This window comes from Onychomys torridus, chromosome 2, assembly GCF_903995425.1.
Source record: "Onychomys torridus chromosome 2, mOncTor1.1, whole genome shotgun sequence".
Classification (NCBI taxonomy): domain Eukaryota; kingdom Metazoa; phylum Chordata; class Mammalia; order Rodentia; family Cricetidae; genus Onychomys; species Onychomys torridus.
In genome coordinates this window covers 80,635,633-80,918,404 of record NC_050444.1, presented here as the reverse complement: position 1 = coordinate 80,918,404, position 282,772 = coordinate 80,635,633, and the positions used below count along the sequence as shown (strand labels likewise).

Sequence of the window (282,772 nt, the reverse complement as noted above, 5' to 3'; positions counted from 1 at the left end):
AGAGCAAACACAAGGGAGGAACAACTGAAACACGCAGGAAGAAAGTGATAGTGCATGTCCCTTGCATTCAAAACCGGTCAATGAAAGAGAAAGACACAGAGACGAGCGACCCAGGACTCCTCCACGAGGTGCGCACTGAACGCCTGCAATGATCAGCAGCAAAAGACCCTGGATCGTGAAGCCAGGCATGGCACCCCTGTCATCCCAGCACTGAGAAGCCAAGGAACCGGGATCAAGAGTTTGAGGTCAGTCAACCTGATCTACCAGTGAGTTTCAGGCCAGCCTGGGCTATGCAGTGAGAGCCTGTCTCCAAAAGGAATCAAGAAGCTGCTAACTCTGTTTCTTTCCATTGCTACCCCTAGTTTGAGAATGTGTCTTGCCCTCCTCTGGGGATACCCCCAACAGACTCATGTTAGTTTCTGAATACAGGCCTTGGGTATTCTTTCACACACACTGTTTTACCAACCACACCCCAAATGCACCCTCCTTTAGACAAACAACTCCCAAGGGTTCTGCTAAACAGAACACTTCGTTGCTCTCAAGCACTGGTTCTCACCCAAGCTTCACACTGGCCACACTGGAAAACTTTAACAGACATTGGGCCCAGATTCCAGAAATTAGGATCTAAAACATGAGAGGTTCAGTCTGGGTGTTAAGTTTTAAAAGCTTCTTGGTTGGCTTCAGTGTACAGTCAGGGTGAACCTACTGACCTGGGACACAAAGGGAAAATATAAGTGCAGAGAGTCTTCTGTAGGCCCCTCTCTCCACATTCTCCCTTAACCCTCACAGCCACACTAAGCCACTACACTAAGCAAGATGCATCTTCACAAGCTACTCTCAATTCCACAAATTCTTTTCCCACATCAGGAACACCACACAGGTTTGCGATCCAATTCACAAATCATCTTTTCTGTAAAGTACATCTCAACTTGGGGAGGACAGGCCACCGCTCAGAGACCATAACTCAAGAGAGGCACACCAGTCACCCAAGCAACACAGCTCTTGTTGGGAGCATCCGGAAGAAGCACCAAAGGGACCAGAAGAGAACTGTGGGCATGATCATCCTAGAGCGGAACTCACCTTGGACAAATCTCCTCCTACCCTGAGCCTCAGCCTCTTCTACTTCCTACATGGAGGTCAGAACCCTTTGTAGACCTTCAGGCTTATGGACAGCACTGACACCAGAAAACACTGGGATGTGAAGCAAAGCAGGAAGACAGCAGCTTTCTGAGGGACATCTCACCTGAGCCCGCTCAGGACCCCAGATTCCACAGCAAATTCTGAGAATTCAGTTGTTTGCAGAGGAAAGCCAGTAATGCCCAGTCTGAGCAAGGCAGAACAATCTTACAAGATTCTAGAAGAGTCTTCCTTGGCCCTTCCTACTCTGCATTCAAGCTGAGAAATGTCAGGCAGGCAATGCTCCATGTATCCCTCAGTCGTATGAGATCAGAGCTCCAAAAAGATAGGTACTGTTCTGGATTTCAACATGAACACCCGTCAAAATGGCTGCCTGTTAGTACAACAGGTTGCTGTTGATACAATGTGTTGATTGCCCACTGAGCCCCAGAACTCTCCAGCTTTTTGTGGGGAAACCAGAGGGCTCTCGAGAGACAGGATCTGTCTAGGTAACCCTCGAACTTCCAATCTTCCCCCTCAGCCTGTGATATACTGGTAGAGGCAGGCATCCCTACACCTTTTTTAAAGCAAGGCCTGAAGAAAACAGAACTATGAGTCAGTCATCTATCAAATGCCCGTGTGAAGCAGACATATATAGCCTAACCTGCTTGTTCAGAACTATTTAGTTCACGGATGACTCGGGGTAGACCTGCCAGGCAGATTGAGCATTTCCAGAACAATTCTGAACGCTGAGAAAAGTGTGTTTGACTGCTGCCCTTCGCTACATCCTGGGATGCTATCACTTGACTAAGCGAAGGGAGGGTTAGAAATGTCACTTACTCATACTGTGCTGGCCCTCAGCATCAATCTGGGCTTTCTTCTTAGCCTCCTGAAACCAACATAAGGAACTGAATTGGGACTTTTGGAAGCAAAGGAAACTTTGGCAAAAAGAAAGAACTTAAAGTGACTACCAGATAGTAATGGCATATCCACAACTGACAGACAGGAAGGACACCTCCTCTTCGGTACCCCTTCCCAGCCCTCGCCGCACCCACATCCAAGAGGCTTCCCCCCCTACTCTACCTGTTTCTTAGTAGAGGTTTTCATCATCCTCTGCTGCTGCTTCCTGAAACCTGGTAAGCAGAGAGGCCAGTTCAGTCCTCCCCGCTGACAGGCCACACCTGCCAGGCTACCGACCGTGACCTGCCCACTCTGGTGACTCTCCTTCCCTGGCCAGGACTAGGCAAGAAGCCGCGCTAAAACCGGGGTCTCCTGGTCTCCACCTGCCCCTGTGTGACTGTGAGTACAACTGAACAGGGACCAAGTGACGTGAGAGCACTGTGCCGTGACAGAGGAGGAAAAGGTGGTACCTGAAGATTCAGGCCCGAAAGACCCTTCCCTTCTCCTCAGGTTGTACTGCAGCTTCCTCAGATGCTCAGGGTACCGCAACGATGGTCTCTGCCAGAAGAAAAAATTAACGAAAAGTTCTTCTGTGGGTCTTTCTTTGCCCCAAGCACATGTATTCACCTAGTCTATAAAGGTGTTCTGAGGAACGGGTGTTCAGCAGTGGCTTTGTACCAAGGTCCGAGGAAGAAGGGAAATGAGTGGGAAACAGAGTCCACGAGACCCAGAGTTGTGCCCCTTGCCCCTCTCCCATACTGGCTTTCACTTCCACACAACCCAGCCCTCCACTCTGCAAAGCCTGGGTCCATAGTGGCAGGGCAGGATGAAGAATGGACAAGATAACCAAGGCTTCCTCTCTTCGAGACAGTGGGCTTGGCCTCCGGTTGGCCTTCACGCTGAGGCACCATGGTCTTACCTGCAGGGTGATGCGGTGTATAGTCAGATACATCTTAGGGGAGATAGCGCTGTCCGGCCGGCTCTTTTCTGTGGGAAGATTCTTTCTCATCTTGGCCAACTCTATCTTCACCTCAGGACTAGTGATGGTTTTCTCATGTGCCAAAAAGCTAAAGGGGACAGAGACATCCAGTCAGCAACTTCCTAGTCAGCTCTTCCCAGAGAGAGGCGCTAAAGAGAAAGAAGAAAGGGCTCAAATCTAAAGAAATGTCCACTTTGGCTCTACAAAGGCTTGCACGGGCCTCCCTCGGTAGCACCTTCCCACTCAACTATGACGACCACAACTGGGTCTATTAAGGGCTAACTCTATGCCAGACTCCTATGCTGTCTTTATACCACTAACCCCTTGCAGTCCCCAAGACATCCTCCTCCTCATTTTGCAGATGAGGAGAGCTAGGTAGACAAAAGCTAAATAAGTTAGCAAGAATTCACAAAGCCAGTTAAGTTTCAATGTGTTATTCAAAGGTTGTCACATTCCAAACCACATACACCATTCTGCCTCCCAAATGGACAAATGTCCATAACTAATCTCTGGGGAAGGGCCAGGAGTTAGAGCCCACATACTATGCTTAGCCAGGAGCCCAATGCTTGGTGAACAGTGTTGGTGACTGTCACCCTGCCTGATTGTAATCCAAACGAGCAGGATCGTAGCTCCTCCCTGTTCTCAAAGCATGGGATCTCACCCTTTCAGCTTCAATAAAAAGCAGGAGTCCGGCCCTCCCCACTGACTCCATGATACTCACCACTCATTCAGTAGATCCCGGGGAAGCATGTCGACTTGGGCCCATAGAGGTATGACTTGGGAACTTAATGGGTCAAAAAAGTGCACTGGGGAGGGAGGAGGCACAATCACGCCTGGACTTCTCGAGTATGCCGATACATACTGTCTTCCAGAGAAATACAGAGACGGCTTGGTTTTCTGGAATAAAAACAAGGCAAGGGCCCTCTGAAAATATTCTCCTCAAGTCTGCTTCTTCCCACCAATATCCCATCCTGATGCCTGCGACTCCTTGTTTCCAGACTATGAGTGTCAATTTGATTGAATTCAAAAAACAAACAAACAAACAAAAACTACGGAGGTGAGGCAGGAGAGATGGCTCAGGGGTTAAGAGCACTGGCTGCTCTTCTAGAGGTGCTGCGTTCAATCCCAGCACCCACGTGGTGGCTCACAACCATCTAGAATAGGATCTGATGCCCTCTTCTGGCATAAAGGTGTACATGCAGAGCACTCATACATAAAATATAAATAAATTAAAAAAAAAAAAACCCTGAGGGCGGCAGGTGACGGGGCTCAGTGGGTAAAAACCCTTGCTGCACAATCTGGACCCCACAATGGAAAGAAAGAATCAGCTCTCAAGAGTTGTCCTCTCATCTCTATACCCATACCATGGTATATATGTTTACACAGGCATGGATAATAACCACAGCTAGTAAAAAAAAAAAAACCACGTTAAAGAGATAGCAAAGCACCCTCTGGGGGTGCCTATAGGGACTCCAGAAATAAGCAGACCATGAGGCCACTGACATATGAGTGGATTAGTCCCTTGATGGGTTCCTAACATGATGGCGTAACTGGAACACAGTAAAGGGGAAGTGGGGCCTGGCCAGCAGCAGTAGGGCAACTGGAGACGGCCCTAGAGGCTCCATCTCCCCTAGCCTCTTCCTGCACCCCCCTGCACCCAGTCTGCCCAGAGTTGAACAGCCTCTGCCACATGCTGTTCCATCCCAACATTCTCCCCAGGCACCTGAGGCCAAGCAACTCTGTGGTGTGAAGCCTCTGAAACTCGAGACAGCATAAATCTTTTCACCTGTGAAGTCACCTGCTCATGTATTTTGGTGGCAGCAACAACTCAAAAATAACACACAGACCTACTTCAAGTTTTCCCGCCTTCTCCTCCATGAAAGACACACGTTTTCCCCTGTTGGCTGTTCCAATGAGATCAAGCCAGGGTCAATTTGCTTTTCTGGCGAGGCCATGCACTTATCCACTAAACAAACTAACAATAACCATCCAATTAGGAGCCAAAGAGAAAGTGGGAATTGGTCAGGGAAGGAAATGGAGCAGGAACTACTTCCGGGGACATAAGATCACATTTACCGTAAAGGCAGGCTTGAGGTTGGGAGCCCAGATCTTAATTACTCCTGGTCCACTGGAATGCTATCCCATCACACTGGGGATTAGCTTTTAACTGACAGGTTAACTGACAGGTTCCCCTTGATAGCCACTGCTTCCTCTTTCCTCTCTTCAAAATATTCCTTACCTTCCTACAGAGACTAGATAGGGAAGGGTCTGAAGACGTCTGTAGCTACTCCGAAAGAAAGGGTTTCCTTTACAGATTTGTGAGACATGGTTGGAAACCCCTCAAAGGAAAAAGCATCAACCTACAGAAGCACTTCACAAGGGACAGAGCATGGAACTCACCTCTCTCGGTTTCTTTCTCTTCTTCCCAGGCCAGCTGGGGAAAAAAAAAAAAAAAAAGTGTCTTTCCAACTGAGCTAGAAATAAGAAAAACCAGCACTCATCCCCAGACATTTTAAATGGAAATGCTAAGGATATTTGTGACTGACAAGCATGGGCATGGCGGGAAGCTACACATTTTCCGTTTCTTTCATTCAACTACCATTCTGTCCCTGGCCAACCTACCTCCATGACTCTTGTACATGAAAGAAAACGAACCTTTATGGCTCTTGTTGGTGACATCACACACACACACACACACACACACACACACACACACACACGCGCGCGCGCGCGCGCGCACAAAGAGAAAGTGGAAAAGAAACTCTTAAGATTGATATAATAATTAATTCAGTCACTTAGCAAGAATTGAAAACATCAGTGATTGTCAATGAAAAGCACCTTTCCTACAGTAGCAGTGCTAACAAGCCTTTGGGCCTTCCCTCTGCTTCCGTGAAAGGCTTAAATGCTGTTCATCCTCTCTCGATGCCCTAGGCCTCAGGGCTGAGATCAAAATTTCATGTCTCACTGAGGGTTCTTATACTCGTTTGTGAGGGAAACCAAACCAAACCAAACCCGAATGTGTTTCTTTGTAAGTGAAAGGTTTTTTTCCATGTATTTATTTCAGGGGCTGGAACTACACATGCCACGGTGCTCTTGGAGGGGTCAGTTGACAGCTAGGAAGAGTCAGTTTTCTCTTTCTACCGTGTGGGTTCCAGGGGTCAAACTCAGGTCACCGGGATTGGTGGAAAGTGTCCTTACCTGCTAAGCCATCTCATGGCTTGTTTATTTTTTCGTTTGTTTGGTTTTTTGTTTGTTTGTTTTTGTTTTTGTTTTTTGTTTCTTTGTTTTTGTTTTTTGAGACAGGGTTTCTCTGTAGGTTTGGAGCCTGTCCTGGATCTCGCTCTGTAGACCAGGCTGGCCTCAAACTCACAGAGATCCACCTGCCTCTGCCTCCCGAGTGCTGGGATTACAGGCATGCGCCATCACCACCCGGCCCAGCACTTGTTTCTTAAACCTCATAACAAATGCAGCCTTGGGAGGAGGAGCAGCAAGATGGCTCAGCGGGTTAAGATGCCTGTCACCAAGCCTGATGAGCTGAGTTTGATCCCTGGGACCCACCTGGTGAAAGGGAAGGAGAGAACCAACTTCTGCAAGTTGTCCTCTGAGTCTCCTAAGTCATCCTGTGACTTCTGCAAGGGCGCTCTGGCATGCTCCCCCAATTAATAACCTAGTATTTGTTTGTTTGAAGTAGAAAGTCATGCCCCAAGGCCAACTACTTCAGCAAGTTGTCTTCCGACCACTACACCTGTGCTGGGGCGCACACATGCATGCATGTACAAATACAACAGAGAAATGTAAATAAACTGGGCTCTCTTGTGTGCTCTTTACTCCCATGGAGAATTCCCAGAGCAGGCATCTCACAGCGTCATTACAACGAAGTCCAGTGTGGTACGAGGCAGAAGCAAACCTGCACCACCTTCTGCCTCTGGCCAGCTGCTGCCTGCAATGAGGTAGCTAAAAGGGAGGTGACAAAAGACTCTGCAGAAGACCACAGGGATTTGAAGAGTGTGGCCATCAAGGCCTCTAAGTTTCAGACAGGATGCTCACCTTATGTTCTTCTCTGTTTCTTCTGGAACCCAGGTTACCACCAAGTTTCCAACATCTTCGGAAAAAGGGAGTTTTGCCTCATTCAGATTCAACACTGAAAGCTAGATAAAGGTGAGCAATGGACTGGTACTGAGCACCAGCAGGAGGCTGGGGCCTCAGACCAAATGCTGCGCTGTCATAGTCACCAAAACATTTGATGATTCAGAAAATTGTTTTTTAAAAACCTCTCCTACATCGGATATCAGTACAAGTGTTTCTCAAGGGGTAGAAGTTTTCAACAATAACATTCCCTGCTTCTCCATGCCATTAGTGTAGAATTTAGGAAGACCCATCTCACATGAGGATGTCTGGAGGTAACCCTACAGGAACTCTACTTATTCTGCCACTCCATAAAAGACTTCGAGTCCCTGCAGGTAATACAACCCACATTTTGGAACTGGGGACATACTGAGCACAGGTCATCAAGGTTTCTTCCTTTAGTTTCACTGTTTCTAATTACAGGAATCCAGGAGTTAACATGCTAATTTCTCCCACCCCTGAGATCAGTCACACAGCACTAGGACTCAAAGAAATCCTATGAACCATCTAGCCTATATAATGAGACCCTGTCTTAAAAAAAAAAGGAGAGAGGAGAGAGGAAAAAACAGGACAGAAAATACCAGAATACTTCCCCTCTGGTGAAGGGAAAGATTATTTTATGCTCTTTTTTACTGCAAAATCTAACGTTATTTTTAGTTGGCATATAAAATAATGGGTTTCATTATGACCTTTTCATACATGTATATAAAATCCATGTCTAACCATGGATCACAGTTTTTAAAGTCAGAGTCATCAGACTAGATGGCCTTAAGGCCAATTTTAAGCCTGACATTTCAGCAATTTGAATTCTCTGTTTATGAAATGAGAATGTTTACTTAAAAGCTGAGCATGTTCTATATAAGGACAGAGAGAAAATCTTCACCTATGCCAAACATTCACAGATCACTCCCATGTGTCTGGGGTTTCTAAAGACAATGTAGTATATGGAGCTGTTAGCACAGAGCCAGCCTATCATCACACAGTAAGGACAGCTCTTACCCTTCTCATTCCATGATGCTGGGGTTGGAGAGACAGTTCAGGGAATAAGACCCAGGCCCAATGCCCAGCACCCAGATGGTGACTCACGACCATCTGTAACTCCACCTTCAGGGGATCCAATGCCTCTTCAGGCTTTGGAAGGTACCAGGCATACACGTGGGTCACAGACATATAGGCAAAACAACTGTATACCGAGAATAAAAATTTTCTTAAAAGAATAATGTCAAAAGCAAAATATTCCCACTAATGAAGAGAACATATAGAGGAATTAGCATTTAAAATTGTGACTTACTGTGGGGGGACTAGACAGGCTAGTTACACCTTTGCCACGTAAAGCCTTCGGAGACCTGGAAGACATGAGTTCCAAGTATGAAACAGGGTCCAAGAGGAAAAAGCTAATGGAATAGCAAAGTTCATGCTCTGAAGAAAACCCATCTACTTACTACGAAGGCCCAGGATTTAATACTAATCAAATAAACACAGGTACCCTACACGGACATTGTATACTTCACTTTATAACTAGGTATCTCATCAAACTCAATGCATAGCCTATGCCTCTCTATAGGAAAATGAGTACAGCACCTTAAACAACAGTGTATTATGGGCCAGCAAGATGGCTCAAGGGTAAAAGCACTTTCTGTGCAAGCCTGGTAGCCTAACCTTGATCCCTGATCCCCACACTGGAAAGACAGAACCCACTCCCAAAAAACAGTCCTCCGACCTCCACATGTGCAGTGTCATGCCCACATGCTTGTATTCACACACACATACACACACACACACACACACACACACACACACACACACACACACATACACACACACACACATCAAGTAAAGACAATTTCCTTAGGTTTATTAAGGCTGGGCACAGAGGTCCATGCCTTTCATCTTAGCAATTGGGAGGCAGAAGGAAGCAGACCTTTGTGATTCAAGGCTAGCCAGAGCTGCATAATAAGACCCTGTCCCAAAAAAAAAAAAAAAAAAAAAAAAAGACGAGAGAGACAGAGAGATAGAGAACCTGTAATGTTTTCATATCATTTGTTCCTTATTTTTAAGACATATTACTTAAAAATAAGTTTCTTAATTTTAAGAAAGAGTAATATGGAGGTATGCAAACAAAGACTCCATTCATCCTGACTTATGAAGTCTCACATGAGAGACCTTACTTTCCACTGGTATTTTCTACAGTTAAGCCTTACCTCTGAGCCCACATCATTCCTGCTCTGTGTTCCAAACTCTCAAAGAATGTCCTCTCACTTTCAGGCCCCAGTCCTATAGTTTTTTGGTTTTGGTTTTGGTTTTGGTTTTGGTTTTTTGAGACAGGGTTTCTTCGTGTAGTTTTGGTGCCTGTCCTGGATCTCGCTCTTGTAGCCTAGGCTGGCCTCAAACTCACAGAGATCTGTCTGGTTCTGCCTCCCAAGTACTGGGATTAAAGGTGTGCACTACTGCTGCCCAGCTCTATAGTTTAGAATTTTCTCCCTGCCAGCTTCCCACATGCAAGCTGCTCTAATTTCAGGGCTGGGGATCAATGTTCCCTGTGCAGATGACAGGGCTCTAGGTTAGGAAATCTTTCCTGTGCTTCCATAGCCTGGAACAGCAGGTCACTCCACACTGGACACCCCGGACTGCTGGTATCTTTGCCTCCCCAGCTGTAGTGAGCCACAAGAATATATTACAGAGATTCAGCTGTATATTAAAGCTATACTTTGACCAGCCAAGGGTCTGTCAAAAGGCCAGCCATTTATTATAAATATTTGATGCTAACTAGCCTTTAATATTTCAGTGTCTTCTGTTGTGAAATTCTTGCGTGCCCAAATATTTCCAGACTATTTGGCTAACAGTTCAGCTCCCCAGACCTGCTGAACTTCTAGGTAACTAACTCCCCGACTGAGCCTAGGAGACAAGCTGGCTGGAGATGCAGAGCTTTGCAAATGATGCCTTGAGGCCTAGTGGCTCTCCAGAGCAATTGACTGAGAACAAAAGAGGTAGCAGGTAGGGTGGAGGAACATTCCTGAGTGGGCAGAGAACTGCCTGGCCAGAGAGAAAAGAAGCAGGCATTTTCTGTAGACAGAGAGAAGGGCATGACCAAAGAGAAGAAAAGAACACAGAGGTAATGTAGATGGTAAGACAAAACTCTTGAGCCAGGAGTAGAAAGCAAGTAGGCTGGAGGGAGAAGAAACAGGACGAAGACAACGTGGGAAGCATAAGAGCTTAGTCGTCAGCAGGACTATGAGAGGGAACCAGATGCAACTGAAGCTAGGGAGACGGGATTTTACCCCAGAGAAATCAAGTAGACAGAAAAGGAGCTGGTGCATCCAGAGTTATTCCTGCCCTGTATGCCCAATGGAGCTGTAGCTGTATTGATAGAATTGTGTCTTAGAGGAATAAAGTTAGCAGACATAAGAGCATAGTGTACGTAGGTTTTTTTCTTCCCTCAGATATCCTATGCCAGACGTAGCAAAATCCCCGGGAACCATTGGTATTCAATATCCAGCTAAGATGAAAGCCTTTGAGTACAGACACTGTCTTATTTCCATGAGATAAACAAAACCCTGTTGTATCCCCAGAACCTAGCCTGGTGACCCCCACTAAAAACCTATCTGTGAACTGCATTTGTGACTAAACAAATGATGCTGTGACTCCTACTTTTAAAAGGGCTTCAAGGCCAGGCGGTGGTGGCGCACACCTTTAATCCCAGCACTCAGGAGGCAGAGGCAGGCAGATCAATGTGAGTTTGAGGCCAGCCTGGTCTACAATGCGAGTTCCAGGAAAGGCGCAAAACTACACAGAGAAACCCTGTCTCGAAAAAAAAAAAAAAGGGGGGGGGGGGGGGGGAGGGGGCTTCGAGTGCAGGTGAGCAAATGAGCAAAGAGGATGTAGGACTGGAACACATCCATAAGCATGGCAGCAGGAGCCATCACTGCTGGAAGAACTGGGAAGAATTAGCGCACAGGGTAAGAGCGAAAACTCAACCTTGACAGTGGAGGACGGCACGTTCACTCATTCACCAGAAAGCTGAACTTCCACTCTGTACCATGCACTGCTGGAGACACAGAGGAGCAGAGCACTAGGCTAGCCTGGGCCTCTGGAGGGGCAGCCAGCGCTCTGAACCATTCCTCCAGCTCTCCAGCTCCCAGCACTGACATTCTAAAGATGGGATTCTGTGAAGTGGTGGCCCTGCCCTCACTCCCAAAGCCATACCTGTAGTAACGTCTATAAGGTTGACTGACTGACTGTGATTGTGGAGAGGTGGCGTGTCACAGACCCAGAACCAAACTCTCTTGACTGTCTTTCATTCCTTTATAACCATTTGTTGTTCGGCTCCTCTGTGTCTGACCTAACACGCTATAACCATCAGGTGAAACCTTTTGAGATGTATTAACAGATCATTAGTTTTCACCCACCCGAGAGCTAAGTAAGAATGTCATTATGTAGCATCTGAGACCTGTAACAGAGAGCTCCCCTACTTTGCTGTAACCTCTGTGTTTCAGGCCAAGGTCACTCAGATTTGGCTCAAGAATGAATGATTTTATATTTCCTTTTGTTGTGGTCGTTTGAGACAGGGTTTCTCTGTGCAGTTTTGTGCCTTTCCTGGAACTCACTCTGTAGACCAGGCTGGCCTTGAACTCACAGAGATCTACCTGCTTCTGCCTCCTGAGTGCTGGGATTAAACTGGGTTCCACCATGCCCAGTTTGCATTCCCTCGAAGTGAGAGTTGAGTTTTGCGGCAACAAGACAAACAAATGAATAAAAGACTTCTCAGAGCAGGATGAGAGGCAAAAGAGGCCAAGTCAAATGATGGTCCAGGTGCATACAGGAACTTTTAAATAAGGTGCTCATCTCTGTGAAAAAGCAATTCTTCAGTTCAAACGAGAGGACAAGGAAGAACTAGCTGCAGGAGCATCTAAGGCAACGTTCTCAAGTGGGCAACTCTGGTCGTGTGGTCCATCCCCATCCCCGTCCCATCCCCCGTCCCTCTCCCCCCCCCCCCCTGCCCCCCATCCCCCCCAAATCTAAACACATGGATGGATTTGAGGTTGTCACAGTTGCAGGTGAGGTGGTACTGGCTTGCAGTGGGTAGACAGCAATGAAGATCAGCGACCAATGACACACAGCACAGACCCCAATAATAACCATCTGGCCCTAAGTGTCAGCAATGGTGGGCTGCAAAACACCAGTCTAGGGAGCAAACTGTAGGTGCCTGAGCTGTGGGGTGGGAAGTGTGGAGGATGTGACAGACAGAAAGGACAATATGGCTGGAACCTACTGAACAAGAAGGAGAGACACAGAAGGTGAGGTCCATCAGGAATGCAGGATCTCCTGTGGCAGTCTAAGACTCCAGGGATTTAATGAAGCAGAGCAGGGGGAAGGGAGCCTTTAAGGTTGGGAAGACCACATGGGCAAAGTGTTAGAGACAGCAAGCCACCATCGAAAAGCCAGGAAAAGTTGACATCAGAGAGCGAGGACCATGGCCAGAGAGGAGTGCAGCAGAGTCAACAGCTCTAGGATGAGCAGATTCGGGGGCTGAAGAGATGGCTCAGTGGTTAAGAGGACGGACTGCCCTCCCAGGGGTCCTGAGTTCAATTCCCAGCAACCACATGGTGGCTCACAACCATCTGTAATGAGATCTGGTGCCCTCTTCTGGCCTGCAGTCATACATGCTGTATACATTAAAAAAAAAAAAAAAAAAGAATGAGCAGATTCGGAGGAATGGATTGAGTGAGGAGATGGACAAAGCATTTAGTCCTAGTGTCAGAGAAGAGGCAAGAGAGCAGAAGCCCACACTCAAGGTGGACCAGCGCAAGCAGTCTAGGACAGGGGAGGAGGTGGACAGCAAGAACACAGAAGGAACAGATGGCATGGGAGCTGGCTGCTGAGGGGGCTACCTGCAGAACGGACACATGTGCCCTAATGGGAGCGGACGTGTGCCTGTGTGCAGACGTGGGCCCAGTGCAGGTCCTGGCTGGATGCTGATGCTGCTTTCCCAGGGCTCGGGTCCTAGAGAAGCAGACAGTAGTCCTAGTCCCTCCTACACTCCCCCAAGGCTAAGAAAAATCACCAGCTTGCTTACATGGACTAGAGAAAAGAAACCACTTCAAGGGCAGCCATTAGTGCTTGGACTCTGGGCAGCGAGGTCTTTGGATTTTAAAAGCTGAGGTTTCCACAGAACTGCAATTTCATGGTTCAGCAAAATTGGGTGCCTAGACTTTGCAAGAGATTAAACAAAAAAGCCACTAGGCGCTTACAAGTAGTTTTACATCTAAAACCAAAAAAATAAGACAACATGAACCAGGCACATGCCTTTAATCCCAGCACGTGGGAAGCAGAGACAGGTAGATTGCTGTGAGTTCAAGACTAGCCTGATCTATTTAGTGAGTTCTAGGACAGCTGAGACTATGAAGAGACATTGTCAAGAAAAAAGAAAGAAAAGGGAGGCAGGCAGGCAGGCAGCACGTGTGGCCGCTGTTCTCTGGTGACCTTCAGAAGCTGATAGTCACCCCATTAGCAGCCAAGTTGTTGTGCCCCAAACCTAAAATTCATTTGCTGAGTTTCTAACCCCAGTACTTTTGAATGTGACCATACTCAGAGAGAGATTCTTTAAAGAGATAACTAAAATGAAATGAGGTCCTGTGGGTGGGTGGGTCCTTATCCAATAACATCAGCCCAGGAGAGGGGCCTAGGAAAAAATACGAACTCCTTGATCTCAGACTTCTTGCCTGCAGAATTCTGTGCCGTTGAATTTCATTAGTTAAACCACCCAGGCATCGGTCTTCACCTGGCAAACCACCACAGCCCCACTTGCTCTGCTCCTAGAACACACGTGTGGCTCTTTCCTTTGGACTCTCCTCTCCCTGTTTACTACTCACTTAACTTTGCATATGTTCCATCTTGCTGTTTTGTTTTTGGTAACTGGGGATCAAACTCAAAGCCTCCTAGGTGCTGAGCAAAGAGGTCTTACCACTGAGCTACATCTCCAGCCCTCAGTATTTTCTTTCAAATCCTTCCTTCTCAGAGTCATCTGTGTGGATGAGAAAAACGCACACCTAGGGTTTGGAGACACAGTTTGCTAAGGAAAGATAGCGCGATCACTTACCTGCCATGACGCCTGCAGGTTGGTTTCCACAGTAAAGACCGCTCCTTAGGGAAGGTAAATTCTGATTGCGGTCGCTGAACCACCCTCTGCTTGGACCACAAGCAGGTGTCAGTGATATTTACAATGGTGAGTGTCGGGAGTTTATCTGAGAAATTGGACCACAATAAAACATGTAACCTGCTGCCTGCGGAAAGGGAACCAAACAAAAACAGGATAAGGACTGGGTGAAGAAGACACCAGAGGCTAGCCAACACACCTTCAACTTCCCGGGAAGATTTGCTGGATGAATCCAAGATCCTAGGATGGCCCCTCTCAATCCGTCGGAGGGATGTCCAGCATTGTGGATGTTGACAAACTGCCGAGCCACAGGTGGTTTCGTCCCACTGGTCCTCATTTGGCAAGTTCATAGCTATGAATGGTTTAAGACAAAACCCAATCTTGCAGCATTTTAGCCTTCTGGAAAATTAGCAGCCACACATTTAGGGGTTATTATTTTTATACATTAGACAGCCATGCAGTCCAGATCTCAATTTGAAATGAAATCATAAACTATCTCTCGAACCCATCTGAGTAAATACTGGTCACACACAAAAACAGAGAACTGAAAAACAAGCAAATGTGAAAACAGTATAAGGTCAAAGGCAAGGTGGGGAGACAGTCTTCCCAAGCCCTTCTAATTGGCCCTCTACAGCCGAGTGAGTGACTGGAGACTTTCCCACTCTGCCTCAGTCTCTCGTCTGTAAAATGACAAGTCTGTTTCAGGAACTACAATAGTTAGTTTACAGACATTCAAAACCTTGCTATGGCCAGCCGTGGTGGTGCACACCTTAAATCCCAGCACTCAGGAGGCAAATGGAGGTGGATCTCTGTGAGTTTGGGGCCAGCCTGGTCTACATAGTGAGACCCTGTCATCTCAAAGAAGAGAAAACAAACAAAAAAAGTTGTTCAAATAATTCAAAATAAGTATCAGAGCCAAATGCTCATACATGTAATCCCAGCATCCCAGGAAGCTGAGGTAAGAGGGTTACTAGGAATCTGAAGTCAACCTAGGCTACATAACATGTTATGAGCCATCTTTGGCTATAGTGTAGGATCTTTGTCTCAAACAAACAGAAGCAGGGCCAGGGAAAGGGTTCAGTGAGTGTTTGCCAGCAAGCCTAACAATATGAGTTTGATGATCCCCCAAAACCCACATGGTGGGAGGAGAGAACTGACTCCTGCAAGCCGTCCTCTGGCCTCCATACATACACACATTATGTATGCAGACAGAACAAATCATAAGCATTAATAATGTAAAAAACAAAACAAAACAAAACAGGACTGGGGAGCTGACTCCATGGCTGTGGAAATACAAGCCTGAGGACATGAGTTCAGCTCCACAGCACCCACATAACAGCCAGGCATGACACTGTACATCTATAACCCCATCAGTGCTGGGGGGCGGGGCACGGCTCCCAGGGCTTGTTGGCCAGCTAGTCTAACTGCACCAGCCATCTGCAAGTTCAGTGAGAGACCCTGTTTCAAGAAATAAGGGGGAGGAGTGATTAAGGAAGACACTCAGTGTTGACTTTGGCATCTATATACATCTGTATGGTCAAACATACCTGCACACACATGCACATTACACACATATACACAATGAAAAAGTAATATCAGCATCATTTCCTTATCCCCTTCATTTATCATTACAAAATGCCACCATCTTTGAAAATTACAACCAGTAGAGACAGGCGTACAACTTTAATTCTAGCATTCTAGGAGGAAGAGGCAGATGGATCTCTATGAATTCAAGGCCAGAATAATCTACATCACAAGTTTCAGGCCAGCCAAGGATATATAGTGAGACTCCCATCTCAAAAAGAAACCAACAATAAAAACTTAAAAGTAATGAAATCACAGAAGTGCTATTTAGGTGACTCAAGGCTTTAGAAGGCATTTATCACTTTTCAAAATGCTATGATCATCAGGAAATACCCCTGCCCATGAATGGCCTAGCTCTGACTGCAGATCAGACCACTGACTTGTCATCTACTGGCTGTGTGCCCTTGACCAAGTAACCTCACCCTTCTCAGGCCATTTCCTGATAAAAGAGAGTGGGGATCCTACATAAGATTGTAAGAGGGCTGGAGAGCTGGCTCAGCAGTTAGGAGAAATGGCTGCTCTTCCAGGGAACCTGGGTTTAATTCCCAGCACCCACATGATGGTTCACAACCTTGTATAAAGCCAGTTCCAAAGGGTTGTACATCCTCTTCTGACCTACACACACACACACACACACACACACACACACACACACACACACACACACACATATCAACAATCCAAGAAAAGGAGAGGGGACTAACAGGGCACACGTGATCTGAAGGAGGAAATGGGGAAAATGAGGGGCTCTGACTAGGAAGCGGGGGAGATAAACACTGAAAGAAGAAGGGTGATAAGATAGCAGTAGGATTCTGAAAAAGTCATAAGGAATCATCCTTTTTTTTTTGTCTTTTTTTTGGGGGGGGTGGGCGGGGGCTGTTTCAAGACAAGGTTTCTCTGTGTTATCTCTGGCTATCCTGGATTCTCACTCTGTAGATCAGGCTGGCCTCGAACTCACAGAGATCAGCCTGCCTCTGCCTCGTGAGTGCTGGAATTAAAGGCACGCAGCACCATGCCCAGCAGGAATTAAACTTTTAACTATCTACCTAAAAATCCCTATAATTCATGTAAGTCAGTATATAAATAGATATATAGTGTTAAAGTGCAGATTTTCCCATCTGGGCTGAGAATGCACCCTCGGAGAGCCACAGACCATCAACCCAAAATCACAACAATTGGGTATGAGCGGCCCTCTTATTAGTTGTTGGTCAGGGTTGTCCAAGAAACTCCCAAAACAATATAGGCTATTGCTATTGTCCTCGGCTGCCCTCCAAAGGTGGAAGCTAAGTCCCTATGACTGAAGACATAATACACTTCAGACACAGGGCTCAGATTCACCTGAAAGCCAGAGGTGCCATGAAAGCTTCCAAAGGAGAGAAGCAACCAATGCTGCCTATGAGCCACATCAATGACTGACGTGGTACCATAACTCTAAGTGTGAAATTAGAGGCATGCATATCTTGGTGGTAACCAACAGCTCTCTAATAAGACTTAAGACCCACTTAACAAGTGAGTAACCATGCCTGGCACTGGAAATCTTGTCAACTACCTAGGGCTAGGGAAGTCATGGATCTTAGAGGAAAACCTACCAATTTACTAAACCAGCATAATCCCTAACTATACTCTAAATATTTGTCCTTATACCCACAGATAACTGTAGTTCTCACCCCTCAGAAGGAAACTTCTCTTTGCAACAGACAGAGACCATTACAGAAAACTACATCCAATCAAAATGCAGAGTTAAAGAGCCCAGTCCCAGCTGGTACATCTACAATACAATTCCCATACCTAAGGCTCAGGGACCATTGTGGAAGAGGGGGCCAGAGGAACAGGGATTTTGCTGTGAGATTGTATCTCCTAGAAATGTCAGAAGCTGGAATGGTGGTGGAACACGCCTTTAATCCTAGCTCTCAGGAGGCAGAGGCAGGTGGAGGGAACTCTGTGAGTTCGAGGCCAGCCTGGTCTACAAAGTGGGTTCCTAGGACAACCAGAGCTGTTACACAGAGAAACCCTGTCTCCAAAACAAACAAACAAACAAATGTCAGAAATGTTGTGGAATATTATTTTAACTGGGCAAAGACATGTTACATTTGTTCAAGCTGCTGAATATTACTTTAATGATGTACGGATGTGTTACAATTATTTGTGCTGCATTTGTTTCATTATATAAAGATGTTTTGCATTGTTTCACCTTGCCTGTCTAAGGTACCTTATTGGTCTAATAAAAAGTTGAACAGCCAGTAGCTAGGCAGGAGAGGGATAGGTGGCGCTGGTGGGCAGAGAGAATAAATAGGAGGAGAAATCTAAATAAGAGGACCAGGGAGAAAGAGAGGGACACACCCAGGGCCAGAAGCCGGGCAGCCACCAGCCAGACATGAGAAGCAGTGAAAGGAAGCCATACAGAAGGAAGAAAGGTAAAAAGCCCCGAGGCAAAAGGTAGATAAAGAGAAACAGGTTAAATTAAAAGAGGTAGCTAGAAATGAGCCTAAGCTAGGCCAAGCATTCATAACTAATAAGGAGTCTCCATGTCAAGATTTGGGAGCTGGTTGGTGGCCCAAAAAAGAAAGCCTGGTACCCAGAAGCTATACCCACGAAGTCCCACCAACATGACTGTCTAAACATGAGCTGAACAAAGACAACATTAATAGACATGCTATCAGACAAGGAGAAACTCGCATGAGGTCTCAAGCCTAGACAAAGAACCACATTCAACTAAGGAGTGAGGAGATCTGAAGAAATAGTCTACCCAAGGAAGAGCATACCAATTGGTTATTCAGTACCAAATGGTCAGCCCTGAAAACATATAAATAACATTATCCAGACTGAGCAGATTGTATTTATGTGTGTATAAGGGTATATATGTATTTATACACACATACATACACACACACACACACATACACACACACACAATGTTACACACACGTATATGTATCAAAGAAAAAGAGGTCATGAACTTGAAAAAGAGAAGGGGGCTTACATGAAAGAGTGTGGAGGAAGGAAAAGGAAGGGGAAATGATGTAATTATATTATGATCTCAAAAAATAAAATTATTTTTTTACATTGTAGGAGCATACATACATATATATGTATATACATAAAACAAAGAAAAAAGGGCAAATTTAAAAGAGAACAGGGGGCTACATGGGAAGTTTTGAGAGAAGAAAGGGAAGGGGGAAATGATGTAATTATATTATGATCTCAAAAAATTTTAAACTATTTTTATAAAATTGTAGAAGCATGGCCAGGCATGGTGGCACATGCCTTTAATCCCAGGCCTGGGGAGGCAGAGAGAGGCAGGCAGATCTCTGTGAGTTCAAGGCCAACCTGGTCTACAGAGCAAGTTCCAGGACAGCCAGAGATACACAGAGAAACAAACAAAACAAAGCAAAAATTGTAAAAGTATCAAATAAGATACAATTTTTTATGTATGACATATAACAAGTGCTTCATAAATATTATCAGGCTTTGCCTTCAGTAGCTAAAAGCATTTGGAAGGCAAAGCATGAGGACCTGAATTCAAATGCCCAGAACCCATAGGAAGCCAGGCACAGTAGCACATCTACAATCCCTTTGCTCCTACCATAAACTAGAAAGCAGAGCTTTGAGAATCTCTTGAAGCTTATGGACTAACAAGCCTGGCAGATGATGGTGTAAACAGCAAAAAGAAGATCCTGTCTTAAGGTAGAAGGCAAAGACCAACACTTAAGTTCTGACCTACATAGCAGCATGGCATGTGAATATCCATACTCATACACACATAAGTACATACATTATACACACACACACATAAATTATACTAAAAATAAATATTATCAATCCCCCTTTTAAAATGTTTTGCAGTCCCTACAACTACCTTATTCCTTTTAACATATAATTGCATTTTATTCATTTATTTTGTGGGCACAGGTGCCATGGTACACATGTGAGGGTCAGCAGGAGCTCATTCTTTCGTGAGTCCAGAGACTGCTCAGGTCTTGGTACAAAGTGTCTTTACGCACAGAGGCATCTCACCGGTCTCCTTATTAATTAATAGTTTTCAAGGACACTGTCAATTTCCTCTTCTAGTCAACACATTTATTGACTACCAAATATGTGAGAGAACCTGTTTGGGGCCGGGAGAACAGCAATAAACAAACTCCCTCTTCTAAACAGCTTATAATTTAAATCAGAAATACGAAACTATTAGCCTGGGTTGCACCTAGTCTATGACTTATTTAGCTTGGCAAGCATTTTGAGCCAGTATCTTGAAACTGAAATGGTCCATAATATTCACATTTCTGGTTTCTCTCCCAGATCAAGATGTCTGACAAGACCTGTTCCAGCTAAATAGCGGCTGGGACTAAGCCTTATGATGTCTTTAAACCAGGCAGGCCTGTTCTAAGGGCAAAGCTCTTTCCACGACAACAATCCCTCAGCGCCATTCATCATCCTATTTGCCTTGTGGGTGGGTGGGTTGTGGATTTTTTTTCCCCTCCCAATAGGGAAATATTTCTTTGTAATTGTGTCTCCATGCAAAGTAGGAAAACAAATCTTGGAACATATTTTAAGAAAAGGAAGAAAGAGAGAGAGAGAGAGAGAGAGAGAGAGAGAGAGACTCCAACATTAGTTCTCAGTAAGAATTTTTCTGTATTTAATACAAAAGTTACGTAACTTAAAACGCCATTGGAAATGTAAAATTCCGTAATGATTTTGATGGAGAATATGTACGATGAATTACTCAATGAATTAAGAAATACAACTTTAACACGGGTTTTTGAATGAGAATGCGAATACGATGCATTATTCTTACAATCAGCTGCTTCTCGCCCTTTCAGTACAGGACCAGTCCAGACTGAGCCCCGAAGTCTCATCAGGCGTGTCTCGATATCGCCAGTATCACAGCTGTCCTAATAAAATAGTTAGCATTAAAACAAGCAAACAAAGTTTTAGATAACATTCATCCTCAATACGATTATCACAAAGTTGTGAGAGGAATAAGATTAAAGATGGACATCGGCGAAGTAAAATTGAAAGAAAATCTCCATTGAGTTCCGAGCCAAAAAGAAAAAAAAAGTGAGGGACTCAAGTGTCAGTGGTCCGCAACTGCGCGGGTTAGAGGCAGATCCCAAAGCGCTCTGTTCTGCGCCACTAGGGACAACGCTGAGATTGCGAAAACGCTCCGAGGCTTTGGCCCCCTCCACCTCTCCCAGAAGGCCCCGCCCATCTCGTCCATCGGAGTCCCGCCCCACCGGCTCCGTCTACGCCTTCCCCTTCCACTCTAGGCACCATGCTGTCCCGTTGCCTAGCAGCGGCGCAGAGCACGATGGGAGAAAAGACGGAAACCTCAGAGAGCCAAAATTAGTGTGGTACGAAAGTTCCGGTGATAATGACGCTGTGTGATAAAGAAACGAGCCTGGAGAGGAACGTCAAGGATACGATGGAAGCTAACGGAAACCCCAGTGACCCGAAACCACTGCGACATGAAAAGCTTGGCTACACCGGGGACTTGAGACGGGACGGGTGTAGTAGGGAGGCGGTGGTACGCAAAGCACTGTGGGACACTGGCAACGTGGGGTGGGACGGAAGCCTCCGAGGGTCAGATCTTAGCGACGCGGGAAGTCCGGACACCAGAACTGTCTGAAGAGAAGGCCTGAGGCGGAGGAGGCTCGGGCTGCGGCGGCGGCCATGGCGGAGAGGCCCGAGGACCTAAACCTGCCCAACGCCGTCATTACCAGGATCATCAAGGAAGCGGTGAGCTGCTCGGGCTGGCGGACGGGTGGAGGGCGGACGAGTGGGCAGAAGGTTCACCAGGTCCGCGTGTGTGTTCTGTCCACTCCCGCAGCTCCCGGACGGCGTCAACATCTCCAAGGAGGCCCGGAGCGCCATCTCCCGCGCCGCCAGCGTCTTCGTCCTGTACGCCACATCCTGGTGAGCCGAGCAGAGGCGGGGGGGAGGCTCTGCGGGATCTTGACCCCGAGTTCGCGGCCCCAGGCATGGTTCCCTGCCTCGGCGGAGAGCGACGCTCTCCTCCCGTCCTCGTAAACCCTGGAGCGGGTTAAACAAGCAGGCTGCCGGAGCCCGCTGTGCGGGAAAGGAAGGAACTGAGTCGTGTCGCGGAACCCCAGGAGCCCGAGAGACACGCGGGCTTTCCCACCCCGCCTCTCCTGCCCCCAGCCACTCGGGCAGCCTCTGAAGGGCTTCGCTTTCTCTCCCAGTGCGAACAACTTCGCGATGAAGGGGAAGCGCAAGACTCTCAATGCCAGCGATGTGCTGTCAGCCATGGAAGAGATGGAGTTCCAGCGGTTCGTTGCACCGTTGAAGGAAGCCCTAGAAGGTATCCATCCCCCCTCTTCTGTTTCCTTAAGCCATATGAAAGATGGCATCCTCCATGCCCTGATCTCCTGGTTTCAGGGATCCAGTACCGGCCGTGATTCCACTCGGGTTAGTTGGTAACGTTTCAGACGTGTGATGCGGACCTGGCTAGTCTTCCTTTTTTTTTTTTTTTTTTTTTTGGTTTTTCGAGACAGGGTTTCTCTGTATAGTTCTGCGCCTTCCCTGGAACTCACTTTGTAGACCAGGCTGGCCTCGAACTCACAGAGATCCGCCTGGCTCTGCCTCCCGAGTGCTGGGATTAAAGGTGTGCACCACCACTGCCCGGCCTGGCTATTCTTCCTGTCCCTCGGTTTGTCTGATTAAACAATGGTCTCCTGCTTTCTTACAGTGTACAGGCGGGAGCAGAAAGGCAAGAAGGAAGCTTCGGAGCAAAAGAAGAAGGACAGAGATAAAAAAACGGATTCAGAGGAGCAGGACAAGAGCAGGGAGGAAGAGGATGAAGACGAGGAAAGACTGGATGAGGAAGAGCAGAATGATGAGGAGGAAGTAGACAACTGAGTGGAGAGAGTGGGCAGACTGTGGCACCACGGAAGTGACCACCCTGAGATGTGTCCATGTGGTACCTTTCCCTGCAAGGCACAGGTGCCTGAGATCCAAGTTAAGACTGACCAGAATGATCAAAACCAGCTCTTGCCGTACTCAGAGCATCTGAGTAACAGAAACCTGTTTTCCTGAATCAGTCTGGAGTGTGTGACTTTTCAGTATAAGGGATTCTGAATGACTGAATAGTTTGATATCGTTTGTTTACTTAAGTATGTGGCTAGCTAGTTTTTTTGGTTTTGTTTTGTTTTTTTTTTTTTTTAATCCCCTTGCCCTGCCCCTCCAAAAAAGTAATAACTTCCAGGTTGCCTGCTGTGTTCCAGGTCACAGAGGCACTAAAGGCTCAGGGGCAAAGTGGGGCTTTGGACATGGTCACCCGTTTGATTGCACAGTATTGGCAATGGGTACTAATGGTCAGAATGGTGGCCCTTTAGGAAATGACTGAACTGTGGGAGAACTGAGGTAATCTCTTCACTGGATGGTAACATTGGTTGGTTGGTTGGTTGGTTTGCTTTCTAGACTTGATTAGCTTGTAGCCCTTCTTTATTGACTGTAGAGTTCAGTCTGCTGGGGTGGCTGCACTCCTATAGCATACAGTCTTAAATTCTCAGTGTCAATTGGAATCTGTCAAAAGGGGTGCCAATTCTTAAAAACAGGTGGTTTAACTTAGCGGTAACTCAGTGTCTGCCACTGTAGGACTTAGTGCTACCTCCTGGAAGGTGTAAAAGCCCAGGTTTGCTCTTCATTAGTCCATCTCTCTGACCGGTGGCTGCTGCTTTTCACTCCCTGAACTCTTGACAAGTTGCAGACTTTATTTCCTCCAGGCACAGTCTTTTCCCTCTCCATCTGTCGTCTCCTGCCCTGCTTCCCAGCCCCACTTTCTCCTCCTCCGACTTAGTCCATCCTCTAGTCTAGGAACTTGGATACCCTATGTAATATCCCAAAGTACAAGTTCCTCAGATTCCTTAGTCCTAATCTCCTGAAACACCGCTGAACCTTAAGGTGAATGTAATGGTGCGCAGGGATCCAGCACCACAGCCACCGCCGCTGTGGCTTTGGAAGTGTCTGGCGGCCTTTCCTTTCTCCCCATTGAGTGCTCCAAGCACTTTTCTTTCCCTCTTAGTCGAGCACTTGAGGCTGACAAGTAATAAAATATATAGTTGGACCTGTTAGCTAGCTGAGTGATGCAGTGAAGAGTTTATTGACAGCGACTGGAGACGGTTGAGAAGATTTTAATGCTTTATACAATAAAGAACATTCTTGTTAAAAATGATGACTCATACAGTGTGCTTGTGGAAAAGACCCATCTCCCTTTCTCTCTCCCTCTCCCCTCTCCCTCTCTCCCCTCTCCCCTCTCCCCTCTCTCCCTCCCCTCTCCCCTCTCTTCTCTCTCTCTCTCTCTCCCTCTTCTCTCTCTCTCTCACACACACACACTGAATTCTGGATTGCCTTGGATCACCAGCAGGTGAGTGAGCATTCACAATTAAGGACTGCTGTTCTAAGTTCTTTCAGGTATTAATTCCTATCAAGCAGCAGCATTACTGTTACCTTTGTTAGTTCTTAACCACAGCTGTATGTTAATTCTCCAATGGACATCGTTCTTAAGTCATAAGTCAAGTTTATAAATCAGAACCCCAATGGTCATTTGATATCCCTTCTTAATTCCCATGAGCATCATGGTAGACCTAGCCTTTCAAGTCCTATTTGGACTCCTGTGACTTCCTTTGAGGTCAGTGTCCCATGAATACTACTTTAGCAAATGGATCTTCCTGGAACATAGCTTTGCTTTCTGAGGTCAAATCCTGTTATTCAGGCCTGAGTAAGAGGGGTTCACCCTACCATCTAATCTCCACCATCAGGCTGTTCACGTGCCAGTCAAAAGTGGAAAGGGCTCACTAACAGCGTACTTGCCTAGCGTGTCAAACAAAACAAAAACAAATGCTCTTCTTTTTATCTTTTGTTCATCCTGCCCGAACCCTTAACTAGACTTTAACTGTCTAAGAGAAACCTTTCCTAGGAATGGAGATCAGGATTTAAAAGCACAGAATTCAACACCTGGAAATAATCTTTAAGGTCACCCATCAGCTTCTCTCACCCCATAATGGCCTCTGGATTTTGAAGGTTTTCCAGCAGACTTTATCTTCTCTTTAAGCAGAGTGCTTCATGCACAGAGACTAACCTGGATCTGGGCAGTGGAAGAGTTCTTGTTCTAATTCATTCAAAGCTACTTTGAGGGTCTGAAGAGATGGCTCAGCAATTAATAGCAGTGACGCTGTTCCAGAGGACCCGGGTTCAGTTCCCAGGACCCAGATGGCAGCTAGCAACTTCTGTAGCTACAGTTCCAGGGATCCCATGCCCTTTTCTGACCTCCCGTCACTGCGGGCAGGTGGTACATAGCCTTGTATGCAGGCAAAGCATTCACACACAGCAATAAATCTTTTCAAAAATGTTCTTGTGTCCTAGCCCCCTATTTTTACTTACAGGAAGTTGAGGCTCTTTAGAAAGAAATTACTTAGGGTCTTACAGCTAATTTATGATTACTGAGATCATGATCCAGTGGCCTTTGGCCTTACTTCTGGTTTTGAGTAAACTTTGTAAATGGTTGGGATAATTTTAGATTTACAGAAAAATTATAAGCGCAGTTCGTGTGTAGCCTTCATTTGAGTTCTCATATTACAACTTTTCTACTGAAAAAGTCCAAATTTTCTACTGAATTTTTAAAAACTAAGTGAGATTCACAGGTCATAAAATTAACCATTTTTAAATGAAGATTTGGTGGAACTTAGGACATTTACAGTATTCCACAACTACCGATGTCTACCTTCAAAATAATTTCATCACCACCTCCCTAGTAAGCAGCCACTCCCCCATGCTCCTCCCTCCACTCAGGCCCTTACCACCCTCCACTAGTCTTTGTTTCTATCCCCATAAACCTCCCAAGACCCCATGCTCACAGAGATCCTCCTGCCTCTGACTCCCAAGTGCTGGGATTTGTCCTCCACTGCCACCCGGCTAAATTTTTTTTTCCAGAGCTGAGGACCAAACCGAGGGCCTTGCGCTTGCTAGGCAATTGCTCTACCACTGAGCTAAATCCCCAACCACCCACCACCCACCCCACCCCACCACCCACCCCCAGGCTAAATTTTTTAAAATTAATTGTGTTGGTTTGTTTTTGTTTTGTGGAGACAATGTATCACTATGTAATAACCTTAGCTGGCCCAGAACTCACTTTGTAGACCAAGTTGACCTCAAATTCAGAGATCCACCTACCTCTACCTACTAGTGCTGAGATTAACGGTGTATACCAGTAAGTCTGCTCCCTTTGGTCAGATTTTAATATACCCATTGCAGATAAACCTGATGCCCCTGTCACATTTGATTAGTTCTGTTTTTTTCAATGTCCACAGCTTTCACATCTCTCAACCCATGACAGATCAAGGGCTGGATAATTAATTACAATGGAATAAATTTGTCTGAAAGGGGAAGCCAGTCTGCTGCTGAACTCAACAACTTTAAAGCGCTCAGTCCGCCAAAATGGATTTACCCGCTGTGTTTAGGCTTCATGTGGTGTTTTAAGGTCCTTGACATCCAATTGTTCTTTTTTTTTTTTTTTTAAACCAATGAGCAAATTTTTGCTGGAGGCTGAGAAGAGACCTTCAAGTGAACTCCGGGATGAGTTCCGAATTGCAAGCCAGGGCCCCGCCCAGAGGCTGGGGACTGCCCACGTGCACCCCCTCGGGCCTTCCCGTCTCAAGAGAGGCCCGAGGGGCGGAGAAGGGGTGGGCCAGGGTAGAGGGGTGGGCGGGGGGGGTGTCTCTCGGGCTCCCCGAAAACTCCAGGTTGGCCAGGATTCCAGCCTTCCAAGCGCGGGCCAGGCCGAGCGAGCAGCCCGGGGGTCCGGGGGCCGCCCCGCAGGGAGCACAGGCTGCATTCCCGTGGGGGCGGGCAGTAGGAGAGCCGCTTCCGGGTGAGTCGCCCCGCCCCCACGTGGGCTGGCGCTTTCAGAGCGGGAGAGCGCAGTCAGGAGCCGCGGCTGGAGCGGCGGGACCGGCCTCCCGGGTAGGTGAGCAGGCCCTGCCTCTGGGAAGTGGCGGGGTGGGAGGACGACTCCAGGACGAGGCGAGGTGCATCCCGTATGGCACTGTGCTCCCGAAGATCTGACGCTGCAGCGGAGACACAGTCCGGGTGCACCCTCTACAGTGGGCGGAATCTTGCCGCTACGTGGTCTTGCTGTGTCCAGGCTTGGGGATGCAAAGCTGGGCTCCACCCGCCTCCTTTCTCCGAGGCCGCAGGGGTAGTCTCGGAGCGCGAGGTGTCAGGCAGGCTGGAGAACTGAGGGGAAACAATGAGAGTCGCTTGTCCTGGGTGTCGACAGCTTCTGCTCAGTCAGGCATTACAACAGCTCATTGAGGTCCGTCCGTTCAAGCCCCAGTTTACCACATGAGAAGACAAGAGGTCAAGCACCTGAAAACAAGAGTCTGTCTCCATGCCTTTTAAATCCCAAAATCACACACCTCACCCGCCTGCTACCAGCAGTGGCCAGGTCTAGGTCGTACCATACCCCTTCCCTAACCTACTCTCTAGCCTGGGCGCTCAGTCGGCTCATCTCTGCTGGGAATAGAATGTATGAACTCTGTTCTTCTAGTGTCAAAGGTCATGGTGAGAATTGAGGGCTGCTGGACTCCCGAATTTTAGACCAGATTTACAGCTGACCTGCTGTGTGATCCCTATTCATTACCTGTCGTTCTCAGAGTTCAGTTTCACCATTGTTTGCTGTAGAAGCTCTCAGCCAGAATTTCCTAGCAATCTGGGAAAGGCAACTCCTAGTTTGAAATGGAGGTCTGGTTTTTTTTTTCCTCTAATCCCTCCTAACACTGTGGCAGGTGGCAGCAAGAGTATTGAGGAAATGCAAATGCCCCACCAGGCAATCCCTTTTCGGAACTGCTCACAGCTGCCTTTTCCTGGGCCTTTTTGAAAAGTGCTTCAGCTTTCCCAGCTTTGGACCTTCTACCTAGCTGGCCCTCCTGACGGGTCTCCTCCCCAGCCCGTGCAGAGCCTGCCAGAGTTGGCACCAGCTCCCCACTATCTATGCCAAGAGCACAGCCTCTGGAATCCTCCGTGGGGCACAGCCTGGGAGTCCAGGCCCTGAAGCTCTTTTTCAGCCACTCCTGGTGTCAGGCTCAATCCTAGGTTGGAGGATGTTGCCTCCTACGGAAGTCCTTCAGAAAAGCTATCCCGCAGTGTCTACAGTGGTTATTTCCTTCTTGTCAGGCAGGTGCTCCTGGAGGGCCCCTATCCTCTCTACCTCAGGCACTGGAGGGTGTGATGCAGGCTCACACAGTGCTTGTTGTGCACTCATCCCAGCTCAGCATTAGCCTTGTGTTGAGCATTACTGTGCTGCTGGTGTGGTGTCAGACACACCTCATCATTATCTGATCTTCTCCACAGCTTACTGGCTTGATAATATCAGCACATTTTAGATTCTGAAAAAAAAAAAAAAAGGATCTGAAAGGCCTTGCCCAAAGTTAGAGTCCACTTGGGGACTGTTTGAGCAAATGGTTCTTCACCATTTTGTAAGCTTGCTAGCAAAGTGAAGCTGTTTTAAAATGGGGGAAAGGTGAGCTGGGCCCCTACCCCTATGGTCACGCATTCCTGTTCATATGAGACACAGGATTTAAGCTGAAGTTTGCAAACTCCCTTAAGTTGGGGAAAGTGCCCTTGTTTGAGAATCTTCCAGGCTCTGAAGGATATCTCTCAAAGCAATTCTGATCTAGAATTGGTTCTGTAAAACAGAAGCAACTCTGGGCACCTTTCCACTCTGGACTTTCATTAAATACCTGCTGTAATAGACAGTGTAGCAGAGGGCACTGGACTAGAATCAGGAGCCTCACTTGTGTGTGAGCTCAAGTCCTGTGACTTCCAGCTCTTCATTTCTCCTGTCAAAAGGTGAAGGACTGAACAGAAATTTTTTTTTAAATTTGCCCTGCTGCTCTTTCAGTTTTGTCTGGTGATCAAATTTAAAAACATAAACCCGGACAAGAGATGTCTCAGTGATTAAGGGTACTTGTTGCATTCACAGAGGACCTAGGTTCAGTTCCTAGCGCCCACATAGTGGCTCACCAATCATAAGTAATTCTAGTTCCAGGGGATCCCACAACCCCTTGTGATGCAAGATATTTGATTCCACTGTGTAAAGATGTGTCACTGTGATTGGTTTAATAAAAAGCTGAACGGCCAATAGCTAGGCGGGAGGTATAGCAGGGACTTCTGGACAGACAGAGCTCTGGGAAGAGGAAAGGCGGAGTTGCCAGCTGGATGCAGAGGGAGCAAGATGTGCAGGAGGAGAGGTAAAAGCTGCTAGTCACGTGGCAACACGTAGATGAATAGAAATGTTGTAAGAGCTAGTGAGACAAGCCTATGCTATAGGCCGAGCTTTATAATTAATAATAAATCTCCATGTCATTTTGTGTGTGTGTGTGAGCTGGTGGCCTCAAGAAAAATCCATCTACACCCTTCTGAACTCTGGGCACTGCAAACATGTGTTGCATGTACATGCACATAAGCAAAATACTCCTAGGCATGAAATAAATCTTCAACAGTTTTTTTTTGTTTTGTTTTGTTTTTTTGTTTTTGTTTTTTTAATCTAAATGGAAGTTGAACCCTTCTGGCTGGGGATATAGCTCAGTGATTGAGCACAAGGGTCCAGGAGTTCAGTCCCACAAGAAAACAGGAGCTGCTGTAGTGCCCCCACCTACCCACACCTCTCCTCTTCCCCTCCCGTATCTCCCAGCTACCTTGATGTAGAATTCGAATGGCACAGCTCCTAGGTGGCCCTCCAAGCTTGACTTTTAGGCAAATGGCCTGTCAGTCCCTCCCTTAGGCTTTTAGGGGAGATGAGTGAAAGCCAAGGAATGGAGGTGTAGATTTCAGAAGCCAGATCTTGCTGCAGAGATACTTCTTAGGCAGATGAATCTGAATATGCACCTGGTTTCAAAATCTGACTCCAATCCAGAATGGCATTGAGCAAGTTCCATAACCGCCCTGTGCCTCTGTTTCCTAATCACTAAAAGTTATGTCCATTTTTGCAATTAAGTGTCCTAAAGCACTACCTTCAGTGCTCTGTACCTGGTAGACTCGGTAGATCAGAAACGGTATCTATAGAGAGAGACCAGCTGGAGTCCAGAACAGGGAAAAGTCTGGTTTTATCACTAACCAGCTATATGGTTTTGAGCAAATAATTTTACATCTCTGCGCTAACTCCTGGCAGATGCGAGAGCCAAATTTTGCACAAAGTGGGTCCATAAGCCCTCATATGTGCTAAGTGTGACATCTCTAAGGAGGCCTGGCCTCCTCTGTGTCCTGTGATGAGGCTGGCCCACCCAGGGGTGTGGTGGTAGGGTTGGTCCTTGTGTGGTTCCTGATAACCTCAACTCTACCAAGGAGGAAGGTGGGATAAGAGGGGCCCCTGAGCTGGTTGGGAGGAAGCTGAAGGGGACTGAGAAGTAGCAGAAACACAGCAGGACACACTGGAGGATCCTAGCATTCTGGACTTGTTTCACTTTTAATTTGCCATAGGACTTTGGGTAAGTACCTGCCCCTGTGGTCCTCGACATCCCCTTTGTTTGAAGAGCAGAGATTCAAGCCTATCAGCCTCCACTTTCTGTGGCTTTTTTGTTTTTTTAAACTTGGCTGCTTAGTAGCCAAAAGAGATCTCCGAAAGGAAATGTCTAAAATGGAGCTAGCTGTCCACCACCCTCTTCCTGCCTTGTCCTGTCTCAGTTGTCCCCTGGGTCAGAGCATCCGCCCTAAGAGACAGCCTCCTGGCTGCCTCAAGATGTCCCTTCCTTCTCCGCCTTCTGGCCTCCCACTGATCCTCTGCTTCCTGCCTGCTCTCCTCAGCCAGTTCTCTTAAAGCCAGGCTCTGGCCAGCCCAGTGCCCTATTTGCCGCTCAGAACTCATCTCTGTCTCAATTCCTCCACCTCTTTTACATGGCCTCTGTTACGTCCTCAAGGCTTCAGAAGAGTCCACAATCATCCTCACTCACCTTGAAGGGAGCACTGTCTCTTGCCCCCTGCCACATTCACACGTCCTGCAGAAGAGAGCCCAAGCCCTGTCTCTACGAGCTCTTCTGCCCTCTGGGTCCACAGATCATCGCGTGCGCCTGGGCTGCCTGGCTCTGCAATGCACTCATCAGCCCTGCCTCCCAGGACTAGCCTATGACTTCCAGAAGGCACCTGCGAGGGTGCTGCCGTGGGCTGGCACACAGTAGGTTCTCCTAAAACAATGTGGCACCCAGGCTTCCTTCAGTCATGCCTCACTTTTTTGGCATGCAGTTTTGTCTTGTGCTCGGTGTGATGAAATATTTGCTCTGTGCTAGAGTCTGTGCGTGGGGAGAGCATGGTGTGGGAGGCCAAAATGAATTCATCACAGCCTTTGCCCTGTAGAACCTCTGTTAACTAGTACAAGATAAGCCTGTGCTACAAAGAACTGTTATAGAAGAGGCATTGTGAAGTGGGCAGGAAGGAAGCCATGGTGGGCGAGGGAGAAGCTGTTGGCACACTTACCTGAGGGCAGACTGCAGAGTGTAGGCCTAGGGAAAGAGAACAGTGTGCCATCACCAAACAAGCAGTTGGACTGGTATAATGCTTGCCTAGCATTCACAAAAAACCTGGATTCCTGTGTATCACATAATCTTAGCCTTGGGAGGTAGATGTGGGAGGACCAGGTGTCCATGGTTGGCCACTGCAGAAGGCTCCTTGGTTACAAGAGCTCTTTTGAGGCCACTGTACAGGGGAAATACGTGTGTGTGTGTGTGTGTGTGTGTGTGTCTGTCTGTCCCTCTCTCAATCATGCATGCAGTAATTGATCCTGGTATTCATTGTGCCTAGTGCCAGGGCCTGCATACCAAGGTGTGAGCAATGCTTTGCGCTAGCAGCAGAATTCCAGGGCATTTTTCTTTCTGCTTATCTAAAGTACTTGCCAAGCAAGTTTGAGGCCGGCCTGAATTACATAGTGAAATCCTGTCTCAAAATCAAAACAAAACACTAAGGCTGAGGCTGTAACTCAGTAGTTGAAACCATGCCTGACATGTGCAAAGCCCCTGGGTTTGATCAGTGGCACCACATTAGAAAAAAAAATTTGTTACATCTCAGTCTGCCATAATCATGGGCGTTTTTCATGGAGTAAATGAAGTTTAAATGTTGCAATGATCAGTGCTTCTTAAAAGACGTACAAGGAAGAATCAATTGGTTCTGCTTCTTTTTTATTTCTAATTTTCAGATTCCTTGCTAAGATACAATTTAAAGGTACTAGAAAAGTTGGTTTTGTTTTTGTTTTTTAATGTGCATTGGGGTTTTGTCTGCATTCATGTTTGTAAGAGGGTGTTGGATCCCCTGGAACTGAAATTACAGACAGTTGTGAGCTGCAATGTGGGTGCTGAGAATTGAACTCAGGACTTATGGAAGAGCACCCAGTGCTCTTAACCACTGGGCCATCTCTCCAGCCCCTGAAAACTGTTTTTTATTGTTTATTTTCATTTATTTATTTATTTATTTATTTATTTTTGGTTTTTCAAGACAGAGTTTCTCTGTGTAGCTTTGCACCTTTCCTGGATCTCGCTCTGTAGACCAGGCTGGCTTCAAACTCACCAAGATTCACCTGCCTCTGCCTCCTGAGTGCTAGGATTACAGGCGTGTGCCACACCGCCCAGCTGTTGTTGCTTATTTTTAACTAGCAGTCCTGTGAAGTACAGGCCAAATGCTATCATTAGATTGAACTACTCGGAAGCTTCTACAGGTATCCCTGCCTTACCTTGTCCTGGAGGGGCAGCCGTTGGTAAAACCACACCAGGAGTGGCAGAGACTGGAGGGGGGTGGGCAGGAACCTGAAAGAGCTGTCTTCCAGATGTGACCCTGGGCACAGCCCTGTCTTACACTTCCTGTGGGTCCCCCACAGAGCTGATCTACAGCAGACAGCATCGAGTCTCGATTCCATCGAACGGTCGGACTGCCCTGTGTGCCACTGGCCCACACCATGCATCACCAGTCTATTCTGCACAGCGGCTACTTCCACCCAGTGCTTCGGACCTGGCAGACCTCTGCCTCCACCATCAGTGCCTCCAACCTCATCTATCCCATCTTTGTCACGTGAGTCCCCAAAACTGTGCCAGGCCTTGGATCTGCCTGCGGTGGGAGGACATACCTGCCAGGAGCAGGCAGTATTGTTGGGAGCGGGGAGTGGGGCTGTCAGCTGAAACAAAAGGTTTTGCAAGTGGCCTGTGAGGTTGAGGACAGTAGTCTTTGGAACCGTACAAGCCCCGGAAAGAACTCAAGTCACTCCATTTGTAAAGTCAAGGTTACTCTTGCCATTCTGAGCTCCGGTGGTTAAAACAAGAAAAGGGAGGAGGAGGTAGCTGGGTCGAATGCTGTGCCTACGTCAGAGGCGATTGTTAGAAAACAGTCAAGCAGTTATAATTGCTAGCAAGCACAGCAGGGGTTTGTGGGGTGCTTGCTTACTGTGGAGCAGGAACTATGCTAAGCGCCTGCATCTGTTGTCTCATTCAGTCCTGGTCTCCACACAAGGAAGAAATAGTCACCTTCATGCATCTCACCTCTGGAGGGCAGGGGTTATTGCTGCCTCACTGCTCTTATCAATGCCCAGAACACTACCTAGCACAAAGAACTGCTCAGTAAATCTTCAGTGGATGAAGAGATGAATCTACACAGGATCCGGGTGAAGGGCCTGAGGCTGAAGGAGATGTTGCATTTTGGCCAAGGTCACTTAGCCTGTACCTAGGCTAAGATACAAGGACCCTCTGACCTCAGAGTCCAAGTCCTTCCTGTGACTGCTGTTCTTTTGGTACAGTTGCTCTGACTGTCACACTATGATTGTTCCTGTCATTATTTTCGGCCCTGGGATTGGCCAGGCGGGGGAGCCAGACATGGGTTTCCACCTCCTCGCTCCATCTCTACTCCCTTGTCCTTTCTCAGCTCCCAACCCATCCTTCCCAGTCACACTCACCACTGGCCCTTCCCACTCTTGCAGGGACGTTCCTGATGATGTCCAGCCTATTGCCAGCCTCCCAGGAGTGGCCAGGTAGGAGTCATGATGAGTGGCAGGGAGATGCTGGAGGGAGCGATTTCATGGATGCAAATAGCAGGAGATGGAAACACACTCAGCAGCTAGTGGAGCTGGAAAGGCACCATGGAAAGAAGGATTGCTTGGAGACTAGACTGTTATATAGTATGGGAGGCAACCTCATAAAGTGACAAGCATCCCACCATCGGGGACATTGTGACAGAGGTTGCTGTAGCTGGGAACTGAGCTTAGACGGTACTTGAGGTGAGTAAGAGCCATAGAGGAGTCTGCCACAGCTCACTCCATAACTTCGCTGTGACCCAGTTTGCCCACCTCTACGGGGGGTGTGTTACTGTTTGGTCCTGGACTGTGGGGCTTGTACCCTCCTGGTACCTACACAGCTTGGATCTTCACTGCAGACCTCTCACAGGCTAGCAAGTGTGTTACCATAGAGCTACATCCCCAGCCTGCAGCTTGGCTGTTAACAGAAGCACTATTCAGAGGGGTGGCGGCCTGGGCGGGGAACCAGTCCCTCACTGCTCTGAGCTTCCCTGACCTCTCCCAGGTACGGCGTCAACCAGCTAGAGGACATGCTGAGACCCCTGGTGGAAGCAGGCCTGCGCTGCGTCCTGATCTTTGGCGTTCCCAGCAGAGTTCCCAAGGTGAAATGTTGGAAGAGTTGAAAAGGGGAGATGAGGACTGGGCGTGTAACTCAATTGGTAAAGAGCTTGCTGCTCCAGCTCGAGGATCTAAGTTCAGTCCCAAGACGCGTGTTGAAAAGCTGAGCAGGCAGTGCATGACCGTGATCCCAGTGCTGAGGAGGCAGTGCATGACCTTGATCCAAGTGCTGAGGAGGCAGTGCATGACGGTGATCCCAGTGCCGAGGAGGCAGTGCATGACCGTGATCCCGGTGCTGAGGAGGCAGTGCATGACCGTGATTCCAGTGCTGAGGAGGCAGTGCATGACTGTAATCCCAGTGCTGAGCAGGCAGTGCATGACCGTGATCCCAGTGCTGAGGAGGCAGTGCATGACCTTGATCCAAGTGCTGAGGAGGCAGAAATATGGAGATCTGTGGGCTTTGCTGGACAGCCAGTCTGCCTGATTTGGGGAGCTCCAGGTTCAGTGAAGACCTTTAATCCCCATTAGTGGGACAGGCAGCCTCTTTTTGAGTTCAAAGCCAGCATGGTTTATGTAACTACTTCTAGGCCAGCCAGAGCTACGTGGTGAGACCCTGTTTCCAAAACAAAAACCAAAAAATTAAAAGAAGGTTGAGAATGATTGAGGAAGACCCCCAGTTTTGACCTATGGTCTTCGTGTGTGTGTGTGCATATGTACACACACACACACACACACACACACACACACACACACACGGAAGGAAAAATGAAGACAGTGAGGAAGGACTGAAGTGCCACACTCACTGTGTCCCAGCTCTGCCCTGTGCAGGCTCTGGGGGCCATAGCTGCATTGGTGCATTCTTTGCCTTTGACCCCAGATCAGGAAGCTCATAAGTAGGACTGTGACACCGTAACTGGGCACTCTGAGCCCTGTCTCCAGGCTTCTGTACGCTGTGCAAATGGGGCCAGTCCAGTGCATCCTCATCCAGAGTCTTCGATGGGATGAAAGGAGAGGGTTGGGGTTGTGTTCTTCAGTGGCAGCCACCGTGCCTTCTGGAAAACATCTGTAACACACAGACAGCCTTGTCCTTCCCCTGCCTCTAGGATGAGCAGGGCTCTGCAGCTGACTCTGAGGACTCTCCAGCTATTGAGGCTATCCGTCTGTTGAGGAAGACCTTCCCTGACCTTCTAGTGGCCTGTGATGTCTGCTTGTGCCCCTACACCTCCCATGGTCACTGTGGTGAGCTGCATGCCCTGTTATCCAAGCCCAGCTTCCCCCCAGGGTGGGCACAAGCAAGGACCCAAGCTGTACTCTCATATCCATCCATCTTGTCCCCCAGGCCTCCTGAGTGAGAATGGAGCATTCCTAGCTGAGGAAAGCCGACAGCGGTTGGCAGAGGTAGCATTGGCCTATGCCAAGGCAGGTGAGTGAGCCCCTAAGTAGCAGGGACAGGGAGGTGGCACAATGGGCAAGAGAGATCCAGAATTCTGAAGGTCACCTTCTGTCCCTCAGGATGCCAGGTTGTAGCTCCATCAGACATGATGGATGGACGTGTTGAGGCCATCAAGACTGCCCTGCTAAAACATGGACTTGGCAACAGGGTATGAACTGAGGGCAGGGAGGGGTGAGTAGGAATGAATGGAAGGAGAGGGCCTAGGTCAGCCCAAGGAATATGGCTCAGTAAATTACTTGCTTATAAGTGTGAGGACCTGAGGTTGGATCTCCCGGCCCATGTGAAAAGCAGGCATGGTGGCATGCTTGTAATCCCAGTGATGGTGTGGTGGCCTACCCCTGGTTAAGTTGTAGGCCCGTAGGAGATAATGGCCTCAACAAAAAAGGTGGACGGCACCTAAAAGGAATGATGCTGAAGTTCTCTGAGCTCCACATGTGTGTGCACACACATGCACTCACACGTGACCCCATGTGGACACAGTGAATCACAAAATTGAGAGCGGTGCTGGCTGAGGCCTTTGGATCCCATCTGGGCCTCCGAGAAATTAAAGCCTAGTGTGCAGTGAGACTAGATGGTGGGCCTTTAATTCCTGCCGGAGGACTTTTCTGGTCACTTCAGCCTGGCATTGGGAAGGGCCCACTCAGCCTAGCCCCCATCATCTTCTCCGTAGGTCTCTGTGATGAGCTATAGTGCCAAATTTGCCTCCTGTTTCTATGGCCCTTTCCGGTAAGTGGCACCAGCAGTGGTCTGTTAAATTCCTGGCCAAAAGAGTCTCCTGAAGCTGGACCCCAGCATTGTGCTGTTCTTTTGTAGGGATGCAGCTCAGTCAAGCCCAGCTTTTGGAGACCGCCGCTGTTACCAGCTGCCTCCTGGAGCCCGTGGCCTGGCCCTGCGTGCGGTGGTGAGTGACCAGAACTTAAGCCCCATACCCACCTGCCCTGCCCTGTCCCGTCCCCACCTCAGGCTCTGTTCACACTTCCCCCTTATCCCTAGGCCCGGGACATTCGGGAAGGAGCTGACATGCTCATGGTGAAGCCGGGAATGCCCTACCTGGATGTGGTGAGGGAGGTGAAAGACAAGGTAAGCACAGAATGAAGGGTGGGAGAGGTCATCCCTACCTACAGTGGACCCTAAATGGAGGGGCTCTAGAAGGAATCTCTGAGCCAGGAACAGTATGCCCCTGAAGAGGAGCCCCCTCCCACCCCTGCTTAGGTACTGTTTGGCTCATGGGCCATGGCTCACGGGAGCCTTTAGACAGCTCTGGCTGAACAGTTAGTGAATGAGCTGGGCTCTCGGCAGCAGTGATGATTCAGACTGGGCAGGGAGGAAGGGACAGTCACTTGAACCTGTTTGCCATTCTCCGCAGCACCCTGAGCTCCCCCTTGCAGTATACCAGGTATCCGGAGAGTTTGCCATGTTATGGCACGGAGCCCAGGCTGGGGCCTTTGATCTCAGGACTGCTGTACTGGAGGCCGTGACGGCCTTCCGCAGAGCCGGTAAGCAGGGGTGGGGTTCGGAACTTGTGCCACAGGGCCTGATGGGCACTCTGCCCAGGTAGGAAAGCAAAGGTCCGAGAAGTTTGGATTCTTTGCTGGAAGTTCTGATCACCAGGCACAGGTAGAAAAGAGTATGAGGAAGGGCAGGACCACTGTCAACGACAGCGGGAATAGGACCCTTGTATGGCTCTTTGGTTGTGAGAACTGGGGCAAGCCACTTCCGTGAACCTCGGGGTCCTTGTCCATAGCCCGGGATAAGATACCTGGTAGAGGGCGGTGGTGGCACACACCTTTAATCCCAGCTCTCGGAAGGCAGAGCCAGGCGGATCTCTGTGAGTTTGAGGCCAGCCTGGTCTACAGAGTGAGATCCAGGACAGGCACCAAAGCTACACAGAGAAACCCTGTCTCAAGAAACCAAAAAAAAGGAGAAAAAAAAAAAGATTGTAAGATACCTGGTACATACTTGTTGTGAGGAATGCCTGAGATAATATATGCTGTATGATGCTTATTATCCTATAAATGGGAGCAGGTTTCGTTAATATCACACACCATCCTGGTCATCAGGGTGGGTTCAGGCTCCAGGGCCAAGAGTTTAATAGCAGATGCCTGTTATCCCCACTCACCAGAAAAGTCCATAGAAACAAGCAAATTGGACACTCTGGCTCATCACTGGAACCCATGGGGAGGCAGTGGATCTCAATGACATAGCAGGAGGAGAAACCCCCAACTAAGAGATGTCTGTAGTCTGGTGTCAGTGCTGCACTGGGCCTCGGTTTCCCCAGGTTCTGCACACATCGCACATCAGCAAATCAAGGCCCAGAACAAGAGAATGACCTGTTCAGTATTTGGAGCTGGCTACAGCCAGGCTCAGTCTTAGCAGGCTGTGCCTCTCCATGATGGTCTTTCCGTGCCTGGCCCTCCTCTCCCAAGTGTTCCGGGGGCTGGTGTCGCACCCCTCTCATTTTGTTCTCCACACAGGTGCCGACGTTATCATCACCTACTTTGCACCCCAGCTGTTGAAATGGCTGAAGGAAGAGTGACGGGACAGTGTGTGGGACTTGATCTTGACAAAGCACCCTTGGGCCTTGAGACGTGAAAACCAAAGTAAATGCTGCTGTTAGAACTGTGCCCTTCGCCCTCTTCCTGCCTGTGTTGCTGGTAGGGTGCAGCACCATGGGTGGTTTCTGCCAGCATACTAAACTCCCACTGGCAGCTGCATCTTCAGGCCCTCCAAGTTTCCCAAACCTGGCCCAGCCCAGAGACCCACCTCCTTGCTCTTCTGAGGTGTGGCTTCAGCTTGGCGGGAGCCAAGAGCCCTAGGCACAGGCTCGGGGTTTGGGGACAAGAGGAGAGCAGCTGGATCTTGAACCCGAAAGCTTTACTCATTAATGAGGATCCAAACCCAGAAGCAGCAGGAATTCCTGCTGCAGGAGCTGCCAGCCAGCATCAAAAAGTCTTTATACACAAGAAATTCCTGAGAACCTCTGCCCAGGGCTATTTGGACACAGGATATGCAGCAGCTTGTCTCTGTAGAATTTGTACAGAAAAGGGGGGTCAGATAAGACATAACAAAGCCATTGAAGTGATACATGCTTAGAAGGAAAGGCCCAAGACCAAGAAGCTGCCCCTGAGTTGAGACCTCAGAGGGACCAGGAGACATGTTCAGAGACCCCTTTGGTAGGAGTTAGGCAGGGCTGGAGGGCAGTCCAGGAGGAAAGTGAATAACCACCTAGAGCTTGGAATGGTTTCTTCCCACACCTGGCAGGAACCTTATGTTTTTATTTGGCTTCTGATGGCAGCCATCTTAAAGATGGTGGGGTGGGGTGGGATGGTTTAATTTGGTTTGCTCCACTAAGGACTGAATCTTGGCCTCACCATCTAGCCAAGCACTCTGTCACTGAGCTATACCTCTAGCCCTTAAAGAGACAATCGGAAACAGGACTAGAAGTTTTGCTGGAGGGGAATACGGACAAGAGGGAGTAACACGGTCTTCATGGATTTCTGAAGCTGCCCAGCTGGTTTCCGTTCATTCATCTGACATTTCGACACACTGCCACTCATGAAAGTTAGGGCCAGTTTGAAGCTCCCCTGACTTCAGATTCCCTACTCTAGCACCAAAGCAAGTTCAGGTCAGGCTCTAAAGCCATACCATCCATTTTTAAAATGTAGAATTATTATAAAGTGGCAGCTCCTGTAGTCAGACTGGTCCCAACTCTTGGTGGCTTTCACTTAGAGCTGTGACTAACTCAAGAGGTGATCTTGTTTCTCACCTTCTGGAAGATAGCCTCCAAAATCAGATCTTAGAGTCCTAAACGTTCCCTTTCTGGAAGCCTGAGCCTAGATCTACCATCTAGCACCCAAATCACTAATTTGAGACACACCATCATTGGACCAGAGGTATACCAGACTAGAAATGAACTGTCCTAGCTTCTAGACCTGTTCCACTGCCTCTGAGCTCTCCTCCAGTTAAAATGATTCATATGTTAGGGATGGATTTGCTAGGCCACCCCAGAGCCATCATCACCCAGAGTGCAGAGAGCCAGAAGATGTGCTGCCCTATAGGTACAACAGTCTAAAGAATGTAAACAGATGTATTCAGGAGCTTATGGTAGACACTGAGCAGACAGTGGCAGAAGTGAAGTGTGGCGGACCAGCCACCACTTTTACGACGCAGGGGACTCTTGAGTAGGGAGAAGTGGGAAATATTAGCTAAAGGGAGATACCTAGACACTGAGAGGAAAGACAGAAAACACACGATACCCTCGGGAGGACCTGGGTCTCACCCCACCAGCCCTGAACTTTATTCCAAAGGGCTTTTTATCACAATGCCAAGGGGAGGAGCAAAAGACCTCCCCCTTGCTCAGTACAGCCAAGTGCAGACCCTTCCAAACACCTGATACTCAGGCCTGTGGGCCAATCATCCTCTTTATGCAGACCTGCAGGGCAAAGCCACCAGGAAACCCACATGGGCTCCAACAGGTCTCCCCTTCTTAATATTTAAAAAAATAAAGAAAACAAAAATCTCCCATTTAGAGCTCACATAGCTGTAGAAGAGTAGAAGATGATATAGATGGAATGAATGTCCTGTTTGGAATTGGTCTAAAATGACTACAGCAGTTTTAGCTGCATCAAACCCTGTCTAAGTAAAAAAAAAACAAAAAACAAAAACTCTGGATGCAACCGCATCAGAAAAATCAATAAACTCCTGATGCAACTGCATCAGAACTTAAAGACTCCCTTAGCTTCATCATTGACAGGTTAACGTAATTCTCACATAAATATTGTTATAATTACAGTTCTCTCCAACTTACATCCAAAACAAACTCTTAATAGAACTATTAACACTTTAAAAACTTTAGCAAAAATCCAAAAGCAATTTCCTAAGACTCTATACTTGAGAGCAGTCTGTTACTGTAACATTTACTAACACAGGATAAACTTTTGCTGCATCTGCATCAAGCTTAAATAGTCCCTTAACTTCAAAAGCCGTGGTGTATCAGTATCAATAGGTTGACTTCCCTCTATCACAAGTATTCCCATGCATACATTCAGAATCTCAATATAACCATTAACACTTTAAAAACTAGGGGTTGGGGATTTAACTCTGAGGTAGAGCACTTGCCTAGCAAGCACAAGGCCTAGTGGTCCTCAGCCCTGGGGAAAAAAAAAAAACAAAAAAAAAAAACGATCAAAACATCCAAAAGCAATTTCTTCCCCTCCCCCATCCTCAGCTCCAAAAAATAAAAAATAAAAACAAAAGCAATTTCTTAATAAAACACTTTATGCTTAAAGTAATCTTAGTATAACTATACAAACATAACATTAATCCACTTAAGTAATAAGAAAAAAAAAATTTTTTTTTCTTTTGGTTTTTTAAAACAGGGTTTCTCTGTAGCTTTGCGCCTTTCCTGGAATTCACTTGGTAACCCAGGCTGGCCTCGAACTCACAGAGATCAGATTGGCTCTGCCTCCTGAGTGCTGGGATTAAAGGCAGCCACCACCCGGCTAATTTTTTTTTAAATAAATCTCGAGTTTATTTGGAAAAAAAAAAAACAAACTTCCCCATTTAAATAGTTCCATTTTTAACACAAAACAATTCATAAATCACCATAGTTAATAAAGCATATATGCATACACAAAACTGCATCTTGAGCCCAGGTAGAAAAAATAAATTTCTCCACTTAAATGGTTCTTTTTTTGGAGCTGAGGATCGAACCCAGGGCCTTGTGCTTGCTAGGCAAGTGCTCTACCACTGAGCTAAATCCCCAGCCCCCCAGTTCCATTTTTTATAAGATCTTTATTGACAGATAATTCACATAGTATACAATTTTCCTGTTTGCACAATTTGATAGACTTTAGTCCAGCATCCTCATAGGCCCATGACACCATCATCACTTCCAAACAGTTCCATTTTTAATACAAACAATTCCATAAAACAGTTCCCAGGTCATCACCGTTGATAGTCGATATACATAAGTAAGTTCAAAATTGTCCCACTGCACTGAAATCACTACTGTCCAACTCATTCAAGTCCAAAAATTCAAATAATAAATTCTGGTACCAGCTTTCCAAATATGAAGAAACCCATAACCAAAACCTTTTTGTAGTTTTATCTCATTTTTTTTTTTAAGTTCAAAAAGTTCAAATAAATTCTGGTACTAGACTTTCACTTCCAAATATGAAGAAAACGTTTTACAACCAAAAATTTTTTGCAGTTAATAATTTTAGTTCAAACAAGTGTCTCTGCAACTTTCGTTCTCACGACAGAGGTACTTTCAAGAACAGTCAGCAATTTATGGTAGTCTCTCACTCAGGGAGAAAGCTATTAACTCCATAGGAGCTGGTTGATGCAAAGTCCCCTCAGAAGAGACTTTCTTACAGTCAACAAACAAACTGCAAAACTTTTGCAGCTGGGAGCTCAGGCTGCGTCTCAGCAGTTCCCACAGAGCTTCAGTCTACAGCTCGGTTCTCCCCTCCATGGTTCCAGCCACACTTTCCTGCCTGCTCGGCTCTTGGCCTCTTATGGCACCTCTGATGAGCCACCTGCTCGGCCTCTGCCTTTCCTGTGGCGTCTCGGGGTCAGAAATCTCCGGCTGGCTGACTGCACTCTCCCGCCATGGCTCTCTCATGGCAGAAAGCACGCAGAACCTCACCACCACTGCTGGCTCTCTTTCACTGGCTCTTGATGTCTCCACTCCACTCTCGCCTGCGACCTGGGTTGCACTGCATCCTCGGGTCTTAGCTGTGGATGCCAGGCTGTGGCCGCTGTCCTGCTCTGGCTTCTGCCATTCTTAGCGGCTTCTGGAGTTTCTGAAACTGTTCAGACTGCAGCCCACAGTCTGCTATGGACCCTACTTTCTGGGTCCCAGGTTGAGAAAACCTACTCTACTACTTTTTTATTAAACCTTCACTGTATCTCTAGACCTAAAGCTTATTCTTCGCTTAATATCCTTTTTGTTGTTGTTGGGCTTTTTTTTTTTTTTTTTTTTTTTTTTTTTTTTTTTGGTTTTTCGAGACATGGTTTCTCTGTGTAGCTTTGTGCCTTTCCTGGAACTCACTCTGTAGCCCAGGCTGGCCTCGAACTCACAGAGATCCGCCTGGCTCTGCCTCCCAAGTGCTGGGATTAAAGGCATGTGCCACCACTGCCCAGCTTTCTACGCTAATATCTTAAACTAAACTTATGACTTACTTTATTAGCAAGAGAGAAAAACAGAGAAACATAGACAAAGGCAAACACTTGCTGCAGCACTTGGGCTTACTTTCAGCCCCTTTCACTCCCGAGAAGAGAACAGGTTACCCTCATCTACACAACATAATCAGACATGCCCTAACTTCCCACAGGGCCCTCTACCCTACCAATTCTCCAGTGTCTCTGTTCAGATGCCATCTGTGGCGGACCAGCCACCACTTTTACAACCCAGGGTACTCTTGAGTAGGGAGAAGTGAGAAATATTAGCTGGAAAGATACCTAGACGATGGGAGGAAAGAGAAAACACAGGAGGGCCTAGGTCTCAACCATCATCCCAGAACTTTATTCCAAGGGGCTTTTTATCACAATGCCAAGAGGCAGAGCAAAAGGCCTCCCCCTTGCTCAGTACAGCCAAGTGCAGACCCTTCCAAACACCTGATACTCAGGCCTGTGGGCCAATCATCCTCTTTATGCAGACCTGCTGGGCAAAGCCACCAGGAAACCCAGATGGGCTCCAACAGTGAAGGTCACCTGATCCTGACCTTTGAAGGATCAGAAAACAGTTCTCTGAAGAACCAATGTTTGGATGAGCAGCTAAGCTGAGGATAAGAGTGTTCTAGGGAAAGCACCATTGTGCAAAGTTCCTGGGACCAAAAAGGAGGCAAATGAGCACATTGCTGGTGTAGCTGGCACACCAGGAAAGATAAACAAGAACAAGTAGCCTGAAGAGTGGAGTTCTAGGCCAAACCATACAGGGGCTTCGATGCCACATTTCCTTAACTGGATTCCAGGATCAAAAGGCCTTTCAAGGATGTCAGCAGGAGAATGACCATAATGTATTTTCTCTTAGTAACACCGTGGCATGGTGCAGGTGAGATGTTTGAATTGTGTGGGCTATAGTGACCATAGGGATGTAAAAAAGATGTGTTTAGGATATAATTAGGAGGTAGATTAGACATGAGAGATGAACTTGCTTGTCTGGGTGGCAGGTGGACCATTCAGTGGAAAAAGCAGGTTCAAGGTAAGTTTAGCTTGGGTTCCTTTGCAATGAGGAAGGTCTGTCTAGAGATTTGATGGCACTCCACCAAGGCTACTTATATTTGTGGCAGAACTGGGTTAGACCACAGCTACAAAGAAAACCAGGTGTGGCATTGTGACCCAACTCCAAAGCCTTTAACCACTTCATGACTGACACCCCTCTAGTAAGCAGCAGCCAAAGTATGGCTGGCCCTTCTGTGTGATCAACTTTGGCATGGCAGGAAGGCCCAGGAGCCCATTTACTTTCCTGTGTCAGTCTGTGTGGTGCCCCCTAGAATGGGCTCTTGTCACCTAAGGTGTCTTCCTGGTGGCAGCCACCCACATCTTTACAAAGCAATCACAGGCAGACATGGGTTGTACCTAGGAGGTTAGAGCAGGATTGCCAGGACTTTGAGACAAACCTGAGCTGCAGTGTAAGATCTTTTTATTTGAAAGCAGGAAGGGAGTGAGAATCATCTGGAAAGGTTGAAGTCGGCCTGTGGATCTGCACCCCATCCCTGGATAGAGAACCAGACTTTCACAGTCCAGTAAGGCATATTTTCAACCTTCCAGGCACCGATGGGTGATGGGCATGCAGAAGCCTCAATGAGAGACTTGGTTTTTCGTTCTTTCAAATGTGCCCTTTAGGCTGTGGCTTGGTCCTTTGACTGGCATGTTAATTAGCCATTTAACTCCCTAGGAGTGGAGAACGCTGGTTTTCAGCTCCTTTTCCCACACGGACTGCCAGTTGCACACAGTTGCCTGATTCTGGGTATTCTTGCTTGCAGGGGTTAAAACCCAGTTCAACAGAGAAATAACTGGTTTTCATGCCAAACTCTTGATAAGGTCAGGTGTGTCTGCGGGTCAAAGACTTATCTCTTGGCCTTGTGTAGACTTTATTGCTAGATAAGACTTCCTGGTAAACCATGTGATCCCCATAACTGCTGAAACGATCCCTAAAATTTGTAATCCCAGAGAAAGACCCATTCTGTCCCATCCCTGTCATAAGAGATCTGTGGTTGCTCTGCTTGGGTCACAAGCCTCTCATTTGCCTCACTCACTGTAAACTAAGAGATGGGTGACATGGCTGAGCTGCCCCATTACATAAAAGGCTGACAAGGTCTTGGCTCTTGGACCAGTGGTCCTCTTCCCTGAAATGCTTTCCTATAAATCTGGGTGGCTCTCCATTTATCTTCTGAGCTGAGCTGAGCAAGCTGAGCTGATACTTCCCTAAACCTGACCCAACAATCTCCGAACTCACCCTTTGTATTTGGATTCGTGAATATAACAAAAGCCAAAATAACTAGTTTTAAAGATTTACTTCTTGGAAGTGGAGATGACTCAACGGGTCTAAATGTTTGCCTTGCAAGCCTGATCTGAATTCAGTCCCTGGAACCCACAGTGACAAAAGAGAATTAAATTCCAAAACGCATCTCCTGACCTCCGCATGCCCTCTTTGGGTCTCTCTCTCTCTCTCTCTCTCCTATAGATGAATTCTAAACAGTCTTATTAAATAAGAAACACAGAGCCAACTACAGGGATGAAAGCCATAGAGATCAGAGAAATAGAGCCACCAGCTAACCTTAGCTCACAGTGACGCCATAGCTTCCCAAGAGAGCTTCTTCCTGTCTAACCTAAGCCTTTATTGCCTTGCTGTTCTACCCTCTCATTGGCTCTTAGCCCAGCTACCTCACTTCCTCATCATTGCCTGTCTATACAGACCTCCGTCTCTATGGTTGGTATTGGGATTAAAGGAGTGTGTCACCATGCTTGACTATTCCCTAGTGTGTCCTTGAACATACAGAGACTCTACCTGCCTTGTGATCGGATAAAGGGCATGTGCTACCATTGCCTGACTTTTGTTTATGGCTGGCTATGTCCTCTGATCTCCAGGCAAACTTTATTTATTAACATACAAATAAAATATCACCACACTCTCTTCTCTCTTCTCTCTTCTCTCTTCTCTCTTCTCTCTTCTCTCTCTCTCTCTCTCTCTCTCTCTCTCTCTCTCTCTCTCTCTTTCCCTCTCTCTGAAATAGGGCAATCATAGTTCTGGGCTACCATGTGAGATCCTATCTCAAAAAGGGGCACGTGGAGATTTTTGCTACCACTGGCGATAAACAATTGAAAGCAGACATGCTCTAAGGCATCTATCTAGATTGGAAGGGGGTCTGGTAGCAGGTCTGGTAGCAGTTGCAAGCATATATATACTATGAAAATTCAAAAACATTTTTTAAACGATGTGGTCCTACTATGTAGCCCTGGCTGTCCTGGAATTTGTTGGTGTAGACCAAGCTGGCCTCAAACTCATACTTATCAGCCTGGCCTCTGCCTCTTGAGTAGTAGGATTAAAGGAATGTGCTACACTCAGCATGCTCTTTTTTTTTTTTTCTTTTTTTTCTTTTTTTTAGTATCTTGAACAGGTGACTCTTAAGGAAGGGAAATGTTTTATATAAGAAACTTGATTTCCCAAAGAGAAAACATCCCAAACTAGTATCCACATAGTAACAAACCAGGGGGCATAGGATAGATTAAGGGCTGAAGTTGTCAGGTTTTGGTAGTTATGGGATGGAAACACATCCATCAAATCGTATCCATGTGCTATTTGTCTGTTTGAAGGGATCTTGCTCCATAGCCAAGGCTGGCTTGATACTTGGAGTAATCCTTTCACTTTGGCTTCCTAACTGGGCTTGCAGGTGTATACCACCTGGTCAAGTGTGCCTATCTTGGAACTTGCAAACCAAAGAGAAGCTAGATCCAGAGTATCAGAGACCACCACCATCTTTCCTGTGATATCCCAGGCTGCTATTATTATTATTATTATTATTAATTGTTTTTGCTACTGATAACCTAGCAGATTCTAGAGACCCAACAGTTAAGTCAAGGTCATGACCCTGGGTGAGCAGATACACACTGGCAAACACTCTCTGGAGATGTGCAGTGTGGGTGACCCCTGTGTTGTGTGGCATACAACTCCAAACAAATTTTTTTTTTTTAAGATTTATTTATTTATCATATATATAGTGTTCTGCCTGCATGTGTCCCTGCAGGCCAGAAGAGGGCAGCGGATGTCATTACAGACGGTTGTGAGCCACCATGTGGTTGCTGGGAATTGAACTCAGGAGCTCTGGAAGAGCAGCCAGTGCTCTTAACCTCTGAGCCATCTCTCCAACCCCAAACAAAATTCTTAAGCACCAGCGGTCTGGTTTCTTATTTAAAAAGAATCTTCATAAATCCTTAGAGGTTTACTATGTGGTCTGTCTTGATACTAATCATCCGTCACTATGCTATCTCCATATGGAGAGACATATTGAATGACAGGTGACATTAACTATCTTGGAAATCCACATAAAGCTAGCCTGGATTCTGTTGGAAGTTACTTTGTCTAGTCCCCAGGATGGAGGAGTTGGGATAAAAAAACTAAGGGGTTAGATTTGAGATGACCCTGAAAAGAAACACAGTCAGGATTCTGGATTCTGTGAAAAAACAGGTGAGCCTCTGATATCCTGGCTACCCTTCCTACCTCCGTTTCTGAGAATCAAGCTTGTGTCACAAAATCAGGGAACCTCCTGGTCCAAGACTTTGTACTTTGTTTTCTGAGGCCCAGTGAGAGCCAGTTGAGTCCAAAGTCCACAAAGCAGCCAGGAGATAACAGGTGTTTTAACAGGGTGTGGGTGGGGAAGGGGAAGTAAAGAGCAGTGGGCAGAGCTCCTGCCCCCACCCCTACCCCCAAGCCAAGTCCTTGGCTGCACTTAAGGCCCATTTCTCATATTTATTTGATGTTTTCCTATTCCTTTCGTGTTCTGATAGGCAGGAAACTGCTGTATCCTCAGTGAAGAACGAACGGGTCATGCACGGAGCACAGGTGCTTGCTTAGCATGTGACAAATCAACGAGATTGTGGGTGCAACTTTGTTTGCTTTGGACATTTTTTTTTAAAAAGATAAACATGTATTTCAGTTATGAAAACACTACTTTTCCTTCCCCTTAAGATGAGTGTTTAAAGGTGCCTAGGATAAACAAACTCGGTGGTAGCTATAATCCCAGCACTTGAGAGGCTGAGGCAGGAATTTCTGTCTAGAATAGATTAGGGGTCTCTCAGAACAGAGGGACAGCGCCCTGCTGGAGTCCTCACTACACTAGGGGAAGACAAGCTGAGCCCCAAATTCCCCCATCCCCAAATTAGTGTAGGTACTTCCCCGGGTGTCAACAACACAGAGATGTAGGCGGCAGGGATGCGGTGGGGGTCGGGGTTGGGGAGGGTGCGGGTCAGAGGTGAGAAGCAGAGAGGATCACCGCAGTTGAGCCAGTGATAGGGGAGGAGCGTGGTGAGAGGGGCTGAGATAGTGACCTTGAGAGGTGGGAGGGCGTGGGCCAGGGGGCAGGGAGGCTACGGGGTAACGGTAAGGACAGAGAAGCGGAGAACAGCGGAGAGGGCGGAGACCGGCACGAGGGAGGAGCTTGGTGACGCCTAGAGCCGGGCGGGGCCAAAGAAGTAATGTCAGGTCTGAAGGTCTCCAGCTTCTGCGCGGCTGCTTGGAGCCGGTGGAGGTGCCGCTGCCTCTCTGGTCGCTTTCCCCGAGCCAGGTGGGTGCGGGGCCCCGGGTGTGCGGGACCCTGGGGGTGTGGGGCGCCGTGCAGCCGAGCGGGGGACGCCGGAGCCCAGTTCACGCTGCTTTCAGGGTGGTCAGGCCTGCAGCAGAGGCCCCCAACCCGGCTATACCTTTTGTCCTGGGGCTTAGCTGAGCCAGGGATGTCCTGAGGTCTTTGGGATACAGTCCGGTTCCTGACTGGGCCTCGGTCTACCCACTTGATCAGAAAGAGCCCCTTTAAAGTTGTCTCCCTATTTCAAGCTGACTTAAATCCTCCTCTTTGTCACATTTCTCCAAGCGGCCCTCACCCCCCACCCTCTACCCGCTCATCTCTGTCTGCACCTGTTTGGCAGCATGCTGAATGAATTCGGCCCCCTCAGATTCAAAGAGGCAGCTTTGTCTGCACTCAGGTCTGTCTGGGGAAGAAACTTGCAATCGGTCTCTCACTCCAGGCAGAGAACTGCCTTCTGGGCACTGGGTCTGTCACCTGGGCTGGCCTCCCGGGCAGTTATTATTACTAACTCCAGGAAGGATGGAGAAGCTGCAGCTTAAGAGACAGGTAGGGGCAGACTGTCTTCTGTCCCACCCTGTATAGGCTCAGCATAATCCAATTTTTGAAAGAATAGAAATATAGGTAAGCAGAGTCCAGTGGAAGGGAGCCCTGGCCAGAGTCTGAACACGTGGGTTCTAATCCAGGCTGTATTTGCAGGCTCACTGTGACCTTAGGCAAGTAACTGCCCCTCACTGGCTCCATCAGCCCCTCACCAGCCATGTTGTTGGTCAGTCTCTAGAGACCTTCCTCTCTTTTGACATTACTAGTAGGTTTTGGGGATTTTTTTTTTTTTTGGAAGAAGTTGGAGATTTTATTAATGATATTTTAATATAGGCTTAAGCATGAGGTTTAGGAGAAAGTCAGGCACACTCAAGTGTGGATATGGGTCTCTCAAAGCAGGGGCACATTTACTAATAATGTTAACAGGACTGAGATGGCTCAGAGGTTAACAGCACTGCTGCTCTTCAGGAGGGCCTGGGTTCAGTTCCCAGCACCCACATGGCAGCTTACAACTGTCCATAACGCCTGTTCTAGGGGATCTGACACCTTCTTCTGGCTCCACAGGTGCCAGACATGACTGAGGTGCATTTACATGAAAGCAAAGTACCACATACAGATAATAGCAGCCATAACTGCTCCCTGACTTTGACCTACAAAACTATGTACTGAGCTCAGCTCCACCCAGAGCCCTAGACTTTGCCCAGCCTCAAGGCAATTGTGAAATTATATATATATATACATACACATATATGTCATATGTGTGTGTGTGTGTGTGTGTGTGTGTGTGTGTATCTCCCACATGTTCTTTTCTCAGGTCTCCCCCAGAACTGCTAAGGAAATTCCCTGAGTTCAAAGACTAACTTGAGTGTTCAGGACTTACAGCTTGTTTAGTAGTTGTCTACAAAGAAACCCTTATTATTTAATTCCTAGAAATGCCCACAGGGGCTGGGAACCTGTCTTCTTCCCCAACGTCTGGATCATAAGATGCCCAGAAATCTGGTGTGAAACAAACACATTAAAATAATTTCATTTAGTCCAAAAAAATCTTTGTTGGGTTTTATTTTTTGAGACAGGTTCAGCCCAGGCTGGTCTCAGCCTTGCTATATAGCCAAGGATGACTTTGAACTTCTCCTGCCTCCTCCTCCCAGTCACTGGGATTATAAGCGTGTGCCACTATGTCTCTTATCCAGTACTGGGGACCGAACCCAGGCTTTGTGTATGCTAGGCAAGCACTCTACCAACAGCCACAGCTTCAGCTCTAGCCCCAAGATCTCGTGAGCTTGGAGCTCTCATGTTCCTTTTCCACGTGAGATTCCCAGGTATTCAGAGAGTAACTCCTCAGGTCATGAACTTGGTACATCAGAATGTGGACCCAGTCTCTGACATGAGGGCCTCAGAGTCCGTCTCACCTGCTGATGTTCATTCCAGGATCTTGTGCTGAAAGACATTTCCAAAGTGCCTTTGTGCCAGCCTCCAACTCTGACCTACACAGCCTGGAAAGGAGTCACTGTTAGCCTGTAGAGGGGTGACCTGAACCAGTTCAGTGTCTCCTTTGATGCTGCGATCTACGGTGAACTTGATCTCCATGGCACACCGGCTACAGATACGTCTACTGACATGGGATATGAAGGATACCCTGATCAAGTTCCGCCGTCCTGTTGGGGAGGAATATGCCAGCAAGGCCCGGGCCCATGGGCTGGTGGTAGAAGCCACAGCCCTGGAACAAGCCTTCCAGCAGGCATACAAGGCTCAGAACCACAGCTTTCCCAACTACGGCCAGAGCAGTAGCCTTAGCTCCCGTCAATGGTGGATGGACGTGGTCCTACACACCTTCCATCTAGCAGGGGTCCCAGATGCCCAGGCCATTACTCCCATTGCTAATCACCTATATGAAGACTTCAGCTGCTCCTCCACCTGGCAGGTATTGGAGGGGGCTGAGACGACCCTGGAGGCGTGCCGTAAGCGCGGTCTGAGGCTGGCTGCGGTCTCCAATTTTGACCAGCGACTAGAGGATATCCTAGTAGGCCTTGGCCTGCGAGACCATTTTGAATTTGTTTTGACATCTGAGGCTGTGGGCTGTTCTAAACCAGACTCACGAATTTTCCATGAGGCCTTGCGACTCGCTTGTGTAGAACCTGCGGCAGCAGCTCATGTTGGGGATAACTACCGCTGTGATTATCAGGGGGCCCGGGCCGTGGGCATGCATGGCTTCCTGGTGGAAGGCCCAGAGCCTTTGGACTCCTCAGTCAGAAATTCTATACCTAAAGAACATATTCTGCCCTCCCTGTCCCATCTCCTGCCTGCCCTTGATCTTCTGGAGGCCTCAAGCCCTAAGTCATGAGTCTGATGACTGGAAGTAGTTGGGGCCAAATAAACACTGGAAGCAGGGAGTCCCTTCTTTCTCCCCTCTCCTGTAGAGGGGGATGCCTTGGTCCTCCCTCTGCAGCCTCCATAAACTATTCTGGTCATGGAACAGAAAGGGCTTGGCAGTAGTCTCGTCTTTGAGCTCACTCATTATTCATACCTGTGTCCCTTTTTATTATTATTATAGGTGTGTGTGTGTGTGTGTGTGTGTGTGTGTGTGTGTGGAGAATGTGTACCACAGTGAGTGTGTATGTGTGGAATGTGTACCACAGTGTGTGTGTAATGTATACCACAGTGAGTGTGTGTGTGGAATATGTACTACAGTGTGTAGTCAGAAGTTTTCCTGTATCCCACTCATCCTGCAGTTGTTCAGACAAGTAAACACACAGAGGCTTATATTATTTATAAACTGTATGGGCTAATGGCTCAGGCCTCTGGCTAGCTAGCTCTTATAACTTAAATTAACCCATTTCTATTAATCTATGTTTTGCCACGTGTTCCATGGCTTACCGGTCTGCTGGCATGTTGTTCTTGGGTGGCAGGCTGGCGTCTCTTCTCTGCCTCTTTCTTCTTTCCCTATCTCTCTTGGTTCCTGCCTACCTCCATCCTGCCCTGCCACAGGCCAATGCAGCTTTATTTATTAGCCAATGAGAGTAACACATATTTATAGTGTACAGAAAGATATCCCACAGCAACGTGTGTGTGTGTGTGTGTGTGTGTGTGTGTGTGTGTGTGTGTAGGTCAGAGGATAATTTTATAGACTAGTCTCTCCTTCCATGTTTACATGGGTTCTGAGGATCGAACTGAGATCACAGAGTGTATACAGCAAGTGCTGTTATGCACTTAGCTGTCTCGCCCGTTCCCTCTGTCCCTTTTCTGTCATAACCCCTGCTCCATATCCATGGAGGGTCGATTCACAACCAGGTACTTTTTGAGGTAGGTTTTCACTCTAGCCCAGGTTGGCGTGAACTTACTCTAGTCCACACTGGCCTGGAACTCATGATGACTTTCCTCCATCAGCCTTCTGAATCAGGATCACAAGTGTGAGCCACTTTCAAGAACTAGGGATGTGCATCAGTGGTAGAGCACTTGTCTAACTTGTGAGGCCCTGGGTTCAAGCTGTAGGCATATTCTCTGTCTGTCTGTCTCTCCTTTACAGCAAGGGCTTGTGATCTGAAACCCCACTGTGCAAAACACAAAATCAAAAAAGCCCAAAGAAGTTGAAGTAGAAATCTCCTCCCCAACCTTGGAACCTCAGGGTAAGATGAATTTGAAGTCAGGGTGCTGGATTATACAGTAGGGGCTAGCACCCTTGAGAGGAGGATACTATAGAAGGAACGCTGCTGACTCCTGCCTACCCTGCTTCAGGTACCCTGCTAAATTCCTTTTTTCCTTTTCTTTTTTTAAGAGACAGTTTCTCTGTGTAGCTTGGAGCCTGTCCTAGAACTCTCTCAGTAGACCAGGCTGGCCTTGAACTCACAGAGCTCCATCTGCCCCTGTCTCCCAGAGTGCCGGGATAAAAGGTGTGGGTCATGAGACCAGGATGTTTTTGGTTTTTTAATTCAGTTTTCCTTCCTGTCTGACCTGTATAGCTGGTGTCTATTAGACACGTCTGTGCCTTTTCCACTGCTGGGCACAGAGGCTGCCAAGGGCTATAAGCACAGACAAGCATGAGTGTATATGCTCTGCTACACACAGCAGTGACTCTGGAGGGGACTCTCACCTGGGGATAAAGTTTGGGTAGTATCTGGACAGTTAGAGGGAGGAAGGGGCATGTCTGCAACAGCCCCACAAACTAAGCTGACCACTGCTACAGCATCTGAGTTGGTGGTCAGGGCACCATGGCATGGGGTCTTTGGGTATTAGTGGAAGAAGATGGCTTTGACCTAGAAGTTTAAAAGAGCCCATGTCCAGGCAATGGCAATGAAGAGCTCTTCAGACTGACCAGACCTTTCTGGATCTGTCTGCCTTGAAACTGATGACTCAGTAGTAATTCATAAGAGTCGGGCCATGAACACAGGTCATGAGCTGTGGTCCCAGCTACAAGGGTCTCAGAAATCATCTTCAACAAATGTTAGTTGACAATAGTAGACCTGTGGATTTGATCTGATCAGTGTTTTGAATAAGCCAATAGGCAAACCTAACAAGGTATGTCACATATGGGCATGGTAGCACATGTCTATAACCCTGGAATTCTAGAGGGGGAAGCTATATAGTGAATTCAGGGCCAGGCTCGGCTATTTAAAAGTGAAGAAAAAAAAAAAAAAAAACCCACAAATGAGCCAGTCAGTGGTGGCATACATCCTTTAATCTCAGCACTCAGAGGCAGAGGTAGGTAGATCTCTGAGTTTGAGGCCAGCCTTGTCTATAGAGCTAGTTCTAGGACAACCAGGACTACACAAAGAACCCCTGTCTCAAAACAACAGAAAACCTCATGATGACTCACGTTTGACCTGGGACTCCATAGAGATGAAGGAAAGAACCAACTCCAGAAATTGTCCTCTGATGACTTCCAAATGTACACCATGGCATGGGAGTACCCCCTCATGTTATGCACACACAATAAATTAAAAACCCAAGAGGACTAGGGAGATAGCTCAGTTGGTAAGGTGCTTGCTCACTGCAAGCATGAACCCAATTTGACCCCCAAAACTCACATAAACTTGCCAGATATGTGATGTGTGCTTGGAATCCCAGCAGTGGGGAGACAGACAGTTGTGTGAGGCTCACTGGCCAGTCGACCCTAGTGGATGAGCTCCAGGCCACTGGGAGGCTGTCTCCAAAGGGGAGATGGCACTTGTGGAGATGACAGCTAAGGCTATCCTCTGGCCTTCACATGCATGCACTTACATACATGCACACCCACCCATAGGAACACACACTGTTCTCCAAAGATCTCTCTCCCAGTCACCCTGGGACCACATCCCTGCATCACAATAAGGGACTGAAGCAGAACAGTAATTATTTGCCAGCTGGACTTTGTGACCACCCCGACTGGTTTCAAACTGTTTGCTGTGCTGGGGATTGAACTCAGGGCTTTTAACATGCTAGACAAGTGCTCTGCCACCAAGCTTCATCCCCAGTCCTGGCAAGAACACTATTGTTCTCAGAGGAACGCCTTAATGGAGGAAATGGCAAGGAGACTTGCCCTTGGTTCAGCATCTCCAGGCTCCTTCTGCTGGGTGGAGCCATGACACACTTATTTCTAAGCATGTACCCAAGGCTGCCATGCAGCATGAAGCCAGTTACCAGCAAAGACATTGCTAAGTCTTTAGAAACCTTTAATAACACATTCATTCATTAAGGATAGCCCTCCTTTCCCCTCAGCTCTTCTGGCTTGAAGCTCTCCACCAAGGTCTCCACCCTAAGGAAAGAGTCACGATGTGGGGCGCTCATCAGCACAGTGAGGGGGGGTCACCCTTATCACAGGCAGGTCCACTCTAGAGCTCAGCCTCAGGGCCTGGGACAGATACCCACAACTGTGCTGCAAGCACATTTCCTGGAGAGAGGACATTGGTGCCATGGTAGAATGTGTGGGAAGAGGGCATGACACTTCCAGGCCAGTTTTCTGGCCAAGAGCAGCTTGGCAGGTTGTCTTCTGTGTGCTAGAAAAATATTCTCTCCACATGCTGTGTCATGAAAAAGACCAAGAAATACTGAACTGAGAAGCTAGGGAAGCGTCACCATGGGCTTCTCCGCAGAAGCATTCAGGGACTGCATGCTTCTCCAAAAACTGCCCCATGAAGGGTCACCTGCCTGCTCAGCCATATGCTCCCTCACTGTACCTTGCTGGACACTAGCCATGCACCAGGCACCATGCTGGATGCCAGAGACACAGATTAATGAGACCCTCGGAAGGGCACAAGCATGGTGGGTTTGGGAGACCAAGGCCAAGAGAGAAGCAGATCCCTCACAGATGACCAACATTGAAAGGTTATGTTCGAGTCTGAAGCAGATTCCATCTCTCCAAAAGTTGCCCATGGGGAAGACCGTACACATCCCTGGGACACTAGCTGGAAGCATGGCCTGACCTGCAAGGGTGATGGGGGCGTGGATCTGGCCTCACCGTGGCCAATGGTCAGTGAACGATGGAGATGACCTGGTCCGCCACGGCAAAGACGGGGAACAGTGGCCGAGGGAAGGACGTGCGGTGGATGTGGAGCACCGTCCCGGAGGCAGGCTCATAGAAGACCAGCTCTCCTGCTTGGAGGTCCAGCAGCACGCCCAGCTGGGCCGGGCACCGAAGCAGCGCCAGAGGTTCATGCTGTCCATTGTGTGAGAAACGGAACTCTTGATCGTAGCGCGAGAAGACCCAGGAGAAGGCATTGTGGCCCAGGCGGCAGTCACTACCGGAACCCTTTCGGGGCAGCTGGGCCGAGGCCACGCCCACTTTATAAGCACAACTGTGCTGAACGTTCACTATCCAGGCATGGAGCCCAGCCTGGAAGGTGGTAGCAGCCAGGGCATTGGGCCAGTGGTCAAAGCGCTCTGGGTCATCTGAGCAGGCCTTGGACTTCTTGGCACTGAAGGTCAGGGTCCTTCTATCTTCAGACAAATGCAGTAAGGGGCTAACAGTCCTTTCATTGATATGCACCTCCTCCATGCCTGCCAGAAAGAATTCTCAGGGTTGTCCAGGGTCCTACCCCTACTCCATCCCTAATCTGGTCCTACTGTGTAGTCAAAGGCTTTCTTACCACCCACTGAGACCTCAGACAAGCCATTTAGTCTGTTTCTTCATCTTTAAAATGGGAACCAAATAGGACTTGTAACAGGGTAGTCACGGGGACTAAATGAAATAGTATGTGTTCAGTACTTCATATATAACATGTGCTGAGTGACTGTGGCCAGGAGGGCAGTAGTTATTGGTCTAAAATCTTCATGTGCAAATTCTGATAAAAGAATGGCCAGAAAGGAAAAGTGAGTTGCCTAAGTTCCCATGTCAAGCTGGCGGAGGTCAAATGAAGACCCAGTATTTTAGTATTTCCCTGTCATACTGCTTTTAGCTGATCCTATCTGTGGCTTCTCGAGCCCAGAAACTAAGAAACACGACATAAGCAGTTCTTGGAAGTAACTAAACCCGGCACCATCTGATACCAGAAACTAAACTGTACAAGCTATTACATGTAATAATAATTATATATGTGTGTGTGGATAATCTGCAGGGGAAGAGTTAAAATTGAGAAAGCTTCAGCCTGTCACCACTGGACATATGAGCGTCCATCCAACCCAGGGGAATTCCGGGAGACAGTAAGTTTCACCTCTGACACCCCAGTATGCAGCACAGGGCCAGGTCCACATGCAACACCAGTCAGTGTTTTGTTGTTCTCTTGGTCTTGAGACAGGGTCTCAAATAGGGAGATAGGTAGCATGACTGGTCTTGAACTCAGAATCTTCCTGCCTCAGCCACCCAAGTGCTGGGCTTATGGGTGTGCATCACCACACTCAGACATTTGTTAAACGAATGGGTGAAGCAAGTCCTGGCAACTTCATGTGGCCCCAGATGCTCTCCAGGTGGATATCAATCTATTTTTAATTTTAGTTTTGGTTTTTCAAGACAGGATTTCTCTGTGTAACAGCTGTGGATGTCCTAGAACTCTTTTTTTTTTTTTTTTTTTAAGATTTATTTACTTATTATGTATACAGAAGAGGGCACCAGATCTCATTACAGATGGTTGTGAGCCACCTTGGGGTTGCTGGGAATTGAACTCAGGACCTCTGGAAGAGCAGTCAGTGCTCTTAACCTCTGAGCCATCTCTCCAGCCCCCAATCTATTTTTAAAAAGCAATCTGAGGTTTCCAATTAATGATAAAGGGCTGTCCCAGAAAGGCAAAATGTAAAGAGGACAGGACTTAAAGGAACATAATTGATCCTATGCCTAGCCACAGAGAAATGGGAAGGACCTAGAAATGGGGAGGATCTGGGCAACTGCTCAGCCCCCATGCATACACCCAAAGCCTTGGCCCTACTGAGCAGCCTGCTAACATTACTGGCTCTCAAAGCTACCTTCCCAGATGCACTAATGTCCAGTGTGACCCAGCAGCAGCAACCACCCCGCCCACCCCCAATCAATCAATCAATCAATCAATCAATCTCTCTCCCTCCCTCCCTCCCTCCCTTTCTCTCTCTCTCTCTCTCTCTCTCTCTCTCACACACACACACACACACACAAACACGGCAGGCAGGCAGGCAGGCAGGCAGGCAGTGCTGGACTCTTGCGGCTCCTAACCTGAGAGAGACCCGAGAACCGATGTTGCCCAGAGTTGAGTCAGTAATGGGCTCCAAGCACACTTCTCGTTAAAGCTTAATTTGTCCGACTCCTGGGGATCCAAAATGCCTTCTGCTTCCTCGGCCCTTATGCAGGGGGGAAAAAAAGACAGGTTCAGGAAGGTTCTTGAAATGCACCTGGATCCACACGGCTGAGGGGAGGAAGACAGAAGTAAAATCCTTCCTTTGCAGGGTGACATCATGACTGCATTAGCCAGAAGGGAAAGCAGTTTCTCTTGACCCCCCCACCCCCCACTGCCTTCATCCCCCGCAAAGCAGACAGACGGTTTAGAGAAGTCTATTCTCAACTGGTATTAAAAGTGGGGGCGGGGCTGGAGAGAGCTCAGCAATTAAGAGTGCCTACCGCTCCAGCAGAGGTTCCCAGCTCCAATACAACCACCTGTCACCCCAGTTCCGGGGGACCAGAAAGCCTCTGTGAACACTTGCACCTACGTGTACTCACCAACACACACACAAGCATGCAAACAAAGATAAAAACTAAGTAAATCTTAGGGGTGGGGACTAGAGGCTGTGTGCTCTGGAGTGTAAGTGACTCGTGAGTGCCTCCAGTAAGCTGGCAGCAGAGATGGGACAGGATCTGAGCCTCTGGACATTTCTCTGTTATACTATCCAGAAAGTATCTCACCTCCTCCAAACCCCGCTGCAACAGTAAATGTTTCCCTGGTTGGTCCAAAGATCCCAACTACTCCTCAGCTCTTTAACCCAAATACCTGAGGACCACACAGAGCTGGGACATTCAGTCATCAAGACGGAATGCCTGGAAGCTGGGAAGTGACGCAATACTAAATAAAGCACTTGCAGTTGAGGGCCGGAGGCTGAATCCCCAGAACCCAGGGAGAACTTGGTGAGATAGCACGCACCTACAATCCCTGTGCTTCTGTGTGAAATGGGAGGGGGAGACAGGAAGCTCAGAGGCCAGCTAGCCTGGTGTAACAGCAAAGAGAGCCTGTCTCAAACAAGATGGAAGGAAGGCAAGAACCAGCATCTGAGATTGTTCCCTGACCTCCACACGCACAATGGTATTTACACACACAAACATGCACACACATATATATAAACAAAACACGCATGTGCACACACACACACACACACACACACACACACACACACACACACACAGAGTAAAAACCCAGCTAGGGCTGGAGAGACGGTTCAGCAGGTAATGAGGACTTGTTGCTCTTGTAGAAGACGCAGGTTCCATTCCCAGCACCCACATAGCAGCTCACAACTTCTATAACTCCAGCTGCAGGGGATCCAATGCCCTCTTCTGATATCTTCAGGCTCCTGCACATGCATGGTGTACTTCCATATACACAGGCACACACACACACACACAAAAGTAAGATAGATAAATATTAAAAACAAAGAAAAAAATTAGGGGAGGGAATGCCTTAGGGGAGGATGCCATTTATCGAGATGTTTGGCCTGTGTTTACTGTTTTTATACATGATCACTTAAACTTTGCGGTAATGGGTAGTAGTTTCCCCATCTGACACCAGACCGGAGCTTTACGGAAGACATTGAGCAGAAAACGGGAGTTGGGCTCAAGTCTTGCTTCCATGGAAAAAACAGAACAGATTCATGGTGGAGCCCAGGCATTATTCAACACATTTTTCCCCTTGACCTGAAATGAAATCTCAAAGGGACAAAACGTGAACTGGGAACTTTCCTACCACCTCAAATTCTGAAGGTGTCTTGAGGCCACTCGGCAGTGTTCCTCTGACCCATGCAAGATCTCTGAGAGGCTGTCACAGGCTGGCCTGGCCTGGGGAGAACGAGGTGAGCAGAGCCTTGGAAACGGGGAAGTACAAATGCTGACCCTAGGCCCCGGTGACAAAGGTTCTTTGTGGTCAGAACAAGAGAGAGCCTGTGCTCTCAAAGCATGGCAGCTCTCTGTGGAGAAGCCCCAGCTCACAGGTGGAGACAAGGAGGAACCAGTGTCAGCAACTAAGCTGCCATTCCAGGACAGAGCAGAGACCACCCATGGGCTGGAGTCAACAGAGAGCCTCCCAGTGCAGCTACTGCATGGTACAGAACACAGAAATCCTGGCCCCAAGGTACAGGGGGACTTGAATACAGCGAAGTCTACCTGGAATCAGAGCATTCCACCTATGCAGTGGGAACTTGTTGCCACTCTTAGGCAAGAGCTGAGCCCAGCCAGCAGGGAAGTGGAAACACCAGAGCCAACAAAGGCATTTCTCATTAGATGAGCGAGAATGTCCTCAGTTAGAGCACAAAGCACTACACACAGACCGTCAGCTCTACCAGTAGGTCTCCCTCCCTGTGGAAGAAGTATGGACTCAGCAATTCAGCAATGTGTGTGCTGGAGGACTGGGCAAATGAATAAAGCTATTGGCCTTGCTGGGAGCTAGAGTTCTTTTTTATTTGTTTTATTATTATTATTATTACTATTATTATTATTATTATTATTACTACTACTACTACTACTACTGCTGGTGGTTTTTTTTTTTTTTTTTTTTTTTAAGAGAGGGCCTCTCTGTGTAGTCCTGGCTGTCTTGGGCTATGTGGACCAGGCTGGCCTTGAACTCCCAGAGATCTGTCTCCCTCTGTGTCCTAAGCACTGGGATTAAAGGCATGGGCCACCAGGCCCAGCCTGGGAGCTAGGGTTCTTAATGTAAGATACTATTATGGAGTTGGGGGCTGGGAAAGGCAAAACACTGTAGTGTTCAACTGGATTTAGAAGTTATGATACAAAGTCATGCATAATAAAGTTACACATATGCCCAAGCTCTGATTAAAGGTCCAGTATAATGACATGCCAGTAGTAGTGACAACACTTAATGTCTCATCTTGGCTTTGTATCATCCTACTAAAAATGGATGTAAGACCCCTGGAGAAACAGCTGGTTCCAGGGCTGGGGTAGGCAAAACCTACCCCAGGGATAGCGTTTTAAAGAATACTTTGTAGATTTATTTTAGGTATATGAGTGCTTTGCTTACATGTATGTATGTGCACTATGCATGTGTCTGGTACCCAAGGAGGTCAGAAGAAGACATCAGATTATGGGTTGAGAGTCACCTTGTGGGTACTGGGAACCAAACTCAGGTCCTCTGCAAGAAGAATAAGGTCTCCTAACTGCTGAGCCAGCTCTCCAGCCCTCCCACCCACAGGGACATCTTTTTGTGCCACAATAAGAAAGTGCTGGAAGAAGATGGGGGCCTGTCAAATAGACAGCCAATTACTACTGGTCAATGTGGGGCAATCTGGGTATCAAATCACCACAGTGGCAGTGGCGCTTTACTGTGCATCGGATAAAATCAGAATCTGTGACTAGCACTGATTCCAAATAAGATAGGAAATAAATAAGCAAATAAATGAATAACTCAGGCAGAAATTAACAACGGGTGCAAAACTCTTAGGGTAAAAGTCTGTAAGCTAACAGGAAACATACACAGAACGTGCCTCTCATAGTTTGCTCATTAATCATGAAAGAGAAAACACATCCTTAAAATGAAGAACCTGGTTGATGACACCTGAAATACCTACCACTTCAAGTGCTCAAACTTAATAGCCCTGATAACAGGGCAGTGACATCACAGCCCATTTCTATGATGGGTTGAGAACTTGACATTTACGAGGTGTTCCTCCCTCCCCAGGAATGGATAATCTGAATCTACTCCTGTGGGAATATTATATCTCATGGAGTGATAAGTCTATAAAAGGGGCCTGAACCTTAAAGACTGAAGAACAGTTTTAGATTGAAGAAAATCAGATGAATCCGGAGAAAACAAAACAAAAATCCCCATTGTTAAGAATGTTCTTGGCACAACTGGCAACCTTTGAATATGGACTATATGGACCATGTATTAGAGAATAGTGTTGTATCAATGATGAATTTCCTAAATTTTATGCTGGAGTTATATGGGAAAATATCTTTGATGCCAGATGGTGGCAGCACATGCCTTTAATCTTAGCACTGAGGCAGAGGCAGATGGATCTCTGTGAGTTCAAAGCTAGCCTGGTCTAGAGTGAGTTCCAGGACAGCCAAAAATACACAGAGAAACCTATCTTGAAAAAACAAACAAACAAACAAAACAAAAAACAAAAGAAAGAAAGAAAGAAAGAAGGAAGGAAGGAAGGAAAGAAAGAAAGAAAGAAAGAAAGAAAGAAAGAAAGAAAGAAAGAAAGAAAGAGAACACTGTTGTTCTTGCAGAGGACCCAGATTTGATTCCAAGCCCCTACATGGTGGTTCACAACCCTCCATAACTCTAGTTCCAGGGGATCTGATGCCATCTTCTGACCTTTATAGACACCAAGCACACATGTGGTGCACAGAGAGCAAAACATTCATATAAAATAAAACGAATAAATCTTAGAATTTATTTTTATCAGAGAGAGAGAGAGAGAGAGAGAGAGAGAGAGAGAGAAAATCTATATGTATTGATGTGAACTTTTTTCCAAAGCAGCTAATGAATAGAACAGGTATAAAATGATCCTATCTGTGTTTGTTTGTTTAAAAATATATATTTCGAAAAGAAGACAAAAAAGAAACACACACACACACACACACACACACACACACACACACACAGTAAATTTTTTAAAATCCGCCTCTTTAAAACCCACCACATCTCTGGGGAAATGAGATTGGGAAGGGTTGGTGAAGATTCGCTCTTCATTTTAATTCCCTTTTCTTCTTAGAGGGCTGGGAATTGAACCTAGGACCTTGTACAAACCAGGCACAAGCACTGTACCACCAAGCAACAACCCTAGTGCGGTGGGCTAACCACCTCGCCTGGCAACTTCTATCCACCTGGCCATTTTCTCAGGCCCTGGCCTCTCAACCTGTTACATCCAGGACGGACCTGTTGAAATTCTTAACTATTGAGCAATTAAGATGGAAATTTGAGTGGTAACGCAGACTTAAGTCTTAAAGATTCTTTTGCTGCAGGAAGAAAGGTAGAGGAGACATCAAGGAAACAGGTAGCCGGTGAATCCAGGCCCCAGTTCTGAGTCTCAGCAAGCTCACTGCCCTTTCTGGACCTCGGCATTCTTATCCAAGGCAGCCACAGTTGAAGTAGGATAAAGTTTAGGAAAGCCCAGGGCAAGGCCCTGGCTAATAAGTATTTGCTTCACTGCCTTTCCATATGGATGTAAAGAAGACATGGTGGGGTGGGAAGGCAGCAGGTTGACCTCGGACCTTGGAGCCAGGCTCTAGGAAGCTGCTCAGCTGCATGCCTGGAATGCAATGGCCTGGGGAGAAGAACTGGGGTCTCAGTGACTGCCTGAGAAAATGACAGGGTCACACTCACCTCTCAAAAAACTCCCGCTCCTTCTGCTGCAAGAGAAGAGAACAGAGTCAGGCTGGCAGCAGAAACCCAGCCAAGTGGACTCGATCTGAACACATTTCACTGCATACAACTGTGGGGATGCAGACTTGACAGCAAAGACCAAGCATAAAGCTTTCTAGGCTGTTCTCCCCCATGCTCCTCTACCCTCCCAACATGCAAACAATGAATCAGCCATTGCCCCCTACCCTGTGCTGTCCCGGGCTTCCCTCAACTCCACTTCAGGACCATCCTCCAGAGACCAAGCTCCCCACTGCCACTTGCCTTGGAGACTACCTGCTCGTCTTTTATTTGACTGTCCCAGTGGCTGGGACAGAATGTGCCCTTGCCTGGAAGCTGGTCCTGAATGAATGCACAATCTAGGGTATGTCTGTGTCTCCATGAGCGCCCTACTTGGAAGGCAGAGGGCTGGCCTGTTCTTCATTCTCCCTCTGCTTAGTAGTTTTACTCAGGTGTCTTACTGTCCCTCAAAACTGGAGGCATCTGCATATCTATAAAGTACTTTGAAAAGCAGCACACTGAATATTGTGGTTATGTCTGGTAAAACTGAGAATGTGGGGCTGGAGAGATGGTTCAGAGGTTAAGAGCACCGACTGCTCTTCCAGAGGTCCTGAGTTCAATTCCCAGCAACCACATGGTGGCTCACAACCATCTGTAATGAGATCTGGCACCCTCTTCTGTATACATAATAAATAAATAAATCTTTAAAAAAAATTAAAAAAAAGAAAAACCGAGAACGTGTTGTTTATACTGATGTCCTTGTCTGCGCCAAGCACTGCCTTCTCCCTGTGTACTTCTGCACTCCCTCCACCTCCCCAATTCCCTACCTGGGTACTTTTCTTATTACCCAAGTCCAGGAAGCTGTCTATGATCCATTCCAACTGCTGTGGGGGTGCTCTGACCTCCAAAGGACTCCTCTACTACTGTGACACACCGTACTTGTCAGTTTATGTCAGCTCTTGGGTAGGGCTGGGAGTAACTGCAGCTGTGCCCTATAACTCCCATTACACAACCCTTAGGCACTCAATAAGCATTTGCTTGCCGTTGAAAGTATATTGTGATCAGGTGCCAAAACACTCCTAATTTGATTCCCTGTCTCATGTTAAAAATGGAATGAGTCAATGATATGAAACATAGTAAAGAAGACAGCGATAGGGACCACTCATTGCCAGGGGATCTTGCAGTGGGTGAGACAGAGATTGAGTTCAACTTTGAATACAGCATGGGAATTGATGGCCATGGAGCAGGATGGGAACATTGGGTGGAAAATCACTAAGAGCGGTGGTTCTCACCCTTCCTAAGGCTGAGACCCTTTAATACAGTTCCTTGTATTGTGGTGACCCCCAACCATAGGATTATTTCCAATGCTATGTTATAACTGTAATTTTCCTACTGTTATGAATCATAATGTAAATGTCTGTAATTTCTGATGGTCTTGGATGACCCCTGTGAAAGGGTCACTCAACCCTCAAAGGGGTTGAGAACAGCTGGCTAAGAGGAAACACTGAGGGGAACGGGGATGCTAGTTAAACCTACCTAACAGGACTCTTGCTCAAGACAGGCCAGGATGATCAGACACCTCTTGGGGATAGTGGAGATGTGGAATCTGATAAATGCCAAGGGCTATCAGGGGTCAGAGGTCGGGGCTTTTGGCCAAGCTCATTTAGCTGGGTTCTTTGCTAAGAAAGCGTATGGATGGGCCTGGATAGAAGCAGCTTCACAGTCTGGCAGAAATCACTGGTGCTCATCCCTGTCCCAAGGCCATCTTTTTGGCATTCTCCGGGTCTTCACATCTGGGGGAACCTGGCCAACCTCCCATGTCCTCACCCTCTCCCGACTTACAATTAGCTGGAGGTCATCCAGATGGGTAAGCATGCCCACCAGACTGGTACGCAGGGTGTCCAGCTTCTTTAGTGCCTCGGCCCAGTGTGCCTGCTGAGTCAGGATACTCTGGTGGGCCCGCTCCTCTTCACCATGCACCTGCTCCAGTAATCGCTGTTCCTCGCTCTCACACAGGCTCCTCACCAGACTCAACCTCTGGATCACCAGTTCCCTCGCTGCACTAGCCATGCTCTGGCAAGGGATAAAATGAGGAGTCAGATCCCGGCAAAGTCCCAGTCACAAGCAGGAGAGAACGTACCTACTTAGGAGAAACAATGCCAACATTGATTGACAATGTCTGCCATGGGCAGAGTAAGGAGAATAAAGGTGCCCCAGCCATTTACTTTGACACCCTAGCATTCAGAATTCCAAAGTGTGGTTTAAGAGAAACTTGAGATCCAAATATCCAGGCCGTGTCTCAGAAGGTAACGGCCACAATACAAAAAAGTAGGCGGGGCCTAGAGATGAACTAGAATTGGAAACACGATGGTCATGGGACAAAAGTAAGAGAATCATAGTAATCACAGGGCAGAACAGCCTTAAAAAGTTATTCTCATCAACCGACCAACACGAACCAGGCTCCAGCTAAAATTTCACCTGGCCCTCAGGGCCAAAATCTTATCTCCTCCTAAGGTTTGTTCATTCCAAAGGGTTCCAACACAGGGTTTTTATGTGCCATAGAGGGCCTTTGAAAAAATTCTCAGCTACAAATGTTTCTTTTTTGTATGTTTGGGTTTTTTTGTTTGTTTTGAGACAGGGTTTCTCTGTGTAACCACCCTGGCTGTCCTGGAACTTCTCTGTAGACCAGGCTGGCCTCAAACTTACAGAGATCCTTCTGCTTCTGCCTCACAAGTGCTGGGATTAAAGGCCTATGCCACCATCCCTGGCTCAGCTAAGGATGTTAATGAGCATCATCTTCTAACTCCTAGTGGTCAGGGTCTGGCATGCAGTAGGTACTTCCAAACATAGACTTGGTGACTGAGTGGGAAACTTCTGATGTCTTAAGGAAAATCTCTTGCTAGCTTGGACACTGTGAACCAGTGGCAGAGGCGGACTAGAAGCCCATTCTCCCGACCGTCGGTCTATGCCAGATGCTGCCTGGTAACCAATCCTCCATTTGCTGCATAAAGCACCTGCACTTGACCTCTTGCCAGATATGTGGGAATAGAGCTGTCTTCTTCAGGTCCAGGGGCCAAGAACAGCCAGTGGCTTCCCTGGGCCCTGTCCCTGAAGACCTGCTTTGTATAATACAGGAAGTAGTCACCCTCTTTTATAGAAGAAACCGAGACCCACGATCTGCCCAGTGTGGAGGAGAGAACAGCTTAGTGACGATCAAGGAAACTCACTTGGGTCTGAACCCCACTGACTTCCCTTGTATTATTATAACTGCTTCCCACTTGGTCTTCTGGCCTTTATTTTTGGTCACTTCCTACTACAGGGGGTTTCTTTTTAAACTGAAATCTCAATCTGTCTGCAACCCCCGTCCCCAGAGTGAGTGACTGTGTGTGTGTGTGTGTGTGTGTGTGTGTGTGTGTGTGTGTGTGTACCACATGCATGTTGGCTCTCCAGGAGATGAGGTTCAGTGTGGTTGTGAGCTGCCCAAAGTAGGTACTAGCAAACAAATTCAGGTTATCTGGAAGAGCAAGAAGTGTTCTTAACCACTGAGTCACCCCTCTAGCCCCTAAAGTTAAGTCTTTTACCTTACTAAAACAAAAACCTCCGTGGCTTCTCTTTATATCGGCAATGAAGGTGAACCCCTCTGTGACCAAGAGGGCGGGATCCAGCTTCTCCCTGAACCCTTTGCTCCCTGACCCAGTCTCTTCCTGAACCTGTTGTTTCTCTGATTTACTCCTTCTTGCCAACTCACCTGTTCACACTGCTTCGGCCTCGAAGGACTCTACTGGGCAGGTCAGGCAGCCTTCTGCCCAGGGCTTTTGCACTTGCTAACCTATCTACACATTCATCCTCAAGATGTATGCCTCATTACTCCACTTCTTAGGTTTCTGAGCAAATAGAAACCATCTTTTCCTCAAACTTTTCTTTATCGTTATTGTGTATTGTATGTGTGTACGCCTGCACACACAGTGGTGCATGTGTGGAGATGAAGTTCCTCATTTGTTCATGCCAGTTCAGTTTATGCAATTAAAAAGAAACTTGGCTAAGGCAGTGTCAAACTTATTCTGTATGCTATTCGTACATGGGGGGGTGGGGGTTTGCAAAAAGAGATTCACAAGCCCCGCCCTGAAGGCCGTACTTAAGTGTGAAGACACAACAGGTGTTGAATAAAGAGTCAGCAGTGTGATGTGGCTGGAGCAGCAGTGGCCTGGGAGGCAGAGGATCCAGGACATAGAACAGACTCTGCAATGAGGCAGTAGGGTCTTGGGCAAGTCAACTAACTCCTGTCAGACTTATCTCCCCATCTTCAAATCGTGATGTTTACTGCACCTACTGCAGAAAAAATGACACAGTACTTGAAAACTTCCTGGCTTGCCTGTAATCTCAGCACTCTGGAGATGGAGGTAGGAGAATCAGTAGTTCATGGTCAGTCTTGGCTATATAGCAAATTTGAGGCCAGGCTAGGCTACACAAAACACTGTTTCAATAAACAAAACAAAACAAAAAATCTCTCAAAAGGACTGGAGATCTAGCAATGGCCTAGCAATGCTTCACACTGCCAAGAGGAGGAGGAGGAGGAGGGGTGGAGGGGAGGAGCAGGAGGAGGGATGGGGGAGGAGGAGGAAAGAGGAGGAAGAAGAGAAATAACCCATGTAAAAGTGCCTACAGAATTTCACAATTCTGGAGATGAGCATGAAATAATTCCACAGTTAAAGGCCTGGGGCTGGAGAGATAGCTCAGCTACTAAGAGCACTTGTTCCTCTTGCAGAGGATCTGGGTTCAGTTCCCAACACCCACCTGGTGGCTCACAGCCATCTGTAACTCCAAGGGATCCAATGTCCCCTTCCGAAGTGGTGCACATACATACATGTAAGCAAAGCAATCATACACATAAAATAAATAAATCTAAAATTTTGTGAAAAAAAAGGTACTAGTCTTTTTGACTTTCTATCCCAAAGTCACCAAGAATTCTGCTTTCTAGTCTGTAGCCTGTGTACTGAAGAAGCAGTCAGCCAGCTCATCCAGCAGCACAATGAGGCTGTAAGTTTGGAATGGGATTTTAGACTGTGCTAGACCTGGGCTAGAGTCTTATCCTAGGGGGAGGCACAGTGTCGAGAGGAAATGGAAAGAATTACCACAGCTTTCTGGTTCTTCCCTTGCAGGACCTCTGCCACATACTTGGAGATGCCAGCGCTCTGTAACTGTAGCCTCTCACACTGGTCCACAATCTTGTTCTGCAACACAGATGACATTGGGGTGTCCGTATTTGTGCAGATGGGCCGCTCACTCATCCAAGTGACTTTTCCCTTTGACTCTACCCTTCGTTGTCCACTCCCATGGTCCGAACCCAGAGATTATCATCAAAACCAATAATATGTCAAGGAGCCCACATATGCCTAGGACGTCTTTCCTTCCAGCTCACTAGTGCTGGGCTCCCCATTCCAGTTACTCATTTGGGGCCATCAAGACACTTGGGTCTTGATGGGTTTGCCCCCACCCCCTCTCCTCCCCTCCTCTTGCCACTGGCTGCTTTCACTTCTGATATTCTATCCAGATGGTCATGACCTCAGAGGAACCCGTCAGAACCCCACGTTGGGTTTCCTTTGTCAATCTTCAAGCCTCCCCATCACCACAGCCACTTCTCCTAAGGGAGCCAGTGCAGGCTGTGTCCGACTCAAAACCTCCCAAAGGTTTTCCTTACAGTCACAGTGAGATAGGGTTCTTATTGGAGTCCACAGGTCCTACCTGGCATAACTTTGTCTCCTACGCCACCTTCTACGTCACACTAACCTTCTTTCTGCTCCTTAAAAACATCAGATTCCCCCAGTCTGTCTAGGGGCCTTTGGGCTGGTTGTCCCTCCTTCAGCCTCAGCCTCTCCTGATTGTCTTGTTCCCTTGATCTACCCATATGCCGCCTCCTCAGAGAAGCCCGCCCTGACTTACCACGACCTTTGTCCTGCTTTTTTTTTCTCTTACTTACAACTCCTGACTACATAATGTGTGTTTACTTTTGTGTGTTTTTCTGTCTCCCTACTACTGGAGCATAAGTACCACACTCTGACCTCTGACCTCCCATCTAGAAGGAAGTTCCTGCATATAAAGGGCCTTAAATAAATACTTATTGATGATGAACACTCATTGCCTTGACCACAAGTGAGTCGTTAGTTCTCTGTTCCCAAACTCACAACTATCAACCATCAAGGAACAGGAAAAGGTTTAGAAACAAGGAAGCTGAGGCAGAAGGTTAACTGGCTCACGATAGGAGACATGGTTAGACCTGGACCTTCCCACCAGGTAAGAGCTGGAGCGCTTGCGAGCAGCAGTCAGCCCCTCATTACTCCCCTAAGCACTGGCCCTCGTGCCAGGCCGCGCCACAAGGCAATTCGGCTGCCTCTTCCAAGAGACTCCCAACCCTCCCCCCCAGCATAAGGGTGAGTTGTAGTACTGTGGTCATCATGTGCCCGGGGACTAAGAGAACTGGGCTTAGCTTTTGTCCTTTTTTCTTTAAAACAACAACAACAACAACAACAAAAGTTTTATACGTGTACACTAGTTATAAAGAACACTGCACTGAGACTCTTCTATCACATTTACCCTTCATTATCCGCCATCCCCCACCCTGCTCCTCTCTTCTTTACTGCTCTCCTTCCAAGTTTCATGTCTCTTTATTTATCATCTATTTATGTAGCTATTATGATTATTATCTCATGTGCACTGGTGTTTTGCCTGCATGTGTGTCTGTGTGAAGGTGTCAGAACCCTTGTAGCTGGAGCTAGTTTTGAGCTGTCATGTGGGTGTTGGGAATTGAACCCAAGTCCTCTGGTAGAAGCCAGTGCTCATAACCCCAGAGCCATCTCTGCAGCCACCTTTTTTTTCTTTTTATTTGCTAGACAGGATTTCTCTGCATAGCTCTGGCTGTCCTAGAACTCACTTTGTAGGCCATGTTGGCCATGAACTCACAGACATCTTCCTGCCTCTACCTCCCAAATGCTCAGACTAAAGCTACCACACAAACTCGCCATCTCGTTGCCTCACAGGAGTGTGCCACCACACCCAGCTCATGTTGTCTTTTTATGGCTTGTGTCTAGGTTCCATGTATGAGACAAAACACAGGACAGTTGTCTTTCTGAATCAGGTGATAAACCTGATTTCCAATAAGGTATGTTTACTACTTTGTTTCTCTTAACATGGTGACCTCCACTTCTCCCACCTTTACACATAATTTTATTCTCCATTATGGAATAATACTCTAGTGTGTGTATGTATGTGAATATATTCACATTTTTCTTATCCATTCATCCAATAATGGACACCTAGGCTGGTTCCTAACTTGAGCCTACCTTCTAACTAGCTTGGAGGCATGAATCCATTCGCTAAGAGTGGTTGAACTGGTAGTATTTTGCCCAGGTCAGTAATGATTTCTCTGCAGGCTGGAGGGAGGAAGGAGGAGTGTACTGAAAGCATTGTGTACTCTAGGACTAAGGATGTAGCTCAGTGGTTCAGTCTAATATGCAAGAGGCTCTGGTTAAACCCAGCACCAAAAAAGAAAAGCAAACAAACAAAACACAGTATCTAAAGTAGAAGGAAAGAGACAAGACTCACTTCCCTTAAGCCAAGGCCAAGCATGTGTGTAAGGGTGGCCCAGAGAAGGCACCTGGGGCATGGTACCAAGCCTGTCATCCTGCCCCAGCCTTCACCCCTCCCACCGCTCCGATAGGCATGATGGCTACTTTTCAAGGTTTTCCATGAGGTCATTTCCTCTTCTTAACTACTGAGGTCAAGCAGTGGTTTCCTCTTGCCCAGTCAATGAATCTCCCCTTCTAAGCCCTGAACACTAGGAGTCTGGGAGGAGTTGCCATCTTGCTGTGGGCCTCCTTTTCTTCATCTGAAAACCCTGAGTTAGAAACCATGCTTCAGAAGCATTCAGAAGTGGAGTGAGATGATAAATACCTAAGTCCTTAGAAATTTGTAAAGTCCTTACCCATGATGCAAGCTGATTATATCAACTTTCCTCAAGTTTAGTTTCATCGTCACTGAGTCACTGAACCCTGCTGGCCCCGGTTTCCAATAAGGTATGTTTATTACAATCTGGTTTGAGTAGGTGATGTCCCTAGTGACAGCTCTCAGCGCACAGCAGGGCTCAACGCCAAGGTGGGGTTGGGAGAATTAAACCGTTTAATCAAATTGCAGGGAGTTCCCCAGGGCCACAGCTAGGATGAAAGGAATACTGCAGCACCAAGGTGACTTGGCCTCCAATCTCAGCAGCTCAGGGAAGAGGGTGGGGCTGGGGGTGGGGTGTAACAGGGAGATGACCAGCCCAGAGCCACACTGAACCAGAAGAGGAGGCCCATCAACTTCAAGTACAGTCAAGGCCAGGGAACTAGATCCCTCACCAGGAAACCCGAGGGGAGGGGAGGAGACTCTGAGTCAAGGGGTGAGGGGGGAACTGAGCTTTTCCGAAGGCGGCTATAACAAACACGTGGTATTATGAATGTCCCGAAACTATTGGTGAAACACAACTAGGTTCCGTGACTCACGGGGAGGGGTAGGATTCGAACTCCGATCGGGTTTAAACCAGAGGTCACACCTTTAACCACCTAGTTCTGAAAGGGAAGCCACAGAGAAAGCAGCCCCTGCCCACCCCCGGCTTCCTGGTCCCTCCCAGTTCCCCGGCTCAGAGAGAGAGCCACCCCAGTTCCCGGCCCCATGCCCGCTCACTCGCAGCTCCTCGGCGTGCTCCTCCGCCCGGCGGATGCGGTGCCCGTGACAGCGGCCGCCCAACCCGGCGCAGGCGGCGCACACCGGCCGTCTCTCGGAGAGGCAGAACCAGCTCAGAGGCTCTCCGTGCTCGGGGCACAACTGGCCCGGCTCGGACCCCAGCCGGGGTTTCCGCCCCAGCCCCAGCCCCGGCCCGGACTCCGGCCCCGAGGCGTCCGCGGACATGGCCGAGTGCCCGGCGCCGCGCGCTCCACCTGTCGCAGGTGCCGGGGGCGTGGCTTCTTCTGCCCACGCCCTCCCAGGCCCCGCCTTCTCTGGCCCCGCCCCCAGGCTGCGCCCGCGCGCTAACCCGCGCCACACTCGTCCAGCCCGCGTTTGCAGGCTTTGGCCCTTTGTACAGTTAAGTTGTGCTGTGCCTGAGTTTTTCAAACAAACACCGAACAACCAATATTCTAGTGGCTGAAGGGAACTTTAGTGAGCACTTACGAAGTGGCGAGTTTTTGCTGAGTGCTTTGTTTAACAGCCAGTTTGAGAGGCAGCTTTAGGCAGATGTTTTGAAGCCTCTCAGCCCCTCAGTGGTCATGATTGTTAAAGGGGATTGAGAATCTCTCTCACCTGTTTGGGTTGAGGAGTAGATAAATGAGAGCACAGGAAATGAGTCAGGTGGGGTGGCAGAAATCTGTAATCCTATTACTTGAGAGATGGAGGTGGGAAGAAGATCAGGAGTTCAAGGTCATCTTCGAACATACGAAGTTCAAGGCCAGCATGGACTACGTAAGACCCTATCTCAAAGACACACCAAATCAAAATACAAGCTGTAAGTGGTGGCACACACCTTTCGTCCCAGCATTCCGGAGGCAGACCGTGGCTGATTTCTGTAAGTTAGAAGGAGCATGATTTACATAGCAAGTTCCAGGCCAGCCAGAGCTACAGAGTGAGACACTGTCTCAAAACAAAAGACTATAATGAATCAAAAATGCATGAACAGTGTTGGGCACACAGCTGCTGAACACTGGTAACAGTCGGGGTTGTGGTGTGAAGGACTATTATGACACCTTTTTTTTTTTTTTTTTTTTTTTTGAGACAGGGTTTCTCTGTGTAGTTTTGGTGCCTGTCTTGGATCTCGCTCTGTAGACCAGGCTGGCCTCAAACTCACAGAGATCTTCGTGGCTATGCCTCCCAAGTGCTGGGATTAAAGGCATATGCTTATTATGACATTAAAATTTTTTTTGTTGTTGTTTTTGTTTTTTGAGACAACTCTGTGTAACCCTGGATGTCCTAGAACTAGCTTTGTAGAACAGGCTGGCCTCAAACTCAGAAATCTGCCTGCTTCTACCTTCTCCCAAGTGGAATTAAACGCATATGCCACCACTGCCTGGCAGCACATTTTTTAAATCATGTTTATTCAGTGTGTGTGTGTGTGTGTGTGTGTGTGTGTGTGTGTGTGTATGTGTCTTAATTGGGGATTTTATTGTTGTGAAGAGACACCATGACCACGGCAAGTCTTATAAAGAAAACATTTAATTGAGGGGGCTCACAATTTCAGAGGCTCAGTCCATCATCATGGCGAGCATGGCAGCATGCAGGCAGATGTGGTACTGGAGCTGAGAGTTCTACATCTTGCAGGCTATAGGAAGTCAACGAACACACTGGGCAGTATTCTGAGCATAAGAAACCTCACAGCCTGCTCCTACGGTAACACACTTCCTCTAACAAGGCCACACCCACTCCAGCGAAGCCACACCTCCTAATGGCGCCACTCCCTGAGATTGTGGGGGCCAGTTACATTCAAACTACCACAGTGTGTGTGTGTGTGTGTGTGTGTGTGTGTGTGTGTGTGTGTGTGTGTGTGTGTAAATACATGGAAGTGCATGCACCACAGTGCACTCGTAAACCAGAGGAAACCAGCAGCAATGGGATCCCTCCTTCCACCATGTGGGTCCTGGAAATTGAACTGAGGTCACCAGACTTGGCAGCAAGTGCCTTCACCTCCTGAGCCATCCCACCCCTGGTTACTGTTTTGTGGAACTGCAGTGACTGATTGTTGTCAATGATAACAAGCCCCAAGTACTGTGACTTCGGGCTACTAGGATGAGTAAGTTTTAAGTTACAACAGATTGAGACCCATTGAGAAGACCCATTTTCCAAGTAGTGTGTTTGCACTCAAATTTTCTGATTATTTGGGGTTTTTCTTTTTTAAATTGGTTTTTTTTAAAAGTCATGTGTATCTATTTTGGAAAAAAACGGAATCTGCAAGTAAGCATACAGGGGAGGAAGAAGACCAAAACACCCGTTCCCAGACCAACTAACTGTTCAGGCGAGCTTGAGTCTCCCCTGCCTCGCCTTCTGCTGGGCTGGGCGTGCAACCCAGCAGGCCTGACATGGGTGGGAAAAGCTCTTCCTAGCACAAAGCAGGCCTCTTGGGGGCTCAGGCTTCCCCACTCTGAAAATCCTCTATGTAAAGAGGCCTTTGCAGCTCTGCAGATGCGAATACAGCCACTCAGAGTAGTAGTGAGTGGAGCCATCCTTCCAGTATGAACACAGACCACTCAGATACACAGATGTCATACAAGTGACATGGACAGAACACAGGAATGGAGGGTTATTGGTTATACTGCCTGCAGCTGTCGGTCCTTGGTAAGGTTGAATGGTTCTTCCGGTCTCACTCTTCTCGTGAGTAGTGGAGTAGTAATATATCTCACCTAAAGGACTGTTTCAAGAATTAAATGCCATCTTATCTGCGAAGTGCTTAGTTTGGGGGTTTAGCATGGACCAGGCATGAGGAATGCCTTTATTACCACATGAAGTCCTGGAATGTTCTCATTGCAAGTTTCAGAATGCAAATTATGTGAGGTTCTTGGAGGGGAGGGTACTGTGGTCCTGGCATTAAAAAAAAAAAAAAAAAAAAAAGTGGCCTAGGGAGCTGAAGAGATGGTTCCATGGTTAAGAGTGAGTACTGCTCTTGCAGAGGATCTGAGTTCTGTTCCCAACACACAAGCACCTGTAACTGGAGCCCTAGGGAACCCACTGACCTCCACAATCACCTGTACTCATGTGTACATACCCACATGGAAACACACAGTTGAAAAAAATAAATCTTAACAACCAATAAATAAAATTTCTTGGGCTGGAGAGATGGCTCAGAGGTTAAGTGCACTGGCTGCTCTTCTAGAGGTCCTGAGTTCAATTCCCAGCACCCACATGGTGGCTCACAACCATCTGTAATGAGATCAGGCGCCCTCTTCTGTATATATAATAAATAAATAAATACATTTTTAAAAAGATAAAATAAAAGTTCTTTTAAAATAAAGGTGGTCTGGTACATTCCAGGTGGAGACAACATCCTCAAACAGCAGCCATCCTCCAATAAAGTAGAGACAGAAACAGGCCATGGTAATTAGGAATTGTTGTTAGTTTTTTGCTGTTGCTGTTGTTCAAAAGAAGCTGTGGGGGACAGAGGAAGATACTCCATGAGGTCCTTGAGGGAAACTGGACACCTTCATCGGGAGTACCCCTGAGAGGGCACTACAGAGCTGTAGGCAAACCACCAGACAGGCTTCCAGGCAGAGGGGCTAGCATATGCAGAGGGCTAAGTGGTGAGTGGATTTACGTTTAGAAAGCAGGGTTTATTTGTCCAACTGCCAGCTCTAAGGAAGAGCACAGAAACCTTCTAAGGTCATGTTTAGCATATTACACTCTGGGTGCTGTTGGCCTAAACTAAGGTGGTGGCGAGAGAGGAACAGGCAGGCTTTTATTTTCAGGATAGACAGGAGGCCAACCTGAAAAAGCTTGGGTGATGGCTCTGGAACAAGGAAGAGAGGAAGAAATTACAAATGACACCCCCACCCCCTGGAAAGTACAGTGGGGCCTGCAAGACACCAGGCCTGCCACACTCAGAAACTCCCAGCCTGTGGCTTTGACACATTAGTAAACTGCTTTAGAATCACTGGGGGATAAAAGATGGGGTGGTGAGAAATGGGTTTTCTAGTAAGAAAATTGTAGCAGGCTTTCTTTCAGGCCACTGACCTGTGGTTGTGTTGTGTTCCCCAAAATATTGAGCACCCTAATAAACTTATCTGGGGTCAGAGACAGAACAGCCACAATATTAAACATGAGGATAGGCAGTGGTAGCACATGCCTTTAATCCCAGCACTCAGGAGGCAGAGCTAGACGGATCTCTGTGAGTTCAAGGCCACATTGGAAACAGCCAGGCATGGTGACACTCGCCTTTAATCCCAGGGAGTAATGGTAGAAAGCAGAAAGTATATAAGGCGTGAGGGCCAGAAACTGGAAGCATTTTGGCTGGTTCAGCTTTTAGGCTTCTAGCAGCAGTTCAGCTGAGATTCATTCTGGATGAGGACTCAGACTTCCAGTCTGAGGAAACGGATCAGCTGAAGAACTGGTGAGGTGAGGAAGCTGTGGCTTGTTCTGCTTCTCTGATCTTCCAGCATTCACCCCAATCCCTGGCTCTAAGTTTGATCTTATTAATAAGACTCCTTAAGATTCGTGCTACACTGACCAGCTCCCAAATCATGACATGTAGACTTATTATTAGTTTTGAATGCTTGGCCTTAGCTTAGCTCTTATTTTAATCTGTTTCTCTTTACCTACATTTTGCTTTGGGGCTTTCTCTCTCGCTTTCTTTCTTTTTATCTTTTTTCTTTCCTCCTTCCTTCCTTCCTTTCTGTCTATCTGTCTTATTTTCCTGCCGACTCCATGTCTAGCTGCTGGCTGCCTGGCTTCTGGCCCCATGAGAGTCCCTCTCTTTCTCCCTCATTCTCTTCTCCTCTCTTGCCTAGATTTCACCTCCTAATTATTCTCCACCCCATCCCTCTACTGCCTAGCTATTGGCCAGTCAGCTCTTTATTAGACCAATCAGGTGCCTTAGGTGGGCAAGGTGAACTGGTAACACATCTCTACATAATTAAACAAATTCAGCATAAACAAATATAACACACCTTTACACAGTTAAAGTAATATTCCACAGCTTAATCAAAGGCAACACATCTTTGCCTCGTTAAGGTAATATTCCACAACAGAAATTATTCACTAAATCTGTGGGAGAACCTAGAATCTGTATTTTTAGCAGTCACTCCATAATTAGGACACAAATAAGCCCTCTGAACTAAAGAACGCTCTAAGCAGTGGCAACTCTTTTATTAGGCAGGGCTACCAAGTCAAGGAAGGAGGAAAGAGGAAGGAGGAAGGGAAAGAACATGAGCATAGTTTATTGTTTCTCAGTTGTGCATTGTGAGAGATCGTCATTTTGGACTAGCTCCCATACAGGCACCAACAGACTTGTGTGGAAAACAAAATGGAGTTGCTTAAGCTCACTAGCAAACTGAAACTAACTCATCACAAACTTGTTTGTCTGGAACTTCCAAGAAAACGAGACAAGGATTTAAAAGAGAGAGAGAGAGAGAGAGAGAGAGAGAGAGAGAGAGAGATTATGTGACAGAAAGAAAGCCACATAATCTCTTATTAACCCACACAAGCCAGATTTAGCTCAGTTAACTAGGAATTTCTTCTGTTTTGACTTTTCAAGGATAATAACTTTGAAAAGACTTTATTTCTGCTTTCTATAACTCTCAAAGCAAGCTTCATCTACTCAGTCCATCCGTTCTATAGACTGAGATTTTGCCCAATTCTAGAATTGTTAATAAAAGTCAATTAAATAACATAAATGTATAGTCATTTCATCTTTAGGCTATATAAGGAGGAAGTGGTGACCATGAGTGTCTCTTTCTGTGGGTGAGCCTTGGTGGGCTTGAGGCGGGTGGTACTTGAACTTGAGGGCTTACAAAGGCAGGAAATCCTGTAGAAACATAGAGGGAAGGATACCTTGTCACATTACAGTCATCCAACAGATTTATTGGGTAATTACCTGTGTACCTGCCCTGTTTATGCACTGGAGCTACAACGGTCAAGAGGAACAAAGTCATCTCTGTAGACAAACACAATAGAGTGTCAGTAGTGATAGGAGTTACGAGAAAGATTCAGAGTTGCTGGACCTGGTAGTACAGGTCCACGATGCCAGCTTTTTGGAAGATGGAGACAGGAGGATCCCAAGTTCAAGACCTATCTGGGCCACAGGGTTCAAGGCCAGCATGAGGAAACTAGCAAGACTCTATGTCAATCAATTAAATATTATAAAATGCAAGAAAAAGTGACCTAAATTTAATTTCAAATGTTGGGCAACAGGGGAGGAGAGATGAAGAGGTTAATCAGTTTACAAACTCTAGGCCAAGAACAAAACCTGCTCTGTATGTGTCTCCGCGGCACAGCAAATGTGGATTTAACATAAACCACTTATGCCCTCCAGCTCCAAGTTTTCCCTACTATGTCCAGCAGACGGTTTCTGTCACCTAGTTCGGCTGCTGGTGGTTGTGGGGGCTTGTCCCAGGGTCTGCTCCTTTGGGGGGCTGGCATCTGTAACCCCATAGTGAATCCTTTCATTTCTGAGACCCCTTGGCTCAAGAGTGAGCTGGAACAAGAGGAGTGAGAGCTTGTGCTGGTCTAGGAGGGATGGCCGAGGAAGACTCTGGGAAAAGAAAGCCATGAGAATCCCCGGGAGAAGCTGGCTTCGGGTACAGGGACAGTGAGTGAAAACATTCCTGGTTTTTCTTGTTGCTGTTTGTTGTGGTTGTTTTTGGTACTGGAGACTAAACTCAGGGCCCCACACATGCTAGACGCATGCGCTATCAATAAGCTCAACCCCTTTAAAGAAAATGTTAGCCCAGGCTAGACTTAAACTTGGGCTCCTCCTGCCTCCGCCTCTAAGAAGCTGGGATTACAAGTATGCACCATCATGCCCATGCAAAATTTCTTCTTATGCTATCTGCTTCCCCTTAGCAATGGATTTCATGCAATTTACAAGTGCAAAAACCTACAACAAATGCATTTACAGTGTGATAAGGAATTCTTAGCCCATCCCACAAGATACAGGAGGGAGCACTGATTATACAAACTGGGATTTTGCGAACATCCTGTTCTGTAACCCACCCTTTCATTTCTGTTCATGACCTTTCAGTGCTAGAGACTGAACTCAGGTCTTGAGCACGTCAGGCTCATTCTGCCCTGAGCTGCTCCCCAGGCCCTTAAGCTTATTCTTTTTTTTTTTTTTTTTGGTTTGTTTGTTTTTTGGAGACAGGGTTTCTATGTGTAGTTTTGGTGCCTGTCCTCGATCTCAATCTGTAGGCCAGGCTGGCCTCGAACTCACAGAGATCTGCCTGCCTCTGCCTCCCGAGTGCTGAGATTAAAGGTGTGCACCACCGGCCGGCTCAGCTTATTTGTAAATGTTTTTAGAAAGTATTTTAGGGAGCATTCTCCTTCCCTAGCCGAGGTGCTCTTCAATGGCAAAAGAGCTTTCACTGCCTGTCAAGGCTCTGTGCCCATTCCTCCTCACTATTTACACCCTGGTCCAGAATTGCTGGTGTCTGGGCTCAGTCTGCTCAGATTCTGGGAGGGAACAAGGCTATCGACGTTATGCTTCGTTTCCTCCTGGGATGTTTTCACAAGATAACCAGCTTCAACTGCCACCTTTAAGAGGGCTAGGCAGTCAGCCAGTGCCAACAAACTCACACATAGGTCCCTGGTTACAAAGTCAGGACCCTGGGGGAAAGAGGCCTCTCCACTTGAGGCATACCAGATGAGCCCAGAGCTCCTCCCTAGAGGGCTTTCATGACCAGTTCACACCACAGGAGGAGCATGATCAAACTGTGTGAACCAGGAGAGAACCAAACCACTCAGGCAATAAAGAACCAAGAGCTAGGGTTGTATTTATGTAAAGTGTAAAGGTGGTCTCATAGGCACTAGTAGTGTAGGTGGAGGGGGTGGGAGTTGAGAGCCTTGGAAGCATGAGCATGAGCTCCTGCTTTCTTTCTTTTAAAGCAGGGCATGGTGGTGCATGTCATTAACCCTAGCACTCAGGAGACAGATATAGGCAGATCTCTGTGAGTTCAAGGCCAGCCTGGTCAAAAACAAACAGAAAGAGAGAGAGAGAGAGAGAGAGAGAGAGAGAGAGAGAAAGGAAAAACTCCACTATAGTGAAAACGCAAGAGCTCTGAAAGCACAGAAGTAGAATCACTAACCGGGGCAGCGGAGAATGATTCAAAAGATTTAGTGGGCAGACAGGAAGATAGCCTGTGAGCTGAGGGTACACAGCCAGACAAAATAGGTAAAGAGATATGGGTTAGTTACTTTATATGTTGCTGAGACAAATACCTGACAAAATCAACTTAAGAAACAGAGGGATTGTTTTAGCTCACAGCTTGAGGGATATGTCTATCTGCTGGTTAGTTTTTTGTCAGCTTGACATGAGCTAGGGTCATCCAGGAAGAGAAAGTGTTATGTGACATTTTGATTGCATTTTGACAATGAAGTTTATTTGGAATCAGAGGACTGAGGAAACCACTAGCTGACCAAAATTAACCACAGAGGTTTTGGAGGACTGAGGACATATGGAGAGACAGGAAGTAGTAAGGCAGGACTTAGAGAGGATCTCAGTCCTTTTGGATGGAGAAACAGAAAAGATAGGATGTCCCTGGTGGCTTCTCTGATCATTCAGATTCTTACCGTGATATCTAACTCCTAATTTTTTTTTTTATTGATAAAGAATAATTAGATAAATGCTTCAAAAATTGTCCTCGTTGGCCTGTGGCAAGCCTATGGAGCATTTTTTTTTAAAAATTGATGATTGGAGGTGGGAGGGCCCAACCCACTGTGGGTGGTACCCCAGCTATAAGAAAGCAGACTGAGCAAGCCAGGAAGCAGCATTCCTTCATGGCTCCTGCTTCAGTTCCTGCCTTCAGGTTCCCTCCTTGAGTGTTTGCCCCCTGACTTCCCTTCTTGATGGACTACAAGCATAAGCTGAAATAAACCCTCCCCCCCCCAGCTGCTTTTAGTCATGGTCTTTTATTACAGCAACATGAAGCTAACTGATTGATATAGTTTATCATGGCAGGAATGGCATGGGTACACAAGCAGGATGCAGCTGGTCACACTGCATCCACAGTCAATAAAGAAAGAGTGATGGATACTGAAGATCAGCTTACTTTCTCGTTTTCATTCACTCCAGGACCCCAGACTGGAACTGATGGATCTAGAAACCCACCTTGGTTGATCTATCTAGACACTCCCTCATATGCACCGAGGTTTGTTTTTTCATGATTCTAGATCCTGCCCAGTGACAACACTAACCAGGACAGAATGTAAGGATGGTGTGCCAAGATTCTAAGGTTAAAAAAAAAAAAAGCCAAGTATTGAATCAAGTAGCGTAGCAGCAGAGAGGGTAAAGATATATATATCTTTCATATATATATATATGAAAAGCCTTAGAAACTGGATGAAGAATTTGGACTTCACCTTGGATATTCATTGTTTAATGGGCATAACAAACCACCCAAAAGCTTAATGGCTTAGGCAGGGTGGTGGTGGCGGTGGTGCACGCCTTTAATCCCAGCACTCGGGAGGCAGAGGCAGGCGGATCTCTGTGAGTTCGAGGCCAACCTGGGCTACCAAGTGAGTTCCAGGAAAGGCGAAAAGCTACACAGAGAAACCCTGTCTCGAAAAACCAAAACAACAACAACAACAACAACTTAATGGCTTAAAATGGCATTTGTCTATTTGCTTATGATTCGGAGGATTAGAAATTGGGTTTGCTTACCTAGACCACTTTTCTGATGACTCTTGTAGTTTCCACCATGTGATGGCTTCTTGAGGGCTAGATAGTATAAAACAGTCTCACTCATATGTAGTCAGACTTTTTTGGACCCCCAGCTTCCGCATAATGACACAGAGACTTTTTTATTAATTATGAGAGCTTGGCTTTAGCTTAGGCTTGTTCCCAACTAACTTTTTTTTAAATTTATTTTATTTATTTTTATTATGTATACAGTGTTCTGCCTACATGCATGCTTGCAGACCAGAAGAGGGCACCAGATCTCATTACAGATGGTTGTGAGCCACCCTGTGGTTGCTGGGAATTGAACTCAGGACCTCTGGAAGAACAACCAGTGCTCTCAACTGCTGAGCCATCTCTCCAGCCCCCCCCCCCCCGCCCCAACTGACTCTTAAAACTTAAATTAACCTTTTTATATTAATCTACATTCTGCCACATGGCTCCTCAGTACTTTATGTCTGACTTCCTCCACATCTGGCTGGCGAGTCCTCCAGCCTCAGATTCTTTCCCAGAGTTCCTATCTCTGCCTGGAAGTCCCATCTATCCTTTCCTGCCTAGCTATTGGCTTTTCAGCTCTTTATTAAACCAATCAGAGAGTGCCTTAGACAGGTGAGGAAGGACAGAGACACATCTTCACCTAGTGTGATCAAATGGCCCCCGGACTCCTATGCATACCGTTTTGTGCTGGCTGTTGGCTGTGCCGTGTCTCTCAGGAGAGCTGGCTAGGATGTCCTGCTGTAAGGACAGTGGCTGAAAAAGATGAGAGGAGAAACTGAGTCCTTCTGAACTTCAGAAGTTCCACTGTAACTTCTGCTGCATTCAAATGGGCAAAATAATTTATAAGGCCAGCCATAATGGAAGACTCAACAATGAATTTATGGTAATTTTTAACCTATCACACCCTGGATGATGCTGGCCTGAACCCAAAAGGTGGCTAGAGAGAAATGAGAATATTTAGAAAGCAGAATTGGAAAATCTTGGGGGGAGGATTGTTCTTGGGGAGAAGTTACAAGTGACTTCCAGGTCTGTGGCTTCAGTGATGGATGGGTGGCATTGCCCAGTATTTAGAGAAAGAAAAGAGGAACAGGTTTAGGTAGAAGATGATATCTCTGAGTCATGTCAAGGAAGAGATGTCTTTTAGATAGCCGGGTGGAGATGAGCAGGAAGTAGGTGGAATACAGGTGAGGCTCAGGGACAGGTCTGACTACAGATACCGGTTTGGAAGTATCAGCTGCCAGAAGCCTAAGGCACTTCTCAAAGAGGTTGTATCCCAGAGCAGAGTGTTATGGGGATAGGACACTAATAATAACTTAGTTTGTAGCTATACTTAAACCTATTGGAGTCTCCAACACAAATCAGGAAGTCTATCTTCTGTCAAGTATATTGTGACAGCAATGTGAAAAGCAACTATTACATGCACTAACTCCAAAATTTATTTAACATAGCTATTTATTGAAGTTACTTATTTTGCCACTTGGTTAGGTGACAGTATTGCTCTGGTGCAAAGTGAGATGATGGAAAAAATGAATTAAATATGCAGAGAGAGTAATCAGATTTGTTTGTTTGTTTTGTTTTGTTTTTTGAGACAGGGTTTCTCCATATAGTTTTGGTGCCTGTCCTGGATCTCATTCTGTAGATCAGGCTGGCCTCGAACTCACAGAGATCCACCTGGCTCTGCCTCCCGAGTGCTGGGATTAAAGGCGTGTACCCCCGCCACCTGGCGAGTCCTCAGTTTTTAAACTAAGACTTGTAACCAACATACATAGAGCTTAGCACCTGCCAGGAAATTATCTCCCAACAACAGTCCACTAACTCCGAAAGTAATGAGTGCATTATCAACAGAAGGAACATTAAGGGCTGGAAGAGCCCCAATCAGGTATGCTGCAGAGGAAATTCTCTCCCTACAGTGGAAGATAAACCTATTGGACAAAGCTGATTCTGTGAAAGCAAACTTCTCTGCTAACACCCATAGACAATCAACTTTCAGAATCTCCCAAATCCCCAATGAACGGTAATTCTACTGGGATACCTGCTTTTCACAAGAAGCACCCACTAGGATATAAAAGACTTGTTGGTTAGGATCTCATCCACTCGTTCATTCATTCATTTGTTCAATAAGCCTCATGCTGCGCATCAAGAATCCAAATAAACAGATGTTAGGTTGGGACTGGAAACTGTTTTGTAGTTGCTGTTAGCTGTTAGTATCTTCCCATTTGGATCTCAAGAAGGTACTGAGAGGTCTCTTTGTTGTAGTGCTGGCCAGTTTCAGTTTAATGAAAGTCAAAGTGAAAAGTATGTAGTTTGGCAGCACATATATTAAAATTGAAACAATACAGGGACTGGAGAGATGGCTTGGCAGTTAAGAGCACTGCTCCTGCAGAAGACCCAAGTTCAGTTCCCAGTACCCACAGGATGGCTCACAACCATCTGTAACTCCAATTCTGTGGGATCAGACCTCAGTTAGCATCAGCCACACAAGTGATGTACATAGATACATGCAGGCAAAGCATCCACACACATAAAACATTCTCAAAATATTTTTTTTATATTTGGAATGATACAGAGAAAATAACATGGTTCCTGTACAAGGACAGAAAGCAAAATCAAAACGTTCCATACACACATTTGTTTTGTTTGTTTTTTGTTTTTCTCTGCACAACAGCTCTGGCTGTCCTGGAACTCACTCTGTAGACCAGACTGGCCCTGAACTCAGAGATCCACCTGCCTCTGCCACCACCTAGCTAATGTGCCATATTTTTGAAACTCACTCCTTTATATATTAAAAAAAAGTTAATAAAAAATAAACACACGCACACGCCGAATGAAGGGAATGGAATAGGAGAAACGTCCGAAGAGGAAAAAAATATCTCTGTCTGTTTGTATTCAGGGAAACTTCAAATAAATTATCCAAGGGAATAATAATTACAAAGATGACACTTATTCATCGCCTTTGTGGCTTTCACAGAGATATCACTGCATTTTTTTAGATGATAAAGATTTTTCAGGCGACGTGGTTCAGCACAAGGATCCTCTGCGCAGAATATCCATGTATCGTTAAATTAGGAAAGAAAAATTTGGCGCTCTCGGCTCGGCCCCTGGAAGACTTCCGGCAGGTGGAACCTCTGTTCCGAAGCTGCTATGGGTGCCGGGAGGGTTTAACTGGTACTCCCACCCTAGCGACGCGCGCCTGGTTGCTAGGGGCGGAGACGCGGGAGCCGATGGAAGCTGCGGATGCCAGCCTCTGGTGCCTGCAGGCTTCGGTGCCAGCCCGCCGGTGGGTATGGAGCCGGAGGTGGGAGAGGGGAGTGTCAGGGATGTGGGAGCCCTCTCGCTGTCCCCGGCGGCAGCCACCTACCGGCCTGAAGCGAGGAGAGTGTTGGGGAGGGTCTGTGTTGGGTCAAGTGTCACCCTGCTTCCATCTTGACTGAATCCTCACAGGGCACGTGCACATCAAAAACAAGCTCGGATAATGGACAGCGGTAGGAGCATTTATAATCGGGAGAGCCAGAAAGAAAACAAAACCAAAGAACTCAGCCTTGGGCGTTCTCATCTAGCACTGAGTGTTTGTAAATCCTCTTACTGTTTGAATCTTTTCCTTTTCATTATCATGAGAGAGTCAAACCAGACCATCTCCTACGAGCTTCTCTGCCTGTAGTCTTGTTACTCTTGGAACACTGATGTAGATGTCTTGGTCTCAGAGAATCTAGGTTAGATACATAAGTGAAAGAAAGATTCGGGAAGAGAGTGGAGGATAAAAAAAAAAAAGTCATTTACATGACTGGTGTCGTGCTGGGAACAATGATGACAAGCTGAAGTTTCAATGGTAGACGTATTAACAAGGCCAGCACAAACACAGAGATTTATTGAAAAAAAAAAAAAGTGTTGCAAGAGAAGACAGGTCTAATGGGTAGATTCTCAGAGAGAGAATAACCCCCTGAGAGGGAATTGTTCTTTTATATAACAGTTATGCTCAGATAAAGAAGTAGGAGGACATCTCACTACCTTGTTAAGTAGTAAATTTTACAGCACCATGTGTCTTGGCTATTTGGATAGTAAGTAGAAGTCAGACTAAATGTTTGTGTAAGACATCTCAAGTCACTAAGGCCAGGCTCCAAGTAGTCAGGGTCTGATGCTAACATATGACAGTTAGTTTTGTTTTGAATCTTTTTTGTGTTTTTGTCTCTACAGAGTCAGAAGAGTCCAGGGAAATAATATGCAGTTCACTCAGCTCTGCCCCTGTGACAAATAAACCCTATGGAGCCCAGTTGTATTAAAGGCTATAAAGGAATTTTGCACTGTATAACTGAAAGAGAATACTCTGAGCCCTATTTAATATGACCCCTGGGCCTTTTGACAGCAGATTTGGGCAGAGATAGGTCCAGGGTTCAGATGTAGATCTGCTTCCACCAGAAAGAGCCATAATGTCCTTTAAAGACCTTCCCAAGTCCCTCCAGCCTTTGGGTGTTGAAGCAGGGCAATGTACCTTCAGAGATCTGTTGGACAGTCTTGTTATGCAGTTTAAAAAGATCATTATTTGGAGGTCTGGTCACACAAGCCTGTGAGGCAGGAGGGTTTGTGATTGGAAGCCAACTTGGACATTATAGCAAGATTTTGTCTCTTTGAAAAAACAAAACAAAAAACCCAGACCCAAACAAGAGGATATTATGTTGTGCCCTTAAAAAAAGCTTCTGGCTAATCTGATTCTTCATTTTAATATGCCATTCCCTCATTCAGCAAATAAATGCCTCAAACCCATTCTCCCATACTAGGCTGGAAGCACAGATGCCGAAACGATCAAGATATTATCCTCCCTCTCAAGTCTGTTACATGTTTATAATATAAACAATAGGTTAGTCTACATATGATGAATATTGTCCGCCAAGTGCATATTTTTTTGTTCTCAAAAATTTTAATTGCCTTAGTGTATAACATAATTTTTAGCCTGATTGTGATGTCACTCTAGTTAGGTGACATAAATGACTTGGCTTGACACCCTCCAGACTCATAAATCCATCTATACATGCTGTTTCTGTGTGTGAGATATGTTTATTATGGGTATACTGTGAGCAGTCTTACTTTGCCTGTCTAAAACACCTGATGGTCTAATAAGGAACTAAACGGCCAATAGCAAGGCAGGAGAAAGGACAGGCGGTGCTGGCAGGCAGAGAGAATATATAGAAGAAGAAATCTGGGGGGAAAAAGAAGTAGCCAGAGAAGGAGGAAGACTCTAAGGGGCAGCCACCCAACTACACAGCAAGCCACATTATAAGATTGACAGAAGTAAGAGAACAGGGAAAGCCCAGAGGCAAAAGATAGATAGGATAATTTTAAGTTAAGAAAAGCTGGTCCAGATACAAGCCAAGCTAAGGCTGAGCATTTATAAGAAATAATAAACCTTTGTGTGTGATTTATTTGGGAGCTGGATGGGGGCGCCCCAAAAGAATAAAAAACAACAACACTTTACTATTCTGTGCTGTGCTTAGTGTAAACTCTCAGAATTGCTAGACTGTTAATAAGAGTTTATCTGAACCCTTTAAATAGAGAGGAAATAAAGCAGTTAAAATTGCTGTTTCTGAATATGTTTGGGGTGGAAATTCTAGGCTCAAACTCAAGAGGGCTGCCAAGTTATAATTTTGAACAAATAATCTTTCTGCAATTTCTAGATCTTTAAATAAGGGGTAATTTTTAAAAGCTCTTTGTTCACAAGTTCTATGATTCATACTTATTCAAAACAGAAAAGTTACCTTTTTCACAAAAATAGGGAAATCTGAAGTAAACAATTTACTCTGAAGATTTTTGGTGGACTGAAGGACTATACTGTGGGCAAAACCAAAATGCTTAATGTTACAATTCAGGTTTCTATTTTTGCACATTCAGAAGTTGATACATAGTGTCTGGGATGTACCTTGGTTGGTAAAGTGCTTGCTTGGCATGTGTGAGGCTCTGGGTTCCAACCCCAGCATTGATAAGCCATGCACAGGGGCAAGTGTTTGTAATCTTAGCACTCAGGAGGTAGCGGCAGGAGAACTAGAAATTCAAGGTCATCCTTGACTACACTGTGAGTTTGAGGCCAGGCTGGGCTACATGAGACCCTATCTCAAAAAAAAAAAACAAAACAAAAAAAACCAAATGTGTAGTTAACATCATACTCTACTCTACCCTATTGATGGAAATTTGAGGCTTATATACTCTTGGAAATGTGTGTGCTATTTCCTAATGAGGAAAAACTACACTAATAATCTTTTCAATTAAACAAGATCCCTACTTACACTTGCGTTATAAATCTCTTCGGTGCAAACATATGCTTAGACAGAGGGAGATTAACTTGAGCGTCCTTTTGTACAGAGATTAGGATGTGGCTGGCTGACTAGTTTCCAGAGGCTGAGTGAACTATAGATCACCAAATACAGCAGCTCATCAGGAAGATCCTGTTGCCTTGGGGGTAAGTAATGCCAAGTTACCTTCCTTAGATTGTCTCCTCAGTGAAGATACCCGATAAGAATCCAGTTGGTTTTAAATACATGTATTGCCTCCATGGTTTCCAGTGACCTACATCTACAGGCAGCACCTGTCAGCAGTTTGATGACAGTGTTAGACATGGGTCAGGCTGGCAGATAGGCAACTCTGTATATCTATAAACAGTACATATCACAAGTTTCCTGGATGCCATCCTAGAGTCTTCCCTTTTAATACACCTTGTGGCCTATCACAGAACATCCTAGAATGTTTGAATTAGAAGAGACTGCAGGTTCAGTAGTTTGCAACAAATATTTTTGTCATATTGTACAAGCCATTTGGAGTACAAAAAAGAGTCCTTATAGAACACATAGCCATCTAGTAGTGTGCTGCTACAGGAGATATTGGAAGGCTGATGCAGGAGCCAGGGCTGGTGGGGGGGGGGCTGATGCAGGAGCGGGGGCAGTGGTGCCCCTCGAGGACACAGTGAGCAGTGAGTGAGATGAGGCAGAGCTGGGGCCAGATCTCAGACCTGTAGTGGCACACACTGCATCCTTGGCACTGCATTGTACCTCTGAGCTGTTCCTCTCGTCTTTCCAAGATGCCAGCTCATACAGTTCCTCAGCAGTAGGTGGAATTCTAGGAAAGTTCATGGCAGTGGTGTGTAGAGGAGTCTGTATCTGGCAGCTCTTGGTTGTTTTTCTCTCTGTGCTCCGTTCTTCCCGGAGCTGGGATGTTTGTGTCTGTGACACATGAGTCCTTCAGAACTTCTTTACGAAGAAACTTGGAAGAAATAAGGACTGGCCCCTCTCATTGCCCCTTTTACTTCCCTTGGCTCTTCAGCATCTCAGGGAATAGCTAGTTTGAAGGACACAGGACCTAGGGTAGCTGAGATTGGCTCCTGGTCCAATTCCAAAAACTGTTGATGCTGGCCACCTCTTCAGATTGCTCTCTTGTTCTTTGTAGCACCAGCAACTCATGCAGGAACATTACATGCTCAGGCACTGTTCCCTGAGTTAGTGAAGACATGAGATGTACATCCTTGTTATGTTTCCTTTTATTTCCTTTTTTGCACTACTGGGGATCAAACCCATGTTTGATCATGCTAGGCAAGCCTTGTTCACACCAGGCTAGCACTCTGCCGCCACCTGCTGCCACCCATGCTATTACACCCGCAGTCCCTAAGATGAGCATTTTTTAATTCATAACTTACTCTTTCTGTTTAGTTCTAGCCTTGTGAGCTGATGAAGACAAATATAAGTAAATCTGAAAAAAAATATTCTTCTTCTTCTAATATAATATCCAACGCTAACATGATCTAATTTCTAGGGCAGTTATTCTCAAACACTTTGGCCTCAGGATCTCAGAATTCCTTTTCATGCTTTAAAATTACTGAGGATCCCAGAGACCTTTTGTTTATGTAGCTTTTGGTTGGGTTTAGAGTCCTGCTCACTATTTTCTATATTATAATAAAGCTGAGAAGTTTAAAAAATAGTTCCTATTTAAAACTGAAAGTAATAAAGCTCTTGCAAGCACAGTGTGGTAGTGCCTGACTGAATGAACAGCACTTGGGAAGCAGAGGCAGGAAGATTGCAAATTCAAGGCCAGCCTGGGCTACACAGTAAACTCTGGGCCAGAGTAGGAGACCCTGTCTCTAAAAACAAACAAAAGCCTATTGTGGGCCATGGTTACATGGGTTTAAACCCCGTGTCAGGAGACAGAGGCAGGCAGATTTCTGTAAGGTCGCAAGCTCTAGGCCAGCCAAAGCTACATAAATAGCATGATTTATTAAAAATAAACTTTCCTCTGGACGGTGGTGGCGCACGCCTTTAATCCCAGCACTCGGGAGGCAGAGCCAGGTGGATCTCTGTGAGTTCGAGGCCAGCCTGGTCTGCAGAGAGAGATCCAGGACAGACACAAAAGCGGAGAAACCCTGTCTTAAAAAAAAAAAATAATAATAATAATAATTCTTAGTATTTTTGAACATTAGTTTTGACTTGTTTATCTGCTGAGCCTGTATTGACAGCTGCAGTTCAGGCCCAAGAGAATGAAGCGGGACAAGGGAAGGAATCAAATGCACAAGGTTAATCTCTTAAAAACAACAACATGCACCCCACACACACAGAAGGAAAGAAAAGAAGGAAGGAAGGAAGGAAAGAATCAGCCTAATCGCACCTCTAATGTTGGACCTAATGAAATTCAACGTGTGCCCACTCTCCATTCCACAGGGAACACACCTCCCGGGACCGCAAGGGATGCTGGCACTCAACTGCCAACTGAAACCAGCTCTTCCTCGGGTTTTCTGTTGGCTCTGGGCTGTGATGGGGAAACTGCAGAGCAAACTCAGACACAGCACTTACAAATACAGGTAGATGGCATCCTGGACTCCCCAGTTTTATGTGTTCCTTTGCAATTCTCTCCTAAGGAGACAAGGCGAATGTTGGTGATCTTGCCTTCCGCTTGGTTTGGTGTATGTACTGTTTTAGGTGAGAAATGGTCACCTCACCAGCCCTGTATCTTTGGAGTCACCTCTAATGAAAGCAAAGACTCCTTGCCTGCCTCAGAATTCCCCTTCATCAGATTTCAATAACCCTGGGTGTTTCCCATTTATTTCTGGGCATTTCCCAAACAGAGAGTGGGTCTCTTTTCTGCCTCTGCCTGGCCTGAATTGCTGTCATTGCCCATGTTCTTCTGTCCCCTGGTCCCTTGTCCAGTCCCAGGCAGCAAGCCTCATTTTCCACCCCCTCTGTTGCAGGCCTGATGGATTTATAGAAGAGAGAGTCCAGACTAAAGCCTCCCAAGAGTACAGCCCCGCTCACGTGGACACTGTCTCTGTGGTTGCTGCTCTGAACTCAGACCTTTGTGTCTTTGGAGGAAAAGACAAGGTGAGGAAACCAGCCCACTGCAGGAAGGGGAAGATGTCCTGAGAGAGTCTAACACTGCATTTCTACACTGCAACAGCCTGGCTCAAAGTTTGAGGCTGGAGTTTGAGCCCCGGCTCTATCACTTCCTATTACTGGAGGCAAGTCTACATTTTCTGAGCTTTGGTATCTCAGTCTGATGCACGGGTAAACAGTAACACCTGTGTTCTAAAACCGTCATGAGTATTCAATGAGAACCTCACCAGGCCACCTATATGCTCTTATAAATGGGGATGTTAATATTCCACCACCTCATTCTTACAGTCATACTCAGACCCTGGAGTCAACAAAAAGAATTTTCTGGTTGCTTTATGTTTTGTTTTCCCAGATTCACACTGGTGTACACTGCTCTTTTATATTTCTGTCTTTCCTCTTGCCATCACCCTGGACTTCTCTGCTTTCTGTCCTTCCATTAACAGCTAGCTATCTTGGCAGTCACTGCTGATAACTGCAGCAACAATACACTGCTCCTTCTTCCTGCAGGGAATACTAATAATATTCCTTATTTCCAATAGACTTTCAGAATCGTAAATTTCATTTGCAAACTGAATTTCAAATTTGTAAGATGTTTTTACTTTGTATGTCATGGCTTCAAACACACTTGAGTATCAGTACTTAATTAGCAATGTGATTTCTTTCTCTCTCTTTTGTTTTGTTTTTCAAGACAGGGTTTTTCTGTGTGTATACTGGAACTCACTCTGTAGACCAGGCTGGCCTCAAACTCACAGAGATCCACCTGCCTCTGCCTCCCAAGTACTGGAATTAAAAGTGTATGCTACCACTGCCTGGCAACAACGTCTTGTCTTAATGTCTATATTATTTTAGATCTAAGAAATTGTATTATTTATGTGGCTCTTTCTCACACTTCTGAGAAGTAAGCAGGACAAAGACTGTCTACTCTGTTTTGAAGACTAGGGAACTGATAGTTGCAGCAGTGACTGGGGCCATGCTCCCTTCTCTGTAGCAATGAACTCTAGACACTCAGCAAGGAAATGTTTCAAGGTCCTTCTCAGGCACCAGCATGGTGGTGACACCTGTAATCCCATTTCTTTACAGACCACTGTGGCCTATAACTGGAGAACTGCACACGTGGTCAAAAGGTTCAGAGGACATGAGCGGGAAATCACTAAGGTAACCAACCAGCAGGTGCTTATTCTGAAGGGAATTGAGGATTGGATAAAGAAATTCAATAGCTATAGCTCTTGGAGGGCTTGTTTTTTGTTTGTTTGTTTGTTTTTGTTTTTGTTTTTTTGAGACAGGGTTTCTCCTGTGTAGTTTTGGTGTCTGTCCTGGATCTTGCTCTGTAGACCAGGCTGGCCTCAAACTCACAGAGATCTGCCTGGCTCTGCCTCCCAAGTCCTAGGATTAAAGGCGTGCGCCACCACCACCCTGCTTTGAAGGCTTGTATATTTAGTCAAAAGGAAAAATGCAAAGGTTTCCTTTGATGCCAGGAAGAACAGAGCAAATAATTTCAAACATGGAATTAACTAAATATCTGGCAGAGGTGTGGGGAAAAACATGCCACAGGACACACACACAGTAGGATATTATTCAGCCTTTTTTTTTCAAGACAGGGTTTATCTGTGTAACAGTCCTGGCTTTCCTGGAACTGGATTTGTAGACCAGGCTGGCCTTGAACTCACTGAGATCCACCTGCCTCTGCCTCCCTAGTGCTGGGATTAAAGACATGCACCCCCGCTTGGCTTATTTAGTCTTAAATAGGAACAAAAGGGGCTGGAGAGATGACTCAGCAGTTAAGAGCACTAGCTGCTCTTCCAGAAGAACTAGGTTCAATCCCCAGCACCCACATAATGCTTACAACCACGTGTAACTCAAGTTCCAGGGAATACAACATCCTCTTTTGGCTTCCGAGGGCATTAGGCACAAAAGTGGTACACAGACATACAAGAAGCAAAGATACCCACACATATAAAATAGTAATACTAAAATAATTTTAAAACTTTTTTAGAGGAATGAAATTCTGGGATTGAGTGTATAGCTCAGTAAAGCCTAGCATGAAGCCCTGGATTGGATCCCCAGTACTGAAAAGCAAAGGTGGTGTTCTGATACGTGGTACTTACAACAAGGGTGGATGTTGGAAGCATGTTTAGTGAAAAAAGCTAGACAAAAGAACAGTGTGGCTTAACTGACATGAGACAGTGAGGCAGTGGGGAGCTGGGATTATGGAGGAGAGAATGGCAGAGCTCCACTTTGGGGTGATGAAAGTTCTGCCATTGGAGATTGTTGAAGTCAGTACAACAATGTGAATGTATTTGTGGGGTTGGGGATTCAGCTCAGTGGTAGAGCGCTTGCCTAGCAAGCGCAAGGCCCTGGGTTTAGTCCTCAGCTCTGGAAAAAAAAAAAGAATATATTTGCTGTCACTGAGCTGAATGCTTAAAATGGTTAAAGTGGTCATTTCTGTAACACACATGCACACATACACACACACACACACAGAGAGAGAGAGAGAGAGAGAGAGAGAGAGAGAGAGAGAGAGAGAGAATTAAAAATAAATCTTTTTTTTTTTCTTAAGAAAAACAAAGTAGCCTAGTCTACATAGTGAGTTCCAGGACAGCCAGCACTACACAGAGAAACCCTGTTTCAAAAAACCAAAACCAAAAAACAAAAAGAAGAGAAAAGAAAGAAAAAAGAAAAACAAGTTAAACGTGTGTATGTGGGGAGAGTCTACAAAGCCATGTGCTGTTCTGAAGTCTTGTGTAGCATGTGCACCTGAGCTATTTCTGGTTTTGTTCTGTGAGCAGATAGCCTGTCTTCCCGGGCCAAGCCAGTTTTTCAGCGCCTCTCGAGACAAGACAGTCATAATGTGGGACCTGCAGGGCTCTTCGGAGCCCAGGCAGCAACTGTCTGGCCATGCCATGGTGGTCACTGGCTTGGCTGTGAGTCCAGGTAAAGTGGAGTAGATCTCCTGCCAGCTCCAGGGTGCATTGCAGAACCCTTGTCCACATCCCAGCTCACAGCCATTGTGTCTTCTCGCCATTGTTTTTAAAGACTCATCTCAGCTGTGCACCGGCTCTCGGGACAACAGCCTGCTTCTGTGGGATGTAGGTACTGGACAGTGTGTGGAGAGAGCGTCTGTCTCCAGGAACCTGGTACATATTCAGACTTGGTGTAGAACAGGATGGTGGGAAGTAGCACAGAGTGAGGGAAGCATGCTGGGGGCATAGCTCATAGTAGATAGAGTGTACTTAGCATGGAGGTGGGGGCTTGGGTTCAGTTGAGAGGTGGTGGCTGGGAATAAAGAGAAGGGAGGAAGGAGAAGAGAGTGATATCCGTATTTGTTTCTTCAGGGCACACTGTTAGCATAATTTGGGCAGGCCAGGCACTGCTAGGGATAGAAATATAACAAAGACATGGTGTCCTGTCTTGCAGGAACCCACAACGTATGTGTACAGTGTGCTACAGATGGCTGCTTGCCCCTCTGAATATGTAGCATCATGCGGAGAAATAAGTGTGCCCTTTGCTTGATATAGTTCACTCTGTGACAGCTGACTGCTGTGGACTTGCACAGCCTTTGGGCTCTGTCACACCTGGCTTCCCCACTTGTGTTTGTGTGGATTTTTTTCTTTTTCTTTTTCCCATGCTGGGGATTGAACCTTAAGCCTTGTACATGCTAAGCAAACACTCTGCCTCTTATCTCCACTCCCAGCCCTGCTTTCAAGCCAAAGATCTATCACTTACTATTGTGAGTGCTGTATTGTGCTACTTAATCTTAGATTCTAAATATCTCCATTTATAAAATAGAAGTTATGTCACTAGGTAACATTCTTTGGGTGACTGAATGAGATAAAATAGACCATAAAATAGCTGTCATTGTGCTTGGCACAGGGCAGATGTCCCTCAGAGTTGAATTGCCTCCTGTTCTAGTTTGAAGTCCACTGCCGATGGTAGGATGTGCTTGCCTGTGCCCTCCGTATTCCAGAGGATTCTGTGCTGAGAAAAGCACACTTCTACCCTGGGTTGTTCTGAAATCTGTTTCATCCCTGGCTGCAAGGCCAGGACTGTTGTTACTCTTAGAAACCCCTGAGGTGTTACAGCAGAGTTCGGGGACCCCACTTAGCACAGGTGTTACAGCAGAGTTCGGGGACCCCACTTAGCACAGGGGCTGCTCTTCTGGCTGCCACCTGCTCATCACTGCCAACTGGGGTTCAGGTCGTCAAGACTAACCACAAGGCCTGCCTGCTGGTACCTTTGCCCCTGAGCACCGAGAAGATACAGGTGAAGGAGGACTGATGGGGAGTTGCAAGATAGTGACCCTGCTAACCCAAGCTCACTAGCTCAGAATCCTTGAGAGGGGATGAGGGGTGAGGTTAGCCAACTAACGGAATATCAGCAGAGGAATGGCCTGACGTGGAGACTTGTTGATTGTTTTCTCCAGGTCACCCATCTGTGCTGGGTCCCCAGAGAGCCATATGTTCTCCAGTCCTCCGAGGATAAGACCATCAGGTGGGCTACTGAGCCGCTGTGGAGGTGTTTCTGGTGAAGGTCTGTGGCTCCTGTGCTTACATGCCTCTGTTTCCATTCTGCTTCTCCGTGCTGCTGGACCCTTCCTAGGGCTGTTGTCCTTCACTCCTAGCTGCCACTGGGGACTCTCTTACCTGGAGCTTATGGGAGCAGAGTGAATGCACAAGATCGTGTCAGGCTAAGGTCCTGCTCTGAATGGTTTGAAGCAGCTGGTCTCTCTGGTTCCAGTGTGTGACTGTTCAGATCAGCCTCAGCCTCACCTGGTCACCCACCCCATCAGGCAGGCTGGCCCTGCTATCATGCCCTGCATGATTCTTGGAGTTTCCAGGCACCTAGCCCTTAGCCAGAGCCTCCCTTGGGAAGAAGGGTCAGACTCTACATTGAGGGTTCAGATAACGTCAGGAACTCACAAACTGGAGCATGCCTTAAAATTCTGGCTCTCCAAAAAGATTTTTACTATAAAATGGGAGGAATGAGAGAGGAAACAGTGAGATAAGAGGCTCCACAAAGCTTTCTACTGGACTCCAAGGCCAAGGCTGGCATGAACAGCCTCAGCCCGGATCTGGTTCTGGAATGGTGATGACACTCTTGTAAGGATCTGTTAGCTGTAACAGTGGGTCTGGACTGCAGTCTGAGCACTGAGGAGGCCGAGGAGTATGACAGCCTGGACCTGCTTCAAAACAGCAGCAAAGTAGCTTTTAAAACAATTTCAGTTATAGGCACAAAAATAGCCTCTTGTCTGTTGAAAGCAGTGTCGTAAAGGATCAAGATAACGTGTACAGTTAAGATGTGTGTTCTACAGAGATTGCAAGCCCAGTGCCACTTTGAGATCTTTGGCAGCAGTTAACTCTGCAGCTCACACACGGTTGAACCTGTATGATAATGAGTATTCAGAGATGGGTAATGCCTGGGGGGCGCTCACCAACCTAAGACAGAGTGCCTGTGTGGCCTGGGCAGGTGTCTCCATGATGGGTAAGGTGACCTGCTGATGTCCCACACAACCTATGTTAGAAGCTCATTTTTTAGTAAAAGCCCCCCTCCCTTTTGGGTAGCTATTGCCTTGCTTGCTGACCTTGACCTTTATGTCCTCCCTATGCTAATTCCCTGCCCATTCCCACCCTCTTGAATGCTTAAGGGAAGTTCCTTGTTTGTGAATCCTGCATATTGGGCATTAACAGCTTAGATGCAAGACTGTAAAACATTGGTAGAGAACTTCTGCCCTCTGGGGTTCTCCCATTGTGTTGTTAGCCTGTATTTAAGGCCTCCTCCCTCCTTCAATAAATAGCATTCGGCATTCTGCTGAGGACCAAAAAAAAAAAAAAAAAAAAAAAAAAAAGATAAATGGGATAATTTAAAGTTAAGAAAAGCTGGTTAGAAACAAGCCAAGCCACCTTCAGCTTGAGTGGAACCTTCCAAAGGCAGGAGCCCCAAGTCCAGGAACATTGAAAAAAGAACTTTGCCAATGATAGTGACCACAGCAAAAGCAAATAATAACAATATTAATAATAATAAAGAGAAATAAAAGAAATAATAAATAAAAACACTAGCACACATACAAAAAAAGAAACAAGCCAAGCAAAGGCTGGGCATTTATAATTAAAAAAAAAAAAAAGATGTGTGTTCTAGCTGGGCAGTGGTAGTGAATGTGTTTGATCTCAGCACTCAGGAGGCAGAGGCAGGTGAATCTCTGAGTTCCAGGACAACCAAGACTACACAGAGAAACCCTGTCTCAAAAAACAAAAACCAGCCAAACAAACAAACAAACAAGATGTGTGTTCTAGCCAGGTGATGTTGGCACATGCTTTTATCTCAGCACTCAGGAGGCAGAGGCAGACAAATCTCTGAGTTCTAGGCCAGCCTAGTCTAAGATTGAGTCTAGGAAAGCCAGGGTTACACAGGGAAAACATGTCTTTAAAAACAAACAAACAAAAAAATATGTGTGTTCTAAAGCCTCCATGAAAGGGTCTTGAGATGGCTCAGCAGCAAAGGTGCCTACTACCAAGGCTGACAGCCTTGGTTCAGTCCTGGGACCCATACAGATACAGATGCTGTACTATGTGTAGCCCCTCCCCCTAATAAATAAGTGTGATTAAAAAAAAATCCATGACTTGATTTCAAAACAGAAAGAATCAAGATGGCATTGATTAGATGGCACAGATTTGGTTACTTCCTGTCAGCTTTAGAGTTTGTTAGATTGTGACATTCTGTTCTAACTGGCAGCAGAGAGTCAAATCTTTCCCTGTCAGTGAGCTATCCTGGGTGTGTTTTAGTCCCATTTACTACAAAGTCGCTTTCTGCTTCTACTTCCTTGCAGATTATGGGATAGTCGGGGGCTTCGGATGGCTCATGTGTTTCCCCCAAAGCAGCACATTCAGACCCACTGTGAAGTCAGCGTGGACGGACGCACGTGTATCTCCTGCAGCAGCGGCTTTGAGGGCGAAGGCTGTGAAGCCACAGTAAGAGCCCATATTGATGAGCAGGCTGCTCTGGTCTCACTCCCCTCATCGGGCTCTACAGATAGGCTCTGCAACAGCACTGGCCTGCTTCAAGTGCAAACTGTCAATCACCGAGTGCACACTTAAAGGAGGCTTCCTTTAAGAAATCTGTTAAGCTGGGTCTGTCTGAATTGGTAATAGACAAGAGGAACAGGATGGGACTCAAGTAGAGAAGGAAGAAACCAAGCAGCCTGCTGAGGTCCTTGCTCCTGGGGGAGCCTAGACAGGGAGGGACTGCTGGAAGAGCCATATATATGTCCTTTGTATGTGTGGCCATGCCAGAGGAAGCTCAGCTCATTAGGGGAACTGTGGAGCTCCACAGTTGGTCCACCCCACCCCCCACCCCCACCCCCCATTCAGCTCTACACCTTACTTGCAGTAATTTCAGGATACACTCTTTAGGCCCCTCCAAAGTCCCTAGATTCATAATTGCAGGTTGTCAGTTAAAAGAATCATCTAGTTTCCAAAGTTATCAGATTTGTATTTCTAAGTTATCAGGTATGTCAAAGCCATGCCAGGTATTGAGCTAAGCATGCATGGTTTCATTTCATTTAATCCCTAAGACAAGCTTGTGAGGTAGGTGCTGTTTCAATGCCTATTTTACAGTTGAGGGAATGGAGGCGTGGCAAGTTGGAGTCTCTTACTCAGTGCATACTCTTAGAAGGGGTAGAGTAGCCTGTTACAAGCTTTGGATGTAGCATCCCTTCTCCAAGCTGATGGACCACATGGTCTCCTGTGACCCCATCCAGTTTTTGGTCACCATTCAGTGTTCTCTCATCTCTGAATGGTACCTTCCAGGTGTGGTGTGATCAGAAGAACTGGGACAGACGGGACTGTTGCTTCCTTTGTCAGAGGCACTAGGCATCAGCTCAGAATATCTGCACTTGTATGCACACATGAGAAGGTGCTCCTTACTGTATGGTCCCCATGGGACACACAGATGCCAGGAGGCAGCTCTCCGAGTTGTCACGGAGAACAAGGCCCACAGCTTACTTCTCTAGTCATGGAAAAGGCGGCTCCCTTCCTCCACAGCCGTAGCTAGTGGTGTTTGAGACATAGTTGATGCTACAGTAGTTTCTGGATGGATGGGTGGTTGGGTATGACGGATGATATAAGGACTTCAACTGGCTTTCTGAATCCATGAATGGAAGGGATCAGTAGGTCACGGGGAAAGGGAGGATAGGTATTAGAGACACATAACCATCTGTATGAATGAGCTGGCTGCTGTCATTTCTTTGCAGTTGTGGGACCTAAGGCAGACAAGAAACAGAATGTGTGAGTATAAGGGGCATTTCCAGACCGTTGCATCCTGTGTCTTTCTACCAAAATCCATGGCCTTGATGCCTATGATTGCTACCTCAGCACATGACTCCACGGTGAAGATTTGGAATCAAGATACTGGAGGTAAGCAGCCTGCTCTCAGTGTTTCTCAAAGCTGAGTGCAGCCTGGAGACTTTTCCCATTGTTCACCGTATACAAAGCCACCTAGGTCCTGCCACTCACTAGTCCCTTTGTGGTTAAGAGGTGAGACACCAAAGCACCACATCTTTCTGCTCAGCCTCTGGCTCTAAGCCAGCACCGTGCTTCCCACATACCATAATGTACATACAGAGTTAGTCCTAAGACTCCAGAGAGAACATGTTTGGCTCTTGGATTCTTTCCATCTGAAGTTCCTCACCAGATTTTAACTTGTGATGCTTGGAATGTCTGGAAAGGGGAAAAAGAATGCTACTCTTGAGTTCTTATTTCAAAGATACAGTTAGAACCTCATCTCTTGTGGGACTGTGAGGTCAGGGCCCCTCAGCACCCCAGGAAATCCATGTCATGTGGACCATGGCTTCCCAGAGTCTTCTATGTGTAGAGCCGTACAAGTCAAATATGGTGGACACCTGGGAATTTTGTGAGCCATGGTCTAAACTTTTGATGCCTAGTGCCTCTGACATGAATTCAGTCATGGTGGGGCATTTATCCCATGGAGATTGCTGGGAGCAGTAAATAAGTGTTGGATTTTCTTCTTCTAGAAGCCTGGTTTCCCAGCACTGCTGGTATGTTGTTTTACTCTGGACATAGGATTTGGCTAGAGACAGGGAAGTGTTAATTTAGAGAACTTCAAACAACTCAGTTCCCCCCAGGGAGAGAGAACCACCTTCCAGATAAAGAGGTGGGCCTCTCTAATGTCATTCTGTAAACAGCTGTGGCCATAAGCCAAACTTAAATAGTGAAGACAGCCCTGCCATCCCCTCACCTGGAGCTGGACTCCCCACCTGCCCAGGTGTAATATCTGTGGGTGAGGGGAAGTGGGTGCTTCAGATGTAATGACACGTGCCTCAAAGTGGGGGGCATTGACCTGAACAGATGGCACCACTGCCATGCATGAGCTCCTGGCACTCCTGGAAAAGTTGCCCCAGAGGGATGGCCCAGTTAAAAGCAAAGCCCAGCCTTTAATCCCAGCTCTCAGGAGGCAGGGGTATGCAGAGCTCCATGAGTTCGAAGCCAACCTGGTCTTCCAGGATGGCCAAGGTTACACAGAGAAACCCTGTCTCAGAAAAACAAAAACAAACAAAACAACAAACCCCAGTCAAACAAAAAAGCAACAAAGCCCAAACCTGACCTGCACCACACGCTCTCTGGCAGCCCAGATCCCTGTCCCTGTCTGTTTCCCTGACTCAGCCTGTCTTGTTCTCTATCCTTCAAATATAGCCCTGGTTGTCTGAAATACTGTTTGGTCGCCTCCATCCTGTTGGGCCTGGGTACCATTCTCTTCAGAAGTCATGGAGGTGACCCAGGTTCTCACAGTCAGGTGCACTGTACCTTGTTGAGAGGTGGAACCCTCTCATCTCATGGCTTAGATGGTACAGGACATGCTCAGTTTCTTATTCTCATGATATAGTCCCAAACTGGATAATGATGTTTCAGTGAATAACAGAGCACATCCAGGAGTTGAGAAGTGTGGTAGTGGGCTGTACTATCTACATGTGCATAAGCACACTCCATTATAGTACAGAGTGGCATTTCTCAGAGATGTTTCCATCATTAAGCATAGGACTGCTTCTCCTTCCTTCTCCAGCTTGTCTTTTCACCTTGTCTCTGGATGGATCAGGACCCTTGACCTCCCTGGCTGTTGGTGACATGACCTCCTTGTTATGTGCAAGTTTCTACAGAGGAGTTCACTTACTAAGAGTGGACCACAGCCGAGGGCTGGAACTGCAGGAAGTGGCAGCCTTCTGAAGCCAAGAGACATTGACTGGACAATATCATACTAGGGCCCCTCCTTTCTGTGTGGCTTTGTGTTTTTCCACATGATCTTGGGGAGCAGGGTGCAAGTCTGGTGTTCTTTTCTTAGGATCACTTAGAAGGTGTATCAGGGTTAGATGTTGGTTTAAGTTTGTAAAAAATTGTTTGTTTGTACCAGGATCACTCTGTAGCCCAGGCTGGACTTGAACTCATAGCAACCCTCCTGCCTCAGTCTCCTGACTACTGGAATTATAGGTGTGAGCCAGCATGCCCAGGAAAATTCAGGTTAGAAACATAGACTCAATATAAAGCTCATGATCTCAGGTAAACCCAAATGGAGTTTTGAGTGAGCTTTTGGGACTACTCTTCAAAAGAAATGTCCTTATTGCTCAAGATGATGACGTGGAGGCTTAAGAGCGGCGAGCTTCTGTGAGAATGAAAACATGGGCTGGGGTCATGATGAAGGAAAAATGTCTCAAGACAGATCAAGCTGGTTGATTGTGTTGTTCCATAGAGGACGTAGATGGCGGACAGTGAGATTAAACAAAATCACCTCAAAGCCTCTTACGGCAAGAGAGCAAAAGCCCTGGCTTTGTCCTGGGGAGCAGAACAGGAGGCAGGAACTCCTGCCGTCTACCTTCCTGGGCCTGTGCTGCCCAGGGGACGTGCACAAGACACAGGGACACCTGCCCCAAATTACAGGAATCATTAAACCTGCCCCATGTACTGGAAAGCAGAGGGGATGGGAGACTAAGGCTAAGACATGCACATTTGTAATTTGGATAGTTTTATATATTAAAAAAAAATACTACACAGCCAAATCCTCCCTACCTCCCACTCCTGGGGATGGCCAGAGGCAAAGGAATCAGCTCTGGAACATAGAACTCAGGACACAGAGGGGTGGAATTAAGTGAGCCTGGCTACTCCACACCCTTCAGTGAGGAGGGTGAAGGTGCTTACAGTACCATGTGGCTCCCACAAGTCGGTCCTTGGCCTGGAACTTGAGAGAAAATGGAGCCCTTTTCGCTTGTAGATGATGAGTCTGAGGGCTAGCCAGAGGATGACTTATAGCTGCTGGCTCCTGTCTGTCTGTGGTTCGGGACTGGCCACCGTTTCCTCTCTCCCTCCTGCTGTCCCAGGGTCAGGAGGAGAGTGTGTTCCTGAGGGCACACAGAGTCTGGCCTGAGTGAAGTTCCACCTCACATGTAATATGGTACTTGCGGCCATACCTCCCTCACGGGGCTGTTCCTGAGGGCAAGATGCAGTATCTTGTCTGGACTGAATGCCTTTGCATAATAAACATTTACCATTCCTTCATCTGTTGTCAGGTCTTATTTTCTAATCGTTTAGCCTTTCGATTCCCTAACTTATGGAACTTTGAGCTCTGGAAGGACAAGGGAGTAGTGTGAGAGGAAGTCACTTGGTTGAACACCTACAGTGGACTGAGTGGATTCTCAGCACCAGCCTCACCCCTTCCTGAACTCTGCCTGTGTGCTCATGCCAGATGCCCTTATCTGTGTCTGAGGAGCAGAAAGACAGAAATGCTCACATTTATAGAGCCTTTTAAAGTTAGTTTAGAGCCGGGAGGTGGTGGTGCACCCTTTTAATCCCAGCACTCGGGAGGCAGAGGCAGGCGGATCTCTGTGAGTTCAAGGCCAGCCTGGGCTACAGAGTGAGTTGCAGGACAGCTAGGGCTACACAGAAAAACCCTGTCTCAAAAAACAAAACAAAACAAAACAAAACAAAAAACAAACAAACAAACAAAAAAAGTTACTTTAGGCCCTAATTAGGATACTCTTGGTGTCCAAGATTCTGGCTGCTGAAGTCATGAACTCTTCATTTTAGAGGTTGCCCTCTACATTCATATAACGGAATGTTCCAGACAGTTAGTTAACTTTTTTCCTTCCAGGAAAGTGTGTAAGCCCTTGGAATCTTGTCAATTATATATTTAAAATTTAAACACATTTACATATTGATTAACATGTTTATTGTTAGGATAGATATACACCAAGGAAAATGGGTGGTGATTATTAAAGGTCTTCACTTAGACTAGGGTTAGCAGCAAAGCACAGAACTCAGGTTACTTGGAGAGTGTAACCTTTCTCGGCATGGAGGCGCAGGACTTGGCTATTCCGAGTGGCCTTTTGAGGGCAATTATTAGAGAGCCGTTTCATCATTAAGCACTACTGCCGGCTGTGGTGGTACCTGCCTGTGTGCCAGAACATGGGAGGTAAAGCAGGGAGTCAGGAGTTCAAGGTTGTCTTTACCTACCTCACCCACACAGTGAGCTCAAGGCCAAATGAGGCTTCCATGCCTGCCACCTGGGCCCTCTCCACAGATTACAAAGATTGTTAGTTGTTCTCCTAAAGTTGGCACATTTTGGCTCGGGTTGGCCAACTCATTCTACGTTCCAGGCAGGTATGCCATGGGAATAGCATGGAAATGATGTCCATTACATTCACCCAATTAGTTTGAAAAGAATGTGGATGGGTGTGTCCAGGATGACCCCTCAGGCCCACTCCCATAGAGGAGTTTGCTAACTGCCTCATCCGCCCAGATGAGGTCAGAATTATGGGATTGTAAGAAAGAAGCAGGGCCCCAAGTCACCTTGAGCTGAGCTACTCGCCTGTCTGGCCGCACTGTTGCTGAGAGAGAAATGAGCCTCTTGAATCTACTATGAAATTATTTTACTAGGTTTAGTAACCATAAGGACATTTTCAAATGTCCAAGCTTAAAGCTCTGAATTTTCATAAATTGAAAATACTCTAGAAACCAAAACCCGGCTGCAGATATGTGTAGGACTTAGAACCAGTAGGTCGCTGTGTTCCAGATGAAGTTGGGCAGACCCAGAATCAATGCTTAGCCCTTCCACTTCCTATCTTTGAAATTGTGGGCAAAGTGCTGCATGTCTCTGGGCCTCAGTTTTCCCATTTGTGAAATGGGAACATCACTGGGAGTTTTAGTGAGACTATGGATCCAGCTGTGGGGCACTGCTTTCATCCTCACAGACCTCTGGATCGACAGGTAAAGAGGGTGGTCCGGGCTTCAAGGAGGAGAGTCTACACTGCAGGAATGAGGTCTTATGAGTGACATCCCTGTGGGCCACCAAGCTCAGCCAACCTCAGCTCAGCACAGCCTGGTACATGAACTCAGCAGCCAGCTCACGATCCATGAGAAATAGTAAATCACTCTTGCTTCAAGACTGTATTTTGGGTGGTTTGTGATGCTGCGAGAGACGTAAGTGAAACAAGCATGGCCCGGTCGGGATGCTTTTGCGCAGCATGTTGGTGACATTGACACAGTACTTACATGTAGTTGGACACCATCATTACAAGGTAGGCGTACATCGTATGGAGACGCTGATCTGGGCATGGAGTCGGCACTTGGGTAGTTTCTAGTTTGGGACTCAGATGACATTGCTCCTAGAACATTCTCATAACAGGCCTTTCAGTGAATGAGTGTAATTGTGCCCACTCTATAACAAGCAGAGAACTTGCTGGGCTATTGTAACCCACGTAACCAGCTTTAGTCAATACTGCCAGACATTCCCTCCCAAGGATTTGTACCACTCTGCTCTCAAGCAGGTAGCAGGAGAGTCAGAGTTCAGGCTCTTCACCTTTGCCCACCCGTGGTGCTTCTGAACTTTGCAACCCTCCATTATAAAAATAGGAGTGCTAATGCTGGGGAATGCACCACTGGAGTGAGTTCCAGGGGCCAAAAATAGAAAGAAGCTGGACCAACCGGCTTGGCCATCTCCTCTTGTCCCTAACACCTCCTGTTAAGAGGTCAGAATTTCATACTAAAACCCGATGTGCAGACAGTGCCTGGTATCTTACAATCTCACGGTCACAGCCTCATCTGCTCCTTACAAGAAAATAACTCCAAGATAGATGGCATAGGAATTACATCTCCATTCTATAGAAGAGAGGCACACCCAAGGCCAACAGCATGTGGTAGGCACAGACATGAGCCCAGGTCCTAAACACACAGGCTGGTTCTTCCTGGCAAGGCCCTCTGCTTTTAGTGGTTTCACGGTGGGAGTCAGCCTGAAGGCCAAAGGGGCTGGAGACAGGTAGGAAGTGTTTGTGCCCACAGAAATAAGTAACATTAAGTAACACAGAACACCCAATTCATCCCAATGTTATCTCTTCCAGATCTGGAACACAGCAATCTGTCCGTTCTAAGTCCTGCACACAGACAATTGAAAAACCCAGCCTCACCAGGCTCTGGTGATGTGAACGCCTTTAATCCCAGCAGTCGGGAGGCATTGGCATGTGGATCTCTGTGAGTTCAAGGCCAGCCTGGTCTGCATGGTCAGTTCCAGTACAGCTGGACCTATGTAGAGAGGCTCTGTCTCAAAAAACTAAAATAACATCTTTAAACTATATTGACCATGGCTTATCTGGGTATTGAGTATAAGCTGAGCTCATATGCTCTCTTCTGCCTTGACTAGTTTTGTGACTGGAATATATCAGCTTTCTTTTGTAAGCGTATCTTTGAAATAGATGATACATTCAAGTATTTACAAGCCACATTTCCTGCATCCTATTTTATGTACAGGTCAGAAAATACACGAGATTTTTTTTAAGATGTAGATTTTACAGTGAAAAGACTGACTGAATGGGAGGATAGTACTGAAAGTGTATGAATGTTTGTTTACCTGTTAAGTGCACTGCATTCATGCAGTTCCCACAGAGGCCAGAAGGGGACGTCAGATCTCTTGGGCATTACCAATGTGAGCCGCTGTGTGGGTGCTGAGAACTGAACCCCAGTCTTCCGGAAGAGCAGCCAGTGCTCTTAACTGCTGAGCCATCTCTTCAGCCCCTTCAGGACCTTTGTTTTTGAAGTAAAGACTTTCCAGCCTGCATGATTTTATGATACAGAAAGATGGCAAGGTGGAAAGAGGCTACCAAATGGTACACAGGGGTCAGCACAACAGTTTATGAAATATATTTCTATATTTGAAATATAAAAAGAAGAGAGGGATACATATCTCCAGATGTGTCAATGACTACTCTGCATGGAGGATCTGAGGTGAGTTTAGTTCCTCTTCCAGAAGGTGTGGCTTTCATAGCAGAGGGGGGTGGTTTAATCTGTACATTAACGTCCTTGTCTAAAAAATGGAGAGGATGGTAAGAGGGTGTCATCAGGGTCAAGTTATGAAATCCACTGACTCTGGAGAATGTGCCTATCATTGTTCCTAAGTGTCAACAATTATATTCACCCGAGTATCATCATTTTTCTGTCCTGGATGTATCCCTACAGAAAAGTTAAGCAGCAGTGATGGGAAACAATGAGAGGGTGTGTGTGGCCGTGGAGAGCCGAACATCCAGAAGGCCCTAGAGTACCGCAGTGAACCTGCACACCCAGAGGCATCGCTGATGTTTTGACTTCCACACTGTGGGAATCCCTTGGAAAGACTTCCCACTGTTTATTCTTTCTATAATGGCATGCCTGAGACCAGGAGAATTACAGGCTAGGAATTTCAAGATAATGGTGCAGGCTTCTGTGAGGGTCTTCTGGGGCTTCAGTGCACAGTGGAGAGAGGAAAGGCAGTGGGGACCGCTCTGTGACAGCCGATAGTCCCCCCCCCGATGAACCTGCAGTCCACAGGAAGCATTCATTACTCCTCTCAATGATCTCACCCTTCAGTGGCATCACCACCTTCAGCCCTGTCACAAGCAAAAGTTTGGGAGCAGCGGACAAGCTATATTTAAAACATAGTGTTGTGGTGATATTGTGTTCCCCAATATATTGTGCACCCCAAGAAACTTATCTGGGGTCAGAGAACAGAACAGCCACTAGATATAGAGGCCAGAAAATGGTGGCACTCACACCTTTAATCCTAGCATTCCAAAGGCAGAGATCCTTCTGGATCTCCGTGAGTTCAAGGCCACACTGGGAACAGCCAGGCATGGTGACACACGCCTTTAATCCCAGGAAGTGATGGCAGGAAGCAGAAAGGTATAAAAGGTGTGAGGACCAGGAACTAGAGTCTAGTTAAGCTTTTAGGCTTTTGAGCATCAGTTCAGCTGAAATCCATTTGGATATGAGGACTCAGAGGCTTCCAGTCTGAGGAAACAAGATCAGCTGAGGAAATGGCAAGGTGAGGTTAGCTGTAGCCTGTTCTGTCTCTCTGATCTTTCAGCATTCACCCCAATATCTGGCTCCCGGGTTTGTTTTTATTGATAAGTAAGAGTTTTTAAGATTCATGTTACATAGCACCCCATCCCTGCCCCCTCAAAATGTAAAATACTCCATCCCCCAAATCTTAACTTGTTCCAAAGTCCATCCCAAAAGTCCTACTTTGTTTTGGCACTAGCTGTAAAGTCTATGAAATCATTTATCAGCCTATGAGATCAAAGTAAGTGCTCTACATCCAAAACACAGCGTCAAGACCAGCATAAGGTAGACAGACATACTCCTGTACCAAAAGGGTGACATAGGCCGTCTGTCCCCTAGATCCTGAGCGTCTAGAATAGCAGCCACCATTTCAGGAGACACCAGTTTACTCTTCATCATCAGCTGGATCTCATGTTCTGCCCGCGCGTGCACGCTCACACACACACACACACACACACACACACACACACACACACACCATGAGCACCAAAAGAGCACAGAGTGCCCAAGAGCTCAGCTCCTCTGTCCTCAGGGAAGGGAGGGAAATTTGAGGTCCTGGGTCCCAGCCTCAGCTCTGACAATTAGCATTCATATTAGCTGGTCTGAACAGCTTGATAATCTGGCTCTGCCTGAGGTCAGAAAGGGCTAGAAGATAGAGGTATATCAGTGTTTCCAATTTTGTTCAACTGACACAGTCTACATACATGTAAAATAAAATAAAGAGATCAGCAGCCTAAAACCCTATCCTTACTCCCCAATTCCCCTGCTCTGAAAAATTAAGATTTTTTAAATTAAATTTGATGCCAAAACTTCATATACTGTTGTGTTGTTTATTCTTCTCATGCCTGTATTCATAATAAACTGTAGAATATCTTCCAAGACTGGGGGCAGGGGCAGTGCATAAACTGATAATGTGACTGGTTACATTATGGTTAAGTGGAAGGTTTTTATTGTAGATATGAGGGAGAGTATAGCCAGAGGCATCTGGAAGAGTCCAGAGTACAGAGAGAAAGTAGTAGGCTGAAAAGGGCCAGCAGACTGGACCTGGAAAGGAGCACAGGGCCAGCAGACTGGACCTGGAAAGGAGCACAGGGCCAGCAGACTGGACCTGGAAAGGAGAACAGGGCCAGCAGACTGGACCTGGAAAGGAGCACAGGGCCAGCAGACTGGACCTGGAAAGGAGCACAGGGCCAGCAGACTGGACCTGGAAAGGAGCACAGGGCCAGCAGACTGGACCTGGAAAGGAGCACAGGGCCAGCAGACTGGACCTGGAAAGGAGCACAGGGCCAGCAGCCTGGACAGGGAAAGGAGCACAGGGCCAGCAGACTGGACAGGGAAAGGAGAACAGGGCCAGCAGACTGGACCTGGAAAGGAGAACAGGGCCAGCAGACTGGACCTGGAAAGGAGAACAGGGCCAGCAGACTGGACCTGGAAAGGAGCACAGGGCCAGCAGACTGGACAGGGAAAGGAGCACAGGGCCAGCAGACTGGACCTGGAAAGGAGCACAGGGCCAGCAGACTGGACAGGGAAAGGAGCACAGGGCCAGCAGACTGGACAGGGAAAGGAGCACAGGGCCAGCAGACTGGACCGGGAAAGGAGCACAGGGCCAGCAGACTGGACAGGGAAAGGAGCACAGGGCCAGCAGACTGGACAGGGAAAGGAGCACAGGGCCAGCAGACTGGACAGGGAAAGGAGCACAGGGAGAAGGGAGAGAGAGTGAGGAAGACAAAGCAGGAAGAGATCCAAGAGAGGGGACAGAGAAGGAAGAGCATGGCTGAACCAGCAGGGTTATAGGACAAGGAGAAGCAGGGATGGGACGGAAGTGCCTGAGCTGGAGAAGTTTACAGTAGAAGTGAGAAGAGCTAGGTTCTTGCGATACCGAGGGAACCTGGAGGCCAGCATGCACTTTGGTGTGCCAATAGGCACCACAGACAGCCATTTGTCCCTTTGACGGTGTTGAGGGAACTGGCTCCTTTGGTAGAGGGGAACCTGCTTCACCAGTTCCTGAGGAATGCTGGCTTTTGTCTAAAGGCCAGAACTTGGACCTGACAGTCAGTACTTACATGAGTAGGAAAAAGCCACACCTAGGTTAAAGTGGCTACAAGGGTGACTGACCAATCAGAACTTTACAAGGGTGACTGACCAATCAGAACTTTACAAGGGTGACTGACCAATCAGAACTTCCTGATGAGAAGTTTAAATTGGCTGATCCAGAGTCAGAATTACCTTGAGTTATCTTCAGTCTCCATATTAGTCATTTATTGTCCATCTACATGTTTGATCCAACGGAAAACGCTGAAAATGTGTTTTTTAGGAGACCGCTAGCTTCTACCAATTCATGATGAGAATGTCATCAGTTAACATCTGAAACCTAGAGCAGATTTTTTTTTTCCTGCTCTGCTTAACCCACCTACCCATGGCCCTGACCAATGTATTTAGTAAACATGTTGGTTTATGACTTTCTTCTGTTCTGTGACTAATAAAAGCTCTTGTAGAGGGTGGAGAGATGACTCAGAGCCTAAGAGGACCTGGGTTCTGTTCCCAGACCCACATAGTGGCTCTTAACCAACCACCTGTAACCCTGGTTCCAAGGGATCCCAAGACCTCTTCTGGCCCCCATGGACTCCTGCACGCACATGGTGCACATAAACTCACACAGGCACACACACATGCACACAGATAAATAAATCTTCTTAGAAGAACCCTAGGTAACCACTTCCAAGTCAGGACATGTCACTCAGGACAACCTGAGTCTGCGTTCCTGGGCTGGGATCACTCGGCTCAGAGTAAACTGCCTCTTCCTCTTTCAAGGTGACGTTGACTCTTTCAAGGTGACGTTGCGCTTTGTATCATCAGGTTTTAATGCCAAGGATGACCCACTTTCTCTAGAATAGTCACCAAGACCTGAGTTAAGTTCTATCATGGGACGTTCATGCTGAACAGTCTGTGTTGGAGAAGGCTGGGTCCTGCACCTTCTTTTTGTTTCAGTCACTGGTCCAGTGGTCTATTCTGAGCTGGTCACTGGGTGTTCTCTCCTCTGTTTCAGAGCACGTGTGTTATTTGTTTACAAAGTACTTGGTCAGAACATTTGATTGCTAGCATCCAGCCTTTTTCTCCTGCCATTTCTTCATGTTTTTTGACTTTTTCCTAGGGAGACATGAACAAGTATCTATTCACCCCAGTGTGCTGGCTCATTTTATGTCAATTTGACTCAAGCTAGAATCATTGAACATGAGGGAGCCGAAATCGAGAAAATGTCTCTATAAGATCAGGCTGTAGACAAGCCTGTAGGGCATTTTCTTAATTAGTGATCGATAGGGGAGGACCCAGCCCATTGTGGGTGGTGCCATGTGTGCCATAAAGAGCAAGCCAGTAAGCAGCACCCCTCCGTGGCCCCTGTATCAGCTCCTGCCTCCAGGTTCCTGTCCTGTTTGAGTTCCTGTCCTGACTTTCTTCAGTGAACAGTGCTGTGGAAATGTAAGTCAAGTAAACCCTTTACTCCCCAAGTTGCTTTTGGACATAGTTTTTCATCACAGCAACAGTGACCCTAATTAGGACACCCCTGATGAGACACCAATGACTGACTAGAGAGAAATGGTTCCACCAGAGTTACTTACAGACTTCTACCTTAGCATAACTATGTCTCCACTGGCTCTTGCTAGTAGTGATATTTGAAGTTTGGGTTGATTCTTTTTAACAAAATTGTACAGAACAATTCATCTCCAATAACAGAATTATTTATGATGTTTTATCCTCTTGCCTGCTTCCTTCTGAGATAGCCAATCCCTCCTTAGCCCTGGTCCCCCACCTTGGCTGTGATCCACTGAGTCTTATGACCGTTGGCTCACAGGTTCCAAGGTAATGCTTAGGCCAGGTACTTTTCCAGCTGGCTGGCCTGGCCCCCCCAAGCATGAACTAAATTAGTTTAACTCTCAAATTCCTGAGATGCCTCACCCTCTCTTCTGGGTATTTCTCAGATTTAAAAAAAAAATTCCATTGTTTACAAAGGACTTCTTAGCCTGGCCACCCACAGACATTAAGATGATGGTCCCCTCACAGGACGGTTAGTGACCCAAGGAAGAGCCAGGGCAACTTTATGTTTGCTTCACATCCTGCAATGCCCTGACCAACTTCTTACCTGCACTACTTACTTTAACCTTAAAGTCTTTTAAAAAAAATCATTCATTTTTATATTCATGGGTGTTTCACTGGCATTATTTCTGTGCACCGTGTCTGCAGAAGCCAGAAGAAGTTGTTGGATCCCCTGAGAGCAAGTTACAGACAGCTGTGAACCACCCTGTAGGTGCTGGTTATCGAACCTGGGTCCTTTGGGAGGAGCAGCCAGTGCTCTTAACCACTAAGCCATCTCTCCAGCCCCAATGCTTAAAGTCTTTAGAGAGATAAAACATCCAAAAGTCCACAGTTTCATTTCACACAACTCTAGGCTAACCTAAACAAGTCTATAATTACTATTGCATTTATTTTTTCCATGCAGTATTTACATATTTAAAATTAAAGGGTTGGGCCAGGCCTGGTGGCACATGCCCATAGTTCTAGCACTTGGGTAGCAGAGACAGGAGGATCACCAGGTGGAGGCTAGCCTTGGCAATATAGTGAGTTTGAGACCAGCCTGGGTTGCCAGGATATCCTGTCTCAAAAACAAAACAACAACAATGATGAAACTTATTGAGTGGTTAGTTAAGTAACTGATGGCACAGCCATTCAACAGAGCAATACAGCCCTTACAAAAATCAGAACAATTGGTCTGGTGAGGATCAGTGAGTAAGGGCATTTGCAGCAAGGGGCAGAGCAGCCTGTAGAATAGCACGTGTGGATAAAAGGATGAGAAGGAGCAAGGAACCAGGCACTTTGCTTGTGCACACACAAGACGTCTTTGAAAAGAGACACAAAAAACATATACAGTGTAATGCTTTAATTTTGAGTGCAACCACATGGCTGGGAAAAGAGCTTTTACTACAAAATCAAGCCTTTCATATACTGAAACACATGAATGTCCCTGTTCAAAAATAATGTTAGCTTGGGTGGTGGTGGTACATTCCTTTAATCCCAGCACTCAGGAGGCAGAGGTAGGAGGATTTGTGAGTTCAAGGCCAGCCTGGTCTACAAAGCAAGTTCCAGGACAGCCAGGACCATTACACAGAGAAACACCGTCTCAAAAAGAAAAAAAAAAAAGAACAAAAATGGGCCCTGTGAGAAGATGGTGAAGCCATAGGACAGATTACAGGCTGGACTTCTGGTCTCCACTTGAACTCCTGAGTGTGTGCTTCATTTGCATTTTTATTTACCTGATCATGTTATAGTGACAATAATAATAATAATAATAATAATAATAATAATAATAGTTCTAATTGAAGTTCACTGTGTTTCTGTGTGCCATTTACAACATCTCTGTGAATTAGCTCATTTAATCCGCACACTGAGTAGGGGTGTGTGTGTGTGCGCGCGCACAGGCGCACATGTTGCATGTAGGGAGCAGCCAGAGGAGGATGTCAGATGATTCTGCTTTATTCCTTTGAGGCGGAGTCTTTCGTCAAACTGGAAGCTGGCTGTTTGGGTCGGCTGGCCAGCAGGCTCCCAGGACCTGCCAGTCTCCACCTTTTGCCCTTTCCAATGCTGGGGTTACAGGCACGCCCAGGCTTTTACACAAGTGTCTGGGATTTGAACTTAGGTTCTTGCACTAGCAAAGCAAGTCCAGTCCTCTTGCCCACCCGCAGCAGGTGGATTTTCCCCCGTCCAGGTTCAGATGAGAAAACCAAAGGCTAGGAGAAGTGAAGTCCTGTCTTCATTGCTAGCTTGCATTCAGAAGCCACTGATTCTGGATTCCTAGTGGGTCTGATGTCTGGCTTGTTGAAGAATTCAGGCACTTCCTGCTCATGCTCACATCATTTAACTGTTTGTTTTGTTCGTTTTCCTGCCGGGTTACCTGTATTTTGAAAGAGCTCTTGGTGTGCCTTCATTGCAGGGCTTCAGAGTAGCCATGTGTCTGGCTTCCCTGAAGCCAGGCTGAGTGCGAGTCAAGACAGGTCAGCAGGGAGTAAGAGGAAGGCTAGAGCCCCTCCTGTTCCAGAAACTTGCAAGGATGAGTGGACTTCCTCCTACCAGCTCAGACAAAGCAAGGGTGACTCACAGAAGTAAAGGTCCAGGTCTCTTGTATGTGCAGAGGTCCAAAGTCACCCGACGAGAGAACCAGCCAGAGTGGATCAAGAGCTGGGAGACCCATGCAAATGAGGCTGGCCCCCAGCTACCTGGAAGCCAAGGCGGAAGTGAGAAACCAAACACCCGCCTGGAGACTGTGCTGAGAGAGGAGGAGGAGGCTGGCTGAAGCTGGGGAGGACTAGGAGAGGGTCTACCAGGTAAGGGGCGGGAGGGGGGTCTACCAGGTAAGGAGCGGGAGGGGGTAGTGCAGGTGGTGTTACTTGGTGTGAACTCTGACCTGGAAGGCAGGCTCCTGGGTCAGTTTTCAAGCTCTGCAACCCTGGCCAAGTCATTTTACATCCCGAGCCCCAGTTTTCCCATCTATCAGATGGGCGTTAAGAAAACCATGCTAGCTTCTGTGCTGACCACCCACTGTGGCATGCTAAGTAAGGTAGATCCCATCCTCACAGCAGCCTGCAAGGAGGGGTCATAAGCTTCTTCAGTGGAGGAAAGTGGAGTTCAGAGAAGTGGAGTCATCGATTGAGTTCAGCAACAGTTTTGTTTCAAATTGTGAAGACTTTTTACTCCCCAGTCTGTCTTGTTTCTAGGCTGGGTTTAGAGAATCAAAGGGCCTCATAGAAACAGAAACAGCTGTAAAAGGCAATTACATTTTCTAGAGTGTTACCACACTCAGCTCCTAGCAAGGACCAGCCCCCTTGGAAAAACGAGCAAGCGCCATCAGAATGCCGGTTTTCTATGCCTGCCGTCAGGACGTTGACAACATGGATCGGATGCTACAAACAAGTTACTGTTGATAATGACTGCCGGGTGCTGTGTAGCATTTACTGTAACTGACCTGTCCGGGTAGGAAGCTGGAGCCCATAAGTCACTGAGTGTCTCCTAGCGACACTGAACTCTGTACAGTGGGTGTCTGAGAGCAGCACCTCTGATAAGGACCCAAGCAACAGTTGTGTCTCTTTACTGATCGTGCATTTAGAGCTGTGGCCATGAGACTTCAGAGAATGTAGGTCATCTGATCTAGGCTGACAGGGGAGATCTTCAGGGATAGGAAGACAAGCTTACCAGAATAAAGTTCATGTTTTCTTTCTCTTTTTTAAATGATTTATTTATTTTTATTTTATGTACACTGGTGTTTTGCCTGCATGTACATCTGTGTGAGGGTGTTGAATCCTCTGAAAGTGGAGTTGCAGACAGATGTGAGCTGCCCTGTGGGTGCTGGGGACTGAACCTAGATCTTCTGGAAGAGTAGCCAGTGCTCTTAACTCCTGAGCCATCTTTCCAGCCCTAAAGTTAACATTTTCAAGTAATAGAATTAAAAACAAAAGCTCTAGCAATAACCACTATTGATATTTAGTTGTTTCTAGGAGTGGTGGTATACACCATTAAGCCTAGAACTTGGGAAACAGAGACTAGTGAAATCACTGTGAGTTTGAGGCCAGCCTGGTCTACACAGAGAGTTCCAGGCTAGCCAGAGCTACAAAGTGAGACTGTGCCATAAACAAACAAATAAACAAATAACAAAAAATACTTGGTGGTTATCTTTCGGTAGATATTTTTCCATGGTGCACATATTTTTCAAAGTAGGTTATGTTGTAATTGTCTTATCACTGATCCTTTAATACTTCATAACATTATATCATAGACAAACTCCATAATAAGAATTGTTTTTATCACATCATTTTCAAGGCTGCAGAATGTCTCCCTCTTAAATCCATCTTCAGTAATGATGCAAATCACCTTTCAAACAGAGAACTGGGTACCTGCATGTGTCTGGAGTACAGAGGAGGCCAGTGACACCGGATCCTCTGGAGCTGGAGTTACAGGCAGCTGTGAGCCACTCAGTGTGGGTGGGAACTGAATTAAGTCCTCTACAAGAGCAGTATGGACTCTTAGGACCCAGCTGTCTCTGCAGTCTGTGTCCATCCTCTTTACCAGGGCTCTATCTAAAAGCTTCATTTACAAGTGGGATACAGTTTGTGACACTTGCCTAGCATGAGCAATGCCCTGGGTTCAATCCTCAGTACTTTAATAAAACAAACTAAATGCTTCATGACATTTAGCTTTCTTTTCACAAAGGGAAATTGAGTCAAGAGAAGTTAAGCAACTCACTTGGAATTATAGTCCTAACAAGTGGTGGTCATGAGCCCCAACAACTTGGTTCCAGAATCTATAACCTTGCTCCCAAGATGCCTCCTGGCTTCCTGGAAATGATTTTGATTCTGTCTCTGAAGGTATCTTTCATTATTTCCTTATTTCTTTTTTTAATTAAAAGTTTATAGTTAGTATACAAAACAATAGGCTTTGTAATGTCATGTTCATACATGTACATCACTGTACCTTGCTGAGATCACTGTCCTCTCCACCCTTCCTCGTCTCTCTTGCTGGTCCCCTTCTCCTCCTCAGATAGTATTCCTTTGTTTTTATGTCCCATATATACACCCACATATGTATATGTGTCTCCTTTCCACAATTGAGAAGCAAGTGATATTTCCTTCTTCCCCCTCCAGTTACCCTCTCTAGCTACCCCTATATCCTCTATCCATCCATATATATATGAACAGATACATTTAAATCTAGATTCTGCATATGAGAGAAAATAGACATTTTTATTTCTGATTCTGGCTTATTTTGCTTAACATGATAACCTCCAGTTCCATCCACTTTCCTGCTAGTGGTGTAATTTCATCCTTTATGGCTGAATAAAACTCCATTGTGTATACATAACACTTATTCTAAAAATCCACTATCTACTGATGGGCTTCTAGGCTGGTTCCATGTCTTGGTTATTGTTCATAGTGCAGCAATGAACAGATGTCTCTGGATATGGATCTGTTCTGCTGACCTAGACTCCCCCAGGTTTACACACAGGAGGAACATGGCTGGGTCACAGAGTAGTTCCAGTTGTTCAGGAGCTCCATACCAATTTTCATAGTGCCGACCCCAGTTTGCACTCCCACCAGCAGGGTACAAAGTTTCCTCCTCCTCCAAGTCCTTATTGGCACTCACTTCCCTTTTCACTTACTTTTTTACGCTCACTTCTTTTGGAGGAGCATGCGCCACTGTGCGCGTGCGGAGGTCTGAGGACAGCTGACAGAGTTGGTTCTTCCCTTCTACTATGTGGGTCCAGGGGCTAGAACTCGGTTCCTGGGGCTTGGTGGCAAGTTCCCCACTGAGCACCTAGGTGGAGACCTTGCCGCCACTTCTTGTTCTGTTTTCTCAATAGCCATTCAGACCAGGTGAGGTGCAATCTCAGGGTTCATTTACACTTTTGTGATGGCTAAGGATGCTGAACAGTTTTCCAATAGCTATTGTGTGCTGTATATTCTTCCAGCTGTACCCTCACCTGACCTACAGTATCAGACATCACCATCACACACTTGAACGTTATAACCCCCGTAGCCATAACTGATCTTTCATTTCCACTCTTGGCTCTTCCAGTCTCTTCTCTGTACTATAGCTGGAATGCCATTTTTAAAATGGAAATGGCTCAGCAGTTAGGAGCACTTGCTGCTTTTCCAGCAGATCAGATCAATTCCTAGTACCCACATGATAGTTCGTAAATGTTTGTAACTCCAGTCCCTGGGGAATCTGACACCCTCTGCTGGCCTCCATGGGCACTAGGCATATACTTGGTGTACAGATATACACTCAATAACAAGACATTTTATATTAAAAACAAAATGGATTTAGGGATCCCATGGTGGCTCACATCTGTAATCTCAGCACTTGAGATTCAGGAGGCAAGAGAACTGTGAGTTCAAGGCCAGTCTGGACAAATAGCAAGTTCAAGGCAGCCTCAGCTCTAGCATAAAACCCTATCTCAAACAAACAAAAACCTCCAAACAAATGAAAATGAAAACAAGTCAAGGATTAGGCATACCCCATCAATAAGATTCAAATGAGGTTTGGAACTTACAGATCCTGTTTCCTGCCTTCACTCTGAGCACTTTGAACTCTTGCTTACCCCAGACCCTCAGCTATCTTGACCTTTTACTTCCTCACATTGGCAGAATTCACCTCTGGGTTGGTTTTGAGATGTGCTGTTTCCTGGGCCTAGAATGCTCTTTCTCTACTCTGCCTGGCTGGATTGTTTTCAACCTTGAGTTAGCAGTCACATCACCTCTTTGGAGAAACCTTCTTCTATTCCAAGCCCCCCCCCCCCTTTTTTTCTTTGTAGCATTCGTTAAAATCATGAACTTCACTAGGTGTGGTAGCACACGCCTTTAATTCTAGTATTCAGGAAGTAGAGGCATGTGGATCTCTGTGAGTTTCAGGCCAGCCTGATCTAAATAATGAGTTCTAGGACATCCAGCTTTGGTGATGGCTGTGCCATCCATCTCTCCCTGAATGTCTTCATCTCCTTAGTCCATGTTTGAACTGTGACTGAGGTCCAGACAAAACCAGGAAGCCCTGGGTGAAAGTGCACACAGGGTTTGCTTCAAGTATCAAATTGCTCAGGATATAGAACATTTTATCAAATCTCCAAGGAAGTCACACTGCCCCGAAGTCTTCCTTTGCACTATTCCTGGGTTCCTACCCAGAGAATCTTAACTGACACAAGGAATCTCAGAGGAAACAAGAGTCCTTCCTCTTTAGCTCTTTCCACACATCCCACAGGTGGACGAAATGGATGCAGCATCTGTCTTTGTGACTGCAGCACATGGACTGGGTATCCAAAGCCATGTGTCCCAGTGTCACAGGAACTAGCCAGAGTCACTTCCTGTTCCATGTGTAAAGTGAATGGTTTCAACAGAGTAATTTCCTTAAACACCTCCCCCACAGCAACTCAACTCTTCAAATCATTTAAATGGTCAATATAAGCAAGAGATAAAAGCCAAATGTTTCCGCTTGAAATGGGGAAGCAGGGCTCCTCTCCCAGGTGGGCGGAACGGCCCGCTCTGGGATCGGAACCGTCCCTGTCGTGAAGGCTTACCTGCCTTGGCTGTAGCCACCAAGATGAGTAGTGAAAAGACAGGAGAGGAACAGGCTTTGGGGATCTGATAGATCTTAGAAGTTTGTGTAGCAAGCGAAGCGCATGGCAGGCAACTCCTTTGTGCAAGGAAGAGGTTCCAGCATTTTAGAAAAGAAACGAGGGCCCAAGAGAGAGGAAACCCAGAAGACTTGCCCTCATGGTGATCCTGAAAGAGGAAACTGTCACCCTTACCTTTCCAGTCCAGGGATTTCAGGTATGAAAAGAGCCACTCTCCGACTTACATCTGTTCTAGATTCAATTCGTTGCCACGCCCTCTCTCTGTGTGTGTCTCATTTGGGTCTCCCAGGCACCACCCTGGCAGGTCTCTGGCCTTGACTCCAGGCAGGTGTGCCAAGGCTGCAGCCAGGGCCACCTGGCAGCTCCAGGTGCTGTGAGCATGCTGTCATGGAAACGGCCCTGGGGTTGGTGGCAAGGCGGCAGTTTCCCAAAGCTGGGAGGATTCAGGAGAGGGGAAGACGGGAAACTCATACCCTTCAGAGTGGTCTCTCTGACCCCCCTCTACAGTCCACAGAAGCCCAGGTGGGTGCTGGGAGAAAGCGGGAAGGAGAAGCCATGGGAGGTGAGAACTGGGAAGAAACAGAGCTGATCCGGTGCCCTGAGTAAGGGAGCCTTCTCAAGAGTTGTTCACCAGGACCAGGACCAGTCAGTCAACTGTGAAGAGCTGGCCTCTGGCCCAAAGGAAGGAGCAGAAAGGGGGCTGGCATTTGTCCCCAGCGGAGGGACAGACCAGGGAATTCACAGAGCCCATCTCTGCTCTAGTTGGGGATTTGAGGTTGTGGGAACGGAACGCGAACTCACTGAATGTGTAATGCTCTCTTGCTGCATAGAGCCAAGGCAGCCTAGAGTAAATGCAGGGAGCAAAGGCTGACTTTTTAGCCATCTGTCTCCAAAGTCCCAGTGTGGTCCCCTCCACTACCAGCTCATTCTGGTGCTATGGGTAAGGTAACTCATAGGGTGGCTCAGGCCTTCACCCTCGGTGATGGACAGCTTCAGACTTAAGTGATCAGGATGGGGTGTTTGTGGACAATATACTTTTAGACATGCATTCTTCCACCTGTGAAATGTGGATGGGCAGCCTTTAGCCTCTCAGAGCTGAGGGCTGCAGACCAAGCCCAGGGACAGAACCCCATGGGTATGCTTTATTCTCTCTCTCTACCAGGACATCCCCTGTGGAGTTCCCTGCATGTGATCTGAGGATGGCTGAGCCACAGGGCCAGGAACTCACAGCTGAGTGTCCCGTCTGCTGGAACCCCTTCAACAACACATTCCACACCCCCAAAGTGCTAGACTGCTGTCACTCCTTCTGTGTGGAATGCCTGGCCCACCTCAGCCTGGTGGCCCCAGCCAGGCGCCGCTTGCTCTGTCCACTCTGCCGTCAGCCCACCGTACTGGCTTCAGGGCAACCGGTCACTGACTTACCTACAGATACTGCCATGTTGACCCTGCTCCGCCTAGAACCCCACCACGTCATCCTCGAGGGTCACCAGCTCTGTCTCAAGGACCAACCCAAGAGCCGTTACTTACTGCGTCAGCCACGGGTCTATACCCTGGACCTTGGCCCGGAGCCTGGGAGCCAGACCGGACCCCCTCGGAACACAGTCCCTGACACCAGGCCTGTGCCCATCCCCAGCCACTACTCTCTCAGAGAGTGCATCCGCAACCCTCACTTCCGGATCTTTGCCTACCTGATGGCTATCATCCTCAGTGTTACCCTACTGCTCATCTTCTCCATCTTTTGGACTAAGCAGTTCTTCGGGGGCATGGGGTGAGCACTCTGTTCCAGCACAAGGAACCAAGCCTTTCTCTGTGGTGGCTGGAATGGGGACTACCGAGCCTCCTTTGATGATGTTGTCAGTCCATGGAGTCCTGCTCATTTGACAGCCCAGGGACTGGTTGGTTAGGTCATGCGTCTGCTTTGGAGAACAGAGATGGCCTGAGATGAAGAGCTAAAGGGCCAGAGACCTGGAAGTGAACTGTGGGGTCAGAGTGTAGAGAAGGTCTGTGGCTCCGTAGTCACACAGCAAGCTGTGCCAAAGGGCTGGGCAGCACTGTCCAGACTGACTAGCTGAGACAGCCTGCAGCACCGACCACGGGCGCTGTGCTGGGCTGCTGTGTGTTGCTGACAGTTCTTCAGTGTTTCTTTCGGTTTGGGGGCCAATGTGCTTATCTCCCCTTTCAGCCTTTCTGATTCTTGCTACCATCCACAGTAAAATCAGCCTGCATTCTTTAATCCATTGGTTTCTTCCTTCCATAACCATTTACTGGGCAGAGACTGAGAGGGAAGAAGAGAGAGGATGATGGGGGTGGGGGCGGCCCTCAGTGGAAGGGAGGGTGTGCAGGACGATGTCTTCAGCATGCAGTGTGAAGAAATCAATCTAAGGGTGAAGGAAACTTTGAGGCAAAGGTCTGTTCCCCTGCTCAGTGACTGCAGGGCAGACGGAGCAGAGACCAGCACTCTGGCTGGAGGACCCCAGGGCAGAGGTAATGCTCCAGCCCCATCTCAGGCTTGAGGAGCCCAGGGCACAGGGGTGACCCAGCTTTTCTCTTCATATGGCAGAACCCAGAATCGAGTATCTAAAATAGAGTCAGGCCAGCTGCTACTGGACAGACTGCCACTGTGCCACATGTAAGCTCTGCTTTTCTGGTTTGAACATGTCCTTCTGGCTCCAGACTTTGAACCAATCCTAAAGTGTCTAACACACAATCAGGAAAAGACATTTCACTTTTTTCCCTTTTTGATTTATAGAATAAGCTATCAGAGGTTAGAACTTGAGTCCGTTTTATTTGATCTAAACAGTATTTTCACAGAAGTATCATTTATTTATAAATTCCTTAGGAGTCAAAGATAGTGTAAAATAGTCAAGACAGAAACTCTATTTTGGTTTAGTAATGCAGACAGGTTCAAGCTCTGACGTGGAGGAAAATTCTCCATTACGAAACTGGGAAGGTACCTAGATGTTCCTCCTGAGACCAGCGCCTCAGTTTCCATTGACGGCGCCAGGCAATGGTGCTGACGCCGCGGCAGTCCCCCTGACTTCATTTCTCTACACCTTTGCTTCTTAACTCGGCGGCGAGTAAGTCAGGCAACTACTTCACCATATTCTGAGCTAACCGGGACGGGCAGAGAGGAGCTGGTGAGAACCCAAGAAGGAGTACCTTCCCTCCTCCAGAGCCCCTGGACCAGGGAGCGTAAACTGAGGCTCAGGCCAGGGTTACCAGCTACCAAGTGTTGGGAGTCCTTTCTGTAAGGGTACACCTTAGATTCTTAGGATGGTGTTATACCAAAACTAGTGAGTTTGTTACACTGGACAGAAGTCTGTCTAGGATGCTGGCTTCTATTTTACATGTCTGCTCTAACCTCGGGCAGTGTTAGTCACTTTTATGCCATGGTGACAATACCGGGGGTGGGTGGGGGGGGGGAACAACCACCTGAGGGGAGCTTGATTCCGACTCGGTTTCAGAGGGTACAGAGCTTGCTGCAGATGCTTCCTACATCACAGCATACCAGGGGGCAGAGAGCAGCTGGGAACAGAAGCTGGGTTAATAACTTTCCATGACCCCTTGCTGGTGACCTATCTGCACCAGCCAGGTCCTGTCCTGAGGTTTAGCAGCACACAACAGTGCTGGGGACATTTCTGGATCAAATCCTAACACGCAGTCTCGACAACTTACAGCACGTCTAGAGACACACGGGAACATCTTCTTTGGTGTGCTAAGGTTTGGGACACAGACCTGTGGCTGTGCTGGTTCTACGGGACAGTAACACCTCTCCGGAAATACAAATCCCTTGAGCAACAGCTGCTGGGTGGGGGAGAGAAGAACTCCATTTTTTCACCAGGTCAGAGTGATCTGTCAATGGTGTCCATAAGAAAGGTGAAAATGCTGTCTAGCAACCAGGCCACATGTGCCGTCCTGGTCTTATCGTGTGTCCAACACTCTCCATAAGGCTCTGTGAAATCACTTACACAGTCCAAATGGTTCCACCACTTCCTAGCCAGGTCATCTAGCAGGTCACTTAAGTCTGTTTTGCCCATAAGAAGGGAATACATCTCAATAATCTTTTTTTTTTTTGGGGGGGGGGTGTTTTCAAGACAGAGTTTCTCTGTGTAGCATTGGCTGTCCTCTGTCCTGGAGTTCACTCTGTAGAGTAGGTTGGCCTAAAACTCAAGAGATCCACCTGCCTACACCTCTCAAGTGCTGGATTAAAAGCGCGTTCTAACACTGCCCTGCACTACCCAGCAATCCTAAGAGAATGAGCTGTCTTAGCTGTCTGATGCACCACTTAGGCAGGGTCAAGTGATAAACAGTGGTTCTGCCATCCAGGCTCCACTAACCATTTTCTTATAATGGTTGAAGAAATGGATATTCCTTCAGACACTTGCTCTGCCAAAGGCTTACATAGAACATTTCCAACTGAAATGCTCTCTTGGAACAATCAAATTTGTTAAGTCCTAGTAAAGTTTAGACCAGAGAAAGCGAAACGTGGAGTGCTACATCCTGATTGCAGGGTAGCTCACCAGTCTCATTTTACAAACCCTACAAGAAAGTCAAGAAAAAGGTACTTTTCATGGCACACTATTATGGGAATAGAACAGGTTAAAGTGCCAAAAGAAGGGTAGACCCGAGAAGCTTATAGCTATAGAGGAAATGTTTAGTTATAACTGGAATCAGATTAAAATTTATGTTTAGCTGGGTGAGGTGGGCAGCCTCTTTAATTCCAACACTTGGGAGACAGACGCAGGTGGATTACTGATTTGGAAGCCAGCTTGGTCTAATACATCAAGTTCCAGGCCAGCCAGAGCTACACAGTAAGACCTTATCTTAAAATACAAAACAAAAAACCAAGAATACATGTTTTGCTCTATACCACACATCCATAATCTGCAGAAGAGAACAGAAAGGGAAGCTGGTAGAGTCTAGTTTTGAATACTGGAGGGGACACCACCCTAAGTCCATGCTAATTTTACTCTATACACAACCTTCTTTGAAATTCCTCTTACGTGGATTTACTGTGCAATTCTGGAGTTGAGGATATATGCCCATAATGGGCAGGTGGAGATAGTCACAAGACTGATGAAGGATTCTGGAACCCAGACACAGTTCACTGTAATATGCTCTCCTAGGCCAACAACTCTATTACAAAAGCTGTTAATACCACCCCTTCACCTGCAATTTACAGACCTTGAGATGCAGAGGCAGGAGCATTCAGAGTCTGAGGCCAATATGAGCTACAAAGCAAGACCCTGTCTCAAAAAAACCTATCTCCTGCCCCCTGAAAAAACCCACTATAAACATCTGTGAATAGTGATAGAAATCGAACAATTCATGCCTGGAATTACATTAGCTCTCAAAACTAAAAAAGGGATCCTCTTTGGACTAATGGTTAAGACTCATAAAATGAAGAACTAGAAAAGAATCCTTTGAAAGATATTTTTATGGCAGGATTTTACTCTCAGCAAGTGTATAATAAAGAAAAAACGTTTATGTTTGGGAATGCCCAAATTAGATTAGGGATTTCCCCCATTTGTCAATGAAGTATCCTTTAATACAGAAAGTACACCCTTTAAATAATCAACAGAAGGAGGATGTACCACAGACATCATGTTTGTTTTCTAAAAACTCATTTGAATCTGGATATAGTGGCCATGTTTTATAATCATGAAGAATGTCAAACTTCAAAAGCAAAATGGAAGAGGTTTTCCCCCAACAAGGCAGATGTGTTCAGTTCTGAGTTCCGTGATGTAGTTAACATCCTCTGTGAACTCCACAGGAAGAGGGTAAATCTTTGCTGTGGAACCATCATGCAGCTGCAGTCTACTGCTTGACATCTCATTCTCAGGAGCAGGAGAGGAGCTTGCCCTCAGGCCCTGCTCAACTAACGCACGGCAGCATGCCCTTTTAATGGGGGGAATTTCAAATACAGTCCCGTATCTTCTTGCTAGATCACGGGTAGAACGGAGCACATACCATGCTACACAGAAATGCAACTGTCAGGTGCAGCAGCACATTTCTGTAATGCCATCACTTGAAAGGCAGAGGCTGGAGGATCACTTACAATGTGAGGCCTCCTGACATATATACCAAGTTCCAGGACAGTCAGGGGTAAATAGACAGACCCTGTCTCAAAATGCCAAATTAAAAAACTTAAAAATGAAAGAATAGCTGGGTGTCGGTGGCTCATGCCTTTTATCCCAGCACTCGGAGGCAGAGGCAGGTGGATCTCTGTGAGTTCTAGGCCAGCCTGGTCTACAGAGTGAGATCCAGGACAAGCACCAAAACTACACAGAAAAACCTTGTCTCAAAAAAACCAAAAAAAAAAAAAAAAAAAAAAAAGAAAGAGAAAGAAAGACTAGCCACAATCCTGAGGACTGACAGAGGAGGGAGGGCATTTAAAAGTGATGAGTCTAAACAATGTCTACAGTTTATGGCAGAACCTGAGATGAGGATTGCACTCTAACCACCATACCACCATCACCTAGAGACAGGGCTACTCAGAAGCGGGGCTGACGTGAAAATCCAATCCTACACGTGGTATCTGGTAGAAAACATGATAGACCACAGCACAATTCTTTTCCTCTGAGGAAAATGGCTCCTTGGTGAGAGCACAAGGTCCGAGGCCTTCCATGGTCTTGCTTACTCTGCCATCCAGAGCTTGAAGGTCCTGTCGTATGAGCAAGTGGCTATGAGCTGCCCATCAGAAGAAATGTCCAGGCCCATTACTTTGCCCTCATGTCCAGCCAGAGTCTTCAACGGCGACCAGCCTGGGTGGGTCCAGATCTTGGCTGTGTTATCATAGGCACCTGTGAGCAAGAAGTCTCCGTGGATAGCTGCAGGGGAAATGAAGCAGACGGGAAGAGCTTAAGTATTCAAAGAGTTTAACAACACAAAGATCTGCCAAAACATTAGTTTGAAAGGAAAGTTATTTCTGCATTCAGATAAACCTAACACAGAGAGTCTACACTTTACGGGCCTCCAAGATAAGGGACAGTCACAAGCAGATTGAGGGTACCCAAGGAAGGCTATCTTTCCCTGGTGGACAATCTGTTCAGTAACATCAAGCATCGAGTGCCTGCCTGACCGTCCATGGAAGAAATACTGAAACAGCCTTCACAGAAGTCTGCCTCAAGAAGCATGCTTTGCCACAGCCTTGATATGGGTATGGCAGAGGGAAGGAGATTAACATTTGCTTCTTTAACAGAGGTTCCATGTCTAGGTCTAACCCTAGACATGGTCATGTACTCTGTGAAGCAAGGCTGAAAACCAGAGCAAAGCTTACGCTCAAACTTGACACCGGTCACTAAGTTCTGATGGGCAGGGATGGTGTAGACACAACGCCGCTGTCGAAGGTCCCACACCTTGCAGGTGTTGTCACCGCTGCCCGTTGCAATGTGATAGCTGTGGATCAGAAGTACTACAGTTAGGAACAAAGAGTACTATCTATCGACCAGAGCCCTCCCTTCACTGAATGTGCTTTACCCATTGGGGGAGAAATTTATCCCATAGATCTCCTTCAGGTGGCCTTCTAGGAACATAATGCAACGTCCTGTGCGTAGGTCCCAAACTCGACCAAATGCATCCAGTCCCCTGAAGAAGCAACATATATGTGAGTACTCTGAATCTAGTTCCACAGGGAAGCAGGGATGCCTAAGAGGTGGGACTACTGGCCTGCCCACCCCTTGCTTTGTGGAGGAAATCTTACCCAGTGCCAGCCAAAGAGCCATCTTGATGGAAGGCAATGTCATACACACCCATGCTGTGGCCTTCCTGATGCAGGATCTCCTCTTGAGCCTCTAAATCCCATAAGCGCCATGAACGGTCATAACTTAAAAATAAAGAACATAAATGACACCAAGAATCAACCAGCAGACTGATTCAGTGTCTACTGAAGGCAGACTATAGGTACTATAAAAGTTCTAAAAAGACCGCAGCGTAGCTCATGCTCCCAAAACTAGTCACTCAACCATATTCCTTTCTGGCACAAACAGTGCCTCACCATTCAAGCCTCTGTGTCTTAGATGACAACTGGGAGATCAAGAACATTCTAGACTTTACTTTAGCAGCTATTATTAAAGAATTCCCCCGTTTGGGGTTGGGGCTCAATAGAAGGGGGTGGGGCTTGCCTGGTATGTGCAGGGCCCTGGGTTCAGCCACCAGCAGAAACAAAACAATTCTTGAAGAACAGTCCAGCAAAGACTATTGTTCCACCCCCCTATTCCATTGTATACTGCTTCATCCACCAAGCAAGCGTCTGTATATTTGCTAGAGCCTCAACTGGATGGTGGCATTAAAAAAAAAAAAAAAAAAAAATCAGATGAACACAGAGCAGAGACAGACTAGACCCAGATATATATGATCAGGTTTCACTAAGGGTGCTAAAGCAATGTTAATAGGAATCTTCAATTATGGCAGCACACAAGCTATGGAGGTACAAATATGGAAAAAAATTAACTCAGCTGGGCGACGGTGGCGCATGCCTTTAATCCCAGCACTTGGGAGGCTGAGGCAGGTGGATCTCTGTGAGTTTATGAGGCCAGCCTGGGCTACAGAGTGAGTTCCAGGAAAGGCTCCAAAGCTACACAGAAAAACTTCTGTCTCAAAAAAAAAAAAAACAAAATAAAAACAAAAACAAAAACAAAAACCCAAAAAAAGAAAAAAAAAGATAAACTCGAGTTGACTCGAGAAGGGCACAGCAACTGGCCCCTGCACCAGAGAAGACATGCACATGGCAAAATACTCACCAGCAAGAGCTGTGAGGGCAGGAACCAATGTAAGGCTTGCTATGCACCAGCGGTAATGGGTGAGACAGCAAGACTGGCGACGGCAAACACCGACAAAGCTGGCAGAACTCAGCTGCTCACACGGCTTTACTCTGGGGAATGGGGTCCCACCATGAAGCCCAGGCTGGCCCAAGCTGTGGCATTGAACCCAGTTTGCCTGACTGTTTGAAGAAAGCTAAATATACATCTACTCTATGAACTAGCAATTGTACTCCTAGGTATTTACCCAAGGGAAAGGAAAAACAAAACAAAACAAAAAGCTTCAATAAGAATATTTATAGCTAGGGATGGAGGGATGGCTCAGTGGTTAAGAGCACAGGCTGTTCTTCCAAAGGACCCAGGTCTGACTCCCAGCACCCACATTACAGCTTACAACCATGTGTAACTCTAATTCTAGGTGATCCAATGCCCCTTTCTGGCCTCTGTGGGCACGAGGCACACAAGACATACCATACATTAAAAGAAAAAAAAAAAAACTTATAGTAGCTTTATCTTGACTAGCCACAACCCAGAAACATGCCCAGGTGCCCATCAAGAGAGAATGCATAAACCAGCACAGACCCACACCAGACTACTGTTCAGCTTAACAGCACAAATGATGGGTATAAACAGGTGGAATGAGCAAGTCAAGTCAGAAGCTGCTTTGGAAGGGGAGACTAAGAAAGGGTGGGAGAGCACTTTGTTGGGAGATAGAAACCTTCATTGGTAAGGGTGTGGGTTATAAGTGGTACGCACTTGTTATGGTTGACTTGTACAATAAAACAATCCCATTCTATTGTATGTTACTTAAACCTCAAAGAAAAAGATTTTTAGTAGAACTAAGCCTCACTAAACTTACAGAGGTAAAAAAAAAGAAGTCAACGTGTTGGCACAGAGAAATTTTATTTATTAGCATTTCTATCTTATTTATTTTTTCAAGACAGGGCTTCTGTGTAGTCCTGGCTGTCCTAAACTCAATCTGTAGACCAGGCTGGCTTTGAACTACAGATCTGCCTGTCTCTGCCTCCTGAGTGCTGGGATATAAGGCATGCACCACCACCACCCAGCTCTATTTTATTTTATTTTTTTTAAGTCTTGCTGTGTAGCCTAGGTTGGCCTCGAGCTTGTGATCCTCTTGCTTTAGCCTGTGGAGTGCTAGGATTATAAGTGTGTGCCATCATACCCAGCTGGGAGCCATTTCAATGAAATGTGCAGCACACTCAGTGAAATTTAAAGTAAATATACTCTGCTCTGACTATTTTTGGAATCTTTTTTCTGATTCTTTTACTGAAGTTTGAGGGAGTTCTAAGTGAAGATCCTTGCTCTATATATTTACCTGGCAGATAACTGAAAAGGATTATCAAAACTAACAGGCTTGTACAAATTGAACACTAACAGATGGCTTACCAGGTCGTGCCCAGGAAACGCCCTGATGGATGCCACATTACCCGAGCCACACGCACTGTATGGCCTTCAATATCTGCCACTGGTTCATCACTGAAAGGAACCAAATACATACAGGGGTTAAACACCTTATAGCCATGACAGCCCACTCAGTTTATTTGCTGCTGTGCAGACACACCCATGCTGTAGTTTGTACACAGGTATCTATACGGAGCAGCAAAGGGGGCTGACAGCACCCTGCACAAGGCTCTGTGCTAACTTGTAAATGTACCTGCAATGGGTTACAATCTTAGTGATAAGAATAATTTAAGCTACTTGCTAAGGTTCTGAAAGATGGAGGATTATTTTTGTGACCACAGAGTAAAGTGATCACCATCTCAATTCAGTGTGCTGATAAATTCTCCATTGAGGACCAGAGAAAAGTTCTTCAGACTGATGAGCAAAATAGTTCCACCGCACCAAAATAGTGCATGGATTCAAAAAAGAAAATATACTTTGGTAGAGGTGTGGAAACGGAAATCAGTTTTGGTCCAATGGGTTCCAGGTAATCTGTTAGCCTGTTCAAAGACTCAAATAAAAAAAGAACTCCTAAGCTAGAGTGACTCAGTCCTCTGGATGGCCACTAATTTCTGCTACCTAGCAACAACAGAAAGGCTGAGACACCAGAGAGAGGAAATAAACATGAGTCTAAAGAGGGCAATTAGAAGGGAGTGCTGTCAACTAGCATACACAGACTCAACCAGTGCCCTAGGGGATAAGCATTGCTAAATATTACAAAAGCCAATTAAAACTTGCCATGCTAGTAGCTGAGACCCTATCTAGCAAAGACTGTAGATGCTAATTAGTGCTTTGGAAAATTCTGGAATAAAAACTTTGCTATGCTTTCTCTAGAAAAGAAAAATGAGCATTCAAATGTCTTTCATATCACAGTATGCTTCCAAAATTTGAGTGGACTAGTAAAAACACCCACGTGCCCACATGAGGAAAGAAAACTGTGCTATAGTTGGAAAAGGCAGCCAGACAGAGCCTCATTTCCCTCTCCTCTGTGGCTGTGTGCACAGATCCAAGAGGCCGCCACGACCGTCACTTTTAGTCCAGCTACAAAACTGCATTCCGCTACTGCTAGTGTTCATGTAGTTAAACTGGATGGGTTTAGAATAATGGGAGGTGGCAATCAGTGACTTCTATGCTAAAGGCAAAAACTGGAGCCCAAAGCCAGCAAGGAAAGAAAATCCCAGCACACCTTCTGTGAATGAAAACAGTCTAAGAAAGACATCTTCTCTCTTCAGTGAGCTCCCTGGACTCTTGGAGCATGTCGGGGTTAAATGTCCCGTTTTAAACCTAAAGGGCTAGTCATCTGCACATCGGCTTTAGGGATGGCACTATGGACTGCAGAATGGTAATAATTACCTGTCCAGACTCCAAAGCTTCACAGAACCATCGGCTGCACAAGAAGCCAAGTTGACATCCTTTTGGTCCAATGAGACAGTGGATTTAGGATGGAACACAATGGCTCCGACATTTGTGTTATGGCCTAAAGAGGTAAAGGAGAGCAGAGTTAGAGGGGTCTTACTTTTCATAACCTATGAGCAAACAGAGACTACCACAAAGAACACGGAAAAGTACAAACTAGGGAATGTTAAAGTGACTAGTCAACTACTGAAAAAAGAACATTCACTTATTTTTCAGACAGCGTATCTCTGTGCAGTCCAGGCTGGCCATGAATTTACAAAGATCTACCTACCTCTGCCTCCTGAGTGCTGAGATTAAAGGTGTGTGCCACCATGCCCAGCTATTTATTTATTTTGTTTTTTAAGATTTATTTTAAAATCATGTATGTGTATGAGAGTGTGTACATGAGTGCAGGTGTCTATGGAGGTTACAGATCTACTGGAGCCAGAATTACAGGTAAGTGCGAGCCACCTGATGTGCGTTCTGGGAACTGAACTCAAGTTCTCTGTGAAGGCAATGCATGGTTTTAGTAGCTGAGTCATCTTCCAGCCCCCCAAAGAAATGTTTTACACAAATACTCAAATTGCATTTTTTTTTTTTTTTAAATTTAGGGGGGAAAAAAGGTCAAAAATGGCATAGTGGACTCTTATCTATAAATCTAGCACTTGGGAGGCTGAGGCAGGAAGATACTGAATTGAAGGAAGGCCTAGGAAACAGAGTAAGACTCCATTCTCAAAAGACTAAAGCAAATCAAAAAGTAAAACACAAAACCTTTGTGTGTTTTAATTTAGATGCTGTAAAAAGCCTGCGTGGCTGGGCAGGAGAACAGACTATGTGCTGTGAAGTCCTAACATTCTGGTGCTGTGGGGAGAGAAAACAACACATATCCACTCAGATAAAAACACAATGCATGGGCTGGAAAGATAGCCATCAGTCTACTGCTCTTGCAGAGGACCTGAGTTTGGTTCCCAGAACCCACATCAGGTGGCTCACAACTGCCCATAACTCCGGCTCCAGGGAATCAGACATCTTCATCTGGTCTCTGCCGACACTTATATATGTACAGAGTACACATGCTTCCATGCATGCACACACACACACACACACACACACACACACACACACACACACACAAGCACTGCTGTGTGCTATATCTGAGCGTTAACTGGAGTTTTGCTGTTTAACAGATTGGCTGAGAAAAGAGTGAAAGCTCCTGAGATTGTCACTCACCTCGAAGAGTGTGAAGAAGGCTGCAGTCAGGGACAGACCAGAGCTTGCAAAGCCCACTCCTATCAAACACAAAGGAAAGCATCTCAGCCAGGGTTGGTCTGGGAAGGAAAAGGCACCTTCATAACATCACTGAAGGACATTTTGTCTTGCCCCTATACACTTGACAGTGGCCAACAGAAAAGCAAAGGCTTGTTGAAAAGAGCTGCAGCAGCTATGAGGCAGAGGCCTCCTCTAGATTACCACGGAATGCAAACTGCTATTCTTAATGTACAGGTCAACTTGCTAGGGAAGGGGAAATATTAAATCGGGTCAATAATGGCAGGACCTGAAATCCGAGCAGGATTTTGCCCTCTGCCAAGTACTTTAGCCTTTCGCTTTCTCCTGACCCACAGCTTCGCCTTCTGCCCACTGAAGCATTCCTCTGCAGTTAGTGTTAAGTTTCCTCTTTCTGAGATAGCCATGAACAGGGCTCAGGAACTGGCTCACATACTCAACAAAGTGCTCGCTATTCGAACATGAGGATCTGAGTCCAGGTCAAAGTTTAGTGTGCAATGTCTGTAACCCAAGCACAGGGACAGGCAAATCCCTGGGGGCTCATGGACCAGTCAGTCTAGGTGATATAATTCCAGAGACCATTTCAAAATAATGTGGAGAGCAATTGGGAAGGAAGAAGACATCCAACATTGGCCACATGCATACACATAATGAACTGCACATGTGCATAGGTCCACATGAACACATACACACCACACACATACACATACCCATACCCCAGCACCCCAAAACCAAAGTGATCATACATCCTGAGTTTCCTGTATATGTGGTAATACGTACAAAACAAAGCTAAGTCTAATAATTAACATTTACCAAGTTCCTACCAAATGCGTGGCAAATATTAGCTACTGTACCAACAGTACAGGTAAGGGCACTGAGGCTTCCAAGGATAGTCTACCTCAGTGAAACCACAGAACTAAGAAACAAGCTGGACTAGGCGTGGAAATGTATATGTGGTTTATAAAATGCCCGTATGAACTACTCCACAACACCAGTGGAGGAGCAGGATGGACATGACATGACACGGTCTCTGGGGACGGCCTTCACGAGCAGCGAGAACTGCCCAACAGAAACCCTGCCAGTGCACAGAAGCAGGCAGAGCCACGACACCTGCCTCAGGAGAAGCAGAGGAAGACTTCTGAGACAAAGGCAGTTTTACTCCTGAACCCATGCACGATCTAGAAAGAGTCGCTGTAGAATGAAACTTACCAACAGGCTGTGGCTAGCATCTTAGAATTGGGGCTAAAATGGCAATAGGAGATCGGCCGATCGTCTCCAATCTGACTGCAGAAATTATTCAAAGACTAAAAACACAAACAGCGACAAAAAGGTGATCTTTAAAAAGCGAACCTCAGAGTCCTTGGCTTTTCCACTTCTGGGAAAAATGGGGGTTGCGGGGCTGGGAGCGAGGAGGCAGCAGCAGTAACAACCTCCCAATTTCATCCACCTCAAGACTTTTTACACTCTGCTGGTGTTAGACGACACTAATGTTGAAGGACCGGAAAGAATAGCATAAAGGCTCATCTGGAGCGCTCCCCGCCCCCCTTACCTCCCTTGCCCTGGTTTCTCTGTGCAGCCCTGGCTGTCCTGGAACTTGCTTTGTAAACCCAGCTGGACTCTATCTCAGAGATCCACTTGTCTCTGCCTCCCGAGTGCTGCGATTAAAGACGTGCACCACCACAGCCAGGGTACTCATTAGCTTTATGTCAGTTAAACACAAACAAAATCACAGAGCAAAGCCAAGCCCAGCTTGACCTATGAGAAGGGAGCAGTCAAGAGCAGAAGCACCGGTCTCTGTGAGCACAAAGCACAGAATGTTCTTGTCACCACAGCTAACAGTGTCTCCTACATCACTGAGCTATCTGGTGGCACATGCCTTTACCTTCCTGTGGCTGGGGCCAAAACAGAATCTCTAATAATGAAGAGACTGGACAAGTGAAGAGCATCTTACCCGGAGAGATTTGTGTAGCTCTTGCATCTGGGAGGTTCTGGTTGTCTCAGGAATCTCCTTATGGAGACGGGCCTCCTCCAAGCGTTTCATTGCCCTGTGACCCATAAACATCATCACTAAAGGAGCTACCAGCAAGGGTCTGTACACTCTCTACTTCTAAATCCCATACAATAAATGCCATCATAGAGTCTACCCTCAGTCCCCGAGATGACAGACTTCTTTCTTCTGGACCTCTGCTTACCTGGGGAGTGAATAATTAGCAATCCACAGTCTGGCCACTTTTAGGCTATTTGGCCCTTCATGGTACCAGGTTTGCTGATACTGAAAAAGAATTAACAGAAGGAATGTTAGGTCTGAAGCACACTTGCTCTCCCCACAGCTGTTCTCAGTTGTAACTGCTCACAAAGAAAGTGAATTGATTCAGTAATAGAAAGAAGCAGGCACATGTTCTTTCTATTAATTGCCTCTGTTTTCTTTAAAAAGATTTAACTATGTGTTCTGTGTCTACGTGGGGGGATCTGCCTGTGAACGCGGGTGCCACAGAGGTCAGAAGACCACATCACACTGCTGTGCAGTTGTGGGCTGCTGACTCTTGTACAGCAGTGCACACTCTTAAGGGCTGGGCCATCTCTCCAGCCCTTTTTCTTCTTTGATGTCTTACCGAGTCACATCAAGAGTGCCATGGTGCCTTCCTGAATGGAGAACGTACAACATCATTCCATCATATAAGAATTACCAATTCGGGGCTGGAGAGATGGCTCCGAGGTTAAAGAGCACCCATTGCTCTTCCAGAGGTCCTGTGTTCAATTCCCAGCACCCACATGGTGGCTCACAACCGTCTGTAATGAGATCTGGTGCCCTCTTCTGTATACATAACAAATAAATAAATCTTTAAAAAAAAATTAGCAATTCGTGTCAACAACCATTCCTGAATGGCAGAACCTGCAGACACCTCTCCTCATCCTAGCAAAGCATAGCACTAGAAAGACCTATCCTCAAATTTCTTTATTTTTTTTTGTTTTTTTGTTTTCCGAGACAGGGTTTCTCTGTGTAGCTTTGGAGCCTGTCCTGGAACTCACTCTGTAGCCCAGGCTGGCCTTGAACTCACAGAGATCCACCTGGCTCTGCCTCCCGAGTACTGGAATTAAAGGCCTGTGCTACCACTGCCCAAATTTCTTTATATTTTACCTCTTCTTTTGACTTCTTAGATTTCTCATCATCTTTTTTCGTCTTTTTTAAGGCATCAGTTCCAACCACTGAGAGGATATTTCTTAATCTGTAACAAAAAAGGTCAGAAACCAACATGGATGAAATAAGACTGTCCAAAGGTCCAGCAGGACCCCACTACCACTTGTGAGAGAGACGTGTCAAGATCCCCAATGCCAACAACCACAGGGAGCAATGAACCTTACCCATACTGTGTTTGTTCCCCAGCTCATATATCCTTATGATAAAGTAAATTCATAAATTAGGCAAGGTAAAGCGTTAGTAACAAAAATCCAGATTTTTATAATTATGCGAACAGGGCCTTTTCTTTCTCTCTCTCAAAATTATCTTACTCTCCTGAATACTAATGGAAGGCAGCACAGACAGACAGCAGGGACACAGCCAGACAGAGCTGGATGGTGTGACACTGCGGAACATCACTCAGAAGGGTGCGCAACTCAAAATTGATAAAGTGTCTACTTCCGTCACTTTCCCAGTCAGGACTGGCCTCAGACAACTATGGCTGAGAGAAAGCGGGAGAACAAGCAAGAATACACACAGCAAGGGGAAGGCCGTGCGCTCTTTATCCCCGCCACCTCCCCGGCTCTTCCTCCCTTAGTTGCAGGCTCTCTAAACGCAGCTACCAGCGACTGTCCTCTTCCATTTAGTCAACTGCCTATACATGGCTGCCACTGAGTCTTTAAGGACGGCTGGAATCCATTTAATGCCACGATGTGGAGGGCACTGATTAAGGGGCTAAGTATATTTAATGACTAAGAATAGTTCCAAGCTGGGCATGGTGGAGAATGTTTCTAATTCCAGCACTTGGGAGGCAGAGGCAGGCGAATCTCTGAGTTCAAGGTCAGTCTGGTCTACAGAGTCCCAGGACAGCCAGGGCCACACAGAGAAACCTTGTCTGGGGGTGAGGGTGGGAGTAAGGAAGAACAATGCCAAAGGAACTATGCTTGACGGCACACACTTTTAACCCCAGTACTTGGGAGGTAGAAGTAGGTAGATCGCCCTGAGTTCTAGGCTAGCCTGGTCTACAAAATGAGTTTCAGGTCAGTCAGGGCCACACACTGAGATCCTGTTTCAATAAAATAAAAATTAAAAGACAGGCATGGTGGTGAGTTCCAGGCCAGCCAAGGCTATACAGTGAGAGAGACCCTGTCTCACAACAGCACTATCACTAAAACTAAAGATTAATTCCGAAGGGACTGTAGAACCCAGTACATTACACCAATATTGGACAGCCGTGGGGGGCAGTGAAGGGACTATGGAAGAAGTACGGAATCTAGGCTGAGAGGAGTGTGGGGCAGATTCCAGGAAAGGCTTTCCAGAAAAGGTGTTGTCAAGTGCTCACTCAGGCCAGACAGAGCCCAAACAGAAAGATGACATTTGAGGCTGCAGTGAACGAAAAGTAAAGGCCAACAGTCTGGAAAACAGGCTGAGCTCAGACCTGCAAACGGGTCAATAGAGCTGGAATACAACACAGAAGGCCTGTGGACATTCACATGGGGCCTCCCCGGTCACCAGAGCTATTCATGCTACACACAGAAGGGTCTGCAACGACAGTGATATGGCAGCAGGCGGGAGGGGAAGAATAAAGTTAGAAAACCAGGCTTTAGTGTCCCAGCAAGCCCAAGCCACAGTGGTGGACCTGAGCTAAGGTAGTGGCAGTTGGGACTCAGGCATTCACCTAAGAGACCTAACGATAAAAGCACAACAGACTTGGCAGGTGAAAGAGACAAACAGTAAACACAGCTTGAGTCAGGCTGGTGAGGTGGCTCAGCAGGTGAAGGTGCCCACTGCCAAGCCTGCTGACTTGAGATGGACGAGACCCATGGTGAGAGGGAACCAACTCTTACAAGTTATTCTATGACCTCCACGCCACATCTTCACAGACACATACAAATAAATAGGATTTTAGGAAGATTCCTTTAAAAAGGCTTTCACAGGAAATGGGGGGAGGGGAGCACGCCTTTGATCCCAGCACTCAGGAGGCAGAGCCAGGTGGATCTCTGTTGAGTTTGAGGCCAGCCTGGTCTACAAAATGAGTTCCAGGAAAGGCACCAAGCTATACAGAGAAACCCTGTCTCAAAAAACAAAAACAAAAACAAAAAACAAAAACAAAAGGCTTTCACAGGAAATGGGGGGGGGGCTTGCTTCACCGGAGAAAGGCATCTGTGAGTAAGTGGCATTTATGCTCAAACAGAACAAAATGACTCTAAGAGGTAAGAGAAAAACAGAAAGTGAAATGCTGTGTACCAGGGCCAGAGGATATGGTTCAGCAGTTACATAGTGCTTCCTGATCTCCAGGCGGACCCAAGGACCATTCTCAGAACCCATACAGCTCACAACTGCCTGGAACTCTAGCTCTTCTGGACTCCCAGGGTACCAGAACTCATGTGCACATTCCCCCACACAGATTGACATAATTAAAAATACATCTTAGAAAAAACAAGACATGCCCCGGCACCCCCCCCCCCCCCCAGCATTTCAAACAAACAACTTCACAAGAGAGCAGGAAAGGGTTTGATAGGAAAGCTGGCACCTCCTTCACGGTCCATAAACCCTGTAATTAAAACAAAAGTGTAATTATTTATAAAGGACACCTTTCTCTTCGTTCAGCAGGGCCCTCTCCAAAAAGTGTGATAGGTTCTCCCAAGGCTCTAAGGCAAGCCTTGACCTCTGAGTCATCTGTGGAAACATTGATTTGTCGGGCCCGCTTTCTTCTTTCAAACTCTGCCAAGACTTCCGCTTGCCGCTCACTGATGTGCTCCTCAATTTCAAATACTTCCCCTATGCAAAGAACAGGCAACATGGGGGAAAGAGACAATTAGAAATAACTTCCAATCAGAGCCTGCATGTCCTAGAGTATAGCTTCCTATACCAGACGGAGGTGCCATATGGTGTATAAGTGTGGGGCTCACAAAGAATTCAGCAATACTGAAGGGTTTCTGAAGGTGCAGTGATCAACAATTAATCCAAAATCAAATTCAAAACAAATCACAGTTATTTTTTGGCAGTGCCTGCAGGTTACATCATGAATCTTTGCTGCAGCCTGAGTTCTGAGCATGTGCAAATCTGCAATGCACTTATTGTCTGCCATGCCATGCACCATTAAGGAACACTACCTCAAAGGCCATTACCTGTTGTGAATTGCAGTGCTTTTACAAAGTTATTTGCTCCTACAGAGACATAATGGTTCACTTATGGGGGAACAGATTAATTTCCTCAGCATCAAGTATCAAATAGTTTTATCTTTCGATTATACTGTGTTAAATTAGTGATTATTTAAAATTGCAGTTTGGCCAAAATAGAAAAGAAAGATGGGGAAGAGCTCAGTAATCTGAGCACATGGGAGGAGGCAAGAAGACCAGGAGAGCAATGTCATACTTGGCTACATAGTTTCAGGATAGCATGAGCCATGTGGACTTTGACAGAAAAAAAGGAAAGAAGGGTCAACAACAACAACAGCAACAAAAAAATTCACTATCTGAGCTGCTGATTTAAAAAAAAAAAAAATCAAAGCACTATGAAAGACATTTAAAATGCCCTGTATCTTACAATATTAAATATTCAGCCAAGGTTTAATTCTCTATTAATAAATATGTCTATCGTATTAGTATGCAAATTTGCTTTGGTATTTAATAAGTTAAGTTGTATGCATATGAAAGAATTAACCTATCTTTCTTTTTATAGTTTACCAATTTCAGCTTATTAAATGACTTCCAACACATAAACCCAAATGATGTTTTAAATTGAGAGCAGGAGAGCCAGGCCACCTCTTTCATCCATTTGGTTGTCTCATTATACAGCTTAGTGAGAACAGAACATCTCTAGCAAATGAGCCAACCAGGCCTTTATTCAGAAGGTCCCACAGAAATCTTACTAAACAATTCCCAAAGCTATCTGCTAAAATAGTACCACTATAAGAGCATTCACACACATTAACTAGTAAGAGGAAACACTGACTGGGAAAGACAAGATTTCTGTGACCATAAGGCTCTTTGGATACTATAGTGATGAGCTAAAAAACCCCAGCAAACACACACATTTGGATGAAAGGAGGTATATGGAAATGAGGGTAGGCTCAAGGACAGTTAGGAGTAGTTTGTGTGTGCAGGGGAAAAAGCGTGTGAAAGGTCAGTGAAAAGCCACATACAGCCCTTTCTGCATGGAAATCTTTTATTTCCTTAAAAAAGGAAGAAAGAAGCTTAAAGGATTAAACTCAGAACCTTACACGTTAGGCAAGCACTCTCCCACTAAGCTATATCCCCAGTGCTGGTTTTCTGTCTGTCTGTCTGTTTGAGACAGGGTGGCCTTAAACTATGTAGCCTAGGATGTTCCTGACCTTGTGATCTTCCTGCCTTCGGTACATGAGTGCTAGGATGACAGGCATGTGCCATCATGCCAAGTAAGCACTCATCAACTGAGCCACGTACCTAGCTCATAACAAGTACGCATAATTTTATATAAAAATATACAACTCTTACGCTGGGCATGGTGGCTCCAATTTGTTTATCCAGGACAAGGAGGGCCTGGCAGGAAGACCCCCACAATTTCTAGGCCAGCTTGAGCTATAGTGGAGATCCTTTCTTAAAGATCAAAGTTACTCAATACATTTCTTGACAGTAACATAAAGAGACAAACCTCAATAGTATACAAGTGGAAAAATGCAGGCTATAAAGCAATTTACACATCATGGTATCATTTACAGAAGGAAAAAAAAAAAGATGTATTTATAACTGCATGAAACTCCTCAGAAGAAATACACACAATTCACAATACAGGATTTTCTACTTCATAAGAGACACACGCTGACTTTCTAAAACAATCTTTTAAAAATAACTGTTGGGCTGGAGAGATGGCTCAGAGGTTAAGAACACCAACTGCTCTTCCAGAGGTCCTGAGTTCAATTCCCAGCACCCACATGGTGGCTCACAACCATCTTTAATGAGATCTGGCACCCTCTTCTGTATACATAATAAATAAATAAATCTAAAAAAAAAAAAGCTGTCCCCTTATACTAGAAATATTAGTTTAATCTAGGTTAAAAAAAAAATAACTAGAAATCTGGGTGGTGGTGGTGGTGCAGCATGCCTTTAATCCCAGCATTCAGGAGGCAGAGGCAGGTGAATCTGAGTTCAAGGCCAGCCTAGTCCCGGGGCTACACACACAGAAACCCCCCTCTTGAAAGACAAAACCACAAACAAGCACACTAAAAAAGTAAAGAATTGAGTGCCCGGTGGTGGTGGTGGTGGTGGTGGTGGTGGTGGTGGTGGACGCCTTTAATCCCAGCACTTGGGAGGCAGAGCCAGGCGGATCTCTGTGAGTTCAAGGGCAGCCTGGACTACAGAGTGAGATCCAGGACACTCACCAAAACAACACAAAGAAACCCTGTCTCAAAAACCAAAAGAATTGAATACTATAAACAGCTTGAGTTATGCATCAATGACAGAACTAGGTTATATCTCCCAAAGACAATACAAGTGATGAGCCCAAACATCCACTGAAGATTTCAAAGATTACCAGTAATTCCTGTAAGGAACTGTATGAAATATAAGAAAAACTAACTGGATCATGTTTAAAGGCAAAGGCACAGATTCAATGGTAAGAATAGAAGGGTAAGGGTGTAGGCATGTACACACGTGGAAGTCGTCTGTCTCCTCAATGTTGGGATTCTAAGTAGGTACCACCACATTCAGTTTTTCTTTTTCTTTCTTTCTTGCTCCCACCTCCCCCCACCAAGACAGGGTTTCTCTGTAGCTTTGGAGCCTGTCCTGGAACTCACTCTGTAGACTAGGCTGGCCTTGAACTCACAGAGATCCACCTGCCTCTGCCTCCCGAGTGCTGAGATTAGAGGTGTGCGCCACCACTGCCTGGCTCCACATTCAGTTGTTTAAAAAATTTTTATTTATGTTATATGTGAGTGCACGTATGCCTGCATGCCAGAAGGCGTCAGACCCCATTATAGATGGTTATGGGCTGCCATGTGGTTGCTGGGAATTGAACTCAGGACCTCTGGAAGGAGTAGCCAGTGCTCTTAACTGCTGAGCCATCTCTCCAGCCCCCCTCCCCACTTTTGTCACCGGAACTAGCTCCCCAGGCCAAGAAAGGAAGGCTTTGACCCTATAAATCTTAATGTTACGTGGTTTGGGAAGGCGTTTATCAGAAAACTGGATCATTAAAGGTGCATGGTGGTTCTGGTCCCTGGGAGGAGGCAGTTGAGTTCAAAGGCAACTGGCAGCCAAAGAATGGGAATGTGTGGTTCAGTGGCAGAACCCTGGTATAGCATGCAAAAAACCCTGGGTTGGATTCCCCCGCACTGTTTAAAAACAAAGAAAGTAAAAAAGGAAAGACGATTCACAGTTTGTATCTTACCAGAGGTTATATTAATATTTCCGGCTTCAATGCCTGCTTTGAGTCCTTCTTTTCCCAAAATCCCAGATTCTCCTTTGGCCAGACGTTCCCTCTCTTTCTCTTCCAAGCTTCCATAATAAATGTGTGGTTTCTTCACAACAGGAGCAACTAAATCATCAGGTGCTTTAGTTTTAGTTGCCTGTTAAAATCAAAGACCCCGATTAAAGCTTAATCCGAGTAAATCATGCTTCCCAAAAGAACGAAGCTAATGCTTTCATTTTATTTCCTCCAAAAACTATAGGACAAGGTGGGTATCCGTCAAGACTGATTTTGTGCGAGTTCAGGCTCTCGTTAAGTTTGGCAGACAAATACAACGAATCAACTTCTGTTTGAAGTATCTGGTTTGCTTTGGGGCCCGTTTATTTTTACTGGAAATGCAATCTTCGGTTTTACAAAAATGACTGCTCGTTACTGAACAAATACCAAGAATAAACTACACAATCATGGCGGTTTTAGGTGCACCAAGTCACAATGTTACTGGAATACACATTTCAAATACTTCCAGAGCCGATTAGAAGTTGGGAGGCCTCATCGTTAAGTCCAGAGTCATACAGTTTAAGTCAAGACATGTCTCCATTTCTAAGCACCGTGTTTTGGAGCAGTCATAAAAAGTGTTCACTGCTCCGGGCTGAAGTGAGAGCGGTGCAGAAGGAGCTGAGGCACACGAAGGCGTTTAGAAATCAGGAAAAGGCTGCTAAGCTCCTCACTACGGTCGCTCAGTCTTCCTCCTCCGCCCTGACCCTCAAGGTAACGGCCCCTTCCCGGGGGGACCCCGCCCTCTCTGGGATAGGACCGGCCTGAGCTGCGATCCAGAGCTCCGTACCGTGGAGGAGGCTCGTGAGGAGGCCATGCCGGGCTAGAGAGCCGCGAGGCCCTAGTCAAATCGGCGCTCTGCTTTTCAGATCGTCCACCGCGCGCCCAGCAAAGTGGAAGTGCGTCACTGGCCGGAAACGTATCAGAGTGTACTCAGTACTAGGAGTCGCGAAGTATCTTGGGCGTCGTAGTTGCCAAGCGTCTGCTGGCGTCGAGGGGCGTGGCCTCATGAGCGATCAACTCAAGCTCGCGGGAAAAGAGGCGTGTGGGAAGAGAGGCGCAGAGTATTCTGGGAAGTGTAGTTGGGGCGGCGCAGCGATGGCTTCATGGTGGGAGTTGAGGTTCTGGGAAGCTGCAGAGGCCTGAAAAGAGGTAGGTTCGCGGATTTCGACTGTAATCAGGAGCGAACCGAAGGTCTCTGCTCTCCTGCGGGAGGCCTTCCATCATCTCGAAGCCGAGAGCTGTGTTGCCATGGAAATCTCTCCCTAGACTAGTGCAGCCTTGGAGCTGGTAAAGAGGATTGTACAGTACGGAAGTCCTCCCGGGGGCCCCTCGTAACTGGGTGGCTCCGCAGCGATTTTGGGCTTCAAGAAGACATTAAATTCTAAGAGCCTTCTAGGACTAAAAGACGTGGCGGGGGATCGGCGGCCTAGTTTGTTATTGGTTTACTTGTTTACAACCTATTCTTTGTGTTCTTTGAGATAAAAAAAAGAGTCCAGGGAGGCGCCAGGGAGAGTGCATACCAGCAGCCCTCGCTCCCCTGATTATTGCTAGGCCATCAGAGATAAGGTTTCTTATTTTAAATCCTTACATGAAGATTGTGGGGATTGCCAAAATATTCGTGTTTGCTGAGCTGGACAGACTCACTCCCGCTCTTAAGTTTCTTCCCCAAACAAATGCAATTCTCGGAGCACTTCCTCTTTGAGTGCTTACTAAACGCCGAATTATGCGCAAGGAGCGAATTCTATTTTAGTCATCCAAGTCACATGACAACCGAGTACAGAAAATAAATTCTGGTGAGAAATGAAGCTAATCCGTCGTTCTGGAGCCATAGTGTAGCAGGATTATTAACGTGGCGGGTGGAGAGCAGTTCTTTTAACCCGCACTCAATACTGCCCTCTAGTGGCGAGGCTTTCAGTTTGTATACAAGTAGAAAACTTTTCTAATTATTTCTTCCTTTTCCTTTGGGACTGGCTTCCTCTTCCATTTCTCTACTTAGGGATCTGGTAGAAGGTAGTATCTGATTTAGAACAAAGCAGTTTGAAATGTCACGGGCCAGTGTTTTGTATTGATTATATCACCCCTGGCTGTGCTAAGCCTCCCTAGAGAAGGGTAAATGTTTCTTCATTTATATACATCGTAGTCTTTTGTTTGATTCTAGATGCATACAATAGTAATTTACATATCCACACTATAGCGGAACTTTCACTTAGATCATTATCTTTTAACTCTTTTCTCTAGTGGTCTATTGTAACTTTTATAGGTGGCTGACATTGTTAACTAAACTGTTTGCTTATATTTTACAAAACTGGGATAATTTTTCAAGCTTCACAAGCCTTCTGTATAATAGTAATATAAAGAATGGGAATGTAGCATGTTCAGTGGGTAAAGGAAGCAGTACCCAGCCTGACATCCCACATGAAAGAGAGAACTGACTTCCAGAGGTTGTCTCTGGCCTCTGTTCATGGGCTGTAGGCTGCGTGCTTCCACCAACATCCAATAAATAACTAAATATGATAAAAAAAATTTTCAAAAAGCAGAGTTTTTAAAGTTACTAAAGAGAAATAAAAAAATAATGGAAGAGTCTAGGACTCAAGAAAAGTTAGTTTCACTTTCTCTAGTTGGATAGCTCAGTTTATTCCAAAACTTGTTATCTGCTAATTGTGGGTACTGCGGAGGACATAAAGATGACAGCTTCAGCAGGCACTAGGCTCCACTTAGTTTTCTGTTCCAAAACAAACATGGGCTTTGTCATCACAAACATTCATTTGCCCTATGAAATGATTTTTGAAGTCCTGTGGCCTTACTGGGTTCCTATCTGCCTCCCCTTCAAATTCCCACAGGGAGTTGACATTCCCAGCCACTCCCATGCAGCGCAGCCTGGGCTAAGTGCTCATGCAGTGCTGTTGAAGGCCCTCCCAAAGTTCTGTCTTTACACTAGACTGCCATAGTCTGTTGTCTTGTCTGTGTTCCCCACAGGTTGCGAGTGATTTTAAATGTCTATATCTCGGCTCAGCAAACATCTGATTAGTGAATGATTTACCCATATAGGATCTGGCTAGATCTTGTGGATAATCCTGTGAATTGGTAAGTTTGGTTTTCATGAGATTTAAGCCATGGTTTTAATATCCAGGAGTGGTCACAGTCTCTGATGATGTTCACAGAAAGCAGATTGAATTTATAGCTTGTCCACTTTCCCTAACTATGTTGAATTAAGGTGAGATAGTTAACCATTTTCCCATTTTTCTTTTGTGTGTATGTGATGGTGAGTGTGGTGTATTCACATGTGTGTACACCTTGAGGCTAGAGGATGTTTCCTGGGTGTCCTGCTCTGTCCCACTCTGCCTTACTCCTTGAGACAGGAGCTCTCCCTGAATCTGGAGCCAGGCTGGTAGCCAGCAAGCCCCTGTTCCTCCATAGCTCAGGGTTATAGGCCTCTAGAAGATCATGCCCAGCCTTTTTTTTTTTTCTTCTTGAGACAGGGTTTCTGTGTAGCCTTGGCTGTCCTAGAACTTGCTGTATAGACCAGGCTGTCCTCAAACTAAGATTCGTCTGCCTCTGCCCCACAAGTGCTGGGATAAAAGGGGTGTGCCACCATTGCTTGGCTCCGCCTGTCTTTTTATGTGTGAGTTGGAAATTGGAAGTGAGGTCCACATGCTTGGGCAGGAAGTGCTCTTACTTGCTCAGTCATCTCCCTAACTCCTAACTTTCTTCCTTTTGTTTCTTGTTTGTTTTTGTTTTTTTCAGACAGGATTTCTTTGCTGGCCTCCAACGCCTATGCTCAAGTGACCCCAAGCAGTTGGGACTGTAGTCACATGCCACTGCCCTCAACTAATTTCTTTTAGCTAGTGTATTTCTTTGGAGGTTTTTGGAGCACGAGATTAAGGTGATTGTTGGGGGTCATGCTTGGGAGCTCATAGCTGGAAGGGTTTCAGGACCTGAATCTGGGGAGCCATGCTTGGTTTCTGACCTAAAACTCTCAACAGAGAATACTTTCCGTGCTGCTGTATCTGTGGTGTCCTCTGGGTTTTGAATGAAGCATCTCAAAAAGTATTAAAAAGAAAAAGACAAAAACAAAACCAAAAAACCCAAAAAGATTGCTGCCTAGATTCTCTACTGGCATTTTGCTGGTTTTGTTTTTAAAGATTTCATTTTTAATTTTGTGTATATAGGTTTATGCACATGAATGCAGGTGTCCAAGGAGGGCATAGGCATCTGATCCCCTGAAGCTGGAGTTACAGGCAGTTATAAGCTGGGAATTGAACTTGTGTCCGCTGCAAGGGCGATATTTACTCTTAACCAGAGAACCATCTCTTTAGCCCCCAGCAAAAAACAGATGCTTAGAGATTTTGAAGTCTATGCATGAGTCAATGTCCCGTTTATTTTATTGTTTGTGTGTACAAGTTCATCCGTTTGTAGCTGAGACTCGACACCTGAAGTTTTTCCTCTCTCGACATTTTTAACAGCCCATAGCTCCCTGGGTCTGACTCTGCTGCTGATTTCAATATGCTGCGACGAAAACCAACCCGTCTGGAGCTCAAGCTCGATGACATTGAAGAGTTTGAGAGCATTAGGAAGGACCTGGAGGTAAGAATTCACTTTCCAATTCTTAGGAGTATTTCAGATAGTAATTACCTCCGGAACCTCAGACTCTATATACCAGCGGCCTATTTCAAATCTACTTGGGTGCTTTACAGGCATCTCAAAACAAAAATGAATTTCCTATAGCAAAGAATTTGGTGGCCCAAAACAACAGAAAATGATCCTTTTTTTTTTTTACATTACTATTTTATTTGTTTATTAACTTTTTCATGTATTTTGTTTTTGGCTTTGGTTTTTCCAGACAAGGTTTCTCTGTGTAACAGTCCTGGCTGTCCTGGAACTCACTTGGTAGACCAGGCTGGCCTCGAACTCACAAAGATCCACCTGGCTCTGCCTCCCAAGTGCTGGGATTAAAGGTGTGCACCACCACTGCCTGGCTTTCATATATTTTGGTCATGTTTTCCCCAGCCCCAATTCCTCCCATACCCTCTCTACCTCATTACTCACCCAACTTTATGTTCTTTCTCTCTCTCAAAAAACGAAACAAATCCCCCAAACAAGAAACAAAAAAGTCCACAAAAATACTATTGAGTTCATTTTGTGTTGGCCGCCTACTCCTGGGCATGGAGTCTGCCTAGCAGTGTGATTGATATACCCACTGATGTTGGAGCTGTTAGAGAAAACCGACTTTCCCTTTGGCAGTTAGTGTCAGTTGCAGCCAGCTTCTTGGTTAGGGGTGGGATCCTGTATCTGTCTACTTCTCCCTCAGTGCTGGGACCCTGTCTGGCTTGAACCTGTGCATGTCCTGTGTGTGATGCCACAGTCTCTGAGTGCATATGTGCATCAGTCCTGTTGTGTCTTGGAGTCATCCTTCTTCACCTCTTAACAATCTTTGTGCCTTCTCTTCCACATAGATCCCTGAGTGTTGAGGGAAAGGGTTTGAGGAAGACATTCCATTTATTACTGAGTGCTCCAAAGTCTCTACACATTGTCCAGTTGTGGGTCTCTGTGTTAATTGCTATCTAGTGCAAGAAGAAACTTCTCTGACGTGACTGAGCAAGACACTGATCTATGGGTATAGCAGTATGTCATTTGGAGTCATTTTATTGACCTGTTCCTTTAGCAGAATAGTATTATGTTTTCCCTTAAGTCTGTGACCTATCTAGTCTCAGGTTTGTGCATGCTAGGCAAATAAATACTCTACCAACTGAGGAACATTACAGCCTGTCAGCATTTGTTATTAACTTGGAGTTACCATTATTTTCTCCTCAGTGCTGAAGATTAACCTAGGACCTTGTGCATGTTAGGCAGATACTCTTACTGAACATTCACCTGCTCCTTGCAATCATTTGGTTGTTTATTGTAAAATCTTTTACATTAGGAACTTCGATTAAAGAAATCCTATCCATGTTCTTTACCATTGAATCTAGCCTGCAGTGGGGTACTGTTTGTATTTTTTGTTTTTGTCTGAGACAGGATCTCACTGTGTAGCCCTGGCTGGCCTGGGAACCCATTATGTAGACCAGGCTGGCCTTGAACTTGCACATTTGCCTGAGTACTGGGATTAAAGGCATACCCACACTTGGCAGCTGTATATATTTCTAAATCTGGTGTTAGATTTTACAGTATTAGATATCTATTAATAAGAATAAATTCTTCCATGCCTTCAGGATGAAGTCCAAATTCCTAAGCATGGTACATGAGGTCCTTTATGACCTAGTCCTTGCTCATCTCTCCACTTTATCTGCCAAGTTATCTTTAATCTCAGTGCTGTGTACTCTGCTCCCTTCCCACCTACCTCATCTTGACTTGACCCCTTCCAGCCCCAAGCTGGCTTAAGTTCACTCCCCACCGCAGATTGACCTCTTGTAGGTAGCACCACTCTCTGCTGTAACTCTCTGTTGGGCGGTTTTCTCCAGCTGGGCCAGAAGCTCCCTGAAGGCAAGGATTAGTATATTAAGCACTGGACTCTTTCCAGAGGAGGGCTCCCTACAAGCCAGTTTGCATTTGCTGCTCGAGGAGGTACTTTATTCAGATGGTGGGGACATTCCATCTTGCATGTACCCTGCATGGAATTAGCTTTACATCATTCATATGAAGACTTAGGTTTCTCTTGCTCTTCATTCCAGCAACTGTAGTGCTCATGAAGTATCATCTGTTTTTCGTTCTGTGTATGTATGTGTGTGTGTGTGTGTGTGTGTGTGTGTGTGTGTGTGTGTGTATGGAAGTTCTGTCCAGTGCACCAGTTCTCAAATAATGGACACAGAGGCTTAATACTAACTATAAATGCTCAGCCGATAGCTCAGACTTATCACCACCTAATTCTTACATTTAAATTAACCCATATTTCTTATCTGTGCTCTGCCACGTGGCTCATGCTTGTGACCTCATTTTCTGCCCGTCCTGCTTCCTCGGTGGCTGGCTGCCTCTCCCTGAGTCTGCCCTTCTTCCTCTTGGCATGCTCAGTTTGGCTGCCCCTCCTATATTTTTTGCCTGGCTACTGGCCAATCAGCGTTTTATTAAACCAGTTCAAGTGACAAGTTTTTACAGAGTACAAAAGTATTCCACAGCGTGTGTGTGTGTGTGTGTGTGTGATGAGAGTGTCCTCATGCCATGGAACATGTGGCAGCTGGAGCACAACATGCAGAAGTTATTTCTCTTCTCTCGCCATGTTTATTCCTGGGATTTGATTCAGCTCAGGCGTGGCAAGCAAGTACCTTTACTCACAGGGCTGTCTTCCAGCCCAATTCTTTTCTGCTTTTTAAGAATTCATATTGGTAGTATATTAGTAAGCATAAGGTTTTGTTCTTTTCGTGTTTTTAAGACAGGGTCTCACTGTGTAGCCCAGGTAGGCCTAGAATTCCTTGTGACCTTTCACCCCAGATTCCTGAGTGCTGGGATTGTAGGCATTCATCTTCAGTCCTGAAAAGGATGAATTTCAAGAATGGATCAAATTTTAGTGGTGAGGAGTCAAAAATGCTGGCCCAATGGACTTTGACTCTGCAGAAGCAGCTCATTGTTGAGTTGGCCTTTCCACAGAGGGTGGTGGGTTTGGTGTCCTTGCAGCTCAGGAGAGAGGGACACTCTTGGAATGAATAAAATGAAAACAGTGGGAAAGTGGCCCTTCTTCTTTCTGTCCTTCCCAGAGTCAAGTAAGTAGCCCAGGCTGTCCCACCTCTCCTGCCCTGCCTCTCAAGGACTGACATTATAATTGGGCACTCCTTCCTATGCTTGGCTCTGCTCTTTCTTCCTTTCCTTTCCCTTTTTTGGGTTTTCAGGACAGGGTCTCTTTACATAGAGACCTCTGTTCTCTGACCTCGAACTCACAGATCCCCTGCCTCTGCCTCCTGAGTGCTGGGATTAAAGGCATGCACCACCATGCCCAGCTCTGGTCTTTTTTAAAAAATCTTTGTGAACATTTTGACTACATGTGTCCTCACCATGTGTATGCAGTGTCCATGGAGGCCTGAAGGGGGCATCGGAACCCCTGAACTGGAGTTACAGATGGCCGTGACCTGCCATGTGGGTGCTGGGCACTGACCCTGGGTTCTTTGCCATGTATGTGGGTGCTGGGCACTGACCCTGGGTCCTTTGCAGAGCAGTAGGTACTCTTTCTTAACTGCTGAGTCATCTTTCTGCCTCTACACCTTGGGATTTCATTTTGTCACTAAACTTGTTTACACCTCAGGAATAGTCTGTAGTTGTTCATAACATGAAACTTGTAAAATGATTTCATTCCAGTTAAGTATCCTCAGAGATCCCTTTGCTTCTTAAAAGTAGTTTTCATAAAGATTTTTGGGGGTGACCCTCTAAGGTCGCTTCTTTGTAGTGTTGACTAATTAGAGATTAACAGGAAGTTCAATACACGCACAAATGCACACACACAATTTTATTTATTATTATTACGTATATGATGTGGGTGAGTGAGGGTGATCATTTTCCACAGTGCATGTGTAGAGGTCAGAGGACAACTTTGTGCTGGTCCTCTCCTCCCCCTGTTGAGGCAGGGTCTCTTCCTGTTTCTGTTGTATACTTCAGGCTAGCCTGCCCATGAGTGTCTAGGCTGTCTCTGCCTCCTAGCTTGCTGTTAGGAGTGCTGGGATTACAACTCTCCACCATCACATCCAGTTTTGTTTTATTTCTGTATTAAAAAAACCATGGGTTCTGGGGATTGAACACAGATTGTCAGGTTCCTTATGTTGTTATTTAAAAGGTAACCACAGGAAATTTCGTATTTGGGGGCATTTTAGATTTTGGATTTTTAGCTTGACCTCTGTATCCAATGCATAATATGTATCCAATGCATAATATTCCAAAATCTGAAAAAAAAAAATTGAACCCCAAATACTTTGGGTCCAAAGCATTTCGGAGAAGGGATCCTCAGCCCAGCCTTATTTGATTAACTCTAGTACATTGATACTGGGATTTGAGGGGTCACAGTTCACCAGTAAGTGGTGTAATTACCATCATAATTTACTGAGCTGTGCTCCTGGTAAAGAACCGTAGATAGAGCATTATCATTTAATGCCATCTTTATAGTCAGGGAGTGGTGGCTATGGGAATCTGCAGTCACTTGTGACTTAGAGCAGGACCTCTTTTGTGAAAGAACGAAGTCTAAGTCTTCCTCTGTATCTCCCATTCAAGTTGAATTGGAAAGGTCGAGTTCAGTCTCCAAACAGCCGTAAAGTCAGTCTGGTCTCCTGCGGCCTGACTGAAGCCATTGCTGCTATAACAGGAGGATTAAGGGGCGTGAATCAGAAGAACCAAAGCCCTGATTGGTTGGACTGTATTGATCTGACCTTTGAAGGTACAGCGGAGAGCACAAGAACACATTTGGAGAAGTAGGGCATACTCACAAATTGTCTGGTCTTGAGAAAGCCCCAAACAAAATGTTCATGGGCCATGGTATTGTTTAGATAGATCAGCATTTGCTCATCCACGCAAGGTGGATAGGCAGAGTGGAAGGAACCAAAGAGCCCTTTCTGGGAAGGATGCCTTATGCTCATTGACTGAAGATTTTTGTTGGTGACAGTAAAATACTATTCAGGAGCATATGCTTTGACCTGTAGAGCAAGACTGAAAGAAGTATTTGTGCAGACAGTGGAATAGAGAGGATCTGTCCTTATGACTTGTGCCAATTATCATACAGTCGATTCAGAAATAACACTATTCATTGGCATCATTTTGACATGGAAAAGGCCTTTTTGAAGAAGATGTTATCCGCTGGATAACAAGGAGGCCGGGGTGGAGGTGGATCTGGTGGCCTTTTTAGGTTGTGAAGAAAACTTTGGAAGTAGCTTTGGTCATGGTGGCAACTTTGGCAGAAGACGAAGCTATAGTGATGGAGGCGGTGGTGGCAGGGGTTGTCATAGGAAGCGGGTGGCGGTGGCAGCGCTGTGAGATTTGTAAGCAGGGTCAGGCTGTGGAACCTAAGGCAGACACGCTAGTGGCTGAATGCATGGCGGCTATAGGGAAGGGAATTCGGCAATGGTGTAACTGATTGCAGCAGTGGCGAGAACTCCATGGCCTTGGGAATCAGTCAGATCAGAGAGCCATGAAGTGACAGTTTGAACGAAGGAAACGCAGGCAGTGTGGTGGAGGGATGTAGCACGCTTCTTTTGTTGGTTTTTGAGATAAGGTTTTACCATGTAGGCCAGGCTGGCTTTGAGCTTGTAATAGTCCAGTTGAAGAGTTCTAAACACAGCAGAGAAGGGCTTTCATCCTTAGGAAAGAGTTAATCAGGAAAGCTACAGGTTACTTGGGGACAGTCCAGCCAAATGCCTTCAAGAAATCGTAGGAAATCAGCCACAGAGGGAGTGACACCCATATCAGGAAGATTTCTGCAGCGGAAGCAGGAAACCCTTCTTGTTTAGGAGGTCCTCAGCCACAAGTTGAGACAAGTGTAGCCACTGTTGATGCAGGGTGGTGCCAGCTGGATTGACAGCAAGGTCATCTGTCTGTTGTAGGTTTTCTTTCCCTCGCATTAGACTTATGGCTCATTGAGTTGCAGTAGTGGTCCCAAGAATAAAGAGGAAATTTCCAAAAAATTCAAAACAAAACCAAAAGCAAAACAGGGGCTGGGATATAGTTTGGTGGTAGATTGCTTGCCTACCATGCATGAGGCCTTGGGTTCAATCCTTAGCATCATCAATAAACAAATAGACAATTAACTTACGAAATGGAAAAGCCAGAAGGAAGCCCCCAAACTGACACCTACCCCAGGTAGCATCGTCTCTTCTTGTGTTACCATAGTTGTGGGGAACCAGTCAGGCTGTAGGTTTATTTTTTATTTTCTGGATTTTTGAGACAAGGTTTCTCTGTGTGACCACCCTGACTGTCCTGGAACTCACTCTTTTTTTTTTTTTTTTTTTGGTTTTTCGAGACAGGGTTTCTCTATGTAGCTTTGCGCCTTTCCTGGAACTCACTTGGTAGCCCAGGCTGACCTTGAACTCACAGAGATCCACCTGGCTCTGCCTCCTGAGTGCTGGGATTAAAGGTGTGCGACACCATGCCTGGCAAGGCTGTGGCTTCTTGGTGTCTACGAGTCATGTCATTTTTCACTTGTTCTCATTAAAAAGTTTCCTTGAAATACCTTTTGTTCCCTATATCCACTATCTCCAACTGCAGGTTCCTGCAGGCCTTTGTACTGTACCCTAAATTCCTCATCACCTTTTCTTTGTGTCTCTTTGGCATTGTGGACCTCCCATTATAACCCTGAACTCTCTATGTATATAATTAATAGTCTCCATGCTCATTGCCTTCTAGACTGTGATATTCTGGAAGGTAGGGTTACATTTTCTAAGATTGCATGCCTGTATCCTTCTTGTAACTATCCTAAACTTGGGATATCAGTTTATTGTTTATTAGCCCCTAACCTTGCCCCATACCCAATACCTGTGTATGGTAAATGCTAGATTAAATACTTGCTAATTGAAAGAATGTTTTTCCTAATTTTTTTTTTTTTTTTAACTTTCAGACCCGTAAGAAACAGAAGGAAGATGTAGAAGGTGTAGGAACCAGTGATGGAGAAGGGGCTGCTGGGCTCAGCAGTGACCCCAAGAGCCGGGAACAAATGATAAATGATCGAATCGGTTATAAACCCCAACCCAAGCCCAACAACCGCACATCTCAGTTTGGAAACTTTGAGTTTTAGAGATGGATTCTCTTGCATGCCAGACCCCAGGAATGGAATAAAATGATGGCGGAAATACAGAACAGATTTAGAGAATTAAGTGTGTACAACCAAGCAGAATGTTTTCTGTCTCCTGCAGGGAGAAATAATGTCTGCGTGAAATTACTGCTGTTCAACTTTCTGATAAGCTAGGAGCCAAATGCTGGCTGTTTCTGGAAAATTGGACTGTGGAAAGCTTACCTGATTTTTGTTTTTAAAATTAAATATATTTTTGGAAAAAATGTGAGACATCCTTAAAAGTAGTAGCAATGAAGTCCCCAGCTCTGAGAGGTAATCGCCATCAGAGGTGATGTCCTTGTCTTTACAAAAGGACCCCAAACCTGGACACTTGGAGTTGATCCCCTGGACTTTCACTTCACTTGTTTATTCAGTATTTGGTGCCTGCTGACCATCCTGCAAGCAATAGAGATCCCAGATGAGTGTGCTCATGGCTGTAACCCTGCACTTGGAAGGTTGGAGTTGGAGGCTAGTCTGGGCTACAGAATAAAGTCTTGTCTCAAAATGTAAAAAACAAAACAAAACAAAAAAACCCTAAAAGCAGACCAAACCAAGGCAAAGACCCCTACCCTCATGGAGATTGGATTCTAATGAACAAACTGTCCGAGTCAAATCCACTTACAAAGGCTTTATACAATGAGGGAAACACGAGCATTTCGAACAGGACAAGAGGTACTCTAATTCTTCTTCCCTTGGGACTTGCCTGAATTCCTGCAGCAGGAACCCATGAACGCTGGACACCTTTGCCCCATGCCCCATTTTGCCATACAATTCAGGGACAGAACCACCAGTTGTGGAAGCCAGAACACCTGGAATCAAGTTTCAAAGAGACTCCTTAGCTGGGTTTACCCAGGCTTCTGGATAGTTTGTGAGTGATGTATACGCGAAGGTAGAGATAAAGGGGAATGTGTAGTTTCCTCTTCTTGCTCCATGCCTTTTTTTTTTTATATATAACAAAACTTTTATTCCAGTTTTATTAATGACCCCTAAGCCCTGTCATCTTACTGTCTTAAAAAAAAAAAAAAAAAACAACAACAACAATAAAACCCGAGACACAGGCTGTAGATAGGGGCTCTTTATTGCAGCCTGCAAAGGCCTTACAGAGGGCAAAGAGAAGACTGCCTGCATTACTCCTTCCCTCCTGCAACTCCCCGCTAGGATTTCCCAGTTGTTTTCGTGCCTCTGCATGGCTTGCCTTTTGTACTTAGCTGACATGCAGAGGGCTGTGTAAGACAGTGCCGAGTGATTCATGCAGACACAGTTCCTGAGAGGGTACACCTGAGTTTGCAGACGTGAACCAGAGCTCAGCCATGAAGTGGCAGGCAGTAGATTTGAACCCGGGCAGTCTGCTTTCCTAGCCCATGCTTCTAAACAGCCTTTAATATGTTGCTTTCCTAGTGTTCCTGGCTGAAAGCAGTGTGTGAAGGATAGAAGTTTCTATTTTTAGGTTTCCAAGAATTTCCATGCTGTTTTATGAACAGAATAAGAGTAAGAGTTATTCATCAGTAGACTAGGACTTACTGCAATTGCTAATCTTTTTTGAGCACAACTACATTATGTTTCAATTCTGTATTCCTTAGGATCTGTTCATTTCTGGATTACCAGTGCCCAGGAGGTTATCCAGGTGCTTGTAAAGATTCTGACCTTATTCAGGAGAGTGACCTTTCATTTTCCTGAAGTTTTCAGGGACAGAATAACTAGTAGATAGTAAAAACATAATATGGGTTGGATATGCCTGTGTTGTGTGGGGCACCTTATCCATATTGCTTTTTAATTTAAATAGGTAGGTGCTATTACTCCTTTGTGTGTGGGAGTGTACACACTAGGCATGCTACAGATTGAACCCAGAGCCTTAGAAAAGCACACTTAGGCAAGCACTCAACCACTGAACTACACACATAGCCATTTGTTTTTGCAGCAGGGTCTCACTGTTAGAAGCCCAGGCCAAACACTGCTCAAGTTATGCGCTCTCTATCTCCATCTTCATAGCTGGTTCCGAGATCCTTGCTGCTACAGGGAGAGACATGCTGTGGAGCATCCGTAAATACAATACCCAGATGCCAGGATTCCATTGCTTCCCTAGACTTACAGATCAGGTTGCTACACTCCAGGCCATTAGAGGGCTTCTGGTGGGGACACATCTGCCACCTGTATGTGCCCCTCCTCCTCACTTCCCCTATATCCAGAGTGGTACATTTCTTTGGAATTCTCCCTTCTCCTTGCCACCACGAATCAGAGATAGCCTGACTGGTGCTGAGGCCTGAACTCTCAGACCTTGTCATGCTGCTGTCTATATTTTCATGGCATTAACAACTCTTAATAAAATTCTTGCCCAAATGGGAAATCCACCTGTGTTCCCCTGTACCCCCAAACTGAAGACCTTTAACTAGGTAGTCCAGGTCTTTCCTCATAACTTTCCTGCCTCATCCTGCCAAATACTGGAGTGATAGGCACATGTCACCACACTTGACTATCAACTGCCTTTTTATAAATGAGAAAGCTTTGAGATGGTAGGAATAGTTTTTCCTAAGTGGTGGAGCCCAGATTTGAGCCCACTGCCCTCAAAGGCCATGTTTATCACAGCACACTGAAAGATTGCAGGAATGGTGAGGAATGCTCTGTAGGACCAGCAGGAAGACCAGTAACAGCAACACCTGGCCACTACCATGGGGTAGGCAAAGTCCAGCAGTGAACTTCCTGGAAGCCTGGTGTTCCTGCCTGATGATGGCATGAATGCAGAGATTAAGAATTATGGATGAAACAAGGCAAAAGTTAGCTTTTGAACTCAACAATCCCTATACTGAAAGACTTGCAGACACAGGACCCGTGTCCTATGCACAAGGTCATGCTGATCTGGCAGGCATAGCCCAGACCCCCCCCCCCCCTTTTTGAGACAGGGTTTCTCTGTGTAGCTTTGGAGTCTGTCCTGGAACTTGCTCTGTAGACCAGGCTGGCCTCGAACTCATAGAGATCTGCCTGTCTCTGCCTCCCGAGTGCTGGGATTAAAAGTGTGCGTCACCACTGCGCTAGCCCAGCTTTTTAAGTAGAGTGAGATAACAGCAACAAGGCCACGCCATCTAAGAGACTGACATTGGTAGAACCCATGGTAATGGCCAATCCCCAAAGACTGCAAAGAGACCAGCTTACTTAGAGACTGCTTTGTGTAGACAGACATGCATAGAATCACAAAATCAAGATATTTATTTTGTTCTCTTGCACACAACACTTAGAACATTCCCATCACAGCAATCCTGCTCTCTGGGAGCTTACAGTCTCTGAAATAGTCAACACGAATGGAGACCCAGTGATGAAGGCATTACATCAAATGCAGACTTGTCATTCAGATGAATTTTCTAAAGTGGCTGGAAAGGGCAGGCTCAAGATTAAATGACATGACATACATACACCCTGCCTCACTCTCCTGAGTCCAGTAAGGAACTCAAGCCCACGTCTGAAAGGGAATTTGGGACAACCCTACCATAATAATAAAGAAACTTTGATGGATGTTGAGGAGGTTCCATATGTGGGAAATGGGGTATCGAGTATTCTTCCATCTTGCACTGGAGTTAGTACCTAGGATCTGTAAGTCTGGGGGTAGGTAATCCTTTACTCAGCTTTATAGAAACTCTAATGGGGCAACTGCTGCTTGAAGCAAACTTAAGACCTGTACCTAGTTATAAATACCAAGTTCTAACTGGTAAGATAATTATAACCACAGCATTGCAATGCCTACTGCATCAGGAAGCTGAGAGATTTTAAAAACTTAGCTGCCCGGGATAAGACAGGAAGGGAGAAGTAAGCAGAGCTAAAGAAATTTAGACATAGTCTTCCCACAGAGGAAAGGAGATCTAGATGAACACAAGAGCTGGGCATTCATGTTCAAGAGCCTAGGACATAAGCTTACCTCTATCCCGTACTAACCACACCCTCTAGAACCTAGTCAGGGATCTCAAGTGCAGATTTTTCAGTAGACTGCTTCTAACCTGAAGAACCATGTCAAAGTGAGGTTTCTCTTGGTTTCAGATTCATAGCACCCTGTCCTAACTGGCCTTACTCACCTCCCTGGTAAGGTCCTGTTTCTGATAGTGTATGCTTTATTTTTAGGGTGTTGGTTAAACAAGGCCTGGCATATGCTAGCTAAGTGACCCCCATCTGAGCTTCATCTCAGCCCTGGGAAGGTGCTTTATGGCAGCTCATATGGAGATTTCTAGAAAGCACCAGGGCCCCACTGGATGTGGGTTCTGTATTCCCCTGGGTTGTTTGTTCCTTGGCTTCTGAGATAACAACAGGGAATCTATCTGCACCATAATGTCGGGCTCCGTCATTACCTGGCATTCACTGTGCAGTGCTGAAAACTGGCACAACAGGCTTGAACGAAGAGAAAAGCGACGCTCTAAAGTGAATTTCTTAGATTTTTTTTAGCCTCCATTAAGTAGCTTATAACCCTCTCTTGGTTCAAAGCCACCAAAGAACACATTCCTTGTTCTCTAGGGTTTAATTGGCACCCATGGAGAGAAAGTATAAACTTCAGAATCGCAACACTGGGCCAACCAGACAGCAGGTTTGTTTCTTCTGCTCGAGGCACAACTGGATCTAGCACCAAAGAAGGCAGGGTTGAACAGACTTGCACAGGAGGAAGATTCACTTCAAAGAGGGAGTTTGGGAACAAGCCTGCATGGAGACTAGTGACTGACAGCACATCCAATGGGATTCTTCTTGAGAAAAGGGGTTTTGGCCACTCTGATCTAGGTAAACCCCCATAAAATAAAGGTGGTCAAGTGGAGGATGGGACCTACATAGTGCACACTGAAAAGTCTGGCTACTAGACCGTGCCCTACATCTCTCCAAACACAAAGTCGGGTTTACCCTTCTGGCCTTTGACGGACTGACCTGAACTGCACGACAAAGGTCTCTTGGCCTTCAAACTACTTCCAAGGAACCCCAGATCTTTAAAAGTCAGGACTAGAGACTACATATGCTGCTAAGTGTACTTTGGCTATAGTCCCACACGAGTGTGTGTATGTACATAAAGCACATTTGGAGCTAAATAAGTTTGTGGAATGAATAAGTATCGACTAGCAGCATTGACATGTGCCCAAGACATACCACCTACCACCCAGCAGTTCAGATTCTCATGCCTGATACCAGGTAGGCCCCACCCTTTCCCTTCCAAGTGCAACTTCGCTATTTGAATGCTGACTCTTAGGGTTATCATCTCGATGTCAGCAGAAATGTCACCTAGGGACTTAGAAATGCCAAATTGGTGCCTCTAGGGTTGATGTCCACCAAGCAGTGTCTTAATAAGCCCTTTGGGTGATTCTCAAACACTCTAAAGTTTGAAAATCACTGGTTTCAAGGAACACACACAAAAACAATAATAGGAAAAAACAATACAAACTCTTGCTTTGTTCAGTTGGGACAAACCAAAGTACTGAGTCAAAGTAAAATGGCAATGGTTTTATTTAACAATCTCTATTTCTGTTATCTCAAACTGATTGTCCTGTTTTGCTTTGATTGGTAAGTTCATTACTAATCCAAGTGTTAAAGGGAACAAACGTTGGTGAGTGAGGAAGAATACATACTCCACAAACTCTAGGCCTTATTTAGTCCACACACTACTAGTATTTTGGCATAACACATCACACCTAGAGAAAGGCACAACGTGTTTCCCACTCACTAGGACTGGAGCTTATTTTCTAGTGTGAAATTTAAGTTCTGGGTTGGGTGTGAGGTCCCAAATTACCATCAATTCTGTTTGAAGTTAAAAATCCCTTGCTGTCACTGACCCAGAACCCCACCCACCAAACACACATATTATCTGTTTAAAACAAAAATGCAACCTCCCCCACCAAAGAAAACCCCAGAAAAATAAAAAGAAGCAGATAATCAAGTCATTAACTAGGAAGCTACCTGGATTAGACAAGACTCAGGATTATGAGAGAAGACATCTCACAGGTGGCTTCTCAAGAGAAATGTCAATTTCATCTTATTAGAAAAACCACTACTCCGGGACTGTCAACTAAGCCTCTATTCAGTAAGTGTGTGTGCATAAAGAGACAGGGATGATTGGAGAGGGAATCACATCTTCCGGTCCCGAGATGCTTCCTACATACGATTGATAAGGCCACGTGTGGAGTCTGATGTTAATGGCAGTGCTCTGTGATGTCCACTACCACTGCCTTCTTCCAGCTGAAGAGAAAGTATCCCGTCCCAGCCCCCGCTGCTACTGCGATGCAGAGGTACCCATTGTAGGTCATGAAGATGAGCATGAGGAAGTAGCTGATAACTACCTGGATAATGTGCAGCACTGTCTGCAGGAGGTGGGGGAAGCTCAGCATCTGCTGCCTGGGGAGTAAACAGAGACAGGAGAATCAGACTTGGGAGGCTGCAGGTCAGGAGAAAAGCTGTAGCTGTTAGCATAGCCTTCAACTGGACTGCGTCACAGCTATCCCAGAAGTGTGTGTGTGTGTGTGTGTGTGTGTGTGTGTGTGTGTGTGTGTGTGTGTGTGTTAGTGGTGGTGGTTGGGTGTTTGGTAAGATAGAACTTTGGATTTTCCTTGAGCCAGCCTCATGCCATTCTTTTATATCTTTACTATACATTCTTAAAATTACTATTTAGCAAATATTAAAAAAATTGGACTCCTTTTAACTTCTTTCAAAGTGGCAAACACTTGTAGCTTAGAACAACATGTATGTGCCTTTGCAGACTGCAAGTCCCATAACCCACAACTGCGAACTTCTAAAGTTAGAATCACTAACTCAGGAAGAAAAAAAATACTTGGTTTGTTACATTATTAAGACAGCTCTCTAGACCTTCCCTTTGGATCCGTTCCATCTTCTTACCCAACAGTTTTGTGTGTCTCCATAAGGATGGTTCCATTTGGTCCTGGGACAGGCATGGAATTGTAGCGAATGCTGACTTGAGACTTGCGCAGCAGACCTTCTCTGGCTATCTTGAGTCCTTCATAAAACATCGCTAGCAAGAACACAGCCACGAAAGCTCCAGCCATCTCTAAGGGGGAAGGAAGGAGGTAAAGGCGCTGTCAAAATCATCAGCCAGCAGGCTGCTGGGCACAGTGGCGCCCTCGTAGGGTCCCAGTGCTCGGGAGGCTGAGGCAGAGGATTATGAGTACACAGTCAGCCTGAGCTACATGGCAAGTGACTATCTCAAACAGAACAGAAAAAATATTACTCTCAGTTTATGAATAACTGGATGGTTGCCTCTTTACCCACTCAGGAGAGCTGAGATGTTATTAAAAAATCACAGCCTCTGCTCAAGAACATACTTTCTAATTATCCAAACACATGATGTAGAATATGGACAAAGGGAATAGCCAACTGTTGTTTTGTTGTTTAACAGGATTTTATTGTGTAGCTCAGGTTGATCATGACCTTCTGGAAATTCTCCTGCCTCAGCCTCTTGAGCACTGGGATTACAGGTATGCACCACCACATCCAGCTAAAACAACCTGGTTTTTTTTTTTGTTTTTGTTTTTGTTTTTGAGCTGAGGATCGAACCCAGGGCCTTGCTCTTGCTAGGCAAGCACTCTACCACTGAGCTAAATCCCCAACTCCAACCTGTTTTTAAAAGTGCTGCCTCTGTATTTTGAATAAGCACTTTAAGAGATTATGTATATATAAAATGAAGAATTGATAAGATGAATGTATTTATGTGACTAATTTAAATTTAACATACTACTTGAATTAAATGCCTCCCCCTCCTTTTCCAAAATCAAATTGGTTTATTTCAGAAATAAGCTTGGTACCTAAAGCAGTTTAAGTGACCAGTAAACTCATTCCATTGCATTTAAATGTAAAGCACACCAATACAGGATAGATACTAAAGACAGCCACCTTAAAACTAAGAGTGACTCCATGACAAGCCAAGTGTCAGGACATGGACACCACAGTTTGATGTAACAGAGAAAGCACTGGTTTGGAGAGTCCTAGAAAGTGTGACACTTGTTTTAGCTCTGTCGTACTAACTGTGTGTCTTTTCATTATATCTTTTTTTATCTGTAAACAGGCAGATATGAGATCAATACTTTTTTTTTTTTCAGGCAGTGTCTATGTAGTTTGGCTATCCTTGAACTCTCTGTGTAGACCAGGCTGGCCTTGAACTCACAGAGATCCTCCTGCCTCTGCCTCTCAAGTGCTGAGAATAAAGGTATTCACTGCCATACCTGCCAAGATCAACAGTTTTAACCAAGGGTTACACTGTGGTATTTGAATATGCTTGTAGTCTTAAACCTAGGACCAATTACAACTTAGCAAACAAGAAAAGGATTGCAAAAGATCTTTATCTGGCATTTAAATTATTTTTCAGTGCTCCAAAACACATACATTAATTAAAGGAAGCTCACTGGAGGATCAAAAAAATATATCTCATGTATTCCATCTTCTGATTAGGGAATAGGAATCGTGGGGGTCATGTAGCACAACCACACTGATCCAGTAATGGGACAGAAAGAGGTGCTGGATTTCCAAATCTCCGTCACCATCTCTCATGAGATTGTCACCTTCAAAGATGACCTGATGGTTACTCACCTCCAGGTGTGTTGATCACCAAACCGGAAAACAATAGTTCCACATTATCAAAGCCAAAGTAGAAAGTCATAGGCTGGCGGAAAATCAAACAAGCCGGTTAGGAAGACTGGAGACCTAGTGGGGTCTCAGCAGAGGCTCACAGTGATACATGCAGACAAGAAGAGATACTCAGCACTGGGAGGCTTTCCTACCTTGAGCACTGAGTTCCCCCACCCCACCCCACTTATGTCCTTTTCTCTTCTACATGAAACACAGTCAGCAGGTCTTAATTCAGGAAAGTGTGAATTTCAAGAGAGAGGATTAAAGAAAGGAGTCTAGAAAATCCTGGTTCTAGCGTCACTTTGTATGTTGCCACAGGAATCCAGGCAGATCATTTGACTGGCCTGGGGCGGGGTCTGCTTTGGTTCTCTCTTTGGTAACTTCCCAGTGCTAAAATTCCATGTTCCTATCATCTAAGTGTGTGGGCAAGGGCCTGTGACACTTACCATCATCATCATCATGCCGTCTCCTCCACCGTGGGAGTGGGAGGTGGTGGGGTGATGGTGAGGTGGCATGGTACTGTTGTCCCCCATATGGTTCATCCCCATATGGTTCATCCCCATGTGGTTCATCCCCATATGGTCGGAAGTATCCAGTTTTCCAGAAAAAGATGAGAGTCAGCAGAAAAATCTTTCAAGAAGAACAAATATGTATTATTAAGGACATAAAATATTTTCTTGATAAATACTTTGTCTATACAGAACTTTGCCCAGTAAACAAATGCTCTCCTAGATACAGAAGTAACTTGCACTACTAAGGATCACCTTTGAGACGAAGGACAAAGGGCTTACACTGAAGACTTGAGACACCCATTCCTTACTCTGCAGAACTACTCCTCTGAGACACAGGTTTAACGTGTGTTCAGTTTAAATATAAGGTAGAGGAAAGCAGCCTCTTCAGATTGCAGGAAATAGAGAGCCTGAAATAACGTATAAGTGGAAGCCATTAACAAAATGTGATCACTCCAAGGCTCTCTAATCATAAACACCAGTAGATAAAAAGCCAGGACTTCAGATAATTCTCCTAATTGGGATGGCCTGTGTTTAACCAGGATATTCATATTCCACTTAGAGGACAATCAGCTTTGAGTTCATTTAAATCTCAAGAAAGGTTTGCTGCTGCCGCAGGCAAGGAGTGTGCCCAGCTTTCAGACACGATTTCAGTCCCACCAGGACATTAGAGTTAAGAACATGAAAAACAAGGTATAAATTGGATGGTCTATATTAAATTAAGTCTAGACCCTGCATCTTCAGCCTGTGTCTTTGCACCATGTTAATGCTTTACTGCAGAAGTCAGCATGAGTCAGGGTGCAGTAACTCCCATAGCTGCTGTGTGGGCAGGGGACTGGGAAGTTGGGCTATACTGTGCAGAGGTAGCCCTGGCTGTCCTGGAACTCATTATGTAGACCAGGTTAGCCCTGAACTCAGAGATCCTGCCTCCTGAGTGCTGGGGTTAAAGGTGTGTACCACCACTGACTGGAAAAAACCTGTCTTTTCTCTAAGTTGTATTTATTGTTATTTGTATGAATGTTTGGCCTGCATGTACAAATGTGTATCACTTGTGTGCAGTGCCTGAGGAGGCCAGACGAGGGTGTTAGATCCCATGGAACTGGAGTTACAGATGGATGTGAGCCACCATGTGGTTGCTGGGAATGGAGCCTGGGACTTATTCGAGAACAGCAAGTTTGCTTAACCTCTGAGCCACCTGTCTAGCTCCTGAAATCTCTGTGTTCCTCAACTCCAGTATGTAGAAGAAATTCAAAATAGGATCAGGGCATGGTGGCATGCACTGTAATCCCAGCAGTCAGGAGGTTGAAGGAGAAATACTCAGATTCTGAGTCAAGCCTGGGCTACATAGTGAGCGCCTGTCTCAAAAAAGGAAAAAGGAATTCCAATTAGTTATCCGTGGACTTGAGTCTGAGTATGCTTCTGACCACTCAAGCTCCTATCATGGACCAGACTCATAGCTTAGTACTAGGAGTTCAACAACAAAGGGAAGAACTTGATAAGGAGAGAGATAGTGAAGTAAGCAGAATACATTCATGATGTAATTAGTGCTATGGAGGAAATAAACAGGGCAGCGTGACACATCACTAAGATGTGCAGAAGAGATGCAGCTCAACTAGGAACTTTACAGCCAGGAAGCCACATGTCTAACTCAAGAACAGCCGGCTTACATAGCTCTACGACACAGGCATAACCCAAGTTCCACTTTCCACTTGAGTAACTGTCATTCAAGTTTCGACAGTATCATTACAGAGTGGACAGTCTCCCTAGTCCTCTCAACACCATTGTTATGGTATTAAGATGTTGAGCAGTGCTCTTGCTCATGAAAATTTTATAATAAATACTAAATAACAGAATACATAAAATGGAGCTGGGCAGTGGTGGCGCATGCCTTCAATCCCAGCACTCAGGAGGCAGAGCCAGGAGGATCTCTGAGTTCGAGGCCAGCCTGGGCTACAGAGCGAGATCCAGGACAGGCACCAAAACTACACAGAGAAACCCTATCTCAAAAAAACAAAAATAGAAAAAAAAAAAGGACTCTATGAAATAGTGAGCCCACAAGTGTCAATGATGAGACTGGTGTTGAGCAGTTATCAGTTTTCCTTTTTAAAAAGCAATTCCGACGGAATGGGAGGGTTATTGGTTATAACTCATGATTCTGAACCAAACAAATACAATGGCGTCAGAATAAAAGGAGCCAGATGACTAATAAAGACACACAAACAGAAGTCATAAATTTCATTTTCTTCCAGTGCAAGGCTGGAAAATGACAACATTAGAAAAGCATAAAAGATAATTTCACTCCATATCATCGAGAGGAATCCAGGTCATGGAGAGGCAGTGAACATTTTATTGGGTTCCTTTATTTCTAAGAGGCAGAGGGAGACACAGAAATGAACCAGACACAATCTTTCCGTAGAGATTGGAGTCAAAGGGGAAGTTGAGCAGTCACACTTTATGACATGTACTCTTTAAAAAGCAGGAGCACAGCACCACAGACGACTTGAGCCCTACACCCTTGACGTCTTTGAACACTGATAACACTGTTTTCAGTAACAATATTTGAAGACCGGGCAGTTAAGTCTGTAATGGTAAATATTATCAAAACCCTTCAGTCAGATCAGTGACCCAGGTTCAAAGCTCAAGAAGAGCTCTAAACTATGCACCTGCATTGTCATGTGTGTAAGATGCATTCCACATTCAAATGCACCAGGGAAGAGGATCAGCTTGTTTTTTCTTGTAGTGCACAATGGACTTCTGTAATGGGAACCTTTTGTAAGGCTTACCCAGTGGGGTCTGGACAGGGAGGAAATCATCAAGCAAACAGTGTAGCTCAAACTCCAACCTGCTGCACCCCATGTGCACTAAGTTTCTTCGGATTATTTGTAGCCCAGGGATACGGAATTTGCTTAGTATGTGTGAGGGCTCTGGTTTTGACCTTAACAGTGAAGGTGTGAGATAAGGAAAAATCCCACAGGACTATGTCAAATCAAATTTATACATATACATATACATATATATATATATATATACACACACACATACACACATATATATATATATATATATATATATATATATATATATATAATATTACTATATTACATATCAGGAAGAACTTAGAAGTTATTTATGAAAACAAAATATGTAAGGGATGGAGTTAATAGCTCAGTTGTAGAGAGCTTTTGCCTAGCACAACTGAGGCCCTAGGATCAATCACTAGCATGGCAAAAACAAAGGTTTTATTTTTTAAAAATTCTGTATCTTATTTACTTTTACTGTATGAATGTTTTGCCCTGCATGTATGTATGTTCACCACATGTGTGCCTGGTCCCTGTGGAGATCACAAGAGGGCATCAGATCCCCTGGAACAGGCCATATAGAGGGCCATGAGCTACTGTGTGGGTCCTGGGAATTGAACTAGGGTCCTCTGCAAGAGCAACCTGGGCTCTTAGCCACTGAGCTATCTCTCCAGTTCCCTGAAACTTTAAATCATAATAAGTACATGCTAGTCTCTCTCTCCCTCTCTCTCTCTCTCTCTATATATATATATATATATATATATATATATATATATATATATATATATAATCAACTTAGCTTTTCAGTGATATGCCATATGTCTTGATAACCGATTGTATATATAAAAAAGATGAAAAAAATCAAACACAATTAACCCATTCCCTCTAGAACAGAAATCTATTCATAGGCAGCAAAATGGTATTTGTTGGTTTTCCTCTGATAGCTTTAAGTTGATCCAAGTTCAAGTTACTGAGCACAGAAACGGATACTGAAGGAAGAAAGAGTAAGTCAGAGCCCAGAGGTACACATGGCTGTTGGCCTTAGTTTACAATCTGAGTGGTCTGACCTCAGAGCAATCTGGAACTGGCTGTTTGACTTATTTATGTTTCCCAAACTCCACAGCAACTTGCTCTCTAAGAACTGTGTTCTGTGATTTAGCTCCACCCTTACCACCTCTTTCTAAGAACCGGATTCAAGGTCCACAAAGCAATTCTCGTACATTTTATGGACTCAATTTCTCCATTATAAAGCAATTAGTGGAACCTGAGGAAGGGCAATGATGAGTAAGAGACGGAATTTAAAATCTCTGAGATAAAGCATAGATTGGATGGGTTTCTGTTTGGACACACTGGGCATATGGTAATTCCATGCTAAGACTTAACTTTCTCTTTGCTCCTTATCCTCTATCATTTCATCATGATCACATGTTATTTAAAAAGAAGAAATAACAAAACATGGATAGAACAGAAAAACAAAACAAAAAATCTTTGATTCTTAACTGATAGAATCTACTTGCAATACTGTTGTTACAGAGCTTCTTATAAGACGGCAGAGAGGACAGAAATACTGTACTTTCATTTAGATTGATGCCGTTCAGATTAAGCCAGTTTTCTTCATTAGAATTCAAGTGGGACCCCTATTAGAAAAACACCTTTGTATTAGAAAGATAGTGAAGCAACTTAAACCGGGCAGTGATGGCGTACGCCTTTAATCCCAGCACTTGGGAGACAGAGCCAGGCAGAGTTCCAGGACAGGCATCAAAACTACACGAGAAACCCTGTCTCGAAAAAACCTCCAAAACCAAAAACATAAACAAACAAACAAACAAATAAATAAATAAATAAAAGGTAGTGAAGCAACTTAACAGCAGGATGTGGAAGTTCCTAGAAAATACAGAACAGTCTAAGAACTGACTTCAAAACAAAACAAAACATGGCACAGATTTTAAGGAACGTAGTCCGTATAACTACGAAGAAGGCTTTTTCTACTCGGCTTCTCAGGAGCACCTTACTTTAGAGGTACTTGAACTTGGTCCTGTCGCCCACTCTACCAGTCGAGTCTATACTGAACACTGGGTAGCTCTGGTGTTCTTTCTGTATCCTCTTTTCCTGCATCTGAGCATAGGTGTTGGTTGGGGAATATTTGGCTGGTGGGAAGACAGAGAAAGACCCGATACAGGTGTTTATACAAATAGCTTTCTTTCTATTACAATTCAGTCAGTCTACCCCTAAGAACTATCAGAAAAAGGCAGTTTCCTCTAACTTCTCTAATAAAGACTTAGCTAAAAGATTAACTTGAGGCAGGTCATGGCACAGACCTGTAATCCCAGCACTTGGGAGGCAGATCACAAGTTTCAGGCCAGCCTGAGCTACATAAGGAAATCCAGTCTCAAAAAAGCCGAACCAAGCCAAGTAAAACATAATACTTAAAACACCAAACTGCAAATCCTAGGATATCTAGCAAAATAAAAATGAATTTGTGGGCAGAAGCTAGAATGTAACAAGCTAAATCCTGATGGCATTCTGAGCCTCAGCACTCACTGTATTTCTAATAGGTGAGCTCCGAACTTCACATTCCTTTATTGTCCTGGCATTACATAATGATGGAGGAGAAACACTCCCTTGGACTAGTAGACCCACAAAAGGCTATAAGGAAGTGGTTATGCTTGGCATGAAGGCCCCCTTCCTAGCCCAGGCAGATGGAATCTAGTCTTAGACAGTTCTGGACTGCCTAGGCCTTTGCTGACTTTCATGTTAAGGAGGATAAAGAAAGCTTTTATTCTAAAAAGTGATTAGGTTTATGTTTCCTTTTAGATTGAATCAAACATAAGACAGACACTCAGCTTTCCTGCTTTTGGCAAAAAAAGATATGAGAAATTCAAGGTCAAACACATTAAACAACAATAAATAGGGATTCATGTTCATGGACTCTGTCCACATGATCAAGTAACTAGTTTAGCTGTGCTAAACTACCTTCTGATGACCTGTACAGGGCTAATATATATCCCGAGAATTGGCCTGACTTTGTTTCAAGTGACTTTCAAAACTTCCTTGTATGAAAGATCAATCTACTCTTCCATAGTTCACCTTTGAGGACAGACTATAGAGGAACTTTCCAATGGCTAAACTTTAAATTCTCTTGATGGCTTTATGAAAACCACTCCCTATACACACACACACACACACACACACACACACACACACACACACACACACAACTTCTCTCTTAGCTTTTCATATTTTAAAGTTCTCCAGTGAGCTGGTTCTGGTGGCTCATACCTTTAATCCCAGCACTTGGGAGGCAGAGGTAGACAGATCTGGAGGCAAGCCTAGTCTATCTACACAGTGAATTTCATGCTAGCCAGAGCTATACAGTGAGATCCTGTTGCAAACATAAAAAAGAAAAAAACCCAAGTGAAACAATGTTTCAGTTTCACTCCAACTTTTTGCAGGTTGATAATAAAAACAAGGCCAAGGGACACTGACACAGCCTTACCTGCTTCTCTCCACAGCACTGGTGGGCTGAGAAAGACGCCAGAATGGGGTAAGGGTTGATGCAGCGATTCTTTGCAGACTTTGAATGATCACTATGTTATTTTCTCTTTCTTCACCATATGTCACAGGAAGCATTACTGCAGGTCATCTGTGGCATCCCTGAAAGCCCTTTTCATGGAAGGAAACCCGGCTGTGTCATTGTTCACATTCAGGCAACATAGAATTCATGTGGCTGCCTGAGTCATACATTAGACTCCCAGGGTGCATCAAAAGTAACTACCCACCAGACACATAAAGGGGAAAACTACTTCAAACAATTAAACTTAAGAGCTTTCCTTCATAAGAGTGGCCAATAATCTAGGCAAACAAGAAATGCTGCATGGATTGACAAGTTTTTAAAATCATAAAACAGCAGCTATCAATTAGTGGCTCTTCTACCTGGAGGCTCTTGGCTAGGAGTATCTATTCAGCAAGGACAGTAATTCGGCTGCCCCTGTCTCCAAATCTAATTCTTTCTGTGGAGAGCAAACCTTAGATCTGATTCTAATCAGAAAGAGACAAAAAAATACCCTGTTTCGGCTGTTATGAAGGTCACCTTCTGGTGTCATAAATCTCATCATCCCACATCACCCACCCACCCCACCGAACAAGCCAGCTAGGAACCCTGTTAGGGCAAGACATGCTGGGGGACTTACTGTGTGAGGAATTACAGAGCCACCGAGGGCCATCCTTTTTAGAGAAATCATGCTAATGTCAGACAATGACTACAATGTTGCTGACCAGTCCCTATGTCACCTATGTCTCTGGACAAACACGAATGGAGGTACAACTACCACATCAGCAACAAAATATAGGAGAGGTGAAAAAAAAAACCCAAACTAGTTTAAACATGAGAGTTGGTAATTAGTTTACTCGGAAATTGTTTTGTACTCTAGAGCTTCATTTTCCCTAACTGTAAAAACAAGACAGTGTATCATTAGTGGAGCCCTACCCAAAGCCCAAGCCTTGGGCTACCTTCCCATGTGTATCTAGTAGAACAGAATGCCTCTAACATCCTTACTACTGGACTGTAAGTTGAGGGAGCACCCTGCCTTATTTACCTTTGGACTGCCTACATTTTAACACCCTGAATACAGTAATAAATTATAATAAAAAACCTTCGTAAGTAAATTGCTTTTTTGAGACGGTCTTACCACACAACTCTGGCTGGCCTTGAACTCCAAGATCAACCTGTGTCTGCCTCCCATGTTCTGAGATCAAAGGCATGCCACACCTCGATTTCTTTAATATTTAAGAGTACACTAAGACAGTCTTAATTTCCTCTTTAGTACCTTAATGAATCTGACATGTTATATAGTATCTGATAGGCTTCAAAGCTATTCAAGAGCTTTATCTTAAGAAGTAGCAAACTGTAGTTGATGTAGAAGTAACATAGGCAAGTTTGTTAGCCTTACTTCAGACCTAAGTAAAATCCAAGAAAGGGACCTTGCAGGTAGGACTATTCATTATTTATTTTTGTGCTGGTGGGACTGAACCCAGGGCTCTCCACCTTGACAAGCAACACATAAACGTACAACAGAGGAAATGAGAGAACTGACAGATTAGATCAACTTACAAGTACATTTACTCAGTACATTTACTAAATAAATAATTGCATAGAACCTGAACAAATGTTTAAAAAAAATCTTTCCTGGAGGCTAGAGAGATAGCTCAGAGGTTAAGAGCACTGACTACTCTTCCAGAGGACCCAGGTTCAATTCCCAGCACGCCCCCCCCACCCCCAGCAGCTCACACCTGTCTATAATTCCAAGATCTGACACCCTCACCCAGACATACATACAGGCAAAACACCAATGCACATAAAAAAAATCTTTCTGAAAATCCAACACAGTTTCTTTTCAAGATGGAGGAACCAAGGCACAGAGAGCCTCACTGGTCTGTTCAATGCTAGAAGGTTGAGGCTCCTTTGCTAGGACCCGCATATCTTCACAACTAGCCTATTTTCTGTAAGTTAGAGATCTTCTGGCTGGCCTCTGGGCTTCACCATCAACAGTTCTGTTCTCACCTTTACATTACTCTTGTGCTCCAGACAATCATTTCTTCAGCATCAAAAGTCACCCTTCCAATCTCTTGGGCAACATGTCCTCCCTGGCTTCCAGGGTCTACTAAGACTGCTACACATCTGTAAAACATTGTACCTTCTCCAGTAGTCCAACTGGGGCCAGGGGGTTAACAAATCCTTAAACTGTTTTAATGACCTTTTCAATCTGTGCTTATTTCTGTCAACACGCTAACAGAATTGCGTGGTGAGAAGGTACAAATGGTTGACTGGAGGTGGAATTCTCCAAAATTCCTTTTCATCAACTGCAAACATTTCAAACCTCTTCTACTGACTTACTATTTTTGACATGCTAAAGAAAGAAGCCTGGTTTCAAGCAATCAGGACCCCCCCCCCAAAAAAAAAAACCAACCAAACAAACAAACAAAAAAAAAACCAGAAACCAAATGAACTGGAAAAATCTTCGAAGTCTCAGCATGAACCCTTCTGCAGATACAGGAATTTTTAATAACTTTTAATAACTGCTCAAACACCTGTGGGGACATGTCAGGAAAGTGTGTTGCTCCATTCCAGACACATAAGCAAACTCTTGCAGCCAGGCAAAGGCAGAGGCTCCCTGGGATCTGAATCACGCTACTTGATGGAGATGGTGTTGGTCAAAGAACCAGCAGCCCAGGTTAAACTAGTGTCTCCACTCCAGGGGTTTACTGCTTCTCAAACTGTAATTTGCTTTTTAGGCTGCAATAGGAGGAACTATCTTTTCCTCAACTGGCACACTGATTTATTACCTGACTTTTATGTCTGTCTGTCTGTCTCCCCATTACCCCTTACCTCAGTCTAATCATCTTCACATGGATGTGTTTCATGAAGACAGTTCTTAGTTTTTCTGAATGAATTTAGCACTTTGAAACTTACTTTTTTTTTTAAACTATGTCCTCTTGGAACTCTTTTTTTTCTCCAATTATCTGCGTCAGTCCAAATCCTGTCACCATTCACATTCACTGTGCAGTATGCACATAGCACCCAAACTAAGGGCAGATCAAAGGCCAAACTCTTGTAAGTGTACACTCTGTCTTAGGGTTTCTGGTGCTGTGAAGAGACACCATGACCACGGCAACTCTTGGAAAGCATTTAACTGGGGCTGGCTTACAGTTTCAGAGGTTTAGTCCATTATCACCATGGTAGGAAACATGGTGGTGTGCAGGCAGACGTGGTGTTGGAAAGGGAGCTGAGAGTTCTACATATTGATCCACATGCAGCAGGGGACTGTGTGCCACACTGGGCATAGCTTGAGCATAAATGACCTCAAAGCCCACCTCCACAGTGATATACTTCCTCTAATGAGGCCACACCTACTCCAACAAAGCCACACCTCTTAATAGTGCCACTCCCTATGGGCCAAACATTCAAACACATGAGTCTATGGGGGCCCATACCTATTCAAACCACCACACTCTAATTCATTCTGTAGAATTAGGATGTCATGTCTATGAAGTTTTTCTTGTATTTCTAACAAATGAAATCTCTTTTTGGACTTTCCTACTTATGGAAATATTAAGTGACAGTTCTTAACATCAGTTACGATGGGAAATATCACATATACTCGCTAAGTTCCTTGAAGGCAGGTAACTTTCTAATTCTTACCCTACAGCCTCTGGAAGAACACTCTACAAGCAGTCTTTCAAAAGATATTTTTTGGGCTGGGTATGAAGTTCATTCAGCTGGTTGAGGGCTTGCCATCATGCATGAAACCCTAGGCTCGGGCTTCCTCCCTAGCACCATCACATAAACAGGGCATAGTGCCTAGCTAGGTCTGTATGCCTAGCATTTAGGAAGCAGGAATAGAAGGACTGGAAGTTCAAGATCATCTTCAGCGACATAGTGAGTTCAAGGCCAGCCTATGCTACAGAGATCCTTTCCAACCTCCCCAAGCAAAAGTATTTATTCATTCTTATAAAGTCATGTAGATTTTAATATCCATCTACATGGAACTAGATAAAAATGAAAAGTCATTGGCTTTTGGGGAGCTCCTATAGAAGAGAAACCCTCATTAAACATAGAAGCAAATAAATATGTGTAGGTATAGACAATCTGTGATTAAGTGGATGAAGGAGTAAACAACGTGGATGGAAGAACATGAAAGGACAAATAGATAGAGTGGGGCAGGTAGGGGGAGAGAGGAGCACTCTTTAAGGAGGTGGCATTTCAGCACTCTTAACTTACTTGAGCTTAGTAAATGAGCAGGAAACTGTCCCATGGAGGTAAGAGAATAAAGGGCATCCAAGGTCAACAACACATTCAGGGAAGAGGTTAACGAGATCAAAATGACTGATCCTTTGTTCAGTGGTTCTCAACCTGTGGGTCATAACCCTGGGGTTGAATATCAGATTTCTTGCACACATATAAGATATTTACGTTACAATTCATAACAGTAGCAAAATTACAGTAATGAAGTAGCAATGAGATAATTTTTATGGTTGGAGTTCACCAGAACATGAGGAACTATATTAAAGGGTCTCAGCATTGAGAAGGTTGAGAACAACTGGCTTAGACAGTGCTCATGAATTGAGGTTTGCAATAAGTACCATGCACAGTTGTGTTGAATTCAATAGCAGTTGTATAAACAAAATTTGGTACTTACTAGCTAGCTAGCCAACCAGCCAGCCAAAAAAACAAATAAAATGTAGGCAGATTAAGCTCCAGGAAGAACGCAGCAGAAAAAAAAAAAAAAGTACTTAATGGTTTTTCACTGGACCTCATAAGTGTCCTACACCAGGACATTTTCTACGGTGACACAAAACAAACCTCACTTCTACCTCCCCAACAGCATCAGTGACTAGCAGGTAGTTCGCTTTTAATGTCCTGCTTTAAAGACAATGGCCAACATATGAGACTGAGTCCACAAGCTGGATGCTGGTTCCAACACCGTCAGAAAGAATTCTCTTGTGTAAAATACTTCTCAGTCTCAGTATCACTGACATTTTGAGCTGGAAATTCTTCATTATAAGCTGTCACATGTTACAGGATGTTTAACACCATCTCCAGCCTCTCTCACACAATAGCAGCTAGAAAACCATTCCCACCCACAGACTCACACTTCTCTACATAATTCTCAGACACCATGAGTTCCAGGCCACCCAACCCTTTATGGTAATTACAATCAGAAATTTTAGTTCTAGCCCTGATTATTTTTCTTATACATTAGGCAATTTAACCTTTCTGGTCATAGTTCCCTGAGTCAAGGGATGGAGTAATTTATCTTTAGTGCCTATTCAGTTTAAAAGTTCAGATGCAGACAGCGGTTTCAATAAAGCAAACACACACTTGTCTTCTAAATGCACTCAGAGTAATAGATGATATGCTTTAGACATTCTGACCTTTCAGAGTCTTTAGCATTTACTTATCAAACACGCTTAGATCACCTAGCACTTTCCAGTTCACTTTTAAATAATCAGCTCCTCTGAGAGGCATTTTGCCAAAGTGGAGACAGCAAGAGCCTTCGCTGCTTCCAGAGTCAGGCTGCTGACTGGCGTACGGCTGGCTCTGCCATCACTGGAACTCAGAACAAGTCATTAAAACTTGGTGAGAACAATATGAACACATAAAACTGGGATAATAACATCACAACATTATAAAAATCAAATGGAAATATATAGATGAAAGCAACTGCCAGCCTAATCACACACATAGTAAACATTAAATGCTAATTACTTTCTTCCTAACTCAAGGGCTTCTCAAAGTGCAGTCCAAAGAATACTTGGATCAGAATGGCCAGTAACATTGCTGAAAATAAACCCAGGACGCTAAGGACACAGAATTACAAGGTCTAGGCCAGCTTGGGCTACATGGTAATTCAAGGCCAGCCTGGTCTACCAAGTGAGACTTTGTCTTAAAAAAAAAGAAAGAAACAGTGATAAAGAGATGGCTCAGTGGTTAAGAGCACTGGCTGCTCTTTCTAGCACCCCAATGGCAGTTCACAGCCACCTAACTCTAGTCCCAATGGGAATCCCACACCCTCTTTTGGCCTCCATGGGTACCAGGCACCCACATGATACATGGACATTCAAGCAGGCAGAACAGCTGTACATATGAAATTTTAAAATGAAAAAAGAAAAAAAATATGAAATGATACCACAATAAACCCTCCCCAGTCAGTCTATGTTCTGTGGTTTCCGAGGTAAGTATAACACATTGAGATGTTCTTTGGAAAGGCCAGGGCCAGTGAGACAGCTTAGCGGCAAAGGAACCTGCTGCCAAGTGCGTTTACCCTAAGCCAGCTCACTGGCCCCAAATCATTTACTTCCTGCAGCTTTGCATTTCCAGTTTTAAAAACAAGGCAGCTATGGCTGGAAAAGAGACATTTATTTCCCCATAATGTTTCAACGTTACTACTTCTGCCTACACAGGATGCTTTTCCTTATAACTGTAGATTTGAAATAGATATTTCTATAGTAATTTCACTAGGACTTTGGGAAGGAAATGATAGAGGTTCAAATTGCTATGTTGAAATGGAAATGTGATTATACTATAGTGTATATATGTATAGAGTACAGTGTTCTTGTCAATCTTGTCTTTTCTAGTTTAGGAGTAGGAACAGTTCAGAGGTACAATACAGCACCCTCTGGTACTGCTGAAATCATAACAAAGGAAACTCTTTTCATGGCTGGTTTTCTGGAAGGTTTCGAAGCCTTTGACAGATTGCCTAGCCTGGCAGAAAGGTGGTCTGCAGGGCAGGCTTCAATCATCCTGCAGCAACTTTCCCTGGGAGCCTGACAACTTTCAGTAGGCCTCCTAGGGAAGCCATGTGTTAGTCTCCAAGTCTGTCCTCTAACTCCCAGGAGCTGCAGTTCAACAGTGGGCCTGGTTACTGCATGTCCCCCCGAGTTCATTGGAACCGTTTCACAAAGAAATGGTGACTTCTTAGAGCTTGGCAAACAGGTAAGTTTCATTTTAAAATCCAAAAAGTCAACACTAATCAAACTGTATCATCTTGGTGGCTGTAAGAGTTCATAGTTTTGAGATGTGATGGTGTACACCTTTAATCTCATTGCTCAGGAGGCAGAGGCAGGTGGATCTCTGTGAGTGTGAGGGCAGCTTGTTCTGCATACTAAGTTCCAGGACAGTCAGAACTACATAATAGAAAGACCCTATCTAAAAAAAAAAAAAAAGTTCTATTTATTTTGAGTTTATGGTTTTATAAATATAAAGTGAGATGTTTTGGGACTAAAAGGATATATGTTTGGTATAGCCCTGTGCTGTTCCTACTATGTGTGCTACCCTCCACAACCAGCAAAACAATGTTCCAAAACTTCAACTATAACACCAAGAATGACATTGGAAACCAGAAGTATGTGTATGCATTTACTGCAACATATACACACTCACACATACCTCCACAAGATAACTGCTAGTCTTTGGTCTTTCTTCTAGAATATACGGAGAGATGAGGAGTTGGAAAGGGTGACAGCGTTGTGCAGAGAAGAGGGAAGGCAGGAACCTGCCAGGGCAGCAAAGGCTAGACTACCTGACTTTCTACCTTCTGCCCCAGGGGCCACAGGGAATCCACACAAAAAGGACAGGAGGCTCTGGCTTAAAGCTGCAAAAACACGCAAATTTCAGAAACGCCCTGAGCACCTGGCAGCGGAATGGAGGTGGGGGAAGGTGGAAGAGGAAGTTACAGTCTATGCTTAAGTATGAAGGAAAATACTGCATGCCGTGACATACATGCTTCTGATCCTAAGACTCTAGAGGGAGACGCAGGGGGAATCAAAAGTTTAAAGTCCCTCAGCTACAAAAAAAGCATTTGGCAGTTTTGACCTGCTTTTGGTCTCTAAGCTCAAAAAGACACAACTGTGGGGGTGCCACACACTTCAGAAAGTTACTATAATCACAGCATCGGAGGGGTGGGTGAAACACAGTACTCTTTGTAATCTCAGTCCCTCTGTGGATGTTATGAAAAGGGAATCTCTTGACTCCTATGTATAAGTAAGGCAAGTATGACTGGGACATGGTGCCTTTTGCTAAGTTTATAAAATATTCACTTTTAAATCAGCTCTTAAGTAATCCATATTGAAAAGCATTAGAAAATGTCTAGGGCTGTGACACAGGTAACTGCAGTGCACTTTCTAATTCCCAGCAGAATCTCATTTATAGGAAAAGGACATGTGCTAAACAACCCCCTTGTGCAATACTAGTGGCTCCTAGTTTTACCTTATCAGCTCATAATTCTATCCAAGGCATCTCCAGAGCACTTCACTTATCAAATGAGAAAAGAAAAATGGTTCTTAGCAACCCTTTCAGGACATCACCAAAATGAGATAGGGCTAACAGAGACAATTAGTTACATACTCTCTTGGAGAAGCCCACACTGGTACTTGGGTCCATCTTGCTTCCCCTCTCTTCATTTGGGAAGCTTAAGTACATCTGTCTGTCTTCTGAGTGCTTCTTTCTCTTGATCTTCAAACTTGAGCCTATATTAAAATATCCTTAGCCGGGCAGTGGTGGCGCATGCCTGTAATCCCAGCACTCGCGAGGCAGAGTCAGGTGGATCTCTGTGAATTCGAGGCCAGCCTGGTCTACAGAGTGAGATCCAGGACAGGTTCTAAAAGCTACAGAAAAACCCTGTCTTGAAAAACAAAAACAAAATAAAACAAAAATCCTTAATGTTCCTAAAAGTTTCAGGAATTCCTCAGGCCACTGAGGATGGCAGTGTGAGCTGTATCTGTCCCTCACACCTGACAAAGTTACCTATACAAGGTCTCCACTGAAGATTTTGTCTCTAAATCATAGAAGTTAAGATGTTTCAAAATTCACTGTGCATTGGCAGTTAATACCCTGCAAATCTTAAGTTGCTCTTTAGTTTTCGGTCTGATGCATACATCCCCTGACACCTTGAAACAGCTTCAAAGTATTTACCCTAAGGGCAAATGTATGATATGTACAAAGCTATGCACTACAGGCCTGTCTGTAACGCCAAAACATTAAAAATACAACCCAAGTGTTCATTGATTAAATTAGTTATATTTCCAGAAAAGAGAATACTTTATAGTTATTAAAGAGTGAGAAATGTCTGTCCACCTTTATAGATGATTGTCTAGATATACTATGAAATTGGTGGGGGGAGCAGAGCACACTGATGTAATTTATAAAAAACGTTAAAGGGAGAAAGTCTACACACATAGTTTACAGTTTTAAAAATTAAGTGATCAGGTCCCAACCCTTTATTTTCCAGTGGGGAAACCGATGCACATGTTCCTGGAGAATGATATTAACATACTTCCTAGCCACCTTTCTATCTGCTTCTGCAATGGGACTCTGTAAGACTCAGCCCTCCCATTTCTCCACATGGTTTGCTGGAAATGTAAGCAGGAGGGCTCTGAGCCCCACATATCCCGTTTGGGCAGTAAACCACACAGGAGCGCTTTCTTTAGCCCACTCTCACCTTTCCACACAAAGAAGATCAAGTATAAGGCTACATTCTTCCCAAAGGCTTTTAGAAAGCTTGTATTTGCTTGTTCCCCAGAGCCCAGCTCACAGTGGCTAGGACAAACAAACTGGAAAGGTCCTTTAGTTACGCAATGGCAGAGGGCCCACGTCCACTGAGGAGTGACCTCCCGGACACTGTACTCCACTTCTCTGTTCCCCTTTGCTGCTGGCTAAGCCATATCCTGGAATTAAGAAAGCAGGAATGCACTCTTTCCTTGTCTTCTTACTGCCCCACTGTAGTCTGGGTGCAGTTTCAGCCCCCTAATCAGAACGATTTCAAGTATATTTTGTGTAAAGATTTCAGAATGCTTTGTGTATGGTATCAGAGTGGAGTTAAGTACTGCATTATTCTTCACAGATAGAAATTTGCCACATATTCGCTATGCGACATTAAGAAAATCACCAATGAGATGATTCAGTGGGTAAAGGCACTTGCTGAGCAAACCTGGCAACCTAAGTTCAATTCCCAAACCTCAGCAAAGGTGGTAGGAAAGAACTGCTTCCACAAAGTCGTACTCTGACCTCCACACATGTGAATACCCATACCAACACCCATATGCAAAAACAAGTAAATAGTTCAGCTGGCTTTGAATTTACTATGTACCTGAAGACAACCCCGAATTCTTGATCTTCCTGCCTCCACTTCCCAAAGTATATAGCTTTTCGTCATTTGATTTAAAGAATCCTAGCTAAGCAGACACACACAGGGGCAAAACATTTCTTTGGCTACTTGTTTGCTGTAGTCAAAGACAGATTGTACTCGCTACAATCCAAGGTCTTTTATTGTTTAAATCTGTCTGTAGTTACAAAGGATTTCAACTGTCTAGGCTATAATGCTGATGTGCCCAGAATATGATCTGAAACAGAAATGTCAAACCAGTTGAGCTGTTCCTTCTAATCAACAGAAAACTGAAGTTAAATATACTATGTGATAGGAACTTACGTCCCTCAAACCACTAATTAACAAGAGATGACTCTATCCAAGTGCAGTAGGAGAGTACACCTGAAAACAAGAAAATCGTTCCTGGGTGTGATGGCTCAGATCTTTAACCCCAACACTTGGGAGGCAAACTCTGTGAGTTTGAGACCAGCCTGGTCTACATAGTATGAGCCTGTCTCAAAACAATTGAACAACCAACAAACCCTCAAAGAACTAAGTTGTCTGAGCTGGGGGTGGTGGTACACTCACACTTTCAAAGGCAAGCAGAGCTCTGTAAGTTTGAGGCCAGCCTAGTCTACAAAACGAGTTCCAGGACAGGCAGGGCTGTTACACAGAGAAACCCTGTCTTGAAAAGCCAAAAGAAAAAAGAAAAAAAGAAAACCAAAACCAAAACAACAACAACAAAAAGAACCCAAAAAAGCCTAAGTTGTCTGAAACCCAAACAGAGGCTTCATAGTAGAGTGCAGCAGTCCTGAGCAAGGACCAGGAGGGTGGTTCTCTAGACCTGACCCTAGACACTTGATAGTTATGTGAACCTGAGGACTTATTCATTCATTCAATGTTTCTAAAAGGACTTATTGCACAATGTAATGTAACTTTCTAGTCCTTCAAAGTTATTGTTACAAACTATTTAGATTAATTAAGAAATACAAGTTAGATCCCTGACTTCAAGCTCTACTATGGAGCTATAGTAATAAAGATAGTTCGATATTGGCATAAAAACAGACACATGGATCAATGGAATTGAATCAAAGATCCTGACATAAATCCACACACTTATAAACACTTGATTTTTGACAAAGAAGCCAAAACTTTAGAATTGGAAAAAGAAAGCATCTTCAACAAATGGTGCTGGCATAACTAGAGGTCAAATGTAGACGATTGCAAACAGATCCATATCTATTGCCATGTACAAAACTCAAGTTCAAGTGATCAAAGACCTCAACATAAATCCAGTTACACTGAACTTGATAGAAGAGAAAGTAGGAAGTAGTCTAGAATGCATTGGCACAGGAGATCACTCCTAAATATAACACCATAGCACAGACACTGCCAGCAACAATTAATAAATGGGACCTCCTGAAACTGAGAAGCTTTTGCAGGGCAAAGGACACAGTCAATAAGACAAAAAGACAGCCTACAGAATGGGAAAAGATCTTCACCAACCCCACATTGACAGAGGGCTGATCTCCAAAATATATAAAGAATTTAAGAAACTAGACATCAAAGTATCAAACAATCCAATTAAAAAATGAGCCAGGCAGTGGTGGCACATGCCTTTTATCCCAGCACTCGGGAGGCAGAGCCAGGCGGATCTCTGAGTTCGAGGCTAGCCTGGGCTACAGAGTAAGATCCAGGACAGGCAACAAAACTATACAGAGAAACCCTGTCTCAAAAAACAAAACAAGGGTTGGGGATTTAACTAAGTGGTAGAGTGCTTGCCTAGCAAGCGCAAAGCCCTGAGTTCAATCCTCAGCTCAAAAAAAAAAAACAAAAAAAACCCAAAAAAACAAAACCAAAAAAAAAAAACCCCCAAACAAACAACCCCTCCAAAAGAAACCAACCAAACAAACCAAAAAACAAACCAAAACAAAAAAACAACAACAAAAAAACCCAACCCCCCCCCCAAGACACCAAACCAAATCAAACCAAAAAACAAACAAACAAACGGGCTACAGAGTTAAACAGAGAATTCTCAACAGAAGAATCTCAAATGGCTGAAAGACATTTGAGGAATTGCTCAACATCCTTAGTCATCAGGGAAATGCAAATCAAAACAACTCTGAGATACCATCTTACACCTGTCAGAATGGCTGAGATCAAAAACACTGATAACAGCTTATGATGGAAAGGATGTTGAGAAAGGGGAACACTCCTCCACTGTTGGTGGGAATGCAAACTTGTACAGATACTTTGAAAATCAGTATGGTGGTTTCTCAGAAAACTGGGGATCAATCTTCCTCAAGACACAGCTATACCATTCTTGGGAATATACCCAAGTAATGCTCAATCATACCACAAGGACACATGCTCATCTATGTTCATAGCAGCATTATTCATAATAGCCAGAACCTGGAAACAACCTAGATGCCCCTCAACCGAAGAATGGATAAAGAAAATGTGGCACATATACACAATTTTGGAGTATTACTCAGCAGTAAAAAACAATGACATCATGAAATTTGCAGGCAATTGGATGGAACTAGAAAATATCATCCTTAGTAAGGTACCCCAGACTCAGAAGGACAAACATGGTATGTACTCACTCATAAGTGGATACTAGAGGTAAAGCAAAGGATAACCAGACTACAACCCACAGCTCCAGAGAAGCTCAGTAACAAGGAGGACCCTAAGAGGGAAACATGGATTGCTCTGGGAAGGGGAAATAGATGAGATCTCCATGAGCGAACTTGGGATGGGAGGGCAAAAGAGGGTAGGAGATGGGGGATGAGAACATAAGGGAATGGGATGGTCGAGCTGGAACTGGGACAGATTGGGAGAGCAAGGAAAGAGATACCATGATAGAGGGAGACATCATAGGAATAGGGAGAAACCAGGTACTAGGGAAGTTCCCAGGAATCCACAAAGATGACCCTAACTTAGACTACTAGCAATAGTGGAGAGGGTGCCTGAACTGGCTTACTTCGGTAATCAGATTTTAGTGAATACCCTGTCATCACAGAGCCTTCATCCAGTAGGTGATGAAAGCAAATGCAAGATCCACCACAAAACACCAGGCTGGGATCTAGGAGTCCAGTTGATGAAACAAAAGAGGGATTCTATGAGCAAGGGGCATCAAGATCATGATGGGAAAAAATACAGAGACAACCAAACCAAAGTAGTGGGAACTCATGAATTTTAGACCAACTTCTGTGGAGCCCCCAGAGGACTGGACTAGGCCCTCTGCATAGGTGAGACAGTTGTCTAGCTTGAACTGTTTAAGGGGCTCCCTGGAATTGGTATCGTGATCTGTCCCTGGTGTATGAGTGGGCTTTCTGAAGCTCAGTGCCTATGGTGGGACACCTTACATAGTCTTGGTGCAGGGAGGAGGGGCTTGGACCTGCCTCAACTGAATGTGCCAGGATCTGCTGACTCCCCATGGGAGGCCTTGCCTTGGAGAAGGTGGGAATGGAGGGTGGTTTGGAGGGGGGAAGGCTGGTGGGTGGGAGGAGGGAGGAGAGGGGCATCTGTGATTGGTGTGTAAAAGGAATAGAAAATTGCTTAATAATAAAAGAGATTTATTTGTACTTTATATGTATGAGTGTTTTACCTGCATGTATGTAAATGAACCATGTGTATACAGTGCTCAGAGGCCAGAAGAGGGCATCACATCCCCAGAACAGTGGTTTTCGAGACCTCCAGTTGGGGTTGGGGGTGGGGGTGGTCGTCGAATGACCCTTTTACAGGGGTTGCTTATCAAATATCTTGCATATCAGATATTTACATTATGATTCATAACAGTAGCAAAATTATAGTTATGAATAGTAATGAAAATAATGTTATGGTTGGGGGTCACCACAACATGAGGACCTGTATTAAAGGGTCACAGTGTTAGGAAGGGTGAGAACCACTGCTCTAGAACTAGTTACAGACAATTTTGAGTTGTCATGTGGTGGAGGGAACCAAACCCAGGGACCTCCAGGTGCAGCCAGTGCTCTCAACCACAGAACTTTTAGCTTTTTAGATTTATTTTATAGGTATGAATATTTTGCCTACGTCTATTATGTATGTATATGTACCATGTGCCTACCTGATGCCCATGTAAGTCAGAGTGGGCACCAGATCCCCTGGAATTGGAGTTACAGATGGTTGTGAGCCACCATGTGGGTACTGGAAATTGAACCTTGGTCCTCTGTAAGAGTAACCAGTGCTTTTAACCACTCAGTCACCTCTCCAGACCCCATTCAATACTGCCCCCCCCCCCCTTCAAGATAGGGTTTCTGTGCCACTTTGGAGACTGTCCTGGAATTCGCTCTATAGACCAGGCTGGCCTCGAACTCACTGAGATCTCTCTGCCTCTGCCTCTGCCTCCCAAGTGCTGGGATTAAAGGTGTGCACCACCACCACCCGGCCCATTCAATACTTCTTGCTCATGTACTGAATGGAGGAACTACAATGAAGCCCTATCCCAAAGATGGTGGAAGAAACATGTAACTAACTACAACACAATTTGAGATGTATGAGTTACAGATAAAGACTATATGGAAACTGAGAAAAAGCTAACAAAGGCTGGGCATGGTGTCACACAACTTTTACCCTAGTACTTAGGAAGTAGAGGAAGGCCCTTCTCTGAGTTCCAGGACATCTGGTCTACATGGTGAGACCTTGTCTTAAAAAGGAAAAAGAGAAAAGAATGTAAAGGAAAAGCTAAGTGACAATGGACTAGAGACCCTGGGTACATAGTTAACAGCATTCCCCTTTCATTTTATAAACCAAATAACTACATTCTAGTCCTCTGAACTGCTTGAAAATTGTATCAATACTCACTATACTTCTTTAACATATGTACTGTCTATTTAGGGAACGACTCAACAAGGCTAAAAATGGTCCATTAATGTGAAACCGGTTACTAAGGTTTTATGGTTGAACCATTTTTCTGAATTTACTTTTGAGAGGCAGACTTCCATGTCATGCTGTATTGCATAATGTCCTCAGCCTACAAAAGCAGGTTGTATACAAACCCCTGGGGTCATTGTGTAAAGGAAAAGAGGTAGGGTGGACCCTTCTCAACCCCTTCCTTCTCCACAGGGTTTGCATTCCTAAGGATGGGCCCCTCCTCTGCTTAGGGATGTTACCTAAACCATAAAATGATACAACTCAAAGCTACGGAACTTCAAAAGCATTTTCTTCCCAGTACCTACTATAAGATGTGTGTGTGTGTGTGTGTGTGTGTGTGTGTGTGTGTGTGTGTGTGATAAACAGCACACTGTAATGTATTAAGTATAAGACTTTTGATAACTTGTTACATACCTAGTTACAAAGGTCAGGAGACCTGTTTTAAAAATGGCTTTGTTGTACCAGGAGCTGAATGCGGGAGTATAGGCATGAGCGGCTTCCTACTGCCTCCACTCCCTGCCCCCGCGCATACTTGCCTGGCAAACTTTCAAAGGCAGAGTTTTCTGGGTGATTTATCTGACATCAGTTGAACTCTTGTCAATGTAAACATTTCATTTTCTGTGATAATTGTCTCATCTTTTCCCTCTTGTAACACTGGGACAAAGACTCAGCAACAGAGCCAAGTTAGAGACAAGAAGGGAAGGAATGACCTAAAGAGAAGAAACATTTAACACACACACACACACACACACACACACACACACACACACACACACACACACACACACTGGTCTCAAGCTTATTATCTATTTACCTTCTCTCATCTTGAACTCCTCCCTCCCACTTCCACTTCCCAGAGCTGGGATTACAGGCTACCATTTCAGCTAAGGACCAGAGACTTCTAGTATTGAATTATTACCTTCACAACAGTCATTTTGTTTTATCTATAGTCTGGAACCTTTATTTTCTTCAATTTGAAATTTACATTATAATCCAAAGGGAAACTGGATTGAAGTTTTTAAGATTAATACCAGTGCCCTAAGTAGTGTTTACCATGCTTTACCTCAGTGAATCTGCATAACCTCACATTCTAGGGATTAAATTTTTCCTTTATAAACTTCTGAACTAACTGAATTTTTAAAATGTTGACCATGTCATGCTGTGGCGGTACATGCATATAATCCCAGCACGGTGGAGGCAGAGGCAGGTGGGTCTCTGTGACTTGGAGGCCATCCTGGTCTGTATAGTTCCAGAATAGCTGGGGATACACAGTAAGACCTTGTCTAAAAATCAAACAAACCAACCAAAAATATTAGTCATGTCATTTAGAGTATAAATCATTTCATGCTGATCTATTGGAAACTTGTTATCTTGGACTAATAAGTATAGCTTTGGGTTCCTTTTACATATTACCTTTTAATACCCTGTGTATATTATTATCTTAAACTCTCTCAAACAATTTAACTGACAAAGAGGAGATTTATTCAATGTAGCTCCACCAGGAAGAGGGGGAAACTGCAGTGACCCTCCCCTACAGTCCACCTTCAGGATTCTGAAGTGAGGTGCAGTTTCAGTAGAAGGCTTATCTAACAATCCCAGTCAAGGTGTGGTTCCACACATCACTGTCTTCTATAAGATAGTCCGACAGGTGGAGGTCTCTTTCCAGGAGGAAGGGTTCTTCTCTGGCTGGCCCAGGCTTTAGACTTTCTTCTCACAGCATAGACCAGGGATGACTGATTCAACAGTAGAGGCCAAACTGTGGGGACCAGGTATCGTCCCTGCTAGGTCGGATGTACTAACACTAATTGAGTACTTAACTACCTGCAAGTATTGTTCTAGTACTTTATGCCTTATGTGAACTAACGTGTATGACTCTAGAAAATGGGTACTATTGTTACCCCTATTTTGTAATGGAAAAAACGTAGCAACTTGCCCAAGGCCTATGCAATTAATAAGGAGTGAAGAAATTTGACCCAAAGCTTAAGTACATACCTTCTATTCTACACAGCCATTCTAGTGGCTGTGTCTATGAAAATTAAGTTGAATGCTTTGGCTAGACTAGATAAGAGGGAGTCACACAGATGCCCACAATCTGCTGTTGGATGCAGGAATCAACTCTAAAGGCTGGCAGAAAATTTCATAAGCATCTAGAAAAATTTTGTAGTCAGGCTGCTTTGTGAGTGACTTTGAAGTAGTTATTGTATGTTGAAGAAAGCAACCATATATGATTCAGGCCAGGGTTGATAAGTCTTCTATAAAGGACCGATTACTAAACATTTAGGCACTGTGGACCATGTCATTGCTGTTGCAGATACTCAACTTTACCTTGTAGGATGAAAGTAGCCATAGATAATATGTAAATAAATGTGCATGGCTGTATTCCAATAAAACAGTAAAACAGGCAGCTGAGATAAGATTCGACTGTAGTCTGCTGATCTCTGAGAACCATATTCCAAGAAAAAGTTAAGGCTTTAGGTTAAAAACAACAAAACTCACAGAGGGTATTTGTGTTTTAAGATGGAATAAGATATGTAAAATGTGTATGACTCCCTACTTTAACATACTTTAGTTAGCTAAGCCATAGTCCTAGGTGCAGCAGGTAAAAAAAGCATCACTTGTCTTAGAAAATTTTGCAAAGCCCCCTTTAGGCTGGTGATATGTAGCTTAGTGGTAGAATGCTTGCCCAGCTTGTGTAAAATCCTGTCTTCAATTCCCAGTGCCATGGGAACATGCACCTGCCTGTGTTTGCCAAAGCAGCTCCTTCAACCTGGAAAGCCTTACCTTCCAGTGTCTTTTGGAATCCTACTCATCTTCCAAGTCCCATATGTAACCCTACAATTTCAGTAGTTCAGGAGTCTAAAAAGGAAAAGGTTAATCCCTAGAACATGGGGTTTTGCAGATTGGCTGAGGTAAGGCATAGCTTAGGGCACTGGTACTAAACTTCAACCCAGTTTCCCTTTGGATTATAACGAAGAGATATGACCTCCTCCTACTTTGATATTCTATAATAATTTCCTAGAGAGTTTTTTCCTGATCCACACAAAGGCTAGCATTACACACAGTAGTCTCTGAGGTGACAGTTCTCAAATTGTACTATATATTCTTCTGCCTTTAGCAACTTGAATGAATAGAATACTATAGACATATTTTTAATCTACATTCAATCCATATCTCTATACCGCTGGAAGATAATAATACGGATTTGCTTGATATAAACATCATCTTTTTGAAAATTTGATTTGAAAGGAATTATTAAATTTGATGCTTCCTAGTTAATCTTCAGGGAATCAATCTCTCTCTCTCTCTCTCTCTCTGTATGTATGTATGTATAATTTTTTTTAAAGACATTTTCACTATGTTGGCCTGGGGGGCCTGGAACTCCTTATGTGGACCAGGCTGGCCTCTAATTCTCGAGATCCTCCTACCTCTGCTTTCCGAGTGCTATGATCAAAGAGGTGTGCTACCACATTTGATGATCAACACATTTCAGTACTGTATAGTTAAGAAAATGAAATGAACAAACATACTGAACTCGAACTTGAGCTTAGGGTTGTATTTATTACTTATCTTTGCACTCCCAGTTCTCAGCAGACATGTCTACATCTGATCCCTTTTTAAAGGTGTTTAGGGAACCTGACCTAAAGTCTGAGCACATTATAAAGGCTGGGGAGGAACTCAGGTTTCCTGCCTCCAACTCCAACAGTACCAAGCTGGATGTCCTAAACCAGAAAGACTGGCTTTTCAGAAGCACCAGATCCTACATTTCCAATTCTAAGCCTGAAAGACTGGGGAAGACCAATTTCTACCTTTTTCTTCCTCATGTTGCGAATGAAATATTATGCCTGCTTAGAGTGTCCCAATCACCAAACAGGTCAGTTTTAGGGTTAATGAATACCTAAGAAAGGCCATTTAAGACACCCATGAGAAAAACACCTCCATCCAAGACTCAAGGAAAGAGCTCAGCCATTCTCTAAGGTTTCTTGTTTAAAACACACACACACACACACACACACACACACACACACACACACACACATTATTAGCCCAGTGTAGTGACATAATCTTCATTCTCTGCACTTGAAAGGCAGAGGCTGATGGATCTCAGTGAGAGTTAAAGGCCAGCCTGGTCTACATAATGAGTTCTAGGATAGCCAGGGCTACATAAATAGACCATCTCAAAAAACAAAAAAAATAACCACTACAACAAACAACAACAAGCTGGGCAGTGGTGGTGCATACCCAGAACTCGGAGGAGGCAGATCTCTGAGTTCGAGGCCAGCCTGGTCTACAGAGTAAGTTCTAGGACAGCTGGGACTACACAGAGAAACCCTGTCTCAAAGAAAACAAAACCCCAAACACCAAACAAAAACAATGCAAAAAAACTGAAAAAGAAAGAAAGCATTACCGAAGTGTTTTAGTCCTGGAGTGATCAGGCCTAGGGCAGGGTTAGAACTCACACATTCACCCACTTCTCCCAACTCAAGTCCCCGATGTGCACAGAGCTATTGCTCTAGGCTCCAGTCCTACTGCAGACTCCAATTTATCATTGCTTTAACAGTCAGATTTCACTGCTTCAACCATCTTAATCTGCAAAATAAACACAGGAAGCAGACCAGCAGCCTCGTCCGCAGATAAACAGGAGTAATTTACTTACAAAAATGATAAGGAACGTATAATATTTCTAGCGACACTATTTCCCCTTCCCCCTCCCCTGGAGTTTTAGACAATAGTACAGTCACCTTCAATGAACAAAAGAGACCAAGCAACCCAGACAGTTCACAGCCAGTACAGCATTTTTATCTTTCTGGAAGCTACCTATAAAAAGACAAGAGCCATCGCTGGCTCTTTGGGTCACACGGGGAGGGGGGAGGATGAGAGTAAATTAAGGAACAAGGATAAATTCTATTATTCAATCTAATAAAAAAATTAATGAGAACCCACTGTGGGCAAGAAGACTTACAACTTAGTAGTTCAAAAACTATCATAAAGAGCCCCACAGGGGAAGTGCCAAGAGGTACAAAGTTCTCTGGGAGAGAGCTACCCGTCCCTTCATCATCATCCAACAGACTAAAGCATTCCGGTAAGGGACACTTACAGGACCAACCTGACTGAGAAGAAAAGCTGAGGGAAAGAACTCCAATGAGTTCTGTGGAAATGGACGCCACACTGGGACACACTATCGGCTTATCCACAGCGCGGCTAACCAGGTCTGGTTCACGACCTTTCAAAAATGATACCGGGTTAGCCAAAGAAATACAGAACGAACACACACACACACACACACACACACACACACACACACACACACACGACCTTTCAAAAATGATATCGGGTTAGCCAAAGAAATACAGAACGAACACACACACACACACACACACACACACACACACACACACACACACGGTGAAAACTGGAGGCGGAGAAGTCAGCAACAACTAATGTTGACTTAAAACCTTGGCAGCAAAACTCAGTCCAGCAAAAGTGAGCTGAGGATTTTCCACCTTCAAAGTTCCCTCCATCATCCACCCTCCCGAATATCCCAGCTCTTCTAGACGTCTTCTATCTGGATTTTAGAAACGAGGTCCTTTCCCAAGCCGTATGCCACACAGTCTAGTTAAGGGCCAGGGTTCTCCTTCACTCATTACCTCTCCAAACCCTGATACAAAAGACCAGGTCTGCCCTTTACTCTGCGTGACCTCGGACTAGTCACCCAAGTGGCTAGTTCTCCTGTTTTCTTGTCTGCAAATTCGTTGATTATGAAGAGACCCGGATCCGACTCGATGATCGCTGAGATTTAAAACCTCGGTAAACCGCACAACGGAGACACTGGACACACGGTCCTTTGCGTAGAAGGGGAAACTGAGGCACCGAGCACCCTGCCTAAGGTCATAATAGCAATAACGCTGTAGGGGACAGGCCACTGCTCGGCTCAGATCCCCAGACTTCTAGTCGTCCGCTCTTTCTCTTTCCGCCCAAGAGGAGCTGCGGGGGTCTTGATTCGGGAGGGGAAAGGACAGCGAACACGCTGGGATTGGGAAAGGAAAGGGACAGGCCTTACCTTCCCAGGTCGAGCTCCGCCGCCCGTGCCTTCCTCTGGAACTGGAACCCCTCACCAGGTCTGGACTTCTCCCAAAGCCCCGCCACTACAGTCAGCTCGACGCGTCCCACGACTGCAGCTGAGGCCACCGATTCCCGCCCCGGCCCCGCCCCCTGAGCTGTCTGACCAATCCTCTCTCAGGGCCTAGGAACTCCACCCCCTCGGAGGGCTGGTGAGGCCTTGCGTCACCAGGAGCTCTCCTTCTCATTTGCCTTTGCTCCACCTTCTCCACCGCCGGGTCTCCTCTGGGCCCCACTACCGGGGGAGTGTTTTCCTGCCGGAAAGCGGCTCGCGGCTGCGGCAATTTACGACATCGGTGGTGACAGGCCCTGGGAACATCGACTTCCTCTCTTCAGCCGAGCTAAAGCCGACGTGATGTTCGGGGCCGGAGACGAGGATGACACCGACTTCCTCTCGCCAAGCGGCGGGTGAGTGATTGAGAAGTCAGGGCTGGAGCGCCGGACCGAGAGACCGGTGGGTGGTTGCAGGGGTGGGTCTCTTCCCAGGCCTCTTCTCAACTTCCGGGGCCCAGACCCTTGCAGCACTCAGCGGCTCAGTCTGGGCAGTCTGAGCACAGCTCACCCCGGTGTCAGACCGGTCGATTTGGGTTCAGGACCTGGCATCTCCCCTTGACACCCTTTTGCTTTATGAATCACGCTGTCTCCAGTGAAATGGAGATGATTGCCGAGGAGACTGCCTGCCTCGGGTTTTTTATAGGAGTCTGCTCCTATAAATATATGAGCTGTAAATCCAAGAGACTTTCTCTTCCCAGTGAACCAGGTGGTGACACTTTGAACCAGGAGCTGGTAGGCAGCTTCTTTCAAAGCCTGCCTCGGATCTTACCTTTTTAGCGATCCTCTGCCTTCTCAGCCCCAGGCAGAATAGACTGCTTTATCTTCCTTATTCCCACGAGTCTTTTGCACATGGGAGCTACAGAAATCTAAGTCCTGACAGAACTGCTTACGTTGCTCATTTCTGTCTAGCTCTTAGAAGAGTAACTCCTGGAGCATGCTGATTGCTCAGGAAGTGCCTGCGAAATCACACTTTGTAAGCCCTGAGGCTTAAAGCCAACGGGAGAGACTGCACCATTTTCTTTTGCGTCAAACACCGTGTATACGATCTTGGGACAGAAGTCTTTAAAGGGAGGCAAGATTTACCCCCTCTTTTTAACAATTAGCGTAGTGTTTTCCCTTTCATTGACTTAGTGGACCTCTTGACTCCCTTCAGACTTGTTAACTGCAAAGCTCACATCTTTGCAGAGCCCTGCTTTGAACATCTGCTTTACAAGTTTTGTGCATAGTGATGGATGCACCTCCTTAAGAAATGACAAACACAGCAACATGTCCATCATTCCACCAGATTCCGAGAGCTAACACTGGTGATTAATCTTTTGGTGTACTGGGAATTCAATACAGGAATGGCTATAAAATGACTGGCTCTCTTTTGGTCTTACTTATTTGTGCACTGTTTTGTGTGTGTGGTGTATGCATGCTGTGACCATTTTTGTAGAGGACAGAGGTTCAGTATCAAGTATCTGTCTCTGTAGACTTCCACTTTATTTTATTTTTTTAAATATATTTATTTATTAAACTTTTTTTCATTTTACATACTAACCCCAGTTCCCCCTCCCTCCACTTTATTTTTTGAGACAGGTTCTCTCACTGAACCTGAGTTTACCATTTTGACTAGACAAAATGTTTCCATTCTTTCCTATTTCACCCAAAATATTTGCAGCCTCTGCTGCTCTTGGCTGGATTTTCAGCCCAAACCTGTTTTGTTTGTGTCTGTATATGGGGCCTTTTGAATATCTTCAAGGTTTGTTTATTTATTTGAGACAGAGTTTCACTATGAAGCCCTGGCTGGCCTAGAATTTTTTATATAGACCAAGCTGGCCTTGAACTCACAAGGATCTGCCTGTCTGCCTCCTGAATGCTGGGACTAAAGGCTTGTGCCATCACATCCAGCTTTGAGATGTATTTTAATTTCATAATCTTCACTATGTGAGAGTATTTGAGGAAAGTCTATAAAGGAATTTTACGACTCTCAACTTTCATGCTTCAAGGAATCTGCTGCTGACAAGGCAGACAATGACAGTCATGTGCTCTTCTCCTGATTCCTGACCCAAGATAAGTTTTTCCTAGCTCAACTAGCCTGCTTCCTTGAGCAGGCTTAACTAAGGATTTGAGATTCATTAAGCGTATGGCTGTGGGTCCTAGGCATAGCAACAGACAATTTGATGATGGAAAGACTCAAAAAACAAACAAAAAACCCTGAAAAACTGTACAGATCAATATTTGTCCCCAGTAGTAGCTAGGAAAACAGAATCAAATTAAGAGTAAGGATAGGAAAAGTTAGCGGGGGAGATGGCTCAGTGGTGAAGAGCACTGGCTTCTCATCCAGGGGACCTGGATTTGATCCCCACCACCCACATGGTGGCTCACAACCTTCTGCAACTCCAGTCTTCTGGCCTTCTGGCCAACACCATCTTCTGGCCTCCTTGAGCACCAGGCATGCACATGGTGCATAGGACACACATGCAGACAAAACACCCACACACATTAAATGAAGAAAAAAAAAAGACAAGAGGCAGTTCGGTGAGCATTCTCTGATTTGGCTGTTTCCCCATTGGTTTTGTTAAGGAAATAGCACATCTGACAGTGAACGCTGACACTGCTTTTCAGTTCCTCTTTTACAAGTGCAGTTTAATTTTCCCGAAGCTTGGCTTAACTTTGTGACTTTCCTGATTCTATGTAGGATATTGAAGGCTGACCGGAGTAAGAGTACTGATGTCTGGGGTGGTGGTTTAAGTGACTGATAGGCTGCTGCTTTTCACGGTCCTGGCCTCTTTTCATTTGCTTGCTTGCTTGCTTGCTTGTTTTTGAGATGTAATTTTGCTGTGCCTCTCTGGTTAGCCCAGTATTCACAATTTATGGCAGACTAGCCTCCAACTCAGAGGTCTGCCTGCTTCTGCCTCCCGAGTGCTGAGATTACCCAGATTAATTGAGCCTGGACAAGTTCCCCAACCTTAAAGTCAATGGCTAACCTAAAGTAGTAATCAAAAGGCATGTCTTCTCCTTCTGTCTCCTTTCCCCACCATTGCGACTTTGAAGTGAAGAAATGGGCAAATGTTTGCTAAGTACATCGTGTTTGACTTCAGCTAATACAGAGGAATAAGGCATAGTTCTTACCCCTTAAACAGTGGAATAAGGAGTTGGGGATTTAGCTCAGTGGCAGAGCTCTCGCCTAGCAAGCGCAAGGCCCTGGGTTCCATCCTCACATCCTCAGCTCAAAAAAAAAAAAAAAAGAAAAGAAACAGTGGAATAAAATAAAATAACAAACAAATCACAAAGCTTTAAAACTTTTAGATTTATTTACTTAATGTTTATGTGTAAGAGTGTGTATACAAGGTGTCAGGTTTACAGATGGTTACGAACCACCATCTGGGTGCTAGGGACTGAACCCAAGACTTCTGCAATAGCAGCAAATGCTCTTGACACCTGAGCCATCTCTCCAGCCCCCACAGGCTTTGTTTGAGATTGCATCTCACCATATTGCCCTGTAAATCCTTAAATTCCTGGGTTCAAATACTCCACCAGAGAGCTTCTGAGCTGCATCCCCACCTGACGTTCCTTTTATTGTCAATTATTGGTGTGTAAGCAATTATACCTTGTCTAGATTTAAGCTTTGGGCCTGCAAAATGGCTCAGTGGATAAAGCCTTGACAATCTAAGTTCAATCCCCATAAACCACATAAAGATAGAAGAAGAGAACCATTTCCACAAACTTGCCCTCTGGTCCTGCATGCACACTGTGGCACATGCTCTCCTACACACGCAAACACATACACATTGTACATACGCAGTAATGGTAATAAGTTTTTCAAAATTTATACATATAAGACTTGACAGTTTTTCACTATTGCTAAAGATATTATTGTCAAACTCTTCTAGAATTTAACCCCTTTAAGAACCTCAGCCAGGCATAGTGGCACATGCTTTTAATCCCAGCACTCAGAGGCAGAGGAAGGTCGATTTCTGTGAGTTCAAGTCCAGCCTAATCTACATAGGGAGTTCCCAGGCAGCCAGGCCTCATAGTTAAACACTGTCTTTTTTAAGAAAGAAAGGGGAGAGAGTCTTTAGGTCACCCTGACTAAAAGGAAAAAATCTCAGTTTCTCCTATGTTCTTTTTTTTTTGAGTAAGAAAAAAAATTTTTTTTATTCATTTTACATACCAATCACAGATCTCTCCCTTCCCTCCTCCCGCTCACCAGCCTCCCCTCCCCCAACCCACTCCCCATTCCCTCTTATAAGAAGGTAAGGCCTCCCATGGCAAGTCAGCAGAGCCTGGAACATTCAATAGAGGTAGGTCCAAGCCCCTCCCCCTGCCTCAAGGCTGTGCAAGGTGTCCCACCATAGGTAGTGGGCTCCAAAAAGCCAGCTCATGCTCTAGGGATGTATCCTAGCAGATCGAGCTACTCAACTGTCTCGATATGCAGAGGGCCTAGTCCAGTCTCATGGAGGCTCCAGAGGTATTTGTCTAAATTTCATGAGTTCCCACTAGTTTGGTTCAGTTGTCTCTATAGGTTTCCCCATCATGATCTTGATGCCCTTACTCATAGAGTCCCTCTTCTTTCTCATCAACTGGACTCCTGGCCTGGTGTTTGGCTGTGGATCTCTGCATCTGCTTCCATCAGTTACTGGAGAAAGGCTCTATGATGATAGTTAGGGTATTCACCCATCTGATCACTGGGGTAAGACAGTTCAGGCACTTTCTCCACTATTGCTGGTAGTCTAAACTAGGGCCATCCTTGGGGATTCCTGGGAACTTCCCTAGTACCCTGTTTCTCCCTATCCCCATGATGTCTCCCTCTATCATGGTATCTCTTTCCTTGCTCTCCCACTACATCCTTGTTCCAGCTTGACCATCCTGATCCCTTATGTTCTCATTCCCCATTCCCTACTCTCCATTGCCTACCCCCACCCCCAGTTTACTCAAGGAGAGCTCATCTATTTCCCCTTCCCAGGGTAATCCATGCGTCCCTCCTGGGGTCCTCCTTGTTACTGAGCTTCTCTGGAGCTGTGGGTTGTAGTCTGGTTATCCTTTGCTTTACCTCTAGTATCCACTTATGAGTGAGTACATACCATGTTTGTCCTTCTGAGCCTAGGGTACCTTACTCAGGATGATATTTTCTAGTTCCATCCAATTGCCTGCAAATTTCATGATGTCATTGTTTTTTACTGCTGAGTAGTACTCCAAAATTATGTATATGTGCCACATTTTCTTTATCCATTCTTCGGTTGAGGGGCATCTAGGTTGTTTCCAGGTTCTGGCTATTATGAATAATGCTGCTATGAACATAGATGAGCATGTGTCCTTGTGGTATGATTGAGCATTACTTGGGTATATTCCCAAGAATGGTATAGCTGTGTCTTGAGGAAGATTGATTCCCAGTTTTCTGAGAAACCACCATACTGATTTTTAAAGTGTCTGTACAAGTTTGCATTCCCACCAACAGTGGAGGAGTATTCCTCCTTGCTCCACATCCTCTCCACCACAAGCTGTTATCAGTGTTTTTGATCTTAGCCATTCTGACAGGTGTAAGATGGTATCTCAGAGTTGTTTTGATTTGCATTTCCCTGATGACCAAGGATATTGAGCAATTCCTTAAATGTCTTTTTGCCATTTGAGGTTCTTCTGTTTAGAATTCTCTGTAGCTCTGTAGCCCATTTTTTAATTGGATTGTTCGGTATTTTGATGTCTAGTTTCTTGAGTTCTTTATATATTCTGGGGATCAGCCCTCTGTCAGATGTGGGGTTGGTGAAGATCTTTTCCCATTCTGTAGGCTGTCTTTTTGTCTTATTTACCATGTCCTTTGCCCTACAAAAGCTTCTCAGTTTAATGAGGTCCCATTTATTAATTGTTGCTCTCAGTGTCTGTGCTATGGTGTTATATTTAGGAAGTGGTCTGGTGTGCCAGTGCATTCAAGACTACTTCCTACTTACTCTTCTGTCAGGTTCAGTGTAACAGGATTTATGTTGAGGTCTTTGATCCACTTGGACTTGGGTTTTGTGCACGGTGACAGCTATGAATCTGTTTGCAATCTTCTACATGTTGACATCCAGTTATGCCAGCACCATTTGTTGAAGATGCTTTCTTTTTTCCATTGTAAAGTTTTGGCTTCTTTGTTCAGTGTGTGTATTAGTGTCAGGGTCTTCGATTTGATTCCATTGGTCCACATGTCGGTTTTTATGCCAGTACCAAGCTGTTTTTATTACTATAGCTCTATAGTAGAGCTTGAGGTCAGGGATGATGATGCCTTCAGAGGTGGCTTTATTGTTCAGGATAGTTTTAGCTATCTTGGGTTTGTTGTTTTTTCCATATGAAGTTGAGTATTGTTCTTTCCATGTCTGTGAAGAATTGTGTTGGGATTTTGATGGGGATTGCATTGAATCTTTAGATTGCTTTTGGTAAGATTGCCGTTTTTTACCTATCCATGAGCATGGTCGATTTTTCCATTTTCTATTATCTTCTTCAATTTCTTTCTTTTATGTGTGCATAAATATTTATTTATGCACACATATGAATTATGCTTTTAAAAAGCCAGAAGAATTGAGTTGTTGAGAAGCTTCAGAGTTTGTACACTTCAACTAATAGCGACTTTGGAGAAGAGGAGTTCAGGGATAGACTGAATCTGAGAGTTAAATATTTTCTCAATTGATTTGTGTTGCTATAACAGAATAGAACAGACTGGGTAAGTAATTAAAGACAATAAATTTAGGACTTAGTTGGTGGAGTACAGCACCAACCATATAACAGTTGCCCCTTTGGATAACTCACAATTTATGATATCTAATCTCCTCATTTGATCATAAACTTCTGGAAAAAGAATCCACTTTTGGGGCTTACTTAGCTCTTAGTATAGTGCTTAACATCTCTTAAGCCCCAGGAAAACATCTAACTTAGATTAGGTTAGCTTCCAGGGATACCAAGCACAGGAAGAATGCTCCAGATAGAGAGAATAGCATGTCTAAAGGCTGGAGTTTAAACAGATCTTAACCTTGGCTTGGGGATGTGGCTTAATAACCAAGTCTTTGCCCATCCTGCATGAGACTCTCGAGTTTAATCTCCAGCATCTGCACCCCTCTCCAAAAAAAAGTTCCTGCCTTATATAAGAAACTGAAGGGATTTGGAGATGGCCCACCAGTGAAGAGCACTGGCTGCTCTTCTACAGGACCTGGGTTCAATTCCTAACTCCCATGGCAGCTCACAACCATCTGTAACACAAGTCTCATGGAATCCAATGCCCTCTTCTGGCCTCTGTGGGCACTGCATGCATGTGATGCACAGACGTATATGCACACATACACAAAACAAAAACCCAACAACAATAATATTTAAAATCTTTAAAAGAGAAGAAGCTGAAAGTTCCTTATAGTAGCTGTAGCACACAGTTGGAGATAAGAAAGAAATGACCACATATGAAGTTTTGGAAGTAAGGAGATGAAGTCTTGAAGGGTCTTCTAAAACTATCTTCATCTTGTAGAGTTTGGATTAAAAGAATAAGTTTATTTTACATTTATTTGTTTACTTATTTTTAGTGTGTATGTGTATACACATGTGAATGTGTGTATGTGTAGATGCATGGGTACAGGCATACACGTGTGTCATGGCATGAGTATGGAGGTCAGAGGTAACTTGTTGGAATTGTTTCTCTCCTTTCACCACCTGGTTTCTGCAGATTGAGTTCATGTCATCAAGATTGGCAACAAGCACCTTTACCCACTGAGCCATCTTGGTGGCCCAACTTCCAAGTCTCTGTCTTACTAATATTGAAGAGTCATCAAGAATAATCATGTAGATGCAGTGTGTAGATTGTATAAGAAGTAGGTAAGAGTTGGTGCCTGTAATCCCAGCTATACAGGAGGACCGAAAGAAAGATCAAGGCCAACCTGGCCCCTTAGCAAGACTCCATCATAAAGTAAAGTAACATAAAAAAGGGTGATGGTGATGGATATAGCTTGGTGGTAGAGCACTTGCCTGGCATGTTCAAGGCCCTGTGGTCAATCCCCAGTACTGGAGTAGGTCTGGGGAGAGAAAGAACTGTGTAAGATGTAGGTGGGTCAATTAGGAGATTATTGCAGTTATAAACTATACAGAGATGGCCAGGTGGCAGTAGCACACGCCTTTAATCCCAGCACTCATGAGGCAGAGCCAGGCAGATCTCTGTGAGTTCGAGGCCAGCCTGGTCTACAGAGCGAGATCCAGGACGGGCACCAAAACTACATGGAGAAATCTTGTCTCGAAAAAAAACCTATACAGAGATGATGGAGCATAAATGGAGGACGTGGCAGTGAGGTAGGGAAGTGGGGAATCCATTTGTGAACTCTAGGAAATACAATCAGATGGAACTTGGATCAGCTACTGATTTCAAATCACAAATACTGTCTTGATTTCAGAGAGCCTCAGCTGCTACTGCTGTTACTGAATGGTGAGCTACACTATCAGAGATATTTGAGACCACAGGCAGCAGCATTTAAAGTGATTAAAAGTTTGGGATATGTCAGATGAAATTTATTTTCATTTTCCATTAACAGTGCCAGGCTGGCTTCTCTTTTTGGACTGGATCAAGCAACTACGGGCCACGGAAATGAATTCTTCCAGTACACAGCCCCAAAGCAGCCTAAGAAAGGCCAGGGAATAGTGGCCACAGGTAAGTGAAGAGGCATTAGGATTATGTCTTAACGGGTTGGTTGGATGATTAACTGTCTTTGGAAGTGACATGCTATGATGGTTAATATTGGTTGTTAACTTGGTAGTATCTGGAATCACTTAAGGGACCAACTCTGACCAACTCTGTGAGGAGTTCCTGTACTGGACTAACTGGATGAGGAAACTACTCTAAATATGGATGAAGTTTTATGGGAACAGAACAAAGAAAGACACAAATCAAGGTTCTTTTCATATAGATTGGTGAAGCCATGAGGATAAAACAAACTGAGAAAATCTCTGCTGTAGGCTTCAGATGCTATCTGATGACATTCTCAGCCTTTTGGTTGGTGGAAGCTAGTGTAAGTTAATACATTCCGAAAGGCTCTACCTATTAGTCACCAGGATGTTAGATTAGACACATGAGTGGGCAAGAGAGGGCTATTGAGGGCGCTGAAGACAACCCAGGATAGGTTGTAATTAGGCTCTGAACCTGCAAATCTTCTTACCTCAGCCCCATCACTGGCCTTCTGGTCAGTTCATCAGCCTTGTAGGAGATTCAATGTTAGGTGGGGTTCCTTCCAGGAACTTTCATCCACACTATCACCCTAAGTTCCCTGTACTAGAAAAGGGAAATAGCTTTATTTTTATATACCCTAGTTGTCTGAGCATTGAAAAGAGAAAAGAACACTGTAGTATGGCCCTGTTTTCTAGACAATACTTCTTATCTAGCCATAAAACTTGTCTGTGGTGGATGGTGTTGGGGCTGGAGTGAGTCTAGCATCATCTGTTGGCATTATGTGAAGCTCTCACTTAGAGCCTGTTTCCTTACCAACCAGACAAGGTTGTAGAGCTCTCTCTGGATCCAATGAGGAGAGTGGTAATGAAAGCATTGTTACTCCAACCAGAAAGTATGAAGTGAAATTTTGAGGCTAATTTTGAGGTGAAAAAAAAAAAAAGAATGACACCTTTGTTTTCTTCATCTTCAGGACATCAGACAGCACCCAAACCAGCAACAACCACCTCAGGCACCTCGTCAGTACTGTTTGCAACTACAGTGCACGCGTACCGATAGTAAGTAGTTGGGGGACAAAGCTCTGCGCTGGTGGAGGGTAGGGAAGTGTAGGATGCAGTTCCTGTCCTTTCTCAGAAGCCTGTGCTCATTGCAGTCTAGTCTCTCAGTCCTTGCCTAGACAGGGCCTTAAATAACATTATCTTGTATGTGCCGTTAATGTTTGGGCCCTCCACAGCAGCTTCTTAAGTTCTTAGGAATACTGTGGATAATAGATGATTTGCTTTAGGATACCGTTTTAAGATGTGTTACTTTTGTTTATGTTGCATTTATTTAACTCTGTGAAGCTGTGTTACTTTGCCTGTCTAAAACATCTGATGGTCTAATAATGAACTGAATGGCCAATATCAAAGCAGGAGAAAGGACAGGCAGGGCTGGCAGGCAGAGAGAATATATAGAAGAAATCTGGGGAAAAAAGTAGGCAGAGAAGGAGGAGGACTCCAGGAGCCAGCCACCCAGCTACACAGCCAGCCATGGAGTAAGAAACAAAGAAAGGTATACAGGAATAGAAAAGGAAAAGCCCAGAGGCAAAAGATAGATGGGGTAATTTAAAGTTAAGGAAAGCTGGCAAGAAACAAGCCAAGCTAAGGCCGGGCATTTATAATTACGAATAAGCCTCTGTGTGTGATTTATTTGGGAGATGGGTGGTGGGCCCCCAAAGAGCTAAGAGCAAAAAAAACAACTAATAACAATGACTGAGGAATAAAGAAGTTGGAGCTGGGTGTGGTGACACTCATCTTTAATCAGCACTTGAGAGGCAGAGACTGCAGGATCTCTATGAGTTCCAGACCAGTCAGAGTTATACCATTGAGAGCCTGTCTCAAAGAAAAAGAAGTTGCAGAAGAGCTTTAGATGAAAAACTGTCCACCTCTGACCTCTTCTAGAGGCCAGATGCATAGCTGTATCAAAACAGTGCTGGCTCTTCATGGTTTACGGGGGTCCTGATATCTGTTGTTTTCTTGCTTTAATAGCATAAACGGTCAATACGCAAAGCAGGGCAAATTCGGAGCTGCTGTCCTGGGGAACCACAAAACCAGAGAGGTGAGAAGCCCCACATCAATTCATATGCTACATCCCAAGTATTGTTAGTACCAGGGTTTTTATCTGCCTGATCTGGCTCATGTGTCAGGATAACAGTGGCTACTAATGGTAAGTCTGAGTGTGTAGGATTCAGGAAATGGCCTCAGTTTGTATATGTTAGGCATTAAAGCAGGTGCAGCTGCTCAGAATGTTTGCTTTAGATGTTTCATTTGTGATGGTTCTAGTGTCAGAGCTGGAAAGCTTTGGAGTAAACTCTGTTAAGGATGTTCTTTGTTGGGTAGTTAATGATCATTCATTGTACTGTCAGCACATGTCATCTTTATACCTATATTAATGACCAATATTTAATCCTTTGCAAGTCTGAAAACAAGGTTGAGCAGCTGATCACTGCACATTAGTCAGGGTGAAGTGTAGTGGATGTCACTAAATGCCCCTAAGCCTGACTTCTTTGAGTTGGTACATCCAGCTCAAATAGCACTCCAGAACATTGAGTTAGACATTATTGAGCTAAACATAAATTCTAGCATTTCAGAGGCCCAGAGAACACAGGGTTCCTGCTGCTCTGCCACTCTCAGCACAAAGCTAAGATTAGTTGCCCATGGTGACTGATACAATGGATAACACTGTAAGACACACAAAAACAGGTATAGGAAATTTGAAACACAAATCAGTGGGGCTTAAATATTCAGCCACAAGTATTAGCACTAAGCTCTTGCTAGGGTTATTAAGCCTTTCATGTGCGATCACACCCTCACCTTTCTTTTCACACTCAGGTTATGAACAGATCTCAATATATAATTTCAGAGGTAAATGCTTTAGTATATAAGTCTAAGAGACGAGATACTTAAAAACAAAACTGTCAGGTCATTATCACACCTAAAGAAGTAAAGAGTACATATTAATCTCAGTCACTACCAGGAAGTATTCAAATTTCCTTGTTCCTTTATTGTTTTTCTTCTTGTACATCCATTTGAATCAACATCTAGTGAGGTTATCCATTGCAGTTGGTTCCTGTGTCCCTTAAATCTTCCATTCTCCCATCAGGAAGCAAATGATGTCTGGCTGTCTCTTGTTTTGTGTTTTAGCAGCTACTGCTGACTGTTATCTAGACCTATTAATTTATTAGAGATTACAGTTTGGATCTTAGAACTCTAGCTGTGAGACATCACTATGCTTGACAGCCACAAAGAGGTAGTAAGTTGGAGAAGCAATTATAAAGAAGCAGATAAGGGGCTGGAGATATGGCTTAGTGGTTAAGAGCACCAGCTTCTTGTTCAGAGGACCTGAGTTTGGTTCTCAGCGCTCACATATTGGCTCACAACTGTCTATAATTCCACTTTAGGGAATCTGATGCCCTATTCTGGCCTCTGCATGCATGTGATGCATTGACATACATGTAGGCCAAACACCCATACAGAAAATAAAATAAATTTTGGGGTCTGGAGAGATGGCTCAGTGGTTAAGAGCCCTGGTTGCCCTTTCAGAGGACCCAATTCAGTTCCCAGCACCCACATTGCTGCTCACAACTGTCTGTAACTCCAGTTCTAGGGATCCAGTGCTCTCTTCTGGCCTCAAGAGGCATCAGTATATAACAAGGTACAGACATGGTGCACAGATATACGTGCAGACAAAACACCCATTCACATTAAATAAAGAATAGAAGCTGATAGCTGGATGGTAAGCATACACCTTTAATCCCAGGACTTGAGAGGCAGAGACAGGAGGATCTCTGTGGGCTCAAGGGAGATATATATGGTTTACATAGGGAGTTCAAGGACAGCCAGAGCTACACAGTGAGGCCCTGTCATAAAAAAAAAAAAAAAAAGAAAGAAAAGAAAGACACAGATAAATTGCAACAGTTATTTTGTAAAGTTTTTTTTGGATCAAAACTCACTGGAGAGCTACAGAAATGTTGAAGGGAAGATAAATTAAAATCTTAGAGAAAAACCACCAATGAGATGCCTCTGTTCTCTACCTTGAGTACATTGCTGACTTTAGGTGTAGTCTATGGCACAAGCAGAGAGACTGCTCAAGAGAAGGGAAATTGACAAAATCAGAGTCTCGCAGCTCTACGTCAGTTTCCCCGTAGGACATTTGTTGAATTCAGGGGTAGTATAGAAGTCCAGGTACTGTGCTAGAGTCAGAACGATTTCTGCAGGTTTGTGGTGCTTAGGAGAAACACTTATAGAGGGAGAGACCTATTCAGTAGCAACTCTAACCTCTGCTTGTATTTGCTAGATTTTGAACTTCATGGGGAAGTACTAAAGAACTCAGCTAAAAATCTCTGTTGAGTAGAACTTTAAGAACGAAGGAGTTAGAGAGATGGGCTAGGCTTTTAGCCAAAAGCTTGGCAGGGTGCTGCCTGAGAGTCAGGACAACTCAGAAGTAGACTGATTCTTAAAACGTTTTAAAGATTTATTTTATTTTATGTATAGGAATTTTTGCCTGCATTATTTTTCTGTGCACCAAGTGAGTACACTGTGTCCACAGAGGTGAGAAGAGAGAATTGGATCCCTCTGGAACTGAAGTTAGGATGGTTGTGAGCCACATGTGGGCGCTAGGAATCAAGGCTGGGCCCTATGCAAAAGCAACAGCTATGCTTGACCACTGAGCCAATTCTAATCACGATAAACTGATTCTTAAATGTCGAATCCTCTTACAACCACTTCAGTCCACAGTTGAACTGTGGTGATCAGCCCTTCACTTTGAAAAATAATATCTCAGGTGAAACCACCATCAGCCCTCACGGCCCCCCATGTTTTTAAGGACAAATTCCATTTTAAAAAATATTTATTTATAGCTGGGTGGTAATGGCACATGCCTTTAATCCCAACACTTGGGAGGCAGAACCAGGAGGATCTCTGTGAATTTAAGGCCAGCCCTGGTCTACAGAGCAAGATCCAGTCAGGTACCAAAACTACACAGAGAAACCCTGTCTAGAAACAAAACAAAACAAAACAAAACAAAACAAAAACAAACAAACAAAAAAGGAAACACACACACATTTATTTTTATTATTTTTAGTTATGTGTAAGTATTTGTGTCTGTATGTGGGAATGTACCTATGAGTGGCAGGTACCTGAGGGGGCCAAAGGCATCTGTTCCCCTGGAGCTAGAGTTACAGATAGTTTTGACCCTCCAATCATGGATTTGGGGAACCGAACTCAGGTCCTCTAGAAGAGCAGCAATGGTCTTAACCACTGAGCTATTATGTCTGTTGTCCACAGGATGAATTTTAGTTATTTGTGTGTTTGTTTAATTGATATATAGCATACATACACATGTTATCCCTAAGTCTCTGGGAGATTGGTTCTAGGGTCCTCCCCTCCCCATATATAGGATCCTTCTGTAAAGTGGCAGAGGGCTGTACTTGTGTTACATTCTTCCATATACTTTAAGTCAGCTCTGGGTTATTTGTACCATCTGATATATATAAATGCTACATAAATAGTTACTATATTATTCAAGGATATAAGAAGAAGTATATGTTTAAATCTATAGAACTGGAATCCATGCACATAGAGGCCGACTGTGACATATTTTTTATATATAAAATTTTGCAGCTTAACATTTTAAGTACACAGTCCAGTGGCTATTTTGTTTTATTTTTTAATTAATTTATTTTATATTTACTTATTTAATGTATATGGGTGGTTTGCCTACATGTCTGTCTGTCTGTGTACCACTTATGTGCCTAGTGCCAAAAGAGGCCAGAAGAGGGTGTAGGATCCCATGGAACTGGAGTTATGAGCTACCATGTGGTTGCTGGGACTTGAACTCAGGTCCTCTGGAAGAGTAATCAGTGCTCTTAACTGCTGGCCTGTCTCTCCAGCCCCAATCCAGAGGCTCTAATTATATTCACAGTATTAAGTACTCATCACTACTAGTCCCATTTTTTTTTTTTTAATCTCAAACAGAAACGATCCATTAAGTGGTAACCCTCCATCTACCCTTACTCCTCCATAACCTCTAATCTGCTGTCTCTGTGAATTTACCTGTTCTAGATACCTCATATAAGTGAAGTCATGTGACATTTATCTTTTTGTGATTGACTTGCTTTATTACCCAGTACCCTCAAAGTTCATCCATGGTTTTTCTTACCCATGACCTTTCGAAGTACATGCTGTAGCCCTGTGCTAAAATGCTGACCCCTGTGTATAATTCTATACCAAGAAAAATGCCCGTAAGAAATGAGGACAAAATATATTTGCAGACAAACGAAAGTTGGGCGATTCCGTTGTCAGTGGATTGTTGCTATGGGAAACTTGAAAGGGAGTTCATTGGGGAGAAGGAGGTACATGTCCACATCCTCTACAAGACATGGAGAAAGTTCATAGATGCACTATCCGTATGGTTTCAAACTGGACTCAACTAGGAGAGTGAGTAAATAGGTTAACAAGAGTAATGGACAGTAGAGAACCAAGTACTGGGAAGTTAAGTGACAAGGCTTAGTCTACATTAAATGAAAAAGGCAGGACAAAATCAAGATCTATAAGCCATTTATAGTAATTTAACTATAGTGAAATTGGTCTATGACTGAGTCACAGTAGTGGTTCCCTGGAGTAGGGAGAGATTATTGATGGGAAGGGGCAGGGGAGCTATTAGGATGTAGGAAACAATGGTCTTTTCTCAATCTGGCTGGTTGCCACATGGGCACATATACGTGTGAAAATTCACTGAGCTGTACATGTATGATCTATGTGATTTTTCTCCCTCAAATTTAAAAGATTTTTGTTGCTGTTGGTTGGTTGGTGTTTTTTGAGACAGGGTTTTATTCTATAGCTCATGTTGAACTCAAACTCATGGCAATCCTCCTGCCTCAGCCTCCCAAGAGCTGGTGTTACAGGTATGCACCACCAAATCTGACTTACATTTTCTGTAAAGCATTTAGCCACTATCCTTTAGTTACCCTCATATGAATGAAAATGCCAACAAAATAAGGCTATGAAAAGAGGTAAATGGCCAGTGAAAGATCGTATGTCACAGACTGAACAGTGTTGAGATTTGTAGCTGTAGGAAGCATAGCCTCATGTCTTACTGATGATCCTGTTTTCTTTTTCTGTCCATTGTGTTTGACTACAGTATAGGATTCTTCTTTACATCAGTCAGCAGCAGCCAGTGACTGCTGCTACAATTCATCTGAACTTTGAGCTAATGGTAAGAGTCCCTCCTGCTGGAATCTCTAGCCCTGTTAGGTTTGTGGGAAAGATGGGCCTGAACATTCAATAAAAAAAGATCATCTGCTCAGGCCTGGCCACCAGTAAGCAGCCCTTCAGAAAGGTGTCCTGGCTCCTTTTGTGGGAGAGAGAGAGAGAGAGAGAGAGAGAGAGAGAGAGAGAGAGAGAGTGTGTGTGTGTGGGGGGGTCTGGGGGTTCCTGTTTACTACCTCTCTGAGTCCCCCGGACCAGTCCTCAGTCTTCCTCTGGGAGCTGAGATGGTCAGATTTACCCACATGCTGCTCTGCTTGAATTACCCAGACTTTTTTCCCCCAGGTTCGGTCCAATAACTACAGCACCTTTTATGATGACCAGAGACAAAACTGGTCTATCATGTTTGAGTCAGAGAAGGCTGCTGTGGCGTTCAATAAACAGGTGACGTCTTCTTACTCTTTCCTGGGCAAAGCCAGAGCACTTGTTTGGAGTCTTCCTTATTTAAGTTATGGCAAAACCATAACTGCTCTGTGTTATTAATGACAAGGTAAAGAACCCACTAAGCTTGCTGTGTTTCAGGAAAAGAATAGACGTTCTTATTGAAATTGCCTGAGGAAATGTTTAAAGGGAACAGTGGGGAAATGTAAGCTTATTTGATTAAACACTTTTTTGCTGGGCTGGAGAGATTGCCCAGTGTTAAAACACTCATTGCTATACAAGTGTAAGGACCAGAGTTCACATCCCTAGCACTCAAATAAGTGCTGGATGGGTGTGGCAGAGATGGATTCCCAGGACAAACTGGCCGGTTAGACTAACAGAATCAGGGGGCTCTGGGTTCAGCCAGAGACTCTGCTTCAGTAAATACAGCAATCAAGGAAGACACTTGGCATTAGCCTCTGCTCTCCAGACACACACAGCCTCAGATCCATATGCCTACACATGTGAACACATATACACATATACCACACACACACACATATACATGTAAAAAAACCCTGCCTCTTTTGCTATACAATTTTCTTAAAGATACATGAAACCTGTAAAGTAGCATATCAAAAGACTTAAAATTTTATAAACTCATTGTAGGAAAACATCTAAAAAAATCATTTAAGAGCTAGTTGGTAAAGTGTTTATCATGTAAACATGAGGACTTGAGTTCAGATTCCCAGAACTGTGTGATAAAGAGAAAGCCAAGAGTGGTAGTGAGTACTTATAATCTCTGCACTTTAATCCTTTGGCCTCTACACATATGTACATACACACATGCACCCCACACAAGCATATAACATATACATACATTCATAACTTTACTACCAAGAGTAACACATATTAACACATTACATTGCTTTTTTATGTCTATAGTTTCTGCATTTTATCTTCCTACTTCATGAAAAATTATTTAGAAGCTTATACTATGGATGTTGTCTGCTATGGTTTGAATGTATCTTTCCCTAGGAGGTCACATTATTGAAATCTAATCACTAAGGTAATGGTAGTAGAAGGTTGGGTCTTTGGGAGGTGGTTATTAGATCATGAGGTCAGAGCCTCTGTTTACTTACTGTTTTTTCCTAGGTGCATTGCTAAGCACTCTGTTTGAATTGGCCTGTCTAATTTCCATAGCCACCCTATAAGATTTGCAAAGCTCTTCTTCATTTTGCAAGTAGGATTGGGTAAATCTATGGAGATTAAGTTATTTGCTGAAGGTCAGGGTTAAGAAGTGGCAATGCCTGGCTCTGTACTCAGACATTCTGACTCCAGTGCTGTCTTGTTAGGCACCTAGATTCCTGGCCAGATTACTGACTTTGGAATGGCTTACTTCTACACTTGTAATCTGTTTGTTAGTAGATGCAGCTGTTTGAGAAAGAATATTAGTGGTGATGGGATGGGTATGTATGAAGCTTAAAGCAAGCTTATGGTGCTCTGATTTGACCTTACAGGTGTGTGTGGCCAAGTGCAATAGCAGTTCTTCCTTGGATTCAGTGCTGTGTCAGGACCTGGTTGCAGCAGAGGGTCCTGCTGTAGATACTGGAGATTCTTTGGAAGTAGCCTATACAGGCTGGCTCCTTCAGAATCAGATGCTGGGCCAGGTAAGACAGTATACTCTCCAAGTTCTTTCTATGTAAGTGGCATGTGGCTTTCCATGTGCACATGGAATGTGAACTGTGGCTACTGATCAGTAGAAACCTTTGCTGAGACTGATTCAGTCTCCACAAAACACATTCATGAATTACTTTTGTGCAGATGTGCTCAGTGACCCCACATCCCATCTCATGTCTAGGGGACAGTTTCCTAAGGATAATTGATGCATATGTCTTGTCCTCCCTGCCAGTTTCCCACTTGAATATAGCTTTAAGAAATAGACCTTATTTTTAGAACTTCTCACCATTTTTCTTTTCTTTTAGAGATAGGGGCTCACTGTGTAGCCCTAGATGGCCTGGAACTTGCTATGTAGACCCGGCTGGCCTGGAGATCACAGAGATCTGCCTGCCTCTGCCTCTGCCCACTCTCCAGAGTTCTGGGGTTAAAATCGCATACCACTGTGTCTAGCTACCATTTTACTTTCACCAGACACTGTAAATATGTTGGAATTGTGTTTTTAATACTGTTAAGTTCTCAAAAGCAATGGGATATGACAGGAAGAGCGTGAATATGTGGCACAGGTTTTTAATTCCAGCACTTGGGAGGCAGGCACAGGCCGATTTCTATGAGTTCAGGGATTGCCAGATCTACAGAGGGAATTCTAAGCCAGCCAGGGCTCCATAGCGAAAGCCTGTATCAAACAAAACAAAACAACAGACAAAACAACACAACAACAACAACAAACAAAAGGGTGGGGTGCAGATCAAGGCCCAGCTGTGTCCCAGCTTGACCTGTGAAACCCGCGGTTTTCCCCGTTTGTGCACAGAGGTTAGTAATCCTCCCCTGCTTTCCTGGCAGGATGGTATCAGCACCAAATGAGTACAGTTACTGAAAATGTGCTGTAGATGTGATGGTGCCAGAGTGTGCTGTTCTCCAGCGTGGCAAATCCTTGTTCCCAGGGGTATGCGTTGTGATAACCTCCAACCATGACGTAGTCCCATCTTTTCAGCTTCTTCAGGTGCCACGTGCCCGTTATACCTGTTGTTCCCTCTTCAGAAGTACTGACCCCAGTAGTTGATCATCAGGAGGATTATTGTTTGTGAAACTGACTGACTTTCTTTACTTTACCAAATGGCAGGTTTTTGACTCTACTGCTAACAAAGATAAACCTCTTCGCCTGAAATTAGGATCAGGAAAAGTTGTCAAGGTAAAAGCCTGTTGGAATTTAGCTTTTACCCAACCTGTCCGTATCTTCTAGAGTCTGGAAATGCTTGGTTGAAAAGTGGGAAGGGGCTGGTCAGTGGTGGCACATACCTGTAATCCCAGTACTCGGGAGGCAGAGGCAGGCAGATCTCTGTGAGTTCGAGGCCAGCCTGGTCTACAGAGTGAGTTCCAGGAAAGGCACAAAGCTACAGAGAGAAACCCTGTCTCGAAAAAAAAAAAAAGGAAAGAAAGAAAGAAAAGTGGGAAAGGAAGAGGTGTTCTAAACTGTCGACACTGGAGAATTGTTTACCTATGAGAAGCTATGCTGAAGAGGAGTGCATTTGTCTTAGACCCTCCCTTTCTTTCCCTCCTATGGCTCTGAGAAAAAATTTTCCTTTGTTCCCACAGCCTAATGGAGAGGTGGCACTGTTTTTCCCAGCAGCTGCCATAATGCTCGATTCTCATCTGTTTGACTGGATGTAGCATGAGGAGCTCTAGGATTTGAGTTGTGAATTTTGCTTATCAGTGACCATTTTAACGTATGTTCAGTGTCATGGTATTGGGCATGTTAGGACATTGTGCTGGGTCTATTCATCCATATACAAAATATTTTTTCACTGCATTGCCTATGCCTGTTTTGCCCAGATTCTTTGGAGACTTCTTCTCTTAAATAGTTAAGGCATGCCCTTTGAAGTTAGACGGGTCTCATGTTCAACGTCAGCTCAACACCTACTGACTGTGTAATCTCTGAGCCAGCTATTGAACCTCCAGAATCTGTTTTCTCACTTAAGAGGTGAAGGCAGGGCTAGCAATCAGGGGTTCAACAAGCAGGTGGAGTGCTCAACCCTAGCACCCAGAAAATGTGATTTAATACGTGATGGCCTCCATTCTCTTTTAATACCATAATTCATTTAAATGTCTTGCCCAACTCCAGATGTGCCAGCTTTTATTCTTTTTTATTTGTTTATTGTTTGTTTGTGTGTGTGTATTGTATGTAAGTTTATGTGTTTGTGTGCATGTTTATGTTCTTTTAGTCGGATGAGCTTTTTCCCACTTCCGGTTTCTATAGGGCTTAGAGGATGGACTACTGGGCATGAAGAAAGGAGGAAAGCGGTTAATTATCATTCCTTCAGCCTGTGCTGCTGGCTCTGAAGGAGTAATAGGCTGGACTCAGCCAACCGACTCAGTCCTGGTGTTTGAGGTCGAAGTTAGGCGGGTGAGTGAAACTGACCTGTGTTGTGCTTGTAAGTCTGATCTGAAGATACAGATTGCTTTAACAAATAGAAATGGCAGGGTAGGGAGAAGGGAGGTAGAGTCCTTGCCTTCAGGTCTGAGTTCAGTCCCCAGAACCTACACAAACATGCTGGTATGGTGGCACATGTTTGTAATGACCATATGTATTTATAGACATATATGTGTGTAGATATATAAATGTACATAGAAGACATATGGATGTTCATGCATTCCTAGGAATTTCTGAAAGCTTTAGAAGAAATGATGAGTGTTTTCTCTGAGAATGGACTTGGAGTTCATTGTCTTCTTCTTTTTTTTTTTTTTTCAGTGTATAAAAATCTTGTCAGCCAGGTGTGGTGGTGCATATCTTTAGTCCCAGCCTGGGAGGCAGAAGCAGTCAGATCTTAGTGAGTTTGTGGCCAAACTGATCTACTAATGAGTTTCAGACCAGCCAGGATCACACAGTGAGACCCTGTCTTTGAATAGCTATAATTTCTATACTAAAATGGCAACTAATTTTGGTTGGTTTATAGTATCCCTTCTCTCAAATGACCTTGTTAATATTAAGTTTAAATGTTATGGTGCTGGTAACTGTAAACTATAAAATACAACACAAATAATGAACATTATGGCTATCTCTGTGTAGTAGTTATGCCTGCCACAACAGAGAGGTAGCCCTCCTACTGGGAGACTCTTCTCTCTGCTGGCCAAATCTAATCTTACAGTGACATGTTCCCAGCTGCCTTTTTTATTTTTAAATATCTTCCAGTTTCTCTCAGTTTTTCTTTGAGCATCAGGAAATCATAGATAATGACAGATAACAAAGTAGTTCAAAACTATTAATACTGACTTGTAAACATAAGCAAAAGTTTTCTAACTTTACCAGTAATCAAGAAATTAGAGCATAGTGACATATGCTGTTGGTCCTAGCATTTGAGAAGCAGACCCACCATAGAGGCGGATCACTATGGGTTTGAGGCCAACCTGGTCTACAGAGTGAGCATAGTGAGTTCCATGACAGCCAGAGCTACATAGTGAGACCCTATCTCAGAGAGATAGATAGATGGATAGATGGATGGATGGATGGATGGATGGATGGATGGAAGGATGGAAAGAAAGGAAGGAAGGAAGGAAGGAAGGAAGGAAGGAAGGAAGGAAGGAAGGAAGGAAGGAAGAAATTAGAAAAAGCATACATAAGACAGGAAAAGAGACTAGAAGGGGGAAATGAAGGGGAATGGGATGAGGGAGATGAGGGGGAAGAGTATCTAATAAAATATATTTTGTTTGAAAATGCCTTGTTGTATCTAATATCTTATATGCTGCTTAAACAAAAAGCCAACAGAACTTTAAGTTTAAAAAAGATAAAGGAGGGCTGGAGAGATGGATGGTTCAATAGTTAAAAGCACTTATTGCTTTTCCAGAGAACCAAGATTTAGTTCCCAGCACTCACATTAGGCAGCTCAAAACTGCCTGTAACTCTAATCCCAGAGGATCCAGTGCCCTCTGCAGGCCTCCGTGGTAACTGCATGCAAGTCAACTGCATAAAGTCAAACAGGCACACTCATTTATGCATAATTTATAAATAAGAAATTAATCTTTAAAAAAAAGTTGGAGCTTGACATGCATATTAAGTTGACAAAGCTGATAATGATAACCCTTACCTAGCATGTCAAGGATGCTGAGAAAGTTTATGTACTGCTATGGCTTATGGGCTGGTTCATATTTTATAAAGGGGATTTAGGGAATTTAATGATTTATATAATAGTCTTTAAAATACGAGCACACTCTTTAAAAAACATTTACTTATTTCGTTTGTGTGTGTGTGCATATGTGTGTGCGCATATGTGTGTGTGCATATGCTACAGGGCATGTGTGATAGTCAGAGGACAACTTAAATCAGTTATCTCCCTGTGGGTTCTGAGAATTGAATTCAGGTTGTCAGGCTTGGTGGGTAGTCTTTCTGGCTCAGGAATACACCTTTTATCCACTAATTTAACTTATAGGAATTTATACTCAGGAAATATGTAAGATTATTTGCAAAGATCTAGACATAGAGCTAGACATTAAAGCATTATTTGTGATAGAAATAAATCATCTAATTATGTAAAATACATATTTATTTAAAGATTTATTTATTTACTATGTGTAGAGTGTTCTGCCTGCATGCCAGAAGAGGGCATCAGAATGTATTATAGGTGGTTGTGAGCCACCATGTGGTTGCTGGGATTGAACTCAGGATCTCTGGAAGAACAGCCAATGCTCTTAACTTCTGATCCATCTCTCCAGCCTCTATAGCTTTTTATAATAGCATATATATTTATAACTTCCATTTCAAAAATTCTTTGGAGACTTTATCTTGTAGATTATAGCAGGAAAGAGCATGACCGAGAAGTTAGACACACTCTTCAATAACTGAAAACAATGAAGATGAATATTTAGTGACATGGAAATACATTAATGTATAAGCAAGTAAGAAGAACAGCTAGGAAGCTGTAGCCCCATTTGTAAAAGCACACATGCCCTCATTCACACACGCAGATGATGTAATGGTGGCTGTTGTAACTAACCGTTCCCTTTGTCTTTTCTTCTGCATTTTTGATTACCTACACTGAATAAGCAATAGCTTGTATGCTAAAGAATAAATAAAAGAGAGTATTGAAGGGTAAGCGCGTACATTCTGTTCTACCCCAGGTGAAGTTTGCTAGAGATTCTGGCTCTGATGCCCACAGTGTGAGCTCCCGGGACTCTGCAGCCCCCTCCCCTGTCCCTGCTGCTGACAGCCTCCCAAGTGACCCTATCGTGACACCACCCATAACACTGCCTCTCAAACCCGGGTAAGACATTAGGGCCATGGCAAGCTCTAGGATTCTTCAACATGGCTCCTCATATGTAGTTTAAAACTGCAATCAATGTTGAGTAATCGAAAAAAATTAAACAGGATCCGGAATGGGAAAATGCTGCATCAGATTCTTCTGACAATGGATTAATAGTCTGTAAAAGTGGTAATAAGAATATCTACAGAACCCTGGAAGAAAGCTGAGTAAAGGACATGAATGCAGAATGCAGGCCCATGAGAAAGTGGACTGAATTTGAATGAAAGATTGTTCAACTTTGGTGGCCTTCGGAGACTATACAAGTAAAGAGGAGTTAAAATTCTGTTTTAGCTGTTCAGTTGAATATTTCAAAAGCAATGTTTTTAAGCCATCTTAATTTGTGTTTATGATTATAGATTTTGTAGTATCTCAGGTTTTTTTTTTTTTTTCTTTCAGAGAGCCGGCTCTTCGTTCCAAATCTAACTCTCTCAGTGAACAGCTTACTGTAAATACAGTAAGTATGATTCTGTACCCTTGAGCCCTGGAGTGCTTGGTTTCATGTGCTTAATACATGGTTTGAGTGCCACTGACTAAGGTTAGAAATTAATTATTGCTATATTCATTTTATCCTACTTGGAAATCAGTCAGTAGAAATTAGCTTGTGATTTTACACCAGTAGTTCTGAATTAAAGGTATGTGGCCTTGAGAAAGGCTCTGACTTTTCAGATTCTCAGTTTCTTTATTGTTGCCGTGGAGACAATTTTCACAGCCCTCATTTACAGTTCTTGTGAGGGCTAAAGATGCTCTTAAAGCCCTGAGCTCAGAACTGTGTAAAGTTGTTTTCACTGGGCAGTTATTGGTGAAATTATTAAGGCCACTGCACATAGTTAAAAGGGAGGTTTATTTTGTGGCATAACTTACAATTGAAGGGATCGGTAGATTGTAGGATCTGGGAAGGTGTAGCGCAGAACTCTGTTTGGTCTACCTCCAGCATCCAGGGTCCAGGACCCAAGAGAGCCCCTGCATCCGGAACTTGGGTCTTCAGCGTCCTCTCTCAGCCCTGCCTTGTAGGCGTGACCATTACCGAAGCCTCAGTGGGGGTTGGAACTTCCAGGTCAAAGCTGGAATGGCTACCCACTACGGGTAGTAGCTGTGGTGTTACCAGGAGAGAGGTGTGAGGTTGGGAGGGAACCCTCCAGTCAAGTGCACTTCCGTCCAGAGATGCCACTCTTCCAATGGGATGGAGCAGAGGTCAATCCTTGGCTTTCTCTGGCTTATTCTGTGTGCTCTTGAAGAGCTTACTCTCTAATGAGGTTTATTCTTTGTATGTAAATTGATGTAAGGAAATGAACACTTACTGAGTTTTCAGTATTATATCTGACATATTGTAAGTACTTAATAAGCATTGTTCACATTATCATTGATGCTAATATAATTTTATGTTGTGTGTATTTTATCTCAAAAAGAACAAAACTCTGTAAACTGCCACCACCACCAAAGAAAGTGTGTGTATGAGGGGGCTTGAAGAGCACTCATTTATTGGAAAGAATAGACACCTTGTGCTTTTGTTCTCTTAGAGGAAATGAGGCTTCTTCATCCACCAGTTGACTTTGAGCAGGTCATTGACTTTCTGTTTCCCCAAAGGTCAGAGGAGAGGACCAGTTGCTATTTCAGTAAAATTTGGACTTGAATGCCTTTAGGAGGCATGAAAAGGTAGTTTCCTGCTGCCCTGCTTGGTCCATGCAGGCTGAGTGTGCAGCAGGGGACCAGATGGTAGACAGAGAACTTCAGGTTCAAGAAAGGCCTTCCCCTGCCCCTGGGTACAGTAGGTGATGGGTGGGGCCAGCTCTGTGCACATTCAGCCACAGCAGGACACACTTCATAAGTAATTGGTCCTGATGGAAAAAACTTTCTAAACTCAGGAAGTTAAACCGAGTGTGCATTAGCACGCTCATTTTTACAGTGGGGACACTTGGTTTAAAAGAGATGATGCATATGAAAGCAGGCCATTCCAGATCTATAGGGACTCATTTTGACTGTTGTAGTTATTAATTATATGCTTCTATGCATGGCATCTTTAAGTCTTACTTTCTTTTGGGGGGGGGGGGCTATAGGGATTGTGTCTAAGGTAAATGTCCACAGGCCTCTTTCTTGTCATTATTTCCTCAATACTGTATTTACATAGCATTTGCATTGTGTTTGGTGTCCTCAATAATTCTTGCTTTCTAGAAGAAATGGCTTCTAATAGGGAATAGAACAGGTAAAGGATTTGATACAAGGCAAAGAGGTCGGACTGTTTGAAAGCAATAAACCTCAGTCACAGTGATGTTTGTGTTTCTTTTTAGAGTCCTGATACAGTCAAGGCCAAGCTGATCTCTCGGATGGCTAAAATGGGCCAGCCCATGCTGCCCATCCTCCCACCACAGCTGGATTCCAATGACTCAGAGCCAGAAGTATGCCACCTTAATGTATTAACATTCATAGTACAGATGCTGCCGTCTTGTGTTTCTTTGGTTGAAATAAGTTCCTTTCCTGTGTCTAATCCAGGGTCATGAACAGTGTGGGTACATGTCTTTCTACTGTGGTTAGGCCTTCCCCAAATGGAGGTAACTCCTGCACATCTGACCCAAGAACTGGACTGTTTAGAAGCAATTCTGCACACCAGGCATGAGAACTAGACTATGTAAAGAGGGTTGGTTAGTGTTCATGTACCCAGATTTTGACTCTGTAGCTCCTCCTCAGCCTTCCCAGTGTGCAGGACCGAGGGCATACGCCACTGCTTCTGGCTTCCATCCGTGTTTGTTAATTGAATGCTTGGATCAGTTTGGGAAATACTGGTCTTCTCACCCACGATACCTGTTTAAATACCAAACTGTTACATTTTATGACTTTATATATGATGTTTTTTTCCTGTGTTTTAAAAACATTATTTAGCTGGGCGGTGGTGGCACACGCCTTTAATGCCAGCACTTGGGAGGCAGAGCCAGGCGGATCTCTGTGAGTTTGAGGCCAGCCTGGTCTACAGAGTGAGTTCCAGGAAAGGCGCAAAGCTACACAGAGAAACCCTGTCCTGAAAAAGCTAACAAACAAACAAACAAACAAACAAACAAAACCCCATTATTTAGAACTTCAAGAATTTTGTTGAAATCCTGTCTATAATCCCCTTGCTTTTTGCCCTTGACACGGTGCTCAGAAAGCACTCCAGGACAGGGAGGCAGCTTAGTGGGGAAAGTGCTTGACACTGTGCTCAGAAAGCACCCCCGGGTGGGGAGGCAGCTTAGTGGGGAAAGCGCTTGCTGTGTGCACCTAAGCAACTCTCCAGCCCACATCAAAGCCGGGGGCCCTGTGCCTTGTGCCTGTGATCCTAGATCTGAGGAGGGCCTGCCCACAGAGGGAATCAACCAGTGAGCTCTAGGTTTGGTTGGAGACCTTGACTCAGAATTAAGGTTAAAAGTGATCATGCAAAACACCCAGTGTTGACCTCTGACCTCCACATGCCCAAAATGTACAAATGTGCACATTCCCTCCTGTATATACACATGAACACATATAAACACACATATACAAATGAAAGCACTTCCATTTTTAGATTTTAGAAATATGGCGTATCTTTCAGAAATAGGATTATTTTATGTTTATTTATATCTAAATTTGTGGTCCACAAGAATATAAAGTAACTTTAAGCTGTTTTTCTTTCTTTCTTTTTTATTAAGAAAATTTTTTCATTCAAATTACACACTGATCAAAGATCCCCCTCTCCTCCTTCCCCTCACTTCCAGCCCCTAAGCCTCCTTTCTTTGGTTTTTTGAGGCAGGGTTTCACTGTGTAGCTCTGGCTGTCTTGGAACTGACTTTGTAGACCAGGCTGGCCTCGCACTCACAGAGATCCGCCTGGCTCTGCCTCCCGAGTGTTGGACTTAAAGGCATGCACCCATCACCGCCAGGCTAAGCTTCTTTTCAATGGTTAGCTTGTTACTGATAAAAAAAAAAAAATTCTTTCTCAAATGAACTGAAATATATGATAGATTGATTTTTGAGGATTTTTTCATTTGATATAAAATGAAGAGAAAGAATATAAAATGTGCTCTGAAGTAGGCTTTATTTTTCATATTATTGTTTTATTTGTTTCCTAGAAAGTTCTAACATTTTAAATGGAGCTTACTATTTTGTTTTTGTTTCTTGGTTTCTACAAATGAAATTTGAATAATGTAATTCATTAAAAATTACTTTTTTATATATAATTAATTTAAATTTAAATATAATTAAAACTAAGTTACTTTATTGCATAATAATTAAAAATTATAAAGAAAGAGTATGCTTAATAAAACAGGCATTTTCTTTATATATTGCTTTATAAACTAACTTTCAAACTTATTGTTATATCATAAATGCCTATGTTAATATCAGTAATATATATATAGTGTATATTGCTTTAAAGGCAATTCAGTGGCCTTCCATTTATCGTAATTCCCTTTATTGTTGATTTAGAAATTGGTAATAATCTAAAAGTGGGTTGATTTTCCCAGAAGAGAATACTGGGGGCTGGGGGAGCTCGAAAGAATGACAAAGAAGCGACAGCCTTGAGCCACAGCCCAGCAGATTATAGTCACGTGAGCTGTGTGTCCCGACTGCCTGCCCTGCCTGGCACGAAGATGGAGCAGCTTTATTTAGGGTTACAGCTTTGGTTTTTATGATTTTTTTTCAAAAAATATTTTAAGAATGAGAGCAAACAGCTAGGTGGCGCACACCTTTAATGTCAGCACTCTGGGGCAGAGGCAGGAGGGTCTCTGAGTTTGAGGCCAGTCTGGTCCTTTAATATCAGCACTCTGGGGCAGAGGCAGGAGGGTCTCTGAGTTTGAGGCCAGTCTGGTCCTTTAATATCAGCACTCTGGGGCAGAGGCAGGAGGGTCTCTGAGTTTGAGGCCAGTCTGGTCCACATAGCAAGTTCCAGGACAGCCACAACTGCATAGAAAGACTCAAAGAAACTTTCTCAAAAACTGAAACCAAACCAAACCAACAACAAAAGAGTTTGGGCAAACATTCTAGACTGCCAGCATCAAAGCCAGCATGCTAATGAGGGGAGTGAATCCCACTCTGTCCAGTTTCCTGTGGCTGCTCTGGGGTCTGTAAAATGATTTGGCAGAAGAAGCGAGGCTGGGTTGATGCTGGATTGATGCTGGCTCTCCTTGTAGGAGGCCCTTCCCGTGGGAACAGGTTAGATCAGTCAGGTAGCTGATGGTGCGTTCTGTAGATCGTCATGATGAAACACCGACAGCTTAGAACATCTGTAGAGATGAACTGTGTTTGATTATTTGATATGGTTTATAGGAAGAAGGGCTCTTACTCTCTTGCATAATTGAATACTTCCTGCATAAAGCTCATACCCTTTTTGCCTGCCTTTCCTTCCTCTTTTTTGCCTAGAAATCATGTATTGTGAGCAGAGTTAGAGGGGCAGCCTCAGTCTTCGGCTAAAGTCCTACATATAGGGACCAACCCTTGTGTCTCTTTCAGGATACAACTGTTGTACACGGAGCTGGGCAGTCCCTGGTGACACCGTCTGTCCAGCCTTCTCTTCAGCCAGCCCATCCAGTGTTACCACAGATGGCTACACAGGGTAAGAAAGGAACCTCTCCAAGCTCAGCCCCGGAGTCAGATCTAACTTTTCTTCAGTGTCCCTTAGGTTATTATTAGCTTGCCTTGTTAGTGCTGGGGCCTGGGTTAGGGGCTAACACTCGAGTTTGTCCTAGTGGGACACTTTCACACGCAGATGGAGTCAGCCTGTTGTCGTGATTTCTGCTGTGTTGTTGTCCCGTATGGAAATCTGTGTTCAGCTCTTGAGACATCTCCCTGTGTGTTATTTGCACTGTGTCAGCAGATGGGATCTGAGTCAGATGCACAAGGGAGCACTGTTTTCATCAGTTGCTGGCATGCCTGTAGAGCGGCTCTGGGAGATTAAGTGGGGAAACTGGTCCAGTTTAAAGCATGGGAATGTCGGGTGTTAGTCCAGACTTATGAGTGTGAAGGAAAGTTCCTGGGAAGGCCCCACCTGACATTGAACCTTCTTAAGGCTAACTTACTCGAGGCCAGTGGTTGTTTAGAGGCAGAGATCCAGCAGGTTCAGAGACCAGTTGTAATTTATCTTGGGCCATTAATAGCCACCTGGAAAAATTCATTCATTCATTCATTTATTCTATGTGTCTTTAATGGCCACCTGAAAAAACATATTTAGTTATTTAGTTATTTAGTTAGTTATTTGTTCTATGTGTCTTTTACATTGTGTTGTGGAGATCCTGCTGATTTGGGTCTGCAGGTCAGGTCCCTTTACGTGCTCCAGCAGATCATAGATGGGGTGAATGATGGGGCAGGCCAACTCATACCCTTGGGTCTGGCCTGGGCAGCTGTAGGGTTGGTTTGCCAGAAATAGAGACAGTTCTCTGTTCTGTCCCCGGCCTATTCTTAATAGCCATTTATTGCCCTTCTTTGGTTGTGACCTAATATCTCTGTAACTATTAGGTAAATCCTTTGAAATGTACAGAGTATTAGCCTCCACCAATCAAAAGCTAAGAATGTGGTCAGATAGCATCTGAGGCCTGAAACTAAAACCTCCTGCCTTTCCAGAACACACCCACCTGATGTTTCACCACTGTATTTAAAAAAATGTCTAGATTTGTGAAAATTTTACAAGATTGTTAACTACATGGGAACATGGAATTTGGAGTAACCCAAATCCATGTTCCCGAGCCATGGTCAAGATTGCTTGGCTCCAAAATTAATTATCTTTTATCCCCTTTGAGGTGAGAGTTGTGTTTTTGCATTAATACAAGAAGCAAGGATGCTAACAGTAGAAATATCTTGGTTTATCATACCTAGCACCTCAGCCATCTGTTTCTGGGTTTCAAACACCCTCTGCTGCCTTGATACAAGTTGCGCCTATTGATTCCCACTCTGCTGCATCTGGAAATGCTCAGAACTTCCAGGTAACTTTTTTAATTAATTAATTTCTATATTTGTTATTTTGAGACAAGGTCTCACTATGTAGTCTTGGCTGGCCTCGAATTCTCAGAGATTTGCTTGCCCCTTGCCTCCTGAGAGCTGAGATTAAGGGAGTGTACCATCACGTCCAGTCCTCAGGTAACAATATTATTTTAAAATGGTTTTAGTCATGAAATATAATTTCTGTTGGTCTTCTTGTGTGAACACAGAAGATCCCTTCTCTCCTTTTTATACAACAGCAGTTCCGCAAGTCAATGTCTGTAATTTCCCTTTCCCTAAGTTACTACTTATCCCTAAGACCACACAAAGTTTTCTGTTTACAACTTTCTGTGAAGATTCAGTGCAAGAATAAGCAAAGTACCTCTTAAAGGCCTGTGCCTGGCACATAGTGGCCCGATGGTGCACGTAACACAGCAAGAGCTATATCTTCAGCCCTGGCCCCTCGTGGTGATTTTGAACAGAGACTCAAAACTGAAAAAATTTCCCACAGTGGAAAATCCCTCTGTCACTGACTAAGAATTTTTGTTTTAATTTAACAATATTTGGATTGTTATATTGTCCTTAGAAATAAAGTTCTCCTATGGGGAGAGAATAACTCTCCTCAAAATGATAGATGATAGTTATTGAGCATTTGCCTTTTGCCAAGCACTTAATTTGCGAGTTTTTAGGGGCTTTGCCTGTATTACCTCATTTAGCCCATTAGCAAGTCCCCATGAAACAGTAACATCTTCCTTGCACAGTTGAGATACTCCGGTTCAGAAAAATAAGAGCTTCTGGTCACCCAAATAAGCATTAGGATCTAGCAAGGGTACTGGATGTGGTGGCAAACATCTGTAATCCTAGCACTAAGGAGCTAGAAGCAGAAACATCAAGAATGCAAGAGTATCCTTAGCTATATAGTGATTTTGAGGCTAGCCTGAGCTACATGAAACCTTGTATGAAAACACACAACAAAACAGAGTCTAGGGGCTGAGCAGTGTATGGCTCAGCTGTTAAGAACCCATCATATCTGGTGGGTTAGGAACCCCCCCCCCCACATTTGTGCATAGACATACATGCATACAGATTTTAAAAAGCAGGGGAGAGGCATCCAGGAAACTGGCTAGCTTAGTTTGGAATCTTGAAAAATAACTTTTTTTTTTCCCTTCAAGAGAAACTAAATGGAATTTGCTTAGTTTCAATTTTTTCTTAAAAATAGGCCTGATACTAGGGAACAAATTCCCATTTTATTAAATCATATTGCCAGAGGACTGGTAGTGATCAAGATTCCTGTTCCTCAGGTTCTGGGTAGGGCTGAAGTGACCAGGTACCATCAAGTCCCAAAGACAGTGGCCAAACTGTGGTCTTATTGTTTCCAGTTTTATTCACTTCAAGCCTCCTCCCTGTTTATCTGCTTTGTTCTGTCATAGGAATGTAAACAAGTAACTTGTCACTTTGTCAGCCCTGTGCAGGTGTGCCAGCCTACACCTATCCCCAGGCATGCTCAGTTACCTCACAGCTGCAGCCTGTTCGGCCCCTGTACCCAGCACCACTGTCCCAGGCTCCCCACTTTCAAGGTAGGGGTCACTTCCTCCTCCCAGTCTCCCCTCTTCTACCTATGCTGGGCTCTCCTCCCTCCCATTCTGTTTTCATTTCCCTCCAACAGCTATCTACCCTTTCTTTCTTTATATTGTTGTGTTTTAGCAGCTTGGTTGAGTTGTAATTTATATACCATATAATTAATTTAAATATATGTTTAAATATAGTATATATAGTATATGTTGTGTATATATATGTGTGTGTGTGTGTGTGTGTGTGTGTGTGTGTGTGTGTGTGCATGCATATGAATGTGCAGTTATGTGTACTTGTGTACATATGTGTGGAGGCCGGAGCATGACATTGAATATCTTCCTCTATTGGTCTGCAGCTTATTGTTTTGAGACTAGGTCTCTCAGTGAACTGGAAATCTTGCCATTTTGCATAGATCACCTAGCCAGGAAGCTTTCAGGATCCACCTGTGTTCATCCCCCCTCAGTGCTGAGGTTCCAGGTATACACAACCATGGTTAACTTCCTTTTTTACTATTTTTGGTAGGTTCTGGAGAATCAAATTCAGGTCCTTGAGCTTGTGTAGCAAGGCACTTTTACTGGCTGATCATCTCCCCAGACCCCAGCATTTTTTTTTTTTTTTCTTTAGGAAAAGTTCAGAGTTGTGCATTGTAGTTGGAAGTTTTCCTGTGTCCTGCCGGTCCGCAGCTGCTCAGACCCAAGTAAACACACAAAGGCTTATCTTAATTAAAACTGCTCAGACAGGGGCTGGAGAGATGGCTCATAGGTTAAGAACACTGACTGTTCTTCCAGAGGTCCTGAGTTCAATTCCCAGCACCCACATGGTGGCTCACAGCCATTTGTAATGAGATCTGGCTCTCTCTTCTGGCCTGCAGGGATACATGCAAACAGAACACTGTATACATAACAAATAAATAAATCTTTAAAACAAAAAACTGCTTGGCCATTAGCTCAGGCTTACTACTGACTAGCACTTACCCTTAAACTAACCCATTTCTGTTCATCTATATTTGCCATGTTTTCTTTGGCTTTACCTGTGTGTGTCATTACTTGCTGCTCCCTGGATGGTGGGCTGGCATCTCCTCCTCAGTTCTGTTTTTCCTTCCCAGAATTCTCCTTGTCTGCTTATGCTGCCTATATATACTTCCTGGCTCCTGGCCAATCAGCGTTTTATTAAACCAGTGTACAAAAGCATTATCCCACAGCAGTGCATCTGTCACAACAATCCGTTTTTTAGAACATTTACGTCTTCCCCAAAGCCCCTTTGTACCCACAGTCCCGGTCTTTTTCCCTCCATGGTCTCCTACCAGCCTTTTTAACTCTTCTGTCAGAGTGACTAGAGCCTATAGCAGATGCTGAAAGAGCAAACACTGGAGGGATGGAGAGGAAGCATGAGGACTGCTGTGGGTGTTGAGTGCCTCAGATGAAAACTATTTTGTTAAAATTTGTAAATTAGGAAAGTAATTCACTTTAGTAAAAATGTCAAACAATACAAAATGGGACTAAGTGAAGTTAACTGTCCTCTCTGTCATTAAGCCTCTGCCCATAGGAGAGTACCTCTCATAGTTGCTTGGGCAACTTTGTGTGTTTTTATGCACTTATGCAAGCATATATGTGTTTTGTAAACCAAGTAAGTGAAATGTTGACTGATGTGTGGGCTTTCTGCCATTGCATGCAGCCTGTCTTTTGCTTGGTAATCACTTTGGCATCAGACAGTGCAAAAGGAAACTAGTGTATCACAGCCTAATTTGCAGTTCTGCAGTGGGAAGGGCTTCCTAAATGCAGCCTTTGTCTGGAGCCCTGCCCCTTCTCCATCTTTGAAACACTTTTGCGTCCTTCCAACCTGACATTTCCTCTGGCTCAGCACCTCTCTATCCACTGCTCCCATAAACACAAGTGTATATGAATGTCCCCAGAAGGTTAATATTATTTTTAAGGTGCTATTTTTTGTACCTGATACATGGCCTATTTTTTGCACTTGAAATCACCTCCTTAAAAACTTGTTTTTCAGATAGTATCTCATGAGGCCCAGGCTGATCTCCAACTCTGAACCTTCTGTGTGCCTCATGAGTTGTAGTCATGTGCTGCTATGCCCACCTTACATCGAAAATACTCTGTTGTAATGATTTGTCTATATGTCAGTTTCCAAACTGAAGTCCATTAAGATCTGGGACCATGTTTTATTCATGACTGTATTCCTGGTGCCTGTGCAAATGCCTGACTACTATAACAGTAGTCCAAAGTGGATGTGCACTTGGACCAGTGTGCACTTGGGCCAGACTCTAGCCCTTGATGCATTTTGCAGAAATATAACCAAGTTATTGTTAGTTTGGGAGCCTTTTTGTCTCCATTCCCTCTTCTGTGTCTTCTCCTGACAGTGTAAAATCACCTACTGCATTTCCTAGTGCATGGAAGGGGTCCTTTACTTCCTTGGCTAAAACTGCCCTTGACTTTTCCTCGCATAGTTTCCTCTTTCCAGGTTTATAAATTCCTTTTCATATTTGTTTAGGATCAGGTGACATGATGTCCTTTCTCATGACTGAAGCCCGGCAACACAACACTGAAATTCGAATGGCACTCAGCAAAGTGGCTGATAAAATGGATCATCTCATGACTAAGGTAACTGAGTCAGAGCTGAGGCTCTGTTGAAAATGGACCAGTTGGGCCAGGGACGGCTCAGCAGGTAAAAACACTTGCTGAACAAGTCCAGCAATCTGAGTTTGATTCCTGAAATTCATCATGGAAAGAGAGAACTGATTCCTGCAAGTTATACTCTGACTTCAGCACATGTGCTGTGACACAGGTGTACATGTCTATATTCACACATATCATATGTACACAGAATAATGCATAGAATAATTTGAATAAATAAATACTAATTTTAATAGAAGAGAGTGGGTATAATAAAGACACATTATTTATATGTATGAAATTGTAATAAAGAAATAATAAATAGCAGGCTGGAGAGACAGTTCAGTGATTAAGAGTACTTTTGCAGAGGACCAAGGTTCTGTTTTCCAGCCCTCACAGTTCCAGGAGATCTGATACCCTCTTCTCATCTCTGATGCACCAGGCACACACATGGTGCACATACATACTTGTAGGCAAAACATTCAAGACACATAAAATAAAATAAATAAATCTAAAAAAAAGTATTTTAAATTGTGAAAAGAGATAGCAAATAAAAGTGTAAAAAAGGGGGGTGGGGAGACAGGAAGTAGACAATAAGTAGGATGTAAGGAGAAGCCACAGCCATAAGAAAACTCTTCCTTGGTTTCCCATATTCACAGTCCTTAGTCATTTACCTAGAAGGGTGGTTATTTTTGCTTTGGGATCAAGTTAGCAGGAGAAAGCAGGCTTACATTTAGATGTTGTATCAAAATTTATTAACTTTCTTAAAAAAGTGATTGGTCCTGGGTGAATTGTCTTTCCCCAGTTAAACATGTTCATAGAGTCTTTCTGGCTTCCCTTTTGCAGGTTGAAGAGTTACAGAAGCATAGCTCTGGCAATTCCATGCTTCTTCCTAACATGTCAGTCACAATGGAAACAAGCATGATTATGAGCAACATCCAGCGAATCATTCAGGTGAGGGTGATGGGGAGCATAGCTCAGCCTGGAGAGCTTGCCCATGCTCCCTCCTCAGATGTGCTACCCTTTGAAAATCTGCCCCTCACCCCCAGAGATAATATGTGTTGAATACTACAGTTGGACAAACCAATGGCTTAATCTGGTCCTGTGACTTACACACTGTCATTTTTATTAAGTTATTTTTCTTAAGAAAGTAGGGTTTATTTTGCCTCCTAGTTTGAGAGCATACAGCCTATCATGGCAGATAAGAGTGGTAGCAGAGGGTGAGATAACTGGTCCCATTGAGCAGAGAGCCAACAGGAAGTGGGATACAGTTGATCATGGCAGGAAGGCTTGGCAGCAGAACGTGCGGTGCTGGTCATGTTGCTGCTGCAGCCAGGAAGCAGAGAGTGGAGAGGAAGTGGGCACTTGGAAGACACATACCTTGTGTGTTGTGTGTCTGGATTCAGGAAAACGAGAGGCTGAAGCAGGAGCTCCTTGAGAAAAGCAGTCGGATAGAAGAGCAGAATGACAAGATTAGTGAGCTCATTGAGCGAAACCAGAGGTAAGGACAGGGACAGGCCGGGAGGGTGGGCAAAGGTTTAATGTAATGTGTCCACTGTAACACACGTTTGTTGAGGGCAGTATATTAATCACAAGTCTCTGCTCTACATTTGTTGTGTTTTGTTTCTTGAACCTGAGGACCTTGAACATACTAAGTACACAGTACCTCTCTCTGAGCTGCAGCTTATTCACCCGTCCATGTATTTCAGCCATGTCTGTTTCTGCCTGTTGTGTGAATTACCTATTCACTGCTTCAGTAGAAAACGCTGAGGTGCCTGTGCTTGGCATAAGACCCTCAGCTCTGCCCTTCATTCTTGTGTGGCTCTGGGTATTTTGTTTATCTCTGCAAGCCTAGCTTCCTCATATCTGAAAATAATGTTACGTAGAAAATTGTGTCCACTCTTTTCTGTGTGGACTATTTTATCAATAGAACTTGACCAGAGCCTCACCAATTTCATAAAGCACCATCATTTTGTAGTTTTTAGTGAATCCTTCTGAGCTTAGTGAGGGTGGGAAGGCAAACAGAACTAGTCTCAATGCATTTGAAAAATCTTTTCCCCCCTGTATTTCTCGCCTAGTATTTGCCGTCTCTTTCATGGCAGGCTTGGTAGAAGGCTTACAGTCTTCTTACCCCCTTTTCTTTCCTCCACATCTCCCATTAGCACAACCCTGGGAATGTCTGCTTTCATTATGCAGAGTGATTCTTCTGTGACCCAGGTTGCCACCTCCTTGGTTACTGCAGATATCTTGGTTAATTACTGCAGGTATCTGGAAAGCAAAGTGCTTTCAGATTATTTGTTTTTTTTTTTTTAAGATTAAAAAATGTGTGCATATGGATGTTTTGCTTACATATCTGTGCATTGTGTGTGTGCAGTATCCTGGGAGAGAAGACGGAGCTGGATCCCTCGGAACTGGAGTTACATATGGTAGTGAGCCACCATGTGGGTGCTGGGAACTGAACCTAGGTCCTCTGCAAGAACATCAAAGGCTCCTCAACCATGAGCCACCTCTCCAGCTCCCTTCAGATTGTTTCTGATGAAGGTGTAGAACAATGATGTGAGAACTGAGTGGGTTCACTTGTGCCTTTCAAACATTCAGTGCTGGGTAAATCTTTTCTTTGTCTTTATTTCTGTCTCAGGTATGTTGAGCAGAGTAACCTGATGTTGGAGAAGAGGAACAACTCACTTCAAACAGCCACAGAAAACACACAGGCAAGAGTATTGCATGCTGAACAAGAGAAGGTAAAATAGCCGGGCAGAGGAAGGTCCAGGTCGGGATATGTTGAGCTGAAGAGTAGTCCTACATAAGAACTTTCAAGTTTGTGTTCAGCAGGATATTTGTCATCTTTGGGGACAAACCTAGAAATCCAATGATTTTCACATGTTAGTCACCTCTAGGTCTGTTTTACTATGTTTTGCAGTAAGTTGACTCAAAAACAAGATTGAACTAGGGGTGAGGTTTTATGCCTGTAATCCCAGCTTCTGACAGGCAGAGGCAGGAGAATCTGTAGTTCAAGGGCAACCTGAGCTATCTAGTGAGATCGTCTTTCAAAAAGAAAGAAAGAATCGAATTGCTTGTTTTAATAATTATGAGACTATTATAGTTTATAGGAAGCTAAATTTATTCTTTTGATGGGATCAAAAGAAAATTTCTATTATGTTATGTAATAAATTTGTATGTTGTTCTTAGTGGAATTTAGGATTGTCTAATTTGATCCTTTATCTGGGTTTAGTTTGTTATTCATTTGAGTCTGACAAAACCATTTTAAAGTGCTATTTTGGAGCCAGACAGGTAGCATATGTGTATAATCCCAGAACTTGGGAGGCCAAGACAAAAGAATTACTTTAAGTTCAAGTCTACCCTGAGGTATGTGGCAAGTGCCAGGCCAGCCTGGACTACATAGTGAGACCTTTCCTTAATAAAATGCCAGGTGAGGTGACACACATCTTTAATCCTGTTAATTGGGAGGCAGAGGCAAACTCATCTCTGTGAATTTGAGGCCAGCCTGGTCTACATAGCAAATTCCAGGCCAGTTGGGGTTACATAGTGAGATTCTGTCTCAAGAAACAAAACAGAAGGAAAATAATGGAGTTGGACATGGTGACACGCGCCTATAGTCCCAGAGTGTGGGGGTAGAAGCAGGAGTTCAAGGTCATTCTCTGCTAGGTGGAAAGTCTAAAGCCAAAGTTTGAGCTACACGAGACCCTGCCACAGTAGATAGATAGATGGATGGATGGATGGATGGATGGATAGATAGATAGATAGATAGATAGACAGATGATAGATAGATAGATAGATAGATAGATAGATAGATAATGGATGGATGGATGGATGGATGGATGGATGGGATAGATAGATAGATAGATAGATAGAATATAGATAGATAGAATATAGATAGATAGATAGATAGATAGATGATTGATAGATAGATAGAATATAGATAGATAGAATATAGATAGATAGATAGATAGATGATAGATAGATAGATGATAGATAGATAGATAGATAGATAGATAGATAGATAAATAGATAGATAGATGATAGATAAGGAAAGAAGGAGGGGGCATGAATTACTGTGGCTTTAGTCCTTCAGAGTAGGAATTTTGATCTGCTCTGAATAGAAGTGGGAAAGTTGCTAGTGAGCCTTGGGTTGGAGTCAACTAATTCTGGAGTCCAGTTTCCCTCTTCTTGTCTACTGGACACTGTCCAGAACAGATTCCTTTTTATTTGGGTCATCACTCTTCAGCTGGGAAATCTTTGCTCTTTATCTTGTATTTTTTCATGAAATTCTAAGCAGTTCATATTTTATTATTGACTTTTCCTTGGAAACATGCAAAATTGAACAGAATGAACATATAACTTGTGATTTTGACTTTCTTTCCTATACTCTGATAATAAGGGTTCCTTATTTATGTTTCAAGCTAACTTTTGTGTTTGCTTAGCCATACTATCTCGTAAGTAATGTCTTTGGTCAGTGTGGTGGTTTGAATGGCCCCCATAGGCTCATATATTTGAATGCTCGTTTCCCAGTTGGTGGACTATTAGGAAGGATAGGTGTGACCTTGTTGGAGCTGTGTGACTGGGGTGGGCTTGAAGGTCTCAGAGGCCCACACCAGGCCTCCTCTTACTCTCTCTGCCTATAACTTGTGGATCAGACGTGAGCTCATAGCCACTGCTCCAGCACCATGCCATGCCTGCCTGCTTTCACGCTCCCTGCCGTGATGACCATGGGCCAACCCTCTAAACCGGAAGCAAGCCCTCTGGCTGTGGTCATGGCGTCTTAGCAGCAGAACAATAACTAAGACTGCCACCTGCCCTCAGGTGAGCTGTGGCCTGCCCTGCACAGCCCGTCCTGTTCCGGCCCACTTCCTTTCCCATTGCTACTTCATCCGTTGTTGTGCCGGCTACCAATGTCCTGGTCATGAGCGGCAGCCTGCAACTTCATTGCTCTCCACAAAATGGGCCTTACTGTGTCTCCTTTCTCTGATTTTATCTTTATTTTCCCTCTCCTTTTCTTTATCTCCCCAAGCCCCAGGCCTACTGGGCACATTATCTTTTTAAAGAATAATCTGTGAAACATCTTTTTGAAAGGCTCATGTAAAATATAGTCCAGTCAGCAAGAAGAAAGTAGGAAGCACCAACTTTCTGTCTAGTGTGTCCATTGATGAAAATGCCCTGCCAGCTCTTTCCTTCACACATTGGTCATTTTACAAAAACAGAATAATACTTACCATACTATTTGGATAATCTGCTTATAGTCTTCATTCAGCTGTAGGTTCCAGCTGTATTCCATGCCATCAAGTGTTCTTTTTCAAATACAGTTTTGATACCCCACAAGATGAGCATTCCTGTTTTGCTTGCTTGCATCTTTTCAGTGTTTTATGTTAGTTCTACATTCTGTTAAAACTTAATGCTACTTTGAACAGTCTTGTAACAAACTTTTTTTTCATCTCTTACAGTACTGGTTTCTCTGTTTATTTGCTTTTGAGATCGTCTTGTTAATATAACCAAGGCTTGTCTTCGGCTCCTTATCCTCCTGCCTCAAACTTTCAAGCTCTGGGATTGCAGTGTGTCCTACCACACCTGGCTTGTGTAGTATTTCCTAAGTATATATTCCTGCAACAGAAGTCAGTCTGAGCCCTTGTGCATTTTCCAGTCTTGATTTTAACCCAGTGCAGGTGGAAGGCGTCCTTCTCTCCCTTCCTGTTGCGTCCCATGAGGTCGAATCAGCACTTGGAATGCCTGTGTCTAAATGATGTCACCCTTTGTCACTGTTCAGGCCAAGGTGACAGAAGAGTTAGCAGCAGCCACTGCACGGGTCTCTCACCTGCAGCTGAAAATGGCAGCTCACCAGAAGAGGGAGACAGAGCTGCAAGTGCAGCTGACAGACAGCTCGAAAGAGACCGAGCTTCTCAGGGGCCAGGTCACCAGACTCCAGGCCGACCTCTCGGGTAAGTTCTCAGAGGAGAAGGAGTTAAAGGGCTTCCTTCCTGTCAATTGGCATAATGTCCATACATACATGAAGTACTGAGCATCGAGGAGGACTGGTAGAAACCACGTGGTGGTTTTACATGAAGAACAGGAAGACACCCCTCCCCCAATTCCGTTGTAATTGACAAGTCACACTGTTTCTGTTTGAGGAAATGTTGCTTCAGTATCTTTGTTACTTACTAACATGGTGGAGTTTTAGGAAACAAGCACTTCCGGCTGTGGTTTCCTCCTTCCTGGAGCAGGGATTACAGTGCACCAGCTTGGCCTCAAGGCCTGTCCTGTGCTCGTCTCCTGCTCTGTTGCCCAGAATCTGCCTTAACAACAGGCCTTCTGGCTGCTCTCCCTGTCTGATTTTCACCACACTCTTCTCTTGGAGTAGCTGCGTTTAGATCGGTGCAGCCGTCGCTTGGTGTGCTCACCATCAGAAGTGCCTTCCGGTCCTCTCCGAAGTCTGCCTCTTGCCTCTCCTTTAAAGTCCTTGATCCCTAAGTGCATTATTCTGACCTTCCATAAGCATCATTATAAATTGATTTATTCTTTGTAAAAGCCCTTCCTCCATATGAGGGTTACGTCAGTGCTTGGCACAAGGGGAATGACTAAGGCATGCTGGTTAGCTAGAAGCTTGTGAGAGCCAGCATGCTGGTGCATGTTGTCTGGTATAGAGAAACCTGTGTGGAAGGAACTAGGACGAGTGGGCAGGGACAGAGGCAGCAGCCGAGTAGATAGAGGCACAGTTCCTTGTCTAAGAGAAAGCTCAGAATTACTGATAGCATCGGAAGGCGATTCCTTGCAGATGCATCCTTTCTCTTACAGAGCAGTAGTTGGCCCACCTCAAGCAAACATATTGGACAATGTTTGATTTGAATGTTGTGTAGGTACCTCGCCTCTGTTTTTGTGGCTCCCTCTGACAGTTAGTTCTTTGTGACAGTTACTTCAAGAGCCAGTTTTCAAGCAAGTTTTAGTAGACTAAATTAAAAGATACCCCCCACCCCAACCTTATTTGAAAAGGGATATTTTGAAAGCAAATTCTCAGTCAAATGTCTTAGCTACCAAGAAAGTTGAGAGTCTTACCCAGGCAGTGAGAAGGGACCTGAGCTGTCCTCAACAGAGACACTCCATGTGGTCCTGTGGCAATGGAAACAGGACTGCATGAGTGATCAGTGTTAAAGGTGGTCTCGGACTAGTCACACTTCCACACTTCGCACGTGTGGAAGGAGTTATATACATATAGAAGTTACCCTTCTCAGGGTAAACATGGGTTGGTCGTAGAGTCAGTATAGGGCTTATTAATCCTTTTTTCAGGTCAGGGAGGCTCATATGGTAGGATCGGGAGATTAGAGCATGCAACTTTGAAAGAGCTTCTGGAATACCACAGTGCCCATTGCATCTCTGGTTCTATGGCCATGTCTCCCTGCTCCTCTGTCCTAGAGCTCCGAGAAGCCTCTGAGCAAACACAGTCCAAATTCAAAAATGAAAAGCAGAGCCGGAGACAGCTGGAACTCAAGGTGACCTCCCTGGAGGAAGAATTGACTGACCTCCGAGCTGAGAAGGAGTCCCTGGAAAAGGTAAGTTCCAAAAGCCAAGTTCCTCTTGGAGCCAAGTGGTCAGGCATAGCTGATTAATATACAATTTTCTTTTTCATTTTTTTTTTTTAAGAGTTGAAATTTGTTTAGAAAAAAAACGGAAGTCCCATCTTCCTGTACTCAGCCCAATAAGGTGTTTCCAGGGCTCTACTCCTCCCAACCACCATCCCTTTCTGACTCCAGCTTCCATCCCTCTATTATGATGCTGCTGCTGCTTGGGTAAGGGGTTCCTCCAGGCCCTCCAGCAATTGCTGGGGCTGGGCCTTGAGCACTTTGGAGCCTACAGTCTCCTTGGCATTCATACATAGCAGAAGGTTGGCCACCTGGTAATGGCTACATGGCCCATGAGGATAAATTTGAGATTGTCTTCATTAAACGTGTGGTTCCCATTCTGACTGTACTTGGCCCAGAGGTTACTGGTACTAGCTCTGGTGACCCAGGCATCTGTGCCCCCATAGCCCGAGTAGGCCAGTACAATCCCTCCTTATTCAGCAGCGCGTACTGTAGGCAGCTCCTGCCACCCCACTCCAGCACTTGATGCTCAGGTCCCTGTACACTCACTCACAGGCTGCTTTGGACTCCTTGGGTGTTGGCTTGGCTTAGCACCTGCGTCAAAGCCTTAAGATGCAGCATGCCTGTATCTCCTAACCCTGACCTGCATCCCTTAAAATTTTTATAGTATGAATGTATTAGGGAAAGTGCAAACAATTCAGAAAAGTATAAAATTAAAAAAATGTTTTTAATTTCTTCTCTCATTGTATGGGTTATAAATAACAACTATAAACAACACATGAAGCTAGGTTACTCTCTGTAAGCATAAAATATTGCATATCCCCTATATAAACATGCACTGATAATATGTTTTTCTAAACAATACTGGGCTCTTAGTGATTGCTTTTAAAAGAGTGTTGAGGACTGTACTTACTACTGCACAGTAGTCTACTGTGAGCCCATTGTGCAGCTGCTGGCCTGTGCTAGACCAGTAGATATGTATCTTTCCAGTTTCTCATTTCAAACTGCTATGGACCTCCACAGACTGAATAGCTTTTTGTTTGTTTGTTTTTGTTTTTTAGACAGGGACTTTCTATATAGTCCTGGCTGTCCTGGAGCCATGTAGACCAGGCTAGCCTCCAACTGCTGCCCCTGCCTCCTGAGTGCTGGGATTAAAGGTCTGTGCCACCATGCCTAACAGCTATGTGTTTTTAGTCGTAATAAAGCTTTCATATATTTCATACCTATTTCTATTTTTCCTGTGAATTCTCTCTTGGAGTCCTGTATCCTCTTTTCTATTAGAATATTGAGTGTTAATCCTTTGTCAGCCATAAACATTACTAATTTTTTCCATCTTGATACTTTTTAAAATTTATTCTCATTGTTTGAATTTTTTCCAGGCACTAGGACACAGGACTCTGGAGGCAGGCAGAGGCAGGTAGATCTCTGTGAATTTGAGGCCAACTTGGTCTTACATAATGAATTCTAGAGCAGTCAAGGCCAATGAGACCCTGTCCCAAAACAAGAAACAAAACCTCTAGATGTAATAGTACATGCCTTTAATCCCACCACTCAGGAGTCAGACTGGTGGATCTATCTGACAGGCTCTTCTCTGTCCTGCTCCATAGTATAGAAAAGAATTATTCCACAACATTCTGTGTGAGTGTGTGAGGTCAAGGCCGGCCTGGTCTACATAATAAGCTCTAGGTCAGCTAAGTATACATAGTAAAACTCTGTCTCCAAAAACAAAAAAACAACCACCACCACCAAACCCTCATTGTTGTTATTATTTTGTGTGTGGGTGCCTCGGGAAAGCAAAAGAGGGTGTCAGATCCCTTGGGGCTGGAGTTAACAAGTGATTATAACCATCCAACATGGGGCCTGGGACCCAAAATCAGGTCCTTTGGAAGCTTTCTTGACTGCTGATGAGCTGTCTTTTCAACCCACTCCCCCTAGCTTGCTATTTTTGTGTTAGATATTATTTTAAATTTTAATGATTAAATTTTTAATATCAGGGTAATCACCCAGGGGTTGGACAAAGCAGGAACATTGCTATCTTTTTCTTTGTACTAGAATGTTTAATATGAAAAGAACAGACTGTCACTGAGATTTCAGTGAGCCTCTAGTAAAGCTGTTCTTGACTAGTACCTTTTAGAGGGGGTCAGTCCTGGTCTGTGTTTACACAAAATTTACATGTGTTTACACAGGATTTGTGTGTAAACACATAAGATGACTTTATCTTCTATGATTTTTATCACTTTAAAGTGTGTGTATGTTGCCAGGTGGTGGTGGCACATACCTTTAATCCCAGCACTTGGGGGGCAGGGGCAGGCGGATTTCTGTAAGTTCAAGGCCAGCCTGGGCTACAGAGTGAATTCCAGGAAAGGCTCCAAAGCTACACAGAGAAACCCTGTCTCAAAGAAAAACAAAGTGTGTGTGTGTGTGTGTGTGTGTGTGTGTGTGTGTGTGCGCGTGTGCGCGTGCGCATACGCGCACACACACAGTGAAAGTAGGCAGGGAGAGATCATGAGAACAGAAGCATGTACACATGTATGAAAGTCAGAGGACAACCTTAGGTGGCAGTCCTTACCTTCCATCTTGTTTGAGATAGTCTCTTGTTCTGTAGCTGGCCCATGAACTTCTGAAGATGCTCCTGTTTCCACTTCCCCTCTTGCCATAGGAGTGCTGAGACCACGTCTGATTTTATATGGGTTCTGAGGGCCTGAACTCAGGTCCTCACACTCGGTGGCAAATGGCTTGCCCTCTGAGCCATCTTCCCAGTCCCTCTTATTAAGGCCACTCCACGTAGTTAAAAGGGAGGTTTATTTTGTGGGGTAACTTACAAATGAAGGGGTAGGTTACAGGGTCTGGCAAGGGTATAGCGCAGTCCGGCGGTGTTCTCTGGAGAACTCTGCTCGGTCTACCTCCAGCGTCCAGAGTCCGGGAACCAAGAGACAGAGCTCTTCCTGATCCTTCATCTTCCGCTTCCTCCTCTGCCCCGCCTTGTGGGCGTGACCATTACCGAAGCTTCAGTGGGGGTTGGAACTTCCAGGCCAATGCTGGGATGGCTACCCACTACATCTCCCCCTTTTGTCTAAATAAGAAAGCTCTAACCTAATACAAGACTATATACAAAGAGATGCTTATCAAATATTGTCTAGGAGTAATGAGGGATAATGACCTAGATAAGTTGGAATTACAATAAGTACAAACAATATCAAGCAAAAAACACATAGTAAAATCCAGGGAAGTCTAGGGCAAGGGTAGGTGGCGTGTCCTCTTTCATCCTGTTGTGCTTTTTAAAGCAATTCCCTCTGATCTTGGGCTGTTTTTAGTTTCTCCTTGTTGCAGACACTATCACCGTGACTAACCTTGTAATCTTTGACTAGAATTCACAAATTTATAATTTGTAGCATTTCTGGATGTATTTTAAGAAGCATTTTGAAAGATTACCATCCAAAGAGACTATGTCCATTTATTTTCTAACCAGCCAGCCAGATGTGAGTATCTGCCCTTTTGTATCTACAGGAAAGATATGCTGTCCCTAGCTCTTAAGAGAACAGCAGCAGGCCAGTTACTTGTTTTTTCCTTGTCATAATTTATCTCACCCAGTAGCAGGGATACAAAATATAAAAGGAGGTGCTTAAAAAGGAACTGTAGTAGTACTTTTTTGTCAGGACTGACAGCCTGCAAATAATAATGACATGCAGACTTATTTTAATTCTAAAAGTTGGGCCATAGCTTAGGCTTTTCCTAAGTATGTCTTATAACTTAAATTAACCAATATATATTTTTTTAATCTACATTCTTCTACAAGGCTCATTACCTTATATCCACACAGCTCATCCTGCTTCTTCCTTGTCTGGTTGACAACCCCATCTTTCTTCTTCCCAGAGTTCTCTCTGCTCGGAAGTCCTGCCTATACTCTCCTGCCTAGCTATTGGCCATTCACCTCTTTATTACACCAATTACAGCAATGTATCTTCACACAGTCTATAAATACCCCATAGCATTTCCCCTTTTCATCTAAATTAAAAGGAAATGTTTTAACTGTAACATTGTAAAACAAAAACAATAAGAACAATTGTCAGGTAAAAATTACATTCACAATGTCTAGTCCATTTGTATTTGGCATGTTCAGAGAAAATACTCTTATCTATCCTGTCTTGAGGAATCTAAAGTTTTATACCTAAACCATTTTTTTATCATATTGTGCATTACCATCCTCAAAATATCTTTTTAAATCTCAAAACGTTTATTTAGATAACGAACTTAAGCTTTTATGTATCTCAACCTTATACACTTTACAATTCTTTTGTAAGTTTCTTTTCTAAATTTGGTAACAAGGAAAATGGTATAACAATCTAGTATAAGGTCCAAACTCCCTGTGTTTTCATCCTTATGTGGCTTATTTTTTTTATAATTTAATTTAATTTTACATTTCAGCCATGGGTTTCCCTGTCCTCCCCCCTCCCACCCCCGCCTTCCTCCCAGCCTACCCCCCATTCCCATCTCCTCCAGGGCCAAGACTCCCCTGGGGCTTCATTTAAACCTGGTGGATTCAGTACAGGCAGGTCCAGTCCCCTCCTTCCAGGCTGAGCAAAGTGTCCCTGTGTAAGCCCCAGGTTCCAAACAGCCAGCTCATGCACTAAGGACAGGTCTGGGTCCCACAGCCTGGGTGCCTCCCAAACAGTTTAAGCTATTCAATTGTCCCACATATCCAGAGGGTCTGCTCCAGCTGGGGGCTCCCACAGCTTTTGGTTCATAGTTCATGTGTTTCCATTTATTTATTATGTATACAGTGTTCTGTTTGCATGTATCCCTGCAGGCCAGAAGAGGGAGCCAGATCTCATTGCAGATGGTTGTGAGCTACCATGTGGGTGCTGGGATTGAATCAGGACCTCTGGAAGAGCAGCCAGTGTTCTTAACCTCTCCAGCCCCAGTTTATTTTTTTTATATTACTTTACTCTCTCTTTAAAGACTTTATTATTTTTAAATTATTTTCTCTATGACTATACCCATTTTCTTTTTTGTCTTCAGTACCTAAGTACCCTTTTAAGAATACCTTTTTAGAGGTTTGTTTTGTGTGTGTCTGGACCTGACTTTCTGTGCATCTGCAGCGTTTTCTGACCGGGTGAGCCAAACCATAAACTGCTAGGCTACTGTTGCTGAGTGGCACTGGAGGATGGCTCCAGGCTCCCTTGGTTCTGTAAGAACCACCTGCACCTGGATTTTGTACCCAATGCCAGCTGCTCAAACACTCATCTGCACAGCAGGGCCTCTTAAAGAGCCATGCTCCATATGCAACGATATTGAGCCTAGTTGAAAATTTTTTTTCAGGTTTTTCAGCCCTATGTGGATTTACATGCCCCATGTCGGGTGCTGTTTGTAGTAGTACTTTACCATCAGGACCACCAGCCTGCAAATAATGACACCAAGACTTATTATTAATTATAAATGCTTGGCCTTCGCTTAGGCTTGTTCCTAACTAGTTCTTGTAACTTAAATTAGCCTTTTTTTTTTTTTGGTTTTTCCAGACAGGGTTTCCCTATGTAGCTTTGCGCCTTTTCCTGGAACTCACTTGGTAGCCCAGGCTGGCCTCGAACTCACAGAGATCCACCTGCCTTTGCCTCCCAAGTACTGAGATTAAAGGTGTGCACCACCAGCACCCAGCTAGCCTGTATTTTTTAATCTACATTCTTCCATGAGGCTTGTTTTCTCGTCTTTGTACTACCCATCCTGTTTCTTCCATGTCTGACTAGTGAATTCTCCTTTCTTCTGCCCAGAGGTCCTACCTATACCCTCCTGCCTAGCAATACATCTTCACACAGTGTACAAATGTCCCACAACAAGGAACCATTCGTAGAAATGACCCACTGAGGTCATTAACCCCCACCCCATCCACACTATTCAGCTAGTGCTGAGGATGGTTCTCTTGTTCCTAAGAGCCTCTCAGAGAGGAAAAAGAAATCAGCTCAAGAGCGCTTCCAGGCAGAGGAGGAGATGGATGAGATTCGCAAGTCACACCAGGAGGAACTGGACAGACTTCGGCAGCTCTTGAAAAAGGCTCGAGTGTCCACAGACCAAGCGACTGCAGAGCAGGTAACGGGCACGTGGAAATACAAGGAAGTTGTGAAGGACACAGCGAGAACATGTAGCTTCCACTTACCCGTAGGAAGATGTTTCTTATGGCTTATACACACCTGGGAGGATAATGGGAATCCTGACAACCAGTGCCATCCCTCTCTGAGTGTTCAAAAGCTATACTTACTTTGGGGCTGGGGATATGACTGAGTAGGTAGGAATGCTTGCTGTGTGTGAGGGTCCAGTGAAACCACTGAACTAGACTACCCCATGGCTAAAAAGAAAGATTTATTGGGGCTCAAATCACAAGGCTATCTCTGGGAGGTGGAGGAGGGAGAAGCAAAATGGTGGAAAAGCAAGCCAATTGTATATGGCAGCCAACAGGGTGGGGGTCTTTGAGCTCAAACAGGCTGTTTGGATCAATGCAGACTAGATGGCCTTTGGGGTAGTTGACCTTTGGTGGTGGATTAAGGGAGGTTCCTAGTAAACAGAATCCCTAAAAAGAAAGCCTAAAGGCAAGTTTCTGTGTACCCAGACAGACCCGTTTAGGACTTTGACATCAGCACTGCCATTTTGGGGGGCTACTTTGGACCTGACACTGTGCAAGCATTAGGACCTGAGTTTGAATCTCCTATACCCAAATGAAATGTTGGGTATTACTGCATGTGCCCAGTGGAGAGGATCCCTAGGGCTTGCTGGCTGCCAGCCAAGCTCCAGGTTCAGTGAGAGGCCCTGTCTCAAGGGAATATCACGGAGAGTGATGGGCACCTGATATCCAACTCTGATTTCTGTGTGTGGACATGAGTGTGAACATACATACACATACACGTGCGTACACCAATCACATAGAGATCAAGAAGGAATCAAAGGATACTTTCAAAGTCATTAAGATCTTTTCAACAGCTGATTTCTACCTACATGGACAACGGCCTTTAAATTCTGTGGAGAATGGGCTTCTTTGGTTGTAATGTGAACCCCACCCCCAACTCCTACCTGCTACACACAGCTGTCGTTTCTCTTGGCAGCTGTCTCTCGCACAGGCCGAGCTGCAGAGCCAGTGGGAAGCGAAGTGTGAGCATCTCTTGGCCTCTGCGAAGGATGAGCACCTGCAGCAGTACCAGGAGGTTTGCGCGCAGAGGGATGCCCAGCAGCAGAAGCTGTCCCGCCTTCAGGATGAGGTAGTTCTTTCTTTGCCTGAGTCAGCTCCGTAACACCAGGCCTCCAGGCTGTGGGAGGCCTGTCCAGCCTTGCGAGCTTAGGCAGCAAACACAGCCAGGCCTGTGGAGCTTGCAGTCAGTTAGCTTTCACTTCCTTCATAGGGTGGCAGGTCAGGAGCCTGGAAAAAGACAAAACAGCAGTGTTCCAGGACTGTTCCCACTGGTCGACCCTTCATTTCCTAAGCAGATATCACTGAGCATTAGAGAAAGGGCATGCAAAGACTCTGCCCTCACTAGTCACATAGCGCAGAAAAGAAACTGAGATAAGTGGTCTGAGGAAGCCTAGAGAGGAAGTGCCTAAAGTTGCTGGGAGGGAGTCCCAAAGGAGGTGACCTTTGAGCAGAGACAAGGACAGGTAACTGTGGTAAGGTAGACAGGTAGAGTGTGGGATACTTTAGCAAGAGCTGCAAGGTGACTTAGGGACACGTTATGACAGTCCCTTGTCTGAAGGGCAGTCCCTTGCATTATCCAGTTAAAACCCTTTTTGCCCTGGAGGCCTTGGAGGCAGTCTTGGAGGTGAATAGCTTGCTGGGTATTTGTATGTATTTGACTATCCTTATTCATACCCCCTTGTTTTCATTATGTTCTTGACCTCATTGGGAGCAAGTCAAATATCCTTGATGGGAAGGAAGCTGTGAGTTGATTGTTGAGGAAGTAGAGTGACCTGCATCAGCTGGTCTGAGATGAGGACCAAGACTGGACCCAGCAGACCTTGCTGAAGTCAGGACTTGTTCCCAGAATGGTTCTCGTGTTTCCTAACCATCACAGTCATGCAGGTTCCAAGGCCACAGCCCATGTCTGTTTACTTTGCAGTGCTTAGCTCTCCAGGCACAGGTTGCAGCCTTCACTGCACAGAATGAGCACCTCCAGCAACTGGAGAAGAATAAGTCCCAGGCACCTGCCGTCAGAGATGCTGCTGACCCCTCAGAGAAGGTGAGCTGACATTTGAAGAAGCAATGAATGTGCTTCTCAAGTATTTAGAAAACATGGCCCATGTGTCAGGCTGACAGTGTTTTCCAGCTTTTTTGATTCATCACTTGTCTGACATAAAAACTAGTTCTTTAGAATCTACCACTCTGGTAGCAAACCCAAAGAGACTCTGTTCTTCTGAAGCTTTGACAGCTATGGGAAGTACCCCTAAATCAGAGAGAAGAGTTGGAGGATCGTGCTGCACCCGGTATCCACTGATCCCTGTGGTCAAGGCCACATGGCTGGCAGTGGTACTCACAGTTGGAGTTACATCAGATTAGCAAATGATCTTTGGGCAGTCTTGTACACTTACTATCTCTTGTGTGCCCTTGGCAGGAAATTCTCCTTTAAAACTGTTCTCTCTGCAGTGGCAGTCACCAGATATTCATGACTATCTATGTCCCTCTGTAGAGTTCCAACTCTGTAATTGTAACGCATCACTTAATGACTTGACTTTGGCAGCATGCCTTTTTGATCTTGGCCCAGGTCAAGAAGATCATGAACCAGGTGTTCCAGTCATTGAGGAGAGAGTTTGAGCTGGAGGGATCTTATGATGGCAGGACCATCCTCAGAACCATCATGCATACAATCAAGGTACAGCTAGAACGCTGTCGGTTGGTTCATTGAAATGGGCATTTTGTTTAATTACGGTCTAAGCACTCAACATTAAAAAGTTACTCAAGACCATCCATCAGTGATGAGGATGTCTGAAATGACATATGCCTGGATGGATGTGGCCAGCCTCTTCTGACAGGGAGAAGCACAGTCATTTGAATTAGGTGGCAGCTGTGTCTCTGGGGACAGAAGACCTCTCAGTGCATACTGTCTGCCTTTCAGTGCTCATCTCCTCCTTGGCTTTTGAACAGATGGTGACTCTGCAGCTGTTGAACCATCAGGAGGAAGAGCAAGGGAAGTGTAGCAGTGAGGAGGAGGAGGAAGAGAAGCCTTCGAGACCTTCCTTGGAGCAGCCAGGTCCCGCCACTCCTGAGCTGTCTCCAGCACCCCTAAGTAGGGAGACGCAGGAGGCTCCCAAGGTGCTGTCAGAACAGGTAGCAGGGGAGACCACCCCACTGCCTCCACAGGATCTCCCCGTGCCACAGAATGGTACGCAGACAAGGAAAGAAGAGTCCTCAGAAGGAGAGACACCCTCAGAGATGAAAGACAGTTCCCTCCCACCTGAACCAACTGGCATCCCATCCCACAGAGTCCTGGGGCCCCCGACTTCAATCCCACCGAAACCTCCAGGACCTGTATCTGTGGATTCTGAGTGTGAGGAGTCACTTGCTGATGGCCAGAGAGCAGTGCAGCCCGGCAACCCATTGGGAGAAGAACATGTCAGGGAAGTAGCCCCAGATGCCCCACTGCAAGGAAACTCCAGGAGATTGTTACTGACTCCAGACCCTGAGAAGGGGGAGCCACCAGCCTTAGACCCTGAAAGCCCAGAAGAACCTCAGCCTCCTGAGCTCAGAGAAGTTGAGGCTGTCAGTAGCTCTGGCCCCCCTGAGGCATTGTTGGATACAGAGCTTGCTTCTGCAGCTTCAGGAGCATCCTTCAGACACAGCCAGGACTCCCAGAGCTGCAGGTATGTGCTGTGAGCAGGCACAAGATGGCTGTCTGTGAGGTGATCTCTCCTTTTCAGGGTTGACATATGACACTGGCTGTTGTATTTATTCATTTCTTTATCAACAGCTCTACATACAGGGCTCTGTGGCAGGCACCATGATAGTGTGGTGGGCAAGGCAGGTATAGTTTCTGAGGAGCTTACAGTCTAGTGGGGAAGACACATACTTACATTGTAATAGTGAAGTACATGGTAACAAAAAGCATCTGTGCTGGTACTGAGAATCAGGAGAGAATATTCTGTTAAAATAGGTGGTTAGAGAATACTTCTGAGAAGGAGTCCTGAGTCATCCAGACTGACAGCAGGAAGTCTTTGCAGACTGTTGGATAGACACACCAGAGGAAGTAAAAGGGGCTAGTGGGGGACCGGTCGGGTAAAGCTGAAGTTGGGAAACGAAGAAGGGGCCGAGATATGTGATCATCTGTGTCACTGTGAAAGCTTGAATGTATTCAGGTACAGTGAGAAGCCAGCAAAAGGATTTAAGCAGAAGAGTAGTGGAGTCTGATTTATTAGCTTCAGAGATTGTGCTGGCTGTAGACTGGAAGAGGGGATAATACAGAGTATTGTAGACTGGAGGAGGGCTGATACAGGGTATAGACTGTGGGGATTACACAGGCTGTGGTCTTTGGAGAGATACATGCACAGGGTAGGAAGAGAGGTTTGAATTGGGTGAGTGGGTCTCACTTTAGGACCTGTGACCCTCGTAGCTGGTGGGCGCTGTGCCCCAGGCAGAAACAGCAACATACCTGTGGCTTGATTCTCCTTTAGTCTCTCGGGGGACGAAGAGGCCGAGCTGTTTAAAGGGGCAGCCCTGAAAGTGCCGAGGCCCAAAGTCCAGCCTGAGGAAGAGGATGAAGACGAGGTGGTAAGGAAACGTCCTCACAGCACCCCCAGGGGGCTCCTTCCCTGCAGGCCCAGAGAAGAGAAAAGGAGTCTGTTGGTGGCCTACTTCCTGGACTCTGTGTACAGGACCCTGCGGGAGTGAGCTTGGGGTCCAGAGTGGGCAGCTCTGTAAGCAGAGTGGGGATGGCCAGCTGCCACTGTACTCTTAAAAGGGCTCCATAATCTCTGTCCCCTGGGGAATCAGTCCTGTTTGCAGTGAGGGAAGGTGGGAAGGATTCTGAAGGTCAGCTTGTTGGCGCTCCTTCCTAGACAAAGGTTAGAAGGATCTTTCACAGGAGGCTGATGGTAGATTAGGACTGAGCCCAGGCTTCTCTTGGGTCACTTGTTTCCGAGAACTCCTGCTCACTGAGCCCACTTCCACCCTGCTGATTGTTTTCTCAGCTCACACCCAGGGCTCATTGTGGACAGTGTAGTCAAGTGAGGGACACAAAGGGAGCTGGTGACAGAGCCAGGATTGGAGCCCTGGCTTGGGCATCTGACGTGTGACCATTTTGACTCTGTAATGGGGATTTCACTGTTATAAAGTGTGTGTGGAGGAGACAGGGGAGTGTTAGATTCAGTCTAGGACAGAACTAGGAGGTTGAACATGGGAAAAGCATGTTGCCCTTCTGTACCATCCATTTGGAGTGAGTTTTGCTTTTTGCCAGAAGGCAGTGACATCTGGAACCCAACTTAGGTGAAGCAGAGCCTGTCTCTCTTGCCTGGCTGCCTGCCTTCCTGAGAATTCAGTTTGCATTTGAGAACACTAACTACAAATTCTGCATAGAAAATGAAGGAAAGAAGAAGATGAGCAGTGTATTAATGCTATTACTGCCAGTTCTATCAAGTTAATAACCTGTTTCTTTGGTATTCAGAAAAAGACTTCACATTCTCACTTAGCCTTCTACTAATAGATCCCGCGTTATGTGGTTTGCTTGTCTGGAGCCTCAGGCCTTGCTGTCACTCGACCGAGGCAGACGCAAGGCTGGAAGCTTAAATCATGAAAAGAGCAAGAGAACCTCCTACCCGGCTCCTGTGTTAGTCAGCATTGTTACTGCACAAAATGCTGGCCACGGGAAGTGTATAAAGACAGGCTGTATAGTTCGGCTCAAGGTTTCAGAGGTTTTGGTCCACGATGGGTTCACCCCACTGTTTTAGGCCTATGGTAAGCATGCATAGAGCGAAAGCACTCTCTTGATGGTCAGGAAGTGAAAGAGTGAAGGGAGGGCCATAGTTCCACTGCCCCTCTGAGGGCAGCTCTAATCACCAGACCTCTTCCTGGGCCCACCGCAGAAGGTCTCCAGCACCTCCACAGCACCACCATAACCCAGTGTCCTTTGCCTGGGACTCTAGGGTCCTAGGACTCTTTATCCCATTAGTCCACTCTCCCATTAAAGAGAGCATAGGCCCTGCCTTGGTGAGCTTTCTTTATCTCTTGGGATTCTCCACTTGAGAGTTTGGACATGCCTCCACATCCACATCTTTCTGAGTTTCTCCGGCCACCTCAGGCCACAGCCGGCTTTCGAATGTGTTTGTACTTCTCCGAACCTCTGTCATCTTATCTTATTATCCTGTCCCAGGCTGCTTTGCTTCCGTTTCTTCTCTTTTCCCATCTCTCCTTAACGAACCTTCTTTTTTCCACACGAAATGTGTAAGTTGGCGTATCTGCCCTGTCAATACGTGTTTCACAAATAAATTACAAAATCAGCCAAGCAAAATTGGTCTTTTGTCTCTGTTGAAAGATGGCTTCCCTCTGTGCCTGCTTGTCTCAGCTTTATCTGGATCAGTTCTCTGGCCACAAAGCCTGTCCTTCCAGTTCATCTCCTTTCCAGCCAGAGGCAGGACAGCTGTTGGACCACTTCCCCTCATAGGCAGGAGGCCCACTGGGCAGGGATGTGTGAGGACTGACCTCTCTTTCCTGTTTTGTCAGAGCATGAAGGGACGTCCGCCCCCAACACCCCTTTTTGGAGATGATGATGATGACGATGACATTGACTGGCTGGGGTGAAGACCTAGGAAACAGGCACACAGGTTTCTCTCCCAGCCCTTCCCTAAGCATGATTTTGCACAGCCGGCCTCAGGTCTAGATGAGCCTCAGGGTGAGGTCCTGGTGGACATTCTGAGGACAGTGGTTCAGACATCTGAGTTAGCTGCCATCTGAGCCCCTGCCTGACCTGGTGAAGAGGATCATGAGCCTGTCTGCAGAACTGGTGGTGTAAGAGCCCTCAGAGAGTAAGAGCCCATCATGGAGGAAGGCTAGGAGATCACCTGCAGCCAGTCAGCTCCCAAAGCCTTTTCTTTTCATTCATTCTCAAGTTGACCCATGAGCCCTCCTGCTCTCCCTGGGCCCCCCATGAGCTACAGCAACAGGCCCTATGGCCTGGGGAAGGGTCTCCTCAGAGAACCGAGAGATCATGCTGGCCTAGCCTGTGGCTCTGGAATATGTATCTTCTATCTCTGCCTTAAATCTTTTAAAAGAGGTCAATAAGTATTGGAATTAACAAGACTAAAATAAATGCCGACAATAAAACTTGACTTGGGCCCTCGAGGAGAAACTGAGTTTGGTTTCTAGGGCTGTCTGTCCTGCTCCTTCCTGGGACCCTAAGCGGGGGTGTAACTTGGTTAATGTGCACCAAAACACTGTGATATATTTCTGTTGGCACCTGACCTTGAATGACAGCTGCATAAGGCTCAGGGCATCGTAGTTATCTGAGGACCAGTCCCACCCTGTACTGATTTCTGCAGACTATATTACAGGCTAAGGAGCCATGCAGGGAAGAGAAGTGGGAGCCTGCAATATCCACTATTCATGATATCTGAGGGATTCTTCCATTGCCTGTGAGCCCCAGGGACCAACACTACTGCAGAGAAGAGCAGTGAGAAAATACATGTGGCCTTTTACATATTCTAGGATCTTCCAAAGACCTTGCATCCAGTCTTCAAAAGGAATACTTTTAACAAAAATGCTCCATGGTTTTAAAGTTTGTAAGACTGTATCCTGAATTCCGCTGCATCTGGCCATTCCCCTTGCAGGCTTTGTGCCGGTCTCCCACACTTGGGTCTAGGACAAATCAAGAAAGACTGTATTAAACAGTTACTTTAACCTCTAAGCCTCAGTTGTCTCTATAAAATGTGGATAACAGTGTCTTCTGCAGTGGCTGGTAGCCATGAGACAGTCTGTACAGTGCCAGTCACTGAAGAAGACACGGTTATCCCCATTTTTAAAAAGATTCATTTTTATTTGATGTGTATGGGTGTTTGGCCTGCATGTGTGTCTGTGTACCATGTGCATGCAGAGGGCAGAAGATCAGAAGAGAAGACAGTTATGAGCTACTTTCTGGTGCTGAGAACTAAACCCAGGTCGTCTACAAGAGCAGTAAGTGCTGTTAACTGCTGAGCCCTGGGTCCTGCCCTGTTATCCTCAGACAGAGGAGTAGAGTAAGCTGTCCACAGTTCCACAGCTAGCAAGCAGGACAAGAGTCTGGTCCTGTCAACTGATCAAGAGCGGGGCTGTCGTCCACCATCCTTGCCTGTCCTGGGGTAGAGTAAAGGGGCTAATGCTGCTTGCTAGGAGTACGGGTCCCAGGGCTGTGTAGCTCAGTGGTAGAGCACTTGCCTAGCATGCACAAGCCCTAGAGCTGACTCTAGCACTACAGAAAAAAGACGAATGTAGGCTCCTGGCCCCATCCCAGTCTGGGAGAATTTCCAGCCATTGTGGAAACAAAGAACACATCTTTAGTCTCCATTCACTTGTGTATACCACAGGCACTTCGTGACCTGTGCCCCTCATCTGAGTGATGCTGCTGCTCATCACCAGGTGACTGTCTCATACCTCAGCTTCCTCATCTCCAAGATGAAAGCAGATAGTTCATGTGTGGTAGTGTGGATGGAATGAGTTAATAATTGCATAAAGGGCTAGAACTATCCAGCATTTACTCAGCACTTATACAGGTATTTGTTTCACGGGCCGAGGAAAGTCCTCTGGTCTTGACCTGGTGTTTTTCAGCTGCCGCAGGCTGGAGACCTATCTTCCCCACATGCTGGCCATATAGCCAACTTGCCAGCTCATTTCATTGCCTGGGTTCCCTCCTTACCAGAGTCCTGACCACCTGTGCCCCATTTCAGCTTGAAGCAATTATGAAGAAAAATACGTTGTCCTGTGCTCCTTGTTCCCAGGACAGGCTTCAGGGCTAAGTTAAGGATGGAACCCCTGGCATAGGGGACCAAATTGGCTACCTAATGCCCATTGATGAGGATCATGATCCTATCTGCAGAACTGGTGGTGTAAGCCTATCATGGAGGAAGGCTAGGAGATCACCTGCAGCCAGTCACAAGCATCCTGCCAGCCCTCCCAAAGCTTTCTCTTCATTCATTCTCAAGTTGACCCATGAGCCCTCCTGCTCTCCCTGGACTCACCAGAGCTACAGCAACAGGCCCTATGGCCTGGGGAGGGGTCTCCTCAGAGAACTGAGAGATCATGCTGGATGCAGCGCCTGGGGTGTGAGTGACTGTCCACACGTTCCTGCCGCCGCTGCATCTGCCCAGCATGTTTTCCCTCATTCATGGGATACCCTGGCCCGGCCACCTTGGGGGGGGGGCACACAATATCCTAACACTTGTTACAGTCAATAGCTTGTTACATGACTAGCAGGACTAAGCTGACACTCTGGCGTCTACCAACAGGCACATTTCTAGACATAGTTTCTCTGCACACAGTGTTGTCTTTAACACATGCAGTCTTAGTCCTTGGTCTCGAGGGTTCCAGCTCCTGCAGTGGTAACATGTAAGAGCTGTGCACTGTTGGAGAGAGGAGAGACAGACCAACAACTACAGACTGTTCAAAAATAGAAATTTATTAAAGTATATTTGTTTTTAATTCCCGAAGCTTAAAACCATCTTTTCATTGAGCTCATGAGGTACTTGAACATAGACACTATATAGTATGTAGTAGTGACTGCCGTGTGTGTGTGTGTGTGTGTGTGTGTGTGTGTGTGTGTCACTGTGTGTGTTTCACTGTGTATTCCAGGCTAGCCCTCTAACCCACAATCTCCTGACTCAGCCTCCCGGGTACTGGCGATTACATGTATGTGTCCCCATTCCTGTCTCCCAACTTTTTTCTGTAAAGTGAAAAGGCTCAAATACCTGGAGTCCACTTAACTCTTAACATGACCTGGCTTTGGTTCGCCTGCTGTTGTACCCTCAGTCAGCACCCCCCAACACACCCCTGCTGAATCAGTCCTTCTGTTGCACCCTCAGTCAGCACCCCCAACACACCCCTGCTGAATCAGTCCTTCTGTTGCACCCTCAGTCAGCACCCCCCAACACACCCCTGCTGAATCAGTCCTTCTATTGCACCCTCAGTCAGCACCCCCCAACACACCCCTGCTGAATCAGTCCTTCAGTGACTGACTCATGGCTCCCTACCAGCTCATTAGGAGTTAGCAAGTAAGAAATAAGAGGCAGCCAGCTCTGTTACGAAATGCCCTTCTCTGGTGCACACAAGAGGATGGGGTAAGGCCCTGGTCATGAGACTAACCTGCTGCGGTGGTGCTGTCAGATGGGAAGAGCTCATCTGCACAGCAGACAATCTGCGGCCTAGCTAACTGTCCTGGCTCTGCCTTTAATCAGTATCAGGCATCCCTAAGAAAGAGAGACGGGTCTCAGCAGACACTGCCATCTTCATGAACATAGTGAGTTCATTAGAATCTTTGTTTTGTATGGATATGCAAAATTGCCAACCAGGAGTTCCAAGTGAAAAACTTGTTTGGTCAATGGCAGTCTTTATGTGTTTCAAGGCAAAAAGGTGAGAAGGAGCTGGCATGGCCTGTTGCCCAAGACTGGAGATGCCCCTGACATTAAGGCACAAAGCAGAAGAGGGTATCCAGGTTCCATGGCCTTCCTCACTGAAGCTCTTCGGAAAATTGTAATTTGAAGTCTGAGATCTACGGTCACAGGTCTGGCTACTTTTCCTCCAGGTTCCAGTCTCTCCATGTTCCCTTTGGTCACAGCTACTTGCTTACGACACCACAGGAGGCCTGGGCCCTATATAGGCAGGGCTGGGAAGGGAGGTAGTTCCAATGACCACTAAGCTCCAGGGACCATTTGCTGGCTTCAGCTCAAAGCTGCCAGGAACTGGGAAAGAGGTGAACAATGGCCATCATAAGAAAAAGCAGCTGGAAGTACAATTCCTGGAACAGAGGTCCCAGCTCTCTTCAGCCCTCAGCATTTACGCATCTCTGGCCCACTAAGTCATTTTGAGAAGTGGGTAGGCTAGGTAGTAGCCCACAGCCGAGCCCAGGACCACACCGAGGAAAATCCAGGTGTTGTAGGACATTACAGCCAGCATCACAAAGTAGCCAATGACCACCTGAATGACATGGACTAGGGACTGGCCAAAGTAACACAAAAACCACCTAGGCATAAAAGAGAAACAAATTAATTACATAGTGATGAGCAGATTAGAGACATTAAACCCAGAGTTCCGACATAACATTTTACCTAGCAGAGATTTCTCTCCAAAGAGACATCCCCACATGTAGTTATGAGCTTCCTGTATCCTAGGCAGATGGGGAAACCATTATGGTTTATGTCAATTTTGTCTGGTAAGGGATAAGAAGAAATCATCGGGAAGCCAGTCTCTCCCCTGAATTGAATGTGGGAGGTGGACGAGTCATGGAAAGAACAGGGACTTGGGTGCCTATTGAATCTCTGAATCTTTTGAGTGCTAATTTTCTTATCAGTAAAACACTGGGAGAACTCTGACAGGGTGGTTATGAGGGTGTGAGGCACCCAGGTAAGGGGACAGGTGACATTGCAGGCAGGCTCGTTAAACATAGGTGAGGCTGCAGAGAAGGCAGACAGGCCAGTAAAGCCTGATCGGAGTGGGACCAGAGCACAGAAAGGATGCCTCCCTGTCCCATCAAGTGGATACTAGGCTGATGGCAGTTCTTGCTTTGGTACACCTGCAGATCTCCTGTGTTTGGGAGCCTGGGGAGAAGGCCAGTGGCCCAGGCCTGCTGCCTGACAGAAGCCTGCAGCACAGGGTTGAAGTTCCCTACAGTTCCCTGAGAAACCCTTGGGATCCTCCCAAGGGGCTGCTTGATATATAGCTTTGGCCCAGACATCATAGACCCAGGCTCTAGTTCATCTTATTAAATACTTCCTGGGGCAGAATTCTCTTTCTGTGCTTTCTGTGCCAATTCTCTTTCTCTCAGGATAGAAGTGAATGCTCTGGCCATCCTTCCACCCATGGTTTGTACCTGAGGCGGGTACTATTGGCTGGAGTTGATCCGGAGCCTGTAGAATCCTGCTCAGGTTCCAGGATGAGCTGCTGGCTGGTGGTACTAGGCAGGTTCTCCAGAGTCTTATGGAGCAATTTGGCTTTGCCAACCTTGATGCCTTCATACAGTACAGCCAGGAGCAGGACCACCAGCACTGAGAGGGCCATGCCTGTGAAGAGGCCAAGTCGAAAAATAGGTTTTGGTGTGCCATGTCCTGTATGGTGATTGCAGATAATGATAGTGTATCATGTTTCAAAATAGCTAGGAGAGGGTTTTACACGTTCTCATCATGAACAAATGATAAAAGTTTGAAGAGATGGGTGGCTGGCCCTGACTTGAATGCTACACAATCTATACATGTACTGAAACATCTCAAAGTACCACATAAGGGGACAACTTTTGCCAATTAAAAATAAATAAGCTGGTCAGGTGTGACGTGCACTAAAAGACAGGCAAGTAGACTTCTGAGGAGGAGGAAGAGGAGGAGGAGGAGGAGGAGGGAAGGAGGAAGAAGAGGAAGAAGGAGGGAGGTGGGTGAGAGGAGGAGGAGGAGGAGGAAGAGGAGGAGGAGGAGGAGGCAGCCAACACCACCTCTGCTGTATTCCCAGCACTGGGGAAGTAAACACAGTTGGATCCCTGGGCTTGTGGGCCAGCCCAGCCTAACTTACTAGGCAGGTTCCAAACCAGCAAGAAACCCTGTCTCAAAAACAGGAAGATGCCATCTGATGAATGATAGCCAAGGCTATCCTCTGATGTGCACATGGACACTCACACTATACATGTACATATGGTATGTATGCATATAAATAAAGCAAGCTGGATGTTAGACAAAGGCCTGTATGTAATTCCAGGTATTCTGATGGCCGAGGGAGATGGATCACAAGTTCAGTGCTGGCCTGGACTAGATTGGATTCCAGGCCTACCTAAATAACTTAGTGAGACCTTATCTCAAGAAATAAAAAGGCCCAGAGACAGAGTACCTGCCTAGACCAAGTGAGGCCCAAGGTTTTATCCCCAGTGCCCCAGAACAAGCAAGCCAAGTTGTAGAGAAGCATTGCTTCTCCCCCAGACACAACGCAGGAGGCTGGCTCAGGAGGCAGGGCAGCCTACTCCCCACTCACTCTGAATCCCTTCCAGCCACCAGTCTCTTTCCCTCACCCTCATTAAGCTCAGGCCTCCATCATCTCTTTGCCTCTCCAGACATCTCTTGGTAGTGCTGACATACTGGAGTGTAGCTCCTCATTCTGGCAGAGCCAGGGGTTAAGGATGAAAAGCCACACCGCACAATCCCCATTAGCTCCCCCACATTCTGCACACACCTCTATCAAGATTTCGTGCAAATGGGGCAGTGTATACATAGAGGCATACATTTCTTTTCACGTGTAGGCACACCAAAACTCTGGGAGGGGATACAGCAGGAGAGCAACATCAAGTTAGAATATAGTGGGTGTTTACTTTCTTCTTGCCTGATTTTCCAAAATTATTGTCTATGAGAATTCCATGTGTTACAGTTATAGAGAAAGATCCAATAAGTTAAAATGAATAGTAGGTACTTGCTAGTGCCTCTGGGCAAAGTGAACTCTGACGCTACCTGTGTTTTATAGGAGACAGGTAACAGATGGTCCACCTGAAGTATTTTATGAGGCTTTGTGACATAAGAGTATATTTGGAACTGGGAATGGTAGTACGTGCCCATAATCTCAGCCCTGAGGAAGCTGAGGTAGGTGAATTGTGAGTTTACAGCCAGCTTGGGCTATAAACTAAGAAACACTGTATCCCATAAATACTTGCTAGTGGGGGCTTATACCTGCCATTGACTTGTGGCTGAAGCCCCTAAGTAGCTGGCCTCAGGATGGAGAGGAACCAACATTTGGTAAGATTGGAATACTCAGCCTTACTCCTAGGCTCTGGGGAACAGACGGGGTCGCAGGCTGAGCTGATCACCAGTGGCTAGTGGCTTAATTATGTCTATGTAAGGCATTTCCCTACGTTCTGTGAGTTGTTCCAGCAAATGACTGATGCCAGTTGGGGGTAGGGGTCATAGCCTTGACTTTACAGCTCACTGGTCAGAAGTACAAGCGTCTGCATGGGAGACAGTCCGAGAGGGACTGTGCTCTTGATCTGTGGGGTGTGTGCCAACTCTAGTGTCAGAACTAAACTGAACCGTTGGATACTCAGCTGCTGTCTGGAAAATGGCTGGTATGGAAAAACTACACATCTGACCATGGAAGTGTTGAGTATAAAAAAAAAAAAAGGAAAAACCATAGGCTTTTTTTCCCCTTCACAAAGACAAAAGCCACAGGCGCTCTCTCTCTCTCTCTAAATAGGTAATCATAGGCAATTTCATGCCTATGGTAGAAGTTTAATCATGGAGAAGAGTATACACCAAACAGTAAGTCTTCCCACACTCAGAACCCAGCCTCCTCTCCACAGCAGCCTCTGCTGCTCCATGTCTGTACCAGCCTTCACTGTCTAAATGACAGCATCCCGTCTGCATACTCACCTGCATCCAGCTTCATCATCCACCTCCCTCAGGACATGGATTCCCTTCTGTTCACACACATCTACCTCATTTTTCCAGGTTACTCTACAGTATCTGTGATAGAGTGCATCTTTCAAAGATGTTCACTCCCATATATCTACCCACATCCTTCTTCCAACATGAGATGGGAACCATGCTCCCCCTGCCTTTTAGCTGAAAAGGTCAAAGGATGAGTCAATAGTGAAGATAATTCTATGCAACTTCCAAGTGTAGGTTTTATTTTTATATGTGTATGTGCATATGTGTATATATGTGTGCATGTTCATGTGTGTGCATGCACATGTATGTAGAGGCCAGGGGTCAACATTAGGTATCCTCTATTGCTCTCTACCTTATTTGAGACTGCATCTCTTGCTGAAGCTAAAGATAGGCTGGCTGGCTAGCAAGACCCAGGTTCTTCCTGTCTCTGCTCCTCAGTGCAAGGATACAGGTGCACGCTGCCGTGACTGTCTTTTACATGGGTGCTGGGAATCAAATTAAGATCTTCATGCTCTCTCAGCAAGCACCTTACCAACTGAGCCTTCTCACCAGCCCCTAGGGTAGGTTTTTAAAACCTTATGCATTTCACCCATGTTTTTTTTTTTTTAGGATACCTGCTTAAAACCTTGCCATTCTGCCATGAGGAAGCCCAGGCTACAGGAGGAGCCACTGTGAGCCTCAGATGAGTCCCAGCTGAGGCTACAGTTCACAACCAGTACAAGGTCCTAAAAACTCCTCCAAAAGCCTGTGTCCAGCCACTGTCTGGCTCACTGCATGAGAGGCCCTGAGTACAGACCATTTAACATAGTCAACCCACATAACCTTGGTGAGACACTAACAAGATGGTGTTCTACCCCACTGCTTGGTCTGCAAAATGGCCACCAATTGTAGAGAAGGGCACATCTGTCATGGCAGGCATCTGACCTATTATTAGCTTGCTTTAGAATAATAAATGCAAAGTTCTAGCTCAATGTGCCTTAACTGCCCACAGAAAATAAAGAGAACCCAGGTTCTCTGCCGCCTGGCACTATGGGGCTTGCCAAACTACAAGTGACCTTCCCAATTCTTACCTGTAGGACTGTGGACTCTCCAGAAATCAAACAGAAGCACAGCCTCATCTGAGAAGATGAAATGCATCTGAAAGAGACGAGATCTGCATCACAGGAGGCTTGGACACAGAGGTCTTGCTTTCTAATGCTCTCCAGCAGTTACCCTGGGAGACCTGGGGCTACAGGACTTACATGCTGGAAGGTTCATTAGAAGCCAGATGGAGGAGGAGGGCTTGTCCAAGTGGGTCAATAGCACTTATAACTGAGCCCTGCTCCATGTGGAAGTGAAGATGGGGAGTGTCTACTCTCACAAGGCCAATCAGGTTTGGGATGACAGCATCCTTGGTCATCCATGGGTCTCTGGGTCCTCTACACTCATTAGGAAGTCCTAGGCCAAGCCTTATACACTGCTCAGCCTTTTTGCTTAGTTCTGAAAACACTCCCCAGAGCTAGCAAGGAGTCCCTGTTGTCCTAGTGAACCTGGACAGATACAACAGAGTTTTGTCATACAAGGCTAAGGACAGATGTATACCACACACATCCACTCATTCACTAGACCCTTTGCTGACCCCAGTCTGTACCCAGCATTGAGAAGGTAAAGAGGAGGATGGAGCACTTGCCTCAAATAAGTGAGGCCTTAGGTTCAACCCCAGTATCATTAAAAACATAAAAAAATGGAACACATTGATTGAGTCCAAGTCCCTCCCCCTCAACCCATCTCATTTGCAAAGGGGAAAGGGGAGCCCCGAGAAGGAAAGAGATTTGTCCAGGGTGAGCTTTGGGAGAAGCCTGGGAGCTCTCACTGAGTGTTCCCAGGGAGAGGACCTGGAGAGAGGACAGGTTCTCAGAAAGGCTGTGGAAGTTTTGACTGAGGCATGCTTCAGTGCAAGTGGAGGGACAGGGAAATTAGGTTAGCTGCTGCCACGTTGTCTGTGCCACTGGGCATTCTCTGGCCACCAGGACGCCAGAATCCAGACTTATTGGTAGGTGACAGCCCTAAGTCACAGATCATATACAGCTACCTTTTCCTTCTCCCCTTCTCAAAACAGCATCAAAGGAGATAATAAAGAACTGTAGGATGAAAGAGGCCATGGTAGTTCACAGCTATAATTCTAGCACTTGGAAGGCCGAGGCAGGTGCACTGTTTTGAATTCCAGCCATTTGGCTACATAAGTTCCAGAATATGGTGGCTTAAATAAGAATGGCCTGTACAGGCTCATATTATTTGAATGTTTAGTTATCAGAGAGTGGCATTACTTGAGAAGGATTAGGCGGCATGGCCTTGTTTGAGTAGGTGTGGCCTTGTTGGAGGAAGTGTGTCACTGGCGGTGAGCTTTGAGGTTTCACAAGCCCACACCAGGCCCAGAGTCTGTCTGTCTGTCTGTCTGTCTGTCTGTCTCTACCAATCAATCAGGATGTAGCTTTCAGCTACTGCTCTGGCGCCATGCTCCCTGCCATGATGATGATGACTGTAATCTTAAAAGGTCTTGTAATAAAAAACTCAGAGCCAGATATCAGGGTGAAAGCTGAAAGATCAGAGAAGCAGAGCAGCCGGCCACTAATTCTTACCTCTACGAAATCCTCAGTCTAAAGAGAGTGAGTTCTTGTTTCCTTACACCTTATATACCTTTCTCTGCCCAGACATCACTTCCTGGGATGAAAGGTATGTGCCACCACTGCCTGACCTCTATGTCTAATCTAGTGGTTGGCTCTGTCCTCTGATCCTCAGGCAAGTTTATTGGGGTCCACAATATGTCACCACAGATGATGATGAACTAACTCTCTGAAACTGTAGGCCAGTCCCAAATTAACTGCTTTCTTTCATAAGAGTTGCCTTGGTCATGGTGTCCCTTCAAAGCAGCAGGGCAGTGACTGAGACACAGGTCAGCCTGGAGTAAGGTGAGTCATCATCTCAAAGAAACAAAACAAAACAGAGGCAAACAAAAAGGTAATAGATTGGAAGGAAACCAGATCTGTCAACTAAGGGCTTTCTGGAGCCTCAGCACCACCCCAGGGAAGCTGGGAGAAGTGTGAAGTGCTCACATGAGATGAATCAATGGGCCCTCTTTCCCACATCTGCCAAAGCTACAGAAGTGTTTCTCAAAAGGGCTCCATGAGAACCACAGGCTGTTAAGACATACTCTGAGAGATGATCCTGTAATCAAGTCTGGGAGAAGCTGGAATTGGGCAAAATAAAGTTCAACAGCTCTCTTTCCTGCCAGAAGGCAGACCCTAGAACCCTACCCCTGCCCATGTCCCTTCCCACTCCTTTTCTTGTTGGACAGACTCTAATTCGGGAGAGTGTTAATCTTTTCTCATATCTGTTGGCATGCTGGCCAGCAGGATTTTGCCCAGGCAGACTGGTTTCAGAGTCTGTGCTCTCAACACAACCTTTAAGGAAGCTCAAGAGGAAGTTAAGGCATGCCCGGGGTTACACTGTGAGTGATGGCAGGGTCAGGGATGGAACTTGTGTCTTTATACATGAGAAGTAAACAGAGCTAATTTGTGGAGAAAACCCATGGGCATGCTTTTTGTTTGTTTTCTTTTGTACATATATATGGAGAGAGAGAGAGAGAGAGAGAGAGAGAAGAGAGAAGAGACGAGACCATGTATTTGAACTTGCTATGTATACCAGATCCACCTGCCTCTGCCCCCCCTAAGTGCTTATTAAGGCATGAAACACCTTATCTGTAAAAAATTTTTATTTTTAATTATGTGTCTAAGTGTGTGTCTGCGAGTGGGTTTTGGAATGTGAGTGTAATGCCCACAGAGGCCAGAAGAGGGCACCAGATTCCCCCTGGAGCTAGAGACACAGGCAGTTGTGAGCTACCCAAGGATAACATGGGTTCCGGGACCCAAATTGGGTTCTCTGCAAAAGCAGAACACAATCTTAACCGTTGAACCATTTATCCAGTCCATTTTGTTTTGTTTTAATCAGGGTCTGTGTAACCCAGGCTGGCCTTGAACTTCTGATCCTCCTAATTCCTGCTGAGATCACCAGGCTGCACCACCACGCTTAGTTTCTATGGCACCAGGACCTATGACTCTGTGTGTGCTGGACCAACTGACTCCTTGATTGTTAGTTTTAACACTTCCAAAAAAAGATGTGAAAGTAGCAGAGATGAGGTCACGCTGGAAGAAAAGAAGGGAAGAAAAAAATAGGAGAAAAGACCTCCACGCAGTCACGGGGGGTGGTGCTCAGGCCTTTAAGGATAAAGAAACGAAGCAAACAGGATCATGGGATGTGAAGACAGAGAAGAAAGGCCAGTGCTTGAGGGACTACAGCTGAGAAACAGGATGCAAAGCGAGCGGGAAGAGGTTAGAGGAAGGCTGAGGGAGTAGAACACAGGTGTGCATGATGCTGGTTCCACACACACAGGGAAGTACAGGTGAACCGCTGAGTGCAGAGTGTGTCAACAAGTCCCACACTGCCCAGGTTGCTTAGTGAAGGACATCATGTTCCCTTCAGACCCCAGAGCTTTACTGAAAATGCAGGGGCCTGGCCTCCTTAGACCTGTCGATAAGAAGCCAGGCGAAGAGCCAGGTGACCTTAACGAGCCCATTGGAGGAAAGGGCTCTGATCCTCACTCAGCGTGGTACAGTTTGAACAGAGGAGCAAAGCCTAGTGCACAGAACACAGATTCTAAAGCTGAACATCCTGTATCTGCTCTCTTCTTCTCTAGGACCTTGGAGCCACACAGCAAGCTCCTACTGGAGCTCAGTCTGCCTATCTGTAAAATGGGAACTGAACCCCAGGAAGACTTTTCCCTGGTTTGGCTTCACTTTCTCGGATCCCTGTGAACTTTGCACAGACAGGCTCCCAGTGTGAGCTTCATTCCTACTCGGAAACACAATAGAGGACAAGAGAAAACAAAAACTGAGTATGTCTCTGTTTGTGAGTGGAGAGGAATGCCTCATCCATGGGTGTTCTATTCCCCCTGTCCAGACTTGTACCCTATAGACCAGACCTGGAAACAGGGATGGCTGTCCTACGTGGCACACATACCTTTTGGTTCTGAAAGGCATCTGACTTTCAGAAGACCCAGAGGAGTGAAAAATCATCTGCCTGAATAGCCCCTCCATACATCCCTTTTCTTCTGAGGGCCTGCACAGGTTTGCACTGTGTTAAGCTCCTACCTACCCAGTATCTCCCCCCAATCCAGCATCTCTGCTATTGCTAGCTACTGTTAACAGGGCCTTTGTTTAAGGGCCCATGCATTCAGAGTCATAGAACTTTCTAGAAAGCATAGTTACTCTTCAAATTGCAGCATGTTTGAGAAGCACTCTGGGTATTTCTGGGGGCAAGTATCTGTAGGGGTATGGCTGGGGAAATAGTTTGAACCACCATGTCCCCTGCCTACTAGCTGGGGCTGGCCAAGTAAATTATATAACAGCTTCAATATGGAAAATCAGTAGTCACTTAAAATCATGTTGAATAATGAGCACTTTATCTTCCTACTATGAATGTGGTCCTTGGCAAACACAAAAAGCTGAAATAGTACCACATAGGAAAATCATTTTGAGTTCTAACATCCTGATAGATCTTGTTAGAATTTCAAAATGAACAGGTGATGACCTGGGAAAATGCTCACAAAAGAAGAATATGATGAAACAACAGGGCAAAACTCCATGTATCCTGAGGTTGCCGTCCTCAGACTGCTGGAGAGGCCCGGCACCAACTCTCGAGGTAGAGGTTGTGCCCATCACTCCCTGTCAGGCTGGTAAAGCAGGAGGCATGGATGGAATGCCTCCAGTAGTTAGTCACTCTGGGAGTTTCCACAACTCATTTTATCCCGTCATCCTTGGGTCCAGGCCAACCACCTCAAGAGCAGAAAAGCAGCCCACAGAAAGACCCACACACAGTGCACTTCTCTCAACAACATCTTTTGTGTGTGTGCTAGGAATGTACAGCCTCTGAGGATGCAGAGGAATGAGTGGAGGCTGGTAGCATTCGATCTGCTTGGGGGGGGCGGGGGGGGGATAGATAATTAAAACAGAGAGACTGCAGGCCGAAGCAGGGAGGCAGGGGGACCACCTGCGGAGGGGACAAAGCCACCTGTAGGAGGAGAAGCAAGTGGCTGGGACAGTTGGGGAGCAAGCGGCAGCTGGGAGGCCAGACTGCAGTGCCCATGCTGAGTTCAAAACCCCGGCACCTCACTCTTTCTGTATTTTGGCTCAAGAAGAGGATCCAAACTGAGCACACCCAGACTTACAGGAATGGACCGCAGCTTTGAGTTGGCAGGTCTTGTGCTGAGATATGTAAGAGCAGGGCCCCAGCTGTGTTCCCACTGGGGATAAATCTGTGTCTCTGGCAGTTTATCTGTGCTTTCTGCAGGGCGGCACCTCACAGAGGAGGGACCGTGGCCAATGACAGAGCCGTTCACAGAGCTTGTTTTCTTTTTCCTCATTTGGGGTTAGACAGAGAAAAGTGCCTTCGTTTTTTACCAGGCACTTCAGGAAGAGACGAAAGCTGCCGTGGACGGCCTGGGGATCTTTATCGAGGGGTTCCCGTCTATCTCCGCCCCCCTTTTTAGAGGATCCGCAGGAGGTGGAGTGCCTCTCCACCAAACCGCCTGTGTAGGTTTCCTGTCTTAGATTCTGAGACATCCTTTGCGAGATGAAACTGATAGGATTTCCTCAAAGAGTAGTAGAGTCTTGCAAGCTGTCATTCTCCATCCAAGGGGAACCTCACCAGAAAAAGACGTCTGTTGAAAACGCCACTTTCAGATTCCGAGGGTAAGAGGGATAGGGAAGTAACTGGGTTAGTTTTAAAGAAACAGACCCAGGAGCCTGCCCAGGACAGGGCACTGAGCCGGGGGTGTGTGCTCAGTGCCCGCGCGTGGGCTGCGCTAACCCCGCCGGGCCTCCCCTCGGAGGAAACCTTCTGTACTGTCCCAAATCTGGGTAGATCCCGGGGAAGGGGCGGCGGACAGCTGCCCTCGCTCTCCGTACCCATCTGCAGCGTCCCGGCTGGGGCTGGCCTGGCGGTAGAGACTGACTCCCGTCAGGAAGGGACAAACAGAAACAAACTCCCCGAGCGACAGCCAGCTTCACCTGCGGCGTCCCGCAGCCCTCCTCCTGCTGTGACAGCGTCGCTGACACATCCCCCGCCTCTCCAACCCCGAACCAGGGGCTGCGGGGGTCTCCGGGAGCGCCGCCCAGTCGCCCACCTCCGGCCCCTCCGCTGCGCGACGCAGAACTCACCGCCATGGTGCGCGCACTGGGCGGCCGCCCGGGTCGCGTCAATCCGCTGGCAGCTCCGGACTCGACTCAGTCGGATCGCAGCTGCTACCGCGCCCCCGCCGCGCGGATCACGTGGCGGGGCGAGGCGGCGCGCGGGCGCCTGGGAGTTGTGGTCCTCACTCGCTCCCCACCCCACGACCCAGGCCACGCCCCCTGGCGGGGGACCTACGCTCCCACTCCCAGGGTCCTGGCTGCTCTGACACCGGGTCTCCGCAATCTGCAGCAAGCCCGGCCGCCTGCCATTCCCTTTGCCTCGGCAATTATCATAAAAATGTTTATTACTTTTTCTTTTTGATCAGACACCTAGAGAAGCTTAACATATGTTGAGTGGAATATTAAACTGTTCATCCCAGGAACACAAAAGCAACAAATTAGGAGTACTTTAAGTCAATTACGCGCCAGACTTTCCCTGTCGCTACTTTATCCTCTCCAATCTGATAAGCAAACAGTGCAGGGCACAGTTGTAATTTTCTTTCTTGTGTGCATGCTCATTGTGATTATGTTTCTGTATTGCACAAATTTTTCGTCTTCCTTGTAGGCAATAGAAAATCTTAGTTCATTTGGGCTACATTAACAGACTATAACAGACTAAGGGTTTATAAACTATGGACATTTATTTCTCACAGTTTCCAGTCCAAGATCAGGGTACTGGTTCCATGTCTCCCCAGGGCTGCTTCTCATTCCCCCCTCACACATACTAATTTGTATTTACTTAATTCTAGGTTAATAAACTTTTTTTCTCATTAATATTTCCATTTTTGTGTACTGCCTTTTCATCTCATTGGCCTAGTTTTATCGGGGAGAAATATCCAACTTTTAACACTATTTAAAACTTTCTTTTCCAAACACCAACCATCTTTTATATAAGTTCTTAAATGCACTTGGTAATTCTTTGCCCACCAATCTGCCCATACCATCTCCTTCAAGAATTCTGACCAAGGGTTAGCTGAAACCTTGAGGCGGGAGTCTGCCCTCTCAGCTCAAATTCTGAGTTCTGGAGTATTAGCCGTAAGGCCTCAGACAAACAGCTTTACATATCTGAGGTTCAGCTTCCTGATAAGATTAAATGACCACATGAGAACAGGAAGAAGCAAAATGCTAGAGAGGCCCCCAGAAATCCACAATGATACCTCCACTGTAGACTGCTGGCAATGGTCAAGAGAAAGCCCGAACTGACCTAGTCTGGTGATCAGATGGCCAAACACCCTAACAGTCATGCTGGAACTCTCATCCAATAACTGATGGAAGTGGATGCAGAGATCCTCAGCCAGGCCCCAGGTGGAACTCCAGGAGTCCAATTGTCGAGAAAGAGGAGAGATTGTATGAGTGTGAATTGTTGAGACCAAGACTGGAAAAAGCACAGGGACAAATAGCCAAACTAATGGAAACACATGAATTATGAACCAAAAGCTGTGGAGCCCCCAACTGGATCAGGCCCTCTGGATAAGTGAGACAATTGAATAGCTTGAACTGTTTGGGAGGCACCCAGGCAGTGGGACCCAGACCTGTCCTTAGGGCATGAGCTGGCTGTTTGGAGCCTGGGGCTTATGCAGGGACACTTTGCTCAGCCTGGAAGGAGGGGTCTGGACCTGCCTGTACTGAATTTACTAGGTTGAGCTGAATCTCCAGGGGAGTCTTTGCCCTGGAGCAGATGGGAATGGGGGTGAGGGGCTGGGGGGAAGACAGGGGCGGGGTGGGAGGGGGGAGGACAGGGGAACCCATGGCTGATATGTAAAATTAAAACACAAATATCCGTATTAAAAAAATAAAATTTGAAATAAAAAAAGTCTAAAACAATAATAATAGAATCTATGTCATAGAGGTGTTAAAGGCTGAAATGAAAACACGTGTTGAATTCTCAGCATTAAACCTGCCAGTGGAACCTTGCTTGATAAATGGAAGCCATTGTCATCATTAACAGTAAATATTTCCACCCCGTGAGAGAAAGCCATCTGCAAAAGTTAAGCCATTGCTCAGGGTCACACAGCTTCTGGTCAAAGCTAAGGAGGGTTGTGCAGCCTCAGGAAAAGCATCCCTACAGGACACAGGAGGGAGATCTGAGCAGGGCAGGGAGTTGGGGATTTGGGGTCATTTTCCTTCACCTCTGTACCTCCCCACCAAGCAGGCTCTTGTGCCAATGCACGCCCCTTCTCCCTCATTGTTCACTGAAAGATTAGCAACATAGCCTCATTCATTTGAAGGTTTTCATTGGCTTTGTCACAATCTGATAACCTTCACGCTTAGTTCTAGCTTCCCTGTGGATGTTATGGTTACATTTAACCCTATGTCCTAATACTGCTGGTTTCTTTTGAGCCACCAGTGGCTGCCCCTTCTCTGGCTCCTGGGAAAGGAACCAGACTCAGACACAGAATCCTAGGTGTTAAGATTACACCAGAGCTGCCCGCACCTTGGTCTATGTCAGGATTCTTTCCAGATTCTTTATGGACAGCCTGTGGACTCCCTTCTCCCTTTCTCCACAGCACATACCTGGAGCCTGAGACAAAACCCTAGGCAGGAGAAACGACATCACCCAAAGAGAGGCAAAGGGCCCTTGAACTGGGCACTGAGCTTGTCCAGAGTCAGTTAGCAGTGGGGACATCTGACTAGCCATTCCTGTGTGAAGTTTAACAGAGGAACTCACAGAGGCCACATTTACACAAGGCTACTGCAGCTGGACAGCTGACTTCCTGGGGAGCCAAGAACAAACATGCATTTCACCTAATAGAACCCTAATAATAGGCCAAAAGCATGACTCCAACCAAGTCCAACTTGATGAACCAGTGAGTTTAACTGGACTTACTTACAGAAGCATGGTTTAGAGGTCAAATACAAGAGCATGAGCAACTTATTTCCTGCCTGGACAATCCTTCAGCTCAGCTAGAGCAAACATCAGGCCTATAGACAGCTGAGAGAGACAATGTTTTGCTTTTGTGTGGCTGGGGAAAGTAAGTTCTCTGTGGATCCATTCATTGCTGAGGCCAGAGTTAAGTAGGACTGCACCCTTCTTTGCCTGCGCTATGGCTGCAGACTCCTTTTATACCGTCCCTGAGGTTGCCCGATGCAGCTACCAAGACTCGATGCATGTGTCCTGCAGCAGGAGACTCCAAGTGTTCCCATCAGCGCTGCACCAAGCTCTGAGACCAGATGCTCAAACTGAACATTATCAGTAGGAGAGACTGGCCTGAAGAACAGAGCTATCCATGTCTCAGCCGGCAAACGGCGACCTCACAATTACCCTTTTGAAAATCATGGAAAGGCAGGGCATGCAGCTCAGTGGTTTTTGTGCTTGCTTGGCATGCATGAGGCCCTAGGTTCAATCCCCAGGAACACATAGACCGAGTATGATGATGTAATCCCAGCACATGGCGGGAGCTCTAGAAGTTCAAGATCATCCTTGGCTGCATAAGACCCAGTCTCAAAAAAATATTAAGAAAAATATAAAATTGTATAGACCTGGAGAGATGGCTTGGTGGTTAAGAGTGCCTGATGGTCTTTCAGAGGATCTAGGTTTGGTTCCCAAGACCCATGTCAGGCAATTAACAACTGCCTGTAATTCCAACTCCAGAAGAACCAATATCTTCTCATAGTTTCCAGTCACCCACATATACCACCACACATGCTCACATAATTTAAAATAAAAGTCTTTCAAAATAAAGTAAATATTAAATTATAGCAAAATACACATAATAGGGTCTGGAGGGGATGATTTAGTGGTAATCTCAGTGAAGACATGAGTTCAAACCCCTAGAAACCATGTGAAAAAACTGGGCATAGTCAAATATGCCTGTAACCCAGCACTGGGTGATAAGTAGCAAAAACAGGAGGATCATTGTGACTCTCTGGCCATCAGGCTAGGTGCAGATTCAGTGAGAGACCTTTCTCAAGGGAATAAGGTGGTGAATGATAGAGCAGGACATCCGATGTCTTCCTGTGGCCTCCAAATGTATGCACAGGTATGCATTCACAACATGCATGCATTCACCACACACACACACACACACACACACACACACACACACACACACACACACTACACATACCATAAAACTGATCATGTTAACTGTTTCAGAGTACAGAATTCAGCAGCATTAAATACAACTATAGTGCTGTGCAGCCAATCCCCAGAATTCTCTATCTTGTAAAAGTGAAAGTCTATACTCATGATTCCTTCCTTCCCTCAGTCCCTGGCAGCTACCACTGTACGTTCTGTTCCAGCTTTGTGACTTCACAGCTTTTCTCAAATAAAGGGAGCCACACAGCATTTGCCGTTTTGTGACTGACCTGTTTCACTTAGAGTGATGTCTTCCAAGTTGAAGCAGGTATCTGAGTTTCCTTACCCTTGAAGGCTGTATAATATTCCACTGTATGCACAGACCATTGCTGTGCTCATTCACCTACAGCCAATTCACTGGGTTGTACCCACCTTCTGGTTAATGTGAAGGATGTTTCTATGCATGTAGGTGGACACAACTAGTTTCCTAAGGAAAGTCTTTATCAAGAATCTACTCTGCACTGCCAATTCTTATGGGAAAATATTCTGAATTTTTTTTCCTGCGACTGCCAGCTCCTACTCTGTCCCTATGTAGAGTCCCTGAGGCACACAGGCTCCAGAATGTGTCCTTGAGCATCTCCACTAGAGCCTAACTGGACTTTTCTTTCTCAACCCCAGGGAAAGATGGGTCAAGGCAGGTTTCAGCTGGAGAATGGAGATTGTGCTCTACAGCAGGTTTTTCTCTGCTTGGTAAGAAAAACTAATGTTTACCCCCTAGAAACCCTGAAAAAGCCCAAAGAGGAGTATTTTGCTGGCACTCCTTGGTTGGTTTACTATGTCTGTCTGGCTCCCAGTGTACCATGACCCCAGCAATTGTTTGATGCCGGAGGATGAAGGTGACTGGGAAAACCTGTTCTCTAGTGGTGTGAGGAGTATCCATTTGAACCAGATGAAATGACTGACAGCTGATAATGCCTTTCACCATCAAAGATAGCAGCTGCATGCAGTTCAAGCACTAGGTGAGGGACCTGCAGGGAGACCTCCTCTCTCCCACTCTGGAATAGACCCTCTTTCCCCTGTCTGAGGAACAAAATGATGCACGAGGTGACAAGAAACAAAGCTCTTGCTCTGATGCAATCATCTGGACGAGGCAGGTGTGTGTGTGTGGTGGGGCATTGGTGCAGCTCTGGCTGCAAGAGTTGTTTTCCAGGGGGACACCAGGTCACCCTTGAATGAGCCTCAACTCTGGGATGTCAGGTGGGCACTTGAGTGATCCTCAGTCCAAGGCTTCTGTGGTTACCCAGTCACACAGTTCTCTTGCTGGATAGGAGAGATGGACTGTGGTTGCCAAATGATGGCCCAATAGAAACTCATAGGTAATGACTGAGCAAGCTCTATCCTAAATGGCATCATGCTCGCCGCGACTCTGCAGAAAGTGCTCAGAACCTGGGGCATGGGGTAGACAAATAGTGCTGTGTGTGCCTTTCCTTTTCCCTTATCTTTCCTCCCTCCCCCCTCCCTCCCCCCCCCCCCTCCCTCCCTCCGTGGCTCTGGGGGTTCAACCCTGGGCCCTGCCCATGAAAGGTAAGTATACCATCGGTGAGTTACATTCTAAGCCTGTGCCTTTTACTCTTGGTTGAGAATCCCACAGATCAGCCTTTTTCCTTCTTCAGCTCTAGAGAATGAACCCTGGCTTCTTACATGCCAGACAAGCACTCAACCACTAAGCTATGTCCCTAGGCACTGTTAATGTTTTTATTTGAGACCAAGTCTCATGAGGTTACCCAGGCTGATGTTGAATTCACTCTGTAGCACAGGCTGTGCTGTGCTTACGGTTTTCTGCCTTAGGCTCCAGAGTAGCTGAAATCGCAGGCCTACACCACCAGGCCTGGATTGATAAGCCTCTTTAGTTTACCCTTCTCCCACTTCTCATTTTAAAAATTAAAATTTAATTTATTTTGTGTGTATGGGTGTTTTACCTACATCTAAGTCTGTAAGCCACTTGTGTGCCATGTGCCCACGGAAGCCAGAAGAGGGTGTTGAATCCCCTGGAACTTGGGTTACAGACAGTTGTGAGCCATCATGTGGGTGCTAGGAATCAAACTTGGGTCCCCTGGAAGAGCAGCCAGTGCCCTTAACCTCTAGATAAACGTTTTAAAAAGGGATTCACATTAAGGAATACTTTATTTAACTTGATAAAGGATGTGTGTAAACTGAGATTGAAACATAGTGGCATCGCAGAGGGAAATATGAAAAACCCATTGCTAACAGTTGAAACTGTATTCACCCAGCAGACACCTTGCTGGCATTGGGTTCCAGGGACTGAAAAACACTGAGCCTCCTGCAAGTTGGTAATTGAGTTAGAAGAAATTGAATTGAGAAGAAAATGTTAACTTGATATCCAGAGGTCCAGACATTCTTTCTAATCATGCCCAAGTCTCCCTTTTGGAGACTGGAGGAGAGGGGTGAGATGTCACCTGGTGTGAAGATGTGCGTGGGCGTGCATATGTGACAGCAAGCGTGAACAAGTGTGAGTGCGCATGTGTGTGCATGTTTATGATTTGGTATTTGTGAATCAGAGTAGATGGTACATTTGCATTTGCATGTGCTAATGTGTGAACACAGAATGTAGGTAAGCGCTGGAATCAGGTGTGGGTATGGCTAAAGGCTTGAGTCTGGAGGTGCGGCACTTCAAGTGAAGCGGGAAAGGAGAACTGAGTAGGCACGCTCAGCTGGCCATGGGATAGACCTGGGAGGCAAATCTAGAGCACCACTGCTTCAGGGTTAATGGGTAACCCACGCCCCTTGCCCCTACCTGGCAGAGCTCAGGGCTGGCACTGCTTCCAGTCAGAGGCAGTTGTAGTTAGAGTTTTCCTTCCTGGCCCAGTCAGGACAAATCTCTCTTACCTGCCAGTCCCACAGTCACTCAGACCCAACCAAGAAAGCACACAGGAACTTATATTGCTTATAAACTGTATGGCCGTGGCAGGCTTCTTGTTATCTACTTCTTCTATCTTAAATTAACCCACTTCTGTTAGTCTATACTTTGCCACATGGCTTGTGGCTTACCAGTGTCTTTACATGTTGCTTTTCATGGCGGCGGCTGGCGGTGTCTCTCCCCAGCCTTCCTGTTCCCAGCCTCCTCTTCTTCCTTGTCCCGCCTACCCTATCCTTCCTGCCTGGCCACTGGCCAATCAGCACTTTATTTATACAGAGTGATATCCACAGCAGGCAGTATTGACAGCAATAAGTCTTTGTAACCTAGACTGTCGGGGTTTCTACTCTCTGGCCACCTCTTGAATAACCTCTTCCCGTTTCTTGGTGCTGTGAGACAGCCTCCTCTACTGCTGTCTCCATCTGCAGACCCTGCTGTTTTACAGAGAGGAAGGGAGGGTTCTCGGCTTCCAGGAAGCGTCCTGGAGTTGCTTCTGTAGAAATGAGTTGAGCCCATGAACCAGACAAGGTTGTCGCTTACACAGTCTCTCCAGTCACTGACATAGACAACAGTTTCTAGAAAGCCAGAATCAGAGACAAAGAGCCAGTAGGAGCCAGAACATAGGATTCTTTCCTTCAGAGAGCTAAATACAGGGGACATCTTACCTGAATGGGACTCAGGAAGCCTTACTCCAGACTGGGCTGTTTATCCTCCTGAGGCTGCAGGAAGATGCTTTTTCTCCTCTGGACCCTGTAGGAACAAGTGAGTGAAATGCAGGCTAAAGATAATTTAAGATACAAAAATCTCTAAATGTGTTTCTATTTCCAGCCTATGACAGTGCCCTGTGAACTTGTCTATCTCTGCTACCAGAACACAGGAGTTTACTTTTGAATTACCAGGGCCTGACAGAGTCTCTGGCATGTATAGGATCACACTGATAGTGTCTAACAGTATTGAACCTTTACTTGGACCTAATTTTGTGTTAGCCACTTCATGTGAATTATTTTTTACTATTGATGCAATGGTGCAGACCATGCTGACTTTCGTCTTTTTTCCGTGTTTTATTTATAGTTACGTGTATGTGTGTATGTGTGTGTGTGTGGGGGGGTGCATGTGAATACAGTGCCTGCAGAGGCCCAAAGAGGCTTGTCAGGTCCACTGCTGCACAAAAGGGTCATGAGCCACTTGGTGTGAGTGCTGAGAGTCAGACTCCAGTCCTCTGGAAGAGAGGTTCTCTTGCCAGCTGAGCCATCTTTGCAGCCCCCCTTTGAGATGTGTGTGTGTGTGTGTGTGTGTGTGCACCTGTAAGCATATTCAGAGGTCAGGTGTCTTCACCTATCAGTGAAGGGTCTGATTTGATTTGAGGCAGGGTCTCTCCCTGAACATAGGGTTCCTGTTATCTTAGACTGGAAGCCAGCAAGTTCCAGAGTCCTCTCGTCTCCACTTGCCCCTGAACTTGGGTTATAGGTGTGTGGGAAGGAAGCTCAGCTTCTTATATGGATCTTGGGATCTGAACACCACTCATGATTGCTAAGCAAGTTTTCTTGCTGGATGGATCTTTCCAGCCCCGACCTCCATCTTTTTTTTTAATCTTTTTTCTTTCTTTCTTTCTTTCTTTTCTTTCTTTCTTTCTTTCTTTCTTCTTTCTTTCTTTCTTTCTTTCTTTCTCTTTCTTTCTTCCTTCCTTTCTTTTTCTTTCTTTCTTTCTTTCTTTCTTTCTTTCTTTCTTTCTTTCTTTCTCTCTTTCTTCCTCCTCCTCCTCCTCCTCCTCCTCCTCCTCCTCCTCCTTCTTCTTTTACTTCTTTACTGTGGGCCACACATGCTGATAGAGAGCAGACCCCAAGTGCTCTGGTTCTGAAGACTTTCTCTTAGGGCTCATTCTTCCTTAGGAGGCATGCCCAGGTGCTCAAGAAGCAAGGATTATACTTCAGTTCAGTGAAAGAAGCCATTCCCTGCATTCAGATGTGCTGCGGGCCGCAGGAATATATTGTAAGAACTCAGCTGGTTATGGCAAAGTCACTACCTGGAGGGATCAAGGAATTCCTCCAGAGGAAGCCAAATTCCAAGAAGCTTTTGGTATTACTTGGCTTGTTATATATCAGCTGTCTTCTGTTATGAAAATCATGTGTGCCTTCATAGTTTTTCCAATTGATTTTTCCCTAAGAAGAGCTTAGTGGACTGATCACTCTCAGGACATACACATTCAAGGTATTTGGAGAACAGCCTCAGGAAAGGCTTTCTCTGGAATCAGATACCTCCCTTAGCCACTTTCAAGGACTAGCAGTAATAACAGTCCACATGCTAGTCTCCTGATTTAAGGTAAATTCCACAAGGAGACACCACCTAGGTCAGGTGGACTCAAGTAATAGTTTTACACAATTTAGCTTGGACCCTCCTTTCTTACAGCCTTACTAACTTTATAGACCTTTAACTCCTTACCTAACCACTTCTAGGAATATTTAGATAACCCTCTGCACTGACAGCTATGCTCAGCCCGAACCCCAGTTCAAGCCTCCCTGTAATTATCATCATTGGCAGCATCCAGTCAGGTCCATCCCCAGATGGAGGAAAGTACCTTATCAGAGATACCTCTGTTCTCTCTAAGAACAGACTTAAGCATCCAGACTACCTGTTTGAGAAGGCCTGGCGGATGTGCCAATTAAGCTTAACTTCCTCCTTTCCCAAATCTTACCTCTAGTTCCAGATCTCCCTTTAACTATCACCAGAGGCATCTAGCTGTACACAGGTTGCCTAGTGATTGAGTACACTTTCCCCCACCCTGCAGAAAAACAGCAGATAGCTTGGACAGATAGGAGCCACAGGAAAAAGGAAGGCAGTTTTATTTTCTCCCATTGATATAGCAACTTATGGATTTTTAATATTTTCTATCAGCCACATTTAAGACTATAGTGGAGCACATAAGATCCCTCTTCTTAGATATTACCCGAATTTAGCCTTTAGATAATTCATTAGTCACTTCCCTTTGGGTTGCAAATGGTAATTAACAATTACTGCCCCTCTATGTGATTCGTATCACCCCTCCATTTGACCCTGAAAGTGGACAATCACTGCTGAGGATATTCGGGCCAGGTGATTTGGGTGGAGGGGGAGATTGTGATTGTTTGGGTATAAACTGTAAAGCTAGAGATGGATGACGGATTAAAGTGAATGGACCAAAGAACTTTGAGTGTGTAGATTGATTCGCCGATCTTAAGAATAGATTCTCAGCTGGTTGTAGATTCTTCCCCGGGCCCTGGAAAAGAGACTATTAGGGGCTGGACCCCAATAGTCTTTAATACAGATGCTGCCTGCATCTGTGTCTGTGAACCCCATTTCAATGCTTGCTTTTCCTCACTCTCCAGGAAGACATTGCAGTGCCCGATGATACTCTTTTGAATGGTGCTTCTTTTTCATTCTTTTCTTAGTGATTCTTGCCTCCTGGGTTCCTTTTTTTGTCATTGTTGTTTCGAGACATTGGTTCTCTATGTAGCCCCAGCTGTCCTGGAACTCCTGTCTTTTGCTCTTTTGGGTGCCTGCCACCCAGTTCCCAAATAAATCACACACAGAGACCTTTCCTTACCTATAAATGCAGACCTTAGCTTGGCTTGCTGCTAGCCAGCTTTTCTTTACTTAAATTATCCCATCTACCTTTTGCCTCTGGGATTTTTCCTTTTCTTACTTCTGTATATCTTACTTTCCCTCTTACTCTGTGGCTGTGTGGCTGTGTGGCTGTGTGGCTGTGTGGCTGGCCTTAACATCCTCCTCTCCTTGTTCTCTTGTTCCTCCTTGATTTCCCTCTTTCTCTTTTTCTCCTTCTATTCCTTCTCTCCACCTGCCAGCCCCACCTATCCTTTCTGTTACCTTGCTATTGGCCATTCAGCTCTTTATTAGACCAATCAGGTATTTTAGACAGGTAAAGTAACACAGCTTCACAGAGTTAAACAAATGCAACATAAAAGAATGCAACACATCTTTGCATCATTAAACAAATGTTCCACAGCATAATCAAATGTAACACATCTTAAAATAGTATTCTACAACAACTTGCACTGTAGATCAGGCTGGCCTCAAATTCAGAAATCCACCTGACTTTGCCTCCTGAGTGCTGGGATTAAAGGCATGCGCCACTGCTGCCCATCAATTTCTGAGTCCTTTGTAGTATTTATGTATCCTAGATATACTGCCTCTTGGCATCACCAGGCATAGAGTAGGTGGTTAGTCAACACCAGCCAGCTTACTGAATAGAAAAAAAAAACCAAAAACATCTTCTTCAAAAAGACAAGTATTCCCTCCTGCCAGTGATACCTGGGAGTTACAGCCAGGGAGTTCTTTTCAGACCTCTGCTCAGATCAAGCCAGGATTCTTGCCCTTGGTATAGAAAAGCATTGCAAGATGTGTATGGGTGTTTTGCTTGCATACATGTCCATGCACCACTTTTGTACAATGCCTGTGGGACCAGAAAAAAGCATTGGATCCTTTGGAACAGGAGTTGTAGACAGTTGTGAGCTACCATGTGGGTGCTAGGAATTGAACCTAGGTACTCTGGAAAAGCAGCCAGTGCTCTTAACCACTGAGCCATCTCTCTAGACCCTTTAGAAGGAATTTTAAAATTGACTTAAGTGTGCCAAGAAAGAGAAGTGCCCAGGAAAAGATAGCGTACACCCAAGTGTGGGCTTCTTAAGACAGTTGTGCACAAGGGCCTTAACAATAACCAAGTACATGGTTTTAGTCATTTTCAAGTTATAGGGTTGGAAGGGTCTCTAAGGGACCCCTCTATTCTTTTTCAGTAAATGTGGTCCTAGTGTGGTTTCTGGGGTACACTGGATGGGATTACAATAAAGTAAACTTATAGGTCATAAGGGTTGCATATGGAGAAGGGCACATTTTTACTGCAATCAAAGTTAGTATTTTGGTTTTTGAAATTCCAAGAAAATTGCAAGTTTACACCTGGGAAAGGAGGAAGGCCATATACACTTGGGCCTCAAGCATAGCACAGCACATTGCTCTCTTAACATTTTTATTTGAAATATTGCTGTATAAGAGGAATATTGTCTCTACATATGGCAAGTATTGTTAACTGCCCTCAAATTCTTATGGAGATGCAAATCTTATGGAATGGTGACAGCCATTCTCTGGCCCCTACGTGGAGATGCTGTGAAGATGAACTAAGAGGAACCTGTGCAAATCTCACCTCTGATAAACCACCAAGTGCTGTGCACCTTGAGACACAGAGAGAAGTGGGGAAAACACAGCCTGGCTCTGAGCCATGAGGTCTCGGTGACTTTGGGCACAATTGGACACACAGTGACAATAGTTCTTTGTGAGCTGCCAGCTGGGTCTGGATGCCTATTTCCACTGTAGCCAGCAGGGCAAGGGGAGACTGTCAGGCTCCCTGTTCTACATCTGGAAGAATCACTCTCAATGCGACAATCACCTTCGACCTTCCAAGGATGTCACCACTCTGAGCTTTCACTAATCATCAGCATCATCATTTAATTGCTGCTGTCATCGTTGTTTTGAGATCGAGTTTCATGGAGCCAAGGCTGACCCCAAACTTACTACACAGTGGCTAGCCTTCAGCGCCCGATCCTCCTGCCTCTACTTTCCAAGTGCTAGGTGTGCAGAATGGTGCCGCCACACCCAGCTCTCAAATCCTCAGCCAACCCATTCTGGATTTTATTGTTGTTGGTGGTTTGTTTTCCAGACACAGCTTCTCTCTGTAGCCCTGGCTGTCCTGGAACTCAATCTGCAAGGTGGCCTTGAACTCAGAGAGCTACCTGGCTCTGCCTCTCAGGTTCTGGGATTCAAGACATATGTCACTGTGCCCTGCAACCAACCCATTCTTGGTCAACAACTGCAGTTAAGTGTTTTATGAACAAGCTACCTGGGACAGTTCTATCAAAAACTGCTACCTCTGAAACAGACAGGAAAGGAGGGTGCAGACAGCACCCACATAATGGCTCATTTTTATTGAGAGCATCTCTTTATTTTTTCAGATCTATTCTTACTACTTTTAATTGTGTGTTTGTGTACACATGTACACAAGTATTCGAGGAGACCAGAGCAGCATTGGAATCCCCTGGAGCTGGAATCACAGGCCGTTGTGAGCAGTCCAGTGTTGGTGATGGGAACCAAACTTGGGTCCTCTGGAAGAGCAGTACATGCTCTTAACCACTGGGCCATCTCTCCAGGCCAAGAGTTTATCTTTAAATGCTAATTATGAGTTGAACACTATTTTTAAGCTGATCTAATTTATGGCTATTTTCATATATGTTCTTAGTATATAAAAAAGGGGCTTATATAAATATACATATAAACTTGTGTGTGTGTGTGTGTGTGTGTGTGTGTGTGTGTGTGTGTGTGTGTAGAAACGGGGTAGCTTGTGTAGCCCAGGCTAGCTTTGAAATTGCAAAGTAGCCGAGGATATCCTTGAACTTTTGACTCTCCTGCCTTCGCTTCCTGAGTGTTGGGGCGATAGTGACATGCTACCATATGTGAGTCTACTGTTTAAAGCAGTTAAGAAACTATAGTGTCATTTACAGAAACATTATTTAGAGAATATTTATATTAAAAGACAAAAAATAGTATAAGTCCACTTAAAGTCTTGTGTTCTAAACATAGTGTACCCACACGCAGGCCTGCCCCTGGGGGAGAAAACATGGGCCTGCCTGGAAGGTGCCGGGCAGATGGGGCACTGTTATGGTGAGCAAATTGTACGGTGTGTTATAGGAGAGAGCCAGAACAGTCCATGTCCTGTAGACAGAGGCGTAGCTGAAGGGTGAAAGTGGTGAGGAGCAGGCTAAGGTGGTGGCGTGATCGCCACTCAGCCACATGGTGACGTCTGGGCCCTGATGCAGCCGAGGTCTGTGTCAATGTGAGCTTCTAAACACAAAAACCATGTTCTGGGTTGACATACTTCAGTTAACAAGAACAGTTAGCCAGAAGGGGAGCTACAGAAGCCGAAAAGCAAGGTGAGTTCATTTAGAGACTTTTCCGGAACTATATGGACTTTGATGGATTAGATTTCTGTTTCGTTTTGGCAGGCGGTGCTGTCTACGTGCTGAGTTGTACGTACGGCCTGAACGGCACTTCCATCAGGGAGTCAGTTGTGCTAAGGTCTGCGGCTTCTGTTGCCAGCTGGCTCACTCTTGACAGGTTAGCTTTTCCCAGACATCAAGGGGTTCCACGTGTAGAGGAGAATACCATGTCATTCCCGGGGCATGGCTCCTTTGCTGGGGTTTGAATCCTGCCTCTGCTTGCTGGTTGTGTGAACTGTGGTGAGCCACTGAAACCCTATTTTCTCCATTGTAAAATGGGTTTGATGACAGAACACACATTCCCTGGGACTGTTGTGGGATTTTGATATAAAGAAGCATGTAGAACAGTGGTAGGCGTAAAAAACAAACAAAATAAAAAAAAAAAAAGAAAAGAAAAAAAGAAAAACAACCCGCTGTACCTCTGTGTTGAGTGTCAGTCAGAAATGATTAAGAGGAAACAAAAAGCATGAAGTTTCCATTGCGTTCTAATCTTAAAGACCTAGACCCACAAAATAGGCTGTTTCGGTGCAGGAGTCTGGAGTGTAGCAATGTATAATCACTGAAGTTTATGTGTGTCAAATGCAGAAAGTTAAAGGCTTGAAACACTGGCAGCTCATTGCGTTTCAATTATAACTCACTATGTGTAAAAATACATAGAAACATCTAGCAATTTAAAGGTAGGCTACAGGTGGATGGGGACTTTGTGTAAGCTGTTGGGAGACACCAGTGTGCAGCCCTGAAGAGCTTTCTGCCTTTGCCTTCCCACAAAGATCCAAGCTCTTTTCAGGCCCATGCCTGTTTCCGCTACATTCAGCAGAGAGGGGGAGCTGTGTTTGATCATTGGGGAAGTTGTTCTATTACACAAGAGACTCTGAATTGCAGGATTCCCGGGGTCCCTACCCACATGTAGGGAGGGGTGTAAATCTGCAGGCCTCAAGACTGCAGTGGGGCGTGCTAGGAATTCCTGGAGGCCTCGAGGAACTAATACAAGCAAAGGTGGACCTCCTCACCTTAATCCTGATGTGGAGAGGATTCTAAATATGTGTATTCAGAAATATGTGAAATCACATTTATTCTATCTGAGCTGTGCTGTCCAGTTCAAATAACACGTTTTAAGTTTTCTAGGAGTCACTTTTTCTTTTCTTTTCTTTTTTTTTTTTTTTTGAGATGGTTTCTCTGTGTAGCTCGGGTGCCTGTCCTGGATCTCGCTCTGTAGACCAGGCTGGCCTTGAACTCACAGAGATCTGCCTGGCTCTGCCTCCCGAGTGCTGGGATTAAAGGCGTGCGCCACCACTGCCCGGCTTAGAAGTCACATTTAAAAACTAAGAGGAGGGGCCTGGGGAGATGGATCAGTGATTAAAATGCAAACATGGTGACCTCGGTTCAGCTCATCAACACCCCTGTAAAACACAAAAGCTGCATGTGTCGTCGTGTGCCTGTGACCTCAGTGCTGGGGTCAGAGACAGGTGGATTCTGGGGGTTCCGCAGCAGCCAGGAGCTTCCAGGTCCAATGAAAAACTCATCTCAAAAGGTAAGATGGAGAAATGACTGAGGGAGATATCCCCATGCCAGCCTCTGGCCCCCACATATGCCTGTGAGGGTGAAACACACACACACACACACACACACACACACAGTGAGGGGAGACAGGTGAAATTAATGTATTGTGTAACTAATGTAGCCAAAACACCATTAGTCATGTAATTGATATAAAATTATAGAGTAAGCTGTTACAGTTACTTTTAATAGGCCTTTAAAATACAACACATTTTACCTTTATGGCGTAGCTCAATTTGGGGCTAGCCACATTTAAGGTAACTGAGAGTCACATGCAACTCATGACTGACTGACTGCCTTACTAGGTAGTCAAGTGCCCGTCTGGTGAGAAGCCACATCGTTTTTTTTTTGTTGTTGTTTGTTTTGTTTTGTCTTGTCTTGTTTTGTTTTCTTAATGGGAATTGGCCACTAGGTGGAGCCAGTCAGTGCTCATTCTGAAGGACACTTGAGAAAGATCCCAGAAGGGAGGGGAAGGCAAGGTAATTTATTAGGCTGTCCTTGCCTCACCCCACAGTTCCCTGAGAGGACTCGTTGCAAAGAGCTGTAGTGTGGTCCTGCACAAACTTCCTGGAACAAAATATATAGTCTCTCAGACCTGCATGGGCGGCTGGGGCAATGGGGCAGTGTGAGCCAGACAGCTGGATGGGATACCAGCTGGAACTGGCTGCTTTTGAACTGTCAGGCTTCCAGGTGACACAGAGGCGCTTTCCCACGAGGGAAACTTCTGTGCAAAGCCGTCCTTAGGACGTCAGCTAGCCCAGCAGATACTGTCGGGCTTTACAAGAAGACAGCATGTACACTCGTGACTCACTCCTTAGAAGGAGATTTTGAAAGGAAACATGGAGCCTACTTGTTTCTTTGTAAAAATCCTATAAAAAAAGGCATTTTAGCTGCGAGTCTTTCTTGCCCAAACAAGCCTTGACAGCTAGGTGGAATTCTTCTCCTTACTTTCTCATGGAGAGGTATAGAAACTCGTCACAAACGTACTTCATACGTAAGAATACTTGGTTCCCCAAATGTGGCATGCTCAGTTGTACCCTGTGACAGAGCAGTCCATGGAGAGTCCACTGTTTTTACAATGTGGAATGGGTCAGCGTTCTGAATATTCCTATCCACTCCATAGGCCGCACAAAAAGTAAACTGAACGGAATAGTTAGAAGACATAGACCAGACACTGTACTTACCTTTCGACCTGTTGGAACAGTGGTTCTCAACCTTCTTAATACTGCAACCCTTTAATACAGTTCCTCATGCTATAGTGACCCCCAACCATAGAATTATTTTCATTGCTACTTCATAGCTAAACATTTGCTACTATTATGAATCACAATGTAAACATCGGCTACGCAGGGCATCTGCTGTGTGACCCCTGTGAAAAGATCGTTCTATGCCAAGAGTTGCGACCCACAGGTTGAGAACTACTTCCTTAAGCATCTTACTTTCTGGGCTCTGACCCAGTATGTGATCTGTATCTCTACTGGGAGACCAGAGTGTTGGGAGCAGGTACCTTGGGTCCCAATTTTCAGAAGCTGATGGGGACCACTTCCAATATGGGGACTGAGCTGAACACCTGTTACCGTACTTGAAAGAAGTCACTAGGTGAGTCCCTACAACTTGCCTGCTCTGATATTTTGAAGTGGCTGATGGCCTGCTATCAGCCTGTGTTCCACCCAGGAGGCAGCATGTCTCCTCAAGTCTAACCCTCCAGAAGTCTGCTCTGCAGGTGGCCCCAGTGCTGAGTCACAGCAGAGGAGGGAGGAGCATTGTTCTGCAATCTGAGGACCAGGCTTGTCAAGGACCCAGCAGCACCTGCTAGCAGAGGCTAGCTGCCAGCCAGCCCCAGTGTATCACCAGAAAATGGCCACCCGTCCCCAGCTGCTCTCTATTACATTTATTACCACATACATTGGCATTGCCCAGGGGTCAACACAAGCTGCCACAGCTGAGGTACAATGAGAGTGAAGGAGAGGTACCGAGAGGTGTGACTAGTTGACTAGTTGACTAGTTAGCTAGTTAGCTCTGACAGGGCCGAATGGGACAGCCCTGCTGGTAGGGCAGAAGCATCAGCTGGCTTTGGAAATGCCTTGGAGTCCAAATACGGCTTTTCTAGATGTTTAAAACCTCGGGTCCATGGATTTCTGGACGTCAGACAGCCACAGATATAAAGGAAATGTTATGTCCATGTGCACAGGAACATTTCTCTATAGTTTGAGTAAATTGATGGAAGAAAATAATAAACACCTCCGTATCCAATGTCTCTGTGAAAAGGAGACAAATAATCTCGGTGTTTAGAGGAACTGCTTTAATAAACCTCCACACAGAAGAGTGATATCCTACCAGTCCTGGAAAAATGAGCTTCACAACAAGGAGAGGAGGAAATATTTAGGATCTATTTTTTTTTTAAAGACAAGATCTTAATATGTAGCCCTAGGTGGCCTGGACTTTGATGTGTAGACCAAGCTGGGCTCAAACTCACAGAGATCTCCTGCCTCTGCCTCCAAGTACTGGGATTAAAGGCGTGTGCACCATGCCTGGCTCCAACAATATATTTTTTAAGATATTCTTATTCTTATGTGTATGAGTGTTTTGCTTATATGTGTATGTACACACCATATGTGTGCCTGGCCCATGAAAGCCAGAAGAGTGTGCGGGATCCCCTGGAACTGAAGTCACAGTCATGTGGGTGCCGGCTGTAAACCTGGATCCTTTATGTAAGCAGCAACGACTCCTGACTGCTGAGTCACTCTTCAGGTGTACCCCCCAAGAGCAATTCTCTAATAAGGAAACACTCTCTGTATCTGCACTTCTTACTTACTGGTAGTTTGAATGTAATCGGCCCCATAATCCCCTAGGGAGTGACATTATTAAGGAGAAAGTGTGGCTTTGTTGGAATGGGTATGGCCTTGTTGGAGGAAGCATGTCACTGTGGGGGTGGGTTTTGAGATTTCCTATGCTCAGGATACCACCCAGTCGACTTCTGTTGCCTGTAAGATGTAGCACTCTCAGCTACTTCTCCAGCACCATGTCCGCCTGCACTCCACCATGCTCCTTGCCATGATGATAATGGACTGAACCTCTGAACTGTAAGTGAGCTCTGTAGTTGAAAGTTTTTCTGGTCCTGCAGCTGCTCAGACCCAAGTAAACTCACAGAGGCTTATATTCTTTTCAAACTATGACCATAGCAGGCTTCTTGCTAGCTAGCTCTTATATCTTAAATTAACCCATTTCTATAAATCTAGACTTTGCCACGTGGCTTGTGGCTTACCGGTTCTTTACATCTTGCTTCTCCTGAAGGCGACTAGCAGCATCTGCCCCACTCTCCTTTCTTCTCTCTCTATCTCTCTTGGATTTTCCCGCCTGGCTCCATCCTGCCCTGCCATAGGCCAATGTAGCTTTATTTGTCAACCAATCAGAGCAACACATATTCACAGCATACAGAAAGACATCCCACAGCAGAGCTCCCTCAATGAAATGTTTTCTTTATAAAAGTTGCTATGGTCATAGTGTCTCTTCACAGCAGTAAAAACCCTAACTAAGAAACTGACCCTCTCAAAGATGATGTTCTGAAGGGCTAAATGGCTTATCTGGGTCACACAGCTTTGAGAGACCAGTCTCTGGGGCTAACCTTAAGTGCTTGCTCTGAGACCTGAGTTTTGCCTCTTGTCCTGGGCTGCAGCTGACTGTACCTGTTCCAGTTATGACACCAGCTATCTTGTCTTTCATATCAAGGGATAAAAACGTGACCAGCTTCAGCCAATGCTATGTTGCTTAGGGGTCCAGTGCACTCATGTGTGTGGAGATCATAGCTATGGAGATATGGATGAGAAATACTTGAGAGAGCTGCTATTTCAGCTTTCTTTGGGGATTCTGAGAGAGAATCCTGGAGAGGGGACAGGGGGAAGGGCCCCAGAGCCAGTGGCTTGGCCTGCTCACACAATAGTAATAATTTTTGCTTCCTGACAACAGAACAGGTTCCCTGACTCCCAGGTCACAGAATTTGCTCTCTGTCAAATTGGCCTCCAGAGCATCAACCGCTGTGGTGGTTTGAAGGACAATGGCCCCTGTAGGCTCATATTTTGAATGCTTGGTCACCAGGTAGTGGCACTCTGATAGCATTAGAGGGATTAGGAGATGTGGCCTTGTTGGAGGAAATGTGTTACTAAGGGTAGGCTTTGAGCTTTCAAAAGCCCATGCCAAGCCTCAAGTCTCTTCTGCCTACAGATCAGGAAGAGGTTCTCAGCTACTGCTCTGGTGTCTGCCTGCATGCCTGCCATGCTTCCCACCATGCTGACCGCCACGATAATGAACTAAACTTTTGACACTATAAGCAAGCTCCCAAGTCAATGCTTTCTCTTATAATAGTTGCCGTGGTCATGGTGTCTCTTCACAGTAACAGAGCACAGACTAAGATACACAGTACTCACCTGAGCAAGCCTACCAACAGAGGAAAACCTCTGTTCTTCTTTGAGGATTTAAGGAACATCTGAACAGCCTCTGATGTATAAGGGTATTATTCCTAGTAGGGAAAAAGAAAAGACTAAATGGTATTGTATATACTGAGCCTACTCCATTTTATAAGTGCCTTTCATGTCCCAAATAGCATTTTAGAGTAGACAAGATATATTCACATTCTTGAAGAATACTTACATGTTAGTTAGACATTGTCTCACTGTGACGGAATGCCTGACATGACTTGAAGAGAGAAATGGTTTATTTGCTCAGCATTTCAGAGGGTTCAGACAATCCGTGGTTGCTTGGCAACATGGGCTTGGGTAGCATACTGTGGCATTGGGGCTATGTGGTGGAGGGTGAAGGTGGGGGATGTGGCAATGCGAACAGGATAACGCTACCAAGAACATGTTCCTGGTGACCTGCATCCTCTAACTAGGCCCCACCTGGAGAAGCCATTCATATCCAAACTGCCAAACTGTACCAGTTACTTTTCTGATTGCTACAATACACCTGACAAGAGCGGTTTATTCCGGCTCACAGTTTGATGGCACAGTCCAACAGAGTGTGAGGCAGCTGGTCACATCATACCCAGTCAAGAAAGCAGAGAAAAATGAATGCTGACATTCCACCTACTTTCTCCTTTCTATACAGTCTGGAACCCCAGCCCATAGAATAGTGCTATGTATTGTTAGAGTAGCTCTCTGTAGGGTGAAAAGGGCTAAGGAAAAAACACCCTGACCCTGACTTGACCCCAGGACCAGGGCTTGAAATCTCACCAATCCCTGAGTTTGCCCCCGAGTCAGGTTGCAGAATTCTACCAACCACTGAGGTCCCTGAGCATGAAAACTCACCAGTCCCTGAGCTCCCTGAGCACAGAATCCCTCCCACCAGTCCCTGAGCTCCCTGAGCACAAATCCACCAAACCCAAGGCACCCTGGAAAGCTCTGCTTTCCAACAGACCTTGCCAGGGTCCAGCCTCGGCTTGCGTTCAGGTCCTAAATTGAGGAAGGGGCATCGGTACAAGGAAAACTTCTGACCACTGAGTGGATTGCACTCAAGTGGCCCTGGATAGCTCAGGCCATCTTTATTTATACTTAAACGGAGATTTTCTTACCAGGGTTACATGAGCAGCTTTATTATTGGCTTCTGTTTTTGACTTTAAGAAATACATTGTGATCATTATGACCATTGTTCCCCTTTATGCTTCCCCAAATACACTTTCCCAACCCCTGCATAAGCTTATTCTAGACACAGAGTTCAGCAGGTTTCAGTCTCTGCTAAATATCAAGAACATGCTGCTCTTGAAGCATTTATGTCAGCTGGCAGCCACTTGTGGTTACAAAGTTAAAAAGTAATAGACATGGGCACTGCTTTAAGGACAATATTCAAGCCCAGACAATTCTTTCTTGTCTGCAAGATATGCTTTTATACAGTTCTCTGTAGTTAGAGTTTTCCTGCCTGGCCCACAGTCAGGACAAATCTCTCTTACCCGCCAGTCCCACAGTCACTCAGACCCAACCAAGCAAGCGCATAGAGACTTATATTGTTTACAAACTGTTCTCTTTTCTACAAGAGGGTCCCATGCCTCAATCTCTCTGTAGAAGGCAGACCCTGGTAAAGCACTCTTTTCCCATCTCACTCTACCATACTTCTTCACCAATGTAAGCTCCCGTGTATGGTAAAGATGGATCTACCCATCCCACACTTTGCATTGCATTTTTTCCTCTTGGAGCATACCAGATCCTACCAATGATTCTATGCTTGGTGTTCAGGGAACTTACTCTCAACAGTTGGCACTATGAGTATTCCTGAGGCTTTCCCCCTATTTTATGTATGCATACCCTGCTCTCCTTTCCAGAACTGTGAGATACGGTTAGTGTTCCAAGTGTTGTTTTCTCATATGTACCTAACTGTTTCTATTGAGTCAGAAAAGTTCCCAGGATTGGGAGTTGTAGTTAGTAACTCCAGACAAGAGATTTGAGAAGTATTAGCCCCCTGTTGAATCTTAAGGGAAAATATTCGAGAAAGAGTAAAATATCCAGGGAAAATAAGAGCTATTGCATGTGTGGCTGATAAAGTAAAACTGAAAAACACCCAAAGAATCACCAATATAACGAGAGAGAAAAGAGCCTGCAAACTGCAAGAATTCTGCCAATTCCTGTGCTGGCCTGTCCTTGCCAAGTGAGAGTATGTTTCCACCGGTGCCTTGCCCCAAGGAAACCCGTTGGGCAGGTAGTCATATGCTAATCCAAGACTTGGCTGCATAGCTCCTAACAAAACCTTGTATAAGCTCTGTACCCTGCTCAGTTTGCTGCTGTTTCTCACCCAAGGCAGCTACCTTCCTAGATGTTTACTTGATTGAGGTTTGTTGTGCAGTGTGACATTTTTCCCTAAGGAGAGCTCAGCTGTAACAACTTTCGCTGGAGCCCAAGCTGGAGCAGAGCAGAACTATAACACTTTGGCTGGGGAAACATTCCCCTAGCAGAGCAGGGTTGTTACGTTACTCTCTGGGGGACCTGAGCAGGGCTGTAACACTTCTCTGGAGCAGAGCAGAGATGAGCAGAGCTGTGTAACAACTTCCCTGGGGAAACCCTCCCCTGCTGGAGCACCGAGGAAACCTTTCCCTGGAGCAGGGCTGTAAGCTGCTATGCTTATGGTGACTTTGTGGTGTTCCTTGGCTCTCGACTGCCAGGACACCTTTCCCTCTGAGCTGCAATGTTTACTCTCCCCATCCTGATTAACCCTCCACAGAAACTCCTTCACAGATACACCCAGAGGTTTGTCTCCAAGGTGATTCTAGGATGACAATATTATATCCATCACACAAACCCCGACTCTATGGAGTATGTTTATATGCCAAATTCAGTGCTAAGTACATAGAATTCAGCAGTGAGCAAGTCATGTTTGGTCCTCATTTCTATGGTTTCATAGGCAGAGGACAAATGGCTAGCTGAAGGTCACAAATTTAGTATTGAAGAAGGGGACCCCCTGCGAATGCATCATTCTTACATTTAAGACATTTTCATGGAATCTGGAGGGTCATGGATGGGAAATGTAACCACACTTGGTAAATAACACCATTGGGCACTAGAGTTGGGTGTTAGGGCCAGACTGGGGCCAATAATGCATGAAGTTCCTGACTCCCACAAGAATGATTGGATCCCCAGCCAGGCATTTTATTCTGACAAAGGAACAAACCTAAAAAGCCCTGGCAGATTTCAGCCGCTCACTAGGAAGCAGCATGGCTTTTCTAGATGGTGCAGCTTTGCTGCCCTGCCCAGTGGGCCTTGTCTAGGCCATGCAAGTGCTCCATGAGCAGCAGTACCCACATGGACACTCACGCCCAGATATTTCCAACTCAGCACCAACACCCCATTCCTGACCCCACAGTATTTAAACCTCTACATTTCTCTCTAGACCAGAGAATCTCAGCAAGGAGAATATGATCTAAAGCCCGCCACCCCTGGAGTTTAGCAGCCTAACACAGAGCCCAGCAGTGGTTAACTTTTTCTTGCCTTGTTCTGAGGAGTGGTGTGTATACTCCTACCCAGCCACATGAACATAAGGGCAAGGAGCCATTGGGACTCAATGGCACATTGAGATGTGCTGCATGGCTTGTACTGTACCAGATGGTG

General features: G+C 45.3%; 12 protein-coding genes and 1 non-coding gene across 25 annotated transcripts in view; 8 read left to right on the top strand and 5 right to left on the bottom strand.

Annotated features, from left to right (window-relative positions):
- Positions 1-21,070, bottom strand: part of C2H9orf43 (chromosome 2 C9orf43 homolog) — a 24,905-nt gene extending 3,835 nt beyond the window's left edge. The window contains exons 1-11 of one of the 3 annotated variants that reach the window (XM_036178499.1): positions 20,650-21,070; positions 14,473-14,625; positions 14,217-14,361; positions 8,412-8,466; positions 7,043-7,143; positions 5,396-5,429; positions 3,717-3,892; positions 2,936-3,083; positions 2,487-2,574; positions 2,200-2,249; positions 1,957-2,005 (exon numbers count right to left, since the gene is read on the bottom strand). In XM_036178499.1, coding sequence (XP_036034392.1) covers positions 1,957-2,005; positions 2,200-2,249; positions 2,487-2,574; positions 2,936-3,083; positions 3,717-3,892; positions 5,396-5,429; positions 7,043-7,143; positions 8,412-8,466; positions 14,217-14,361; positions 14,473-14,625; positions 20,650-20,710 — 1,060 coding nt within the window. In that variant the 5' untranslated portion in view covers positions 20,711-21,070. Of the gene's footprint in view, positions 1-1,956; positions 2,006-2,199; positions 2,250-2,486; positions 2,575-2,935; positions 3,084-3,716; positions 3,893-5,395; positions 5,430-7,042; positions 7,144-8,411; positions 8,467-14,216; positions 14,362-14,472; positions 14,673-20,649 lie in introns of all 3 variants that reach the window. The other 2 variants (XM_036178496.1, XM_036178497.1) reach the window with 2 other exon arrangements.
- Positions 21,071-21,294: 224 nt separating this feature from the next.
- On the top strand, positions 21,295-24,045 carry Pole3 (DNA polymerase epsilon 3, accessory subunit). Its single transcript, XM_036178500.1, has 4 exons — positions 21,295-21,590; positions 21,682-21,767; positions 22,055-22,173; positions 22,561-24,045. The coding sequence occupies exons 1-4, from the start codon at positions 21,525-21,527 to the stop codon at positions 22,728-22,730; spliced, it is 441 nt and encodes a 146-aa protein (XP_036034393.1). The 5' UTR covers positions 21,295-21,524; the 3' UTR covers positions 22,731-24,045.
- Positions 24,046-26,594: 2,549 nt separating this feature from the next.
- On the top strand, positions 26,595-38,544 carry Alad (aminolevulinate dehydratase). 2 transcript variants are annotated; one of them, XM_036180158.1, is made up of 12 exons: positions 26,595-26,831; positions 32,728-32,918; positions 33,817-33,867; positions 34,415-34,511; positions 35,571-35,706; positions 35,807-35,890; positions 35,980-36,068; positions 36,591-36,646; positions 36,734-36,821; positions 36,914-37,000; positions 37,287-37,416; positions 38,395-38,544. In XM_036180158.1, the coding sequence occupies exons 2-12, from the start codon at positions 32,806-32,808 to the stop codon at positions 38,454-38,456; spliced, it is 993 nt and encodes a 330-aa protein (XP_036036051.1). In that variant the 5' UTR covers positions 26,595-26,831; positions 32,728-32,805; the 3' UTR covers positions 38,457-38,544. The 2 variants fall into 2 exon arrangements, with proteins under 2 accessions (XP_036036051.1, XP_036036053.1); XM_036180160.1 differs by having other exon boundaries at positions 26,595-26,835.
- A 10,034-nt stretch (positions 38,545-48,578) lies between these two features.
- Positions 48,579-51,838, top strand: Hdhd3 (haloacid dehalogenase like hydrolase domain containing 3). The gene is made up of 2 exons (XM_036179012.1): positions 48,579-48,708; positions 50,695-51,838. Exon 2 carries the CDS (start codon positions 50,822-50,824, stop codon positions 51,605-51,607), a length of 786 nt encoding a protein of 261 aa, XP_036034905.1. The 5' UTR covers positions 48,579-48,708; positions 50,695-50,821; the 3' UTR covers positions 51,608-51,838.
- A 3,090-nt stretch (positions 51,839-54,928) lies between these two features.
- On the bottom strand, positions 54,929-72,181 carry Bspry (B-box and SPRY domain containing). The gene is made up of 6 exons (XM_036179894.1): positions 71,940-72,181; positions 68,357-68,455; positions 65,067-65,297; positions 63,189-63,214; positions 57,857-57,981; positions 54,929-56,235 (listed from the first exon to the last, which is right to left on the bottom strand). The coding sequence occupies exons 1-6, from the start codon at positions 72,162-72,164 to the stop codon at positions 55,709-55,711; spliced, it is 1,233 nt and encodes a 410-aa protein (XP_036035787.1). The 5' UTR covers positions 72,165-72,181; the 3' UTR covers positions 54,929-55,708.
- An 11,960-nt stretch (positions 72,182-84,141) lies between these two features.
- LOC118578984 lies at positions 84,142-84,247 on the top strand. Its single transcript, XR_004944361.1, has one exon. It is a non-coding gene; the product is annotated as a U6 spliceosomal RNA (small nuclear RNA).
- A 578-nt stretch (positions 84,248-84,825) lies between these two features.
- On the top strand, positions 84,826-101,413 carry Wdr31 (WD repeat domain 31). 2 transcript variants are annotated; one of them, XM_036177015.1, is made up of 11 exons: positions 84,826-84,892; positions 87,964-88,060; positions 90,303-90,442; positions 90,830-90,959; positions 92,052-92,126; positions 93,758-93,902; positions 94,005-94,105; positions 95,392-95,459; positions 97,792-97,933; positions 99,214-99,376; positions 101,040-101,413. In XM_036177015.1, exons 3-11 carry the CDS (start codon positions 90,330-90,332, stop codon positions 101,198-101,200), a joined length of 1,098 nt encoding a protein of 365 aa, XP_036032908.1. In that variant the 5' UTR covers positions 84,826-84,892; positions 87,964-88,060; positions 90,303-90,329; the 3' UTR covers positions 101,201-101,413. The 2 variants fall into 2 exon arrangements, with proteins under 2 accessions (XP_036032908.1, XP_036032909.1); XM_036177016.1 differs by lacking the exon at positions 87,964-88,060.
- Positions 101,414-119,695: 18,282 nt separating this feature from the next.
- Positions 119,696-120,268, top strand: Rnf183 (ring finger protein 183). Its single transcript, XM_036177768.1, has one exon. It carries the CDS (start codon positions 119,696-119,698, stop codon positions 120,266-120,268), a length of 573 nt encoding a protein of 190 aa, XP_036033661.1.
- Positions 120,269-124,848: 4,580 nt separating this feature from the next.
- Positions 124,849-141,920, bottom strand: Prpf4 (pre-mRNA processing factor 4). Its single transcript, XM_036178686.1, has 14 exons — positions 141,802-141,920; positions 140,940-141,117; positions 137,168-137,354; positions 134,535-134,622; positions 133,588-133,667; positions 133,347-133,440; positions 132,605-132,699; positions 131,342-131,400; positions 130,070-130,193; positions 128,663-128,752; positions 126,199-126,321; positions 125,976-126,083; positions 125,776-125,894; positions 124,849-125,326 (listed from the first exon to the last, which is right to left on the bottom strand). The coding sequence occupies exons 1-14, from the start codon at positions 141,826-141,828 to the stop codon at positions 125,133-125,135; spliced, it is 1,566 nt and encodes a 521-aa protein (XP_036034579.1). The 5' UTR covers positions 141,829-141,920; the 3' UTR covers positions 124,849-125,132.
- A 158-nt stretch (positions 141,921-142,078) lies between these two features.
- Cdc26 (cell division cycle 26) lies at positions 142,079-153,669 on the top strand. Of its 4 annotated transcripts, XM_036179542.1 has the most exons (5): positions 142,080-142,163; positions 143,991-144,098; positions 144,759-144,897; positions 145,478-145,598; positions 152,530-153,669. In XM_036179542.1, the coding sequence occupies exons 4-5, from the start codon at positions 145,518-145,520 to the stop codon at positions 152,704-152,706; spliced, it is 258 nt and encodes an 85-aa protein (XP_036035435.1). In that variant the 5' UTR covers positions 142,080-142,163; positions 143,991-144,098; positions 144,759-144,897; positions 145,478-145,517; the 3' UTR covers positions 152,707-153,669. The 4 variants fall into 4 exon arrangements, with proteins under 4 accessions (XP_036035437.1, XP_036035438.1, XP_036035435.1 ...); XM_036179544.1 differs by lacking the exon at positions 144,759-144,897 and having other exon boundaries at positions 142,079-142,163; XM_036179543.1 differs by lacking the exon at positions 143,991-144,098.
- Positions 153,670-155,920: 2,251 nt separating this feature from the next.
- On the bottom strand, positions 155,921-189,360 carry Slc31a1 (solute carrier family 31 member 1). Of its 3 annotated transcripts, XM_036178939.1 has the most exons (6): positions 189,230-189,360; positions 187,577-187,758; positions 161,775-161,958; positions 161,290-161,362; positions 159,586-159,754; positions 155,921-159,087 (listed from the first exon to the last, which is right to left on the bottom strand). In XM_036178939.1, exons 3-6 carry the CDS (start codon positions 161,904-161,906, stop codon positions 158,886-158,888), a joined length of 576 nt encoding a protein of 191 aa, XP_036034832.1. In that variant the 5' UTR covers positions 161,907-161,958; positions 187,577-187,758; positions 189,230-189,360; the 3' UTR covers positions 155,921-158,885. The 3 variants fall into 3 exon arrangements, with proteins under 3 accessions (XP_036034832.1, XP_036034831.1, XP_036034833.1); XM_036178938.1 differs by lacking the exon at positions 187,577-187,758; XM_036178940.1 differs by lacking the exons at positions 187,577-187,758; positions 189,230-189,360 and adding an exon at positions 166,648-166,723.
- Positions 189,361-189,539: 179 nt separating this feature from the next.
- Fkbp15 (FKBP prolyl isomerase 15) lies at positions 189,540-244,617 on the top strand. 3 transcript variants are annotated; one of them, XM_036177515.1, is made up of 28 exons: positions 189,540-189,696; positions 197,862-197,977; positions 198,963-199,047; positions 200,017-200,086; positions 205,169-205,243; positions 205,579-205,677; positions 207,174-207,323; positions 208,454-208,522; positions 209,588-209,734; positions 212,443-212,585; positions 213,021-213,078; positions 214,910-215,017; positions 218,075-218,177; positions 219,434-219,540; positions 220,998-221,112; positions 223,613-223,722; positions 224,581-224,688; positions 225,141-225,235; positions 226,373-226,475; positions 229,514-229,685; positions 231,154-231,290; positions 237,246-237,401; positions 238,409-238,561; positions 239,414-239,533; positions 240,056-240,163; positions 240,436-241,151; positions 241,959-242,055; positions 244,003-244,617. In XM_036177515.1, the coding sequence occupies exons 1-28, from the start codon at positions 189,644-189,646 to the stop codon at positions 244,078-244,080; spliced, it is 3,651 nt and encodes a 1,216-aa protein (XP_036033408.1). In that variant the 5' UTR covers positions 189,540-189,643; the 3' UTR covers positions 244,081-244,617. The 3 variants fall into 3 exon arrangements, with proteins under 3 accessions (XP_036033408.1, XP_036033406.1, XP_036033405.1); XM_036177513.1 differs by lacking the exon at positions 244,003-244,617 and having other exon boundaries at positions 241,959-243,993; XM_036177512.1 differs by lacking the exon at positions 244,003-244,617 and having other exon boundaries at positions 189,582-189,696; positions 226,373-226,445; positions 241,959-243,993.
- A 2,472-nt stretch (positions 244,618-247,089) lies between these two features.
- Slc31a2 (solute carrier family 31 member 2) lies at positions 247,090-259,240 on the bottom strand. 2 transcript variants are annotated; one of them, XM_036179937.1, is made up of 4 exons: positions 259,127-259,240; positions 252,944-253,010; positions 249,332-249,521; positions 247,090-248,485 (listed from the first exon to the last, which is right to left on the bottom strand). In XM_036179937.1, the coding sequence occupies exons 1-4, from the start codon at positions 259,130-259,132 to the stop codon at positions 248,317-248,319; spliced, it is 432 nt and encodes a 143-aa protein (XP_036035830.1). In that variant the 5' UTR covers positions 259,133-259,240; the 3' UTR covers positions 247,090-248,316. The 2 variants fall into 2 exon arrangements, with proteins under 2 accessions (XP_036035830.1, XP_036035829.1); XM_036179936.1 differs by lacking the exon at positions 259,127-259,240 and adding an exon at positions 258,136-259,081.
- Positions 259,241-282,772: the final 23,532 nt, after the last annotated feature.

What these genes read in the sequence shown, in the direction of transcription:
- Pole3 (XM_036178500.1), top strand. Translation starts at nt 21,525, where the DNA reads ATGGCGGAGAGGCCCGAGGACCTAAACCTGCCCAACGCCGTCATTACC. An exon ending in GTCCTGTACGCCACATCCTG is followed by an intron (nt 21,768 to 22,054) that starts GTGAGCCGAGCA and finishes TTTCTCTCCCAG; the next exon opens with TGCGAACAACTTCGCGATGA. An exon ending in GTTGAAGGAAGCCCTAGAAG is followed by an intron (nt 22,174 to 22,560) that starts GTATCCATCCCC and finishes GCTTTCTTACAG; the next exon opens with TGTACAGGCGGGAGCAGAAA.
- Alad (XM_036180158.1), top strand. Translation starts at nt 32,806, where the DNA reads ATGCATCACCAGTCTATTCTGCACAGCGGCTACTTCCACCCAGTGCTT. An exon ending in ATCTATCCCATCTTTGTCAC is followed by an intron (nt 32,919 to 33,816) that starts GTGAGTCCCCAA and finishes CCACTCTTGCAG; the next exon opens with GGACGTTCCTGATGATGTCC. An exon ending in AACATGGACTTGGCAACAGG is followed by an intron (nt 36,069 to 36,590) that starts GTATGAACTGAG and finishes TCTTCTCCGTAG; the next exon opens with GTCTCTGTGATGAGCTATAG.
- Hdhd3 (XM_036179012.1), top strand. Translation starts at nt 50,822, where the DNA reads ATGCTGCGATCTACGGTGAACTTGATCTCCATGGCACACCGGCTACAG.
- Bspry (XM_036179894.1), bottom strand. Translation starts at nt 72,164, where the DNA reads ATGTCCGCGGACGCCTCGGGGCCGGAGTCCGGGCCGGGGCTGGGGCTG. An exon ending in GAGCGGGAGTTTTTTGAGAG is followed by an intron (nt 57,982 to 63,188) that starts GTGAGTGTGACC and finishes CCCCTGCATAAG; the next exon opens with GGCCGAGGAAGCAGAAGGCA. An exon ending in GGTTCTCGGGTCTCTCTCAG is followed by an intron (nt 56,236 to 57,856) that starts GTTAGGAGCCGC and finishes TCTTTCTGGCAG; the next exon opens with GCATGGAGGAGGTGCATATC.
- Wdr31 (XM_036177016.1), top strand. Translation starts at nt 90,330, where the DNA reads ATGCTGGCACTCAACTGCCAACTGAAACCAGCTCTTCCTCGGGTTTTC. An exon ending in TCTTTGGAGGAAAAGACAAG is followed by an intron (nt 90,960 to 92,051) that starts GTGAGGAAACCA and finishes ATTTCTTTACAG; the next exon opens with ACCACTGTGGCCTATAACTG. An exon ending in TTGGAATCAAGATACTGGAG is followed by an intron (nt 99,377 to 101,039) that starts GTAAGCAGCCTG and finishes TTCCTTCTCCAG; the next exon opens with CTTGTCTTTTCACCTTGTCT.
- Rnf183 (XM_036177768.1), top strand. Translation starts at nt 119,696, where the DNA reads ATGGCTGAGCCACAGGGCCAGGAACTCACAGCTGAGTGTCCCGTCTGC.
- Prpf4 (XM_036178686.1), bottom strand. Translation starts at nt 141,828, where the DNA reads ATGGCCTCCTCACGAGCCTCCTCCACG. An exon ending in GCTAATTATTCACTCCCCAG is followed by an intron (nt 133,441 to 133,587) that starts GTAAGCAGAGGT and finishes TATGGGTCACAG; the next exon opens with GGCAATGAAACGCTTGGAGG. An exon ending in GGCTCTTTGGCTGGCACTGG is followed by an intron (nt 126,084 to 126,198) that starts GTAAGATTTCCT and finishes TTGCTTCTTCAG; the next exon opens with GGGACTGGATGCATTTGGTC.
- Cdc26 (XM_036179545.1), top strand. Translation starts at nt 145,518, where the DNA reads ATGCTGCGACGAAAACCAACCCGTCTGGAGCTCAAGCTCGATGACATT. An exon ending in GCATTAGGAAGGACCTGGAG is followed by an intron (nt 145,599 to 152,529) that starts GTAAGAATTCAC and finishes TTTAACTTTCAG; the next exon opens with ACCCGTAAGAAACAGAAGGA.
- Slc31a1 (XM_036178939.1), bottom strand. Translation starts at nt 161,906, where the DNA reads ATGGGGATGAACCACATGGGGATGAACCATATGGGGATGAACCATATG. An exon ending in ACGGCATGATGATGATGATG is followed by an intron (nt 161,363 to 161,774) that starts GTAAGTGTCACA and finishes ATTTTCCGCCAG; the next exon opens with CCTATGACTTTCTACTTTGG. An exon ending in GGTGATCAACACACCTGGAG is followed by an intron (nt 159,755 to 161,289) that starts GTGAGTAACCAT and finishes CTTCCCCCTTAG; the next exon opens with AGATGGCTGGAGCTTTCGTG.
- Fkbp15 (XM_036177513.1), top strand. Translation starts at nt 189,644, where the DNA reads ATGTTCGGGGCCGGAGACGAGGATGACACCGACTTCCTCTCGCCAAGC. An exon ending in CCAGGCTCCCCACTTTCAAG is followed by an intron (nt 221,113 to 223,612) that starts GTAGGGGTCACT and finishes ATATTTGTTTAG; the next exon opens with GATCAGGTGACATGATGTCC. An exon ending in TGCATGCTGAACAAGAGAAG is followed by an intron (nt 226,476 to 229,513) that starts GTAAAATAGCCG and finishes GTCACTGTTCAG; the next exon opens with GCCAAGGTGACAGAAGAGTT.
- Slc31a2 (XM_036179936.1), bottom strand. Translation starts at nt 258,330, where the DNA reads ATGAGGAAAAAGAAAACAAGCTCTGTGAACGGCTCTGTCATTGGCCAC. An exon ending in CAAAGCTGCGGTCCATTCCT is followed by an intron (nt 253,011 to 258,135) that starts GTAAGTCTGGGT and finishes CGTCTCTTTCAG; the next exon opens with ATGCATTTCATCTTCTCAGA. An exon ending in GCCAATAGTACCCGCCTCAG is followed by an intron (nt 248,486 to 249,331) that starts GTACAAACCATG and finishes TTTTATGCCTAG; the next exon opens with GTGGTTTTTGTGTTACTTTG.